This window comes from Meriones unguiculatus, chromosome 9 (assembly GCF_030254825.1).
Source record: "Meriones unguiculatus strain TT.TT164.6M chromosome 9, Bangor_MerUng_6.1, whole genome shotgun sequence".
Lineage (NCBI taxonomy): Eukaryota > Metazoa > Chordata > Mammalia > Rodentia > Muridae > Meriones > Meriones unguiculatus.
Window position 1 is genome coordinate 51,709,819 of NC_083357.1, and position 226,313 is coordinate 51,936,131.

Sequence of the window (226,313 nt, forward strand, 5' to 3'; positions counted from 1 at the left end):
AAAAACCATTGGGGACCAGTGTTAGGACACTTGGGAAGAATAGTAAGGCCATAGTACTCCCACCCTTGCCCTGGTGCTCCTAGAGCTCCTAGATAGCATCTCCCTTTATGCACTGCTGGTCTTGCTCCTGTATTCACTTGAGGGTCCCAGATACGGTGCTGAACCCTAGACACATCATCTTATTCTAGCCTGATAATAAAACCATGGCATGAAAACTATCATCCTCATATTACAGGTGAGGAAAAAAAGACCCAACCAAATATAATAATCTACTCAAGGTTACGCAGTTAGAGTCTGTGCTGGTTTCCATTCCAGCGCCCAATAACTCCAAACCTAAGCTCCTAGCGTGAACCAGTCCTCAGCTGGCTGTGGGTGGGAGGGTAGCCCCCACCGTGACTATGCTCCTGTTCACCTGGACTTGCTTCAGTTGCACCTGCCCAAGACCACAGGGCATTTCTGCCCACTTTGGCATTCTGCCCTGCTGGCTGGGTCCACTGTTCCAGCTTCCTGTTCCCCAGCCTTTTGTCTGGCACATGGCCTCAGGTGGCTTGTGGTGTTCCTTGGCAACCCCAGAACAGGGACCTTTAGCTAGCAGTGCTGTTTCAAAGAGCAGGATTCCTACAGGTCTGCCCTACCCACGACCGGAGGAAGCCGACCTTGGCCAGTGCAGAAGGGGGTGCTCTTAGGCACAGAAAATGATCTCGGCTTCTTGTTCAAATGCTGACACAGCAGAATGGAACTGACCAGGGAGACTGGGACACTGTTCCTCACGAGAGGCATTTGGGGTCTCCCTCTGCCTCTGTACCTCAGGCCAGAGGAAGCCTCTGGAAGGAGGATGGAATATCCCTCCGATTGCACAGTCTTCCCCGGGGTTGGCTTTCTCCGTACTGTAAACCAGGCTGACCCATGAACCGAGTCTGAGCCGCAGGCCCCCACCCCACCCTGCTTGCTCAGCCTCTGTCCTTATCTCAGTAGGAGCTTTGTGGGACTCTTTAGGGTGACTCCCTGCCATGAGAAACATTTTCCAGAGGGTTTCCTCCTGGGGTGACTAGTTTTGGAATCCCTGAGTCATTTCAGCTTCCAGGGAATCCTTGGGGGTGTGGGGGTGGCAATGGGGAGAATGCTGGAGGCGGGAGCACAGACAGGTTGGCCCAACATCTGACATCAAGAGTACCCTCCCAACACGTCCCTACTTGCCTGGCAGCCAAACAGGGCTGGGTTTCCTACCCCTGTGCCCCTGGGAAAGAGATCAGTACCTGCGGGGAAAGGGCAGGGAAAAGTGATGCTCGGAAAAGCTCTTGGGGCTTGGGATCTGAATACAACTTACCAAAAGGGTACTCAAGCCCTCGCTGCCGCCTTGACCTCGGATGCGCCTTCTGCTCCTGCTTCCTCGTTGGTAGGACTGTATGTGTCCCTGGGGTGAGTGACCCTAAACGTGACAAGGTTAGCTGCCCTGGACCTAAGGTCCTGAAACGGTGTGGCATCCAGGGGATTGAGTTTGTTTCTATTCACCTTGTAAGAAGCCAGGACACGGGTTATTAAAATACTGAAATGTCATGCACCTGCTGATAAGTAGACGATGCTCTTGGCAATGGGGCATCCTCATCACACTCTTCTGAGAGACCCAGCAATGGCAAAGACGGAGACCTCTAGAATAGTATTCCCACATCCTGACTTGTAGGTGCTAATTTTTTTTTTCCGGTGCATTGGTGTTTTGCCCTCATGTGTGTCTGTGCGAAGGTGTCAGATCTCCCGGAACTGGAGTTACAGATGTTTGTGAGCTGCCATGTGAGTGCTGGGAATTGAACCTGGGTCCTCTGGAAGAGCACCAGTGCCTGTGGACAATAAGCCATCTTTCCAGCCCCAGCTAATTATTTTTATTATTTTAGTTATATGTATGCAGTGGGGGGAGGAAGGGCCGTGCACATGACTGCAAGTGGACATAGAGGTCAGAGCTGGGGTTACAGACAGTTGTAAGCCACCTGATGTGCATGCTGGGAACTGAACTCAGGTCCTCAAGAAGAGCAGTATGTGCTCTTAACCACTGAGCCATCTCTCCAGTCCGCTAATTATTTTTAATGCATTTGTTAAGTACAGAATAATTAAGCTCAGGAGACGACCTCCAAGGAGGACCCAATTTGCTCTGGGAAACACATGGAGTTAGCAGATGAAGGGTGCAAGGACTCAGGGATGGCACCTTTCCAAAGCTAACTCAATTTTGCCCTATATTCATAGCTATGTTCGTTCATCCACCCACCAAATATTTATTGAGCACCTACTACACCAGACACTGACATTGGGTAGCACTAGGAATGAGGAGGAAGAGAAACAGATGATGCCTCTCCCCTCTGGGGCTTGCAGTTCAGGAGACAGATGATAAGCAATGAGAAAGATGCTTTCGGATGACAATGGAAAGTGCAATGAAGAAAATGAACCCAGCCACGACATAGGCCATAGAGTTGCTGTGGAGGTGGGGCGAGGTTGGCCAGGCAGCTCTAACTGGGAAGGCCTTCTGGGCATGGTGATGGGAAGGGTCTGCAGGGAGGGTGGCCTAACCACAGCCCCGCCCCAGGGGTGGGGAAAGGTTTGGCACATTTCAGAAGCAAATAGTGAGTGGGAAAGCAGGGATGGAGGGGAGAGCGGGATGGAATGAGGTGGAACATCTAGGAAGGTGAGGAAGAAGATGGCTGGGCCCTGCTAGGAGGAGGAAAGAGTAGGAGAGAAGAGTGAGGCCTGGGAAGGCAAAAGAGAGTGCCTTCCCTCTTTGCTACTCTTTGAAGGCAGCAAGGGCAAACCTTGGCTCAAGATCAGGAGGCTGCTCTCACCCCTTCCCGGCCTGAGGCTAGAAGTCTTCCTCGTTTGAATAGCTGAGTGCCTCCAACCTTAGAGGAGAGGACAGAGGGTGTAAGGATGCAGGGGAGGCCCCACTCCCCAGCCAGGAACATCCTGTTTTAGTGACAACTGACAACGCTGTCAAAAGGAAGAAAAGCAATGCGCTGGGCACTTTCCACCAAACCAGCTGCTCCACAAGGGGAATTAAAACTGCAAGAGGATCTATGAGTTGACCGAGGTAACCTAGCTAATAAGCCAGGATGCACTCCCAAGAGAGACGCTGCCCCCTAACTTCCTTCCTCAGGCTCTGCGATTCCCCACCTGTCTCTCAAACTACTCCCTGACCTGGGCCTTTCACGTTCCTTCTGCCGAGTTTCTTCTGGCCTGCACCTACTTCTCTGTGTCCACCGGAGCACTTATGTTTGCGTCCTGCCCACCTTTGCTTTGCGCTAATGACCCTGGATTGAGGTCATACCCACTCACTCTTCAGCAGTGTCAAAAAGGCCAGATCCTCTCCCCCAGGACTGGGGTCTGGAGGAATGTCTCCCCTCGTGACCACATCCAGCCAAACTGGAACTGGAACAGAAGTCTCACTTCGTATGTATCTAGTTCCCTTTTGTTCTAATGGAGTCTGAGTATGGTCTAGTTTTCCAGCCAGGGCGTAAGGTCTTCACTCCAGCACCACAGCCAAGGCCAGAGCCAGCACCGTTCCTCCGGTGAACACTGAGAAACTCACTGAACCACTCTTCTCTCCACTGAGGGTTCTAGGGGACCAAGCGGTAAGGTGGGGGAGGGGCTGGGCTGGGGCAAACGCTCTCCCCACAGGTGGTCCTGGGAAGTGCCTGTTGGAGCAAGAGGGGTCTCAAAGCCTCCAGTTCTCAAAGGCCCTTAAATAAGATTTCAGATGTTCTCTCCCAGAGATGTTTCGACTAAGCTGGTTGCCTATTACGTGCTTTAAGTGTTCATTTGTTAAACATAAACACTAGAAAAACACTACAGCTTGTTTACTTTAGCTCTGTTTCCTAATACCAGCGGCGCCCCCCCCCCCCCCCCGCCCCATGAAAGAAGACAGGTCTTCCCCAACCCTCTGAGAAGCTCTCTCTGTTGTATATCTTCTCAAAGTAAGAGCCAGTGAAGGGAGGTGACTGGAGGAAAGCCGGCAGGGAGGGGTACAGAAGGCAGCGAGCTCGGGTGCAGCCGAAACTCCTGATTCCAGCCCATTCGAAAGGATTCTGTCCTCTTCTGCCCATGGTCTCCCTTCCAACTGCTCCAGTAGCAGCGAGGGCCAACCTGAAGAAGACAAACAGGCCCAGACTGGCAAAGGAGGCTAAAAGGCGGCGCAACCGGGCCAGCCTAGGATCCGGAGCCAGATGCCCGGGCTTCACTCTCCCTCTCGAGGGCCCGGACCTTTGTTCAACACCAGACCCCAGGCCCCTGCCCTTCGGACCTCTCCGGCTCCCTCCCGCCGCCCCCTGCAAAGTCAGCCCGGCGAAACCGCCAGGACCCCAGCGCGGCGGAAGCAGCGCGTTCCCCTCCCTCGGGAAAGACAGATGTGGGGCTAATGAAAGGGAGGCAGGGAGAGGCGTGGGGCCGGCGGGGGAGAGCGGGGGCGTGGCGGGCAGAGCCGAGCTCCCCCGAGCGCGCAGACCCGACCACCCGCCGGCCTGCCGCGCGGTCCCGAGGAAGAAGGTGCCGGGGAGAGGGGCCGGGCTGGGGCGCCGCAGTTCGGCCCGAGGGTCGGGAGCTGAAACTCAACACCTCCTCGGAAAGGACCGTCCCCCTTTCTCCGCCGCTTCCCCTTCCCCCTTCCTCCTCTCCTCTTAATCCCCTGGACTGACCCCTCGCGAGAGGAGTGGGCCCGAGGTGGGAGGGGAGAGAGCCTGTAGAGGGGGCCGGAGCCCGGCCAAGGGAGGGAAGGGGCGCGGCGCGCGAGGGGCGCGCGGGGGCCACGCGCGACCCCAGACCTTTCGTAGCCCTCAGTGTCCCCGCCTCGACCCCAGACGGGCCCACGGGACCGCTCCTCCCCCGCCTGCTCCCTTAGCTCTGTGGCCTTTTTCTTCGTTCTCCTAAGACACCTGGAGCTCCCCTAAGCTTCGGGGCGCGCCAAGGCCCGGTCCAGGGTGTGCGAGCTGGGCCCGGGGACCGCGGGGCGCCTGGGGCACAGGGTGGAGCGCGCCCTTGGGCGCTGGGACTGAGAGGTGCCTGGCGGCCACCTCGAAGGCCCGGCAGTGCCGAGAACGAGTGTGGCGGGGAAAGCCGGCCTCGGCGAGGGCCTGGGCACAGAGCCCAGCTCCACCGCCACGCGCTCTTAGGCCTTTGGTGCTGACTTGAGGGAGTTGGGAGACACGCAGCCCAGCTCTCGCTCCTCCTCCTTCCCCGCGGGTCCCGCCGCAGTGCCCCCGCAGCCACGACCACAGCCCTGGGAGCACCGCTCTGCGCTGATGGGGGAGGGTTGGTCCCTGGAGTTGCTCATCCAGCCCAACCACTCCGGCTGCTTCTCCCAACCCTCGGGGCTAGCCTGAGCTGCCTGGAGAGGTGTCGAAAACAGCCACAGTTCCTGCCTCTTCTCCCGGGACGTGAGCTTTGGGCTCATGTGTGTCCAGGAGGCCCCTCCAGCCTAAAGCGGCAGTTGTGGGGGCCTAGTGGACCCTGGGGACAGTTTAGAGCGCGCCCCTTGGATGAGGTCCCGCAGCGACGCCCAAGCCCGCCTCACTCCTCCTGCCTGGCCAAGCTGCCTCCCATTTGGAAAGTTTTGTGGGTTTTCTTTCTCCTCCTCCAACTTTGGGGGAGGCATCTCCTCAAGCGCCACGGCTTGGGGTGACCTTCTGGCTTGGAGGCCGGGAACCATGGTGTGGGGCAGCCGTCGCTGAAGTCAGCGAAAACTGAGCCTGGCCTGAAGCAGGCGACGCTCGCTGGAGGCCAGAGCCATGGCCATTGCCACGTCGGTGAGTCCAGCAGGGAAAGGAGGCTTTTGCCAAGCAGAGACCTCCAACCTGCTCTACGGCACTGTCGCGTTTGTTTCTATCCACTCTTTGTGATCCCCTCTCCCAGAAGCTGTCCCGCTCTCTTTTGTTTTCTTTCTCCCTTTCCTGTCCCCTGTGCCTTCTGGTTCTGGGTTGGCCCCTCCTCCCCTCTCCCTATTCTCTTTCTTTATAGTGGCTGCTGGAGGGGAAGAGGGGGGAGTGTAACCCCATCCTATCTGCTCTTTTCTGGGTGGGAACAGATGGCCACTGGTGGTTGGCAGGAGCTTGTAATTGGGAAGTAAAAAGAGCTTTTTGGCAAAGACCAGGCAGCCCAAGAAAAATGGAAGGCCGAGGAAGCCTAACTCTAGAGGGTTGGGGGAAAATGGAGAAAATGCGCAGAGGCTCGAGAACAGGCAGGGGAAAAGACTATAGAGGAGCGGGAGATGATGTCGGTCTGCCTCCGACCACTTTTTAGTGACTGGGGACAAAAGGAAGGGACACTTGACATGTTGGGATCGCAGGAGGAGGCCTACCAGAAAGTGCAGCGGCACACTGCCACCCCAGACAAGCCAGCCATTGCCTCACAAGTCAGCTGTGGATAGAGCAGGGGTGATCACACCCATCATCCATCATTCTTTCAGCAGCTCTGGGCCTGGGTTTAGGCAAACGCAAAGCATGGCCCCATTGGATAGAATTCAAACCTAGAACAGGGAGGAGCCATCCAGCCCCACCTCTGCTTTCTGTCTTGCAGTCTGTAGAAGAAATCCATTCCTTCTCATGCTTCTCCAGCCTTCTCTGGGCATTCCCGGGGAAAGCCAGGCTGCCACCTCCTCTCCCAAATTCTGGCTATGGGAAGAAAAATTATAAGACTAAAAGAAAAGCGTAGAGCCTCAGGATACCCTCCTGAGGATGGGTCCAGCTTTCATTCCTTAGACACAACCTTTCAGTCCTGTGGTGGCAGGGCGCCTTTGGGAATGCCAAGATCCTGGAGTTAACTGTCACTTTTGAGGTCCAGACGGTAGATGAGGGAAGGGTGTTCATGCTAATGAAACTCACGGGATCATAACAATAGTTATATTTATAATTTACTTTACATACCTGGCCCTGTGCTAAACTTTGTCATGATCTTTTGATGCATTGCTTCATGCAGCTCTCAACTTTATGGGCACATGTTGTCATCCAAAAATAGGTATTTGGCTATAGATAGGAACTCCCACAAAGGAGGACACTACAGCACAGGGATACTTAAGCCCACCTTAAATTCATCCCAGCAAGAAAGAGACTCACCCCCAAGCCCACCTGCACTTAGGACTTTGACTTTGATCCCTGGCTAGATCCAAAATCCCAATTTCTAGTTTTCAATTAGGAGGAAGGGTGTAAGACACAGCTGGGGACATGGGTCTGTGGTAAAGTGCTTGCTGTGTAAAGTAAGGGTCTGAGTTTGATCCCCAGCGTGCACATAAAAAGCTGTGTGGGGAGGCAGGAACAAGAGGATTCCAGAGGCTGTTGACCAGCTAGTGTAGCTGAATCAGTGAGTTTAAGGTTCAGGTTCTCTCAAAAATAGAATAAGGTGGAGCATGATTAGAGAAGATACCCACCATCAACCCCTGGCCCCCACACGAATGTGCGCACTTGCGCGCGCGCACACACCACACACGAAAGTGGGAGAGGGCAGAGCCAAGCAGCAATCTGTGTTATCTGTTCAGCATACTTTCCTTTTTGTAGACAGTATCTTTGAGGAGGCACAGTATAATCAGAAGTAGTGTGGTAAGGGCCGGGCCTTAGCTCAGTGGTAGGCATTTGCCTGGCATCTTGAGGTAGGAAGATAGTTGTTTGCGAGCACGAGGACTGGACAGCCTGGCTCCTCGCACAGAGCAGGGTCGCAGAGGAACAGCACATCTGTGAGTGAGCCGAGCCTCCTTCTCCCCTGCGGCCCGGTCACATCCTGCCGTAGCTGGAGATTTATTTGTTCATTTGATGGTGGTGGTGATGATGATTTTTTTTGTAGTACTAAAGGCTGAACCAGCACTGCAAACGTCCTAGGCAAGGGTTCTATCACTGAGCTCCATACTCAAGATAAGCATTTTGGTTTGTTTTTTGTTTTTGTTTTTTTTTGGGGGGGGGTTGTTTTGGTTTGGTTTTGTTGTTGTTGTTGTTGTTTTTGTTTTTGGGTTGGTTGGTTGGTTGAGGTTTGGTTTGGTTTGGTTTTGGTTTTGGTTTTTTGAGGCAAAGTATTGTAGCTTAGAGTGGCCTAACCCTGATCCTCCTGCCTCCACTTGGCAAGTGCAGGAGTAACAGATGTGTGCCACAGTAATCACAGTGTCTATAAGGTGGACCCCAGGGCCTTTTGGATGCCAAGGTAACTACTCCACCAATTGAGGTATATCCTCAGTCCCCCAGCCTTTTCCTTTCCCATTTTGAGATGGGATCTCACTAAGTTCCCCAGGCTTGCCCTCAAAATTCTGATCCTCCTGCTCCAGCCTCCCCAAGAGGCTGAGATTATGGGCCTCTACCACCAGACTCAGTTTAACTAAATACTTCATCTTGTTTAGTTTAACTAAGTAGATGCGTGTGTCTGTGTGTGCGTCTGTACACCCGAGTGTAGGTGCTCATGGAGGCCAGAGGTATTGGACCCCCTGGAGCTAGAGTTACAGGAAGTTGTGAGTCATGCGTTACGGCTGCCGAGAACCAAAACTTGGGTCCCCTGGAAGAATAGTACCCAGGTCTGATGGCGAAGCCATGTGTTCAGCCCCTGACTGGAGACTTGTGACTGAATTAGACATGGCTACCTGGCCAGCAGGGTCTAACTGGCTGTCCTCCGGTGTTTCTGGGTGAGCCCCAGCTGCCTGGGAGCCTGCTGGCAGGCAGTCATTTAGCAATCACAGCTAAAGCAGGATGTGCTCTGATCCTCCGAGTGGAGTAAGTTTGACTCTTCCAAAAGACATTATGGAACACGAGCACTAAGAAGAGTTAGACCCCGGGGGCTGTATTATACAAACACCTCACTCACCTTGGAGTCGCTGGCCGTCTCTACGGCTGTACTCATAAACTAAAGTTTAAACGAAAAAGAGAAAGGAAGGGCTAGTGAGGTGGCTTCATAGGTAGAGTGCTTGTTGCCAAGCCTGACGACCCAAGTTCAATCCCCAGAACATGGTGGAAGGAGAGAACCCACTCCTGCAAGTTATCCTCTTGAGTTCCACACGTGTGAAGAGGTCACCCTGGTTGTAGAAGGACAATAGAGGGCGCTCTAGAGAGAGTACAGGCTATGACATCAAACCCTGCTCAGCCCGCAGCATCTGCCATGTGCCTCCGGTCCAAGTCAACTAAACCTGTGTCCACTTTTCCTTCTAAAACGGAGATTATGAGCATTAGATTTGGTGTAAACACCGAAAAGTCTCCAGACATTGTGTTTGTGGCTCAGTACCCGAGTTCAGGCCCTCAATGGGGAAAGCTTAGGTTCCCGCCCAGGAGGGCCTGGAAGTAGTCATACTGCAGCCCAGGCTGGCTTCAAGCCTTCAGAGCAGTTCTCCTGCGTCAGCTCTCCCAGCCACTGGGACGACAAGCATGAGCCACCTCTCCCCACTCTGCTCGGGACACACGTCTCCTCTCCCTGCTTCCTCAGCCTTTTCTGGTAGAGCTGTATGTCAGGCCAGGAGACCGAGCGTGGCTTCTGTTTGTTCTCTCTCTCAAGTGTGCATTAACACTCGGTCTAAAGAAGGCATCTTCCAGGCCCACTCAGAAAGATGGGTCTCTGCAGTTGCTTGATCTAACCTTTTACTTGTTGGGAGGCGGGGTTCAGTGGAGGACAGAGAATCACAAGAGATTCTGTGCGAGAGCCTAGCAAGACCTCGTCATGTGCTTTGAGGAAATTCATTGAACAAATGTTATGTTCTGAGAGGGACCCTGTTGCTCCCGTTCTTACAGGGTTTATAGTGTGGCAGCAGAACTTGATAATGACAAAACCTAAGTCATAGACGGTGTTTTGGAGGAAACAGGGTGGATACCGATGCAGAACGAGGTGGGGAAGAGAATAAAGAAAAGGTTCTCCTCGGAGACATTGTCTTAGAACTGAGGGATGCAGAAGGATCAGATGGCGTCAGGAAATGGAGTAGAGGAAATACCAGTGCAGAGGCACTAAGATGGAAAAGAGCTAGGTCGAAGAATGAGAAGGGAAGGCATTGTGTCCTCCGTGATGCTGATAAGGCAGAACCTAATCAGGAGCGGGGGGGGGGGGGGGGCGGGGGGTGTTGTTGTTTGGGTTTTTGTTTTTGTTTGTTGTTGTTTTAACTTGAGTGGAAGGGGAGGCTGGTCTAGTTTCTGTGTGACCCGACTGTGTGTGTGAGAACTCTCTCCCCTACCTCCCCCTCCAGGCCCAGCTTGCCCGGGCACTGTACGACAACACTGCCGAGTCCCCCCAGGAGCTGTCTTTCCGCCGAGGGGATGTTCTGCGGGTCCTGCAGAGGGAGGGCGCTGGCGGACTAGATGGCTGGTGCCTTTGCTCCCTGCATGGCCAGCAGGGCATTGTGCCCGCTAACAGAGTGAAGCTCCTTCCTGCTGGGCCAGCACCCAAGCCTGGCCTCTCCCCAGCACCTCCTGCTCAACCCGGCTCATCGGGTCCCACCCCAGAGCATGGCAGTGAGGAACAGGAGGTAAGAACTGGAGCCTCTCATCCCGGGCCTGGGATAGGCTTACAGGGAGATCCTCACTGAATACCTTGACCTTTCACTGGCTGATGTCTGTCTGCCACCTGCTTCTAAGCTAGCACAGGGAGTGTGGAGGGAGGAGGCTAGAAAGTCTATAAACTCCTGAAGTTTTACATCTGCTCCAGTGACTTCCACTCTCAACACAGCCGGCTCTTCATTCCCTAGGTGTATGTGGTACCACCGCCAGCTCGACCCTGCCCTGCCTCAGGGCCTCCCGCTAGATCCTGCTCACCCTCTCCTGACTCCATCTACAAGGTCCCCAGAGTCAATGGGACACAGCTGACTGCCTCCAGAGATGCGTCAGAGGTGAGAGCTCTGTGTATGTTGGGTGAGGGCCAGAATTCCCAGGGGTGGTCTACCTCAAGACCGAAGGCTAACACTGTTCCCTCCCTCCAGGTCTATGATGTGCCTCCCAACATCCTCCGGGCTCCCTCCAGCTGTCCCTATGACTCCCCGGCTTCCTTCTCCTGTCCTCTGGCCCCGGTTGTCCCACAACCCCCCGGAGAGGAGGAAGCTCCCTACGACGTGCCTCTGGCCTTGAAGCCACCTGCAGAGATGGAGCCAGATCTGGAGTGGGAAGGGGGCCGGGAACCAGGGCCTCCCCTCTATGCTGCCCCTTCCAACCTGAAACGGGCCTCAGCTCTGCTCAACCTGTACGAGGCCCCTGAGGAACTACTGGCGAACGGCGAACACAGGGACGCGGACGAAGGCATCTATGATGTGCCTCTGCTGGGGCCGGAGTCCCCGTCTCCAGAGCCCCCAGGGGCTTCTGGCCCCACCGACCTGGACACTCTGGCCCAGCTTCTGACCAGAAGCCCTCCACCCCAACACAGGCCCAGGCTGCCCTCCACCGAGAGCCTGTCCCGGCGCCCTCTGCCTGCCCTGCCTGTCTCCGAGGCTCCTACTCCTTCTCCGGCTCCTTCACCTGCCCCAGGCCGGAAGGGCAGTATCCAGGACAGGCCTCTGCCCCCTCCCCCACCCTGCCTGCCTGGTTATGGGGGCCTCAGACCAGAGGGAGATCCAGAGTGCAGGGAGGTAGACGGTGATTCGTCAGACCCTCACAATGAGTACGAAGGCATCCCGATGGCTGAGGAGTATGACTACGTGCACCTGAAGGTAAGACCCTGTCAGCCTCACCAGAAGGGTCTCCCTCTCTCTCTCCCTTTCTCCTAGCCTTCTGCCCTGTAGCCTGGGACTCCAGCACTCTGGCTCACACCACGTGAGAGAGTGCCACGTACCCTAATCCCAGCGAGAAGCTGAACAGCTGTCCCCTGCGGTCCACGGACTGCAAGCTCTGAAGCTGAGAATACTTCCCTGAAGGGGGGAGCCTAGGGAGGGATCCAGGGGCCTGGGGCCTGCATTCTGGGAGGGACCCAGGGGCCATGGGGACTGCATTTTGTTCCCTTTCCCTACCACTGACACGTGGTCCCTCTGCAGGGTGTGGATAAAGTTCAGGGTTCTAGACTCCTGGATAAAGCTCTCCCGGCAGATCCTGAGAGGGGCCTGGCAGAACAGAAGGTAAACCTGGGGGGTGGGGTGCCAGACAAAATGGACTGGAACTTAGGGGAATGGGTTTTCTTAACCAAACCATCAGTGAGACAGGTTGGGGCTGGGTTAAGTACATCTGAAGCAGGGACAGAGCAGAGAGGAGTTGGGAGTCAACAGAAGGTGCAAGGACAGGGAAGAGCTTATTGGGAATTCAGGAAGACAGGAAAGAATGTGCTGGAAAGAAGTCAAGTAGCCAGGAGAGCAGAAGGAATTTCTGGGCGATGGATCAGAGCTGGCCAGGTGACTTTTCTCCAGCAGTGAATTCCTAGGCTCCTAAGAGACTGACTCCTAAGCTGGTCACCACTGACTGACCTGGGGCTCTGTAGCAATTGCTTTATCTTCCTGGACCTTGAAACTGAGACGGTTTCCTCAACCCTGTTTGTACCTGATCTTAGCCAAAGGCCAGGAGGACGTAGCATAGTGTCTGTCATTCATCAGGTATCTCTCCAGTAGGCCCCGTTCATTTCCCAGGTGCTGGATCCTGTGCTGGGGAAGCTGCTCCCGCCATCACACTCACAGGTGTAATGTTCACGCTGCTTACAGTGATGCTTATACAGACTGTAGCACACTGTGCTGAGCCAGTTCAGCATTTCATCTCAGTGTTTACAGTAGCCTTCTGAGGTACAGGCTGGACCTCACTATCTACCACAGTTACCTCATGTATATCACAGTCTGGTGAGATGGCTCCTACCAAGCCTGATGACCTAAGTTGGATCCTTGGGACCTACGTGGTGGAAAGGGAGAACAGACACTCATAAGTTGTCTTTTGACTTCCACATACATGCTATGGCATGTTTGTAACACACACACTCATACAAAATAAATGGTTAAAAATTAAGATACATGTCAAGGTTCTTTTTATTGGTATCTTCAGGCAGGATCTCACTATGTAGTCTTGACTGACTTTAAACTCAAAGCAAGCCTCCTGTCTCAGGCTCCCAAATGCTGTAGTTACTTGTGTGAGTGACCATGCCCAACTCGGTCAGTATGAGCATAGCTCAGTTGGTCACATAGAACATTCGAGTATAGATAACATTTTTACTTTGTTGTTTGATTTTCGAGACAGGGTTTCTCTGTGTAATCTTGGCTATCCTGCAGCTCACTCTGTAGGCTGGCCTCGAACTCAGAGATCTGCCTGCCTCTGCCTCCAGAGTGCTGGAATTAAAGACGTGTGCCTCCAGTGCCTGGCTACATTTTTGCTTTTTTAATGAGGCCATTAAATTTTTTTTTGAAAACATGGCTTGCGTTATGTTTGCGTTGGACAGAAGAGAGCTTGTTGGTTTGTTTGCCCTGCTTGCTGCAGTTTGTTCTCAGGATGCTGGCCACACACACACACACACACACACACACACACACACACAGGTCTAGAATGAAAAGCCCCGTCCCCAGCACAAGGATACTCTGAGATAAGGAATCAGGAAAACTCAGAGACTTCTCTGAGGTTGCCTGAGATTATTTGAATTCAGATCTTTCTGGAATCAGCTGTGTGCACTTTACTGCTGTCTCTGAGAATCTAAATTCTCTGGTGGTGAGAAAAGCCAAAGGGGTTGCACTTGATAAAGAAGAACAGAAGGGGGGGGAGACAAGTGAGAGGGGGAGTGGCATTGATGGCTTTGTCCTCACCCACCCTCCTCTCGATCCGTAGGAAGTCCCATCCCCAGAGGAGCCGCTGGTCCTGTCCACTGGAGACCTACAACTTCTGCACTTCTACGCAGGGCAATGCCAGAGCCACTGCTCGGCGCTGCAGGCTGCTGTGGCAGCCCTCATGGCCAGTACCCAGGCCAACCAGCCGCCGTGTCTCTTTGTGCCCCACGGCAAGCGAGTGGTGGTGGCCGCTCACCGCCTGGTATTTGTCGGGGACACCCTAGGCCGCCTGGCAACCTCTGCACCTCTCCGGGCACAGGTGGGGGCTGCAGGCACCATGCTGGGCCAGACTCTGCGGGCCACTGTGCTTGCCGTCAAGGGGGCTGCCTTAGGTTACCCATCTGACACTGCGGTCCAAGAGATGGCCCGGTGTGTGGCAGAGCTCGCAGGGCAGGCCCTACGCTTTACCACCCTGCTCGCTGGCCTGCTCCCCTGAGGGCCTGTTCGTAAGCCTTACCCTCGATGCCTGCCAGAGCCCTGCTCTCTGCCGAAGGTGGCTGAGGGCTGGGCTGGAGGGAACGAGGATTCTTCCCCCTTTTCATCTGTCTTGGTCATCTTAGCCACTCACTGAGGCATCTCCTCCCCTCTACCTACTACTTTTTGTATGAGCCATTTTGTATAAATTATTTATATTTAATATTTCTTGCTTTGTTCAGGCAGGCATCAGGCTATCTGGGGTAGGAAGGGGCTGGGCTCCCCTTATCATCCTGGGGTGGAAGTCGCTGTATGGCCTTCTGCCTTTGGGAGTTTGGAACACGGAAAACCAGGTGGCTGACACTTAAGGCCACACAGAGCCTCTCTCCTGTTTCTTGGCTAGAGATGACCAGCACCTCACTCTCTGCTGAGATGGGGGCAGGGCAGAAGTTGCCCAGAAAGTAATAGTCTGGGAAACACTGGAGAGCTCCTCCCCCCGGAAATTGGGCCAGCTGGCCACGGGCATGGATGCTCCTCAATAAACCCTGCCGAATGGTTTCCGGACTCTGCTTCTTGAATGCCTGAGGGGGAAGGCCTGGCACCCCTGCCCATTCCTGTAGGACACAACATGAGGAGTAATTTTGCTCCCCTGAACCTTTTCGATAGACTTGTCCTCAGCTCCTGGAATGGCCCAGATAGAGTCCTAAAGGTACATAGTGAATTCACTGTTCCAGCAAAACTGGGGTAGACAGCAAGTCAGCTACCGTGAGTGCATCTTAAAAAGAGCTAGGCAGGTGTCACGATGCATACCTTAAATGCTTGAGCACTTGGGATGGAGAAACGGGTGGACGTGGATCTGTGAGTCTAAGGCCGGACTGGTCCACGTTGGGAGACCCTATCAAATAAGTTGCTGGTGATGGAAATCAGTGGGTGATGTGAAGAGATTAGGTGAAGGGAGCAGCTGGAGAAGGAGATGTTGGTGAGGAAGGCTGGGAACTGATGCCTGGGCTGATATGGGATCAGGGAACCAAGATGAGTCTGTGGCTAGTGTTTGCAGACATTGTTGTCACATGACATCACTAAAGTGGTGCAGATGTGGAGAGTTTGGCCACAACAGCCTCAAAAGGTACCTCCTTCAAGAGGACCCCAACCTCACCTTCCCACCTCAGGCCAGCTATAGCCAACCGAAAGGCCAGTGATCTGGCTTCCCTAGGTGACTTCAAGAGAGTCCATCCCATACTTTTCCCCCCGGGCTTCCATCACTTAGGGAAGCTGGGGCTGCAGATGAATACAGAAGGTTAGTAGCCATCATCCATTTGGTTCCGCTTTCCACAAAACCTGGCTGAGTGACTCAGCCAGGGCGCCTCAAGTTGTGATCATAATACTTGTGTCCCTGTGCATTGGCCTCTTCGACTTTCTCATCCTACGTGAGGGAGAACATTTTCAGACTGGGGGTTAACAAATTCACCCCTACATATACATTGAAGGCCATTCCCCCCCTACCAGATCAGCTTGCCATAAAGAACCTGAACGTGGAAAGGAGTCTTCAGTTCAACTCTAGATGCCTTGTGTACTTGTGTGAATGTAAGTCACCCCAGCTTTAGGACGAGGGTGATCAAAACGGTCTGAAAGGACTTTTGAAGACAAGAAAATGCTTAAAATTAGAGAATTACTAGGCTGGGCTGCCACACACCTTTAATCCTAACATGGGAAGTAGAGACAGGCCTGGCCGACACAGTGAGACCACGTTTCCAAGAACAAACAAAAATTAAGGAATTCTTACTCCAAGGTGAAGAGGAGGTTGGAGACCAGCTAGCGGCAGTGACTCCAGGCTCGAAGGAGCACAGTAATTCTGAAAGGCCCGACGGGAGGTGGGCTGAGGACACTGGCGTTAGAGGAGGGTTTTCTGTGTTTGAAAAATTTCTGAACAAAGGAAGCAACGAAGCGATGATTCTGTGGCTTAGACTTTGTCCATTGTGGCTCATAGGAGAAAAAAAGATTTCTTTACACTTTCCGGACTTTACCTGGGTTCTAGAGTGAAATAACCGTCAAGCGTTACATCTCTTTGAGGAGTACACGTCTGATTTGGGGGTGTGCACACTCGCGCTTGCGCACGCACTGGGTATCTAGTTGAAAATTATGGTTCAAGGGTCTTGATGACACCAGGATTGTGCATTTTTAGCAATCTCCCAAGTGGCATGGATGCCATGAGTTCATCAGCCACACCACAAAGGAAGTCTGGGGCTTAGGCGTGATCTCTCTGAGGCAAACATGCCTGAACTGACAGCCAAATGATGAGGGAACCTTTAAGAAGAAACCCTGGGGCAGAGGAACCAGCTTGTGCCAAAGCCCTGTGCTGCAGGAAAAACTGAAAGAGGGCCAGGCAGGTGGTTGGAATGAAGGGTAGGGGGAACGAAGTGGAATGTGGCTACAGAGAGCTCGTGACCAGACATGCAGGCTCAAGTATGCCTGTGTCTTGAATATTCTTCCTAGTGAGAGAAGCCATTGAAGGCAGCTAAGCAGGAAAGAGACACAATGGGACCTCCGTTTGGGGGCCTGGCAAGGTGGTTCAGCGAGCAAACCTGGAAGTCACTGTCTTCTCCAGAACCCATAGAAAGAAGAAAGACAGGAACTCTCCTCTGACCCCAACATACGCTGCCTGGCATGCACACCTACACACAAACATGATGTGCTTACACACTAATAGGTTTTTTTTTTTTTTTTTTTTTTTTTTTTTTTTAAAGAAAAACGAAACACCTGCATGTTTAAAAAGATCATTCCATCTGCACCATGAGTAGCAGATGGAGAGAAACAAAGTGGGCTCATAACACCAGCTGGGACCTAAGAGTATGACAGTCCCCCTGAGTGAGAGAAGCAGAGTGAGACTTTCGTGAGGGGCTTGACGTGAGATGAAGAGGGCGTTCCCAGGGTACACACCGAACCTCTGGCCACAGGAGGGTGAGGTGCAATTCCCTCAAAGAGGGAACCATTAGAAGCCGCCCAGATTACAGGGAAGGGTGTTGGATGAGGGCCCTAAGAGACATTCCAAGTTAGTGGGCCACCGAGAGGTTGCTTCCCGGACCCGGGACCCTGAGAAGAGCTGGAAATAGGAACCAGCTATTTCCTGGGTTGATGGAGTCTATATAGCACGGGGGTAACCGCGTGAGAGCAGAAGGTGAACACCGAGCGGTGCTGAAGAGGAGGAGCCTGCGTCTGCCGAGGAGAACACCAGCAGGAGAAAAAGCCAGAAGGTGAGATTTGGCAGTCAAGGGATGAAGTTTAGAAGAGGTGGTCAACAGTGCCAGAGGTTGTTGGAAATGGTGATTCAACCAACCTGGGTGTTGGGGGAGGACCTGTCCCCCGTAGAGGACTGAGGCTAGAGAGCCAAGCACGGTGCCAACCAGATCCCTCCATCTGCAGAACCCATACTGCCATTGCGGAATTCCATGTCTGCCTCCCGAAACCACCTCTAACGGTACCCTGTCCATCCTTTTATCCTCATGGCCTCACGCACTGCCCGGGACACAGCAGGCACTTCATAAATTACATCGATAAACTTAAGGGGAGGGGTGGAGAGTGGGTGGGTGATGAGTGATGGGGAAGAATTGGAATGAGGAGGCATCGCGGGCGTTTGTCCTAGCTACCTACCGACTTGACGTTTTTATTTTCTTGAACCGCAATGGCCCGCAGCCCTCAGAAACAAACCACGGAGACCCCAGCCTCTCCTTCCACGGGGGCCCCAGCCCCCCCCCTTCATCTCTGACGAACAGTCTGGACCCAGGTTCTGCTGACGTGGGAAGGGGAGGAGAGTCTGGAGGAAGGGGAGGGGAAAGCGGCGCAGAGACGGTAGAGACGGAGGAGGCGCCCGCGGCTGCAGAGCTGCAGAGCGGGGTCTCCCGGGCCTCCGCGTCCCAGCCCTGCGCACACAGCCGGGCCAGAAAACCGTTTGTTCCCTCGGCGCGGCCGACAGGGCCCCTGCGGTCGGCAAGCTGGCGCCCCGAGTAGCCACCGGGACCCCCGAGCCCAATGGCGGGGGCGGCAGCAAAATCGACAGCACCGTGGAGATCGCCTCCAACGCCAACGGAGTAAGTCCCTGCGCCCGGGGGGCTCCACCGACCTCTCCCCGCCCGCGCGCGCGCGCCCCGCCTCCCCCACCCCCGCAGCCCCCCGCGTGCCCGCGGCCTCCCCCCCCATCATCTCCTCTCTCCCGCCCCTCGCCGCAGCAGGTCGGGAGCCTCGGAGATGCGGTGCCCCCCGAGCAGCTGCAGGGTGAGCGGGAGCGCCGGCGGGAGGGGGAGGGCGACGGGCTGGGCAGCAGCCTGTCGCTGGCCGCGCCCCCGGGCCCCCTCAGCTTCGAAGCTCTGCTCGCCCAGGTGGGGGCGCTGGGTGGAGGCCAGCAGCTGCAGCTCGGCCTGTGCTGCCTGCCCGTGCTCTTCGTGGCCCTGGGCATGGCCTCAGACCCCATCTTCACGCTGGCACCCCCGCTGCACTGCCACTACGGCGCCTTGCCCCCCAACGCTTCGGGCTGGGAGCAGCCCCCCAACGCCAGCGGCGTCAGCGTCGCCAGCGCGGCCCTGGCAGCCAGCGCCGCCAGCCGGGTCGCCACCAGTACCGACCCTTCGTGCAGTGGCTTCGCGCCGCCGGACTTCAACCACTGCCTAAAGGACTGGGACTATAACGGACTACCTGTGCTCACCACCAATGCCATTGGCCAGGTGAGGCGGCCGGGCGGGACCTGGAGTGGGAGCGGGCCAGGGCGGCGAGGACCGGGCCTCATGCGCCTGCACCACTCTCACGTCCCCAGTGGGATCTGGTGTGTGACCTGGGCTGGCAGGTGATCCTGGAGCAGATCCTCTTCATCTTGGGTTTTGCCTCCGGCTACCTGTTCCTCGGTTACCCCTCGGACAGGTGAGGACTGTTTGGGGGGTAGGGCTGATAGAAAAGAGGGGGTGCTGGCAGAACTAGCCCAAGCAGCTGGGTTCGCAAAACGACAAGGATGTTTCTATTGACTGTACTCCTCAGCCTCCTCTGAACTCCTGTTTAACTCCTGTTTCATCCCCCATCAAGAAATACACCCTCTATATCCACCTCCACACAAGGAGGTGACCTCACACTCGTGACCTTTTACCCAGTCGCTGAGCAGAAGATCCACATCCGTGAGACCGCAGCCTCATCTCCAGAGTTGACAGTCGCTTCCTCAACTAACCCCTCATCTCCACATTTCTTGTTTCGTTGCCCTTACTATCCTAGCCGCCTTCCTTTCTCTCCTCGTGGAGAGACAGATCCATCTTCACTGGCTAATAGCCTACCCAGACCCTTGGCCCAACTCAGTGGCCACGTTCCTAAAACTTAATGTTAATCTCGAATACCAGCAGCCCCATTCCCAGTGGCCAGTAATTCAACTTCAGGGACGGATGACCCCATCTCTGACCAGTGGCCATCCCCTACTGTTCACTATCTCCACAAGTAACTCTCTGAAGTAGCTCACGCTTCCACGCCGGCCATGCCATGGTTCTATCTTCATGGCTGGCCAAAGCTTTCAGCTTCTCTTCGACCAAAACTTCCATTTCCATGGATTGGTGGTGACATGTCCGCTGCTTCCGAAAACCAGGACCGCTGACTGCCGACGTGTGGTCTGCAGCCCTGCCTAAGCGATTTCTGGGGTAACAGTTCAAAACGGTGGTCAGGTCCCTTAAAACCGAGAGCTGCCCTCACGGCTTACCAATCACATATACCTGCGGGCCAGTGATCCTGAGCCCACAGATAAGCCGTCCCCCCACCCCCAGGCCTCAGTAGCCTCACTCCTGTGGAATAATGGCCTCATTCCCCATGATGGATAATTTAGTCTCCTGAAGTCAGAAGCCTTAACCACATTAATCAGATCAGCTCATCCTTATGAAAAACAGCCTTAACCAATTGCCTTATTCCAAGATATCAGTGTTCCCCCCCACACACACACAGCCCTTTTCCAAGGACCACTGGCCTTGTCTTCATCTCCCATGGACCGTTACTCATCTCCCAGCATTCAATAGCTCGGTAGCACTATCCTTGCTGGCTTGGGATCAGTGATCACAATAGTTAGCAATACCTACCATCGTCAGTTGCCTCTCCCTGTCCTTTCATACATTAGTCTGTTTGTCCCTGTTGGCACACGCCTACACTAAGACCCTCAGTTGTTCCGGCAGTAAAGACCAAGTCTCCAGAAATGCATAGATCCCATGCATTAATAGATCCATTCCCCCATCAGTAGCTCCTCTCCTGACCAGTGGGCCATCCCACTGCCTACCCTTATGTGCAGTTATACCCAAGCCCCAACTTTGTGAAACGGCTTTCATCTCCAAAGGACAATCTCTGTATCCTCACTGGTGGATAAATACTATTCGCATGTACACATGGCCACTGGCTACCTCCCTGCTCAGGAGCTCCCGCTGCACAGAACAATCAGTGCCGCCCCCAGCACCTCTGATGATTGGAGTCAGAAAAGGCCTCCCACCAACAAGGAGGAAGGTCCTGACCCTCCTAAGCAGGATCCCATTTGTGACTGAGCTCACACCCATGATTAAATGTACTAATCTCTGACAGATAGCCCTGTTCCCAAGAGTTATGGTCCCCTCCCATAAAACCGTAGCTGCATCCCATGGCCCAGGAGTCAGACATCATTGTATGCATAGCCCCATCCCTATTCCCCACCATCTTTTTTTTCCTTCCTTCCTTCCTCCTTTCCTTCCTTCTTTTCTTCCTTCTTTCTTTCTGTTCAGTTTTAGACAGGATCTGTCTGTGTAGTAGTCTTAGCTGCCCTGGAACTCCTGAGGCTGGCCTCAGACTCACAGAAATACACCTGCCTCTGACTCCCACATGCTGAGACTAAAGGCGTGTGCCACCACACCTACTCTGTCATCTTTTCTAGCTTCAGTACAGCTCTTGCGCCCTGAACCTCCACCTCATATCAGCTTTGAAGTAGACAGCTGGGGCCTTCTAGTACCTCCTCCATCAGGGTGTCTGGGTGACCAAAAGCTCTCCCTGCTTTCTAGGTTTGGCCGTCGTGGAATTGTGCTGCTGACCTTGGGGCTTGTGGGCCCCTGTGGAGTGGGAGGAGCTGCTGCAGGCTCCTCCACAGGCATTATGGCTCTTCGATTCCTCCTGGGCTTCCTGCTAGCTGGTGTCGACCTTGGTGTCTACCTGATGCGTAAGTGGCATTCTGCCAGAGACCTCTGCCTTGGGTCTTGTGCCTACTTTTCTGTATCTCCAGGCAATTTGCACTGCCCCTAGTCCCAAATTTCAGCTGTCCAGACTCTCAGCTGTCTTTATGTCCAAGCTTTTTAAAGAGTCCAGGCAGGGGTCCTGCTTCCTCCCATGCTGTCCTCCCACTTGCTGTGATCTTTAAAGTCCTGAGCTGACCTTAGTTGTGTCACAGAATAGTGCCTCGTTTTAAAAAAATGAAATATTGGCCATATATTCCAGTACTTGGGAGGCTGTAGCAGAAAGATTGTGAGTCCAGGTGTGGTCTGGGCTACACTGTGAGACCTTGTCTCCAACCCCACCCTAAATGAAATCCTGACAGGCTTCTGTGACCTTGGGCAAGGGTCACATGAAGGTCAAATAAGAGACCTTCATGTCTCCATGAAAGGACCTGTAAACTGGGAATGCCAAGCACCCAGACAGCTTCGATTCTAAAGCCCAGATGGGTTTAAGGAGGAGAGGGGTGTAGGCTCCTCCTCCTTGCCACCCAGACGATCATCTGTAGGAGGGCATGGCTGCCGTCTCTGCTGAGGGCCTGACGTAGCTTTCTGTCCTTTCCTCCATCCTTCCCTCTCTCCTCTCACCTCCTTACTCCCTGGCCTCTCCTCCCTTCATCCCTGCTGTATCTCCAGGCCTGGAGCTGTGCGATCCAACCCAGAGGCTTCGGGTGGCCCTGGCAGGGGAGTTGGTAGGGATGGGAGGGCATTTCCTGTTCCTGGGCCTGGCCCTTGTCTCTAAGGACTGGCGATTTCTGCAGCGAATGATCACCGCTCCCTGCATCCTCTTCCTGTTTTATGGGTTAGTATCACCTTCACCTGTATCCTGGTTCTTTCCATCTTTACCTCCAGCATAGCCCTTAGTCTAGAAACCACTCCTCTCCGCCACCTGCCCGGTCCCTCAGAGGTGGTAGTTTCCCATCCCTGGGTCCAGAGAAAGAAGGCTTCACAAGACCACCCTGCCCGTTCGTAGCTGGCCCGGGCTGTTTCTGGAGTCCGCGCGGTGGCTGATCGTGAAGAGGCAGATTGAGGAAGCTCAATCTGTGCTGAGGATCCTGGCTGAGCGGAACCGGCCCCACGGGCAGATGCTGGGAGAAGAGGCCCAGGAAGCCCTGCAGGGTGAGCGGCAGGGGTCCCTACATGGGGTGACCTTTGCGCGGTTGTGCCCCCGCCAAGGGTCTCCACCCTGGTGTGGGACATCCTGGGGTCTCAGCCTTTTCTAATGGTTCCTCTCTTTTTCCCAAAGAACTGGAGAATACCTGCCCTCTCCCCACAACATCCACCTTTTCCTTCGCGTCCCTCCTCAACTACCGCAACATCTGGAAAAATCTGCTTATCCTGGGCTTCACCAAGTGAGCCTGGCTGTCTGAGCTGAGGGCCAGGCCAGTAGCTGGGATAGGGGCTGGTTGGGCGGGGACAGCCTCTTGAAGCCCTGCAGAGGTGAAGCTGTGGGAAGCTGTGGACGGAGGTTCAGAAGCTGTTCTTTGCTTCTCCCAACCTGTTGCACAGCTTCATCGCCCACGCCATCCGCCACTGCTACCAGCCTGTGGGAGGAGGAGGGAGCCCGTCAGACTTCTACCTGTGCTCTCTGCTGGCCAGTGGCACAGCGGCCCTGGCCTGTGTCTTCCTGGGGGTCACTGTGGACCGTTTTGGCCGCCGGGGCATCCTGCTTCTCTCAATGACTCTCACGGGCATTGCATCACTGGTCCTGCTGGGCCTGTGGGATTGTGAGCATCTTCTCATCTCCATGTTGTGGGCTCAGTATGGGAACCCCAACAGAGGTGTCTCAGAAAGGCATAGGTTTTCCAGGACTTAGGCCCTTCCCAGATGGCTGTCCAGCTGTGTAAATGTGTCTGTTCCTTCATTCCATTACTGAATGCCCAAACAGCATGAGCCAGAGGGTTTGAGAGCCAAGAGGATGACAGCCGAGACTAGGCCAGGCGTGTGCTCCCCACCTCCATTCATATCATCCCTTTTGGTCCCCCAGATCTGAACGACGCTGCCATCACCACCTTCTCTGTCCTTGGACTCTTCTCCTCCCAAGCTTCTGCCATCCTCAGCACCCTCCTTGCTGCTGAAGTCATCCCAACCACTGTCCGGTGAGAGCAGGGGTGATGCCAGGGGAAGGGGCAGGGCCAGCCAGACCTTTGGCTTTGGTAAAGCCTTTGGCTGAGGCCAAGGGCTGAAGGATGTAAAAGAGAAGTTGCTGGAGAAGAGCCGAGGTGAGGCCCACAGCTGTAGGCTCAGTGCCTTCTCCATGTTCTCAGGGGCCGTGGTCTGGGCCTAATCATGGCGCTCGGGGCGCTCGGGGGGCTGAGTAGTCCCGCTCAGCGCCTCCACATGGGCCACGGAGCCTTCCTGCAGCATGTGGTCCTGGCGGCCTGCGCGCTCCTCTGCATCCTCAGCATCATGCTGCTGCCGGAGACCAAGCGTAAGCTTCTGCCAGAGGCACTCCGGGATGGGGAACTGTGCCGTCGGCCTTCCCTGCTGAGGCAGCCGCCTCCTAACCGCTGTGACCATGTCCCGCTGCTAGCCACTCCCAACCCTGCCCTCTGAGCAGCCTCTGAGCTTGTGGGGAGGCTGGCCATGCAGAAAGGTAACAGAGGGCCCTAGCAAGATGGACGGGAAGGCAAGGCCACCCCACACAAAGGCTCAAAGGCTACTCACGCCAGCCATCCAGGAGAGCTCAGAGGGCCATTCCCAACCCCATCTCCTCCCTGCTGCTTTGTGTTCACTTCATCAGCAAGAATCAGGACAGGGGAAGAGTATCATACTATAACCATCAGGTCTGGGCTCCATCCTCTGCCCAAAGACATCTTCCCAGACCTCACTCTTTCTCGCTCTTTCATTCTGTTTCAATAAAAGACATTTGGAATAAATGCGCATATCGGAGCCTGGGCTTTCCTCCCTTCTGTTGTCCTTTCATCTCTCAGAGAAAGACTTTCCTCAGTGAAACACAGACCAGTACCAACATGATCTTTCTCACTGGGCCCTGGCCCGAAGTGTCAGCCTAGAAGCAAGAACAACTACTCACTGCCTGCTCTGTGCCAGTGCCCTGCTAGGTGCTCCCACACTTTGTCTCACAACACCAGCAGGGGAGGTGTTTGGAGCAATTCAGCTTCTGTCGTTGGCAGCTATAGAAATTAACCTTAGGGGCTGGAAAGAGGGTTCACTAGCTAAGAGTGCTTGCTGATCTTCTAGAGGACCTGAGTTTAGTTCCAGGCACACACACGTCTGTCACAACCGCCTGTGACTCCAGCTCTGGGGACCTAACAGCCCCCAAAAGCCCCCACATGCAGATCTGTGCACTGATGCGCACGTGCACTAGGATAATATCTTTAATTGATATCATCAGTACCCTTCCAAAAGGAGCGTGTCAGACGTGGAGCAGGTTAAAGTGAGGCCTCCCAGGATGGAAGAGCGCAGGCCGGCCTCTGCATGAACCCCGGCAGGAGTCCTCCTGGGAAGCCCCACGCAGGTTCCTCTCTAGCAAGCATGTGATTGGCTGGCTTAAACAGCACGACAGCACGCTGCTCTACCCCGAATACTGAGGGTCATGAAGAAGGGAAGAAAACTGAGCAGTTAGGACGGGACTGGATGTTTAAAAATGAACGATGGCTGTCCACCATAGTATTACCAGTAAGAAGATTGTGCTCAAGGACTTGGTAACTTGCCCAAGGCTGCAGTGCCATTAAGGCCCAGTTAGAGCCCAGAGTTGGGGCTCTGCTGGGCACAGCGGCACATACCCAGCTGTTGGGAGGCAGAAGCAAGAGAATCCCTGAGTTGGAGGTTAGTGTGGTCCACATAGTCCCAGGCCAGCCAGAGCTCCTGAGACCCTGCACACACCCTTCCAAAAACCCGAAAAGCAAAAAACCAAGCCCACCAAAAACAAAAGGAAATGGAAGAAAAGAATAAAAGGAAAGCCAGGTGGTGGTGGTGCACATCTTTAATCTCAGCACTGGAGGCAGAGGCAGGCAGAGGCCAGCCTGGTCTACAAAGGGAGATCCAGGACAGCCAAGGCTACACAGAGAAACCTTGTCTTGAAAAACCAAAAAATAAATAAAGGGAAAAAGATAAAGTTAGGAGCTCATGACTGCACTCTAGACGCCTTTCCCCCTAAATTCTGGACATGTCCCTTGGCTGTGAGGAAAACAGCCTCTTGGCAGTCCGAGGAAGTGGCAGGACACTACAGCTTGGTGGTGGAGTGCTTTCTTAGCATGTGCTAGCCTGAGGTTTGAGTCTCCGAGTATGTAGTACATGCCCATAATCTCAGGGCACAGGAGGTGGAGGCAAGAGGATCAAAAGCTCAAGGGGATCACCAGTTCCATCCCGAGATCAAGGCTGGCCTGGAGTACCTGAGGCACTGTCTCAAAAACAAAAGTCAAGACAACAAAAACTCCACACTAAGCATATTAAGAAGGAATTCTGTGGTTAGGAGTGCCACGAAGCTTCTTTGCTTTGGAGATGGGATCTTTCTACGTACACCAGGCGAGCCTTGAACTTGCTCTGCAGCCGGGCTAAAAGAGTGCTTCTTGAAGGAAGTGAGGCACCTTCACAGGCGAGAAGCCCTCAGGTAGATCCCTTACCCAGAGTGCCATCTCAAGCCACTTGCACAGGGAAAGTGGATTCCTGGAGGTTGGAAAGGGTGAGGTTTATGGAAGTCATGAGGCCAGACTCTTCCAGAAAAAAAAAAAAAAAAAAAAAGGAGGTCGGTCAGCTGGGCACGGTGGTGGATGCCTGTAATCCCAGCACTCTGGGAGGCAGGTGGATCTCAGTGAGTTTGAGGCCAGCTTGGTCTACCAAGCGAGTCCAGGACAGCCAAGGCTACAGAGAGAAACCATGTCTCAGGAAAGAAGAAGAAGGAGGAGGAGGAGGAGGAGGAGGAGGAGGAGGGAGGCCGGCCATTTAGCTCTCTGCAGTTCTGGGGTTCCATTCTCCTTCCCCGTTGCCAATTCGTGTCTAAGGGCATACATCATCAATAGTGCCATGCTACCGGGCTCTAAGTAGAGTTTCTGGAGACCTCATAGGAGCGCCCTCACTCAGTGTCCATGGTCCCTCAATGAGGAGCTGTTTTGTATTCCTGCTCCATCACATCACAGAAACAGTGAGAAGTGAGAGACACTGAGGGGCTTGCCATTCAGTGGCAGAGGCAGGGTTCTAAGCCAGGCCTCTGGCTGTTGTTCCCATTCGGTTACATACCTGTTCTATTATGTCTGTGATAGTAGAAAGTAGGCACATGTTACAGAGCAGTGTGCATGGGGTCAGCTGGCTCTGCTGTTGCTCTTAGCTTTGGGTGAAATGAGATGGAAACCATGGCTTCCACGCCAAAGGTGACAAGATGCTAAACAAGTCACTTTTTTATAAAAGTTTTGTTAATTTTTTTCCTCTTCTTTTATTGTCTTTCAAGACAATTTCTTGTTTCTTCTGTATAACAGAAGCCCTGGCTGTCCTGTAACTCACTCTGTAGACCAGGCTGACCTTGAACTCACAGAGATCCACCTGCCTCTGCCTCCTGAGTGCTGGGATTCACAGTTCTTTACCACCAGTCCTGGCTCAGAGACGTTTGAGTGAAGAGCCTCATTCTGTGGAACCACCAAAGAAAGGTTGAAGATGGAAAACATACCTGCCTCTATGGGAGGCAGGTAAAAGCGAACAAGAGAAAGGAAGGAGTCAGACAGGCAGCTGTGACTGGCTTCAAGTCCAGTAGAGGTAGTGTGTGTAGCCCAAACAACTGACGTCAACGTCACCAACCACAGGACCTTATTAGATTCTCACCCTATGGAAACCGTGATTTTCTTTGAGGCTGTCGCAAGACCATAGCTTGGAGAGGCAACTTATTGAAGGTTATGGGAACTGGCCAGTGAGATAGCCAGATCTTGAGAGCCTGCAGTCCTCTTCCTGCACAACATACATATGTGGTGTGGGTTTTTGAGGCAGGGTCTAACACATAGCCCTGGCCTGGAATTATGTAGCTCAGGCTGGCTTTGAACTCACAGTGATCTTCCTGCCACAGCCTCCCAGGAGCTGGGGCTATAGGTATGAGCTACCATACTAGTTCAAGACAGGAACTGTAAGTGCCGTGAGAGAAAGTATTTCTCTAATACTAAGTTCATTAGGAACCCCAGGAATTTCAAGAAAATAGTTTTCAGGCAAATAAGAGAAATGACCTATTCTTGAAGCACTAGCTACTTTTCCAGGGGATCCAGGTTCAATTCCCAGCACCCATGTGACAGCTCCCAACTTTCGGCATCTCTGGTTCCATGAGATCTGACACCCTCACACAGACATGTGCAGATAAAACGCCAATGCACATGAAATAAAAACGAATAAATAAAAAGCATGAGGGGCTGGAGAGATGGCTCAGAGGTTAAGAGCACTGACTGCTCTTCCGAAGGTCCTGAGTTCAATTCCCAGCAACCACATGGTGGCTCACAACCATCCATAATGAGATCTGGTGCCCTCTTCTGTCATGCAGGTGTACATGTAGGCAGAACTCTGTATACATAATAAATAAATAAAATAAAAAATAAAAAAGAAGTTGTATGAAGCAGGCCAACAAAAATAGTTCAGGGCATGAACATGCTTGTCACTAGAGGTCTGACAACCTAAGTTTCATCACCAGAATCCATGGAGGGGGACAGAAGAGCCAACTCTAACGAGCTGTTCTCTGATCGGAGGTACACCCCTGTCTCTCAACACACGACAATGTGTCATTCTTTAAAACTGTCTTTTAAAAGGTCATATAAAATGACCCAAAGTACCCTTTTCGCCTTCTCAAGCTAACCTCATCTGGTCACCGCGCACCGGACTTTTTATAACCATTAGCTAGCTATCCGTGTCTGGTTTGGAAGGAGCACAACTTCCTTGTCTTGTTCACTTGAATTGTTTGTTTTTCTGAGACAGGTTTTCCCTGTGTACCCTTGGCTGCCCTGGACTCACTTTATAGATCTGCCTGCCTCTGCCTTACTGAGCGCTATGATTACAGCTGTGCCCCCATTGCTTACAGCAACTGAGTGAACACTCTTCAGACAAGAAAGTGCAGACCAAAAAAAGATGCAGAGAAGTATAAAAGCGGGGTGATCTGCAGAAAAGTATCACACAGCAGCAAAGTGCACAGTGACTGACCACTCCGCTCTGAAGGGGGTTGGGGATCAAAGGTCAGGGTGTTGGCCAGCTTAGTATGGAGGTCAGAGATGACATCTCGCTGCATCTCACAAGGTGGAAAGTGCAAGAAAATTCTCAGGGGTATCTTGTTTTTATAGAAGCAGAGCCCTGTGCCTTACCCAGCCTCCAGTGACCCTCACACTGGGAAATAGCTTTCAATATATAAATATGGGGCTACAAACATTCAGACCATAGCAGGTCTATAGAGTCAGACAGGAAAGGCTCCTTGACAAAAACACCTTTTAAACAGGGGTACTCAGGAGGCTGAGGCAGGTGATCTCTATGAGGTTGAAGCCAGCTTGGTCTACACAGCAAGTTCCTGGCTAGCCAGGGCTACACAGATAACCTCATTTTGAGAAGAGTTTCCAAGTGCACTGAACTTGCAGACTACAAAAGCAGGATGAAAATTGCACTTCTGGAGCCAGCAAGATGACTGAGAGGGTACAAGTGCTTGCTGCACGGGTCTGGGGTCCTGAGTTCCATCTTTGCCCCCCGCATGAAGGTGGGGTAGAACTGTCTCTGCAGAGCTGTCCACCTGAGTCATGACAACTGTGTATCCCCTCATCATAATTTTAAAAATTAGAGCTAGGTGGTGGTGGCAACACTTTAAGCCCAGCACTTGGGAGACAGAGGCAGGTGGATCTCCGATTTTAAAGGCAGCCTAGTCTGCAGAGTAAGTCCAGGGCAGCCAGGACTACACAGAGAAACTCGATCTCATCCACCAACCCCACCAAAATAGCTATAATGCTAAAATCAGATATGGTGGTTCACACCTTTAACCCCAGCAGCCAGAACCACAGTATGTTACCATAAAGAACAGAAATTGATTTCTCAGTTTTGGCTCAGTGGCTGGGAGTGCTTGCTCCTACGTGTGCCCACCTGAGCTCAACCACTAGGACCTACAAGGTGCAAGGAGGGAATCCACTCCTTCTACTTGTCCTGACTATAAAAACAAATTTTAATGGAAACTTGCAGATTTTTTGGAAGTTTTTTGATGGCATACAAAACAGAGGTATGTCAAACTGATACCGTTCTTCAGTAAGGCCTCTTTACGGAATGACCCTTTCTCTTTTTGTAAAGAAACTTTCTGTTTTATTTTGTTGTTGAGACAGCGTGTCTTGTGGACGAGGCTTGAGCTCACTATGTATCTGAGGATTATCTCTGCTTCCCAAGTGCTTGGAGTTTAGATGTGAGCCAACTCATGGGGTTTTTGTTTGTTTGTTGTTTTGTGATGCTATGGGTTGAACCTGGGTCTATCCCCCAACTGAAATGTACTTTTTGCAAAAGGAAGATGAAAGTATCTAATTTAGAAAAAAGTCTAAGGGACTTGGAGAATTGAGTGGGTGAAATATTTAAATGAAATCAGAATTCTGAAAGCCTGTGGAGGAAAAGATGAAGTTCAGGGTTAGTCCTAGTGTTAGTATTTATTTAAAAATGATGCCACATACAACAGATCTGATAGGAAAGTTTGTTGAATGGGGGCAGAGAGAAAGGGAAGAATGACCCTTTTTCTATAACAATTTTGATACCCTTAACAGAAACCACATCTGGGAAATGCCCGAAAAATACTTGTTTGAATAAGTGCTTGTCAATAAGCCTAGAGAGGAAAAAAGTGTGGGAACTTCGTGACTTGATGTATCTTTTTGGTTTTGTTTTTGATATAGCTCTGGATTTCCTGGAACTATGTGGACGGGGTGGGGGTGGGGGACTTGAACTCACAGAGGTCACCTGTCTTTGCCTCTGGAGTGCTGGGGTTAGAGTCGTGTACCACTCCGCTCAGCCGACTTGGTGTACTTCCTTAGTGTCTACAGTGAGGGTCTGTGTGTGATGGAAGATAAGCCAAGACAACCCGTACATTTTAAGACAGAACTTCTCTGAACGGATTGCTATTAGAAGAGAGTGCACCCTGCCATGGTAGTGCTTGCATTAGTCCCACCATTTGGAATACAGAGCCAGGTGGATCTCTGTGAGTTTGAGGCCAGCCAGAGACCCTGTCAAAAAAAAGTCCAAATCTAGGGCACACCTTAGTCACAGCATTTGGGAGGCAGAGGCAGGCAAATCTACTTGAGTAGGAGGCCAGCCTGATCTACAGAGTAAATTCTAGGACAGCCAGAGAAATCCTGTCTCGCAAACACAAAAGGCCAGCGGCAGTGTGATCCCAGCACTCAGGGAGGCAGAGGCAGGTGGATCTCTGTGAGTTTAAAGCTAGCCTGGTCTCTAAAAATTGAGTCCAGGAGAGCCAAGGCTACACAGAGAAATACTGTCTTAGAAAACACACACACACAAACAAACAAAACGTCTCCAAATCTTTTTTCCTTAAATACCCTTCCTCCACAACAGAACTCCAATAACATGCTTACTCCTATCCTTCAGTTCACCAGGATTGATGAACAGAAATAATCTACCAAGACCTGAGTTTTTCCAAGAATGATAACTTTCGTTCCATGCTTCTTTCTGCCTATAAAGCACAGAAAAGGAAATAGAAACCAGGAGGTTGGGGAAAGAATACTGTTTTACCTGCCTTGTCCAGGACAACAAGAGCCATCCCCAAGGAGAACTGGCATTTTAGGCACATATTAAATGGCAGGTACAAATTATATACTCAGGGAACTTGCAATTTAGTGGGGAAACAAAAGAGTGCAATTAGAGAGGATCCTCACTGATTATAGCCAAAGAATCAAAAGCATCATCCCTAAGGTACCTGCTTATACTCCGAAAGATGCCCATGAGCGATTTTTTCTTTTTTCTTTGTTTTGTTTTGTGTGTGTATATATATATGTGTGTGTGTGTGTGTGTGTGTGTGTGTGTGTGTGTATAAAACATTTAAGAGTACTCTATCTGTGTGCCAGAAGAAGGCATTAGCTCCCAGTAGAGATGGTTGGGAGCCAGCATGTGGTTACCTGGATTTGAACTCAGGACCTCTGAAAGAGCAGAGAGTGTTCTCAATTTTTTTTTGTTTTTTTTTTAAAATTATTTAAAAATATTTATTTTTTTCTTCACAATTTATTCATTATATATCCTGATTGAAGCCCCCTCCCTCACCTCTGCCTGTCCCACCCTCCCTCCTTCTTCCCCTCATCTCTTTCCGATAGTCCACTGAAAGGGGGAGTTCTCCACTATTGCCATCTGCCCATAGCTTGTTAAGTCTCATAGGACTGATTGGATCCGCTTCCTCCATGAGCTGGCAAGGCTGCCTCATCAGGGGTGAGTGGTCAGAGAGCACTGAATTCATGATAGAGGCAGCTCCTGAACCCAAACAATAAACACTAAAGAGGATCCTAGAGAGGATGCTTAAATCTCATTCAGAATGGCAAACGGGATAGACAACAGAAGCAGTAGAAAAGAGGAAACAGGATGGGAGTCTACTATAGAGGGTCCTCTGAACCCTCTACTGTAGAGGGTTCACCCAACAGGGGATGCTGAGACTCAGGGCCAAATTTTGGGCAGAGCACAGGGAGTCTTAGGGAGGAAGAGAGGGGTGGGATTAGAGGGACATTGAGGGGGCAGAAAATTAACAAAACTAAAAGATCTGAGCCCAGAGGGTCCTGCAGAGACTGATGCACCAACAGAAGACCATGCATGGAGAGGACCTAGACCCTCTCTGCTCAGATGTGGTTGATTGACAGCTCAGTCTCCATGTGGATCTCTGAATGAGGGGATCAGGTGCTACCTATCATGAACTCAGCAGAGAGTGTTCATAACCACTGAGCCATCTCTCTAGCTCTGTGTGTGTGTGTGTGTGTGTGTGTGTGTGTGTGTGTGTGTGTGTGTTTAAGACAGGGTTTCTCTGTGTAATGGAGCCCTGGCTGTCCTGGACTTGCTTTTATAGATGAGGCTGGCTGGAACTCACAAAGATCTGCCTGCTTCTGTCTTCAAGCACTGGGATTAAAGGCATGAACCACCACTGCCTGACTTAAAAAAAATGTATATATATATACATATATATATATGTATATATATACACACATAATGGGACTTTCTTTGAGACCACCAGCAGACAGGATAATGACCCAGAAACTTGTTATATTTATTATAAACTAAGGCACTGCAGCTGGGCAGATGTTCAGCTATTGTAACCTGACAGTACTGGCCTGGCCTACATACTGCCGTGTGGCCCATTAGCTCTCTTCAATCCCTTAGTCTTCTTTCTTCGTCCATGTCTCTCTTGTACCTGACTCTTTGCCACAGTTCCTACCTCTGCCAGATGTCCAGCCTTCCTCTCCTGCCTTTGCTATAGGCCCTTCACCTTTTTATTAAACCAATCAGAAGGTGTTGGAGGAGGAAATGTTTACAGAATATGATGCAGCCAAAGAATAACACTACAAAGTCAGGCCTGTACTCAGGTCTCTGCTGGTACAGACATCAGCATTTGAATACGCAAAGACAATCTTTACACAGCGCACGAAAAGATTAGCCCCAAACTCCTTTTAGTCCAATAAAAGAGTATTCTTCTAACATCGATAAACTATATACTATCTGGTAGGAATTACATTTACAATGTCCAGTCCATTTGTATTTGGCAATCTTGGAAAACATACTCTACTATCTGTCCTATCTTGGTGAGTCCAAAGTTTTGTACCTAAATCACTTTCTATCGTTATTAAAGCTTTATAGTCTCTAACTTTCATAACTTGCACTTAACAACCTAAAAACATCTTTTTAGGCATTAAAACATTTTGTTAGATCCTTCATAACTTAAACTTTTATGTCTCTCAACCTTAAAAGCTTTACATATTTTTTATGAGTTTCTTTTCTGAATTTGGTAACAAGGAAAATTGTAAGACTCTCTAGTCTTCAACCCCATCAGAGAAGGATAAATATTACCTGAGTAAAGAAGACATGAAGAGCAAGAAGCTTCCAGAACTATAGAAATAACAGAGACTGCTGGTTGCCTGGACAGTCACTAAAGATTCCTCTGCAATGCTGGAGCGTCCATCTCTGCTGCCTACTGGCCCAGAATATCTGACAGACTTTTCTGTGAGGTAAGAGTTATGATGAGTTATGGCTTACCTTGTCTTGGTAAAGTTCAGCAGTCGGCTTCCTCTCTGTCCTGCTGGCCCACAGCTTGGACAGCATGCTGTCAGCAGTTGAGGTAAAGATGGTGTTTTACCCAGTGGCTGGCTTTGCCACATTTGAAGCAAACTCCATGTGGAGGTTCTTTAATGCCTATCATCTTCTTTGAAGTAGAATGCGGGTGCTGGCTGGAGCAGTCATGTCTCACTGTCAAAACGCCTTTTATTATTAAAAACATCTTTAAATATCATATTCTGTAGATCTCTGAAGTGTTTGAAGACCATCTGTCTATCTCAGTTACATCAGAACAGGCAAGTGTCACTTGTTTCTAGCTATTTACTACCTGTTTAACTTTATATCTGATAACTTTTTATCTGTTTAGCATTTATAGGAGGCTAAATAAAGCTTATTTTTGTAATTAAACTTGTACCTAACAAGACTACGAAGTTTGGTAGACTGACTACTAATTTGCATTTCTTTTGGCTGAGTTCTAGCCATATATATGTATGTATTGTGTTGTAGCAAAATATAACCTTAAATTTGTAGCAATATAAAAAAACCTATACCAATGTAAAATATATGAGTCTTGTTGTTTTCTAGTCTAAAAGTAGATTTAATAATCTACCCCTTTATCCTATCATTTCTATACCTTTTTTCTTTTCATCCCTTCTCCCCCTTTTCCTCCTAACACTAGACAGAAGAAAAAGGATAGAGGAAAGAAAAAGAAAGAGATCCCTGAATCTAACCTCCTTTCTCCCTTACTTTGTTTCCTCCCTGATCAAGACCATTAACAACTTGCAACCAAACCCCTTTACACAACAACAAACATCCATCACCCACAAAATGACCACAAACCAGCCACACCATGTCTTGGAATGGGCATCATTCTCTTAAAATTGCTGCCTGCTGTCTGGGAGCAATGGCATCTTTTGGAAGAGCTGAGAAAACTAGGATATTGGCCAGACCCTGGGCGAGCTTAACTTTATCATTTGTTGTCCAGTCTCTGTGTGACAAGGAAGTTGCCAGGCCTAACTGAAATCCTGGGAGAGCAGTCTGTGAAGCTGACCCATCTTAATTAGCTATCGTAAAGTTGTTCTGGATACAGATTTTTGAGGAAACAGCTATTGAAGCAATCTGTGAGGTTGGATCATCTGGGCTATTTGTCTAGTCTTCATTGGTGTCTGGTCCTTTTTGTTCTGAAAACATACAAACTTTTAAAGGTGATATACATTTCTGTGTTAACACATGGGAAGTGCGGTGTGTACAAGTCAGCTAAAGATTATTTTCTGCCGTATGTTTGAGCAAGTGAAAGGCATCAAATTTACAAGTCTTTTGGACTATTTAACTCTCCATCTGTGCCATTTGAAAGGATGGCATGTAATAAGTTATGAAGACTCTGTAGCCAGCAAGACTATGCATAGACATTCATGTCTCAGCCAGTCTTGAGTTATTCTCATGTAGAGGAATCAGCATTTACCTTGTTTTGTTATTCTTGGCTTCTTCATGTCTGCAGCCAAGATTTTCAGGATGTCTCCCTTGATGAAATCTAATCTTAATTAACTTTGAAGTATTCCATAGCTTTATTCCTCCTGTGGAAACAAAGGCAAAACCTCTCCTACAATGAAATACATTTCCTGATTTCCATTCTGAAATTAAGACATCCTTATAATATATAGGATGGTTTAATTCAGCCGTTTTCTCCATAGTCCAATGCCTCTCAGCAGCTGTTGTTTTTTAATCATTAACATTTAAATTTGTTTGTTTGTTCGAAACGGAGATTCACCTGCCTTTGCCTCCCTGAGTACTGGGATTATAGGCATGTGCCACTACGCCCAGCTCCAATCTCTTTTCTGTGGCCTCCACTGCAGCATTTAATTTTTCAGTCTTCTCCTCCTCTAAGTCTGCTTTATTCTGATCTTTCTTAAAAAGGACAGATGAAGCTGCAATCATTACCAAAAATTAATTATTTGTTTGCTGATAATTGAAACAAAATTATGTGGGATCCATTTTTTGTTTGCTTTGTTTTGTTGGTTTTTCTCTGTGAAGCCTTAGCTGTCCTGGACTTGCTTTGTAGAACAGGCTGGCCTTGAACTCACAGAGATCTGCCTGTCTCTGGAGGCCTCCCTGAGTTCTGGGATTACAGGTGTGTGCCACTGAGCCCAGATCAGTCTGTGACTGTCTATGTTTAGCATCTAGACATCTCTCAGATCTTTCTCTCCTTCAAAGACTTTACTTTTTATTTTCAAATTAAGTATTTCTTTCTAGGACTGTCTACATTCAGTTGCTTTTCTTTTTTCAGCGTGTAAGCATGTTTCAGAACATCCTGTACCTGGTCAGAGGCTCTTTTGTAGTTGGGATTTCAGCTTCTCTGTCATACAGCAGCTCCATGGAAAGTACTCTTTCTTCAGTTCCAGTGTGTATGCAACTCTCCACCAGTACGGAAATCAGCATTTGAGTAATACAAAGACAATCTTTACACAGTGCACAAAAAAAAAAAAAAAAAAAAAAATCACCTCAACAGTCCCCTTTCCTCTCTCCAACCTCTTTCATGTAGTGTCAAATTTGTGGCTTTTCTTATTGTTAGATACACACGTGCAAATAGTAAGTACAGCCTTCTCAGTCTGCGTAGTGTTGCTCGTATGTATATGAATTTAGGGCTGACCACTTCCTATTGGATAACCAGTTAGGGTAATAATGCCTGGGGAAGACCATTTCTCCCATTCCCAGCATTCCTTAGTTGTCAGTAGTTGTCCCGGCCTCTTCCATGTTAGTGTCTGTTGGTGTTATACTTGTTCAGATCTTGTTTAGATACCCATTTTTGTTGAGGTAACACACATGGGTGAACTTTCCCCATCATTTCTAGGAGACACAATCTCACAGCAGATTTCCTGATTCTCTAGCTCTTACTATCTTTCTGCCATATCTTCTGTGATGGTCCCTGGGCCTTATGTATGGGAGTTGTGTTGTGGAAGTATCCACTGGGGCTGGGAACCCCACGGTCACTTTTTTTTCCTGCATTTTTGATTGGTTGTAATTTTCTGTAATGGTCTCTGACAAAAAGAGAAGCTTATCTGATGAGAGGTGAGAGCCACACGTCTCTATGGGTGGAAAGTGTTGAGGAGAGTCAGGAATTACCTGCTATTAGCAAAGACCTCCCTAGCCACAGAGAGTTGGCAATGTTCCCACCAAGCATTATTTCCCTCCTGTTGAGCAGATCTTAAGTCCAATTACAGAGCCATTGGTCACCACCAAGATATGAGGGCCATCATTGCACCCTTAGGGTTCGTGTGCCTTGCTGGTCCTTGTTGTGGTTCACAGGTGTTACAGCTTCGTAGGACTATTCTTTCCCTTGGATGCTTAAAAATTAGTCCTCAGGGGAAAAGCTCTTAGGTCATACCCAGCTTGGACCTTCCAGCTTCTGTGGTGGCACACATCTTTAATCCCGGCACTTGGAGGCAAAGGTAGAAGGATCTATGAGTGCCAGCCTAGGTTACATAGTGAGCATATCTCAAAACTGTACACACACATTTTCTTCTGGAGCGTTAGTGCATACCTTAAAACACAGCGATGGGAGGCAGAAGTAGGCAGATGGCTGAGTTCTAGCCAGTCTGGTCTCCTTACAGATAAGCTCGTGGCCCTCCAAGGGTATATAGTGAGACCTTGTCTCAAAACAATTTGAAGGGATTTTTCAGAACTATTTAGCGGCCCCTAGTGGTAGGTGAGACCAGGTCAGTATTTATTCGTACAAGTTGAGTGTTTCACAACCTTGTTTTGTTTTTGAAACTGTCTCATTATGTCACTCTGGCTGTCCTGAAACTATGTGGACCAGGGTAGCCTCGAATTTAGAGTTCCACCTGCCTCTGCCTCCCAAGTGCTGGGATTAAAGGCATGCACCACTATGCCTGAGCTTCACTTCCATATTTTTGGTGACCAAACCAAATAGCCAGTAAAAGCCCTTACCATGGAACCTGACAAAGGTTTGATCCTCAGAACTTCACAAAGTAGTCCTCCTCATGACCTCCATGTTTGCTTTGGGACACATGCTTCCTGTCCACTAAGAATTTAAAGCAAGCCTAGTGTGGTGGCACACACTAATCCCAGCACTGGGGAAGGCAGAGGCAGACAGATCAACAGATTGCTGTCCTTGGAAGCCAGCCTGGTCCACAAATCAAGGACAGCCAAGACTACGCAGAGAAACCCTGTATGGGAGGAGTGTGGGGGGAGGGGGGAGGCAGGGACAATAAAAATGAGCCATACTCTCTAGCCCAGGCTAGCCTAGATCTCTGTACAATCCTCTTAATTCAGCATCCTAAAAGTTGGGTTTGGTCCCATGTTCACCACATTCAAGCTATTATTGTAACATATGCTGAACTCTAGACTGCTTCCGGTTAACCAGCCTCTGCACAAGTCCCCAGATATTAGGTATTTCAGCTTTACTTCAAGACAGGAATTTAAACAAGAGGTAGTACAATGAGCAAATACTAAATGACACTGGTGGTTAATAGTCTTGCAAGAAGCATGCGATGTTAGGGCTTCATGGACACAGAACACACCTGAGTTCTAAACACCACATAAGTCAGAGGCAATATCAAGTCATCAGAACTAGTAACAGGACAGAAATGCAGAGGCTAATACACCTTGGGTTGGAGTGATGGCTCAATGGTTAAGCAGTGACTGACTACTCTTCCAGAATACAGGTTTGTTTGCCAGTACTCACAACCCCCAGGCTAGGGATTCAAACATCTTCTGGCCTCCACAGATGCAAATACATACATATAGGCAGAACTCCTTAACAAAACCGTAGAACCTTTCTTTACAGTAGAAAATGCAATACCCAACATTCAAGTCTGACACTACAATATTAAAACTACAGCCCTCTCTGGCCTATGATTCTAGACAAGCTGGTCTTGAACTCAGGTCTACCTCTACCTCTGAGTGCTTGGGTTAAAGGTGTATGACAGTTAAGTTTGGCTCAGGAGATCTTTGCAGTTGACCTTGTTTTGGATTCGAGTCCATCTTGAATCACAAAAGGGTTAACAAGACCCAAAGTGGACATACAGACTATCTGCATGAGACAAGATCTATAGGTCCACCTGCCTCTGCCTCCTGACTGGGGCACACTGATCATTCTCAATGAAGTTGTTCTTTTACTGCCCAGAAGACCCGTCACCCTCAATTGAATACAGTATAGTTAGCTGTAATTTAATTTCTGACCCTCTCTAAACACCAGCACTTCCCCCTGAAGTAGCAATCATCTGTGATTTAAGAGAACTGGAATGTAATGATATTCACACTCAAAGGGCTGAACAATTTTTTCATAAACAACTTTATTCATGACACATTATTTAAAAAAAAATTCCCATCCCCTGGAAATGAGTTAAAAAAAAATAAACAAAAGCCACCGCCCACCTCCCTGTTCCCACTTCCTCCCATTCCCTCCAAATAAAAGGGAAAAAAAAGGTAAAGAAAAAAAATAAAACAAAAACACCTGAAAAACAAAAACACCCCCAAACTCCCCAAAACAAAGTAGTGCATTTCCCCAAGGGTGAGGGGATTTACACTGGAGCCTCTGGGAGCGAGATCTTCCGGCTACAGAAACCTGCAAAGAAAGACACTCAAAACAGAAAAAGAAACACAAAAGGAAACAAAATAGATCACCAGGCAAACTGGAGGGGCAGGGAGCCGGAGGAAAGAAGGGTAGGGTGGGCGTAGACCTGGTAGGACAGGAGCAGGCAGGCAGGGACTGCAAAAGGCAGGGAGAAGACGAGGGAAGGAAACAAGCTGAACAGTTTGGTGTCCTTCCAGAGCCCTGGGTAAAAAAAAGCCCTCCTACCACCCGTGCCCACCTACCCTTGAGCAGGCCCAAAGAGGATGAAGGGGAGCAGGGAAACAGGGAGCAGCTTGCACAGTTGAGATGTGTCCATGGCGAACCCCCAGAGGGAATATGTAGCCCCTGCCCCACTCCCTGGGTCTCCCCTACTCCCCAGCAGGTCCCTCCTCACAGTTAGTTACGGGATTCTCCCCCTCCACAGTATATCTTTTTTTTTTTTTTTTTAATATTTTTTTCCATCAAGGTCATCTTCTGTTTTTCTTTTTTTTTTTTTTAATTCTTTTTTTTTCCTTCTTTCCTCTTTTTTTCCTCTCTCTCCTCCTAATACACACTTTTTTTAGTAAGGGGAATACCATGATGTCGCTCTAGCCCGGCCCCTGGAAGAAAGAAGGAGAGTTAGGTGTTAACAGGGTTACTGGAGAGTTCAGTGCAAGACCCTCCCCGGGGCCCACAACTGCCCCAGTGACTGAAGGGAGCAATGCAAAAGTGAGGCCTCAGTACCAGCAATAGCAGAGCTGGCAAACTGGGGGACCTAGAGTGGGAAAGGGGGCAAGGACACACATCTAAGATACTGAGGGACAAGAAAAAGGATCCATTGTTTATCCAGTGCTCCACAGCTCTTAAACCCTATCTGGTAAAAAAAAAAATAAAGGCAGGGTTTATCTTAATTTACAGTTTAAATGCAAGGACAGAAGGAAAGCAGAGCCGCACTACGGAGCCACTTGGCCATGGCCATCAAACAGCTACCCGTGGAACAGTCCTCCCACTCAACTGGGGGAGGATCAGTCAGGAGCTGGATCCTTCCAAGCATGGGAAAGTAACAATGTCCAAGCAGCACCTTCTCTACCCTGGGGCCTTATTCAGTGTAAACACTTTCATGGCCACCAATTCCCAAAGGAAGAAGGCAGAGGGAAGAAACACCTCAGAACTAATCTACCCTCTTCACGGCTGCTCAAGAAAACACAGAACTGGCCTCCTCAACTGGCCTGCAACTACTTCTTACTCTGCACAAGCAGGAGGACCATGTCCCTGGAAACCAAAGGGAGGACAAGGGAGCAGGGATCCTCAGATCAGGAGAGAATGAGGCCTAAGCGCTCATGGGAGGCGGGAGAGAGGAGCAGCCCATCTATCCTGACCTGTAGATTCGACCCCGGGGCCTGCTGTTAAAACCACTGTAGAATCGAGATCGGGAGCTGTTGTAATTGGTAGTCCGGGCACGGTATCGAGCACGAGGGAAGCCCCGGTCTGTTGTGCTGATGCCTGGTCTGTTGGTTCGTTTGGGAATCACCTGCAAAGGGCAGAGGAGAGAAGGCCTTGGAGTCAAGCCAGGAGAGGGTACAGAATGCCTAGGGAGGCACTGTGCTTACCTTGATCTGTCTTCCTCTAAACAGGGACTCATCTAAGGCCAAGGAAGTCCTCACAGACTCTTTGTCTGAGAACTCTATATATGCAAACCTAGAAAGAATAATTTGGCATTTTATCAGACTTTACAAATAGCTAACAGGTTAAACTTGTAAACAGTTAACTGGAATACATGTTAACATTTTAAAATAATAACAGTATTTATACAAAATTTCCAACTATTTAGGCATAGTGAATACAGTTTGCAATCCCATGACTTAATAGGCTGCAGAAAGAGAACCTAAATTCAAGACCTGTTCAAGAACAGGGTTCCAGACCAGCCTGGGCAACCTGAGAGACCCTGCTGCACAACAGAAAGTTTGAAAAGGTGTGAGTCTGTGATACACCTCAGTAAGAGGGCTTGCCCAGCATCCATCCTGAGTCTTGAGGTTCTCCAGGACCACCAAATTTACAAACAAGCCCATGCATAGCCAGCTGGATGCTGGCCTCCCTTTCTAATTTACAACCCCACTCTGCCTAGCCTTTAATTCATTAATTTATTATCTGGTCTCTGAAGGCATTTATTTAATACACAGCTGCTGATATACAGACAACTTAAGTAAAACCCACACACCTTTACTCCCAGCTCCGGGGAGGCAAAGGCAGGTGGATCTGAGTTTGTGGGCAGCTGGTCTACAAGGCTAGTTCCAGGATAGCCAGAGAAACCCTGTCCCGAAAAAAGACAAAACAAACAAAAGCCTAAAAATGGGAGTCAACAATGCTTGAGTAAATCAAAAGTAGAGCACAGGCAGCATATTCAAGGTCCCGGGTTGGACTCCCAGCTCAGAGAGTGATAGTATGAAGAATGTCATGTACTTTTACACGGTGGCTAGCAAGATCTCCATTATTCCCGTACTCACCCTTTGGGATGGCCACTAAACTTGTCACAGAGAATAGTAACTCGGTTGACTGAACCGCAGCCATGAAAGTGAGCTTCCAGCTCTTCTGCTGTTGCACCATAGTCCACCTAAGGAGACAGTTCAGTTCTGAGAAACTCCTTTTTGAACACGCATTCCTGCCTACACCCTTTAGTCTGGGTCCAAGGCAAATCAAATATGGTTCTCTAAGATAATCCCCTTTCTTTCAACTCTAGAAGCTATTATTTCATCACCTTTACCCTCAACCTTTTCCCTGCCACACACCTCCAAACCCCAAACTGCAAAACAATTTCTGGACATTGCTTTCAAAATTATTAAATAACTCCCTCAATTAAGAGCGTACTCTTAGCAGGATGTGGTGGCATATGCCTGTGATTCCAGCACTCAGGGGGAGGCAGAGGTAGAGAATGGACCTCTTAAATTCTGAGGCTAGCCTGATCTACAAAGTGAGTCCAGGATAGCCAGGGCTACACTTGGAAACTGTCTCAGAAAAAAAAAAAAAAAAAAAAAAAAGGAAGACAAAAAGAAAAGAGAGAATGCATTCCTATAACGCCAGTATTCAGGTGGCCGAGTCTGGAGAATCACTTTGAATGAGTGCAGTCTGAACTACGCCCTATCATAAATAAATAAATGAATGAATGAATAAATAAAAGAAGGCCCCTCTAACCCCAAATCAGATTCCTCCCTAATACACACATTGCCGACATAGATCGATCGGGCATCAGCTTCCATCTTCTCCTCGAGGGACATGATCACTGGGCCAGCTTTAAGAGAGAAAAACATTTCTAAGCAAGCATGTTTTCTGCTGGAACAATAACTATTCACTTCCACCATTAGGCTAAGATTTTTATCTGTTCTGCTATACCCGTTACTTAGATAGAACCCCAGTACATAGTAGGTTTCAACATACATTTGAGAACTACCCCTAAAAACCAAAGTAAAAAAAAAGGTATACGAATATACGTTCCCCAAATCAAGCCTCTATTCGGCTTTGGATGAAATGCCTCAGAGTGAAGAAAACTAAGATCTGACATTTTTAGATTAAAGAGGTCCCTCACTCACAACCATCAGGAATCTTGTAAGTCGTAACTAAAGGGTCCCTAACTGAAAAGTATTAGACTGAAGGTCAAACGCCAGCTGGCAATCTCCACAACAAGGGTACAGACAAAGAGACACACACTTATAAACGAAACAAAGGAAGGCACAAGCCCATCACCCCCGAAAGGAGCTTGTGTCTAACAAAGGTCAGTAGCACACATAATGGACTATGACCACAGCACCTGCCCAGAGAAACTGCTCAGACAAGCAGCTTCAAGGTCCCGAGCGGCTACAGGCACTCTGCGGTCCTCCCTCCCACCGCCCTGCCGACCGGAGACCCGGGCGGTGCGTGCGGACGGCCGAGCTACTCACCATTGCCTGGGGGCGGGCTCATGTTCATCTGCTTCTCCACCTCGTTCTGTAGCTCCTTCAGCTTCTCAGCCTCTTCCTCCATTTCCCTGACTCGAGCTTTGATCGCTTCTAGCTCCTACAACGAGTGAGCGGGGCATGCAGAAGGTTAAGCACCCACGGGCAAGGGCTGCGCCGTACATTTTGTCTCGGCCCGGCCACAGCCACGCTCGGCCATTTCCCTCGCCTCGTGCGAGGGTCGTGACTGAAATTTTAAAATAATAAAAAAAACACGCGCAAAAAAAATAAATAAATAAAAAGAGAGAAGAACCACATTACCTCCTCCGGGGCCGCGCCGGGCACCCAGGCTGCCCCATCAGCCCGCTCACGAACGGCCCCGGCCCGCCACCAGCCACGTTCTTCCACGCCCAACCCCACCCCCCGCCGGCCTCCTCCCGCCCGAGCTGCGGGCCTCCCGTGACCCGGCCCGCTCGCCGGCCTCCTTCCCTCACCGGGTCCTCAATGGCACCGTCCCCGGGGTCGGCCTCGACCAGCCCCGGCTCTTCCTCCTCCTCCTGACTGCCGGGGGCTCCCGAGCCGGGCCCAGGACCCGGAGCTCCCGGAGGGGCGCGGGGCCGGGGCGGCTCCTCTTCGGGCTCGGGCTCCGGCAGCAGCTCCCCAGGCTCCAGCTCCTCAGACTCCAGGCCGTTCCCGTAGTCCCCTGCGCCCCCCGGGTCCCCCTCCCCGGCCTCCCCACCGGCCCCGGGCACAAGATGGCGCCGCCGCCCCGGCCCGGAGCCCCGACCGCCCGCAGCCCCCGCTGCTGCTGCCGCCGCCGCCGCCGCCGCCATCGCCGCTCAGACTGGGGCCCGCCGCTCGGCGATTGGAGAGCTGAGCCGGCCACGCCGAGGACTCATTAGTCAGTCAGCCTGCCCGTCACCCCGAGCTCGAATACTACTGGGGAATTACACTTGGCAATCAGACGAGACCCCACCTCTAAGGCGGGACACTGCGCCAAATTCTCTGATCCCGGTAGGTGAAATGTGCCTGTCAATCAACACACCCCACCTCCTGTGGAGCCCTTAGGTAACAATACGGCCGCACTGTGACGACCTTCCGCTCATCCTCCGCCCGTGGGCGGGCCCACAACATGGAGGATGCTCTGCGATTGGCCCCCGACTAGGAAAGTGCCGAGGACCAATCTTCCAAAGACCTCACCCAAGCGGCCCGTTCTCGGATGCCGATTGGCTTGAGGGATTCGCCGGGCTGACACCCGTTGTGCGACAGGTGAACCTTGCTCCCGAAAGGGTTGTCTAGCCGGGGTGTGCTGGCGCACGCCTTTAAATGCCAGTGCTCACAAAGCAGAGGCAGGCGGATCTTTTGTCAGTTCAAGACCAGGCTATTTCTATAGAGTGAGTTCCAGGCCAGTCAGCACTACGTAGAGACGCAGCTTCTCGAAAAGCGGCAAAAATAAATAAATAAATAAAAGCCCCAGCCAAGGGAGTCTGAGGTCACATGACCGGCCAGGCCCTTAAGTGTAGGAGTAGGGACCCGTCTTGACGTTATTACTGACAACCTAAGAATTAGAAGTGGAGGCTGTGAAAAGGAGGGAGTGGTCTTTTTCCCAACTTACGTTACTGGCGTCGACATCCAAAGTGATACCTCATTAATCCTCACCCAGACCTGCCAGCTTGGGAGGTGTGTTCTGAATCGGTCTTTTTAGACCTTCATTCCCGCTTAGCTTCCGGCCTGTTTTCTTGCCTAAACTGTTACACTAGCCCTCTGTTTCCTGGCCAGCTGACGTGTCAAAGTTCCTTACTGTGGCCTTAGGGATAGTTTGCAAGTGTCATCTCTACACTTCTCGTTCCATGAGTGTACCTGAGGTCCAGATTCTGCCTCTCTATATGCCGTTTCTCCCTTACATGTGCAAACCTCCGTGAAAACATCTCCCACCAGCTTTCCCATCCTAGCTTGGGACAAGTGGGCCTGTCTCTACTGCACATTTAAGGATTCTGCGCTGCTTCCTAGCTAGGTGATGAGTGCCTGCAGACAAGGGGTCAAGTCCTGTTTATATTTGATTCCATAAGTGGTGATACACTAGGCAGAGTACACGTTGTGCGAAGGCTCCTTGCAGCTTCTAGGTGCCATCTTTTATCCTCTGCAGTCTCCTAGCTTGCAAACCCCGCGTGAAGACCCCAGACGAATTTCTCCACGCAGGCTCTCAAGACAGCTCTGCACTAGTACCCACAAGAGCTGGCCCTGGAGAAGGCTGGATTCCCACACTCCGGTAGAATGTCCACACATTTGTAGGAGTAAAGGGCAGTAGTCTAAATCTGCAAGAGGCCTTTTTGTAGACAAACCAAACTACAAGTTTGAGGGGTGGGTTCACACAAACAACCAAAAAAACGTGGCTGGAACAGGGGCTGGGGGCAAGAAGTAACCCCTCTAAGCAAGCCGAAGGCAGAAGCATCACTCATTTTACCCCACTGTGGCCCACATCTCAGTGCAATTCCTTACCTCAGGAGATTGGGAGCTGGGAGAAGAGTCAAACTGCTGCTGCAGATCCATCAGAACTAAAGTTGATCTCCAAAGACAAGCACCAGATGAGTTCCAGGGGAAGGTCTCTTCTGCAGATTCCAACCAATTCAAACTCTGAAGGTTTTGCTGGCGCCCAATTTAAGCAAGCTAACTAAGGGAAATGAGAGTAGCAAATGCCTCTGTGTTGGGATGGTGTGGCTGAGAGCTGAAGTCTCAATGATGAACTCTGGCTGGTCTGAAGCTCAATATATACTCCAGGTTGGCCTTAATCTCATAGAGATCCGCCTGCCTCTCCCTCCCAAGTGCTGGGATTAAAAGTGTGTGCTACCACGCCCATCTATTAAATACCTTATAATTCTACTTTTGGTGAGCCCGTGATTACTTAACTGGCACTGTTCCTTATGGGTGGATTCTGACCTTCATAGGAAAGTATTTCCAAAACTGTATTCCCCTAAATTCTTTGGATTTAAAAAACTGTGTGTGTGTGTCTGTGACAGGGTTTCTCTGAGTAGCCCTGGCTGTTTTGGAACTCCATCTGTAGACCAAGCTGACCTCAAACTCAAAGATTCTTTTCTTTTCTTTTTTTTTTTTTTTTTTTGCGTGTATCTGTGTGTGTTTCTGTGACAGGGTTTCTCTGTATAGCCCTGGCAATCTGGAACTCCTGGTCTGTACACCAGGCTGACCTCAAACTCAAAGATCTGCCTGCCTCTGTCTCCCAAGTGCTATTCTTTTCGTTTTTTCTTTTCGAAACTGGGCCGTACTATGTCGTCTGGCCTCAGCTTGAGATCCTCCTCCCTCAGGCCTCCTGAGGTTATAATTTTCTCAGCATTGTGGTACACCTGTGTAATCTTAGCACTGGAGAAGCGGATGGAGGGGAAGTGCCAAGGCCAGTCTGAACTACATAGAGAGCACCAGAGTGACTAGCTAGAGCTATCCAACAATAACCTGTCCCCAAAACAACAACAAAACACAAGAGTTACAGGTGTGGTGGTGCAAGCCTTTAACCCCAGCATTTGGGAGGCAGGCACCGGCAGAGCTCTGTGACTTCGAAGCCACCCTGGTCTACGGAGCAAATTCCAGGACAGCAAGGCCACAGTGAAACCTTGTCTTAAAAAACAAACAGAAGCACAAGAGTACTTGTATTCTTATAAAGGACCTGAGTTTGGTTTCCAGCAGACATACATATTAAATTTTTAAAAAAATTTTAGAAGAGTTAGGTATGGTCACATTCTCCAGTATTCCTAGCACTAGGGAGGTGGAAGCAGAAGGATCTGGGAGTTCAAGGTTAGCCTAAGAGAGCCATGGCAAGCCTGGGCTACATGAGACCCTGTCTCAAAAAAGAAAAGAGGCTGGGGGAGGTGGTGCATGACCTTAATCCCAGCACTCAGGAGGCAGGGGCAGGTGGATCTCAGGTGGATCTCTCTGAGTTGGAGGCCAGCCTGGTGTACACAGTGAGTTCTAAGACAGCCAGGGCTACACAGAGAAACCCTGTCTTGAAAAAAACAAAAACAAATAAATAAATGAATAAGCAAACAAGCAAACTCTATTAAGTATGATGCTGAAAACTAGAAAACTGTAAATTCCAGAAAGAGACAAAAAAGTAAGCAAACCATAGTATCCAACAAAAGGTTATTTTGTACCAGAAAGGGTTTATACATATTATGTAAGTTTTTTTGTACCTTTTGTCAGAAACAAAATATGTCAAGTCAAAGCAGTAGAATACAAAATTATATATCAAATATGACTGCAACTATATATATATATATTTTTTTTGTCTTTTTATTTTTTGAGACAGGGTTTCTCTGTTTTCCTGGCTATCCTAGAATTAAATCTGTAGACAAGGCTGGCCTTGAACTCAGAGATCTGCCTGCCTCTGCCTCCCAAATACTGGTGTTAAAGGTGTGTTCACTATTGCCTGGCACTCTCTTACATTTTAAATGAGGTTCCTAGAAAAATGTAAGACTATTTGTAGCTTCCATTATATTTCACAAGACAGTATTAACATAAGACTTGGAGCCCAACATTTTAAAAAAAACTTATTACTTTATATATCCATATATGTGTGCCTGTGTGAGTTTATGTGTAACACAAGTAGGAGCCCACAGAAGCCAGAAGAGGGTGTCAGATTCCCTGGAGCTGGAAGTCCAGGTAGTTGTGAGCTGCTCTGTAGGTACTGAGATATGAACCCAGGTCCTCTGCAAGAGCAGTAAGAACTCTTAATGCTGAGCTATCTTTCCGGCCCATAGTCTCTACTTAGGAGATCTGGCATCTTCTAATGTGGTCTGGCCTTGCTTGTATTAACTTCCTAGATCAGACCTTGCATGAAAGTAGGGTGGCCATTTAAATGTAAAAGGGCTTCTGCCAGGCTGCTCATGTTCCGTTTTGACTGGATAACTTTTAAAACATTCTATTTATGTATGGGTGGGTGTGTGCTGGTGCCCACAGACACCAGGTGTCTGACCTCCTGGAGCTGCAGTTGGTCTTAAACTACCTGACACAGATCCTAGGGCCTGAACTCTACACAGAGCAGCAAGTGCTCTTACCCCATCGCCATTTCTCTAGCTCCACTGACTAGCTAATTTTATCATTTTTTTTTTCTTTTTACACTTAACTTATTGGAGGGGGAACATGTGTGTCATGGCCCTTGTGTGGAGGTAAGTGGATCAGGACACCCTTTCCACCACGTGAGATTGAATTCAGGTTGCCAGGCATGGTGGCAAGCACTGTGACCCCGAGTCCTCTCACCAGCCTGCTAAGTGGCTGAATCTTTGATAAAGGGCCTGCTTATGTAGCCCTGGATGGCTTAGAATCCACTATGTAGAGAGACTGGCCTTCAACTTTTGGTGATCCTCCCACCCCTTGAATTTTGAGATTGCAAGCAGACAGATGGATGGACCGAGAGATAGATAGATGGATGGATGGATGGATAGTTTGCTATCGCACTGGGCTTGACTGGGTAACTTCTTAAAAACTTTGTATCTGAGAAACTTGCTTTAAGGTGCATTATCAGATGTCTACGTTCATTAAATCAGAAATTCTGACAGAACAAAATCTACCCACCTGACAAAACCACAAATGGTATCTTGATCTACTCTTGCTGAAGTCTCTGTTTAAATAGGGAGGCTCACACACATATATAAAATGTGATCTTTCACACATCCACATGCTATTTTCTTACCAATGTTAGTTTTACAGGAAAATATACAAATGTTTTCCATGATAATAATTGTATTTTTTTCAATTATACCATTGGTGGTTTTACTTGTCACCTTAGACATCTGATTTAAAATTAGATGGTCACACGTTTCCACCTTTGATCCTATTTAAAGCAGTATTTTTAACAGGGTCTCCCATGTCAGCCAGGCTAGCCGTGAACCTCCAGAGAGCTGCTTGGCCCTGCCTCCCTAGTGAAAGGAGTAGGCCACCACACCCCACACATGGTAATCACTGTCTTCCCACACATTATGAGATTTATTTAGTTTTTGTCTGATTCTCTTACTTTAAGTGTAAAAAGCAACATGTGAGCTGAGGCTTGTCTTTCCATTCTCTTTGCCTGTGTGCCTAGAACTGTGCTAAATAACAGAAAATTGGTGAACATTTTCTCTGGAGTGAGTGATGAACGAAAGCAAACATGTAATTCATTGTTATGTTTGCTGCTCACACTTTCTGTTGCCTGTGTTGAGCAGTGTCTCATATAAGCTGCAATGGCACTGAACTACTTCTCCCAAAGGCTGGGATTATGAACCCGCAGCACCACATCCAGCTTCTGGCTGCATTCTTATTGTTTACATGCCTCCCGGTAACTAGATTTAAGGCTGTTTTTTAAATTTTTAAACAACCCAGTTAGACACAGTGGCACACCTGGAATGGCGACTCTGTGAGTCTGAGGCCAGCCTGGACTACAAGCAAGATCCTGTCTCAAGAAAGAAAGAAAGAAAGAAAGAAAAAGCAAACAAAAAATTTATAAAGAATGTCTATAATCTATCCACTTGTCAGGAACTGTAGTTTTGGGTCTTGTTCTTCCCCTGACAATGAGTCTTAGCTTGCAGCTCAGGCTGGCTTGGAGCAGACTACGGATGTCCCAGCCAGATCTACACTTGAGGTCCTTGCACCTCAAGTGTACTAGATTTACAGCATGAGCAAGAACTACCCCAACCCAACCTCCCTACCCCTGCTGCAGTGTTCAGAAACTGTAACTAAGTGTTGCCCAATTTTATTAAAAGGGCCATCTGGATGAGTTTGCATTTACAGGGAACTATATAAGAAAACAGTCATCTGTCCTCTTGGACAGCCTAAAGCTTAGCAATCAGATCATGATAAAGTATTTGGCCTAAATTGTAATGAGGCTGATAGAGCAAACCTAAGACCTTCAAGATCCCCACTTGGTAATACTAAAAGAACAATGGAGATAAAATACTCCATTTGCCATCAATTATGTCACTAAGTATCTTTCCTGAAAACTGTGCCTTTGAGTAACTATAAAGCTTTTAATCTCACTGTCTTCCAGATTGCTCTGGCTGCCAAGAACCTTGCAGCTGAGTTTACAGCCTAGCTTTTGTATTTGAGAGTATTACTTAAGAATGTCCTCCATGCATTAATTACTTTCTGCTTTCTGATAATTGGTTCAGAGACAAGGTTTCACGAAGCCTTGTTGGCCTTGAACTCACTGTGTACCTGGGTGGCCCACCTTCCTGTCTGCCGGGATTACAGCTGTTGCCACCACACCACGCCAGGATGTTTGAGGAGGGGGTTGGTGAATGTAAGAAGGCTCCCGATGTACCTCATGCCTGCACCTTCTTCAGGCTCCAGCTGGTACAGAGTTCTTAAGTTTCAGTGTTTGGCCAGGTGGGGTAGGTGTGAAATCTTTTTCTCAACCTCAGTACTTTCCCAAATTCCTATAACTCAAATTATTTCCCTTAGCAAGGTCATGGCCATAAGAAATGACTGGTTTAATGAGAGTTCTAAAACCAGGCTGTACAGTATAGAAGTCACAAAACCCTGTTCAGTACTTCTCATTAAATTTCTGGGCTTTATTTATTTATTTTTAATACGACCATTACATATTACACAAAAATAAAAGTCAAATGAACTTGGCATTTATAAATTATTAAATAAAAATACAGGAATATATATTTATATTTATAGAGCTTTTTCTCTTCTTCTAAACTAACCAAATCTGTTCTCCTGCCGTTTATGATTTAAAAAAGTAAAATAGTATATGTACGCCCTAGTGTAAGTGGGGAGTGGGATTAATAATTGCAGGACTGAGTTGCCCCACTTCCGCTCTTTCCTTGGCCTAAGCGAAGTCCCTATCTGTCCCTTTGGGCTCTGGAGAGCAAGAACATCCTCTCCACCTATTTAATATTTGAAAAATTATATCCATTTCCCTCGTTTAAAAAAAATGAAATGGATTTAAAAATTGGGAGCCATACTCAGCCTTCTTGGCCAAGAGCTAATCCCAAGGAACTATATGGCTCTAAAAGACAGTCCCTGGTTCTCCCTGACAGAAGAGTCTCTGGGTTGCCACTGGCCCTTAAAACGAAGGGCAAAACAGGCCATAACTCCCCACTGTGGTCCCATCTAAGCTAAGCTTCTGGGAATCCAGACCACGACCACGCCCTTCACCCTATCCTGACATGTTGCTCCTCCACCCCAGAGAAGGCTTGCGAGCAGAGCACGCTGCTAACCCCCCACAGTTCCCACTGCTCCTGTTCGCTAACGGCCCCCAGGAATGCTAACCTGGGTTGGTATCCCATGGGAAGAGTGGAGCAGAGTCTTCCCTGACCTTGGAGGAGCACAGGCTCCGGTTGGAACGGATGGTCTAGTCAGTGGTTTTCTAACTTGTTTCAGCAGCAAAGCCCTTACCACAAAGAAAATCTTACCCTGAACCCCGATACATAAGACAGCTACAGGAGAGCTGTTCTGTCTGAGGGCAAACTGCCCAGCCCTCCACTCCTCATCTCCCTAAGGACTCCTGAGGCAACCCCGGGACACATCGGGGCTCTGCCAAGCAGTTTGAAAACCACTGGCCTGGTTTGTCCTGAGCAAGTCAGAGCCTCCCACTCCAACTGCTGGCCACAGACAGCTCTGAGTTTCTTAGATCAGCACACTCAAAACAGACCAACTGGCACATGCAGTCTCCCACATCCCTACAGACACCATCGAAAAGTGCAACCCTCTCTCCAAAGCAAAAGTCTGGACTAAACACCTGAGGCCAATTTGGTCCCACATTCTAGCACACACAATATGATGCCACATTCTAGGACCAAGTGAAAAGTCAAGTCGGCTGTGGTCTTGCTAAGTTGATCAGTGCTCGGGATCAAGGGTAGGGTTCTAGAGCACTATGAACAAAGTCAGCACTGGAGAGCAGCAATGTTAGCACCTTGGAAAGTGCAGCAGTGAGGTCTGGCTCAGGGCATGCATCTGGAGTGAAGAATTCCTCCCTCATAAGAAAAAGCTATAGTGTGATCTGTTCTAGAGGACTGGTCTGTGGGTTCTAATGTCAGCATCTGCAGGGACAATAACACCTGTGCAAGGAGCATGGCCTCAAAAGAAACAGAAATGTGTTTAGGTCATGGCAGGTACTCTAGAACCCATATACCTGGCCCCTGATAAAGCAGCACCAAAACCCACCACACAGAATAGGCCAGTCAAGGAAGTACCTGTCACCACCACACCCAAGGGGCTCAGAGCTGGAATGGTCCTCTCCAGGCATTGGCAGTCTCACCGAGACAGTTCAGGACCCAAACTGAATTCTAGATCAGCATTTAGGTCCTATCTTCCAAGGGAAAACTAGAGCCCCAATTTAGAGTTTCAGCTGGATAGAGAGGTCCTAGAAAGAGGCAACACCTGAGGCACCATTGTGCCCCCATTAGAGGGGAAGGTGGCAGGTAGGTCCTACTACCCACGCTTCTACCTACCTGGGCTCCACAGCCTTACCCTCTGTCAGCCCAGGTGCGAAGATGCACACAGAAGGGGGACAAGAAAGAACAAGGCCAGCTGCAGAACTCTTCTCTCCAAAGCCCCTGCCAACAACCTTCAGCAGCGCCAGCGCCCTAGTCTAGACACACTCTTCCTCCCTCAGCCTGCAGGCCTAGGGTCAGGGGTAGGGGCGGAGGGGAGAGGGGCAGTGAACTGGCCCTTGTTCTTGTCACTGCAAGAAGGAATGTTTTCTCTAAGTGTTCCATCACCAGCGCCGACAAACAGCCCAGCATGCACATGAGCATGCACGCGTGTGCCCAAGCAACCCACAGCCACAGCCACCACATCCGGTCACCTGATCGCCAAGCTGCCATGCCAAAGGGAGGTGTAATCCAGGTCCCCTCCACCCCACTCATCTAATGGAGACACAACTCTTCAAAAGAAGCCCGCCTCTCTTGGAGCTACACGCCGTGTTCTGGGTAGTCGTGTGCCCATAACACGGGCATGCTGCTTGTCCCCCCCCCAAGCCCTGGGAGGACTCCGTCTCCTGGGCTCCTGGCCTTGAAACATTCCTTAATGTCTCCAACTCATTCTTGCCGCCACCTGCCTGGCATGCTCCCTCACACTCCACCTTCCCTGCCCTTCTCGGTTCCATGACCATCCAATTTCTTCCGAGGGCAGTCTCTATTCTGTCCCAGCTCTCCTGGCCCCTAGCCACACCTAGCCCCACCTGGCCCTCGACTTTCTCACTTGCTGGCAAAAAAGGCCCCTACGGTTACCAGGGCCCCCAGAGCCACAGCCCCCGTCAGCACTGTCCTCACTGATGCCCAGTTCCCCTCCCGCAGACGCCGTGCCTCCTCCAGGGCCCCGGCCCCGTACAGAGCTGTGAACTCCGCCTGTGGGAGAGAAGGGAAGTGGAGAAAGAAGGAGAGGAGGGGTATCAGGAAAGGAGAGTGGAGAGAAGAGGGAAGGAAGAGTTCCAGTTCCATCCGCTGTGAGCTCTACCCCGCACCCAGCTCCTCCAGCCAAAGCTCCACTGCCTACCGGCCTGGCCCCGAAGACCCCCCCCCTCACCCCCGCCCTGGCTCCTCTGCACTGTCTGCCTCCAGGGAGCCCCATCCTTTCCTTGCAAAAAATTCTGTTCAGAACTGTCATCCTCTGCTAAGGCTTGCCTAGCCCCAACCCATCCCTGACCCTCCCCACCATTCAGGCTACATGACTCAGGGGTCCCGCTTGACGCTCTCAGTCTGATTCCACTTAAACAGGGGAACTCAGCCCTGATGGCTCTTCCCCAGCACAAATGCCCCGGCCTTCCACCACAGACCCCATCTCCCCACGAAGACCAGCTATGCGGAGGGGTGAAGAGAGCAGCAACTGAGAAGCTTCTTACCCAGCCCCCACTGCTGTGGATCCAGTCAGCCAGGCGTGTCTCCAGGTAGGTCACCATCCAGTCTTGCACCTGTCCCACCAGTGGCTCCATTTCTTTGTTGACACTCTCAGCACACAGGGCAGCCCCAAAGACAAAGAACGCCACAAGACGGCCCCAGTTGGGGCCCCCTTGGAAAAGTTCGTCAGAAACCTGGGTGAAGCGTTGCTGGGCTGAGCCTGGGGTCACGTGTAGCTGGGCGGCCAGGTCAGAGAAGGTGCGCCGGAACCGGGTCTCAAATTCGTCTCCGGCGGCCCGCATGGCTTGATGCAGCGGGTCTGCTGCTGGGCCTTCCCCAGGGCCTGCTCCACAGACATAGCCCTTCTGCCTCAGCTTATAGCCTACAAAGTCAGCCACGAGAGCCCGTGTGTCTGGGGCTGAGGCTGGGGTCGCCATCCGGGCGGCTGAAAGGGGCAAGGATGACAGACTGACATAAATATATAGAAAATACTGAAAGAGACCCAGAAGGGACACTTGCTATTGGGCCAAGCTCCTGAGATAGAGGCCACCAGGCAGGGACAAGCAAGAGCAAAGGATTTAAGCCACCGGGTAGGTTCAGAGCATAAGCAGCTGGCCACGTATAACATGTCAAATTAAGTGTGCAACAGGAAATCTTATTTTTAGACTACTTCAGATTCCTTTCATACGGCAACAGCAGCTCTATGACACCTCTGTGCGCGCCTGTACACACACACACACACACACACACACACACACACACACACACACCTTTTTGGCTACAGGAAGAGGCTTAGGACCTCCCCAGGAGCAGGATGTGAAGATGTTGGCAGAAGCACAAGATAGGGAGGAGACAGAGACTGAAGAGCAAGATGGGAAAAGCCAAGGGCTGTAATGGGGCAGAAAGGAAGAGGATACTTACCCAGCCTGGATGGCAGCTCTTAGGACCCAGTGCTGGTGGCAGGGAGCCCCCGGCTGAGGCCTTTCATTCTCCCGGCCAGCGTGGAGCCCTGAAAACGGGAGGGAGAGAGAAGAACTAGGTGAGAAAGGCCAGGGATCAGGGTCTGGCCCGGAAAGGACTGGAACTGCAGCTCCCGGGACTGGGCCCCTCCCTGCTTCCACCGCTCTGCCAGCTGTGTGGCCGATTCCATGTTTAATGCCTGCCCTCCCGGGAAACCCGGGACCACGGGCTTCCTGCCGACACCATCTCTACTCCCGGTTCCCCCAAGAGCAGCCCAAAGGCCCAGCTCCTCCCACTCCCCCACCCTTAGCTGGTCTCCAACCCCGCCCGCCAGCCAGGTTAGGGAATCTCACGGGTCAGGCCGCAGCCGGGATCCGGAATCCGGTTGTTTCCTGGTGGAGGAGCTGGGAGGGAGGGAGAGAGGGAGGAAGGGAAGGAAGGAAGGAGGGAGGAGGGGAGGGCAGGGAGGGAGGGCCCGGCGCCGGGTGATGATGGGACCCAGAGATGCGTCCAGGGAGAGGGGCGGGGCTGGGAGGCAGGGCTGGGAAGGGCCACAACTCCGGGAAGAGAGGGCCATTGAAAGGCTGTTCAGAGGCCGCGGTGACCTGCGCTGGCGGCCTGCTGAGCCCGCTGCGCACCCGGAGAAACACACCCGGCTTTGCAGCTCCGTGCAAATTCGGCGTTCCCGGAAGGTCGCTCCCGCTCAGGCACTTGTTGAACTTTCCGGCCTCCGATTGTGTGCCTGAGAAAAGAAGAGCAGTTCCCATCGAGCTGGGAACAGCGCCTTGCCCTTGTGGGACTAGTAGGGACGCTAAACACAAAAGTACTTGCCCCGGGGGCCTTTCATCCAGTGGGCTCTTCCTGGGCTGGAGTTTCAGCGAGGCGTCAGGGTGGCAGGCCTTGGATTGCAGTGTCCACGGCACTCTTCATCTTTTGTAATCAGATTGACTTTCTTTTAATTTTTTCACCCACCACATGAATTAATCCTCATTTTAAAAACACAAACAATAAAAGGCACAAATTGATGTAAGCTTACTAATAGAAATACACACCCTCCCTAAATTCAAGTTACCAATGTTAAGGTTAATGCCCCCGTTTTACAAATTACATATATCTAAACTTACACGTGAATACATGTATATATTTATACACTTGTGTGTAACATATAAACGTGTACACATATGCATATACACTAAATATGTTTATATTATAAATATATGTACATATATCATGTATACATATATTTTGCATTTGTAAAAACGTGTATATATAAAACGTATGTGTGCGCACATGCTTTTATTTTGAAGGTGTTTTTCCTCTGTGTAGCCCTGGCTGTCCTGGAATTCACTGTATAGACCAGGCTGGCCTCGAACTCACAGATTGCTTCTGCTCCGATTTGCTGGGATTAAAGGCATGAACTGCCACTGCCCAGCACATGATAATATATTTATGTAGAGCAAGTTCCAGGGCAAGAAGCTTTCTGACTGCTCCACAGGAGGGCACTGACCACGACCACGAGGCCAGTGCCTCCGTCACACTGGGCTCCTGAACCTTACCATTTCTTTAGCTCAGTTTGCAACTTTAGCCCAGCCTCTTTCTAGAGGCAACCCAATTATGCTTTTTTTCCTTCAGTTCTTTCTTGTTTGCTTCCCCTTGCTTCTCCCACTAAGCCTTGGTGCTCCCTTTTATCTGTGTGGCCACCAGAGAAGCCACGGAGATGATAGTAGCAACACATTATGGGAATTTATTGGGAGTGCCCTGTTCCTCCACCTCCTCCTCCACCACCTCCTCCTCCTCCTCCGTTTCTCTCTCTCTCCGTGTTCTTTGTAAGTCAGTCTGACTTTAACCTCACACTCTGTCTGTGCCAGCTTTCCAGACTGGTGGCAATGCAGCCGTGAGCCACGGTACTTTCTTTACATGTATAACTGTTCTTCTCACCTTATTTCTTAGGCTGTTTAACCCTTATTACGTGAAAAAGGAAGCTGAGGCTTGGAAAGGGTAAATCATTTGCCCAAATCCACACACTAAGGAGAGAAGCTAGGACTTAGCCTAACTCAGTCTGACCTGTAAGTTTGAACGTTGACAGTGCATTGCCTCGAGATGACCTCCTCTTCCCTTTGGCCATCAAGGTTGTTTTATAGTTGGAATGCACAGCAGTTCTGAGTTCTCTGAACACACAGCCTAACCCACTCTTGCACAGTTCTGTACCTTCACTCATACTCATTCTTCTTTGTTCTTGGACTGATCATTCTAGATGCCACCAGGAAGACAGCCCCATTTGTTTTTAGAGACATCCAGTTCAAGGCTTTCCTTTGCAATATGGTTTACTTGAAATAAATAGACTTTGGAGGTTTGTTCTGCAGTGAGGTCTTGTGTGGCCCAGGCTGATCTTGCACTCACTATGGAGATAAAGTTGACCCTGATATCCCTTCTCCTGCACCTCCTGATTAGTGCAGGGATTACACATGTGTACCCCACACTGAATTGTCGCTGTGGTTTTTTTTTTTCCAGACAGGGTTTCTCCGTGGAGCCTTGGCTGTCTTGGACTCACTTTGTAGTCCAGACTGGCGTCAAACTCACAGAGATCCACCTGCCTCTGCCTCCCCAGAGTGTGAATTTGTTTTTATTACTGGTCTTAAGAGACCCTAATAGCTGGGTGGTAATAACACAAGCCTGTAATGCCAGCACTTTGGGAGGCAGAGGCAGGCGGATCTTGATGAGTTTGAGGCCAGCCTGGTCTACAGAGTGAGTTCCTCGACAGACAGAGCTGTGGTTTATTCACATTTGTGTCTTCACAGCCAAATAAGCCAACAGTACCCACTGACTAAATTAATCAGTTGGCACCTCTGGGTAGTCTCCGAGCAGTTCCTATCAGATGTTTAGAGATTATTGCAGTTGCTATTTAAAAAACAGACTAATCTGGAAGATTTGATGTCAGTGTGAGCCTCCAGAAGAGTGGGGTCCTCAGACTCTGTTATCTAGTCCAGAGGTATACAAGGATCTTGCCAGTCCCACAGGATAGAGCCAAAGACAAGCCAAAAACTCCAGGCCATAAACTACTGGGGAGCCTCCTTGGTTTTACTTCAATGCCATATTATTTCACCAGAGCAAGGAGGATCCCTTCAGCTGCCTGACTGTGATATTAATCAGTGCATAATTATTTTACACCTCAGGACACGAAGTAACTCCGTGCATTTTAGGTGTGAAATAAGAAACACAACTCAATGTTGTTATTTATTTTTTTATGAGTCCTAGCTAATGCTGCTGTGAACGCACACACACACACACACACACACACACACACAGAGGAACCACACAGTAAGACATGTAAGTCTCAGGGTTTATTTCCCGTTGAGTCCCTTGTGTAGTCATTTTGTGTTAAGCCACACTGCTACAAATTTATAGACTTCAAGAGCTCAGGGGTAGAGTGTCTGTCCAGCAAGCACGGGCCCTGGCTTCAAACACCCACACCACAAATAAGTTTTCTATGTTTTTGAGGGGCTGAGGGGGAGACAGGGTCTCTCTAAGCCTTGGCTGTCCTGGAACTCACTATGTAGACCAGGCTGGGCTTGAACTCACAGAGATCTGCCTGCCTCTGCTTCCCTGAGTGCTGGGATTAAAGGAGTGTACCACCATGCCCGACCCCATCTTATTATTTAGTTAATTATTTGCTTATCTATTTTGGGTTTTTTAAAAGATTTCTTTATTTTTATGTATATGAGTACTCTATCTGCATATAGAGAAGAGAACACACATCAGAAGAGAACACTGAATGCCACCTTCGCTGTGAGCCGCCATGTAGGGGCTGGGAAATGAACTCTCTCCAGCTCTTATTTTGGGTTTTCAGGATGAGGCTTCTCAGAGTAGCTCTGACTCTCCTGGAATTCACTCTATAGACCAGGAAGGCTTCGAACTCAGAGGTCTGCCTGCTGCTGCCTCCCAAGTGCTGGGATTAAGGGTCACCATGCCCAGCCCTCCTTTTTTTAATTTTTATTTTTTTAATATTAGTTACCGTTTATTAACTTTATATCCCAGCTGTATCCTGCTCCCTCATTCCCTCTCATTCCCACCATCCCTCCCTTTTCTTCTCCCTACCCCTTTCCAAGTCCACTGAGAAGGGAGGTCCTCCTCCCCTTTCATCTGACCCTCGCTTATCAGGTATCTTCAGGCTTGGCTGCAATGTCCTCCTCTGTGGCCTAGCAGGGCTGCTCTTCCCTCCGGTGGAGGAAGGTCAAAGAGCCAGCCATTGAGTTCATGTCAGAAATAGTACTTGTTCCTCTTACTAGGGTATCCACTTGGATACTGAGCTACCATGGGCTACATCCGAGCAGGGGTTCTAGGTTATATCCACACCTGGTCCTTGGTTGGAGAAACAGTCTCATAAAAGACCCCTGTGCCCAGATATATTTGGTCCTTGTGGAGCTCCTGTCTTCTCCAGGTCATACTTCCTTTTGTTAATTAAAAAGATAATTAATTATGTGCTTGTGTGTGTCCATGTAGGGGCTATGGTCATGTGACCGCAGGTGCCCTTGGAGGCCAGAAAGGGCATCGGATTCCCTGGAGTAGGGCATGCTCTTACCACGGGGCCATTTTGAGCCTCTTACCTTCCGCTTCTGTATCAGGTGTCAGCATCAACATTTAATGAAGAGACTAGTATTATCTGTTACCATGTGTGGTTTAATGTTACATAACAACTAAATGGCTAAGAGGGTGGACTCAACCTGTGATTAATATAAAAAAATTAACCCCCCCACCAAAAAAAGAGGGTGGACTCTAGAGTTTAGCTGCTGAAGTACTAATCCCAGCTCCACAATTAGTAACTACGTGACACTGGCAAGGATGGCCCAGCCGTCAGGCACGCACACCACTCTTCTAGAGGACCTTGGTGAATTCTCAGCACCCACTTCTAGCCCCTCACATCTACCGTAACTCCAGCTCCGGGCTATCAGATGACCCCTTCTGGCCTCTGTGGGCACCTGCACTACTAAATATACAACCCCCAACACATAATTTAAAAATAAAAGAAATCATTGGAAAAAAATCAGTAGATGCTGGGCTGTGGTGGCTCTCGCCTGTAATCCCAGCACTTGGGAGGCAGAGATAGGCGGATCTCTGAGTTCGAGGTCAGCCTGGTCTGCATAGTGAGTTCCAGGACAGCCAAGGTCACACAGAGAAACCCTGTCAAAAACAAAAACAAAAACAAAAACAAAAAAGAGGGGCTGCAGAGATGGCTCCGTGGTTAAAAGCACTGGCTGCTCTTCCAGAAGTCTGGATTCCGGCAACCACCTCGTAGGTGGTGGCTCCCAACCATCTATAATGTGATGTGGTGCCCTCTTCTGGCATACAGGTGTACATGCAGACAGAGCACTCATACGTAGATACGTAGATCTTAAAAAGAAAAAAAAAACATCGGTAGATAAGTTAGAAAACCTTTTACACACATTTTCACAAGTACGTTTTTCAAAAATGAAACGGAAAATAGCCGGTCCTGTGTCCTTCCTGGAAGCTCAGCTCAGTAACTGGGAGGCCGTTCATGTATAAAAACTGCCTGAGCCAGGTACGGTGGCACACGCCTCCTGTAATCCCAGCACTCAGGAGGATCTCTGGGAGTTCGAGGCCAGCCTGGTCTACAAAGCGAGTCCAGGACAGCCAGGGCTACCCAGAGAACCCTGTCTCGAAGAAGCAAAAACAAAAGTAAAAACAAAACAAAAAAACCTGTCGTGAATCAGAAACAGCCTCCATTCTTGAAAAGATGTACAGTTAGGGATTAGAACTTTTTTTTTTTTTAACGAGTGAGAAGACCAAGGTCCAGAGAAGGTAGTCCTTTCTCTAGGTCACACAGCAGGGGACATAAGACTGGAAGCTAGGTGTTCCCACTACTCTTCTTTAGCAGCCAGTGTGACAACACCGCGCATGCTTTTGAGTCTTCGACCTAGAATTCGTGTCCTTTCTTTCATTACACCCATCATCACCCCAGTCTCAAACCTGTAGCCTGGCCTTAAGAAAAACACTGAGCCCCAAACAGAGTTAAACCCTTAGCACTTTGAACTTTTCCGTGCAAGAAAACGAAAGATTACTCCTTCCTCCCTGCTTTAACCTTTCTCATACTGGAGTAACTCATCTGGGACCCCAAGGATGGAGTCAGTCCCGCCCCCTGGTGCAGCCTTGAAGATGGATGCGAGCCACCTGTCAGAGGGCTGTGGGCGGGGGCCGGGTCAGCGAGGCCCGCAGAACCAAAGGGTGAGCGCCGTTGAGCGCACGCTCAGAGCAGACAACTGGAAGCAGGAGGACGGATGGCGGGACCTCGGGGCTGAGCGCCCAAGGGAGGGAAAGGTGCTCAAGGAAACCGAGCAAGCCGGGTACCCGAGGTGACAGCAAGGAGAGTCCACGGCCAGCAGCTGCCAGGCCGCCCTGCACCTTATGCTCCGACGCAGAGCAGGCGGGAGAGCGAGGACGCGCAGGCCCCTGCGCGCCGGCCCCGCTGGGGAGCAGGGGTGACATGTCCCACGAGCGACCTCCGCGCACCGACATCCCCCGCAACCTGAGCTTCATAGCGGCGCTGACCGAGCGCGCCTACTACCGCAGCCAGCGGCCGAGCCTCGAGGAGGAGTCGGAGGAGGAGCCGGGGGAGGGCGGGACCCGGCCGGGCGCCCGCTCGCGGGCACACGTTCCGGGCCGGGGGCGGAGGGCCCGCTCGGCACCCGCAGGTGGCGGCGGGGCGCGGACGGCCCGCAGTCGCAGCCCGGACACTCGCAAGAGGGTGCGCTTCGCCGACGCGCTGGGGCTGGAGCTGGCCGTGGTGCGCCGCTTCCGCCCGGGGGAGCCGCCCCGGGTGCCCCGCCACGTGCAGATGCAACTGCAGAGGGACGCCTTGCGCCACTTCGCACCGTGCCCGCCGCGCGCCCGCGGCCTCCAGGTAGGCGCCCGCCGTGTCCCGCCCTCCCCCACCCCCAGCCTTCTGGCCCCGGGTCCGGCCCTGACCCACCTCCCCGGCCTCTCCCCTTGCAGGAGGCGCGCACCGCCCTGGAGCCTGCGCTGGAGCCCGGCTTCGCCGCCCGGCTGCAAGCGCAGCGCATCTGCCTGGAGCGCGCCGACGCGGGCCCCTCGGGCGTGGCCGGGAGCGCGCGCGTGCTGGACCTGGCCTACGAGAAGCGCGTGAGCGTGCGCTGGAGCGCGGACGGCTGGCGCAGCCTGCGGGAGTCGCCCGCCTCCTACGCCGGCCCGGCCCCGGCCCCGCCGCGGGCCGACCGCTTCGCCTTCCGCCTGCCTGCGCCTCCGGTCGGCGGCGCGCTGCTCTTCGCCCTTCGCTACCGCGTAACCGGCCGCGAGTTCTGGGACAACAACGGCGGCCGCGACTACGCGCTGCTGGGGCCCGAGCACCCTGCCGGCGCCGGGGTCGCGGAGCCCCAGGGCTGGATCCATTTTATTTGAGGCTGGGCTCCTGCCGGCCACAGCAGGGGGGAAAAACCGGAGGCACCTAGGCGTGGGGGGCTGGGGAGGGCGCTGTGGCTCCAGGAACCGGGGGACCACCGTTGGCAGATGAGTGGCGAGGGGTCCCAGCGAGTCGAGCGGAGGTGGCTTGAAACCCGCCTTCGAAACTCGGAGAGATTGGGGTAGCTGTAAGTGTGAGAACTCAAGAAAGGAGAAAGGAGGCCCAGAAGGGCTCTGGAAGGTCAAGACTCCTTGGGCTCGGAAGCGTTGTGGATTGAGGAGTCTTGATGTGTGAAGTCCAGCCCAGTGAAGTCACTCGGATTGCTTCCCTCTTATTGGCCTTATCACCTCAGCTCCCATATCCTGCCGTCCTGTCTTCACCTGAGCCGAAATTGCCTTGCTTCACCCCAGGAATTTGACCATTGCCCCTGACAGTAGGACAGGATTTCCTCGGCCCTCAGCAGTTCGTGGCTTCAAGCTTCCGGAGTGGGGGGTTATGTCAGGTTGTACTTTTTGAGTTCCTTCAGCCACCAGGCAAGCCTCCTTAGGAATAAAGATGGTGGCAAAAGGAACTCCAGGCCTGCCCTTATAGCCAAATAGTGAGGCATCTGGGCTTCCAGAAAGATGAATGCCAGCCTTACTTTTCAAACCTCTGAGCACTTTATGGACTGTTTGGCAAGGGACAGCGAATCACGAAAATCACTACGGATATATTCTTTGTGCCTCTTAAGAGAGGAAAAAACCCACCACTAAGCATCTCAATGATTGAGCAGGTTTCTTTTTGTCTTTGGGCTCTAGTTTCCTCCGTGAGAAATTAGGTGGCTCCTAAGGCTACCCTTTTGTTGTTGTTGTTTGTTTGGACAGGGTCTCTAGTCCAGGCTGGCCTCCAGCATCTCAAGCCTCCTGCCCTAACCTCTGCCGTGTGGGCTTATTGGTGTGACCACTGTACCTCAGGAGCTACTTTTTGGCATTTTTTTAATCTGTTCGTAGCACAGTGCAGGTTAGACATCCTCCAATGTGTAAAGACCACAGAGCAGGCCAGCTATGGTGGCACACACTGGGGCACTGAGTTTGAGGCCAGCCAGGGCCACATGATTACCAAGCTATCCTGGGTTACGTGGGACTGTCTCAGAAAATTAAAAAAAAGAACCAAGGCTCACCCAGCACTTTGAACCTGTGACTGCAGAAGAGGATAGTTCCTCATGTTTTGGGGGCACAAATGATCCAGGACCCAGGAATCGACCAGCAGATAGCCTCAGTGCATTCCATAGCTCCTGGCCATACCTCACTCTGTGACCTTTGGTTTTTGCTCTTTTTCCTCCACAGACTTCCAGCCTGGGTCCCCTCAGAAAATGGAGAAGAGTATTGCTGTTAGGGGAAGTGATGTTTGGGAGCCTCAGAATGAAGCAGTGCTTGAACTCTGTTGGAGAAAACATTATGGGCATAAGAAATAGGAAACAGGAATGTCAGCAGTTTGAGAACTAAATGGCACCAGAAGGTGGCACTTTAATCCCTATCCTGAGCCGATGAAATGGAAAGCCCTGAGCCTTCCATGATACCCGTTAACACTTGCACTTCATATCTTTAGGTGGGAGTCAGGCTGGGCTCTCTGCTAGACATCCCCCAATCCCTACTGTAGCTTTTCTCCGAGGCCAGAGTTGAGCCACCTTCCTCAGCCACCTCCTTGACGCTTCTCCCAAGGAGAAAGAATTCCTGTTACCACTGGACAAGGACTTACCAGGTAACTGGTTTCTGGCATCCCATTGCTTTGCCAGCTTCTCGAAGGACAGTTTCTCCCTCCCCCTCCTGTGTGTCAGGTACCCACACATACATTCAGAATTCAGTTTGGGGCTTGTTCCTTTGCCCCTCCAGTCATTCCTCAGACAAATGCCTGTTTAAGCTGTGAAGAAGACTCACATATCCAGTGGATCTCCGTCAGGTTCAGCATAGTAAAGGGAGGAGTCATCCTTGGAAACTGCCAGACAGTGCACTCTCTAGTGTCCAAAACTAGACACTAGGGCACTGGGTTGACATTCAGTTGTGACCTCATTCCTAACGTGTGCGTGTTACCTGTAGCCCCCATCTAACTTCTGCTGAATGTGTGCTACGTGCATGTTTAAGTGGCACGGTGACTCGAGTGTTATGGTCCCTGTTTGAGAAATAAGTCTAAGCTCAGCAGTTTGTTCAGGATGGCCTCGTTGTGAGCCCAGGAAGTCCCCACAGTCTCGGTGTAACCATGGTGGTATGTATTTTTTATTTGTTTAAGAACAAAATTAAAAACTTTGCTCTATAACTATCATCTGTCATCGGGAGAGACCGCCATTCTTATCATGCTGTGCCTTCCTGTCCTCCAAGGGCCACAGACGTTTTTCCTGCTGTCTCCCGTGCTAGCATCGCAGCTCTGCAGCTCTGCAGGGTCGGCAAATCCCGCCTGCCTGCTAGAGAACTTGGGAACCTCCATAAGTGCCAGCTCTCCAGTGGGGTTCTCTTCTGGCTGAAGCCTACCCTCCATGCCACCGAATGTGCCTCCCACCCTCCCCCTCCGTTACCCTTGCCTTGGTAAATTCGTTGATGTTTCCTTGAGAAAGGTTCAGACTTAGGGCAGCTGCTAGGCAGTTTTTGCTGGACTCCCTCCCCAGGACCTCTGGAAGTACCAAGTGGATGAATGTGAGCTGAGGCTAGGGTCACAGGTCATCCTGTTTGCTGAGCTTTTTCTGTAAGAGGTGCTGTGGCTTGTTCACACCCCCATTCTCAGCATTGTAGACAAACAGGACTCTTCCATTTTGTTTGTGTGTTTGGTTATGCTTTTTTTTGTTTGTTTTTTTTTGTTGTTGTTGTTGGGGTTTTTGGAGGTGAGGAGCTGAGACAAGGTTTCTCTGTGTAGCCCTGGCTGTCCTGGAACTCTGTAGATCCACCTGCCTCTGCTTCCTGAGTGCTAGGATTAAAGGTGTATGCCACTACCGCCCGGCATCTTGTTCTTTATTGAGGTGCTGCAGCATTTAAGAATAAGCTGGCACTTTTCCCCAGTCCCCAAAGTTGCGCCTAGACTGAGCTTCCTCCTTGTACACACAAATAATAGCAGCCTCATTCTTGGAACCCTAGACAACAAACTGTTGGTGACCACAAGCCTTGTAAAATGGGGGGAGGGGAGCTACAACACACTGTCTTGAATGGTATTTGTGTGCCTAGTCCTGAGATTCCCAGAAGGCATTTCTTGCCCAGATGTCACTTCCCTGGCACACAGGTTTAAGATTCTCCTTTCCCTTCCCTTCCCCTGACCTAGAGCAGCAGAATCATAAACCCTGCCACCTACAAATCAAGTGAGACCCCTTTTTTTTAATTAATTTATTTTTTTTAATAAATTACAGTTTATATACTTCGTATCCCTGCCGTAGCCCTCTCCCTCATTCCCTCCCAATCCCACTCTCCCTCCCTCATCTCCTCCCATGCCCCTCCCCAAGTCCTCTGATAGGGGAGGTCCTCCTCCCCTTCCATCTGACCCTAGTCTATCAGGTCTCATCAGGACTGGCTGCATTGTTTTCCTCTGTGGCCTGGTAAGGCTGCTCCCCCCATCAGGGAGAGGTGATCGAAGAGCCAGTCACTGAGTTCATGTCAGAGACAGTCGCTGCTCCCCTTACCCTGAAGAGTATGGCCAGGGAGAACTGCAGCCGTCAACACCCACTCCCAACCCCCTGCTGCCATAGCCCAGTCACACATGGAAAATAGTATTTGCTAACTAGGATTCACTTTAGTCATCAGAAGGCACCGCAGTGGATGGAGGCTTTCTCTGTGGTTTCCGTAGGCTGGAAAGTGCGGTGAGAGGACACTACTGTCCTTGAAGAATGCGAGCAGAAACCTCTCCCTTCCTGCAGACCCCAGCGCGGTCCCTATAGCTGCCTGCCTCATAGCCCTCCAGCTGGCACCTCTTTCATTCTCCCTCTGTGATATTTTGACTTCAGAGACATGGTCCTGCTTAGCCTAGCCTAGTGTCAAACTTGTAAAGCACTTCCTGCCTCACTCCCCCAAGGGCTAGGATGAAGACTTGTCCAATGCCTTCATAATAAGCCCTACTGCCTCAACTTCCAACTCAACTCCCACTTTTTTTTTTAAAGACAGGGTTTCTCTGTGTAGCCTTCGCTGTCCTGGACACATTTTTTAGACCAGGCTGACCTCAGACTCACAGAGATCTGCCAGCTGCCTCCCCAAGTGCTGGGATTACAGGCGTGCACCACCCCGTCTGGCTCAACTCTCACATTCTTGCTTCCAGCTTGTGTTTGTCGGGAGCTCCTGGTGCCTGCCATTCACAAAGCCTTGTCTGTAGAGATCCTGGGTTCAGGTTCCTTTCCAGAGAACGGGAGTCCTGAAATGGGAAGTGATGTCAGTAGCGTCAGAATGCAGCAGTGTGCTTCAAAGCTTGGGCTTGGCTTTGCTCCTCCTGTTACGGCAAGGGCAAAGATGGAAAGGTTTCTTTTAAACTGGGCGTGGTGCCGCACACCTTTAACCCCATCATTGAGGGGGCAGAGGCAGGTGGATTTCTGTGAGTTTGTCCTGTGGACCTCCCCAAACTGTTCTCTCCAGCCCCTCCATGCAGCCTGTGTACTGTGCCAGCCCGAAGCCCGCTAGTATTGCACCTCACTTCAGCTTCCTCGAGTAGCTGCAAAACTGTATTTGAAATAAAAATAAATATCAGGGCGAGCAGGGTGGATGGTGGCACTTGCCTTTATTCCCATAATCCCAGCACTTGGGAGGCAGTTAGACGAATCTCTATGAGTTCGAGGCCAGCCTGGTCGAGTTCCAGGACATCTAGGGCTACACAAAGAAACCATGTCTCCAGTACCACTTCATATTCTGTTTTTGTTTGTTTAGTTACTCCTGTTATATTGCTGTGGCTGGCCAGGTCCTGTGTAACCCAGGCTGATGTTGAACTCATAATTCTACCTCTTCCTGAATGACATGCTTGAACCAATGTACCTAGTTATTACTTAATTTTTATTCCACTTGTGGAAGTTGGAGGATAATTTGGGGAGTCAGCTTTTTTCCTTTCACTATGTGGGTCCTGGGGATAGAACTCAGATCTTTAGGTTTTGCTGCAAGTACCTTAGTCAGGGCTTCTCTTGCTGCGGTGAAACCCATGACCAAAAGGCAAGTTGGGGAGGAAAGGGTTTATCCAGCTTACACTTCCACATCACGGTTTATCATCAGAGGAAGTCAGGACAGGAACTCAACTGACCGGGAAGGAACCTGGTGGCAGCAGCTGATGCAAAGGCATGGAGGGGTGCTGCTTACTGGCTTGCTCCTCTTAGCTTGCTCAGCCCGCTTTCTTAGAGAACCAGGACCCCCCCTGGGGAGGGTAACATCCGCATTGACTGGGGCCTCTTCAATCAATGACCACAGGTTTGCTATAGCCTGATCTTACAGGGGCATTTTCTTTTTCTTTTTCCTCCCTCCTTCCCTCCCTCCCTTCCTCCCTCCCTCCCTCCCTTCCATCCCTCTCTCCCTCCCTTCCTCCCTCCCTCCTTCCCTCCCTTCCTTCCTTTCTTCCTTCCTTCCTTTTTGCTTGTTTTGTTTTCTTTTTTTTGAGACAGGGTTTCTCTGTATAGTCTTGGCTATAGGCCAGGCTGGCCTCCAATTCAGAGATCCACCTGTCTCTCACTGCTGAGTGCTGGGATTAAAGGCATGCACTACCACCTGGCCAGAAGGCATTTTCTTAATTGAGGTTCCTTCCTCTCAGATGACTTTAACTGTGTCAAGCTGACATAAAACTAGCCAACATAGTACCTTTACCCCTGAGATATATATACCACCCACACTGGAGTCCTTTGACCATGTAAAAGCTGGGCAAGAAAGAGGTACAGAAATAGCTTGGGAAAAGCTATTTCCTCTCCTGTCAGGATGCTTCATTGTTTGGGGGTTCTCTAAGTTACATCCCCATCCTTCGGCAGTGGAAGAGTGAAGTTTTCTGTGATAAAGGTAACTCTGAAGTAAAGTAGGAACAATGTAACGAAGGAAAACAAGGACATTCAATCCAGAATGGACAGAAATAAATCATAAAGGGAAGAAGTCCTTGAAAAGGATCATCAACAGAATTGGTTCCCACCCATCTGAATGATAAAATAATGGAATTAGTTAGCCACAGAGGATGAGACACCAACAGACCCATGTTTGTAGTGTAAGTAGAGCCATCGGATCTAGGGTAAACATTAGAATGAAATAGTTGTTTTTCAGTGTATCTAGGGTAAATATAGAATGAGCCGGTATGCTTAGACCTTGAAGGACTCATTGTGGAGAGCGATGCTTGTTATCTGTGATTTGTACAGTTTTCCTGAAGGAGCTTCGCAGCCTTGACGTGACTTTGGCCACAACAGTCCGAGCACACCTGGAATGTCTTGCAGGGCGCACGGAGGTCTTTTTCTTCGCTAAACATATAGATTAGATCAGGTGCTTTGGTATGAGGAACTTGTTCTACTAAAAACAAAAAATCTTCTGTGTAACAGAGTTGCAGGATATTTGATCACACTGTGAACTCGGGGAATTGTGTTCTTTACTGGAAAAAAAAAAGGAAAACTGTTTCTGCTTGAATACTGTAAACAGGATTAAATAAAATCAACCATAGGTCAAGAGGCAGAGCAAGGAACCAGTTGACAAGAAGTGGACATAGCATTTTAAGGAAAAAAAAAAAAAACGGAAAGAGGAAATCAGGAGGAAGGACAGAGAGATGCTCAGGAAGTAGAAGGGAAGGGATATGTAGTTTAAAGGAAATTGTTTGAGACTGTGTGGGAGAGTGGGCATTCCTTCTACATCCGCTAAGGAAGGTCAGCTGGGTGCTCTCTCTGCCTCTCTGAGCTAGCAGGGGTTCACCCCAGCATCTGGCTCCTGAGTCTTTGTTGGTAAAATGGAATGACTGAGATTTTAAAACAGCATAAGTATGCCTTTGTGTGGCTGTTCAAGATTCAGGCCGCAGAGGCTGGATCTCCCTGCTGCCAGCAAGGCCTCGTTTCGTTCTTGAGTGACCCTCTTTCCCTGCGACTCAGAACACCAGCACTCCCTGGAGCCTAGTCACATGCTTTCTCACCGCATCATAATAGTCAAGCTGTGATGTCACTGCGGAGCTCCGATTCTTAGTGTGTATTGAAAGTGATACCACATATGAAGAGTCAGCATGAGGGCCAGACCCCCAGGACGAGGTAAGTGGAGGCTGTGCGGAAGGTGTGTGGGCCCAGCCCCTTTCTAGGCCTGACCATCCCAGTTTGGTGGTGGGCTTGTTGGAACGTCTTTCACAGAGAGCTTTAGGGCAGCTTTCACTGTTTCAAATCCATCCCCAAATCCTGACACTGGCAGTTCTGACCATTCAGCCTCCCAGTTCCCTTGAACTCTGACATTTCTTAGGAGAGGAGACACAGAAAACTGGACCGGAACTGAGCGTGGTCATTTGGCTACAGGGTGGAGTTGGATTTCTATGTCCTTGAAGTATACAACCTTTTTTAAAAAATTTTTTTATTTATTTTTATTTGATGTACATTGGTGTTTTGACTGTGTGCATGACTATGTGAGAGTGTCGGATCCCCTGGAACAGGAGTTACAAACAGTTGTGAGCTGCCAATGTGGGTGCTGGGAATTGAACCCAGGTCCTCTGGAAAAGCAGCCAAGTGTTCCTAACCGCTGAGCCATCTCTCTAGCCCCCAAAGTAAACAACTTTTAAGAAGAAAATTGAAAACACAGGGACAACAGCCACATGGCTATTCATTACAACGTCACTCTAACAGTTCTTGATTATTTTACTTTTAAATGTTTGTGTTTTTTGCATGGTGTGTGTCTGTGCACCACATGCATTCAGGGCCTGTGGGGTCAAGAAGAGGGCATCTGTACTGGAGTGTCAGACAGTTGTGAGCTGTCCTGTGAGTGCTGAGAATCAAAACCTAGTCCTCTGGAAGATCAGCAAGTGCTTTTAACTGCTGGGCAATTGTTTCTATAATAGTGATTAATATACCACACAACAGAGCTGGCATAAAGGAAGTTCATTGTGCAGAAAGGGGGAGGGGGTAGGAGGGTGCCCATGACAGAGAGATAAAGAAAGACTGCGAGAAACCAAGAGAAAGGGAGCCGGGGAGGCGGGCAGGGTCTCCTTATCAGGCACACACCTGGGGGTGGTGGCAGGACGGAAGGACAAACAGGAAGGCATGGTGAGGTGGGAATGAGTATGCTGTGTTAAAAAAAAAAAAAAGTCTGCTTCCTGCTGACTTGAGGGCAACTTGGGGACCCTAAGAGAACGGGGGTGCTGCTGAAGTCCTGGGAGAGCCAGCTGTGTTACTGCCGTCCAGGATCTGTGAGACCATCTGTGGCTAGGAAACTGCAGGCCCAGCCAGTGCAGTCTGCGAGGTGTAGGCTGGAGCCCCTGAGTTCTGGACGCAGCTCCTGAGGAAACACCTGAGCCTGGCAGGATGCTGGAACCTGCAGGCATATTCGGGGCAGAATAAACATTTGAGACTTTTTGAACACATGGTTTTGGAAGTTAGGGGAGGGGAGTCGCAAAACTTGGGAAAGGGGAAGAAATCCCAGCTTCTGAAATAGGCAATAGGTGGGAACCTTAGGCTGCTGATTGGCAGGACTCATCTGGAGTCCACCTGACCTGAGAGGTGGATTCAGGTGGATTTTTTGGTAGCTTAAGTTTACAAAGAAGATAAGTTTAAAACACGTTAGCATCACTGTTGTTGGTAATCTGCAGCGAAACACACAGTGTAGAGAAAAGCCGTAGACACACGTCTTTGTTATAGCATAGCAGAGGCTTAGGAAACAATTTCAGGTTAACAGCACGAACGCTCTTTAAGGTGAGCCCAGGGAATACGGAAGCCTTCCGTGAAGCAGAAGGGGCAAAAGCTCACTTGATCTTGAGTTTCAGTATGACCATGGAAGAGGGACTTCTCTCTATCAGAAGATGGGATGTATGTAAGCCTAGCACCATGAGAAACATATTTAAGTCTATAAAAGACAAACCAAAGGAAATTTAAAATCTTTGGAACTTGGAACTATGACAGTAGATCATATAGTGGAATAGTTTACCAGAGTTAGATTAATGAGACCTCCAGCAATTAATGTCAAAGCTCTGGAGAGTCTTAATACAGCAGCTGAGTAGCAATGGGAAGTAAGTTGAAGCTTTTATTTTTTTTGGGGGGGGATATCTTAAATCACCTTCTTACACCCATCTAGAATTTCCTTGCTTACTTTAAAACACCTTCTTAGACTCTAAAATATGTTCTTAGGTCCTCACAAGATTCTGTGTTCTTAGGTATTATGTAAGTTTTACACCTTTCTTCCTATCTGATTATTTACCCTGAGACACAGGGGAGATGGAGCAGACACTGTCCTTTAGCTAAAGGAACAGTAAGAAGTCACATCTGAGGCCTGTTTTTCTGAGTCTGGAAATAAGGTAAACTGTGTAGACATAGTGGCAGCACCTCAAGGAGTGAGGGTTAAGGCCTGATTTTACACATGGGATCTAGCAGATCCCCTTGTTCCTTCTTTGGGCACAATGGCCTCGGGGCAGCTGCCAAGGCCTGGATCTGGAGTGTAGCTTTCTGCTGTGGCCGAACCTGTCAGTCCACCTTCAAACACTTTAAACACCATTTTCACCAAGTCCTATATGGGGGTTTGGGACCATATGTCTATCTAAAGTATATCTAACTAGGCAAACTTTGCTTGTTTCCAGTTACTTTCCATTTAACTTTGAAAACATGTAGAGGAGGCTAAATAAAGCTTAATCTTATAATTAATCACATTAGTTCTTAGCATGACTACAGATGTATTTCTGGACACAATCATTTATAAGATGACTGACTATTAACTTGCATTTCTTAATGATTAAAGAGTAGAACTTTAGGTTTGGTTTCTGTTAAGTTGGAGCCTTAAACATTATAAACATAGTCCATAAAGAGACTGGGACCCTTTCAGGGTGTACCAGTATAGAGCATAAGAGTTTCCTGTATGACTTAGTTTATAAAATGTCCATAGCACATAAAAATCTAAAGCTATACTATAGATTAGTAACATTAACAAAAACATGTTTTTTGAGGCTGTGATTTTTAACCTTTGAGAGTGAAGATAGAGCATAATAACCAAGTTCTAACATTGTAAACAATTTAATGTCTCTAAAATTAATATATCCAACTTAAAAGTATCTTTGGAATCATATCACATGGTTTAAGATGATCTAAACACAAGCTTTCAACTACTAACCTGGAGTTATGTTATCGTGATTTTGACCTGGACTTTAAAACAACTGTAAAATTACATCTGAATTTATTATATGAAATCCATCAACCAGAAAGCCTGGAGGTAAATCCTGAACACAGGCAGCTGACAGCAGCAGAAACAAACAGCATTCATTTTTGCATCTAAGAACTAGCAAAGACATAAGTAGTTAGACATTTTAAATTAGCTTGTTAATCTGAATAGACCTTTATAACCTTGAAAGTTCACCATATAAAGAATATTTTGAATCAGGGTTGAATCATATATAGTTGTAATCATATATAGTTGTATGTTGTAAAAGTATAACTTTGAATTTTTCTTTTGAATTTTTTTTTGATATTTATGTATTTTATGTACATGAACGCACTGTCTTCATGAACACCAGAAGAGGGCATCAGTTCCCATTTCAGATGGTTGTGAGCCACCATGTGATTGCTGGGAATTGAACTCAGAACTTCTGGAAGAGCAGCCAGTGCTCTTAACCCCGGAGCCATCACTCCAGCCCCTGACTTTGAATTTCTATAAAAATCCATACCATTTTAAAATGAGACTTGTTGCTTTCTTAGTCTAAAAGGAGACAAAATAACAAACAGAGAGTACATTAGGACTAAGAGTCTTTATAATTGGTGCTTTATTCCACATGGTCATCGTAAGATGGTGTAGTCACATGGCAGGTTGTAAGCCATGTGATCAGCATGGCTGCTTACTCCACATACATCCACATACATATGTCCTGAACAAGAGCTGAACTTAGATTTGAATGCCATGCCCAAGAAGCAAACTATAAATTCTCAGATAAAAGTTCACAGTATAATCTTAAAATATTTATTTTTCTTTTGAGAGCAGAGTGTGAAGAAATCAGAGAGAAAAGATTTTTAAAAGTTGGGAGGTAGGGCTGGAGAGATGGCTCAGAGGTTAAGAGCACTGGCTGTTCTACCAAAGGTCCTGAGTTCAATTCCCAGCAACCACACCGTGGCTCACAACCATCTACGATGAGATTTGGTGCCCTCTTCTGGCATGCAGGTGTAAGAACATTGGATACATAGTAAATAAAAAATAACTAAAAAAAAATGTTGGGAGGTAGAGCCTCAGAGATGAGAGGCTTTGGGAGTTCTGACCCACTGTAAACAGAGAGGAGTAAAACAGGGCTTGACGGCGTTATGGCAGGATCACGGGACCCTCAGAGACCACCAGGAGACAACTTGATGCAAGAGAGCTTTATTAGGAGAATGACTGAACTTCGGACCCAAGTCTCACTGACACAGCAGTAGAGAAGTGAGATCCTGAGCCCTGAGTGAGCAGTGTTTTTAAGAGGAAAGACTGTAAGCAGGGGGTTTCCATGACAGCAAGCAGGGGGATTCATGCCTTGACGTTACAGGATTGGGTAAAAGCCATAGGGGCGAGGTGACCTTCTACATAATCACAATTGCCCCTACATCTGGAACAATTAGGGAGAATTTTCCCAACCAGTTCTCATTGATTATTGCCAGGGAGTTTGTCTCTATTTTCTATCAAGTATTTATTCTGTGATATTTCCTGGAGGCTGTTGCTAGGAGAGTTAACCTTGTTTTCTGCCAAGTGCACATTCTGTGATATTTCCTGGTACCTGAGTTGAGCTCCCGGTCAAGATGGCTCCTCATTTCAAAATGGAGTCACCCAGGCGAACTTAAACTCTTCAACGGCTCCCCCAATCTCTTAGGCAGTGCAATGAAGCAACTTAGAAGCCAGGTGTAGGGGTGTGAGGTCATCCAAAAGGCAGATTGGGAGCTTGGAGGCCTGAATGGGGACACCATTCCCATGGGTGAGGAAAGAAATAAGTCAGTCGCAAGCCTGACTCACGGTGTCCCAAAAGACACAGGGGGACTAGAAACAAGTTGGTACAAGTTGGCTAAGCCAGTCTTCAGGTGCTTGTCAAGAGGTTCAGACTCCAGAGCAGGCATGGTTTCACTCAGCACACCCAGTGCTAGGTTTTTCGACGTGCATGCATGTGTGTGGCATGGCATGATGTGGCGTGCCTGTGTGTAAATCTCACCCAGGGAGAGGGTCTGAGTGAAGGTCAGCAAAAAGGGCTAACCAGTGTTGAATGTAGGAATGTAGCAATTAGTGGACCAGAAAGCAAACCTGTCACAGGTAGACATAGAAAGGGGATCCCCAGTGTGCCAAGGGAAAAAGGAAGCCCCTCTGAGTCTCGAAGCACCAGTGTTACAATAATGATTAATAAGCCACACAACAGATCTGATATAAAGGGGGTTTCCTGTGGGGTGGGAGAGAGAAGAGGGTGCCCATGAGGAAGAAAGACAGAGAGACAGAGAGACTAAGAGAAGCCCAGGGAATGTGTGAGAGAAAGAAAAGGAGAGCTAGGGAGGCTAGCCGGGGGCGGGGCTCTTACCAGACACACACCTGGTGGTGGCGGCAGGTGATGACATCAGAGGTTTCTAGGCCCCTGAAAGGCAGTGGAATGGCCTGTATGCTAACAGTCGTTCAGCCCTCTAACTCTGGGGAGTGAATGTATGAAAATGAAAATGTGACTGAGTTGCCATCTTTTAAGTTTCTGAGCTTGGTGATCCTTGTGGCCCAGAGTAACTTGCCAAACTCTCCAGAGTCAGGTGTTCAGTTCCCACAGTTTATAGCCAAAAAAAAAAAAAAAAAAAAAAAAAAAAACCCAAACCACACACAGATAGTTCCCAAGCAGCCCAGACCAATAAAGAGTTACAAGGAGATGAGTCCCCCGATGGTCACTGAGGGCTGCCCACCTCAAATGTCCCATTTCCCCTTTCTTCCTTCCTTACCAGTCAGTAGACCCTGGGATTCAGAAGAATGTCTTGTAAATAAATATCAGCAGCTCTGGCTCAAAGCCTAACAGGTCAAAGGTGTCTAAGTCCCCTTGCCTGCCTGGATGCTTTTGCCAGGTGTTTGAGGACCTGGGTTTTAATATGGAGACCGGATTACTGAAGTGCAGTGAGGAAGGGAGGTTGGAGGCAAACAAAGGGACGGCAACAGCAAACACAGCTGAGCGTCGAAGCAGAGAAGTTTTAAGCTGTTAGTCTGTGAAGAGCTCTAGGTTTTGGGCTGGAGCCCGTGAAGAGTGAAACGAGTTTCTTAAAGAGGGTGTGTGGAATGGGACGTGGTCCTTAGGGATCGGTGAAACTCCCCTTCCTGAATTCAGAGCTTTGGTGATTACCTGCAGGAGACAGGAGATCCACACAAGATTTTGAGGTCTCACCCGCACTTTCTGGAGGAGCTCAACGGGGCTCCCTCCATTCTCTGAGGGTCAGCTGTTGGGACCAGGAAAACACTTTGTTCAGGAATACAGCCACTGATCAATTGCTCCTGCTTCTGTAAGTAACGCCGGTTGCCGTCTGATCGTCCAGCTCCGTAGTGGGGGTGCCCTCCTTTGATCCCGGTACTTGGAGGCAGAGGCAGGTAGATCTCTGAGTTCCAAGCCCACAGAGTAAGTTCCAGGACAGCCAAGGAGACAGAGAGCCCTGTCTTGAAAACACACAAACACACACACACACACACACAGCCAGAGTCACCAAGCTATACTCTTTGGAGCCCTATTTAGAGTGAATAGCCATTTGGGTTTTTGTTTGTTTTACATTTCACAACACGGACACATTGCGTGTCCGTGCAGGTGCTCCCAGGTCCAGAGGAAGGCTTCAGACCCCTGAGAGCTGGAGTTACGGGTGGTTGTGCTGTAGGCGCTGGTAACCTGAGTCGGGTCCTCCGCAAGGGCAGCGTGCGCTCCTAACCTCCGAGCCACCGTTTCAGCCTCCATTTGTTCAAGACCAGTTCATGCGCCAGTGGGTAAGGGAGAGTCAGCGGTGAGGTCTGAGAATCCAAAGACTGATAATGCCTTTTGAGTGACCCAAGTAGTCAAACTGGGCCTTTGACAGCAAAAGTGGCTTCACTCCAGAAGTGCTGTTCCCCAGATGGTCCAGAACTTCGTACTGCGTGGGAAAACGGCTTAGCGAACAGCACATCTTGTCAAACCGTGACAGAGAGACCAGAGTGTTTCATCATTGGGAACACTGTAGCCACATTGACCTCAGAAGTGGCTGAAGTCTCCGGGTTCTTAAGATCCTCATCTTTCTGGGGGCAAAAAACATCTGATCCATTTTGGGTTCATCCTCGGTTGGCTTTGAAAACGTTTCCACACGGCTGCGGCTGCTGGTGGCGGTTGGGCTCCAGTTTAAGCTTGGGGTTTATGTTTTATTTTTAATTTATTTTGTTTTTCCGAGACAGGGTGTCTCTGTGTAGCCTTGGGTGTCCTGGATTCTCTTGGTAGACCAGGCTGGCCTCGAATTCACAGAGATCCACCTGCCTCTGGCTCCCGGAGTGCTGGGATTACAGGAGTAGGGAGATGTTTTAAAAGGGGTTCCCAGGGGGCCAGGCAGCTCAGTACAGACTTTGGAAGGACCTCAGGGTGCAGAGGTCCATTGCAGGGAAGGGCCCACGAAGGCAGGTCCTCTTGCCCCAAGCGCCCACAGGGAGGCGTTCGGGCCAGCGTGGACCATCGCAGAGTTCGGCAGCCAATGGGCGGCCCGGCGTGCTGTGCCAGGGCCCGGCTACCAATCCCGACCCCGGTCCCGCCTCCGCCCCGGCGGCGCGCGGGCAGGGGCGGAGCGCCTGGTGCCACGGGCGGGCGCAGCGCGGGTCCCGGGCTTCGCGTGGCTCGGGTGCGAGGAGCCGGTCGTCCCGCGGCCCCTCTTCCCTCTTGGATCCCCTGTCCTCTTCCCCCTTCCCGCCCCGGCCCACGGTGCGAGGCTGGGAGCCGCCGCCCGGGCCGCGCCGCGCTGCGGTGAGTGACCGACCCCCAGCCCCTGGGCCTGCCTCCCGGCCGGTGCTCCATCCCAGACCCTCAGAGCCCCGTCCTCGCGGCCGGAGGGGAAGCCTCCGTTGGCAGCCGTGGGGTTTTGTCCCCTTTCCCCTCTGCCCCTGCTGTAACCGGGGGAGGCCGAGGAGCCTGTGTAGGGGGATGGGAGCGGCTGGGTTGGGACGCCCTCAGCGGGATGCAGGTTCGCCTGCCTCCTGGGGCTCACCGCCCAAGTGCTGCAACTTTTTGTTCTCTGACCCAGTTCGGAGCCCTGCAGACTGCCTTCCGGTCCGCCCCCATTCCCATGACTCCCTCCCCGCGACCTAAACACGCACATACAACCGGACCTTACTTCTTGGGGAGCAGTGCCATTTGGGAACGAAAGGTTTAAAAGAAACCGGTCCCTGACTCTTGTGCCCGGCCATACTGTGAAAACGAACCAGGAAACGGAAAGCCCTCACAGGTTCCCAGTGTTTCGTCTCTCCCTCCTAAGCTGGAAGAAAACTCAAGCTTGAAACTTGTCTGAAAATCAGTGTGGGCCTAGATCGATGTGTCTTATTAGCCTCTTAGCCATATTTGAAGTCCATTTATAGTGTTAGGATAGGTAGACAGCGGTAATTGCAAAAGCAAGAAATTAAAAATACATGGATATCCCAAACCTTAGGATTGAGAGTAGATTTCACCAGCCTTTGGTGCATTGTTTATCATTTCTAGTTTTCACTGCACCCTGAGGACCACGAATGCCTGTGTCCACTACTAAGATGGGGAAGGGGTTGGCCAGATGATCTAGTCAGTGTGTCACTCTAGGGGAGAGCTACTCACTTGGATCATGTTATTTCCAGATTGGCTTTCTTCAAAGTGAAGGGAGACCGGGCCCTGGGGAACCATCTGAGGACACTTCAGCCTTCCACAGTTGCCGGCCCACCTCTGAGCTGGACAGGGCTTTAAGATACACTCCTGGATTCAGTCTTTCCAAAACATTTCATTTTCTCGTTTTACAGTTTTACTTTGTTGCTCGGGCTGGCCCCAAATGTGTGGTCCTCCTGTCTCTGAAATGACTTAATGTTTTTAGCAAAATCTATACCTTTCGATTTTACCAATAAAAAGAGTCAGGAGCCAGATGCTGGGGTGAAAGCCTACTAGCTCAGAGGCAGAGAAAGCACCCAGCTGACCTTCCTCCTCAGTCAATGTCCATGCCCACCTCATTTTCACCTCCCCCCAAACAACCTCCTTCAAACTGAATGTCCCTCCCTTCTACATCCTGTGCATTTCTCTGTCCTGACTTCCTCTTACTCTGTTGTCTTAATAACTTTATGGACATTTCCTGTCAACTGGTTGCTTGCTACACCTCTTGACCTATTGTTGACTTTATTTAATCCTATTTATAATATTCAAGCAGAAAGCTCTTGGATTAAAAGTTTATGCTAGGGTTGAGCCACACCACAACTAGAAACAGTTTTTTTTTTCCCAGTAAATAACACAATGGGGGAGGGGTGTTGTCACAGTGTGATCAAATGTCCTGCAACAACTTAGTTTATATATATTTAGTATTATAAATATATATACATTATGGTTTTTGTTTGTTTTCAAGACAGGGTTTCTCTGTGTAGCCCTGGCTTTCTGGACTCACTTTGTAGATGTGTGTGTGCACGCACTATGTGCAGTTAAGTCCATGGAACCCAGAAGGCCTCGGAGCCCCTGAAACTGGAGTCATTTATGAGTCACTAATATGGGTTCTGGGAACTGAATCTGTGCTGAGCCGTCTCTCCAGCCCAAAGGTCTGTAACTTTTATCAGATTCTCAAAGAAGTCCGTGATCTAAAAAGTTCAGAAGCACCCAAGTTAAACACGACAAAAGTCCTTACAGCCCTTAACACTGTACTACCCAGACATACCTCAGGCAGCATTTCCGAGCGTGTATCTGAGTAAAGACTGAGCGAGCCGAGCAGGGTCACGTCTAGTCTCCCGCTTTGTCTTTTATTTTAGTACCAGCTTGTGTTCAACCAGAACATTGCGAAGTATACTTTTCCCTGCCAGTGAATGGACATCTAAACTGCACGTTTAGCCTGTCCGTCCTTTCCATCTGGCTGGGGTGCCAGAAGTCAAAGGGGAGGAACAGCGTCATGAGTGTTTTTAAATCGGTGACTAAGCAGGAGAGCACACCTGGCATGTGTCATGGTGCGGGTGTGGTCATCCGTGATAGATGTGCCATGTCTGCCTGGTGGAGAAACGCGGTCCACAGTGGAGGCACAAGGATACTGACTGTTACCAGTACTGGCCTATCCCACTTGCCCTTTTGTTTTTGAGATAGGACCTCTTTAAGACATTGTGCCTGGCCCCCAGCTTGTCATTATTATGAGCCGTTGTGGGTGTAGTGTGCTCAGAATCTAAGAAACAGGTTCTTGCAGAGAACTACCAGCTTTAGAGCAAGGTCTTGATTTAAAACCACGTTCTAGGGCTGGAGAGATGGCTCAGAGGTTAAGAGCACTGGCTGCTCTTTCTAACGGTCCTGAGTTCAATTCCCAGCAACCACATGGTGGTTCATAGCCATCTATAGTGAGATCTGGTGCCCTCTTCTGAACACTTAATAAATCCTTTTTTTATGCAAAACCACATTCTAGCTGGGTATAGTGGTGCTTGCCTTTAATTCCAGTACTTGGGAGGCAGAAGCAAGAGAATCTCTGAGTTCGAGGCCAGTCTAGTGTATAGGTTGAGTTCCAGGACAGACAGGGCTACACAGAGAAAACCTTGTCTTGAAAAACCAAAACCAACAACAAAACCCAGCATTCTATTTCAGACATTCTGCTATAATGTCTTTTGAGAATTAAGACCAGACGCAGACTGTCCACCTAGGCCAGTGTGTTAGCGTGCACTATACTGAGATAATCTGCTCTGTGCTGTGAGAACTGTAAGCTACGTGCTTGTGGACCGCGCATACCTCATAGTCTCCGTCAGCTCTCATCTTGACACTGACTAGACTATTTCTTGGTTACAATTTGAGGGGGCTGGTTCTCTCTCTCCACCATGTGGGACCTGGCAATTAAACTCAGGTTGTAGGCTTAGCTGAAAGTGCCTTTATCCCTTTGAGTTCTGTTTGTGACTATTTTTTCTTTTTCTTTCTTCTTTCTTTCTTTCTTTCTTTCTTTCTTTCTTTCTTTCTTCCCTCCTTCCTTCCTTCCTTCCTTCCTTCCTCCCTCCCTCCCTCCCTCCCTCCCTCCCTCTTTCTTTCCTTCCTTTTTTTCTTTTCTTTTTTTAAAATTTTACTTGTATTGGTGCTTCACATGTCTGTGTACCATATGCATGCAATATTCACAGGGGCCAGAAGGTGGCATTAGATCTCCTGGAACTGGAGTTATAGATGGTTGTGAGCTGCCATGTGGGTGCTAAAACTGAACCTGGGTCCCCTGGAAGGGCAGTCAGGTGCTCGCGTGGAGTCTTCTCTCTAGCACTTTATATATATATATATATTTCCAGTTAGCAAAATCCATTCTGAAATTGTTTCCAAACCCCAAAATATAGAATGTAAAAATCATGGGGTCTGGAGCTGTATAGCTCAGTGGTAGAGCATGTGCCAACCGGAAGACTGGCTTCTACCCAGTCTAGAACTTTCGAGGTAGGTACCTTTTTCTCTGATAAGAAACTAAGCCTTAAGTGAAATAACTTGGCTAAGGACAAACATTGCTCTAGAAAGCAGGGAAGTTGCTGCGAACCTCAAGTCGGCCACACCCCAAACCTCCGTCTCCAAAAGCTGTTGTTTCTGACGTCACAGTACCTGGCACACAGCAGACACTCGGTGACCATGTGTAACTTTTCTGTAAGCACAGCATTCTTTACAGAGGGGGGAAATGGAACAGAGGGTCCATCGGGTTTCAGTGACCCATACAGAGCTGGCTGATCTCAGCTGATGTCACAGAGGGAAAAGGCTCTTTTTCCAGGCTGTCTTAAAAACCCTTGAAACTGAATGTCCCTCCTTTCTACTTCCTGTGCATCTCTCCACCTGTCCTCTTAGTCTCTATGTTTTGTTTTCCTGTGTTTTCTTCCTGTCAACTGATTGCTTGTTCCACCTCTTGACCTACGGTTGACTTTACTTAACCTTGTTTATAATATTCAAGCTGAAAGCTCACAACTGAAACGGGATTTTGGAGGCTGGAGAAATGGCTTAGTGGTTAAAGAGCACTGGCTGCTCTTAAAGGACCCGGGTCCAATTCCCCAAACCCACATGTGTAGTTTACCACTGTGTGTAATCCAGCTCTGGGTCGTTTGACACCCTCATACAGTCTTACATGCAGGCGAAACACCATGCACACAAAATAAGAACAAATAAACCATTACAAAAAAGAATAATTAAAAGAAAAAAAGTGGGCACGGTGGCGCACACCTGTAATCCCTGTAGTCCCAGCTCTCTGGGAGGCAGAGTCAGGGAGAGCTCTGTGAGTTCGAGGCCAGCCTGGTCGACAGAGTCAGTCCAGGACAGCCAACACTACACCGAGAAACCCTGCTTATAAAAATAAAAATAAAATAAATCCTGCAACATACAAGCAACTGTTACTCCAGTTCCAGGAGATCTGATGCCCTCTTCTGATCGTTGAGGGCACCAAGCATGTATCTGATGCATATGTGCATGCAGCTTAAGCAGTAATAAAATCTAATTTTAAAAAATTAGAAAATTAAAATAAAGCCCTCTGGGCTTGACCTCTTGGTGCTGGAACACTTGCAAAGGCTGGAGAAGGTCTCCAAAGAAGTGAAAACAGTAATCCCTGATACACTTCTGAGGACTTGAAATGTTTTTCTTTCTTCTTTTTTTAATATACAGCAAAGCTTTATCATCCTCAGCGGCTAGCGAAAAGCCAGCTCACTGGCGCATCACTTGAAGGTGCTGTCATCTTGAGCTGATGCTAGTTCTCTCTCAATGCATTTCATCCCATCTTTTCTTCTGCTGCTACTCTCCTTTCCTCCCTGGCCTGAGGTTTCAGGTAACTGTAGTGCTTGGCGCCATAGGCCATGCCGAGGATCAGGGTGGAGTATCTGCCGAACTTGATGAGCAGAGAGACCTGAACAGGAGGCACCATCCTGTCTGGGACCCTTGTGCCAGAAGATCTTGAAATATGTTTTTCAATCGGTAGCATTCAAGTGGGAATCTTATCCTATCCTTAACAGACCGGAAGTAATATAAACACCTGTGGGATTTCTCCAAGAATAAAGTGTGATGTGATACAGCACCTAATTCGTAAGGAGGGAGCCGAGTTAAAGTGTTTACAGAATATTCTGGGAACTGAGCTCACCAGGCGTTGAGGGAGGAATAGGTCCTGTTGCCCATAATCCTGAGAACTAGCCGTCCTGTTTAAAGAACCTTAGTTGGCATTGAGGAGCAAGCTGGACTGAAGAGATGAGAGCAGGGACCTTTCTGACCATGGTGGAGCGGGCTGTTAATGGGAAGGGGGTCGTCTCTGGCTCCTTAGGCTGAGCTGTGAGAGGTGACATACTCAGGGAGAGATAACCTTTACTAAGCTGACAGGAAGGAAACTCCCCTCTCCACAAGACCCAACCCAAGAGGAGTAAGGTTCTTTTATCCTGAGGTCCTGGTCTCTAAGTCTTCTTACTGGGATGGGGAAAACCTATCTAGAGTTTAGGGCCTTGGGGCACTGTGAATCCAGTCTCCTGTTCCCAGTACTCACTCCATCACCAAGAAGGGATGGGCATGAGGGCTGGACAGCATGTTGTTGGCCTTTTGTATGTTTTGAGACAGGGTTTTATGTAGTTTACGCTGTCCTTGAACTCCTGGTCCTATGACTATCTCCCAAGTGCTGGGATTGTGGGTGTACACTCCCAGGCCTGACTTGATAGCTTGTTTCCCTGTCTCCACATTCTGGAAGTAACCCGCGATTGTTAGGCGCTAAAGAGTAATCGCTCTGAGATTACTGCACGAGGTCCTACTTTTTGCAGTTAAGTATTCAGAATGAGTACTGTTCCATGAACTTAAAGGTGAGAGCTGAGCGATAGCTTTCAGAAGCCAATTGAAGATGAAAAGGTAAAGGCTATGGGAGGATAATTTTTTTTTCCCTTAGCCTTTAAAGACAGGTTTTTGTCATGTAACTTAGGGTCATTTCCCCCCCCATCTTCTATGAACTTTGTGTTTCATACAAAGAACCAGGAATTACAGCGGGTTCTGATGACAAGATTGTGAAAATTGAGAAGTGATTGAAGCACCTTAGGAGCAATATAACTTGAGTCAAATAGAAAATTGTTTGGTGTCCAGCAGTTTGGTAAAAATTAAGTGGTGATGGAGCTGTTTCTCTCTTTACAGCTGTCCCTGAAGGGCACAAGTCAGAGCACATCATGCCTCCTAGTAAAGGTGCCAGCAGTCTGAACAGCTCGGCAGCAGGGCTCATCTGCCTGCCCCCCGTCTCGGAGGAGCTACAGCTCGTCTGGACTCAAGCAGCCCAAACCAGCGAGCTGGATGGCAACGAGCACCTGCTGCAGACCTTCAGCCACTTCCCCTATCCAAGCCTGGCAGATATCGCTCTCCTCTGCCTTCGGTATGGGCTGCAGATGGAGAAGGTAAAGACCTGGTTCATGGCGCAGCGCCTCCGCTGTGGCATTAGCTGGTCCTCTGAAGAGATCGAGGAGACCCGAGCCCGCGTGGTGTACCACCGAGATCAGCTCCATTTCAAATCTCTCCTCTCTTTTACGCATCACGCGGTGCAGCCCCCGCAGGAGCTGCCTCCAGTGGCCCCTCCAGAGCATGTCGCTCTTGGACTGTGTCCTCCGGCGGTGAGTGAGCGCAGTGAGATGAAAGAACTGAAGGTTGAGCCTGAGGAGTCCTCGCGGGTACCACAGCTGCCACAGTGTCATCAGAAAGTGAAGGAAGCTCTGACGACAGGCGGCAGAGCGTCCCCCCACCAATCAGATTTTTGTCAGGATCTTCAGATCAGTGGCGTCCCTCAGGAGCAGGCAGGCAGGGGTCCCGACCAGTCATGTGGAGGGCCTGCTTCCTGGAATCACTGCACAGCTGTCCATCAGTCAGAGAAAACCCCACTGATCTCACTACTTGACAGTAGTGGTGAGGAGGAATCTGTACCTTGTGGGACACCTCCATCTTCTTCTACCTCTTCTCCCTCTTTCCAGGTTTTGGCTAATGGAACCACTGCCACCCCTAAACCCCTTCAGCCTTTGGGCTATATCCCACTGTCTCCACAAGGAGAGCTACCCTGGCCCCAAAGGCTACGGACTAACTCAGTAGCAAGTAGGGCTGGTCCCACAGAGTACCTTTCCCCAGACACGCAACACCAGCGGAAGACTAAGCGCAAAACCAAAGAACAGCTGGCCATCCTCAAATCCTTTTTTCTACAGTGCCAGTGGGCACGACGGGAAGATTACCACAAACTAGAACAGATCACTGGCTTACCGCGGCCTGAGATCATTCAGTGGTTTGGTGACACAAGGTACGCCTTGAAACATGGACAACTGAAATGGTTTCGGGACAACGCAGTACTTAGTAGCCCTAGTTTTCAAGATCCAGCCATTCCTACCCCAGCAACTAATTCCTTGAAAGAATGGGCCAAGACACCACCTCTGCCAGCCCCACCGCCCCCACCAGATATACGACCTTTGGAGAAGTACTGGGCAGCCCACCAGCAACTGCAGGAAGCTGATATCCCTAAACTGAGTCAGGCATCAAGGCTTAGCACTCAGCAGGTGCTGGACTGGTTTGACTCTCGATTGCCTAAGCCAGCAGAGGTGGTAGTTTGTCTAGATGAAGAGGAGGAGGAGGAGGATGAAGAACTTCCAGAAGATGGTGAGGAAGAAGAGGAGGAGGAAGATGATGATGATGATGATGATGATGATGATGATGTAATCATACAGGACTGAGGGAGGCTAAGGCAAAGGGGATTCTTATTACTGAAGATTAACCAACTTACTGACTTTTCAGAGCTTTTTGAAATTACTCTTGTTACAAAGAACTAAAAAGCAATGTTCTTCAGAGTGAGCAAAGGGGGTAATTTGACGGTAGACTGGATACAGACTAAAGTACAGCATCAGCACAAATCCAGTTCTCCAGTGTCCGTGTAGAGAGGGCTAGGGAATCCGGGCAAACAATGGCTAAAAGAGCCCTTGTTCTTTTTAGTACACTTAAGCCATGTCTCAGCCCCCGTCTGTAGGGAACTTGGATGGAGAGAAGTCATGTGATACCACTGATCCCAGGGCCCCTCCCCCACATCCCACCACTTATCAGAGAATACGGCTGCTTGCGCCTGTCCCTATGTTTGTGATTGCATAGTCATGCATGTTGCAACTACTGTCTGCAGTCCTCGGCTCTGCTACAGATGCTCCTTCATCCCATCTGACATCGTTCTTCTCGCTTTCGCACTCACAGCAGCAGAATGCTCTTGCTTCTGTTACTGGGACCAATCTGCCTTCTGTCATTTTCTAGGAAACTCCCCCTTTGCTCACTATTGTCTCAGGGTAAATCTTTACACAGTTTGTGAAAATTTTTAATAATCAGATTGTAAATATTAGTCTGTATATTTATTGGAAGTGGGAATTACGGGCTTTGTCCTTTAAAGCATAGATGAGCCAGGCACAGTGCTTCTGACTACTATATTTGGCCCGTAGAGGCAGGATGATGAAGGAGTTCAAGGCCAACCTGGACTATGTGAGGCCGTCTTGAAACAAGTGTGACAGAAGGACAGTGCGATGGTGACAGGTTTGGATTTACAAACCTGACACTAATTTCTGTCCAGATTGATTAACAGATTGTTTTTGGTTTTCTGTTTTTACTTTGTTTTGTTTTTTCCTTTTTTGCTACTGGATCAATTTGTATCTAACAAGAGATATTTCCCTCTTTATAGGATCTGTCTTGGGGACAGAAGGACCATGGTCTTCTAATTCAACGATGTTCTAGAATAAATTTCAACATGGGGGATCACTGGGAACAGTTGGTTAATCATCTGAAAATAGAATGCAAACCCCGAGTTGCTAAAATAAAAAGGCCAAAAATAAAATTGTTTCTCTTGTCCACTTTGCCATTCCTATGGTTTAAAGATAAATATATATCTTTATTTTTTCTCATTTTTTAAAGGCTTGCCTTGAACTCACTGTGAAGCCATCACAGTTGCTGAACTTCGGATCCTCCTGGTTCTACCTCCCAAATATTTTATGCAAGAATACTGCAGATCAAGCCCAGGCCTTCGTGCATGGGAGGCAGATGCTCTGCCAACTGCACTGCGTCTCAGGCTGCATCTGTGCTCAGCCCGGGCCTAGGAACTGAATGTAGCCAAGTCCGTTAACGTTTGACGTGAGGGCTAGTGTGTGGCTCAGTGATGGACCTAGCATCTGTGACACCTACTTTCAAGCCCTAGCATCACTTTAAAATTATTTCTGATTTAGTGTATTTTTATTTTTTAATATTTATTTATTTTATGTATATGAGTGCTCTATCTGCATGTACACCTGCGTGTCAGAATAGGGCATCAGATCCAGTATAGATAGTTGTGAAACACCACGCTGTTGCTGGGAATTGAATTCAGGACCCCTGAAAGGGCAGATAGTGTGCATAACTGCAGAGCCATCTCTCCAGCCCTATATTTCTATTATTTAAAGAGTCAGGACACACTATGGGCAGTTCAGCATCTGTTGGCACACACATGGCTCCCAGCAGTCAGATGACAAGGTTTATTGGCGCTTCAGCAGCGATGGCAGTTGTAACTCCACTTGCTTATCCCACCATTCCAGAACCTGTTACAGCAAGAGTTGCAGTAGCCATAAAAGGATATCTTTTTAATGATTTTTTTTCTCTTTATTAGTCTACACACTTTAGTAAGCTTGAAATTTATTCTACTGTTCTACTATTGTTTTAACAGCAAAATCAAAGCTGGGAAATCTTTTCTTCCTATTGTTTGGACAAAGGAAAATCAAAACATAGAGCAGCTGGATGTAAAACAAACAATAGGTAAAAGAGAAATGCAATAAATTAGGGCAAAGAACAGTTGTTTATTAACACTGGCAACAGGATAGCAAAGTCCAAAGCTAAAACATAAAATCCAGAAACAAACCAGTATAAATTATTATCTAGTCTCCCTACCACCAAGCATGAGGCCAAAGATTTTTACAGCTTTAGTTTCAAACTAGGCAGTGAAAGGCAGTCCATTTGGAGGAGAGCTGATCATCTTCGTGAAGCCCTGTGTGAGACCTGAAAGCCATCTTGTGTGTTAATACGAGTCAGTGGGATGACTTAGAGTTATGATAAAGACACCGGCACCAAAGCCTAGTGACCCGAGTTGGAGCCCCAGAGCTGACATGCTGGAAGGACTGACTCCCACACATTGTTCTCTCATGTCCCACATGTACACAATTAATAAAAAATTCATAGAGCTGGAGAGATGGCTCAGCAGTTAAGTGTGCTTTATGCTCTTCATGAAGGCCCAACCTGGGTTCCCCAGCACACGTCAGTCAGTGCACAAACTGCCCACCCGCCTTCTTTTGGCCTCCAAGGGTACATGCATTGTAAGCACCCGTAGGCAAGTGGTACATCCTCACACAGACACAATATATATTTTTTTTTAATTTTAAATGTTTGAGGAAAAAATACATAAGAAAGTTCAAGAGAACAAGCCGCACAATAAAACATGTTCCAAGCTCCTATCCTCTAGTGGTACTGGACTGCAGCACATCTGTGAGCACCACGCACAGGGCAGACCTGGAAGGGGGACTTCTATCTGGAGATGCTCCATCCGTCTCTCCTGGTTAATCCCATCTGCCTCTGTTGGTAGAATGTCTGCAGCAGAGAACAGATTCACATGTTAATCACAAAACAGACCAGTAAGGAGGTTTCCAACCATTGGTGTTTAATTGAACAAAATCAGCTGCTATTATTTCTCCATGGTTTCTCCTCATTGTATGAAGACCAACTTCCAAACTAAAAATTTGCTTTTGAGACAGAATCTCACTACTCAGGTTCACTATGTAGACCACGCAGGCCCTGAATTCACAGGGATCTGCCTGCATCTGTTTCCCAAGTACAGGGATTACGGTGTGCCACTATATCCAGCCCAAACTAAGATTTGACACATCCTATGTGGTGAGAGCTTTGATGTTACTCAAGAAACCCTAGAATATTTCGGCACTGTCTGATGATAATGCCATATCTGAGAAACGTTTGGAAAATTGGAACATTTGACTAGCATATCAAAAGGCATTATCAAGGGAGACAGAGATCTCACACCTCTAGGAATGGGGCACTTTTTAATAACTACTTTTATTTATTAATGCTTTATTTTTTTAAAAAAAATATGTTTATGGGTGTTTTGCTGCATATGTCTGTGCTTAGAAGAGGACATTGGAGTTCCCCTGGAACTGGAGTTGAAGAGGGTTGTGATCCAGCATGTGGTTACTGGAAATCGAACTCAGATCCCCTGAAAGAGCAGCCAGTACTGTTAACTGCTGAGTCATCTCTCCAGTCCCAATAGGTGTCGTTTTAAAGCAGCGGTTCTCAACCCATTGGTCTTGACCCCTTTGGGATAAACGACCCTTTCTCAAGGGTCACATATCAGCTATCTTGTGTACTAGATATTTAGAATTCACAACAATAGCAAGATTACAGTTATGATGTAGCAATGAAAATAATTTTATGGTTGGGGATCACCACAACCACAACATAAGTAACTATTAAACAGTTGAGGCATTAGGAAAGTTGAGAATCACTGGAGAATTACTGGAAGTATTTAAAGGATAGACTAGAATAATGAATCAATCATCCAACAACAAAAGACTCATGCCAATCTTTTGTTTACATATTCTACTGTTTTTTTCTATTATACTAAAGCAAAGTCTAAATACCATTTAACTTCCTATCCATAATTTTTTTTATATTTACATGTATATGAGTATGTTCGTGTGTGTGTGTGTGTAAATACAGAGTCATCAAACCTAAAATATTCCTCAATGTTTAAAGATTTTTAATACTTCAGGGCATAGTGTTGCACACTTCAATCCCAGCGCTCAGAAAACAGAAGCAAGCAGATCTCTCTTGAGTTTGAGGCCAGCCTGCTCTACAGAGTGAGTTCTAGACGAGCCAGAGCTACAAGTGAGAGCCTGTCCCAGAAAAAAATTTATTTTAATGGTGCCCAACAGACTAAGCTTCCTCAACTGTCTCATTGACCCAGGGTTTTTTGTTTTGTTTTTGAGATAGGGTTTCATATAATTCAGGCTCGCCTCAAAACTTGCTGTGTAGTATAGGATGACTTTAAATTCCTTATCCTCCTGTCTTAATCTCTCAAGTGCTGGGATGATAGGTATGGACCACTACACCCAGTTAAAAATGTGTTTAGCAAGGTTCAGCTTGGAGCCATGTACTTATAGGTCTCTTGTATTTCCTGATGGGTTTATCTCTGTGTTTGTGAGGTTCTGTAAGAGGATGCTGTTTCTTCAGTGTTGCTTCTTACAGCTTAAACCCCAGTTTTTTCTTGTGTTGGTTTTGAGACAGTCTTCAGTATCTCACTCTACTTTTGAGCTCCTAATCTTCCTACTTCTACCTCTCAAATACTAGAATCAAAGGTGTGTGACACTATGCTGGGCTCCTAATATCTTAAAACAAAACAAAACAAAAAAACAAAAACAAAACACCAGCAACAACAAAACCCTCTCTTCTGGCTTCTGCCTGCTTCCCTACAGTTAAAAAAAAAAGTCTAGTTTACATTCTCCTTCTCAGAAGCAGCCCAGCCAGTCCCTGTTCGTGCCTTTTAGTCATTGCAACTCTCCCAGTCAAAACAGGGCAGAAATGTGCTCACACAGATAATCTTTTTCAAAGATTAAAAAACAAACAAACAACAACAACAACAAAAAAAAAAAACAAAAAACAAAAAAAAAACAGGCACAGTGAGGATCGCCAATGATCCTAGCATTCAGGGAGGCAGGGGTAGGTGGGTCTCAGTGAGTTCCAGGCCAGCCTGCTCTAGAAATCGAGTCCAGGCCAGCCTGGGCTACTCAGAGAATCCCTGTCTCTTCCTGAGGTGCAATCTCCTGAGTTCAATCCCCAGCGACCACACAGTGGCGCTAAACTGATTGCCACGGGTTCTGATGCCCTCAGTTAGTGCACATATGTCCACGGGGACAGAGCACTCCCGCCTCGACTCCTGTGGAGTCATGGAATGAACCACTGAGAGGGAGATGAAGGACTTACTCTGCTCGAAGCATAGCTGGAGCTGTGCTCCACCACGAGGGGACTCTATTAGACCGAAAAGTGACCAGGGGGCCTACGCACCCCACCTATGTGCAGTGAGCTGGAGAGGGCCCTGTGATTCCTCCATTCAGAGGAGCTAGAAACTGCTTTAAATGGATCTTTGTGAGTTCAAGGTCAGCCTGGTTTACAACGAGAGGCCTAGGTAGCCAGGGCTACATAGAGAAACCAAAAATAAAGTAAAATTTAAAGTCCTCTCTTCCAGTCCCCTCTTTTCTCTTTATGATATGGGCCTTGAACTTGATATGTGGGCAAGGAAGGATACCTTGGAACATCTGGGCCATCTCCTGAGTGCATGTACCTTGTTTATGAAGGACAGGGGACTGAACTGAACTCAGGGCTAGTGTATGCTGGGCATGCACTCTACCAACTCAGCTACATCTGAGAAGCTTTTTTTTTTTTTTTAACTTAAGATTTAAAAATTTTTACTAAACCTTAATATCTTTTTATTCTCTTGGTTTAGGGATTGATTTCATCTAGGGCCTTGTATATGCTAGGCAAGCATGCTTACCACTGACCTATATCCCTATATAGATCTGATTTGGCTATTCTTTTATTGAGACAGGTTTCTAGCCATCCTGGCCTGAAACTTCCTGTGTAACTCGAGATGGCCTCAAAGTTGTGATCCTATTTCATCTTCTCAAATCCTGGGATTATAGTAGCTGCCACCATACCTGGCTAATCTTCACTTTCAGACAGGGTTTTACTAAGGCCTGAAACTCACACTACAGCTCAGGTCAGCTGTGAATTTGTGATCCCTCCAGCCTCATTCTCTGAGTAGCTGGGATTTACAGGCTTTTGACACCAGACCCTACTTAAATCAATTCCTTGATGATAAAATAAAGGGCATCTTGAATTATGGAATCCCAATTGAATTATCCCAATCTTACTATCCAGGAGTTATTCCTGGGTTCATGAAAAACTTTCAGTGAGAATAGCCTCAAAAACCCCTAAAACCTAAGACACAAAAGTAGAATTAAAAGGAAAGACTGAATTTCCCCCATAGTGAATGTCCTCAAACTTCTACCATACCCTTTTGTTCTCTGAGTTAGGATTAGTCCCATAAATAAATACTTTTCCCAGTCTGTCCAAAAGATGCATTCCACTGAAAAGGAATTTTCGTTGCCAGGGCTGAAAGGGAAGGCCTGAAGTCTCGGCTGTTTGGGAGACCGATGCGAGAGGATTCCAGGTGCATGGCTAGCCTGGGAAACTCACCAAGATCTGACTGAACATGAAAAAGGTCCGGAGATCCAGATACCTGGGAGAGTACTTTCCTACAGTGAACAAGGGCCAGTACCCAAGACAAAACAAAAACTCTGCTATGGAATTAATGGAAATAACAGTATGCTTTTGGCCAAGACTAATTACTGCTATATGAATTAAAAACAAAAACACCAAAATCAGTTGGGCTGTGATGGAGTACAACTTTAATGTGAGTACTCAGGAGGCAGAGGCAGATGGATCTCTGAGTTTGAGGTCAGCTTGGTCTAGCTACACAGACAAACACTGCTTTGAAAAAAACAAATGAACAACAAAACACCCCCCAACTTCCAAACCAAAACAAACTAAATCCCAGCAAACCAATCTTACACTAAGATAGAATCATTGAAACTAAAACCATCCTGAAAAACTGGACACCACTTTATCATAGAGACACCTATCTCACTCTCCATTGGTTACTTTCCGCCACCCTGAGCCTCAGCCTTTAGCATAAAGGCCTAACTTTAAGAGTTCTATATAGTGACAAGTGAGACTAGCCAGACCTCACCTGTAGGACTGGAAGTTGAAAACCAGGAAGATTCTCTGGTGTGGATCTGCTTTCCGGCTGACCTGAAGGGTAAGACAGACTTTGACAGTTTCTCAGCTATGTTATTTGTGGGCCATAGCCTCTAGTAAGCTCTTAAAGAACACTGCTTGGAAAGGGAAAGACTACTGAGCCCTCGGCATTATATGCCTGTAATCCCAATACCTGTAAGGTAGAGGCAGAAGAACTGAGTTTGAGATCAACCTGGCCATAGACAGTCCAAGGCCAGCTTGGGCTACAGGAGAAGACCCCCAACTCAAAAGAAAAAAAAAATTACATACCTGTAATCCCAGCACTTGGGAGACTAGCCTCAGTTATAATGGGAATTCCATGCCAACCTAGGCTACATGAAATAAACCCTGTCTCAAAAAGTTAGCGAAGCACTTTTAGAAATTATCTCATCTATTCTTTTTCTGATGCCAATATGACTATCTAGTAATGGTATGTGGACAGAACAGTCTGAGATGAGTTTAATTATAAGTGGAAAGAGGCACTATAACAATTTGAGCATTAAAGATGACAACAGGGATGGTTAACAGAGGTACTTTAAAAACAAGACACTGGGTTTCACATCCTTTGGAACTGAACTCCCAACATGTTTAATGTGGGATCTAAAAACCCACAGCTTAATTCTTTACATTTATTATTTACTTGTGTGTGTGTATATGTGTGTGCACCAGAACACATGTGCACGGGTGCCATGGTACACATGTGATGTCCAAAGACAACTCTCAGTAGTTGGTTTTCTTTCCTTCCATCATACTATTTCTATGCCGGAGGGTCCTAGGCATCAAACTCATGTCATCAGGCTTGACAGAAAGCCTTTACCTGTTGATCCCTCTTACCAAATCCCAACATGAGATGTAGAAAAGAAGCCAGACCTAGTGGTATATGCCTGTAATTAAAACATTTGGAGGTAGATTCAGGGTCATCACAAGTCTGAGGTAAACCTGGACCTCACAGATGGTTGAAGGCTACCTGACCTGCACAACAAGACCTTGGAGCAAGAAAACTCATCACACACTTTTACTAAGGTCCTGGTCCTGGGTTTGATGCCTAACTTGTGGGGGATGGGAGAGAGGAACCAGCCTGATCCCATAGGCCAACCTGTTTATAACAGGATTCAACTGGTGACAGGTTTGTACTATTCAGGCAAAATTCAGACCCTTCCCCTCATTGTAAAGAAAAATTGAGAACAGTAACTTGGAGGTTGGTCTGATGCATGTCACTGGCCCTTAAGATCTGGTTACACCTATCTTTGTTTTGTAAACCTGCCTAAGACATATCTGATTGGTTGATTAAACAGCCTATACCTAGGCAGGGCAGAATGGGGCAGGCATGGCTAAGGTTCCTGGACTTTTCAGTTCAAGAGAGAATCACAGGAGATAGACAGATGGGAAGAGAGGAAGAAGGAGCTCACCATCATGGGTTAGCCTGGAAAAGAAAACATGTGGGGCAGGAAGAAGGTCTCCAATAATGCCGTGAAAAGGCCCAGATGAAGAATAAAAGCAAGTATTTATAAGATTATGGATGGAAGATAGGATGGTTAAGGAAGATGGCTTTGGATGGGGGCTGGGAGATGGATGATGATGAGGTTCAGACAGCTCAGGTAGGAATATCTGCCTGACCAAGATAAATAAGGCAATTATAAATCTAATAGGTGACTGTGTCTTATTATTTGTGATAGCAGGTTAAAATATACTATGTGATAATCTTAGGACTAATAATAATAAACATTATATAGGCCAATGCTAGTTTTTATATACAACAATTAACTTACCTGAATTGCTGGGAGTGAAGACTCTTGTGTGGCCTGAATTTCCACTGAGGAATGATCTAAAAGGAACCCCTTGTCCAGAGGAGGCAGATGAAGGTCTAAGGAATGGAAATAAAAGCATCAGCAAAGCTAGAATTGTACCATCTCAATTATAATCTTAGGGTGGGGGTCTGCAGAGGCAGGAGGATCAAATCAAGTTCAAGTCCAGGCTGGTCCTCGTAGTGAGTTCCAAGATAGCCAGAATTACAGATGGAGACACTGTCTCAAAAAGTAATCAACCAACCAACAATAACAAAGGTAAACTCAATAGAAGAAAGAAAAGAAAAAGGTAAAGTGAATGTAAAAAGTGAGCCCTTGGGCCAGAGAAGAGAGAAAACCCTGCCTACAACTGAGAAGAAAATAACCTGATTGCATATTATAGACAGCACTACTCCATCTTATAAATGGAAGATTATAAATGCCAATAGTACTGGCCATTAGACAAGGAACCCTGGGAATTCTGGCAGAATCATTGTGAACACAGCCCTACAAAGGGAAACAAGACAACTAGGTATGATTGTGCTCAACTGTGATCTCGGAACTTAGGAGGCAGAGGCAGGAGGATCAGGAGTTCAAGGTCAGCCTCAGCTACCTGTAAGTTTAAGGCCAGAACGAACTATATGAAACCCTGCCTCATAAACAAAACAAAAAAGGAAGTGCAATATTACTTACCTATAAGAGAGGCTATGAGTTGAAGCTGGTGAAGGGGTTTCTGGAAAGTAGAAATACAAGCCATTGAGATAATTCACAAGGGATTCAGGAACCAGATTAAAAGAAAAAAATGGGGCCAAAATTTTTTCATATATATATATTTTTTAGGGTTAAGGCTAACAATACGTGAAAAGGCTTGTAAGTCACTTGAGTAGCACCTCATAAAAGTGCTCTTTAAATTCCTTGAGTTTGGAGGACCCATCACTGCCTTGATGTGCTTTAATGTGTCTATGCTTCAGCTTTGGGCCTACAGCTGAAGACCAAGAGTCATGAAACTGTCTAGGAGAGATATCAGTGAAAAGAGAGTGAGTCAGAGCTCCCAACATGATCCCCAGCACCCAAGGCAAGGAGAAAACTTGTAAAAGCAGTCAGAATATCATTTCAGAACTCCTGAAATTATAAAGATCTGGTGGTAATCTGGAGAATGTACATTAAGAAAACAAAACAAACAAACAAACAAACAAAAAAACCAGCAACAATGAATGTGAGAAGCAGCAAATGCTGTAACCTTTCAACTGTACTCATGCCTCCTCCAGCTCCGTGGCAGCTTTGAAAACCAAAAGGCCATCATCATGGTATAACACAAGTCTGAGAGTCACTAGAGGGATGGACTGGGGTTGGAGTTCTTCAGAGAAGCCATCTCTGTAAATGTGCTGTAGAGGTATGCATGTGTATTTGGAGATCAGAAGTTGATGTCAGGTGCATTCTATTGCTCTTTACAGTTTTTAAGTCAAGATCTCACTATGTAGCCCTAGCTGATCTAGAGCTCACAGAGATCTGCCCGCCTCTGCCTCCCCGAGTGCTGGGGCTTCAGGCGTGCACACTGCTCCCAGCTCGTACCTTATATAGGTATGCATGTATATGTATGTATAAGTGTATGGTTTATTTTAAATTATGTATATGAGTACATGTGCCCAAATCATGGTATCTTCCAGAGCTGGCGATAGGTAATTGTGAGCCACTGACGTGGGTGCTGGGAGCAGGAGCACCCTGAGCCTTTAACTTCTGGGCCACCTCCCCAGCCCAGCACCTAGTTGAAGACAGGCTCTCCTACAGTCTGGAGCTCGTTAGCTCTGTTCATCGGGGTGGCCAGTCGGCACTCCAGGAAACCTTCCTGCCCACCTCCCCGGTACTGGGGTCACAGACACACGCCTCTGTATCTGGACTTTACATGGGTGTCGGAGACTCAAATACAAGTGCACGCTTGCCCACCTTGACCAACTAAGCCATCTCCCCAGGACCCCAAAGCTGCACTTTTAGACAACTGTCTGCCCTGAAATACCTCACACAGGAGTGCTGTCCGATATGACTTAGAATTACACATCACCAGGTCTTTTTAAGTCAGAGCTCACCAATACCAGCCCCTTCCCCAGGAGGATTTGTTGAAAACTATTAGAGGCACTTGCTTTGGCTGCTTGAGAAGATGACTGTCAGTCGGGGCAAATAATAGACTGAAAGCACAAACAAAAACTGAAGAAATGAGGTGCCTATGAGAACTCTGAGAAATTCTAACACGTGTCCAGGGTCTAGGCCCAGCCTGTGCAGAAGTACAGGAAGCATCTGAAAAGGACTAAACTCTTACCTTGAACTAACCCTGAGGCTATACAAAAGGAAGACCTATAGGAACAGTTGTCAATTGGATGACTGAGTGCCAAAAGTGTAGAAATTATGTGACATATGAAGAAAATATTATGGCACGTATGAAGAAAAAATAAATAATCCATGCCCTGAAATTTTTAGAGATCTAATCATGCTTTTAAAATACATTTAAAGAAAGAAAGGAAATTACGTCTAAAACACTAAAAATGCATTGGTGAGATGTCATCTCACCAAATGCTTTGCTACACAAATGTGGGGGCCTGAATACCTGAGTCTGATCCACAGAACACATGAGAGAAGGAGAGAACTGACTCCCAGAAGTTACCCTCATGTGGCCACATGTGTGTTCTAGCATTATAGTTCCTGCCTGCCCCACTTTCATACATGCTAAAAGAATGAGAATGGTGCTTTATCGAATTGAGAAAGAAAACCATATGGAAAAGAACCAGTAGGGACAGGGAGTGGGGAGGGTAGATGGCTTAGCAGGTAAAGTGCTTGCTGTAGAGACATGAGGACCTGCATCTGGGAGGCTGCAACCACATCACGGGGGGGGGGGGGGGGGAGGGGGACGACGACGAGGACAAGAGACAACTGGTTCACTGGGATTCTGTAGCCAGCCGTTATAACAGAAATGGCAAGCTCAAGTGAAAGACTTAGGGGATGGGGAGGACCTGCCGCCGGCTGTGCTATGGTTGCTGCACAAGATGACAGCAGCAAACAACTGCACTCTGAAGGGGAGGCTGCGAAGCTTCACTCAGCTTGGAGTCATTCGCAAGTGAAGGGCTGTCCTTTTTCTTTGGGGATGTGGCTGGTAGGCTGCCCATGTTCATGTAGGCAGGGCTAGTTGGATTCAGTGGACTGTATAGATAAAGAACATGAAAGTGGGAGGGAGGACTGGGGGTGACTGGTGGTGGGTGTGATCAAGATATGTAAGTGTGTATGTAAGTATAAAATTACAAATAAGTATTTTTTAAAAATCTGGGTATGGTAGTGAATACTTTGATCACAGTGCTGGGGAGGCAGAGCAGGCGGGGCTTTGGAATTTGAGGTCAGGCTGGTTTACAGAGTAAGTTCCAGGATACACAATGAAGCCCTGTCTCAGAGAGAGAGAGAGAGAGAGAGGAGGGGGAGGAAAGAAATGGAGGAAGTAAGGTGGACGTGTTGGTGAGATGGCACAGTGGGCAAGGCACTTGATGCCAACCTTGATGATCTGAGTGAGATCCTCAGAACCCACACGGTGGAAGGGGAGAACCGGTTCTCAAAAGTTGCCCTTTGACTTCTCCATGTACACTGTGGCACATCTGTACCCACATACATGTGCACACAGTAAATAAATTAGTAAATACAATTAAAACATTTTTCTTGGAGCAGGTGTTAAGATAGCTTTCTGTATAGCTTTGGCTGTCCTGGAACTCTATATAGACTAGGTTGGCCTTGAACTCACAGAAAAATTCCTGCCTCTGCCTCCCTGAGTGCTAGGATTATAGGCAGTGCACCACAGCTCCCGGCTGTACTTTTTAAATTGTACATATGTGAGTGTTCTGTTTTCATATACATCAGAGGAAGAAATCAGATTCCATTACATATGGTTGTGAGCCACCATGTGGTTGCTGGGAATTGAACTCAGGACCTCTGAAAGAACAGCCAGTGCTTTTAACTGCTGAGTCATCTGTCCAGCCCCAATAAAGCATGTTTTAAAATGAGGGGAGCAGTGATTGAGGAAGACACCCAAAGTCAAACTCTGGCCTAAATAGAAAACAAAACCCACGATGTTCTTCATTTTAAAAACATCCCCAGGATTGAGGTCCTTCGTATGGAGCCCTAAACATTTGAGAAGTACACTTGGGTAGAGAAGGAACTAGCAAAGGAGACTACGAAGAAGAAGCCAGGGAAGTCAAAGGGAAATTTGTAATTTAAAATAAGAAAGAAAAGTGGGAAATTATTTCAAGAAAGGGTTAAAATGATCAACACTGGAAAATGGCTGAAGGTCTTGTGGGAGAAGACTGAAAATTTTTCAGTGAATCTTTTGGTTTAAAGTGAAGTAAAGTTGAAAGATGGAGAACTGATAAAAAGTTAAAAGGTATTAAAATTTTTTTTTAAAGAAGCAACGAGGTATGGTGGCAAATGCCCAGAATCCCTCCTTGGTATTTGGGAAGATGAGGCAGAATAATTTTGAGGTCAAGGCCAGCCTGGTCCAAACAGTGAGACCCTGTCTCAGAAAACAAAACTTGCCAGTCATGGTGGTGTATGCTTCAATCCTAACACTCAGAAGGCAGAGGCAGGCGGTTCTCTGTGAGTTTGAGGACAACCTGGTCTACATAGTACATTCCAGGACAACCAGAGCTTTGTAAAGAAATCCTGACTTTAAAACGAACCAAAAACAAAGCTGACAGGGTGTGCAATACCAATTAACAAAAAAAAAAAAAAAAAAAAAGGAGTATTCTCTGAGAGTTCCCTTCTTATCATAACAGCCAAAGGTTACTTGAAGTTGTTTTCTTGAGTCTTAAGTAGCCCAGGATGTAGCCAAAGATGATACTGAACTCCTGATCCTCCAGCCTCAGTTTCTGCAGTGCTGTAACTGTAGGTATGTGCCACTATGTCAAGTTTATGGCATGCTGAGAATCAAGCCAGGGCTTCATGCATCCTATATGAGCACTCTACCAGCTGATCCACATGCCCTTTCCCTGGCAAAGAGTCTTAAAAGTAGCAAAAGAGAAGCCACTCATCACAATTAATACTCAGCAAGATTAACTTTCTCATCAGACATACCAAGGACCAGAGAGAATACACAAACTTTCCAAAGATTATGAACCAGAAACTTATATCCAATAATACTCTCTTTCCAAACTGAAAGGAATTAAGATATTCCTACATAAACAAAAATTTAGACAGTGAGCTTATTACTCTCAAACTTGCCTTAGAAGAAATACTAAATGGAGTCTTTCAGGCTGCAATGAAAGGGCACTAATTAGTAACTCGAATGCAGAAAAGATTATTATAGAAGTAAATACAACAAAAGACAGCTTAAGTGCATTTTTCTTGGTAGCTCCCCCCTTATCAGATTTAATAGACAACTGCATAAGGCAGTAAGTTAAAATTTGTCTTTCTGAGTATATAATTTAACAGAACTATGAAGTTTTACCATAGTATTGATATTAAATGTGGTATTAATTTTAAATAGTGTTTTTATAAATTATATTTGTTGTAATCTCAAAACAGTTTTGAAAATAGTAAAAGAAATTAACAAGAGAGCTACACTAGAAAACAATTTAACACAAAGGAAGGCAGTAATAAAGGAAAAAGGATGACATATATAAAAGAAGTAGCAAAATGGCAGTTCTTTCTTATAAGCAATTACAGTGAATATAAATGTATTAAAGTTTCCAATAAAAAGGCAGAAAATCAGTACCAATGGTGCTCAAGCCTGGTGACCTGAATTCAACCCCCAGAAACTACCTAAGATGGAAGGAGAGAACCAACTCCACAAAGTTGTCTCCTGACATCCACACCTATGTCATGGTTTGGTATGCATACATGTGTACACACTCTAAGTTAAAAGAAAAATTCACAGAAAATCAAATCAGGCTGGGGATAGAGTTCAGTGGAAGAACATTTGCCTAGTATGTATTTGAGCTCCAGCACTGATTAATGAGAAGGAAAAAATGAAGGAAAGAAGGAAAAGAATGTATATGTGTCTCAGTGGGAGTATGTTTGAGGGTCAATTCCCCAGCACCAAATCCATACAAGAAGAAAGCAAACAAGAAAATGTAGTGACTGTACTAGCAACACACAAAGCAAAACTTTAAAAAAAAATTTGTTACCAGAAACAAAGCCCACATTCTCCCCTTAATCAGCAGTGAGAAAACACACACCTTTCAGGTTTTGAACTGATGTTTTGTGGGCTGGTGAGATGGCTGAGCAGACAAAGGACTTGTTGCTCAAGCCTGATGACCTGAGTTTAATCCCTGGAACCCACATAAGGGTGAAAGGAGAGAACTGACTCCACATGTGCGTTAGGGCACACAAATGTAGAAATAAGTTGCCATCATTACAAAAGTGACAGTTTGTTAACTTGCCCTTTAGACTTAATTTCTACTGCCATCTTGTGGCAATTTTGAAAATTCAAATCAGTTATTCTGATTAGAGGTTTTTTCTTTTTTAATAAAGTAATGTGCCGTGTACTGCGCTCTGTGTGTGTGTGTGTGTGTGTGTGTGTGTGTGTGTGTGTGTGTGTGTGTGTTGGTATACACGTAAAGACCAGAAAACAATATTTTAGTTGGTTTTCTCCTTTCATCTTTCTGTGTGATGGGGGAAATCAAACTCTAATTAGAAGGCTATCACCTGTTGAGGTAAGCCTTTGATCAGTTTTCAATGGCTATCCCTCAACTTTTTATTTCTCACTTTCTGTTTCAGAACAAAAATACCATTACTTGAAAAACTGTAATACATGTTTGGATACTTGGAGTCATTTTCCAGGAAAAAAAAAGTAAAAGAGCCCTATATTATTCATAGAACACTAGAAATTTTTAGTCTCTAGACAGAATACACTGACTAAAGACACCCCTATCCTCTCACCAGTATACGAGTCTCTGGGCGTGCTCCTTTCCTGCAGGCCTCTGCTTCCCTGACAGAAAAATAATGACCATTAATTACTATACCCTGGTTCTTGACATTTCCAGTTCCCCACTGTTTCTCAGTAACGATCCATTCACATATACAGTTATTCTTGCAAGTTGGGCGTATGGTTCTTAAGCACGACCTATGCTCTATTACTTCCAAAATGAATGTGACAGATACCGTGCGCTCAGTTCTTGAACACTTACACTACAGCCACCCCTGTTGATTCTGTGTCATTTTCTAATACTGAGTACCCAAAATAGGCTCCATATGGCATGAAAAAAACTGTGCCAAAACAATACACAGTTAAGATTCTTCAATTACAGTCTTGCTTTCATTAAGCAAGACTCAATATATAAAAATAATGTGACTATTACTTACCTGACCCACATTACCAATGCTACCCACTGTACAAGGGATAGACTCCATAGAAGAAGAGCGGCTGTATAAAATGACACAAAACAAGAATACAAACAAAAGAAAACAAACACAAAACACTGGTGTTAAATTTGACATGGCAGTAATTCTCTTCAGTACCACTTTGAGCCACCTCATTCATTCTTCCAACTTTGTCAGCAGTTTTAATGGTCTACTCACCTGACCACTTGGCTGCTATGCTGGGAACTGGGTCGTGGAGCAACTGAAAAAGCATGAAGTGTAGGAAAAATTGCCATCAATGGTACACTCTGCCTTGTCTAGCTAACTTGTTTTGGTGGTTATCTGGCTATACCATGTTTTGTATACTATATGTAAGATTAGCAAAAGCATATTACGGTCCCTCGGAAAGAAACAACTTCCATATGAGAAAAATATATTTATTCATTTCACACAGATATCTGGAAATAATTAGTTTTTCACCTGGTTGTGATGGAGAAGTAATGCCCACTGGTCGAGGTGTGGTTAACCTACAAGAAAACAAAAAGAAAAGGCAGAATTAGAGGCCGCAACAGAGAGTCAGCCATTGATTACAGAAACAGTAGCTTTAAGGATGAAGCAATGGCTCAGTGGTTAAGGGCAGGGATTGCTCTTGCAGAGAACTGAGGTTCGTTTCTGAGCATCCAAGTCTGGCTGCTAACAACTGCCTGTAACTCCAGCTCTAGTGAACCTGATACTCTCTTCTTGCCTTCGAGGGTGTGCACATACACACACATACATACGTGTGCACAAACATGCATGTGCACACACATAATTAAAAATAACCTCTTTTAAAAGGTAGGGGGAAGGGGAAGAAAAAATGGCAAGAGAGAAAGAACAAAACAGTTGCTTCTTCTCTAAGCACAGAAACTTTATCCCCAGTAGTAAAGGCATCATTACTACAGAAAGAAGGGAAATTTCTTTGTGAGGTCCCTTACTCTCCAGTTCTCCAGGGGAACCTTCCTCCACTTCTCTCATTCATAATGTGATGCCAGAGTTTTTTCTTTCTTCCTTCCTTAGCATCTTACTCTCAACCTTACAACTATTAATTCATTCATCCATTCAGCCACAGCCATCCATTCAATAAACATTTATATAAGATGTCTATGTTCTATGCCGTGCCTTTAATCCCAGCCCTCAGGGAGGCAGAGGCAAGTGGATTTCTGTGAGTTCAAGGCCAGCCTGGTCTACAAAGGGAGTCCAAGACAGCCAAGGCTACACCGAGAAACCCTGTCTTGAAAAACCGGAAAAAAAAAAGATGAGGAATTGAAGGAAATGCTCTAGGTACCATGAATTGATCATTACATTGACAAATGAATCACACCATCATACATATATGTACAATTACACAACTGAAAATGTTTGGAAGAACAAATCAGAAAATTTCAAGGTAGAGGGCTAGATTGGTAAAAACTGACCTGCTTCTGTAGTAGCAGCTTGGCGATCCCTGTAGATGAAAAAACGGAAGTGAGGGAAGCTATAGTTGAAGGTTCTAATTAATGGATTTTAGTCTTATTTGTTAGATAATTTACCTGCAAACTCCCCTAGCTATGGCTGCGATCAAAAGAATAAAAAATATGTTTCCTTAGAAAATTATCAGCTTTGAGAGAATAAAAATTTAGTTTTTTAAAATAAAAGCATACTGGGAAGCTAGGCATTCAGCACATACTGTAATCTTTGTATTAAGGAAGTGAAGGCAAGACAGTTAGGAGTCCCAGGCTAGTCTTGACTATACAGAGTTCAAAGTCAGGTCCAGTAAGATGGCTCAGTGGGTAAAAATGCATGCTGTCTAAACCTGAGCTGCATTTGGCCCCTCATTTCCATGGTGGAAAGAGAGAAGTGACTCCCTAAAGTTACACCCATACAAATATAATGAGTTTGCTGGTAAGCACTGTTTATAGAGCCATCTAGAAAGATGGACAAGGCAGGAGGTAAAATAGTGGTAAAGAGAACTTCCTTCAGCTGGGCACAGTGCGTGGATCACAGTGCACATACTCAGGAGACTGGGACAGAAGGACCCTGCATTTGAAGCCAGCCTGGATTACAATGTAAGTTCAAGGCCAGCCTGGACTACACAGTGAGACCCCCGGAGATATAGCTCAGTGACAGAGCATTTATCTAGCATGTATAAGGCCCTGACTTTGATGCTTAGAAAAACCATACCAAAACAAGGAAAAAAATTTGTTTCATTCACCTTTAAGATGGCTAGAAATTTCTTCAGTTCTCTATTCTCCTTTTTCAATTCTGATAGCTCTCTAGGCAAAAGATGGAAACAATCAGGTCCAGATCACTAGTTAATGCTTACTGAGGGGTGTTTGCAGACATAAAGGTACTTCCATCAGGGATTTGGTGATGCAGGAAGAAAATGGCAGTGTTTTGTGATAAAAACAAATGAACAAAATAAGCATTAACTTGGTATGACTTCAAGGGTTTTTTGCATAGAATTCCATTTCTTCGTCACACACACTGTTAAACTGTTGATGTGTGAAAGCTTCCAACAATTGGGCCTTTGGGATGGCTCAGCTGAGAAAGTCCTTGCTACCAAATCTGAAGACATGAATTCAATCCCCTGAACCCACATGGTAGGAGAAAAACAACTCTGCAAGTTGTCCTTTGACCTGGCATTCATGTAGAGTTCAGAGGACAATACACATGCATAAATAAACATTCAAGAAAAATGTTAAGTTTCCAACAAGGATTCTGTCTTTTTTTTAATTAGTTTTTTTTTTTTTTTCTGTGCACTGGTGTTTTGCCTGCATGTATGTTTGTATGAGGGTTTTAGATCTTCTGGAACTGGAGTTACTGGTAGTTGTGAGCTGCCATGTGGATGCTGGTAAATGAACTCAGGTCCTCTAGAAGAACAGCCAGTGTTCTTAACTACTGAGCACTCTCTCCAGCCCCAACAATTCTGTCTTTTAGCTTAAGATTTCCAAAATACACTCCTTCCACAGAAACATTTTAAATATTATATCTCAGTGTTATCAGTTTGAGTCAGCTATATCTGGCTTCCCTGAAGAAATTTTTGATACACAGTAAAGAGGGTCCTTGGAGTAAAGAAAGAAAAAAACTTAAGAGAGACCAACTGAACAACCAAAAATTTTGTAGATGATTTTCTTAAGACAAATATGAACACATAGAAGGCAACTGTCAGTCCTTACATTTAGAAAGGACTATATCTATACTGAAAGAAAGAAAAGATGCTGGCTGGAGATTTGTCTTGGCACTTACATATTCTGGCTGGCCACCGTTTGCTGGGCTTCCTTCACAGCTGCGTCTAACTTTGTAATTTTGTCCTTATAAAAGGCAATAAGAAGATCTGTTTGTTTCTTCTGGAAGCACCACACCTACTAGAAAAAAAAGAGGTCTTTGACATACATACACTTCTATTAACTCCTTCATATTACTTTTGGCTACAAAGGGAAATCCACTGAATCACAGTTTTGAATTGTTCTTCTTCTCCTACACCCTTTAGCATAACTTGTAACCCCCCAAAAACTATAGAGTTCAAAACTAGGGAAAGCCAAAGCTCTCCATTTTAGGACACTGACTTTTTCCTATCTTAGTGGAAGTATTCTGGTATTGTAGAATATTTTAAATATATATTCACTCATCCTGAGCAAACAAACAAAAACACTTTTCAAGGTCCTAATTGGTTTTAACTTACCTGTTTATTTGATTAATTTAGTTTCCATATTTTTAGCTATTACAATGTATTTTCCTTAATACACTTAGACTGTGCTACTTGAAGGATGTTTGTACTGTTTCAGTAAAAGGTGAAGATGTGACCAGGTATGACAGCACACACACATCATCCCAGCATTCAGGAGGTAAAGGCAGAAGGATGAGGAGTTTGAGGCTAGTCTTGACTGGCTACAGTGTGAATTTGAAGCTTGTCTAGGCTGTGAGATTCTGTCTCAAGGAGGGAAGACATAAAAGGAGAATATCTACTTTGGATTTTAAATTTTTTTCTGGTTTATTTCTGGATACAGACACATAACTTTATCTTTTTGTTATTTTACCATTTGCTAAAATACCTATCATAGGATTGTTGAATCAGAGAGAGTTAATATTTACAAAGTGTTCTAGCTGTGTCAGGCTTTATTTTGAATACACAGCAGAATTTCTGTCTCATGTGCGTTCTCACTGCTCAGACTATAAACTCTTTACCAAGGCCCCTTCCCTAGGTGTTAGTACTCTTCTCATGAACTTTTCTCATCTAGTTTGTTGCTGTTTATAAAAGTAAAATTTTAGAAAATGTGAACAGAGTAGGAGCAGAAAAAAGTCACTTAGAATCTTAGGATGGATGGTGGGAGGAGGGGTTTGAAGTAATAGTTACTATAAACAGATGTATTAAAATACAGTATCCCCAACATTCTGGTTCTAGCTGTGGAATCAATATGGGATAAAATGAATTATTATAAGGCATTTAAACTCTTAGCTGAACTTGCCTATTATCTTAGCCCTTGTAGGCTGAAGTAGAAGAACTGTAAGCCAGCCTGAGCTACATCAGTGGGCTGGAAAAGCAAAGTCCTGTGATAAAGAAGGCAGGTAGGCCAGACTGGTGAGATGGCTTCAGTGGCTACTGTCATCCCTGATGATCTGAGTTCAATCCACCCACATGGTAAAAGGACAAAACAGAATCCTGCAAATAGTCATCTGACCTCTACACATGTAATATGGCATGCTCATAATGCACACATGCACATACACATACACACACACACCCTTACTGTTCTACTGCTGTGAAAAGACACCATGACCAAGGAAGCTCTTGGATGCACAGGTGAGAGAGAGCCAGAGAGAGAGAGAGACAGACAGACAGACAGACAGACAGACGGCCTAGCGTGGGCTTTTGAAACCTCCAAGCCCTGTGACACATCTCCTCCAACAAGGACACATGATCCAGCAAGGCCACACCTCTTAATCCTTCCAAGCAGTTCCAACCAGGAACTAAATATGCAAACACATTAGTTTATGGGGGCTGTTCTCATTCAAAGCACAACATGCATTCACATAAAATTTAAAAAAATAAAATGTACAAAACTTTAAATTTTAACAAAAAAAAAGGAGGATTAATCAAGGCCAAATCCTACCCTAGTACACATACAGCTCACTTTGAGACTGCCAAGGGTCAGTCTCACTGAGAACAGACCCCACCACAGAACCTGAGGCGCCCAATCAGACTATGGAGAGCCCTTTGATTATTCCTAAGCAAGCCTTCTTTGCTTTCTTACCAACAAAAAACCCACCCTCCAAAACCTGAAACCTAAATCTCATATACAGCCAGTTTCCTCTCAGATATCTGTAACTGACCACACCTACTAGGTCCTATTCTCTCAAAATTTATTAGTGAGAACTGCTGAGAGAAACTCAGACAAGATAAGCCACTTGGAAGGGGCAGATCAGCTAAATTGCCTAGAAGAGACTCAGACCAACTGAGCCGCCTGGAAGACTCCAACCTGCCAAGAAGATTATTTTCATTTTTAAGATGATTGCGTTAACATAGTTACCCAGAGAAGATAATAAAAGTTGTCATACTACTGAAAACACCATCTGGATAATGCAGGTGTTAAATATTATTAATTTAATTTTAACACTATATGCAACTATCTACTTCTAGATCCGGATGCCATTCCTTCGCCTCTTCATAGCCTAGACCAGACAGTGAGTATCATGGTCTTCATGTTATACACTCGCTCATTTTAGAAATTATAAAATTGTCAGGCTGGTGGTGTATGCTTTTAATTCCAGCATTCAGGAGGCACATACATTTTTGTGAGTTTAAGGTCAACCTGGTTTACACAGCAAGTTCCGGGCCACCCAGTGTTACACAGTAAGATCCTATCTCAAAAAAAAAAAAAAAAAAGATACTGACAGGCTTTTTATAACATTTACTAGAGGCTTCACTTTTCTGGGATTTCCATTACCCAGGGCACAATGTGGTTTAAAAATACTTTCAGATCAATCCTTGTATTGCTTGTGTTTGAGTAACCCTTACTGTACTTAAAATAATGTTGGCAATTTGGACATACCAACAGGAAGCCATGACGTGCTTCCTTTAAGTGAAAAGGTACAAGTTCTCAACTTAACGGAGAGGGGAAAATGTGTGGATGTTGTTAAGATTTGGTAAGAGATATATAAAACAGAACTGGAAAAAAAAAGCACTCTCACCTTAAGTGATAAACATCAAAATATTTACATTTAGTGTGATAAAATGCATGATTTTTGGATAATCTGGTTGGGATAGTGGAAGATAAGGGTAAAATGTGGCCATCAGCTTAAAATTGTTAAAATACGATTAATAATGGAAATTCATTACATTATACATATCATATTTTCCCTAGTTTAATATATTTGAAATTACTTGTAACAAAAATTTAAAGCTAGGCATGATCATGCACACTCATAATTTCAGATATTGAGGAAGTTGAGGCAAGAGAATCACAAGTTTGAAGACTGCCTTGGTAACTTAAAGAGACTTTGCCTCAAAATAAAATTTAAAAGAGCTGGGGTGTAGCTAAGAGACAGACTGCTCACCTACCTCCTGTGAGGCTCTGAGCTCAATTCCCAGTGGTATAAAAATGTTTCAAAGCTTAAAAACAACAACAAAAACCTTTGATTTTTATTTACGTGTGTGTGCGCGCCTATGGAGGCCAGACGAAGAGAATTACAAGTGGTTGTTAGTCTCCCAACACGGGTGCTGGGAACCAAACTCAGGTCTTCTGGAAAAGCAATATATGCCCTCTTAATAACTGAGCCATCTCTGGAGCCGTTCAAAACTACCGATTGACTGGGAGCTGCTGTGCAGTACGGAGAAGTACATATTTCACTGCTGGGGGTTGGTCGGTGCTATGCATTCTAATACTAATTACTGCCCCAAGATCTGGTTGCTGCCCAGAGAAGAACATTCCCATGTACACCCGTCCTTGCTGTGGAAACCTTGCTCTACCTAATTTAAAGTTGATTGGTTGATAAAAAAGGCCTACACGCCTGGGCGGGGCAGAAGTGAGAGGTGGAGCTAAAGTTCGAGGGCTTTGAGAAAGAAGGATCACAGGAAGGAGAGAGACAGCTACAGGAGGAGAAGAAGGAAGCAGAGTTGCCATAGGAGAGGTAAAGACCACATGGGCTGGGAGAAGACCTAGGAGATACAGAGAACTTGGAGGTAAGGCATGGAAAGAAGAGGATGGAAAGCATAAGCAAGTATTTATGGGGATACTGGATGGGGAATAGCCCAGATAGGAATGATTAGAGCAGTGGCACGGGATGTGGGGCTGGGTGGTAACCAAGGTAGCTGTAGGGGGTTTATATCTGCCCAGCCACAGGTAAAATAAGGTGTCTGTGTCTTTTATTGTTTGATAACGGGTTAAATAAAACTGCCATAATAATGATAGGCTTTTAATAATAAACATTATTAGTCATTACTTTCTGTTTTCTGTTGTCTAGTTTTAACATAGAGGTCCTAACATGGTTTGGACCCTAAGCGTGCTTCAAAGTTTATGTTGTAGACTTTGTCATTAGTCTGTGGCATTCCTGGGAGGTGAAGTCTACTGGGAAAAGGTTTACTGAAGGTAAATCCTTAAAGGAATGTGGGGACCCTAACTTCACTTCCCTCCCTTTCTCTATTTCCTGGTTGCCATAAGGTGAGTAGCCTTTCTCTACCATACACACCTACTAGGGTGCTCTGCTTTGCCACAGATCCAAAGCAACAGAATCAGCCAATCATGAACTGAAATCTTTAAAACCATGAGACAAAATAAACCTTTCTTTATAAACTGAAGTTCTCAGGAAAAAAAAAAATACCCATAGTTCTATGGGACAAAACTTCAAATTACCCAGTTAAGAAGAACTTGGTCTTTTAGAGACCCTAGATTCAGTTCCCAGCAACCCCAATTCTAGGGGACCCAAAGTCCTCTTCTGGCTTCTGTCTGCACTGCACATATTTATACATAAAAATAAAAATATCCAATAAATATAATTTTAAGCACACACCATTAACATCAGCACTCTGGAGGCAGAGGCAGGTGAAACCCTGTCAGTTTGAGGCTACACTGGACTACTAGTAAGTTCCAGGACAGCATAGTCTTATAGAAAAATCCTGCCTCAAAAAACAACAAAAGTTGTTTAAAAGATATTTTTAAAAATGTTGCAGACCAGAATCAAAATATCTTGTGTTATTTTTAGTCCCTTTGAAAACCATTCACTGCTCACTTCTATGTCTGACCTAAAAATATCCTTGTGACTACTAAAACATTTTAAGATGTATCCTTGGCAGGATACTATCTATCATCTATCTACCACTGATTTCAAAGGCTAAGAACCGCTATGAGAAAGCATGTGAAACCAACAGCACAGTTTTTCTTGCTTTGCTGTAATCCACCTATCTGTGTTCTCAAACAATGTATTGGTACATGCCTGGTGTTATAACTTTGTCCTAAAACTAATAATAAAACCTTACGTAACCACATCAACAGTGAAATTTGTCCTTCACAGCAATCAGAACCCATGTTCCCAGACAGTGGTCATTCATATTTATCCCTAGAGTAAACTGTGTTTTACTGCCTTTGAGGTGAGAGATGTGTTTTTGTATTGACATTGTTTTCTCAAGAATCAGTGTGAAGACACAGTTCCTAAAATTTGTGGCCCTATCCTCAGTGAATCCAGTTATTCACAGCCCCTTTCAGCCATGCCTGAGTGTTAATGTGGTGATGCTTGGTGAGATGGGAGTTTGCCAGAGAAACCACTACTGATCAAAGGGTTAGAACTTTTAGCCTTAATTCTTCTCTTCTCTTTTCTTCCTATATCTAGGAAAGGATTAAAGGCTAGAGAGTGAGTTCAGTCACCAATGGACAATTATTTAATCAGTCATCCCTAGTGAAATGTTCATGAACTAATTGGAGAACTCAGAAGATGCTAGAAAGACAGATCTGGAAAGAACAATATTCAACTTCATACAGAAAACCAAACCAAACCAAACAGGATAGCTAATAAAACAATCCTATACAATAAAAGAACTTCCAGAGTGATCATCATTCCTGATTTCAAGCTGTACTACAGAGCTATAGTCATAAAAACTGTGTGGTACTGGCATAAAAACAGGCAAGTTGATAAATGGAATCAAATCAGAGACCCAGACACAAATCCACACACCTATGCACACCTGATTTTTGATCAAGAAGCCAGAAATATACAATGGCAAAAAAGAAAACATCTTCAACAAATGGTGTTGATATAACTGGATGTCATCATGTAGAAGAATGCAAACATCCATATCTATCACCCTGTATAAAACTGAAGTCCAAGTGGATCAAAGACATACTCATAAAATCATATACACTGAACCCGATAGTGAGGAACAGCCTTGAATGCATGGGCACAGGAGACAACTTTCTGAACAGAACACTGATAGTACAGGAATTAAGGCTGACAGTTAATAAATGGGACCTCATGAAACTGAAACACTTCTGTAAGGCAAAGGATGCCATAAACAAGACAGAATGGGAAAATATTTTTACTAACTATATCTGACAGAGGGCTAATAACCAAAATATATAAAAAAAAACTTAAGAAACTAGACATCAGCAAACCACATAATCCAATTTAAAAATGGGGTACAAGCTGGGTGTGATAGCACATGCCTTTAATTCCAACACTCAGAAGGCAGAGGCAGGAGTATCTCTGTGAATTCAAGACCAGCCTGGTCTACAAAGCAGGTCTAGGACTGCCAGGAATACAGAGAGAAACCCTGTCTTGAAAAACCAAACCAAACCAAACCAACCAATCAACCAACCAAACAAACAAACAAAAAAAGAGGTATAGATCTAAACAGAGAATTTTCAACAGAGGAATCTCAAATGGCTGAGAAGTAATTGAAGAAATGTTCAGTATCCTTAGTCATCAAGGGAAAGGTTGATGGCTAATCAAAAGGACTCGGAGATTCCACCTTACAACCATCAGAATGGCTAAGATAAAAAAATAATAGTGACAGCTCATGCTGGCGAATATGTGGAGCAAAGGGGAACTCTCTTCCTTTGCTGGTGGGAGTACATACTTGTACAGCTACTTTGAAAATCAATATGGTGGTTTTTCAGGAAACTGGGAATCAACTGGGAATCAAGACTCAGCTATACCACTCCCAGGCATATATCCAAAGGAGATGAGATGATATTATCCATGGTACCTATCAAAAGGAAAGACAGCACTCACAGAAATATAACTATTTAAGAGATGTAAAGATGAAGATGAATCCTAAAATGAAACAGCACAAGTTGGTTAAGATAGCTAGAGAACATTTCTAAGTAAAGAAATAAGATTTTAAATGTGGCTAAGAGATCATGTATAATGGAAACATAAATTATCCATTGGTTTTGATGAGGATACCTTTAGCACAGGAAGTTTTTTTGTTTTTTACTTTTTGAAACAAGGATTTTCTGTGTAGCCTTGGCTGTCCTTGACTTGCTTTGTAGACCAGGCTGGCCTCAAACTCCCAGTGATCTGCCTGCCTCTGCCTCCCTGAGTGCTGAGATTAAACGCATGCACCACAACACCTGTCTTGCAGGGGCAGTTTTTAACGCAACAGTTAGAAACCAGGTCACAAAAAGCTATGAAGAGTCAGGAGGTAGAGTAGACAAGCCAGATAAACACACAACAGTAAGGTCCAATACAATGTTAAGACTCAACTCTATGTCCTCCATGAAGGATGACAGTCAACCTTGATTTTCACTGACTTCATGTCCCAACAGTATTTAACTCAGATTACTATATCTACCTTTGGAAACACTTTTCTTCTTCTTGACTTCTGAGATACCACATATTTTTATTTTTATTTCTGACTGCAGTTTCCTAATTTCTCTTCTTCCACCTAATTGCTAGATATTGAAGGGACTCTTTTCCATGCTCTTATCTATTTCTAAGATGTATGTTCTCTGTGTGTATGTGCGGGGGTTGGGGGAGTAGGACTGACACAGTGCTTTGCACATGGATGAATACATGGCTCTAACATTCAGGAAAGCATACATCCTACCACTGAGCTACCCCCTCACTCTCCCTTCTCAACTTTAATCACTATTTTCTGGCAAGACAGAACTCAGAGTTCAGTCTTTTTCTATGCACTAAGCTTCAGAATAAGTTCAGCCTTTCTGACTTTTCTACCTGGGTTTCTGAGAACCATCTAGAACCTAATGTGTCCATATCTTCCTGGCAGAACCAGGAGAAAATCAGCCAGGAAGAAATGGCTGAGGAGACAATAAAAATAAGGTAAAACTTTTTCTCATTTGCACCCGCAATATTACTTCTTCACTCTTTAAAAAATTATTTGCCAAGTGTGATACTGCTCAGTTTTAGAGGCAAAAAGGCAAGTGGATCTCTGTGAGTTAGAGGCCAGCCTGGCCTACAGATTGAGTTCTAGGACAGCCGTGTTTATATAGACATTGTCGCAAAACAAAACAAAACAAACACACACACCAAACACACTTAAAAGACCCAGAAAACAAGCTTTCGGGTTCTTTACTCCACTCCCTTAGCCTACTTCCTACTTCTATTCCTGGAAGTGCTTTACTATTTGTTTACTACTTTAAAATATTTACTTATTTATTTAATGTATGAGTGTTCTATCTGCATCCCATTATAGATGGTTGTGAGCCACCATGTGGGTTCTGAGCATTGAGCTCAGGCCCTCTGGAAGAGCAGTTAGTGCTCTGAGCCACTGAGCCATCTCCCCAGCCTTTCCCATTTCCTTCTTTCTTTGTTTATCCATTTAATATTACTGTGTAAGTGTTTTGTTGAATACATGTGTACTATGCTTATCCCTGTGGAGGTCAGAAGAGTGGGTGTGATTCCCTGGAACTGGAGTTATGGACGGCTACGAGCCACCACGTGGGTGCTGGGAATTAAACATAGATCTTCTACAGGTACAGTGTTCTTAATCACGGAACCATCTCTCTAGTCCCTTCCCCTTTAAAAATAAGCTGTCTATGTCTAATGTCCAGCTCAAAAGGCATTACTTTCCCCCTACCTTCTCCTAGCAGCTGTTCATATTTTTACCTAACCTAATTTTTTTAAACATAAATTTGTTAATAAATTTGTCCTTGAGTTTTCAGAATACAAAACACAACAGAAGTAACAACCTTCTCTCCCGTGTGTGTGTGTGTGTGTGTGTGTGTGTGTGTGTGTGTGTGTGTGCACGCGCGCGCATCAGGCCTTTCTGCTTGCTGGGAAAGGCTTCTGCCGCTGGTCTATAATCTTCATGCTTTTTCTCCTTTCTGCTGCCATCACTGATTCAGTGAAAGAAGTCTGCTTAGATTTTTTCTTCCTAACTGGTCTCCTCTTATCCTATTTGTGGCCTAGTCAACTCAATAGCCACATTCTCACTTAAAATTACATATCACATAATGTCATTTCCTTGTGTAAAACACTCCAATTGTGTAACTTCATTTAAAAGAAAATGAAATTTCTTGCCAGGATCTACAAGTACCTACTTCCCTAATCTTACCTTAAATAACCTTCCTTTTAACTGTCCTGACATATCAGTAATTTATAAGCATTTCTATTTTTGTTTTGTTTGTTTTTTAGAGACAGGGTCTGTCTATGTAGTCCTGGTATCCTAGAGCTTGCCATGTAGATTGGGCTGATCTCAGGCTCACAGAAGTCCTCTGCTTCCCAGTTCTGAGATTAAAGGGGTGTGCCACCACACCTGGCTCTGCAAAGCATTTTTCTTTTCTTTTTTAAAGATTTATGTATTTATTATTTATACAATATTCTGCCTGCATGTGTCCCTGCACACCAGAAGAGGGCACCTCTTCTGATCTCATTATAGATGGTTGTGAGCCACCAGGTAGTTGCTGGAAATTGAACTCAGGACCTTTGGAAGAACAGCCAGTGCTCTTAACCTCTGAGACATCTCTCTAGCCCCCATACAAAGCATTTCTTAGGAACACAATATGAACATATCTAGCTAGACACTGATGTATCCACCCTTGGAAAGTGAGAAAAACAGATATGTGAAAAATAAATCACATTTTCACAGTTAAGTATAATTGCAGAGTTAAAAGCAATGTAGGATACAAGAAACAAGACAAAATTCTGCGATAAAAATCATGGAAGTCTTTACTAGAGAAGGCACAAAATTGCATGCATTTAAAAGATGCCTAGTTGTAAGTAAAGGTGGAGTCTATGGCCTAGCAATGAAGAAAAATAGCAGGTCCTTACAAGCTCTTCAATTTTCTTGAAAAGTTTAGAGGAGAGTCAAGAATTCAAAATAGGCAGATTTATCAAGAACTAGCCCAGAGAGAAAAATGTCCTTGTTGGATCATTACAAAGAATGGAAATGGACATTTAAAGCAACACTCCATTTACTTGTTTAAGGAAAATGTTTTCAATGTTCATTCCATACCAGAAACTAATCAAAGAGAACAACAGACAAAATTACCCAATCTCTGTCCATAGAAGCTATCTTTCAATGCAGGATTCAGAGGTAAACAAACCCACAAGACAATGGTACAGACAGGAGCTATGTGAAAACAAGACAAGTAGATAATAGAGCTGCTTCTAAGCCACCAGGAAAGATCCTTCTGAGGAAACTTAAGCAGTAGCTTGAATGACACAGTGGGGTAGGTAACACATTAGTTATTCAACTTACACAGATTAGGAAAATACATTTCAGACTGCTGACTTCACCACATTCACACTTCACTAAAGTGATGATTAACTGACCCTTTCTATTTATTCTACCTTGATTATTTAACCATGTATAATTGGTCCCATGATTAGGCAGGTTAAGATTCGGACTATACATAATTTCTTACTGATCATTAACTAACTGTGGATTTAAATTTAACCAAAGGTCTGCTCTTTCTCTTGTTCCTGTGACCTCTTTTACATTTCTCCTTGGGTCTCAGCTAGATTTTATCTACTCATAGCATTGAATGTACTATCTCAAATATAATGGCTCATCCAAGTGACTAAGACAGCTACAGCCAAAGCTTTAATTCTGTTTACTGTTATTTCCAGAGCTAAGCCCTGGGGATGGGGAAACACTGATGATAACTTTCATGCTTAGAAAGGGTGTACTCAAGCTGGTCATGGCTGGACTTGTCTATGATCCCAACACTTCAAAAATGGAGGAAGAACGATCATGAGTCCAAGGTCATCCTTGGCTATCCAGAAGTCAAAGCTATCCTGGGTTACAACAAGGCCTATCTCAAAAACAACAACGACATCAAAATACTGTCATAAGAAGAAGCGTGATAGTGCATGCCTGTAATCCCAGCACTCAGGGAGGCAGAGGCAGGTGGATCTCTGTGAGTTCGAGGCCAGCCTGGTCTATAAAGAGAGTCCAGGACAGCCACAGCTAGACAGAGAAACCCTGTCTTGAAAAAACAAAACAAAAAGAAGAGGAGGACAAGGAGGAAGAAGAACTGACACTATCAGAAAGCTTGCTTGGTGTGTTCTGGGACTCTTGGTTCAACTCCCAGCAACATACCACATAAGAAAGCATAAGAAAAAGAGTATCAAGGCCAAGTGTGGTTTTTCGCACATGTCTATAATCATAGCACTCAGGAGGTAGAGGCAAGAAGATCATGCATTCAAGGCTAGCCTAACCTACAAAGTGAGATTATTTCTCAAAAAAGAATGAAAGAAAAAAAATAAAACAGCAACAAGCATGAAACTAGGTGATAAAGTACTAGCCCAGTATCTGTAAGACCCTGGGTTTATCCCCAGCACATCTAATATAATCTAGAGTGGCAGAACATTTCTGTACTCCCAGCATTCACGTAGAAAAAGGAGGATCAGACATTTAAGATCATCCTCAGATATATAAGAAATACAGGATCAGAAATATAAGATCATAGTGTGTTATGGAATATAAAAGACCCTGCCTTTGGACTAGAGAGATGGCTCAGTAGGAAAAGGCACTAGCCAGCAAACCTGATGACAAGAATTTAATCCATAGCACCCATGTGGTAGAAAAAGAGTAGAGAACTGACTCCTGCAAGTTGTCACACACTCCCTCATTCTTTCTGTGGTATGCAACAGCCCTTCCCCTAATACACACGGTGGGGAGAGGGATGGGAAGGAGGAGGGGGAGAGGCTCTTCTTGAAGGCCACAAAAAAAGAAGAAGAAGAAGAAGAAGAAGAAGAAGAAGAAGAAGAAGAAGAAGAAGAAGAAGAAGAAGACAATAATAGATGGTGTAGTGGTAGAGCACTTGCCAAACATATAAAGGGTCGGAGTTTAACCAACACAGCAACAACAAAAGGAAGTGATAAAATCTTTTTTTAGTTACATATTTATTCTTCTTCTTCCATCATGTGGGTTCTAGAGATTAAACTCAGAACTCAAGCTTTTGGCTTGGCAGGAAGCTCCTCTACCCACTAAACCATCTCTCTAGCCTGAGAAAGTCTGAAGAATCATTTCAAGAGAGGTATCCCATAATGCTAAAAAAAAAAAAAAAAAAAAAAAAAAAGTCATCTCAGCAGAGAACTAGAGAGCGGAAACTTAAAAAGTAAAGTCTTCACAACCTGAGAATTCTCTTAAATAATTATACTGCCTTCTTCTTGCCTTTTGCTATATTCTACTAATTTTTTTTCTGATAATTTTTTTTTTTTTTTTTTCTGAGACAAGGTTTCTCTGTGTAGCCTTGGCTGTCCTGGACTCCCTCTGTAGAGCAGGATGGCCTGGAACGCACAGTGTTCTGCCTGCCTCTGCCTCCCCGAGTGCTGGGATCATAGGCCTGCGCCACCCAGCCTGGTTTATTCTACTACTTCTTATCATGTCAATCATTCGCCAACATAGGAGGCACCAGGAAAAGACAAGCAATTGGTTGTTGACTTCAAATAAAGTTAAATATTATTGCAAAGGTTAATTAAAAATGAAGAGTAAGACACAAGCATGGGTTTATAAGCAAAAGTTTACACGTTAAATTACCAAATCCACTCTTTTGCAGGCCTCTATATGCAATTTTTAAGAAAATGCATCTATCTGCAGAGAAAGATGATGAAGTTTTTTTTTTTTTTGTGACTGTTTAGTCACAAGAATTGGTTATTAAGTGAGAACTATAAAGTAAGATTCAACTAGATTATGTTTTTGACTATATACCATAGATTCTGAGTCAGTAAAAACTGGTAGAGATTTGTATCAGGGAAGAAAACAAAGAGATACTGCATACTAAGACAGCTTAAAGAGAAACTCCTTGCTTGGTGGTGGTGGTGGCGGCATATACTTTTACTCTAAGCAGAGGCAGAAGCAGGTGGATCTCTGAGTTCCAGGCTAGCCTGGTCTACAGAGCAAGTTCCAGGACAGCCTGCACTATATAAAGAAACCCAGGAGAGAGAGAGAGCGAGAGAGAGACTCCTCTCACTCTTCTTAGAGATGGAGGTTCTGGTTCTATGTACCTAGTTATACTCATTATATGACCCAAGTTGGCTTTCAGCTTAGAGCAGTAGGAAGTTTTTTTCATTTTGGTTTTCATACCTGAGAGATGTGATTAAAACACTGCAAAGCTGTCTCTACAGGGCTTCTGAAGAACTTCTTCTCTTGAGGCTTTAGCTATGAAGAGAGTAAGATACATCCACACAAAATAAAAGAAAATAATGACACTGGAATCAAATAACTGCCTTTTTCAACTGCTATCATCAGATTTGCTTCTTTTTGTTTTGAGCAGCTTATTACCTGAGTATGCACTTCCTACTAGATGAGGCAGTTCATGTCAAGGGTGAAAACTTACATTATCAGAAAGCGCCAGATGCTTGCAAGGACTTCCACAAACAGCACATTTTTCTGAGGAAAAAAAAAGGGAAAAATATTTGTTCTTAAGGGCAGGAGGTAAGATTTTCCTAAAGTATGTGGTAACTGCCAAGTAGGCTAGCAAGAGAAGAAACAGGTTCTTAACTAAATTTATGCTGATATATGAGGCTTTGCACTATGTTTATCTCCCCGTCTTTTCTTTCTGTTTTTGAGACCAGGTCTCATAAATGTAGCCCAGACTGGCCTGAGACTTGCAACAACCCTCAGCCTCCTGAGTATCTGAATTAACCCCTAGCATCTACTGCGCCAACAAAAGTACTGGAACACATGCAGGTCTTCTGAGACGAGTACACAAGTGCCAATGATTATAATTTTCACTTTAAGTGACTTTTTAAAAAAGATTCATTTTATCAATGTTTTGCCTTCACATATGCCTGTGTACCATGTGCATGGCTGGTGTCAGATCCTTAGGATCTGGAGTTACAGACAGTTGTTAGCCACCATTTAGGTGCTGGGAATTGAACCTGGGTCGTCTTGAAGAGCAGCTAGTGCTCTTAACCACTGAACTATCTCTCCTTTCTGCTGACAGCAGGCACACTGGCTGGCTCTCCAATATCCCACCGTTGTCACTTTGCTAATATTCCTAAATTTTGCTTTGAAGCTCTCCTACTCTTAATGCAACCTGAAAGAAGAAAACCATACAATTTCTAAGCTTTCCTCATAAAATACAGTATTCATAGTGGTGCTGATGATTACGAAAAATGTCACTGGGCTGGGGAAGTAGCTCAGTGATACAGTATTTGTTTAGCATACATAAGACCCTGGGTTCATCCATTAAAAAAATGCCAGGTCAGGAAAAAACATTACATGGCTTTATGCATCACACACACAAGCACTCCAAAGTGAGCTGCTGTCACCATAGTGAACAGCCTCATTGCATCGGCAGATAACTCAAAAGGGTCATGAGACTCACACAAGGGGAAAAAGTTCTCCAGAGACTATTTAACCTGTTATTTATTCCTTGGGGAATGAAGCTTCTTTCCTAGTCTGCTTTCCATGTTGTTCTCAGCATGAGCTAGCAAATAATTTTAAAAGAAAGACAAACTTCTACAGATTTCTAGAACCAACAGGGTAACAGTTCAGGATTCTTACCCGACAGATAGAAATTTCTATCATTTTGCTATTGCCTACCCCTTCAGCTTCATCTTTTAGCATTTTTACTTTTCTCTATATAATCTCAACTCTGTGTAAGCATCTGCACTGCAGTTTAATGATGTCATATGTCAATATACATGCTATTGTTTTTTTTAAGGATGTGATTTATTTTACATACATGAACATTTACCTGCATGTAAGTATGTGTGCCATGTGTGATGTGTGCCTAGTACCTGTAGAGGCCAGAGAGTGGCATCAGATCCCCTAGAAGTAGAGTTATAAGGCACCATGTGGGTACTGGGAACCAAACACATGTCTTCTGTAAGAGCAGCCAATGCTCTTAACCACTGAGCCATCTGTCCAGCTCTCACTGCTGTAAGTTAGAATGATCTTCGCTAAACTTGGCAAACTCCAGTTTATTGTTCAAAACCCTACTGCTGCAAAATGTCTTCCATGATGTTTACCTTGATCAAAGCATCATGTCCTAAGTAGGGTAAAATCCTTTTCTGGAATTTAGATAATTTACAGGGTTGTTTTGTTTTTCTCTTATTGCTGTTGTTCTGCATGTGGCCCACACTAGCCTCCAACTCCTTTGTTCAATTAGCTAACCCTCTTCACTGAGCCTCCCCAGTAGCTATGGTCTTATATCACCAAGTCAGCCCATCCAGCCCTAGGCATGTTCACACTAATAAAACAAAACAGTTCAGCTCAGAGTATGTGTGTAGCATGCCAGAGGTCCTGGTTTCATTTCCCAACACTCCAAAACAAAACCTTAAATTTCTTTCTTTGAGACAGGGTCTCACTTTGTAGCTCTGGCTGCCCTGGAACTCAGAGACCTGCTTGACTTTGCCTCTCCAGTGCTATGACTAAAGGCATGTGCCACCATGCTCCATCTGGCTTTCACATTTCCTTTCTAAAACTTGAGCATTTGCCTAGCATGTGCATAGCCCTAGGTTCTAGATTCAGCACTGCCAAATAAAGAAATAGGAAACTGCTTATTAAACTCCAAGGTATCAACATTTTTTTCACCCATGAAGGCTTTTTTTTTTTTTAATCCTACCATGTAGCTCCCTGGTAGGCAAATAAATGCTCTACCAGGGAGCTACATCTCAAGCCCCACACAATTAAAAAAAATAAGTTACAATATTTATTTTCAATAAACAGATTTTTAAAATTGTTTTTTTCTGTTGTGTTTGAGGCAGGATTTTACTATATATCCTTGACTGTTCTTGAACTCACAATCTTCCTGACACAATTCATAACACTGAAGAGTAACGCTTTTGCTAAATCACTTAGCTCCATTCTTTTACTAATGGATTCCTTTAATTTCGAAAACAGACAGCTGCCTACAGTATCCATATTATCACTGATGACTACTAAGTGATTTTTATTCTACATCACACAGAGAAATGGCTACTCATTATATCTAAGTTAAAAAACATTTTGGGATAAATCTGAAAAAATAAGTCACTCACCCAGAGTCATACACTTTTTACAGAAAATATGGCCACAGCTGGTGACAAAGAAATGGGACCCATCTTTCCGGAAACACTGATTGCAATGAAACCAATCCATTCTGGAGCAGACAGAAAGAATAGGAACAATGTGGGCCATAGTATAATTATAGCTGTTACAAAAACAATTTGCTTAACTTTTGATAATTTACTGGATGTGGGACCAAATTTGTGAGCATTCCATTTGTCTGTAGGGATATACATATAACATGAGAAAAAGGTCAGCAAACTACATTCACTATATGCCATCAAGCATCCGTGTGTGTGTGCATGCGTGTGTATGTAAAAATTGTAAAAAGCTAGAGGACAGAAATGAGGCTTTTCTTGGAGCAGTATGATTGTACTTGTATTTATGTTTGTCTTTACTCTCACTTTTGGTTTCTAAGTTTTCTAGCTTAACTCATATACCAATTTGTAACTAGAAAATCAATCTTTCAAAAATGAAAAGTATGCCACCATATTTGTGTGGTGCTATGAACCAAGCCTAGAGCCTCATGAACATTAAACAAGTATACTATCACTGAGCCCAGGCCCAGGCCCCATCTTCACTAAGTTTCCTGTAAAAGAACAGAGGAAAAGGGAGCTAACAGAGGGTGGTGGGTCAGAGAGCTCATGCATTAGCATTTAGACACATTTTACAGAAGAGAAACAGTTGAGCGATAAGCCTCAGCTTACCTACACCTTCTACTCCACAAAAGCCCAGTCATAGGTCTGGAAGGTATTTAAAGTCATGACCAGGCTTATCTTTCCTTTTTCTTTTTTCAGAGGACGTACATGATTATAACTAACCAACTTGTCCAAAGTTCTATCTTTACTGGCAATTCTGAGATTAGAATCCAAGTCTCTTGATTCTGTGGGTAATTCATGGTCCTACATTAAACAGCCCTTTTGTTCACGTGGTAATCATACCATAATTTGTATAGTGTTATTCTGTTTTTTTTTTTTCTGGCAATAGCAATTTTTGTATAACTTAGGTATGTATCTGAATGAAAGTGATTTGCGGGATTTTTTTTTTTTAAGTATTTATTTGGCGGGTGGCGCAAACACGTGCCACAGGCAAGAGTGGAGGACACAGGACAACTTTTGACTTGGTTCTCTCTCTCCACCATGTTGATTCTGGGAATCATGAGCTCCACATAAATGGCAACCACTTTTACCCACTGAGCCCATCCTGTGGGGTTTGTTGTTTTACAAAACTCTACAGAGTTTTTCTGTGTAGCCCTGGCCATCCTGAAACTCGTTCTGTAGACCTGGTTGTAGGATTTTTTTTTAAACGAAGAAAATAACACTTGAAAAGTATAACATTCAGCTGTTAAAAAAAAGGCACAACAAAATATGTTGAATATGGTTCTTAATATTTATTAACTTGATCTTTTTAAAATATGTATTTTTTATACATTATTCTGCCTGCACGTACAACTACATGCCAGAAAAGGGCACAGGATCTCATTATAGATGGCTGTGAGCCACCATGTGGTTGCTGGGAACTGAACTCAGGACCTTTGGTAAAACAGCCAGTGTTCTTAACCTCTGAGCCATCTCTCCAGCCCAACTTGATCCTTTAAATTGGAAAAATTAGTTACTTTTTTCCTACCACAACCCTTTTCTCTCAGCAATTCATTTTAGAGTGCCAGTTTGTGTAGAGGTTTACCAAGTGAATGAGCTTACTCTGCAACCTACCTTGAAAATTCTGCCCCTTAGCAGAATGGTGACAGAGAACTTTAGTCCCAGAACTCCGGCAGCAGAGGCAAGTGGACCTCTGTGAGTTCAAGACTAGTCACAGTTACATAGTGAGACCCTGTCTCCAAAAAAATCAAAAACAAAAAACCCTTGCCAATATAGTTATGACTGAAGCTGGGCATGGTGGCGCATGGTAATCCCAGCACTCTGACAGAGGCAGGCAGATCTCTGTGAGTTCGAGGCCAGCCTGGTCTACAAAGTGAGTCCAGGACAGCCAGGGCTACAAGGAGAAACCCTGTCTCACTAAAATAAACAAACAAATAAAATTTATGATAAAAATTTTTAAAAACTACCGAGGGGAGGTGAGATGGCACAGCTGATAATGGTGCCTACTGTTAAGCCTGGCGACTTGAGTGTGACACCCTGGGACCGACAGACAGAAGGACAGACTCCCACAAGCTGTCCTCTGACCTCCACAAGCACGCACCATAGCAGAGTAACCACCTAATTATTCACATGACCACTCCCCCACAAATAAATGCACATTTTTCTTTAATTTACTCCACAGTAGGTTGAGGTGGCGCAGCCCTTTAATCCCAGCACTTGGGAGGCAGAGGCAGGCAGATCTCTGAGTTCGAGGCCAAGCCTGGTCTACACGGCGAGTTTCTGGGCAGCCAGGGCTATGTAATGAGAACCTGTCATTAAAAAAATACTAACAACAACAACAACAATAAACCGTCCCACAGCACCAGGCTCGGAGCTCCCGTCGTGGCTTCGCCGGGGTACTAGGCGGCCTTGACTGGCTGCGGAAGAGGACGCGTGAGGACTGGCGGCCTCCGACCCTTCCTAGCTCGCGTCCATACCAGCTTGGCCGCCGGGACTCCACGCCTCAGATCTCACACCAGCCCGCTCTCTCAAAAGCCGCCAGACACCCCGGAAGAGAAAACAGCCGCCGCCCTGCACCGCGCCGCCACGTGTGAGGCTGCCCGGCGGCGCACGCCAGAAAGAACCAGAACGGCAGGGGCGGGGCCGGGCGTGGTGTGGCCGGGGGAGGCGGGGCAAGGCGGGGCAGGCAGGGCGGAGGCGGGCGAGGCGGGGCCAGGTGGGGCAGGCAGGGTGGAGGTGGGCGAGGCGGGGCCTGGAGGGGCGGGGCTAGGCGGGGCGGGCCGCCGAGTTCCTGCGCAGCCGCAGAAGCATTCAGGCGGGTTCCCTCGAAAGGTGAGGTGAAAACGAGCCATTTAATGTTTCACAAATGAACCCCCCCAACAAAAGAAAGCAGAATCTCAAAGCCATAGGCGCTTTGACATAATCTAAAATGAAATTAAAATAATGGACGCTAAAAAACTTCCTATAAAGCCGGGTGGGTGGTGCACGGCTTTAGTCCCAGCTCTCTCGGGAGGCAGGGGCAGGCAGTTCGCTTTGCCTTCGTTCTAGGCCAGCCTGGTCCACAAAGTTAGTTTAGGACAGCCGAGGCTACACAGAGAAACCCTGTCTGGAAAAGCAAAAACAAACAAACAAAAAAGTTACAGTATAGCTGGGTGGCCTGAGCCACAGAGGCAGGAGGATCTCTGTGAGTTCCAGGACAGACAGATCCACACAAGGAAACCTGTCTACAAAAGAAAAGAAAAAAAAAATACAGCATAAATTAGAAACAGAGAAAACTGAGAAGTTACGTGGTTAGAGGCTGATTGTCTAGAAACTCAGAACAAATAGGTCTCCAGAAAAACGTTTAACTTTTAGTTGACTAAAAATGACCAGTTTCGTGGCTGCCTGCCTGCGAGGGTACCCATCGTCACCCTCAACTACATACCCTGAGACACTCAAGGCCCTATCCCAAAAAGAAAAGAAAAGAGAGTGGGGGACAAAGGGAGTCAGAAAGACAAGAAAAAAAAATGAAAAAAAAGGGGGGGAGAATAAACTTTTCTACTGCACTGGTTGTCAGATTTTTGTTTTGTTTAGTTGTTTGTTTTGGTTTTAGGTCATCCTGGTCTAGACAGGAAGTTCCAGAATATACTGAGGCTACAGCAAAACCCTGTCTCTAAAAGTTAAATAAAAGTAAAGAAAACAAACCAAACAAACAAGAATATGAAGGGTTTAAGTTAGCCTGAGTATAACTCCATTTTAGTAAAGAGCCATCTTGACTGGGAGCTGAATTCAGGTACCAGGAAATATCACAAAATGTGCACCTGGCAGAAAACAAAGTTAACTCTCCTAGCAACAGCCTCCAGGAAATATCACAGAATAAATACTTTATAGAAAATAGAGACAATCCCCCTGGCAATAATCAATGAGAGTTGGTTGAGAATCAGGTGGGAAAATTCTCCCTAATGTTTCAGATATGGTTTAGAAAAATAGTCATTGTGATTATATGCCTTAGCCATTGTGATTGTATGCCTCAGAAAAGGTCACCCCGCCCTGCTAAACTTCACCCAATTCTGTAACACCAAGGCTTGTGCCCCCCTGCTTGCTGCCATGGAAACCCCTTGCTCACAGACTTTCCCTTTAAAAATCCAGTTCACTCAGAGCTCGGGGTCCCACTTTTCTACTGCTGCGTCAGTGAGACTTGGGTCCTGAGTTCAATCACTCTCGTAATAAAGCTCTCTTACTATTGTATCGAGTCGTCTCCTGGTGGTCTCTAAGGGTCCCATGAACCTGGCATTACAAATATCCTAGGGGGAAAAAAAACTTTCGGTGTCCTGTGTTGAGAAACTAGCTCCACTTAAATGTTAAATTATAGAGATCTGTAAGTTTAGAAACATATCAATAAACATAAACATACAAATAAAGCCTGGTGGCGGTGGATCCCAAAGGCAGGGAAGGCACAGAGGCAGATCTCTGAGTTCAAGGCCAGCCAGGGCTACATAGAGAAGCACCATCTTGAAAATAAACCAACAAACACAGACACAGAGAATGGGCTAGGAGCGTAGAACAAATGCTTATGTACAGACCCCGGTTCAGTTTTCAGTTACCCCCTTGCCAATCTCCCCACCCCAGAAATAGAAGGGAACACCAAGGAATAAGGACTAAGAACATTTGGAAATTTTAATTTAGGATTAGGAAGGAATAATGATGGGATGGGAAGTTGAAATTTTTGTTTTGATTTGTTTTTTCGAGACAGGGTTTCTCTGTGTGTAGCCCTAGCGGTCCTGGAATCACTCTGTAGACCCGGCTGGCCTCGAACTCACAGAGATCCACCTGCCTCTGCCTCTGCTGGGATGAAAGGAATGCTCCACCACTGCCTGGCTGGAAGTTGAAATTTTTTTAATAAATTGAGTTTAGACAACTGGACAGTCATTTAGAAACGTTTTAAATTGGGCCTGTTGGGTATGGTAGTTCACACTTGCAAACTCAAGAAGGCTAAGTGGATCACCGTGAGTTGAAGGCTAGTCTGGGACGCATGGTACATTTCAGGCTGGCAGGAACGACAGTGTAAAATCCTGTCTCAAAAAAAAGTATATTTAGCCGGGCCTGTGGCACACGCCTGTAATCCCAGCACTCTAGTAGGTAGAAGGAAGTTTGAGGCCAGCCTGGTCTACCAAGTGAGTCCAGGACATCCAAGGCTATACAAAGAGACCCTGTCTTGAAAAACCAACAACAACAAAAAAGTATGCTTATTATATATTTTTTTCTTTTTGCTCTCTCTGCCTCCCAAGTGGATGAAGGCTGTACCATCATACCCAATTTAAGCGTATTTCTTACGTTGTTTGCCAGGATAAATTTCAAATTGTTCAGAAATGTAAGTGTGAAAATGAAACGTAATTATAAACCAGGTAAAAAGGAAATATTCATATTATATAAAAATCTAAAGGAAGTAAGAGATTGATTAATTTGATCATATCGAAACTTTTTTAGAGCTGTTGATGGAGCTGGTGGTGTGGTATTTGCTTAGCATGCGTGAGGCCCTCAGTTCAATGTCTGATGCCCAGCAATCTCCAAATTGTTCTAAATCTAACTTTCTTTTATTTATGAGTCTGTGTCTGCATGTTTGTGGGTGCCCCTGGAGGCCAGAAAAGGATGTTGGGTCCCCTGGAGCTAGAATTACAGATGGTTGTAAGCTGCACCCACGTGTGAGTTCAGGGAACTAAACTCTGGTTCTCTGCGAGAGCTGCGAGTCCTCCTAATCACTGTGTCATCTCCTCAACCGTCCTTTCAAAAATTAAACATACAAAACAAAACAAAACACCGAGGTGTGGGCAAACACCACCATAGGCGAAATTTTATACTAAGCGACCAGTTGTGAAACCAATTTATACAAAAAATGGCTAACATCTTTAAAATACTAGGAGCTTTTTTAAAATGTCAACAACTTCATAAAACTTGAATCAAATAGATGAATGGGTAGTTCCCAGAAAAAATAAAAAAGACCTTTAAGGACTGTGGGAATACGGTTCAGTGTTAGATCATTTGCCTAGCATGCCTGAGGCCCTGGGTTTGAGTTACAGTGCTGCAAAAACAAAGCAACACACTCTTGGAATAGTTTAAATTATTTTATTTATTGTGACTATTATTAGTGTGTGTGTGTGAAGGGGGAGTTGGTTTTATTCTTCCACCATATGTCTAGGGATCGAATGGAGGCTTAACTGCTGTCTTAGTATTTAGCTAGTTTGTATTTCTACTGCTGAGAAGAGACACCATGACCACAGCAACTCTTCATAAGGAAGACGTTTAATTGGGGCTGGCATGATGGCAGAGAAGGCAGACAAGGAGCTTGAGTTGTAGCTGAGAGCTCTACATACATCTGGATCTGCAGGCAGCAGGAAGTGACAGTGAGCCACTGAGTCTGGCTTGAGCTTCTGAGTCCTCAGATTGTACGTTGTCTATTTTTCCTTGCTCTGCTTACTCCTTTTCATTATAGATCCACATAAGAGTTGCCAATAATAATTATGCAACAGAGTCAATACTAGGCTGTCTTGAGATTTCCTCTGACGATGTAATTAATCTGAAACTCTTCAAATTAGCCTCAGGCAGACTTTTTGGACAAGGGAAAGAAGCAGCCACATTTTTTTGCCAAAATATCACAAGAATAGTCTCTCAGCCACATACAGGGACATTTATGGCAAGTAACTTGGGGTGTGTAGCTGGGAAACAGCAAACCAGCTTAGAGGGTTGATATCTGCCCAGCTGTTGTGCCGTAAAGCTTTTACAATTCTACAAAGTCTCTGTCTTGATTTTTTGTGAACTGGCTGGGGCAGAGAAACTCACAAGAGTCAAATATCCACTTCTACAACACCCATTGCTGGATTAAAGGCGTGTTTGTATTCCAGCCAGATCACACAGACTTAGAATGTGATCTCTTTCCAGAACAGCCATGTTCTAAATTAAAATTCCTCTGCAGAAGCAGGATAGCTGCTAAGAAGCTTGCATGCCAGCTAGCCTGGAGCCCACAGTACAGTGGCAGAAACATGAAAGGTGACAACCAACTGCTGAAATAGTCCTCTGATTTCCATATACATGTCATGGCATGCTTGTACACACGGCACATTCACACACACTCAAAGTAAGTAGATAAATGCATTTTAAATTATCACTGAAAGTAATCTTTTTTTTTTTAACCTTAGAGAATGGGTGAGGAATGTGCTATTAGACCTTGCTTTTAAACGTGGGTTTTATTTTCTTTTTCATTATTTGCTATCTCAAAGAGATTAATTTTTTTTCAAGTGCTGGAGCTTGAATTTGAGGCTCAAGAGTGCTAGGTGATCACGCCTCTATCCCTAATGCTCTTTTTAAATTTCTATTCTGAGACCAGGCCTTTATAAGATTCCCAGGCTGGCCTTGAACTCATTTCATAGTCTAGACTGTCTTTGAATTTGTAGTCATCTTGCTTTGGTCTTCAGAGTAGCTAAGAGGACAGGCCTTCAACACCAGGCCCAACTCTCTCATGTAAAAATCTTTTATTTAGGTTTAATTATTGTATTTTATGTTACTTGATGTGTGCGAGTGTTTTGCCTGCATGTGTGTGCATGCACCTGCACGTGTGTGCCCAGTGCCCACAGAAATCAGCATGTAGCATCACATGCAGCAGCAGATGCCCTGGACCAGGAGCTACAGATGGTTGGGTGCTGCCATGCGGATGCTGGGAATTGAACCCAGGTCCTCTATAAGAGCAGCAAGTGCTCTTAACCACTGAGCCATTTCTCCATCCCTCTACTCTCACTTACAATTTTACCTGTGGGTATGTCTATACACACACTTGCACACATACGCCTGGGGTCTGGAGATCAGCTTCCCTGGAGCTGGAGTTACAGGCAGCTGTGTGCTGCTTGGCATGGGGGCTGGGAACCCAACTTAGAACCTCTGGAGTAGCAAGCATTTTTAACCCCTGAGCCATCTTTCCATCCCTTACATTTGTTACTATCTTAACATGTATATTCCTCTGTGTGGTGTGCTCTGTGTGTGTGTGTGTGTGTGTGTGTGTGTGTGAGTGTGTGTGTGTGATGACCAAGAAGATCTTACCTAATATGATTACCTATGGCAAGTAGTCAGTCTGCAAGGCACTCAGTGTCATCAGACATTGAGGAAACACAAATTAAAGCCACAAACCATTTCATGATTGTAGAACAGCTATCTTTACATGAAGATGATAAATGTCAGGCAGGCTGTAGGGAACCCTGTGTGTCTGTGAGGAACACAGTACGGCTCCTCAGAAGGTTAAATATGCATCCACCCACTCTCCCATGTTTTCCAGCAGTCACAGGGGTAGGAGTTTATCCCAAAGAATTGAAATTCAAACAGATAATACCTACCCAAATTCAAAGCAGCAGTATTTACAATAGCCCAGAGGTAGGAAAAGCCTAAAGGTTAGCTAACAGATAAATAGGCGGAGGCTGTGATCGATTCATACAATAAAATACCATTCCATCAGAACGATCGCTGGCTGATAGTCCTGCCTTCCTGCCCTCAGTGCTGAGGTCACAGGCTTATGCCACCATGCTCAGCAGGACAAGCTTAGGACGCTTGCTACTACAGGCATAAACCTTGAAAACATTTGGTTCATCAAAATAGGCCGAGCACAAGTGAGAAAAAAAAATTATATGATTCAATTTATGTGAAATATCTGGAGTATTCAAATTCATAGACACGGAAGTGGCTTGAGGCTGGCAGGGACTGGGAGGGAGAGAGAAATAAGTTATTGCTTAGTGGGGGCACAGTATTCAATTGAGGTGACAAAAAATGAGGAAAAAAAGCTGGTGGCTTTACAACATCATGAATGTAGCTAATGACACTGAATTGTATATTTGAAAGAGGGGAAGATGATAATTTTTGTGTACATTTTATAAAACAAAAAAAAATCAACTGGCCAACATCAGCTTGCTGGGCTATTCTGTTCCATCCACTGGCTTGCCTGTCTTGATGACAACACCTCAACACGATCCTTAACCTACTGTTGTTCTATAACTCTTGAAACCTGGTGATCTTGGAGCCTTCACATGTGAGGTTTTTGAGGGATACTTCATATCCAAGTGATATTAATGGGAATTGAATACTTTTTCTAAATTCCATTTAAAATATTTTGATTATTGTTTTATGTGTTTGAATGTTTCCCTATATGTATGTGTGTGAAATGTGATACTGTATGCCTGGAGTTACAGATGACTGGGAATCACCCATGTAGGTGCTGGGCATTGAATCCTGCTCCTCTGCCAAGCAGAGACTGCTCCTACTTGCTGAGTCACCTCTCCATTTCCCAGGATTCCGTTTTTATTTATCATGTTTTTCAGTGATTTCGTGTGTGTGTGTGTGTGTGTGTGTGTGTACACATCTTAGTTGTTGCTCTACTTGTTACCTTTCACCTATACAAGATCACTTATACATAATTTAATTTACTGGTACTCCTATAATTTGCTGTGAGATCTAATTAAAAAAACTCAAAAAGGAAGGGAGTATTTTAGTTACTTGGGCATTGCTGAGAGGAGGGAACAACTTGAAGAAGAAAAGGCTTATTTCAGTTTCTGATTTCAGCTTGGTCTCCGACAGTTGGGCAGAACCTTGTGGTCGGTGCTATGAGATGGATGAGAACAATCCCCTAGGCTCATGTAGTTGGATGCTTGGTCCTGGGTTGTGGAACCATTTAGGAAGAATTAGGAGGTGTGGCCTTGTTGGAGGAGATGCGTCAAAGAGCAGGGTTTGAGGCTTCAAAAACCTCTTCTCATTCCTACTGTGCTCTCTGTCTCCTTGCGTAGATCAAGATGTGCGCTCGCTCTCAGCTGTTTCTTCAGCCATGCCTTTACTTCATCGACATTGACTCTAACCCTCTGGAACTACAAGCCCAATTAAACTCTTTATTATATGGTGTTTGTCATGGCAATAGAAAGTAGCCAAGGCACAAGGAGAACATGTGGAGGAGGAGGGCCTTCATTTAGGCGGCAGAGGAAGAGAATACAGAAGAAGGACAGAGCAAAACATAGACCTTTCCCGGGAAAGGTGGTACACACCTTTAACCCCAATACTTGAGATGCAGAGGCAAACAGTCTGATCTACATAGCATGTTCCAGGCCAGCCACAACTCTGTCTCAAAAGAAAAGAAAAGTGTTGTAGAGAGTTATTGATATTTACTATGGGTTTAACTTCTGGTATCGCTGCTGTTAATCCTCAGCAGCTGTAAAACCAAATCACCACACAGAGACTGGGTTTTTAGTTAACCTAGAACACAATGCTGGGCAATATTTACTCCCTCCTAAACCTCCATGCCCTCAGTTTCCTAACATTTAGATTTCCCACATTATACTTGCTTTTTGTGAAATCTTAGGTCTGGTTCATGCTCCAAGTCCTCCAAGCTCTCTCCTCCCGCTCTGCTCTCCTCCTGCTCTCCTCTCCCCTAGCTCCTCCTCCTTCTCGCCCCTTCCTGTTCTCTAGCTCCTCCCCTCTTTCCTGTCCTCTGGCTCCTCCCATTGCACAACATTGTATCTAGTTGCTTTATTTGTGTCCTGTTTACACAAGAGTTGAGACAGGATGCTTATAGTGAGTATCACAATGCAATATCCAGATTGAAACCGGAGAGTTGGGGGTGGGGAAATCAGCATTTGAATTAACAAGGGTAAGGCATATACATTTTAAAAGAACATTATACCAACAGAAAAGAAAAAGAGGAAGAAAGAAAGAAGGAAAGGAAAGTCATGCTGACAGACTTCTTTAACCCCACTTGTTAACTTCACAACCTACTAATAATGCCATCATATGCATCCATCAAAGGGTTAATCCATTGATCATGTCAGAGCCCTCATGATTCAGTCCCATCACTAAAGTTCACAAGCTGGTAACCCCGCCCCAGCACATGACTCTTAACGTTTTCTTTAGGTATATAAATGCCGGTTTATTTACAGCAGCTCTGAGCCATCATGCAGGGTGAGGAGTGGGGGTGGGGGTGTCAAGAAAGGCATGCACAGGGAGAGGAGAGAGAGAAGGAGAGGGAGAGAGAAGGAGAGGGAGAGAGATGCAGAGAAAGAGAGGAGAAAGCGAGAGAAGAGAGAGGAGAACCAAAATGTCTGGATTATAGAGCGAAAGGGGAGGGGAAGCCACATGACTCTAACTTAGCAGCCCCCTCCTAACCACCAAAATCTCACGAACATTTCAAAATCCAAGATCCAAAAATGCAAAAGATCGCTCACAGCCCTGCTGGTTCTAACATTATTTAAAAGCCTGTTAAAAGTCTCGTCTGAGACCCAAGGATAACTTGTAGCTACGAATTGCTATAAAACCAAAAGGGAAATTCCATACTTCCAATACGCTGAGTAGAAAGCCTTAGGCCAAAGCAAGCCCAAACAGCCATTAAATCCTGTAGCTTCATTTGTAGCATCTGGGACGTGCAATATGGCACGTGGACCCCAGGGGTCCTAAGCGATCCTTCTTGCACAAAGTCTGTCCTGAAGTAAGTGCTTGCTGCCTGCATCTTTCCTCAGCAGACATTCTATGTTCCTGGCGTCTCCAACTCCCCGGGTTCCCACTGCATCTTTGGCTTCCCACGTCACCCTCTCACAAGCTGCCTCGGTAGTTTCTGAGTCTTCCACATAATGTCTGGCCTTCCCGTGAAATCTATGTGGAAGCTTCCATGACCCCAGAGCTCTTGAATTCTGTACGCTGGCAACACTACACCGTACTGAGGTCTGCCGCTGGCTGAAGCAGTTCCCAGGACTCCCTTGTATTTTCGTATTGATTGCTTCAGTGATCCATTCCTCACTCAATAGCGTATTGTTTAATCTCCTTGAGTTTGAAAACTTTCTTTAGTTGTGTTCCCTGTTCGTTTCCGGCTTTGTTCCAGTTTGTCAGCATTTTAGTTTACTTTCCACTGCTGTGATAAACAGCGTAACCAAAAGGAACTTGGTAAGAAAGGGGTTTTTGGCTTACATGTCCTGCTCACAGCCCATCACCGAAGGAAGTGTCAAGGCTGAAACCTAGAAGCAAGAACTGAGGTGGAGACCATGGAAGGATGCTTCTTCCTGGCTTGCTTTCTATGGCTTACTCAGCTTGCTTTTCATTAAACCATAGACCACCCACCTATTAATCAAGACAATGCTCTACAGAGTTGCCTATACAATCTGAAGGAGGCATTTTCTTAAATGGGGGTCCCTCTTCCCAGGTGACTCTAACGTGTGTCACACACACACACACACACACACAAACCTAACCTACACAGTCAGAGAGACTACAAGAAGCTATTTCAACTTTCCTGTATATGTTGAAACCTTTTTTGAGTCCTAATATATGATGTTTTAGAGAAAGCTCCACAGAGTGAAATGTGAATACTGAGAAAAATGTGTTTTCCACAGTGTTTGGATGGAATTTTCTGTGAATGCTTGTTAATTTGATCTACGGCATTACTAAACTTTTTCCAGATGACCTGTCTGTTGCTGAGAACGGGGTATTGAAGTCACCCACTACTACTGCCTTAGCTAATCTGTCACTTTACATGTAGTAGTATTTATGACACTGGGCTATGTTTAGTATGCACATGTACATAATTGACGGATCGTTCCCTTAATCCATGTGAAATGTCTTTTTAAAAGTCTCTTCTAAATAGTTTGGTTTGAAGTCTGTTTTGCCAGATAGCAGGATAGTGATGGCTGCTTGTTTTCTAGATCCCCTTGCTTACATCCTTTTCCATCCATTCATCCTAAGGTAGGGTATCTATCTTTGATGGTGAGGTGTGTTTCTTAGAGGCAGCCAATATATGTATTCTGTTTTTAACCCACTCTGCTAGTCCATGTCTTTTTTTTAAAAAAAGATTTATTTCTTTATTTTACATATAAGTGCTCTATTTTGCATGTATATCTGCATGACAGAAGAGGGCACCAGAACTTATTATAGATGGTTGTGAGCCACCATGTGGTTGCTGGGAATTGAACTCAGGACCTCTGGAAGAACAGACAGTGCTCTTAACCTCTGAGCCATCTCTCCAGCCTGCTAGTCCACATCTTTTGAGGGGAAGAAAGCACGTAGATTTATTTTCATTTTATGTGCATTAGTGTTTTGAGTGCACGTATGTATATGTACCACATGTGTGTCTGGTGCTCATGGTACTGAAAAAGGTATCAAATCCTTTGGAACTGGACTTACAGATGGTTGTGGGATGCCATGGAGGTGATGGAAATCAAAATCAAACCCTCTGCAAAAGTCACAAGCACTCTCAACAGATGAATCATCTCTTTAGAACATCTAGTCTGTCTTTTGATTGGGGAACTTGAGACTATTAATAGAACTGTTATTTAAAAGGTGTATATTATGGCCCACCCCAAAAATCTACCTCGTCTATGAACTGGTAGCCCCTGTGAAAGGGCTGGTCCTGCAGATCCAAAGCTGTCATGGAGAGTCAAAGAGCTCCACAATACAGAGTAACAGGATAACCAAGAGGAGTCCTGGTGAGGATCCAGTAGTGATAATGTAGCAGAAACCAGAGGCCTCGAACCAAACCAATGACTCATTGCAATGAACATTTGCAAGTGAAGATGTGTGGACAAAAGGGTGCATTGTGTGACACACTGTGACACACTGTGACACACTTTGACACACTACAGCTTCCATGAAGGGATTTTTTTTTATGCTTTGTCTTGTTTATTTTTTTATTTTTGCTTTTTATTTTTCTATTGGGGATGGAGATTGCACGGGCAGAGGACATATATGAAGGAATAGGGAAATGAGTGGGATTAGGGTGCATGATGTGAAACTCACAAAGAATTAATAAAAAAATTTTAAAAATTTAAAAGTTGTGTATTGATTCCTATTGTTTTGTAGCGTTTTGTGTTTCTCTAATCCTCATTTGTCTAAACGCTGTTCTAACATCTTTCCTTCATTCCCAGTAGCTTGTAGGTGTATTTGTCATTTTCTTTAGTCTGAGAAGTTCTTTCCAGTGTGCTCTGTGGAGCTGGCTCAGTGATCATAGCTTCCCTTAGCACACTTTTATCAAGGAATGTTCTTCTTTCTCCACAAATTATGACACATAGTTTTGCCGGGTTTAGCAGTCTGGGGGGTCTGTGGTCTTTCAGAGCTTGAAATGTATCACTCTGTGTCTTTCTGGAAGTTTAGGTGGAGAAATCAGCTGTTATTCTGATGGACCTATCTTGTTGATTTGGTTTCTCTCTTTCAATACACTTTATTTGTTCTGTGTATTTATATCTTAACTATAATGTGGTATAGGAGTTTCTTTTCTGCTTAGTGTCCATTCCAGAGTTCCAGGGTTTACCGGTCTTTCAGCTCACTGAACGCTGTGCAGATTTGAGTCAACACTACTGTGCTGTGCTCTTGCCGGTTCCCATTTATTAGCTCTCAGCATATAGTCACTCCTGGGACACCTGAGTTTCCAGAGACCGCGGCTTGCAAAGGGGTTCAGGCTGCTGAGCCAGCACAGAGGCAGACGTGTGAGTGGCTGGTGGCAGGCGCCCAGCCCTAGGGGAAAAGAGCTTTCCTGTGTCTCCTGCTGCTGCTGCCGCTGCCCGGGTTTGGTCTCTCTCCCAGCTTTTTAGACCATCTGTTGCTTTTCTGAGAGCTGTGTCTCAGTCCCCCCAGACCATTCCTCGGATACTCTGGCAGACTCTGCCTGAGTGCCACCTGCCAGTGTCTTTCTTGGGGCTTTTACATTGCTTTTTTTTTTTTTTTTTTTTTTTGGTGTTGCATTGTGAAATTCTGAATCACTTTCTCCTACTCTCTTTCCCTATTTGGAAAGAATTGGCTTTGTAGAAAATTGAGTCTTCCAGCTCATGAACAAAATTGTTTTGTTCTGTTTGTTTCATGGATTTAGGTTTAATTTCCCTTAGTAATATTCCATAGTTTTCAATGCATAGTTTCCACAAATCTAGCCAAAATTATTTCCCCAAATTTTGTATTTTATTGTTTTAAATTGTATTTTAAGTTTTAAATTGCTTATTGGCTATTAATACAACTAATTCTTCATATGTTGTTTGTTTGTTTGTTTTTTTAATCCATCAGCCATGTACAAGGCACTTACTAGTTTCAAGACTTCTTTTTGTAGAATCTTTTTATATTCTACACAGGTGATAATGACAACTGCAAGTAAAAATAGTTTTGGTTTTTCCTTTCCAGTCTGGTCAGCTTCGTATTTCTTTTTCTTTGGTAGGCTGATACTCTGTATTGTATTGTACCCTAGACCCCTTGTCTAAGTTTTTTGAGGGGAGGGTTGAAATAGGAACTTTCTACATAGCCCTGGTTGTCCTGGAACTCACTATGTAGGCCAGACTGGCCTCAAACTCAGAGAGATCTGCCTGCCTCTACCTCCTGAGTGCTGGAATCAGAGCCCACTACACCCAGCCCTCTTGTCGAAATTGCATCATAAGCAAAAACATTCGTTATTTTACCACTGAGGATAATCAGCTATATAATCCTCACAAATGCCCTTTCAAGGAGGTTCCCTTCTATTTATAATTTGTTGTTTAAAAAAAAAAAATCAAGATTAAGTGAGGTGTGGTGACTCATGCCCACAGTCCCAGCACTTGGGAGACTGAGGCAAAAGAGCAGTCATAACCTGGAGCCAGCCTGGATTATGTGGTCCGAGCCTGTCTCAGAAAGAAAACAAAGAGACCAACAACCACAGTAAACAAACAAGCAAAAAAAAAAAAATCAGGATTGAACATTTTTTTTTTTAAAGAAAAGATTTTATTTGTGTGTGTGCACAAAGCAGAAGAGGGCATTGGATCCCCTGGAGCTAGAGTTACAGGCAGTTGTGAGCTGCCTAATGTGGTTCTGGGAACCAAACTCGGGCCCTCTGAAAGAGCAGCGTGTACTCATAGCGACTGAGCCATCACCAATCCAGGCTCTCTAAAAGATTTATTTTATGTATGGGTGCTCTATCTGCGTGTACATCTGCATGCCAGAAGAGGGCACCAGATCCTGGTATAGGTGGTTGTGAGCCAGGATGTGCTTTCAGGAAATAGAACTCAGAGCATCTAGAAGAACGAACAAGGCCATCTCTCCAGTGATTCCCCCCCCACACACACACACCCCATACTGCTTTTTTAAGTGTCTTTTTAAGTCTGTTGATATGTTAATTTTTCAATGTGGCACTGAATAAATGACATGTTGTTTTTTGTTTGTTTGTTTTATGTGTTTAACCAACAATATATGCTTAGGGAAAACTTGCTCATGATTATTACCCTTTCTATGTATTATTGGATTTAATTTGTTGAAATTAACTTTATAACTTTTGCATTTATGTTTATGAGAGAAAGTGGATTGGTTTTGCCTTCCTTTTTAATTTTTTTATTAATTTTGTGTTTTGATTTTGTGGGCGGGAGGGGGCGCTTGGGCCATGCCCTTATGGTCACAGGACATCTCCTATCAAAAGGAGGGTCAGTTCTCTGCTTTCACCATCGGGGTCGCGGGGGTCAAACTCAGTTCACCAGACTTGGTAGCAGTCACCCTTACCGTCAAAGCCCTGTCACTGGCTTTTTGTCCCATCTAGCTTTCTTGTAATATCTCTGGTTTTGGTGTCTGGATAAAGTTAGTCTAAAAGAATGATTTGGGAATGTTTTGTTTTTTCTTCAGTTTTGTGGGAGTATATGTTAGAGAACCGGCAAGCCTTCTCTCTAAATGTTCAGAAAAGCTCTCCTGTTTTTCTGTCTAGGTCTGTGGTTTCTTTGTGAAAATCTGGTCAGCTAGATGTAGGGATAGCTGGGTTATCTTTTCATTTTGCATGAATTTTGATCATTTTTGTCTTTAAAAAATACATGTCCATTTTTATCTGTGTCCAATTCATTGGTAGGAAATTCCCCTGTCCTTGTTTTGTTAATTTAATTTAATTTTTTTTTCAAGACAGGGTTTCTCTTCAAAGCCTTGGTTGTCCTGGAACTCACTCTGTAGACCAGCCTGTGTTGTAGAATATTTATTAATTCTAGAGGGCGTTTTACCCTGACTAGCTCCCAAATAACTGAGACAGAGACCTGTTAATTTATTTAAATATCTTAAGCACAATAAGCTTAAGCACAGTAACGGGGCAGGTATGAAGTATTCTAATCTTCTAAGCTAGTCTAGTTACTTTCCTGCCGAATTCCCCAAGTTACTTGTCAGTATTGGTCCTGTCTGGGCTGGATCTGCTCCATCAGCCCATATCCTCTCTCTCCATCCTCCTGCTTCTCCTCTCCTCCCTCCCCTGGGTCCTACTGAGACTCCAAGCACAGGAACCGAAGCCCCGCCTACTCTCTTCCACTCATTTACAGACAGTCCAGCCTTACTTTATTAACCAATCGGATAATTCGGGAGCAAAGTTTACAAAGTTCCGTGGGTGGAACAATGCCCACCTCCAGACTGCAACCAGAGCTTGGGGCCCAGAATTTAGCATTTGTGTATATATAGCCCCAGACCAACCCCCAACAGGACCTGCCTTTTTTTAGTTTCTCCGGAGATACTGTGCCGTCCTCAGACTCCTCTGTCGTCTCTGCATCTCCCCACGGAGATTCTGTGTGTCTCTCAGGCTCCTAGGGGCTGCCCGAGATCCCTCCGGTGGTGGCGGTTGCTGCCATCTTGAATAGTATCCAAAAACAATACCTTTTAACTTCATTTCGAGTGCGTGTATGCTTAATCATATTCTATTAGTTTATTAACTTCTATTTATCTCTCCAGACTTGGCTAGGAGATCACCTTCTTCAGACGCCTCTAAAATGCTATCAATGCCAAAACTCTGCTCTCGCCTCGAAAGGAAGAGTTTATTCTGGAGCTAAATTTGCATAACCATTAAAGGGACCTGAGCACTTCGGGACTCCAGATTAGACACACCCAAACACCAATTTCCAAGCACAAACTAAAAGCAAAGAGATCCTTTATTACGCAAGGCAAAGAGGCAAGGCGGCTGAATCTGAAAGCAGCAAGCAGCTTAACAGGCATTAATCTTAAGAGCGGAAATGGGGGGCTCTGTGTTAGAATGAGCTAGGATGGATTTGGTACATTAATTGGTTTAGTCAAGGTTAAATTAAAATTATTTATCTTATTTCATTTTTGTTACATTCACCTGTTTTGCAGATGGACTCACAGACAGCTCTTTAGACTTGAGCCCTTACTGGCTGAACTTTCTGCTGTGCAGCCAGTATTCCCTTTACACCATGTGGGGTACTGAACTAAGGTCACGCAGCCTGCACAGCGATTGCTCTTGGCAGCTGAGCAACTGCCCTGGTCCCTTGTTTGTTTATTCTGAGACAAGAGCTTGCTCTGAAGCCCAGGTTGGCCTCGAACTTGCAACACTCCCGTGTAAGGGCAGTTTGGGTTTCTTTGTAAACTCAGTTATATTACGTAAATATGTTTTTGTCCTAATCCCAGGTGTGGGATTTTTAGTTGAACTTTAGTTTGTCCACAACTGAAAACTCTCTCACACAGGGGGTAGCCTTTGGCAGCTGGCCAGAGAGGGCCATGTTCTAGGGCTCCGTGGATATAAATACAAGAGCCCAGAAAGCGAGAGTGTGGCCTGCTGTGATGGCACGTGGCCAGTGGCAGTTTGAGAGACCAGAGACATCTCTGTGTGTGGTGGTTTGGAGCAGACAGACAGAAAGACACTTGGGGCTGCAGCGACTTAAGGAGACTGCCAAGTGCCTTTGCTGTTGATGGAGATTGGTGTAGCCCTAAAAGAACCCTACACAGCTGGGAGAAATAAAGGACTCTGCGCCCCTCTCCCCATTAACCTCCCTCTTCCACTTAGGGTTGGGGGAGAAGAGGCTTTAAGGGACCCTGTGGAGAGCCACTTGTTTGTCAGGCTGCTTTACTATTGAGCTCTCAGTGAAAAACATGTTTTCACCCTGGCCTTCACCTGGAGACGGGGATAGACAGGATGTGTTGCCAAGTTCACTTCCTTTTGTTTGTGTAAGGCTCACACAGACAGGTGGTCGAGGTAAACAAGTTTGACTTCTCAATAAACTTCATTATATCAAAGTGCTTTGCTCTAACTATGCAAAGGGACCGTGGAATAAACCGAATGCCTAGTTTCTACCAGAAGCCCTCTCGAACAGATCCCATGTGTAGTGTCTTGTTTTTTAATTTTATTTTCTTTCAATCCTCACTCCCCACCCAAGAACTGTTTGACTCTGCCGGTGGGCTCCGGCAGAACCCCAAATAAAACAGTGCTTAAAAACGAGCACTACTGTCCTGTCTCTAGTCCCCCAAGTCCTAGGATTTAGGCTCGTTTCACCATGCCCAGCTTCGAAGGGGCGTTTGAATGGGCCTGAAATAAGGCAAATTTTTGTACGGCAGCAGTGAGGAGAGGCACACACCAGGCAGAAGAGAAACACCAATATTAGCCTTAATATGGGAAAACACAGGATAGTCAGGGTTGCAGAAGGGACTTGGAGGCAGGCACAACGAGGGGGCGATGGGAAAAATGATGCTAAGGAGAGTGAGCCTGGACATCTTTGTATGGAAGTTTAGACTTCCTTTCTGAGGTGGTGGCTTCCTCGAGCTGGTGGGTCCGCTGGAACAGCAGATCCCGGGGAATGCTGTGGGTGAAATGAAGACGGGCTGTGACAGGAAGTTACCAGCAGAGGGTACTGCAGGAGAAGGTTGTGCCCTAGAGGCTGCCCAGCACTTTCCCGGGCTAAGCCAAGTTTGTTTTTTGTTTTTTGTTTCTTAATTCAACTTGTTTTCAGCTGGTTTGTTGAGAAACGAAAGCTGTGCCTGTTAGTGGAGTGCCATGCGATGATTTAGTCCGTGTAAGGTTATGGGACAAATTAAATAAAGACGATTAGACGTACAACAGATCTCATATGAAGAGGTTTATCAGGTGGATATAAAGAGAGGGAGAGAAGGGGGAGAGATCAAGACGTGATGGGGGAAGAGAGAGGAGGGTGGAAAGAGAAAGAAGAGGGTGTCCCAATAGAAAGGGGAGAAGGCCAAGAGGCCAGGTGAGAAGAGGGACCAAGAGAGGAAGGACCAAGAGAGGGACCACGTGTCAGATTGTCTTTTTAAGGGGCAAGGTAACCACACCTTCCAGGTGTGGCCACCTGGCTGGTGACACATGATGACATCATAAATTGCCAGGCAACCCAGAAACAGGTTTAGTTTCAAAATCCTAACAGTCCATGCCTACACCACGAATGTTTAAATCAGGTTTAAACTGCATCTCTTCAAATATCTCTCATTTCTCTTGGATGGGGGGGGGAAAGGGGTGTCCTTTTTTGGTTTTTGAGACAGAGTCTCATATTGTCCAGCCTGGCCTCAAACTCGTATGTAGCTGAGGTTAGCCTTGAAAACTGGTCTTCCTGCCCCTGACTCTTGGGCTGAGATTCCACCACACCCAGCTTTTATCATTTCTTCATTGGGGGAACTTTAGAGACATTCACTCACCCACCTCCTTCCTAACCGAGACTATGTTCAGGATAGCGCTTACTATATTGTCCGTTTCGGTGTTTTGAGATGAACAGCACATCTTGTCCCCTTACTTTTCAGTCAGGTACCCACAGCCCTTATTCCTGTCAGCTGTGATGGACTGCCCATCAATCTACCTGTAGTTCTGGTGTTTATGGATGTATCCTGCCAGTTCTAGTCTATTTTAGTTTCATCATTTTCTCTCTTTGGCAGGTAGGTGGCTAGCTTTAACCCCCCTTCCCCCGTGACTTGGTGCTCACCCCACCAGCCTTAGGGACTGCTTTGTTCGGTGGGGAGCCACCAAAGGCTGTGGAGCAGGATGAAAGCATGATTGGCCCCACGATTCACAAAACATTAGTCTGGGACCAAATGAGGGTTCCGGGGAACTGAGACTGGTGGTGAGTGGTTTCAGGGCAGGAGACAAGGGAGTAGTTCTTGGACTAGGACGGTTTTGGGACAGGAGAAGACAGCTACAGGATAGTTTTTAAAGATGGAATCAGCAAGACCTAGTCCTTAATTAGACAGAGTGAAAGGGAGCAGACTGGGTGTGTGTGTGTGTGTGCACCCAGCATGAATGATTGTATTAGTTTTCTGTTTCTGTGAAGTGACAATATGAACAAGGCAACTTACAGATGAAAGAGCTTATTCGGGGACATGGTTCCTGAAGGGTCAAACCTCCATCACCATTGGTGGCGGCTGGAGCAGCAAAGGTGCAAGCCCGGACTCACATCTCAAATCTTCAGGAGGAGGCAGGCAGAGAAAAAAACTGCATATGGCTCTGAGACCTGAAAACCCACCGCAGTGACATGTTTCCTCCAGCAGGGCCACACTTCTCAAACCTACCCTACCCGAAAAGCACCAGTGACTTAGGGATTCGAACATGTGAGCCTGCGGGAGACATTCTCGGTTCTAATAGGGTGATTACAAGCACGGTGCTGTAGATGAGGCTGGAAGTGGGGAGCTCAGAGGGGGAAGCTGCTGAGAGGGGCTTTCTTCACGCTTTCACCCTTTGCTGTGCTCTTTCTTCTTTGTTGTGGTTTTGTTTGTCTGTACATGTGAGCATGGTTGAGGAGGTCAGGAGACAACCTCAGCTGCTATTCTATCCACTTGTTTGGGAGGGGCTGTTTTGTTTTTGCTTGCTTCTCTCTCTCTCTTTTAAAGGGGGTCTCTGATTGGCTGGGTTTTGCCAGTTCTGCTAGACTGAACCCCAGGAATCTTCCCGTCTCTGCCTTCCCAACCCTGTGATTCCAAGCATAGGCCGCCATGCTCGGCCTTGTCTCAGGTCTTTAGTCTTGTACAGCAAGCGTGTTACAGACCAGGCTGTCCTCCCTGCCCCTCTTTATGATTGTTTGTTTGCTTGCTTTTGAGACAGGGACTTGTCTTATAGCCCAGGCTGGCCTTGAACTCATGATTTTCTTCCTTCAGCCTCTTGAATGCTGAAATTACAGGTTTGTTCCACCACACCTAATATGAATGTGCTTTGTTGTTGTCTTTCTTTCTTCCTTCCTTCCTTTCTTCCTTCCTTCCTTTCTTTCTTTCTTTCTTTCTTTCTTTCTTTCTTTCTTTCTTTCTTTCATTGGTTTTTCAAGACAGGGTTTGTCTGTGTAGCCTTGGCTGTCCTGGACTCGCTTTGTAACCCAGGCTGGCCTCGATCTCAGAGATCTTCCTGCCTCTGCTTTTCTGCCTGTGGCTTTGCCTGAGTGCTGGGATTACAGGATTGCACTATTGAACCCGGTTAGGAAAGTGGTTTTTGACTCAATGACTGGGGCTATTCTTTTGCTCTTGAGTGGGCCCTTGAAGTTACTCCTAGCCTGTGGCACCATTGGTAGGGGATATCCCTCTAGGAGATGGAGGCTAGTGGATGGAATTTAGATCCCTGGGCAGGGGTAGGGGTTGTCATTGAAGAGAGTATTGGAACTCCAACCCCCACCCCTTCCCAGAATCCACAAAGTAGGAAGCTCTGTTCCACCACCGCATCCCACCATGGAAATACAGCCTGGCTTCTTGACATTGGCTCTTCTGGGTATTTTATAAACAGGAACAGGCACCTTACTGACACAGCTTGAGTATCCGGGCTCTGTGGTGGATCCTGTGTTTTCACTCTAAGCCCGCTTTGTGCATGATAATATCTACTACCACTTATGTGCTAATAACTGTCAAATCTGAGTTTTAGCCTGTGTCTTTCTTTTGGGCTATGGATTTATTCATCCAATTGTCTAGCAAGCATTACCACCTACCAAACTCATTCATTCATTCATTCAGCAACTTTGCTTTTGGATTTAATTCTTTTGTGTGTATGAATGTTTGCTAGCCTATATGTATGTACGCCATGCTCATGGAGGCCAGAAGAGGGCATCGGATCCTCTGCAACTGAAATCAGGGTAGCTGTGAGCCACCATGTAGGTGCTGGAACTGAGCCAAGGTCTTCTACAAGAGCAGCAAGTGCTCTTAACCACTGAGCCACCTTCAGCCCCTCATTCAGCAACATTTGTCCCAGACCCTTTGGGACTATGGGGACTTAAACGAACCCATCATTCTTGCATTCATGCCTTCTTCTTGGTGGGGTCACTGTTAATCATACGATCACTGTAGTTAGTGAGATGGTGATGTATATGTGTATACTATGTTATGTGATCATATCATATATTATACGATCTTCTACTGTATGAGTGCAGGTGACTATCCTAAAGCAAAGATTACAATCAATGGCCAGGAATGGAGGGGGGTATTGTCTGAGGAAGCAACACTGGCATCACATCAGAAGAACGAATAGCAGAGAACTAGGCCAAGATGAGAGAAAAACCTTCGGACAGAGGGAACCTTCAGCCTTGAAGCCCTTGGCAGAAGCATCTGACAACTGCAAAGAGGCCGGTGTGGCCCCTTCACAGAGAGCTGAACTATGATGCAAATGAGCCTAGATGTCAGGAGTGCGTGCGCCTTTCAAAACTGGCGTTCTCAATCCAGAGTCAAGGATAAGAGGAGGGGTCTGGAGAGGGAACAGATGGGACGAACAGGAAGTTTGTTACGAATGAGGAAGTAGGTCAAACGATTGGCGGCTCTTGTCCAAAAAACAACCAAGAACAGAACTCACTGTGGAAGACATGTGCCAAGCATGCACAGGTCTCTAGGTTCAACATCAAGCATGGTGGGAAAAGAAAAGGCGGGGAGGAGAAGGCAAGAAAGAGGAGGGGAGAACAGAAAAGGGGAGAGAAAAAAAGGAAAATGAAAGGGGAGGGGAGAGGATGATAGTTACTTTTCTGTTGCTTTGATAAAATACCTTGACCCAAACCTCTTATACAAGAGTTTATTTGAGCTTGTGGTTCCAGAGGGCTACGGTCCATGGCGGCAAGGCCATCCTTTACATTTGTCTCAAAGGCTAATTTAGCTGCATCTTGTGGGGTTTTAGTGTAGTGCTTTCATTGTCGGTTAACTTCTCGATGTTTCATTACTAACTTAGCGACTATCTAGTTCGTTGTTCAGTTTTCCCAATGTGTCTTATAACCTTTTGAAAAAGATTTTATTTCCACCATAACTGTACCATGACCCAAAAAAACCTGTGGTTAGTTTGTGTTCTCAAGTCTTGAAATGTTTAAGGAGTGTGTCACAGTGATGGAACACAGGCTTAGCAGGCACAGTCCTCAGTTGGCAGAACACAGAGATGTACAATGTACTGTCATGTGGCCCAGTGACTGGAATTATTTATAAATGTTCTATGCATGCTCAGAAACAGTGTATGTCTCTACTTAGTAAAGATTGGGTTTTTTTTTTTTTTGTTTTGTTTTCACGTGCATGTCTGTGTGAGGGTGTCCGATCCCCTGGAACGGAAGTTGCAGATAGCTGTGATCTGCCATGGGGTGCTGAGAATTGAACCCCGATCCTCTGGAAGAGCTTCCAGTGCTCTTAACCACCGAGCCATGTCTCCATCTCCCTGTTTTCTATTTTTCACATTCATCCACTCACTGGGGGAGTCACCATGCCACAAGTGTGGAGGACAGAGGACAACTTTCAAGAGTCGGTTCTCTCCTTCTGCTGTGGCTTTCAGGGATTTTAACTCCGGCCATCAGGCTTGTGTGACAAGTGCTTTCATCCACTCAACCATCTCACCGGGCCCAGCTAGCTATGTATAGTTTTCTAAACTGAAGGTTATTTTCCTAACTGGATGTGGCGGCAAACATGTAATCCCATAAGTCAGGAGCCTGAGACAAAGGGATCATGCAAGTTTGAGGCCAGCCTGTCTCAGGAAAACAAACTTATTTTCTTCCAGAATTTTGTAGGCAGGCATTGCTCTATTCGAACATTTAGTTTTCTGTCGTGAAGGACATTATCATTCTGATTCATGATTCTTTCTGTATACAGCTGTTTCTCCTTATCTGCAAGGAGTGTATCTTCAGACACCCCCTCCCCATGGGCGTCTGAAACTACAGATAATACCAGACTCAAGACATACTGTGATTTTTTTATACATCCATCCACAAGATAAGGTTAATGTGTAAATTAGACTTAGTGAGCAATTAACAGCTGGTAATAAAATGGAACAATTACAGCAGACTGCTACAGAAAGGGTTGTGAGTGTATGGGCACCCTCAGCGTTATGCATGCCACACCCCTGGTCTGTAATCCCAGCACTTAGGCTGAGGCAGGAAAACCATGAGTTTGAAGCCACTGTCTCCAAAAAGTAAAACAAAACAAACAAACACAAACAAAAAACACTAGGCTTGTAGTTTAGTAGCACATAGTTTGCTGAGCGTTCATAAGGTCCTGGATCAAGCCCCAGCACTGGAAACCACACACACACACACACACACACACACACACACACACACACTCGCACGCACGCGCGCTTGCACACACACATACACACACATACACACACACACACTCACACATACACACACACACACTCACACACACACTGGACACACATGCTCCCTGTACATGTGTGAACACACAGACGAGACACCACCACAAAAAGTTCTTACGACACAGGAAAGTGAGGCTTGCTTTCCCAAACTGTTAATCATCCTGGGAGCTTGGTGTGTTGTCCCAGCCCAGACGCTCGGTCAACCCTACTTCTTGAATGGCAAACACCCTGGTTGCTAGCTTGATTACAACGGAAAGGAAAAGTAAGCCTTTGCCTTGAGGAAAATTGTCTGAAAACACGAGTCTTGGCCTGGACAGATGGCTTGCAGGTTAGAAGCACTTACAGAGGACCTGGGTTCTATTCCCAGCACTCACAGGATGTAGGCTCAGTGGCCAGCACTCGTGCAGCAGCTCACAAAACCCGTGTCTCCACTTCCGGGGGAAACGCTGCCCTCATCTGGCCTCCGTGGGCACTGCATGCATGTGGGGCACAGACGTATGGGCAGGCAAAACGCTCATGCACATAAAATTAAAGTCTTTTAAAATATTTATTTCTGAATAAATAAATTGAGTCAGTGAGATGGCTCAGCCAGCAAAGGGTCTTGCCAACAAGCTAGACAGACTGAGTTTGATCCCTGCAACCCACATGGTGGAAAAAGAGAACAGACTCTAGCAAGTTGTCCTCTGACTTCTACACACCCCACGAAAAAGAATCAGTAAATGTAAAAAAAAAAAAAAAAAGGAAATGAATTAATTAAAGAATTAGATTTAAGGTCTACAGTCAGCTAGCTGGTAACTCTCGGAGGCAATAGTTCTAGAAACCTCTCCGAGGTTACTTTCTGAGGGAAAACAGATGAAAATTAAAGAGGAAAAATTGTAAAAAGAAAAGGCAAATGCTGGCCAGTAAGAAAGGTGAAATGGGAAATGAAGAGGTTCTGACGGTTGGCTAGGCCCTATGCAGTCCCCCTCTGCCTCCTGGGCATGACACCACATTCAAAGGGAGTTGCCTCTTCCGATCCGAGGTCCCGAGAACGCCTTTGTGTTGCTGCGATGGGTAATTCATTCATGCTCTTGTGGAGAAGACGAGCCCTTGGCCTGAGACAAAAATTCCAGAAAATTATCCCTCTGTCTGCTGCACTTGGCCGGATTCCAAAACCCAGCCCCTCTCTGGTGGGAAAGAAACACAGACGGGTTCCCTGCTGCAGGCCCCGTCTCCTAGACTCCTCTACTGCACCCAGTCTGTCGCGGGGCCCTATGTCCTTCTAAGGATTTAGGTGACTCCAGTCCTGAGTACTTAAATACAGAGACTTCTACCACAACTGGGTAGAAGTTTTATTGTATTTGCCTAAGATAAAGAGCCTTATCTCTGCAATGATTTTGTTTTGTTTTGTGGTTCTGCAGGTCAATTTCAGGGCTTTGCACATGGTAGGCAGATGCCCTAGGGCTGAATTGCAAACTGTGTCCTTGTCTTTGGGAACAGGGTTCACCCTGTAGCCCACGCTGGCCTGGAGATGCCATTTCTTCTGCCTTACCTCCAGGGTGCTGTTCACCACACCTGGGGAGATGTGTATGCTTTAAAAAAATGATTTTTATTCTATGTGTATGGGTGTTTTGCCTGCGCTGTATCCCCTGGAAATGGAGTTATAGGTGCTGGTGACCTGCCACACAGTGCTAGGAACTGAGTCTGTGGTCTCTGCAAGGGCAGCAAGTACTGTTAACTGCTGAGCTATCTCTCCAGTCTTGTTTTGTTTTGTTTGCTTGCTTGATTTTGGAGACAGGGTTTTGATGTGTATCCTAGGCTTGACTTAACACATTTTATCGCCTAGGCCTCGTGATCCCCCAGCTATAGCTTCTCCAGTGCTGAGACACCCATGCTCCTATGGCATGCCTGGTCATGGGTTTAATTTTATTTGCTTACATAATTATTTATGCCCTTTGAGAAAGTCTTACACTGCAGGCAGATTGTCCTGAACTCACAGCAATTCTTCTGTTTCGGCCTCCTGCGTGTTAGGATTGATTATAGGCACGAGCTGTCATGCCTGCTCTGTGGGCTTCACTTTGAGGAAGGGTTCCCTCTGGCTTTTTGACAGCCCTGTGTAAGAAAGGCGCACAGCAAGGGCTGTGAACTGGCTCAGGGGAGGTAGTCGGGTCCCTCGTTAGTGACCTCAGATGTCACAGCTCCCTTACAGTGAGCCAGAATAAAGTGCTGTAACATCCAGAAACAAACAAAGCCAGAAATAGAGTGGCTTGGCTTCATGCTCTGTTCTTTTGAACTAACACTTTTTTTACCAGTTGTTTCCCAAAGGACTGGTTAAAAAAAAAAGAATAGAAAAAATAGGAAAAAAATAACACACGTGTGTGAGTGTGTCCACCTGTTGCAGCAGCACGTCCCCCTGCCATCGCCTCTCTCGTGCAGTAGGTGTCAGCCACACACAGCCTTTCTCTTCCCAGGATCACAAGTATTCAAAAAACCACCTGCCCAACAAACGTCTTTCCTTTAAAACACACAGGGTCCTGAGGCCAGAGGACCCCGAAGGCCAGCCTGGGCTACAAAACGCAACCGTATCCCAAACTACCAGTGACAAAACACGAGAAGATCCTGATCATAAAAGCATTCACTTCTCTCCAAGCGAAGGGAGTTGAGACGCCGACATAGCCTGAGGCAGCTCGGTGGAAACCAGGGACAACCCACCTGCCCCTGAGGGGACCTGGTGTTTGTTCTAATAAGACGCTTCTTTGAGCCTTAGCCTAGGATTTTAAAATCCTTAAAATACAAGTTACGGGGAGGGGTTGGCTCAGTGGAACAGCCTTGTCTAGCAAGGCTGTGTTTGACCTTCAGCAACAGGATAATAAATATTTAAGAACAACTGGGTTTAGCTGGGCTTGGTTTCGCATTCCTTTAATCCCAGCCAACTTGGTCTATAGAACAAGTTCTAGGCCAGTCAGGGGCTACCTAGTGAGATTCTGTCTAAAACAAATAAAAACACCAAGAAAACAAAAGTTGGTTTTGTCAGCAGACTTGGGGCTGTGCACCTTTAATCCCAGCACTTGGGGGGCAGAAGCAGACAGGTCGCTATGAGTTCAAGACCAGTCTTACCTATGCTAAATAGTGAGTTCCAAGCTAGTCATGGAGAGACCCTGTCTCAAAAAATTAATGGGGAGGGGGAAAGGAGACATTATTCAGAAAAGCCATAAGGCACTGTTTAAATGCAAAGAGTAAAGTAAAAAATACGAAGGTAAATGTGGACCAGAACTATAGATTGAGTAATCAAAATGTAAGAAATTCAATTTTTTTCACAAATTTTTTTTCTCAACATATTACACCAAGACTTTTTTTTTTCTTGTGTTCAGGACTAGTTGTATGACTTTTTGACACCTGCAGCATTTATGCCACAAAAAAAAAAAGTCACCAGCCTAGAGACATATAATATGAATTAAAGGTTGCTCTGAAGGAGGACGTTTCCTTTTCTAGCTTTCATATTTCAATAAACAGCTGCAAGCCACTCATAAATTTCAAGTACTAAAGAAATGGAAATATCAGTTTATCACAAGCCTCCCTCTCTGTTTTGGTGCTACACTGTAGCTCAAAGTCTGTTTGGTTCAAGATTTATAAAACATACCATTTTCTTTATTTTCCAGATTCATAAATCGGGAGGACTGAAACTTACACACTGCTGGTCATTCACACTCATTTCTGGAGAGATCACAAATTCATCACATGCTTGCTTTTAATCCCATACTGAGCCTACACCATTTAAAGTGAAGCTACAAAATATTACGGAAAGAACTCACATGTGAGAAGCAGAGAGGTTTTATCCCTTGATGTTGAAATTTGAACAGAAGTCTTCAAGTTGAATTGCTCAATAATAAATCCATCAAATCTTCCCTTAATGCTTTGTAAGCTTGTCAAGAAAGGCCAAAGGCAGTTCACAGCTTCTTCATTTTCCCCTGATTTGTTCCTTGCTCCCTCCCACAGAGTTTTGTGCTATATATTCCAAAGCTTGACTGTTCTTTTTGTTGAAAATGATTTACATGCTCCCACCCCCATTTTCCTCCACTTTTTTTTTTTTTTTCCTGAGGCCTTCAATCTGCTATATCTTGAACCAACAGAAGGAGATGGGGTTGAGATCTCAACCTTTGAAACCTCTTGATACTTGCTGAGTTGGGCGATCAAGGGGCAGCTGGGAAAGGAACCTGTTGATCCGGACTTTGTCCCTTCGGGAAAAGCTGTTCTAGATAGCTTAACCAACCCCGTTTTTAAAGGATTTAAGTTTCTCATTTTCTTGGAAAGCCCAGGTGTTCTAGGACATTTCCCAAAGAAGGAAGCCAAATTAGTGTAGTCAGTGGTCAGACTGGGGAGTTTTGTTTGTTTTATTGACACGCTAGCTCACTATGTAGCTCTGGCTGGCCTAGAACTCAGATCTTTCTGCATCTGCATCCAAGTGCTGGGATGAAAGGTGTATGCCACCATGTCCTTTGGAATTTTGTTGTTGTTGTTGTTTAAAGGCTTATTTAAAAAGCAAATCATTTTGTATAATATGTTTAAAAAAAATCTCAGCACTCGGTGAGGCAGATCTCTGTGGGTTCAAGGCCAGCCTGGTTACAAAGCGAGTCCGGGACAGCTAACGCTACATAGAGAAACCCAAAAACAAAAACAAACAAACAAAAACTCTTTTCAACGTTGTCTGTAGTACTGTTTTATGTTGTTCTCGCAAAGTGCTTTATAGTTAGAAATACACACTGTTCTTGAAGTGAAGCAACGGTTTTGACTTAAATTCTTCAGGGAAGTGGAGTCAAAATGTCAATATACTTAAAGGTTACTCATCTCCTAACCACCAACAGATCTGCGAGGGGTCAGCGAGGGGCTCACACACCTCCTAACTAAAGTTCAACTGTCTGAAGAGTGGCTAAGACATTAGGAGTCACGGAACCAGGCCAGAGTCCTCCTTACCCTGCTTCGGACGACCGGACGACCGTTGCAACCACTTCATCTTCTTGATTTTATTTACCTTTCACGATGGTCCGTCCCTAAGGGAACCGCTTCCCGCCTCACATCCTTCCACACTGCCTTCACCAAGACCTCCCCCTAGTTTCAGGGAAACAGCTTTATGTTGATATCCCCGAGGCCTGCTCGACCTTGTCCTCAGACGATCCGCACCCGAACATTTTAGTACCCTGGCCAGTTTATTTCCTGAAGGCGTTAAAGCCTGCAAAACTGTGCCCCTGTAGTGTGCTCCCAAACAGCCGTGGCCGGTGGCTTCTCCCCCGCGGCCGACCCTTCCTTCGCTTCCACTGAGGAAAAAAAAGAAAAAGGAGAAAGAGGGATGTTTTAAGCTCTTTCCTCGGTGACCTTCGGGGTGGGGTGCGGGGGGACTAACATTTAAATAGAAGAGGAGGGAGGCGATGCGGCTGAGGATGGCGAGCAGCGGAGGAGGTGGGGGCGGAGCCTCGGCCCGCACATAAACGCCGCGGCCGGGAGGGAAGCACATTCGCGAGCTCAGCAGCCACTCAGCGGCACCGGGCGATGGAGCGGTCTGCGGTGTGAGCTCGGAGCTCGGCCAGAGAGGGGCGAGAAGGGGCGGCCGCAGCAGGTGGACGCCCGGCCCGGGGCCGGCGAGCAAGGAGAAAGTACCTGAGCTCCTCCTCCGCCCCTTCGGCCCGCGAGAACGACTTTTCCCCTCGTCGTAGGAGACAGCCCGGGGGAAGGTGAAGGAGATCAACGTTTTATCAGGAGGGACTGCAGGGAAACCCTGGCCCGAGCGAGCCGCCGCCCGGCGCCCCGAGCACAGCCGTCCCGGGCTTCTGGAGACAACTCCTTCCCGAGAATTCCAGCTGGAGTCGCTGGTACAGTTTTATTTTTGTATTTAAATCTCTCTCTCTATATATATGTTCCTGTCCTCGCCCTTGTGTGTGAGCAGGAGTGACACGTGTCGGTACCGAGTGGGAATATTTTACAGGTCTCCCTCGTCTGCTGTCACTTCTAGAGGGTAGGAGCGCTCTCTCTCCTCTGTCTTTCTCTCTCTCTCTCTCTCTCTCTCTGAAAAGGGCGTTCTAATTGGAAACTCTGTTTTCCCCACCTATCTACACATTGACTCGCGCGGGCGTTTGGAAAGAGACAGTTCTTTTTTTAAGCTTCTGGAGGTCGGAAGCCCAACGGAGAGAGATGGAAAAGGGAGCCCGACAGCGAAACAACCCTGCGAAGAGCCACCCGGGTGAGCTCAGATCCGACACGAGCCTCGAGGCCGAGGCTGCCTCGGGAGGGGGCGGAGTAGCCCTGAAGAAAGAGATCGGATTGGTCAGCGCCTGTGGCATCATCGTAGGTGAGTCCGGGTCCTTTGCGGCCGCCGCCCCCGGGCACCACCCCGTCCCCTCTCCGGGGGTCCTCCGCGGGACTTTAACCCCGCCAAGGCCTCTAAAGCAGCTCCGCTCTGCCAGTGGCTTGTGTGGTCAACCACCTGCACCGGTCAAGTGTGAGAACTGTGGAAGTGATGATGAATGTCGTATACATCGCCTGGGCCAAGCCGGGGTGAGCCGTGGATTACAGACAGAGTCAGGAACCAGCCTGGTCCTGTGTCCCAGGCATTGCCTCGGGATTTGTTCAAAGTGTAACGAATTTTTTTTTTCCGGCTTGTCACTGGGCAGCTCTGATCCAGGAGATCCTAATTCAGGCTGACACATGGGTTTTTAACTGGCTTTCATGCAGCCACCCTCAGCAGGCTGCGAGCCCGCTTTTGAAGCATATTTAGTATTTTCCTGGCTTACGTTATGAAGCACTGTGGTGTGTAATAAAAATAGCAAAGCCCAGTGATAATAATGCTCAGGTTCTTTGTAGGCTGTGGTCCATCCTATGTAGCGCTTGTGGAAATACATGTGACAGGGCTGTTCCTACTCTCTCATAGATGAGGAAAATATGGAAGGGAGAGCTAGCTGGCTTGCCTAATGTTCTGCCCTAAACGGAGTTTGCAGTTTCTCTGGTTGCCTAGTGGGAGCCACCTGGCTGTTACACCCACAGAAGACCCTGTGAGGCTCTTGGAGGGAATTGGGAGTAAGTTGAGCCTTACTGTGCTCAGAAGCTCCTTAGGAGAGGAGCCTGGAGGATCGGGACAGTGCCAGTGCAGGGCACCAGCTTCCAGAGACAACTCCTAGGACTCTCTTCTCTTTGTACAGAAGTGCTGGAGGTGAGTGCTGGGCGATGGCTCAGCTGCCTTTAGTCTGCTGTCTTTGGCAGAGGGCTCCTTCCCCAGGGAAAGGACCACAAGGCTCTCTGCCTCCGGTGTGTCTCTGTTATTTCTCCCTGGAGTTCCTGTGTGAGGGCGTACTGTGACTTGCTGCCCATGAACTAGTTTCTCTGGATGTAACAGTGTTCCTTGAATGGCTCAGGGACATTTGGCAGCTGAGCAACAGTGACACTGGAGATCATCCTTGAAGGCAAATAAAATCAGTACAGTATCCAGACAGTTCTCCTCACCTCTCCACCCTGACTCCCATGACCATGTTCTCGCCAGTCCCTTTTCAAAATGGAATTTTACCTAATTACTCCATGTATATATACACATATATACATACACCTATATATACAGACACACACAGTGTTGTGAGGGAACAAATCCCCAAACAGTAGTTAGGATCTCAGCTCACATTACCTTTTCTTGTTATATTTTTTTCCTTTCTTTTATCTCAACTGCCCTGGGAAAAAAAAATGAATTCAAAGTGCTACGCAATCTGTATAACACATGCCAATTTGAAATCTATAAATAGGCCAGAGCCTACGTCTTTCATCAATTTGACTGATAGGGTTATCGTTCCCTGCTCCCCCTCCCTTGGAGAAGCATCTGATTCATACACAGATGTTCACACACACACACACACACACACACACACACTCTTAAACCTTTTTCCTTCTAGACTCTGCTTTGCTCATCCATCCCCCAATATATGCAGGTTTTTAGGGAAGGTTTTATAAGTTTTTCTTATATGCTAAGGTTTGGGGGGTCATTTTTTAAACTATTTTTTCAAAGTCTGTGAAGGAATGGGCACTCAGATATAAGCACAGCTCCAGGGAAGATGCCACTACTGATCTGTCCACAATCACCCAGACACTTAGAGAGGGAGAGGGAGAGAGAGAGAGAGAGAGAGAGCTTCTCATGGTAACATCACAGTAAGAATGACTGATCTGGCCTGGACACGCTGGGTGATTTTAGGGAAATCAGCATATTTTTCCAGAGTCCTAGAATCATTTACCTTCACTGAGCTGAGAAAGAACTTTCTTAGGGATGAATGGCATGGACAAAATCTTTTCTACCTCCCCTCCTGCATGACCATTAAGTCACCAAAGTGAAGAGAAGGTTCCCTGTCCGTTTTTGGGTGGGCGTCTAAGTGATAACAGTTCAGTTGTTTTCAAGACCAAGTGCAAACATCAGAGTTGGTACTTTCCATTCCACAGAGAGTCCAGTGATCTGGTGCTCTGTGTGTTAACAATGTAGAAGGAAAGTAATTAAAGTGATTTTAGAAGACCTTGGGAGGTATGGGAAGATGGCTCAGTGGTTAAGAGCACTTGTTGCTCTTTCCGAGGACCCGGGTTCAGTGCCCTGCACACACATGGCAGCTCACAACTGTCTGTGACTCCAGTTCCAGGAGATCTGACACCTGTGGGGGTCATAAATTCAGGCAAAACGTAAACACCTAAGAAATGAATAACTCTTAAAAAGGTTTTTTGGTTTTGTCTTTTTAATTTAAGAATGCATACTGCTGTTGCAGAGGACTCAAACTGTCTTCCCCACAGCTCTATCGGGCATCTCCCAATCCCCTGTAACCCCAGTTCCCATCCCAGGGCACCAGGCATGCATGTGCTACACACATGCTCGTGCTTGCAGTCCTCCACATAAAATAAAAGTAAAATAAAAAACGAGAATCGGATTCTATATGAGAAAGTGGCGTTTGCCCAGGAGCTGTCTGCTTCATGTCCTGCTGGCTTAACGGAACGAGTTAAAATACGTTTCATGCAAGCTTATAAAATTTTATCAAAGATGACTAGAAGTAACAAACAGCAACTATTATGGGAATGTAAGGTGAACCAATAGAAGATTAATGCTGTGAAGTTATCTATGCTCGGGTCAGGGTCGTGAGAGCCTTGTGCATCAAACGGGGATCACCAACAGTTAACAGTGTGGACTAGTTGGCTGCAGCTGGGGTAAAGATAGAGGAATGGTGGATGACCCAAGAGGAGAGAGGGTCTTAGCAACAACTAGTTTAAGGGGCCTTTTGGAGGATGTGGGGGAAGATGGCATAGTGAAGACAGTTCTTAGCGATTTTGTAAATAAAGCAATTTTGACACAGTTGTTTCCCTGAGCAAAAATTGAGACTTAGAGATGTAGCTTGGCCATAGGCCATGTGCTTAGCGTGCTCCCAGACGCTGGAGTCAAGCTGAAAGGACAGAAGGGCAGGGGGGAGGGACACAGAAATTTCATGCAATCCCTGTGAAGCCTGTGCTCCCAGTGCTGGGGAAGCTGAGGAAGGATCACTGAGAATTTGGGGTAGGTACAGCTACAAGGTGCAGACCGGAGGGCAGGGTAGGAGAGGAGAGGAGAGGAGAGGAGAGGAGAGGAGAGGAGAGGAGAGGAGAGGAGAGGAGAGGAGAACAAACTGGCCCTACACATCTCTGAGTCTTGAGTGCAGCGGAGTGCCTGATATGGCACAGTCTCTCCAACAATCATTGAGAGTAGTTGCCTTGGATAAAGGGAAGGAGATACTTCCTGGGCCGTCCCAGTGAAGTACTTGCCGAGTGTGCACAAGACCCAGTCCCCAACTGAAAAGCACTTCTGTAAACCAGACACGGTAGCAGATGACGGTAGTTGAAACGCTCCAGAGGCTAAGGCAAAAGGATCTTGAGTTCGAGGGCAGTCTAGCTATACGTCAAGGTTCTATCTCAGAAAGGTGAACAGTAAGCATTTACCGAAAAGACTGTTGGGAGCCTAGCTTGGAAAATTGTTATGCTAGGATTAATTTCATCAACCTGGATAATTTTGTGTGTGTTGTTTTTTTTTAATTTCTCGTTGTTGTTGGTGGTGGTGGTCCTGAGGATGGAATCTAGAGATTCAGTAATGGCAAGAGATGTAACACTGAGCCACACATACTCCCTCCTAACTTTAACAGTGCGTGGGCCCAGCAGCTGGGCTATTGCCTTCAGGTACATACCTGGTCAGAGAGCACTCTTGGGGTCAGGTGCACTAATAGAAACTCTCCCTAGACCCAAAAAGGTATGAAAAACTCATTTACTGATGATCCCAAAGTTCCTGCTGATAGCTGCCATTATTAAATATATGTTCTAAGCCAGGCACTTATTATCTGTTTGTCCCTTGCAGTAATCTCGATGTGCCCAGCACATACTATCTTTTCCTACAGATAAGGAAAGGGAAGGCCAGAGGGATAAGCAATTTGCCAAAGGTCATACAACGAAAATTTTTGGAGCCAAGATTCCGGTCTAGAACTAAGTCTAGCATAATTATCTACTCTTTCTATGTATCTACTTGTTACATTGTGTGCAGTGTGTGTGTGTGTGTGAGTTTATGTGTGTGTGGTGTGTGTATTTATATGCATATCCTACTGGTGTGTGCAGGCTGGGAACAACTTGGGGATGTCAGTTCTCTCGTTCCACTATGAGCCCTGGAGTAACTCAGATCACCAGGCTTGGTGACAAGCACCATAGCCACACAGAGACATCTCGCCAGCCCTACTTCCGTGTGTTAGGTACTAAATGGGCACTTTCCCCGAAAGTCTTAGCAGGAGTTTCTATTCTTCCAGATGAAGCAATGCTTGCTATGCTCCTGTGGAGGAACGCTCTAGTGTAAGGGGGAGCGGAGTGGCCAGAGGGTGGAGGGAGGGAGGCGGAGCTTCTGGCACAGTTACAGGGACACTGAGGGTGCTTAGTCTGAGACAGCTGGCCAGCCCAGGCCATGTTCTCATCAACTCCTTTGTAAACTAAAGCTCTTCCCAGCCATGTGAGAGATGTGTCTACAGAGTTCCTGAATGTCTAGGTAGCTTTATGCCAGCCGTGTACTCAGATATGTGGCTGAAGGTGCTGGGGTTAGTCCTAAAATCAAATGAGCCAGCAACAAAACCTAGAGAAAAACATTTGTAGCCGCGCACAGAGGTTCAGTGGCTCATGACTATAATCCCAGCACTCAGGGAGGCAGAGGCAGGCTGATCTGTGAGTTCAAGGCCAGCCTGGTCTACAAAGAGTCCAGGACAGCCAAGGCTATACAAAGAAACCCTGTGGGGGCTGGAGAGATGGCTCAGAGGTCAAGAGCATTGTTTGCTCTTCCAGAGGACCTGAGTTCAATCTGGTGCCCTCTTCTGGCGTTCAGGTGTACATGCAGGCAGAACATTGTATACATAATAAAATAAATAAATCTTAAAAAAAAAGAAAAAGAAAACAAAGAAACCGTGTCTTGAAACCAAAGAGAGAGAGAGAAAGATATGTGTAAGGCTATGTGCTAAATATAAGGGATATTTGTTGCATGACAATACTGGATTCAGGTCTAGCTACGTCACTGACTCTCAACACAGTTCTAAACAGTTTTTTTTTTTCTATTTTAGCCACAGGTTCTCATTATGTAGCTTAAACTGTCTTTAAATCTGCCATGTGGCCTAGGCTGATCTATCTCAAACAGTCCTTCTGCCACAGTCTCCCAAGTTCATGGTTAAGGCCTGCCACAACTAACTAGTGGTGGCCACACTGCTAACTAGTGTTTGTTTGCTTGCTTATTTTGTGTTTGGTGATGGTAGGAAGGTTAGTTGGTTGGTTGATTTGATTTTTACAAATTTTACATATTTCTTTTATTATATCTATCTATCTGTGTTTTTTTGTTATGAATGTCTGGGTTCATTTTTATTATGTATGTCTGTGTGCTGGTGCCTACAGAGGCAGAAGAGAACGGCAGACCCCTGGAGTTGTAACTACAGGCAGCTGTGGGACACCAAAGTGAGTGCTAGGAACGGAACTCTGGTCCTTTGCAAGATCAATATACACTTTTTAACCACTGAGCCGTTGCTCCAGCCTCTGCTTTGTTTGTCGGGGAGAAAGTTATGCTCAGAATGTCTGGCTGAATTAGACCTCACTAGGTAGCCCAGGGTAGACTCAAGGTTTAGGCATGTGCCAACATGCCAGTAGGTTTTTGAGATAGTGTCTCACTCTAATGCAGGATGGCCTGGGATTCTCCATGTAGCCCAGGCTAGCCTCAAACTGATGGCAGTCGTACTTCTTCAGCCTACCGAGTGCTGAGGTTACAGTTCCAGAGCTCACATCTGGCTTCTGTCTGTCTGTTTTGGCCTGTGGTTCTTCTTTTCTCAGCCTGCTGAAGGCTGGGATTAAAATTATGTGGCACCGTATCCAGCCAGAACAAAACGTTATTTACTGAGCTCTTACCAAATGCCGATTCCTGTGCTATCACGTCTTTGCAGCTATTATCTCATTTAATATCATCTTATTTAATCTTATTCAAACTCTGATGGAAGTATAATATGGTAACTATTTTAAATGGAGTTGTGGAGCAAGCGGGTAATTTGCTGAGGGCCACACAGCTGGTAACTGAACGGTCCGAAGCTAGAGCGTTCTTAGCAGCAATTCAGAGTGGGGGGAGGAAAGTCAGGTGGCAATGGGATCGGTCATGAAGGAGGATGACACTAGGGGTGGAATCTGGAGAGACCATGAGTGTGTGACATTGGAAACCTTTACCAAAAAAAAGGATATCTGAGCCAAGTGTGACAACAGTCCTTGGAAGGCTGAGGCAGGAGGATCCCAAATTCAAGGCCAGCCTGAAAACTGTGTATGGAAAACTGGAGCGGGTGGGCATTGTATAATTTCAGGTCCAAGGATTTCAGGCCTTCGTGGACGACACCACCTGAGAAGATTTTACATTTTAGACTCTAACTTCACAGATTAACATCTGATCCCAGAACCGTTCGCTGCATGTTGACCCGACCCGAGGGAGGGAGTCTGGAAAAACTGTGTTCTTGAATTTGTGTTCCACTTTTAAAAAGCCATGGGAGTATTAGGATTTGGTTCATTCAGGATGAAAATATGTTAAAACTCTCATTGTTCTCAAAGAGAATCTGGGACCGAAGCCAGCTCAAAAACATTTCAAAACAAACACATCTTGGTGAGTAGGAAAAGGTATAGCCAACAATATCATAATAAGCAGCTAGATACCATTCCGTGAATGCTTACTGCTTACCATGTCCGGGGTGCCTGGAGGAACGTCAAGTGATCTTGCACAGTTGGTGCCAGCACAGAAGTAAAAGTTTCAAGTGGGTAAATGAGCAGCTGTTAGCAGAGATAGAGTCCCACGCGGGGCCTGGAGCACTGCAGACAGGCTCCCCTGCGTGGAGCACTAGGTGGCCGGGACCGGCATCCTGTCCCAAGCTTCCTGCCTCCAGGAACTAGAGAGCTGAAGGGCAGTTGTTTGAACTTGCAACTATCTGGCTCAGATATGTTCCCTCAAAGGGCAGAGTTCCGCAGAATGAGTGACTAGCAGGAAATACTTAGTCTAGGAAAGAAAATCAGCGCCCACTAAAAATGTTAGGCGCCGAGGCCAGAATTGATGTCACACACCTGTGATCCCAGCGCTTGGGGCTAGAAGCAGGAGGACTGCTGCTCCCCAAAGCCGGCCTGGTTCACATCTGTAGCAAATTTGAGAGCAGTTAGGACTACTTAGCAAGACCCTGTGTCAAAACAAACAAACAACAACTAAATAGCAGGCACAAGATCCCATTTCATTTAGCATTAGTGACATAGCAGGAAAAAACAAAAACTAAAAATAAACCAAAAAAACCACTGTGAGCAAAGCAGATGGCCACTTCAGGGAGGTGGCACACAGCCCCTCCCTGAGTTTAGCCAGGGGCCCCTCAAGTTGCCAGGCTACCAAGGTTTTCTGCTTTCCTCGGAGAGTTAAGCCAGGAGTAGGAGTCTGCTCCCAACTTGACCAAAAAAAAAAAAAAAAAAAAAGCCTCAGGAATTTCTGTTGTTGTTTTTCATGTTTTCTTGTTGTTACTGGGGGATGATGGGCAAGATCTCACAATGCAGCCAGGAGCAAGCTGTTCCAGGAACAGATTCCGATCTACAGAAAACAAGAACCATTCGTGAGACTGGGGAGGGTGGTGGGGGGGTTTGAGGGGGCTAGAAACTGTTCTCTTCTGACTTCGCCCCCAGTTCTAGGGCTTGAACCTAGGACGGGCTCTGCCCCATCAAGTGCGCTCCCCCACTGATCTGTATCCACTGGCTCCCTTCTCTAATTTTCAATTCCCGATTGAGCCTAAGGAGCAAGAGGAGCTAGACCTTGCCGGCTTCCCAGAACATGTCAACAGAGAACTGTCACCACACCCATCTCCCTAGTCACCCGGGAATGGCATCACGGAGGCCATAGCCTAGGGATTCTAGATGTAGGTGGGGCTGGTCGGTGTTTAACAGTGATTGAGCATAGCACGCCTGTGCTGAGCACCAGTGAATTTCATTTCTAGGAAGCGAAATAATCCCACAAGTCTATTCTGAGCTGTGCTATTTATAGAACGAATGAAGTTTGAGTTGAAAAGCTTTATCGATCGTCTCATCCTTCGTCCTTTGTCACGCTGGCAGATTTTCCCATTGGTTTGCTTTTAATATCCTCAGCATCAGCGGTGTGACGTCACTGCCAGGGAGCCGGTTTCATAGTGTGCCTGAAGATGTACCAGATCTCAGGCAGAGCCGCACAGCTCGTTAAAGTCGGCCTTGCGGTTACCATGTGTGTTTCTCATCTTTGTGTCTGGGAGAGGAGCGGCTTTGGTGGTACATACCTGTTCTCCTGGGAGGCTGGGCGGTAGGATTGCCACAGGTCAACCTGGACCACATAGGAAGACCCTGTTTCAAAATCAGAACATTTTTTAAAAGTTTTAAGAGTATTTGGGCCCACAGCCTGGAAATAGAAAGCTTAAAATAAAAATTTCTATGATTTGGAGAGGTACACTGTAGAGATCAAAGAACATTAGAGGCACAGCAGAAAATGACAGGCTTAGAGATAGTCTTGAGTTGGCAAAATGCTTTCCTATGCACGATCCCTGTGTGTGTGTGTGTGTGAGAGAGAGAGAGAAAGAGACTCCATGTGGACAGGTGCATTCATGAGTGTGATTGTGGCATGCCTATGCCATTATACTTGTGTGGAGGTCAGAGGACAGCCTTGGACATCCACTCCTGCTTGAAACAGCATCTCTTTGTTGTTTGACACTGCATATACCACAACTAGCTGGCCCTCCACACTTGTACCTTCCATCTCAGGTAGAAACACACAGATTACTGCAGACGTGTGCATTACACAGGCTCTGTGGATTGGAACCCAGGTTGCCATGTTTTCGAGGCGAGTGTTTTACCTACTGAGCCACCTCCTCCACCTCCCATGCATGATCTTTGTAACTTCCTTTTTTATACCTAGGTGGCGGAGGCCATGAAACAGGGCCTCCTGTAGTCCAGACTGGCCTCAAATATACTACAGTTCTGATCCTCCTGCCTCTGCGTCCCCAGGGTTGGGTTTGCAGGGAGGGACCACCCATGCCTGGTTTACCAAACTTAAAATTTTGTGTTTTCTGGGCAAGTGCTCTAACCAACGGAGCTACATCCCAGCCTTTCCTTTTTTTTAATTTTTTTAATTTTTGGAATTGTAATTTGAATACGCTACCCGTTTATTCAGCTGTAAAGTGGAAGTTCCTTCAATCTTCTGTTTACTGTGCCTAGGCTACCTAGAACTTACCATGTAGCCAAAGCTGGCCTGGAACTCCTCATCCTCCTACGGCTACCTCCCAAATGTCAGGTTTACATGTGTGTGCCACCAAGCCTGGTGCAGTGGAGGTTCCTTGCAGGGTATGACAACCAACCTGTGCTCTGGTCTGCGTCCAGTGAAACGTTTTCCTCCCTCTTTGGGCTCATCTTCTACCACCCGACTTCAGTTCTCACTCCCAACCACATGTCTCATTCACTAATGCTAATTCAGAAATGTAGGTTTCAGTAGGCCAGTGATGACAAGTACTGACCAGTTCAGGTCAGGCTTGAGGCATTTAGCAGCCAGCCAGTGGCCTTTCTGTTTTCTTGTTTTCTTCAAGGATTTGAATGACTTCCACAGAGGCATGGGTATCTTTTTTTTTTTTTTTTCATGAAGATTTTCTTTTGATTTGCTTTTTCTTCCCCTTTTCTTTTTTTGAAGGAGTCTTTAAAAAAAAAATTATGGTGTATTGCCTACATGTAGTTGCTGAGTCTTGAACCTGAGTCCTTGGCAAAAAATGAGTACTCTTCACTCCTGATGAGTCATCTCTCCAACCCCATACTTTTGGATTTATTTTTCCCTTCTAATTCTCTTTATGCTATGAAAACTAGCCTGGAACTTGAGATCCTCCTCCCTCAGCTTTTCTTGGATAGCCATCCATTCTAATATATCATTCTAAATAGCTTTATAATTATACCAACACAACTTCTGTTCAGCCTTCTGTGGTCAGCACCATTTTCACCTGGATGTCTTCATTCAGACCTTTTTGTCTGAGACAGGATTTTAACTCTGTGTCCTTGGCTGGCCTCAAACTCATAGAGACCAACTTGCCTTTGCCTTCCTAGAGCTGGAATTATAGGTGTGGGCCACCACACCCAGCCTCTTCACCCTCCCTCTCTGTTGTTTTGTTTTTTTGAGGCATGGTTTCTCTGTGTAGCCCTGGCTGTCCTGGAATTCTCTTTGTAAACCAGGATGACCTCAAACTCAGCAGTCCACCTGCCTCTGCCTCCTGAGTGTTGGAATTAAAGGTGTGTGCTACCATACATTCAATTCTTGAGAATCTCACTTTCCTATTCCCTCGGGTTTAGCATGTCGTATGTGCTTAGTGTATTTGCTGACTAATAGCAGTCAGTCAAAAAAAAAAATCAGCAGGAGATTGAGAACTCTGGTAGAGCCCTTGACCAACATGCACAAGGCCCTACATTTGACTCCACACTAGGGAGAAATTATTTGCTACTACTAAGCTGTAGACGCTGACACACACCTATAAACCAGGTGTGTTAGGAAGTGGGGACAGACCAGGCATGGTGGCACACACATTTGATCCCAACTCTTAGGAGGCAGAGGCAGGTGGATCTCTGTGAGTTTGAGGCCAGCCTGGTCTACATGGTGAGTTCTGGGACAACCATAGCTACGTAGTGAGATCACCAAAGCACACAAACAAAGAGAGGTGGGATAGGAGAATGGGAACTTCAGGTCATCCTTGACCACAGATCTAGTTCAAGGCCTGGGTGCCATAAGACTGCTTAAAAAAGAGTTAGAATAATGCTGGCAAGATACCTCTGTGGGGAAAGGCACCTGCCTCCAAGCCTGATGACCTAGGTTCGATCCCCAAGGCTTACATGTTAGAAGGAAAGAGCCAACTCCTGAAAGTCGTCCTCCGAACTCTTCATAGGTGCCATAGCAAATGCACAACACACACACACACACAGAGTGTAAAGTAAACATTTAACTTAAAATACTTAAATCATCAGAGCAATAAATTTTGATGTATTTTTACTGTAATTTTTATTTAAAGACTAGTTATTACCATAGACAATACATCTTTGTGCTTAGCTAAGTTAAACAAAACCTACCCAGCTTTGAATCTAAAAGAGAAGTTTGGGATTAGCCAGACCTTGGTTTTGAAGTTTGAAGGAAGATGAGGGTTTTTCAACCTTGACATTGTTGCCTCTTGGGCCAGATCCTTCTTTGGTATGGGACGTTCTCTGGTCACTCTGGGATCCTTAGCAGCATCCTTGACCTTGACACCCAAAGTACCAGAGGTGCCTGCACTCCAGTTTGAAGACTGAAAGTGTCTCCAGACATTACCAGTTGTCCACTGGAAGTAGGAGCAAAATTGTCCCTGGTTGAAACTCACCAGAGAAGACAGAGTTGCTGGAGGTAGGGTGGCTCCTTAGTAGGAACCAGTGAGGGCTCAGCTCGGTAGCCCCGGGGCCACAATGCTTGTCTTTCAGTGACTAGTGGGTGGCGATTGGCTCCATCTACTTCGTGAAAAGACCATGTATGAACAAGTACTTCCCAATTACCTTTCAAAGCAAGCATGTAGAGAGTGGGCGATCAATAAATACTTCTTGAGATGCAATTACCTGCTGCCCGTCCCCCTGCAGCATCTCAAAATTATACCTAGACAAGCAGACAAATGAATCAGAGGATGCTTCATGGTCTTGGCTGTACAGTGCTGTTTGGTAGCCAAGCCTCCAAAGCCAATCTGCTGTGTTCATCTCTGGCTGGGCTCTGCCTTTACTGCTACAAATGCTAGTAATTAAATTTTTTTATTTTAGCATTTCATGGATTATAGTCTTACATAGGTGTAAGCTGCCTTGCTCCCCACAGCAAAGTAGGTGTGGCAAGGGCCATTACTCCCACTGTGAACTGAAAGGAAATGAGTCTCGGGAAAACTGGAGTTCCATGGCTTATGAGCAGTAAGGACCCTGGCTCCTCTGAGGCTAGTGTCCCCTGTAGTAATTAATCCAGAACAGTAGAGTCACGCGGTTCCACCTGCATCTCTACTCTGACAGGGCACATGTCAGCATCTTGGCCTGCCCCCACCCCCAGAGAAGCTCTCTGTACTGCCCTGATGGGAGAGTGTGTGCAGAAGAAGGTGCCTAGGGAGCTCACGGTTTGGGTGTGAGGGTCAAAGCCTGACCCCCGAGCTCCTGCCCCCTCACCATTCCCCAGGTCTGAAAGCATCGGTATCCTCCTACCCACCCACTGGAAAAGTACAAATCACACTGACTTCAGCTTTTTCTGCACCTCCTCGCAATGACCTCAGCCCTGACACCCAGCAGGAAGCTGTGGCTGGACTTAGCATGGGTAAGGAAAGCCAAGGGTTTTTGGATCGAAGTCTGCTGGGCACTACAGGCCTGTAATTTCTCTCCTTAGGAAATTCTCTGAGGGCTACAGCATTCTAGTGTGAACAAGCCTGAGTGTGAGTAATGCCATAATAGGGGGTCACATGGGTGTTGGCACACGGATGAGGAAGTTAGTGATTATTCACAGCAAATGAGGATTTTCTCAGTTCTGGCAGTTTCCCTATGAAGGCTTACCCACTGATACAACTTGGCCTCTTTTTTAATGAAGCAGTTTGCATGGCTTTTCTTTGACAGAACAAGTTAAGCTATGCCTCATTGTCCAGGCATCCTAAAATTCAGCTTTCACTAAAGATCTAATGATGATTGCTGTGTTAACCAGTGTGGGCGGAAACAGGTTAAGACCTTGACCTCAGGCCCCTTAGAACCACCAGGCAAGGTAGGCATCACATTCTTTTTGTTTGTTGTTTTGTTTTTTTTGGAGACAGGGTGTCCAGGGTTTCTCCCTGTAGCCCTGGCTGTCCTAGAACTCGCTTTCTAGACCAGGCTGGCCTCGAACTCAGAGAGCCACCTGCCCCTGCTTCTTCAGTGCTAAGATTAAAGGCATGGGCCAGCAGGCCCAGCATTCATCATGTTCTTAAATGACCTTCTAGACCAGCAGTTCTCAAGCTGTGGCTCGTTACGCCTTGGGGGGGTGGGGGGAGACCCTTTCACAGGGGTCCCCCAAGACCATCAGAAAGCACAGATATTTACATTACAATGCATAATAGCAAATTTACAGTTGTGAAGTAGCAACAAAAATAATTTTATGGTCAGAGGTCACCACAACACAGGGAACTGTATTAAAGGGTTGCAGCATTAGGAATGGAGTTAACAATAAAACAAGGGAGGAAAAAAGTCCCCAAAGAACTTGGAACAACACACAAGTTAAAGGCGCCAGGGCTGCACTGCGTACAGTGCTGTTGCCGGAGGAGAAGCAATGTGGGGTCTAGAGGACACCCCGGGCCTGCAGTCTGATGACTCGGCCTCCACCAGACCGAATTGTTTACACAGCATGTGACTTTGACAAAGTCTGTGTCTCTCTGAGTCTCAGTTTTCCCCGGGGAGACCAGATATTAGCATTATTTAAGAGAGCAGTTCTGAGAATCGAGGTACTTAGTACACACGCTCATGTCACCACTGCAGATAGGACTGGACCAACAGGAGGAAGTTGAATCTGCCTACCCCCTCTGTCTAAGACCAGTCCAGTTGGCTGCCCGGTGGAGTGTGGAAGGTTGGAGTGTGGATGTGGGAAAGTCTTTTATTTTCACAACAGTCTTGAAGCAGGGCTGGAAGATGCAGCCTCTAATCCAGATACTTCTAAGTCAGCGGTGATGGCAAAATGGGGAAGTAAGAACTCCCTTGTTTCCTCCAAGAAATAATTGGGCCACAGACTCCTCAAAGATCAGCTAACGCTGTACACCTCCTCTCCCAGGGGACCCTGGGATTGATGTGTGCGCTCTGAATGTCCTAGAGGCGGCGGAAGTACTCATGGTCCTGGTTGCTCCTTATGGCTAGAAACCTTAGTGGAACTTGGACTCTTCATTCCTAAGGCGCAGAGCTTTTGACGGGACAATCCGCCTTCCCGGTGAAGCTGCCATTTCCAGCTTTACGAAATGCCTGGCCATTTCCCCTTCCATTTTCACTACCTTAAGACCAAAGTCAACCATTGTTTTTCTCCTGGTATTGACTATTTTTCTAACCCTAAAGCTGCCTTCCTAGGCTATGTGCAGTTTCTTTCTTCTTGGATGGCTGTGAAGTGCCCTTTAGATCACTCTTTGATAATTCCCAGAGAGGCAAGGAATTTACTGTCTTCTTTTCAAAACTCCTTTCCTGGAGCTTCCTGTCTTCCTGGGAACAGCAGCACATTTAGTTTTGGCAGGTGGTTTTGTTTAGTTTGTTTTGTTTTGAGACAGAGTCAACACTGTAGTTCAAACCAAGAACTGGTCTCAGACTCAAGGCAATTCTCCTGCCTGGGCCTCCTGAGCACTGGGATTCTAAATGTGAGCCACCCTGCCCGGCTTGAAGGATCCTTTGACAGGGTGACCATGTCCCGGGGGCTGGAACACCGGGTGACCATCTTTTAGTCTCCTTAAGAGAGTAGATCATAGAGAATGTGTGTGGGAAAAGATGTCTTCTTGTTCTATTGAAGGACTTCACATAAGGAAGAGAAGAAAGAACTGTCCATAAGAGCCGACCCCTTTGTCTGCCTCTTCTTGTCCTGATATTTACATTTGAGTTTAATGTTGAGGAGCTGTGTCTTTTTTTTTATTTTATTTCTGTATGTATCTCTAAAGAAAAATGTCTTTGAAAGAAGAGCATGTAATGTGTGTGTGTGTGTGTGTGTGTGTGTGTGTGTGTGTGTGTATCCTGCCTTAGCATCCTGAGTACTTCATATTCCCCCCCCCCCTTTTTTTTAGTTTGAAAACTAATGACAGATTTTTACATCTGAGAGGAATAGAGGATTACAATGTGAATGTTCTTTTCTTCCTCTTTACTTCATAACTGGATTGCAAATTGGATTTTGGGGCCAGATAGTGTTGTGTGCCTTTGTGTGATCCTAACATTCAGAAAGCAGAGACAGTTAGGTTAATGGAAGTTTAGGGAAAGCCTAGGCTACTAGTCTATACATCAAGTTCCAGGCTAGCAACTAACTCATTGCTCAACCTCATCTCAAAAGGGGGAGGGGGGAAAGTTGCATTTTGGCTTGGAACCGCATGTTTTAGAACTGAATTGAGGCTGGGTTCTGGCTGGATTTGGAAAGCAGAACATAAAACTTATGTTCTTATGTTGAAAATGTATTTTTTAAGATTCCTTTTGTTATTTTATGTGTATTGATGTTTCACTTCCACGTATGTATGTCTGCCACATACGTGCCCTGTTCCCTTAAAGATTAGAAGAGGGCTTTGGAGCCCCAGAACTGGAGTTACGGTGGCAAGCTCCATGTGGGAGCTGGGAATTGAACCACAGTCTTCTCAAGAGCAGTACATGCTCTTGCTCTTAACCACTGAGCCAGCTCTCCAGCTTAACACTTTACCTCACTGGTTCCAGACCACCAAAGAAAGGTGGATTCTGGGACATTGTCAAGCCCTGGGCTGAGGCAAGCTCTCCAGTTCTGCCTTCTCACCTAGATCTGGCTAGTCTCTTCTTCTTCCCTCAGGCCCTGAGTAGTGAGCTGGAAAGAGCATGAGGAGAGAGCTTTCAAAGTGCGCATGGACCTCATCTTCATCTTCAGCATAGAAATGAATGAAGCCAACTTAGGAACCTGTGTGTCAGGGGCTGTCCCTACTCTCTTCCTGCCCTGTCCAATGAGCATGACCCAGGAGCCCCCTTTCTGTGCTTGCTGCCGGCCTCTCTCAGAGGACGCCAAGCCCTATGCATGCAGACATGGATTAGTGGAAAGAGCACCAGATTAAATACCAGGGAACAGCTTTGAAGATCCAATTTTATCCATCAGTAGCTGAGGAATTTAGAGAAAGCCACTTAACCCCACAGTCTCTTCAGCTCTTGGTCAGTAAAGTGGAGAGAAAGCCCATCCTTCTCTGTCCTCCCGGAATTCTGCAAGGTGATTCTGAGGGTCATATGAGAGCAGAGGGAGGGAGGCCTCTGGACTGTACAGCTGAGGCCTTGCACGTATTGTACTCTCTCACAAGCCACGTCTAGACAACTAAGACTGTTTTATAGGTTTGTTTCATGTTTTTCCACAAGGGTGGGGCTGTTGTGTCTGAGTAGAAACCAGCTTCCAGGGCTGTTGCGTCCACTCATAAATGTTTTGTTTTGTCTTAAGTCAGGGTCTCACTTATATAGCCCAGGTTACCCCTGAGTTCCTGACCCTCCTGCCTCAGCTTTCCGAGTGTTGGGATTCCAAGTATGTGTCTATACCCAGCCCATAGCCACACATAGTCATGGTGTGAGGCTACAATCTGTCCAAAAGAATTTGCCCTTTGCCTCATTTTTGAAGCTTTGACGGTCTCTGGGCAGAGCGTGTTTCTATTCCTACCTCCTTAGCCAGTTCTAAGAGCCTGTCACCTTAGCTCGAACCTGTGTACCCACCCAGAGTGCCCTGAGCTTTAGTGTTTGCTCCAGCCGTCGCCACTGCACAGCCTCACAGGGTTCACCTGCTCCCCTCAGACCGTTTGCTTCTGAAAATGGGAGCAATGTTTTCTGACTCCACAGGATTTTTCTAAGGAGTCACGAACCTTGTGAGTTCCTCATCAGTTCTCTGCCTTTGCCCTACTCCAGGAAGAATTGTTACTGGACACACCTGCCTGGAGGCCCTGGGAACATTTTAGAATCAGATCGGAAAAGAAACCCTAGCGAGCATCATAGCTGGACGCACCCACCCTCTGGAAGGCACTCAGGAGTCAGCCCAGAGATGCAGTGTCCCTGCAAACGCCGACTGACCTGACCTGGCTGTGTCTGTCTTTGTGCCTGTGCAGGGAACATCATTGGCTCTGGAATCTTTGTCTCGCCGAAAGGTGTGCTGGAGAACGCCGGCTCTGTGGGCCTTGCTCTCATCGTCTGGATTGTGACTGGTGTCATCACCGCTGTGGGAGCCCTCTGCTATGCTGAGCTAGGTGTCACCATCCCTAAGTCTGGAGGTGATTACTCCTATGTCAAGGACATCTTCGGAGGACTGGCCGGGTGAGCATATCTGCAGGCCTCAGTGGCCTAACACGGACGGCTGACCTTCTGGCATAGCAACATGGCCCTGTCGTCCAAAAATGCATTGTGTCGTACTTATAGCTTTCCTGGGAGACACATGGCCCGTGGGCTGCAGGTTGGTGCCACTGGTAGAGGAAAAGGAGAAATCTGGGACAGAAGAGTCAGGTCAAAAGAGCCCAAGGACAAGAGTTTCTGGTGTCCAGTGTGTCACCACTCATAGAATCAGTAGATGAGCCAGGTTACATCCCCTTATCTCCACACTGAACTTGATGGACAAGATTCTGTAAGCAAAGCAGGTGACATCACCGACCACAGAGTTCTGCGGAAAGCAGTCACCGAAGGAAAGCCCTGCACACGAGTGACTGCCTAAAGACGAGCCATCCATCCCCACGCCTTACATTGCTGAGGGTAATGGCCTCCCTCCAGAGTCAAGCCCTTGACTTTTCTCGGCTTCTCTAACCCTGACTGGGGAAGCTCATCCAGCACCAAAAGGTGTCCAGGGCACTCCTGCAGATTGTTCTGTGACGCCTCCCTGGCGATTGCTTACGTAGCCACCCCTGGTGTGTTCTGGGGTCAGAATCCTGGGGTTGCAGGTTCAGTGTTTCCACCCTGGGATATAGAGGACTAAAGCTGCAGAGAAGATTAAAGAAGAAAAGAGACAGCGCAAACACATGACCAGGCCGTGTGTCGGCACCAGCTGAAATGTATGTTGCTGATCTCTGCTGTCACACCGTGTCACCAGCATTACAAAGGGTCTCATCTGGGGTAGGGCAGGCCCCTTCAGTATTTCTGGAAACAAAGGGGGCATTGCACCTTTATCCCACTGCTCACTTGCTCAAGAGTCCCCCCAACCCCCCTCCCTGCCCCACGCCTGGATTTTTCTGCTGCTGCCCCTGGCTCCCTGCCACGCCAGGCAATGATTTTCCTGTTCTTCCTGCAGGTTCCTGCGGCTATGGATTGCCGTGCTGGTGATCTACCCTACCAACCAAGCTGTCATCGCCCTCACCTTCTCCAACTACGTGCTGCAGCCGCTCTTCCCCACCTGCTTCCCCCCGGAGTCCGGCCTGCGACTCCTGGCCGCCATCTGCTTGTGTAAGTGACATCTGGACCTCGGCCTCTTTCAGTCTTCCCGGTGACCTTCATGTCTTGGTTTGTCGTTCCCTTTCTCTCTCTCCTTTCCATTCCATATGCATGTGTTTTGGAGGAGTGGATTCTCCATACAGTTGCATGGTGAAAGACAAGCACGGTGGCACGTGCCTGCAATCCCAGAGCTCGGGAGACAAAGGTAGGAGGATACTGAGCTAGAGGCCAGCCTAGGCTTCACAGTAAAAGCCTATCACAAGAAGTATAAACAAGAAGTATAAATACCTACTTGGAGACACGGTAGCTTTCGATGCCAGAGTTCTTTATATTAGCACTTTCACCTCTGCTATCTGATTTCTGACTTGAGCCTATGACGAATCCGTGAGATAAGCTAGGCCATTGCTATCATTTTCCTAGGAAAGATCAGGAGACCAGGAGCCGAGGGCAAGTGGCTTTTTCCCAAGAGGCAGAGCCTGTGTGGAGTCCAGGGCTTCCAAGTCCTTGGTCTTCCAGTGAATGCTTCTACAGCTGAGGAAGACCCTGACAACTGTGTGGCAGGCAGTTGTGCTGGCAACTTAGAAATCACCATCTCACACGCATTTTGAACTGTGTTGGGGGAAAGTTTGTTCCTTGCCCATGCCCTGGATGGATAATTTTTGTTTGTTTGTTTGTTTATTTGTTTGTTTTTTAAGACAAGAGTTTCTCTATGTAGCCCTGGCTTTCCGAGAGCCAAATGTGTAAACCAGACCGGCATGGAAGTGCCAGAAGTCTGCCTAACTTTTCTTTCCGCTCTGGCTTGGGTGGGTTGTTTGGTTTTGCTGTTTGCTTTAAATGAAGGAAAAGCCTTGCAGACATGGTTAGGATTTAATTGGCTTCAGGGAAAACTCAAGATGGGAAGATGCCTGTGAGGTGGAATCAGCAGATCCTTAAGAGAACGGTTCTCTGAGGCACTGACTTACAGGCATTCCCAGCAGTCGGCTCTCAGAGCATTGATCCTGTGGACTGGGCTACTCCATGTCTTTACTCCAACACTTACTCTTCAAGCAGCTGTTCAGAGGCTGCGCTTAAAGAGTTGACTCAAGGCCTTGTCTTCCTACAGCTTCTGACAGTGTAGGGACAGGCCTGGCTGTTCATTTCCAGGTCCAGGCATTGTCTTTCTGCCTTGCCAGTGTGATGGGGGAGGGAGGACCCACCACCCACCACTCTAGACGATCTCCAAGGATCTTAGCAAGAGACCTTAGCAAGACTGCCTTATTTGGCAGTGGAGGTCGGCCCTGCCGTGGACCCCACACTTAGTGAGGCAAGGTGAAACCCTTGTTTGGGGGCAGTAGTCACACGTTTAGTCTGGCCTGCTTCTATAGACCCAGAGGTGAAGGAGTGTGTGCCCAGATTCAAGCTTCTAATGCCCTCAACTCCACACCACACATTCTGATTGCTTGGTAGAGTTGCTGCCTTCCTCCTTGTGAGATCGGGATCGTAAGTTGTAATGCTGTGTGTGTCTCAGAGTATGTCTGTTGGGAGCACGGAGCTTTCTGACCTGGGGTCCTCTTGAGGGGGAGTTTGAGTGTATGGGTATATGGGCCACTCGCACGTGCTTCATGGCTGCATCGGGACAGCTGGGTCAGCGTGGGAATGTAGGAAAAGTTGCCCTTTCTGCGATCAGACAAGCTAACAAGGGGAGGAAGAAGGAAGTGCATGAGTGCTGGCTGCTACTGTTTCGGTGTCTTGTGCGCGCAGGCAGCTTCCTCCTGTCTGCTGATGCTGCTAAACTCTCAGACAGAAGGACTCCTCTGATCCTCTACTAGAAATCCAGAACTCTGAGGCCGTGTGGGCCCTCTCTGGGAGAGGAGCCAGGCCACAGTATGCAGTTGGGAGCACGCAGCTTTCTGACCTGGGGTCCTCCTGAGGGGGAGTTTGAGTATACGGGTATACGGGCCACAGACCTGCCACGGGTTTTGACACTTTGCACAAAGACTCTGGAGTAGTGAAGTCTGTGCATGAGCTCACACACACACACACACACACACACACACACACACACACACACGCGAGCGCATCCATGCCTGCATGCGCGCAGATGGTCCCAGCCCTTTGAAGTGGTGGGAAGAGCTCTTGCCTAGCCAGCTCCAGGGAGGCAGGCTGCCTACAGTACATCCCACACCTACCCTCCCCAGACAAGTCAAGAACTGGAGACTCTTGCTGTCTCCCTTTCCTGCTGTGAGAGATCCAATAAAGTCTTCTGACTCCTGAGTGGAGCTGCAAGGAAACTGCCCCCATCTGAACAGAGCCAGTCTTGTCCTCTGAGAGTAATAGTTTTTCCCTGTCCTTGAGGTATGACTCTAGATATTATTCCAGCGGGGGTGGAGGGGAATCTTAAACCCAAATTTATTCCTCCTACTTCCATTAGGGGACCAGAGGCAACGGAGGACAGGTCCCAGGTGCTTGAGTCTGTGTGCGGAGGTTCTGTTTTCTGGTTTGTTGAATGGCGTTTTGTTTTGGGAGATGGGGACGGGTTACTGCATAGCCCAAGTTCACTTTGAATTTGCCACATAGTCCAGGCTGACCCTAGTCTTCGTGCCTCAGCCTCTCTGGTGCTGCCTTCACAAGCTCCGCCTCTCCTTCTAGGACTTTATTTAAATCCACCTCCATTGCCCTCTTCAAACAGCTCCTTAAGGTAGCCTGTGTTGAAAAGGTCTATGGATGCCATGCTACACAATGCTGGCATCTTTGGGGCAGAGGAACTTTTGAGATAAGGTTTTTCTTTTTTCTTTTTGTTTTGTTTTGTTTTTCCGAGACGGGGTTTCTCTGTGTAGCCCTGGCTGTCCTGGACTCACTCTGTAGACCAGGCTGGCTTCCAACTCGGGAGATCTGCCTGCCTCATCCTCCTGGAGACAAGGTTTTTCTGTGTAGCCCTGGCTGTCCTGAAATTCAATACATAGATCCGGCCATCCTGAAACTCACTGTATTCACCAGGCTGGCCTCAAAACCTTGAATTTGTAGCTTTCCTCTTGTCTTAGGCTCCACATGCTGAGGTCACAGGCACAACTCATCACATCCGATCAACCCCACCCCCCCGCCTTGTGACCGAGATCTCCCATGTAGCCCAAGCCACCCTTGAATTAAGTCGTGTAGCCTAGCTTTTGAATGGTTTCCTGCCTTGGGTCCCTGAAGGCTGAGTTCACCTTGGGTCAGGGTGCTACCAATACCCTGCTATCATGACGACCTTTATTCCAGTACCCCTTCTCACCACTGCCACCATCATCCAGTATACCCCATCCTCTTAGCAGGGGACAGGGAAGCCAGCTGTGTCAAATGGTACTTTGGAGATGGAGGCAGAGAGTCACCCATTTTCAACATACTCTTGGGAGAAGTGGCAGAGAGCGTGGGTATGCAGAGGGGGTGGGGGTGGGGCTGGGACGACACTTATACAGGAAACTCCACTTTCCACTGTCTCATTTGCCCGATGACTGACTGGAGCTACTGAGTCATGAGAGGCTTGAAAGAAAGGCCACCTTCTGTGGAGCAGTCACTGGTCTATAATGCAGGGTCCAGGAAGGAGAGTGGGTGTGCCAAGCCCAAGGCCCGTGTTTGCTGGGGAGGGAGGGGGGGGGGTCAGGCCTAGTTCTATGGTGGGACCATTTCTGGAAGCTATCTGAAGAGAAATGAAGTTGGGACAGACCAGATGGGGGTGGAGAGGCAGTAAGAACCTGATGTAACTGGCTTGCCAGCCCAGAGCCTGGAGGGGGTGGGGGAGAGGACAAGGGGAAAAGAAGGAACTGCAGATTTGGACCTGCTTGTGCAACCACAGCGCTGTGAGTTATTCTATTATTTAGGTCAAAGCTGATTATTCACTGCTGACTCAGCAGAATATTCCTGGTCACCAGGCAATAAGAAAAGAAGGCATTTTACGTTTTAATTTGATGAAAAGCCTTTCTCCCTGGTCTCCAGAGCATGCACATTGAGGGAGGTTCAGGAGGGGCAGGGGATAGGAAAGGAGATTTTGAAGTGTTTAAACTCAGTTTTGACATGCCTGGCTCTTACAATTTGTCTCTTTTGATCAGCTCGAAAACAAACAGCTGAAACAAACTCCTAGAGAGGAGAAGAGTGAAAAAGAACACAGAGAGAGTCATAGTGAACTGCCCTCACCTTGCCCTCACCCTGCCCCTGTTCCGTGGCTATGGTAAATGTGGCCCAAATGCTCCTGTGGTTCTAATCCGTCTATGAAGGTACAAGGGAGGGGATGTAGATGTAGGTGTTGGTGCCTCCCCAGCTTGCCCTTCCGTCATGTGGTCCCATGGCTGTCGAAGGGCAAACATCAAAATGATTTAGCTAGAAGACTTTTTGTTTGTTAGTGTGAGACATCTCCAGGCTGGTCCAGGACTCAAGCAATTCTCCCGCCTCAGGCCTCCCAAACACCTGCTGGTGCACACCTTTGTACCCACCCAAAGATCCCAATTGAGCTTGATTTTTCTTCTATAATCAAGAAACCGTTCTTTCAGTGACTCAGAATAAGTCTCTAGGGAGTAGAGAAATGGCAGTTAAGAGTGCTGGCTGCTCTTGGAGAGAGCTAGAGTTCACTTCCCAGCATCTGCATTGTTTTTAGTGGTTCACAACCATCTGTAACTCCTGCTCCAGGGGATCTAACACCCCTTTCCGGCCTCCTGGAACCTTCATGAACATGTATATACTAACATACAACACACACATACACACATACACACACACACACACATTTTTTTAATTATAAAAAAAAGAATAAGACTTCTAATGTCCTAGCAAATGAGGTTGATTTCATAGATAGAGAACAGCTTAAAGAACATAGAAACAAAGGCCCAAAAATCAGATTGGTAATTTCAAAGCCTTGTAAAACAGTGGCTCTCAGCCTTCCTAATGCTGAGACCCTTTAATACAGTTCCTCATGTTGTGGAGACCCCCAACCATGAAATTATCATCATCATCATTTCGTTTTTTGAGACAGGGTTTTTTTTTTTTCTATCCTGGACTCTCTTTGTAGACCAGGCTGGTGTTGAACTCACAAAGATCCACCTGCCTTGACCTCCCACGTCCTGGGATCAAAGGCATGCGTCACCACCACCTGGCCATAAAATTATTTTTGTTGCTACTTCATAACTATAATTTTGCTACTGTTATGAATCTTAATATAAATATTTGTGTTTTCCAATGGTCTTAGGCAACCCTGGTGAAAGGGTCATTTGACCCCTAGAGGGGTCATGACCCACAGGTTGAGGACCACTCTTGTAAAGTAAGGCAAGGGAGACACAATAAAAAGAGAGTAATTGATTAGCTTAACATCAACTCGATTCATGTTATTTCTTTGTATAAGGATTAGAGCAGAGGGAATTTGTCATACTGATTGCATGTGACATCTTTGGAAATTATGGCCATCATCTCTCTAATCCTCAGCCTCAGAAGGTTGGGTAAAGTTTACTGATGGCTTGGTAGCACAGGTGACTTTGTTTTGAGGTTCAGCCTGGTGTGTTGGGGCCCCAGTGGAGGGGCTTAGTGTAAGCATGACCTCTTGTAACTTTCATTGAACAACTGTTATAAACAGAGTGGCTTCGATGACACAGTGGGTGCTGGGTCTAAGGGGCACCCTTTCATGGTCTCTCACCTGGGTCTCCGCCAGAGGTTGGAGGTGACTTGGGGATGAACCCAAGGTCTTAAACGTGTTTTAGGAAAGTTTTCTACTGCTGAGGCACTCCTTAGAATCCCTCCCCTAAGAATCATGTTTCCCAACATTTCTTCTTCTCTTTGAGACTATTGGGCATTTAAGATAGTCCCTGGCCCTACTGGTCACTGTCCAGGGTTTTAATGACAGTGTTGTCACTCACGTAGACTTCTTGTAGATCACGCCCTAAAGAAATGCCTTCTTCCTTGCCCTATGGAGAAAGGAGCACAGAGCACCCAGCCTGCATAGCAGAAGGGAAATGGCGCTTATCCTCGGCTCCATCTCTGCAGAGATTCCTGAGAGCTTGCTGTTCCAAGGCTGCAGATTTCTCCCCATTCCCCAAGCCATTTGGAAGGGAAAGAACTTGAGGCATTTCTCCTAACCCTGGGTCACACTCAGTCCCTCTGCAAAGGCTCCAGCTGCCTGAAGCAGCACGCTGCCCTGTTTTGCAAGTCTCCATGACACAAGGGGATTCAGCATCTAAATCCCTTGATCTCAGTTCATCTTCTCTTGAGCCTTCATATTCTCTAGACTCAAACTTCTCATCCATAAACATTAAACATTGCTCAGACACCTGGGTGGCACTTCCTTCTCGCCTTTCCCTTCTCCCAGAAGAGTTCTTTTGCTAGTAGGCAGTAGCAGATCTTGAAGGATGTCTTATACCAGTGAAGGAAGAACGATTTATATATTTATAATATATTATATTTAAATGTGTTCAGTCTGGGAAGGAGGTGATGGCCTGAACTAAAACTGGTCTCACAAAGATGCTGTGCTGTGAGATGTAGAGAATTTTAGGGGTGGAAGCAGCTGGCAGATTACTTTTTACTGCTGAGGAGTAAGAATCTAGCAGGCCTGGTAAGTCAAAATGAGAGTGTGTGTAAGGTAGCCATGCCCCATGCTAGGCGATGAGATGAGCACTTGGAATGCAGCCCCTCTGCCTTCGCCTCCCAGGTCCCTTCAGAGTCCTGAGGGCTGCCAAGCAGGTTCCTGTTTAGATGCCTTTCTCAGGTGGCTATCCCAGGATTTTGCTAAAAATGCCCGCTGTAAAGCCGTGAAATAAGGGGTAGGGATGTGGCTCAGTGATAGAATACTTGCCTAGTGGACATAAAGCCTCTTGGTGTGATCCCCAGCACCAGGTCATAGAGAAGAAAGAAGGGCACCTCTTGGGAAGTACTATTAAGATGAGATCACAATACTGTCAACAGTTTTTAAGTACCCACAACACACCAGATACTGTTCTGAACAAACAGGACATAGAAACAAACCAAAAACAACAACAAACCCAAAACCAAAAGCTTCATTCTGCATCGTGATACACAGGTGTAATCCCAGAAATCAGGGGAAAGGTGCCACAAGTTGAAGGCCAGCCTGGACTACATAGTGAGCTCTAGGCTAACGGCAGCTACAAAGTGGGACTCTAAAACAGACCGCTTGAGGATAACCAGGCAATGCTCCACATAGATGGGAAAAGTGAATGGGCTGGGGCAGGAAAATGTTTTCAAACATGGCCCTTTTGATGGGACTATAGGTTGTCTAATATAACCACAGTATAGAATAAGCAGTAAGAAATGTAACAAAGGACCAGGCCTGGTGGTACACACTTTTAATCCCAGCACTCATTAGGCAGTGGTGGGGGATCTCTGTGAGTTCAAGGCTAGCCTGGTCTACATAGCGATTTCTGTGATATCCATGGTTGTATCCAAGTATGGAGAGACTGTGTCTTAAAAACAAAACAAAAAATATGACAGAAGTGGGAATCCCATCATGAAGGGATGAGCTCTACCCCAAGTTAGAAGGAAGGCACTGAAGGGTTTTGGAACGGAGGAGAAACATCAGAGTTGTGTTTAGAGGAATCTGCTGCAAATGGGTAGCCCTAGGGAGAAAGGCCAGGGGCAAGGAAACTGGTTCCATTGTGGCTGCAGGAATCTGGGTTAGAAGCGTCTGTGAGATGACTCAGGGGTGGGAGTAGAGAGAAGTTAGCGTATTTGGTGTTTAGGAAATAAAATTGCCAGGATTGCTAAACATGGTGCATGCCATTAACACCAGCAATCAGGAAGGCAGAGGTGGACTGATCTCTATGAGTTCAAGGCCCACTGGGTTTACATTGCTAGTTCCAAGCCAGGCAGGACTCTATAGTGAGTCCCTGTCTAAAAAAATACAAAAAGAATTGCCAGGATTGGGTGGAAGAGTGAAAGAGGGCGCGTTTTTATTTTAATGGAGGATATATGTAAATAAATCAGGGATGACACTAGATATTATTTTAATGTCTTCTCCCTGCTGTGGGTGGCTGGCTGCCCTCCCTGCCACCCCTCCACTCCCAAGAACCATTTCCAGGACTTGAAGAAGACATTCTTTGTGCCTTTGGACTTTATGACTATAGGGCCAGAATAAATGCCCACATCTTAGTGCCATTTCACTTCCCTTTCCCATCAGGCCTCAGGGTGTTGCTTTTTCCTGTTGCCCTGGAATTGAGGTCACCTCAATCACACTCATCATGTGTGTCTAGCAAAGGCTCAGTCTTAATCTCCAATTAAAAAAAAAAAAAAAAACAGCTAATGGCATGGAGCTTTATACTGTATATACCATAGCAAGCAATTACATACATCGCAGAGAGCTTGGTGGCCATATTCCCTGGAGGCCCGTTGGTGCTAGACACTTGGAGCCACTGGTTTGTGTGCTGCCAGTCTGTAGGTCTGGGTTGGGCTCTGCACTGGCCTCCTGAGACGTATAGTTTCACTGTGCGTGGATGTCTGATCCAGGTCGCCTCCTCTTATGGCCTCCATTAGCATCTCTTGTAGCCTCCAGCTTTCTTTTCATTGTTAGATTGGAGTTTTGCTAAAGCTCCTATCCTGAAAACTGCCGAGTGAAGGGCTTGTTTCAGGAATGTTTCTATCCTGTTTGGGGAAATAACGAAGAAGCTTGAGGGTTCCTGAAACAAGTCTCCCAGGAGTTCAGCTTCCACCAAGAATCTACCCCTTCCTTGCTTATACCAGCAGAGAAGCTTGGCTTCTCCCCTGCCCTTCTCTTGGCACTCTCAAAGATCACTTTTGTTTTTCCCAGGGGAACCCATGGATGTAGTTCCTGAGATCAGCTGCTAATAGGCTGGTGAACTTTGCAAGATTAACATTATATGCCAAATTTATATCACATGCCAGAGAGCATGAGCTCTGGGGACTTACAGGATTAGGAGAGTGGGGCCCTACTGGTACTGAACGAGAGAAGGGGCAAGATCAGTTCGTTTAACAAGTCTGAATGCTGGCTGCCCTCACAGTTGGCTTATAGCTGATCCATGTGGGGAACTTATAGCATGGTCCAGGTATATAGATCCTGGTGAGCACCAAGTCCATGAGCCTCCCTATCTGAGAACCTATCAGACTTCCCAGAATCCACACCTGCTCCCCCAAGACTGAATATAATAATGAGTCAGTCAGACTCCTAAGCAGGACAGACCCAACAGTAGCAGCCAACACCAACCTTGTTCTGTGTCTAGAGCATCAGCTCTGAGAACTGGGGAATGAGACAACAAGAAACTTCAGACACAGTTGGAACAGTAAGGAGTAGGTTTAAAATGAGGCTCCATGGGTTGGCGTGGCATGGTGTTCCTACTTTCTGAGTGTCTTCATTTATTTTTTTTTCCCTCTTCTCTACTACCCAGCTTAGGTCAGGGCCATGTTTAGCCAGCACTGAAGAAAGAAGTACTCAGCTATTGGAAAACGCTGAGCTAGGTTCAGACTTCTTGGCTAACCTAAGTACTGAATGGTGATTCAGCAGGAACCGCGGGTCCAGCATCTGGCCCTGGAGAGAAAAGGATATGAAGGAAGGGGAAGGGAGGAGGAGGTGGCACAGCAGGAGTCAAAGTGTCCCGGAGAATCTGTGCCAGGCATGACCTCCAGAAACACTGGCTGACGGCTCACAGCCCTCCTCTGAGGGCTTGTCCTTGAAGCAGAGAGGAAATGCTCAGAGAACCTCTTCCTATAAGAGGGAGTTCTGAGGCTTCTAAATTATCAGCGCATCAAGATGAAAGGGGTTGGGAAAGGAACATATACTCCGCTACGGTGGGCAAGATCTATTTCTAAAACCAAACCGCTACTGTACACTTCATAGCCGTTTGCAGGATCAAAGCGTCGTTCCTGAAGAAAGGCCGCTTTGATTGTTGGTTGCCGTTGCTCTGTTTTGATGTTTTGTTTTCGGCAGTGGGGTTATTTACATCTATGACTTCCTGCAGTCCTGTCGTATCACATGGTGGACAATGCCAACATTTGTTGTGGGGAGGCAGGGTGCCTAAAGACTCTCTGGTGTGACTCCTCACCCGTGTGAAAACCGTCTCTGGGTGATGGCACACACACGAATTCTCAACACTGGGGAGGCAGATGCAGGGCCAGACAGGCTCGGCCACACAGTGGGTGTGAGGCCTGCTTCAACTCCATAATGTCCTGCTGAGAGAGAGAGAGAGAGAGAGAGAGAGAGAGAGAAGGAGGAGGAGGAGGAGGAGGAGGAGGAAGAAGAAGAAGAAGAAGAAGAAGAAGAAGAAGAAGAAGAAGAAGAAGAAGAAGAAGAAGAAGAAGAAGAAAGCTTCACTAGGAAGAAGAGAAGATTATTAGATTATTCTGGGGTAGTTCTTCTTGGGAGCAAACTCCATCTTCCACCTCTACCCTGTACCCACCCACCCACCTACACCTCTTTGAGGAAGAACAGGGGCTCTGTCCTGCAGCTTTCTGGAAGAACTTATCTCAGCCTCAGGTTGTGTGCCTTAGAACTCACAGCACTATTTTTTTTTGCCTATCAGTGCCATTTGGCAGCCAGCACCGGTTACCTCCAAGATCTGGAAAGGGATGAAGTTAACATGCCCAGTGTTTCCACGATTAGAAACACGTGCCCAGCTCCTCCTGAGTGGTAGAGGTGGCCAGGGAACTCTATCCAGCCTATCAGAGAGCCCAGGGTGGCCACACCCTCTCCGGCTGCTGGGCCAGTGTCCCAGCAGCCCTCACAGGCACCCTGCGGGGCTGTGCACACAGGCATCACCTTGTCCTTCCGCCTTGGCCTGAGAGCCACAGAGGCAGGGGATGCTAGCCAAAGCACAGGCCCCAGCCGAAGGTGAGACAGTGACACCGACCTTTCCGGCACCACGCTCACCCTGGCCAGGTGGAATTTATAGCTGCTTCAGAGAGCTGGATGCTTCATCCCAGAAAGGTGCTTATTTTGAAATTCTGGAGTGGAACAGGGTGTTCTGGTTTCAACAAAGTGGCGTCACTGCTTCCCTCTTTCTGCAGCTGTCTGCCTGTTGCCTTGCAATCTTTCTTTTTTCTGCCCGGCCTCCGGTCTCTCTCCCTTCTGCTCCTCTCTTGCCCTCGCCTGCTACACTGTTGCTCATGTTCTTTCTCCTTCACTGTCTGTCTTTACTGACTCTGGTATATCCACACCTGCCGCCACCACCCTTTCTTCCCTCTTCCTTCCTTCCTTTAAGACAAGGTCCCTTTATGTAACCATAGCTATCTTGGAACTCAGTGGGTAAAACAGGCTGGCCTCAGATTTGCTTCTATCCTCCTGCCTCTGGCTCCTACGTGCTGGGATTACAAGTGTGTGACACATACTCGATCTCTCTCTCTCTCTCTCTCTCTCTCTCTCTCTCTCTCTCTCTCTCACACACTTCTACACACTGTTTTCACTTCCCTATAAAGATCAGGAGGAGAAGCCTGCTTCTGGCAATGTTAAACATACAATAAGCTTTTTCCAAGATGCCTCCAGCCCAGTCCTGACTGAAAAACTCAAATGGAGCCAGGAATGATGGCTCATAACCGCAACGACAGAACTCTTGAGCCTGAAGTAAGTTCAAAGCCAACCCAAACTACATAGTAAGACCTGTGGGTCACGACCCCTTTGGAGGGGGTTGAACAACCCAACCACAGGGGTTGCCTAAGACCATTGAAAAGTATGGATATTTACATTATGATTCATAACAGTAGCAAAATCACAGTTAGGAAGTAGCAAGGAAAATAATTTTGTGGCTGGGGGTCACCACAACATGAGGAACTGTATTAGAGGGTGGCCGCCTTAGGAAGGTTGAGAACCACTGACTCAGATGGAGAAGAGGTATTGTCTCCTTTGCTTTGGGTTTCTCTAAAAGAAGAAGGAAACCACTGTTGTCCACAGCAGGACAGTTACCCAGGGAGGAAGAGCAGTGATGATATCCTAGTCGAGGGGTCCCAGCTAGGTTGGACAACCAGAAGAGCCCATCTTACGGTGTGGACGTGTGCACCTACATTAGCACATGGTGACCTCACCTTCACTAGACCGTTTCTAGAGAGCCGTTCCTCTTGCTGCTGGGCCCTGGGGTCCAGGGCTGTGTGGCCCAGCTGCTCGTTTTAGTGTTTCTGGTTTGGTTCTGGGGATTGCCCCCTTGGGCACCTCTAAATGCACACCCCCACCACTGAGTCCAACCCAGCTCCACCCAGTCTCTTCTTAAACACTTTGCCGTTTGAGGACAGGTCCTGCTTTCTGCACAGTGTCTGCCCCTGCATTCCATCTTTACTGCTGCCATGTCACATCGCCACAGTCTTCGTGGCTTACAGCTCCACAGCTTGTCCTCTTAGAGCCCTAGAGGTCAGAAGTCCTAAACTCAAGGGTCAGCAAGGCTGTGTGTCTCTAGAGACCAGAAGGAGAGTTGTGTATTTGCTTTTTCTGGTTTCTAGAGTCCTCCTGCATTCCTTGGCTCATAGACCTTCTGTCTTCAGAGTGAGCAACAGCATTTTCAGCACTCTCCCCTTTTTCCTTCTCTCCCTCTCTCCCTATTTCCACCTCCCGTCCCATTTCCATCCTCAGCTCTTTTGTTGTGGCTCTTGTCTTCCTCTTGTTAGGACCCTTCTGATTACATTCAGATAATCCAGAATAAGATCTATCTCTCCAGATCCTTAACTGAATCACATTTACAAAGTTTCTTTTCAATATTTACAAATCCTAAGAATTAAAATGTTGGCATATTTTGGATGGCCATCACCCTTACTTCCTAAGAAGAGCCTGATGCAAAGGAAGTGAAGGAGAGAATTCTATGGGGCCTAAGGATCAAAGTTTGTCTATCTCCCCTCCACAGTGGGCAGGACAGTGGCAGGTGGAGTCCCCTGAATCTTTTGGGGAATCCTACAGCTTTCCCAGAGTGTGAAGGGCTGAGGCCATCTTCCCTGCTTGGCCAATGGAGGCTCTGGGCTCTAGACTCTGGACTGAGCACTAGGTTGCTGGCTCTCCTGCCTGCCTCTGCTGTCATCTAGACATTGAGTTCTTCTGTAGAGGAATTTTAATTTAGAACATGGCTGTTCTGGCAAGAGATCACATCCAAAGACCTTCTAGGTCTGTGTGATCCAGCTAGAATACAAACACACCTCTAATCCAGGAGACTGAGCAAGCAGGTCTGAGCTCAAGGCCAGCCTGGTATAGAGCAAGTTTCAGATAAAGAAAATCTTAGATCCAGTCATGGTGGTACATGCCTTTAATCCCAAACAATGAAGGTAAAATTAGTCTGTAGAAGGAAGCACCACGTTTCAAAGTGATACCTAATTGAGTGGGAGAAACAGGGAAAGACTTGACAGAACAGGATACACCCTACTCTCAAGAGAAGAGAGAGGAAAGGGAAACTACTTAAAGTGCAAAACAGGAGAGGAGGCCATTTTACTGGGACAGTAATAGAAAGGTAGTTTGCAGAGAAAGAACTCAGGTGAAGACTGAGTGAACCAGAGAATGGGAAGGAGCCAGGAGATTAGAGCAGATTGATTGAGTTAGTTTGAGGCCAAGCAGAGCAATTCAGAAGCCAAGGGAAAAGCCAGATTGAGTAAGTCATCTGGGAGAGGAGTTTGAGCCAGAACAGCTGAATTGAGCCAGCCAGCCCAGAGTTAAGTAAGATCAAGAAAGGGTGAGCTTATTCAGCAGTAAGTCTCAGAGGATGAAAACATTCTAGGCCTAGGTTAGATCGTATGGAGGCTAGAAGCTCCCAGGGTTAGTTCTAGATTAGCAGACAGGCAGTAACCTGAGACAACAATTGAACCAGGTGAATAAAGGTTATTTTTACATTCTTCAGACTGGAAAGATTAAGCAACAGCCCCTAACCTCTTTCTCACCTCTTTCTCTCTGCTGGGGGAGGGGCATAAGGGGAAGGGGCATATCCCAGGTTGCAGATGAAGGAGGCCAGAGGCCAATTTACAGCGATTGTCTCTCCCCATCCCATCTCCCTCTCCCATGTGGGTCCCACGGATGGAACCCAGATCACCAGGCTCCATAGCAAGCACCTTTATCCCCTGAGCCATCCTGCTGGCCATGGGTGCTTTCTGGTTTGGGTTTGTTTCTTACCAGCACTGGGAACTGAACCTAGGACCTCATGAATGCTAGTCAAGAGCTCTTCCAATGAGCTCTTGGGTGCTCATCTTTCTCTCCCTCTCTTCCATTCAAACAGAACCTTGCTAGGTTGCCCAAGCTGGCCTTGAACTCAAGACTTACCACCTCTGCAGGTCTTGGTGTCTTTTTCATCTTTTTCTATTTTTTTAACTGAGGAAACAAAAACAAACAAACAAAAAAAGAGGGCAGGTGGGAAATGCTCAAGAGAATTGGATAAGTCTAGAGTTCCACAGAGCTCTACATACCAGCAACCACTAGAAATAGGTTACCATGGACAAGAACTAAAGTTTTCCATTACTTTTCCTAGCTAGACCAAAGCTATAAAGTTCTCGTTGCTGGGGCCCCTTCCACAGGGTGCCCTGGGCTGGCCAGGGCCCACTATGGATACTCTCTGACTCCCATGCTAGCTGTGCTCACAACCAATTGTTTTGTGCTCACCCTTTTGTTTTAGGTTTGTTTAGGTTGAAGAGGAAGTTAAGATAAGGTCTCTGTAGCTCAGACTAGCCTGAACTCGTTAAGCAGCCAAGGCTAGCCTCAAACTCTTGTCAGCTCCCTGGCCTGTCTCCTGAGTGCTGGGATTATTGGCGTTTACCCCTACGCCTAGCTTTCATGTCTCCTGGCTTACTCTCATACCAGAGTGCCTGTCCCTGAGAGGCCCTGTGTAGCTAGGGTGATAGGTAGATAGAAATCTTTGTTTCAAGCTATAGTGCCAGTGTTCCCATAAACGTGGCTTTCCTGAAGTCACTAGATTTCAGGCATGCAGAAGTCAGGGTCTAGCTGCAGAGAGAGAGAGAGAGAGAGAGAGAGAGAGAGAGAGATCATAGTCATTTGCAGCAGAAAGGGGTGCTGGGTGGCAGATGGGCAGCACCAGGCCTCCTGCTCAGGAAAGGCCTTGGCAAACACCCAGCAAGTATTGCCTTCACTCTCTGACCTTTCCTCTTGGGTTAGAGGCTCAGGTTTCAGCTGTGCTGGGAGGGAAGCTGTTCTGCTGTACCAGGAGACTCAAAGTACCCTCTCTTCTCTCAGTCATGTGCTGTGATGGTCCAACTGCAGAGTGAAGGGTAAGGCTTGGGCCTGTAGCATTATTCTGCAGAGATTGGGGAGCATGGGCAATCTGCTCAACCCCACCACTTCCTCAGCATTTGTCTTACTTGTGCAAGATCTCTTTGACAATGAAAGGTTAAATATTAGTCAAGGTCTGAGATCTTGTGGAGTTTGGAGGCAACAAAAGACACTAACAGCAAGATGACATGACAGAACACCTGTCCTTTGGTCACCTCAGTCACCCTGAGTCTTGTAAAGAGGGTTTTATGTTTTCTATCCCAGCACATAGAGAAGGAGATGGATTCTCCCTACTCTGCCTTTGTTTTCCTCAGGTACTTTTTGTCTTCTCTCCACCAACCCTCACCTCCTCTTTGTGGAGATGGTTTTGTTCTAAGGGGTAGGGGTAAGGTCAAGACACAAGCCCTTGCTTTGTAATCCTTACCCATCCCTGAGCCATGCAGGTTTTGTTTTCTAGTCTTCTTTTTATAATTCAGTCTCCTTTGCTCCTTTGCGAACTGCTGTTTCTGCCTAGGTTTCTGGGTATGGGACACCTGGCCTTGTACCCAGCAAGTCTCAGGGCCCCAGGGAGAAGATGAGGTCATGGTCAAGTTGTTTAGAGTGGCTTGGATTGGATTACCACCAGGCACGTGATCTTGAAGTCCTTACTGAATTGAGTAAGATAACCAAATGTGTGTTTATCAAGATCTCTGTCCATCTGGAACATTCTAGTGTTTACAAAATGTTCTCCCTGTTCAGGCACTTAAAATCCTTCCTCCAGCAACCTGTTTTGATTCTTCTGCTATGATAGCAGGTTGGCTAATAGCTCTTCTTGCATGAGGAATCAGGAATCTACTCTCAAAAGTCAAACTTCCCAATACTCTTTCAACTCTGTGAAAACAACCACAATTAATGGAGGTTTCCACGATCAATGAAATTCTAAGGGAACAGGAGAGAATGGCATGCAATGTGGAATGAAGAGCGAGACAGAAGAACTAATGGATTATGGCTCTTCCCTTTATTAAATATTTGTTGTGCATCTGCTATTTGTAGGCACCAATGATATGCTTGAGAGTTAAAGACATGAAAAAGATTTTTAAAAAAAAAAGGAAAAGAGAAACAAAATTTATATTTATGTATTTTCAGTATATATGCATACATATGTACATATGAATTTTAATGTGCAGCCCTGGCTAATTGAATACTTGATATGTACTCGAGGGTGGTCTTGAACTCAGAGCAGTCCCCCTGCCTCAGATAATATTAATACGAACAGGTAACACAATGAGATATAAGTAAAATGGTCTGGAATTGTTCCATCCAGGAAGGACAAACTTTGTACCGTGTCTATAAAATGTGACTATACAGCTTACCTTGCAGGCACGTTGCCGGGAATCAATAAAAGTACAAAGCTTTATGGGACAGGTAGGTCTGGAAAGGAATCTGACAGCTCAGAACAATGCAGGAGAGAAGATCACCGATAGCCAGTACTACAGGACTTCCTGTCCTGCTGACATGTCCCCTGCATCCAGCAAGGTTGGGAAGCACTTGGAAGAGAGCAGTCCATTTAAGGAGAAGGCGTTGCTGTAACTTAGCCATTCAAGGGAAGCCAGAGTCCACGGGAGGCATGAAAGCCAGAGGCAGTCTCATGCTTTTACAGTGTTGTGTGAAACTTCTGAGCGCTAGAGAATATCCTGATGACTCTTTCAGGAAAAGGAAAGCCAGGAGAAGTGCTTCGCTTTGTTCTCAAGTACTTTGTAACAACCAGGAAGTTAAAATTCATGGCTTTGCTAGGCACTCTACACACCGTTAATCCCATCACTCTGGAGGAAGAGGCAGGCAGGTATCTGTCAATTCTAGTGAGTTCTACTCTAAAAACAGAAACAAAAAAAATGAAGTAAAACAACATGCTTTTGCAAGCCATAGCTCCTGAGAGTTGCCTAGACAGTGCAACAATAAAACAGAGTGCTCACCTTCCTAGCATTGGGCCTTTGCACACTTGGCCAGCACGGAAGGTTCCACATTGTTGGAAGTGCTGTGACCCTCAGGTGAGGAAGCAGAGCTGTAGGCACACCATCTGTGCCCCATGCCACCAATGAACATAGACAAGTTGCTGGCCATCAGGCACCTGAAGGCACCTGAAAACTTGCTGTCATTTATTATTGGAAAACATACAACTGCTTTCTTTCTTTCTTTCTTTCTTTCTTTCTTTCTTTCTTTCTTTCTTTCTTTCTTTCTTCCTTCCTTCCTTCCTTCCTTCCTTCCTTCCTTCCTTCCTTCCCATTTTGGTTTTTTGAGATAGGGCTACTCTATGTAGCCCTGCCTGCCCTGGACTTTGTAGACCAGGCTGGCCTTGAACTCACAGCCAGCCACCTGCCTCTGCCTCCTGGGTGCTGAGATTAAAGGTGCATACCCTCACACCGAGCTACAACAGCTTCTAAAATTAAATGTTCATTTACCATATGACCAGAGCCCTAGCTTATTTACCCACAAGAAATAAAAACTCAAAGACCTAGAGGGATGCTGAGGTTGCTCAAGAGATGGTTCAGCAGTTCAGTGCTTGCTCCACAAACCTGATGACTAAGGTCAATCCTCAGAATTTGTGTAATGGCAGAAGGACAGACTGGTCCTGAGAGTTGTCCTCTGACCTCCACACATGGCACCATGACATGTGATCCCCTCCCACACATACAATAGTAATAAAATAAAGGGTGGGGGTTTGTTTTGTTTTTGAGACAAAGTCTCACTACATAGCCTTGGCTGGCTTGGAACAGCCTTATGCAGACTAGGCTAGCCTTGAACTCAGAGGTTCTTCCTTTGCCTCTGCTTCCCAGATGTTGGGATTAAAGACATCCATCACCTGACTAAAATAAAGGTTTTTCTTTTTAATTAATAAATAAATAAGATGTAAGCACTAAAAATTGGCTCAGCAGTTAAGGGCCCTTTCTTCTCTTCCAGAGCGCCCAAGTTAACTTACCACCTAGAACACCACGAGACCCAAATGCCTCATCTGGTCTCCCAGGACACACACACACTGGTAGCATGTGCACACATAGACACACACACACATACAAACACACACAAATTTAAACAATAATAGCAAGGATTTAGAGGCAAATGTCTTGCTGTTTGATGAACTTGCAGTGTCTCTGCCCTTTCACAGCTGCTAGAACTAAGACTGGGCCACCTGAGCTCCAAAGGCTAGCTGGCTTTCCTGGGGACCTCCCCCTTCCCGGTGTGATGGACATGAAGGAGGGGGTTCAGGGAAACCACTCCCCACTCTCTCCAAATGATGGGTACCCCTTTTGATCAGAGCAGGTCCCCAGATAAGTATGATCCCCTAAATCTTCATGAGAAGCCAGGGCCAGAATGACATAATTTTCCCTTATCTAGGAGATGAGGGAGAAACTACAGTGAAAAACTCGGATCTTCCAGAAACTTTAAAACCTGTTTACCCCATAGCACACTGTCTTCTTAGGGGCACTCTTTTTCAGGGGTGTCACTGGCAATGAGAAAAGCCACATTTCAGAAATGGTGTCAATAGCCAGTCACGGTGACAGACACCTGTGATCCCGGCACTCGGGAAGGCAGAGTCAGGCAGATCCCTGTGAGTTCAAGGACAGCCTGGTCTACAAAGCGAGTCCAGGACAGCCAAGGCTACACACAGAGAAACCCTGTCTCAAAAACAAAAACAAAAAAAAAGCTGTCAATAATGATTTTTAACCCCTTTAACTGTAATTGCTAGTGGTGTTTTGAAGAAAAAGGACAACCTTCACACATTTGGGGCTTTTTATCTACCTCTTACAACTCTCAGACATCTATCTTCATGTTGAACATTTTCATCACAGAGTGGAGGAACTGCCTCTTTCAGCAGTTTGTCTACTGTTTTCTAATTTTTAGGCAGAAGGATAATTTTAGTTTACCTTTCTGTTTGGTTAAAAGTGTATTCTTCTACATTTAAAAAGAAAAGGATATATACCACCATGTCCAGTTGTTTGAAAGTTTGTTGGTCTTGGAGGGATTGGTTCACTGGTAGGGTTTAGTTTTTTGAGACAGGGTGTCATACCATAGTCTAGACTAGGCTGGAACTCCTGTGACCCCGGCTGACCTTGACCTTTCAGCAAATCTTCTGCTTCGTCTCCTGTTGGGATTACAGGCCTGGCCTCCATACGGGGATTTACCGTAAGTAGCTTTAGATATATATTAACCCCAAACTGGTAGTACTGAATAGGAAAAGGACGTTTGTGTCTATATAATGGAATAAATAGTAACTATCAATGAAAACAACCTGTTAATATATAACAAAACGAGTAGGTCTTAGCATTATGTTCGGTGTGAGAAGTCAGATCCAAAAAGGCCCATGATCTCTATAATTCCATTGATGTGACATTTTGAAAAAGACACAACTATAGAGGAACAGAAATCAAATTAGTGGTTACCAGTAACAGGGGTAGAGGATTCATGAGTATGAAGGAGCAGAACAAAGAGGCACATTTTTAGAATGTTGGAAATATCAAGTATGGTAATAATTAACAATTCATTTGCCAGCCGGGCACAGTGGCCCATGCCTGTAATCCCAGCACTTGGGGAGGCAGACACAGGCGGATCTATGTGACTGCTTCCCTAGTGCTGGGACTACAGGCCTGCGCCACCACCACCCGGCTTGAATTGTATACTTTAATAAACCCAAGTTATAGGCTGAAGAGATGGCTTGGAGGTTAAGAGCACTGGCTGTTCTTCCAAAGGTCCTGAGTTCAATTCCTAGTAATCACAGGGTAGCTCACAACTATCTATAGTGAGATCTGGTGCCTCGTTTAGTGTGCTGGTTCACATGCAGGCAGAACACTGTATAAAAAGCATTTTTTTAAGATCTATTTATTTATTTCATGTATGAGTGCTTTTATCTGAATGTACACCTGCAGGCCAGAAGAGGGCATCAGATCATACTATAGATTGTTGGGAGCCACCATGTGGTTGCTGGGAATTGAACTCAGGACCTCCGGAAGAGCAGCTGGCGCTCTTGACTGCTGAGCCATCTCTCTATCCCTATAAAAAAACATTTCTTTAATATACTTTTGCTCTCTATTGAGGTGCCCCCTCCCCCATGTCTGTCTCTGTCTCTCTCTGCTTCTGTTTCCCTGCCCTCATGGCCCACGTAGGCCCTAACTCTCTTCTGTTTCCCTTTCCCCAAATAAATCTTTCATATAAGATAAACAAACAAACCCAAGTCACAAGAGTTCCTAGCCTTCTGTTGTCCCAGAACCAGGTTTAGGAAGGCAATAGCCAAGATTATACTAGTGACTCAGGGCTCCCCAGGAACAGATAATAACTGGAATCCTAAGTCCATTCTGTACCCTGGTCATGAATAAGGCTCCTGAGTCAGTGCCCACACTGCCCTGCCTACTCCTGGCTGCTAGCCCTAGGCCAGGAATGAATGCTCTGACCAAGCTCTAATTTGGGGCATGTAATCCCCATTGTAACCTATTAACGGAGCCAACATCTCTGGTCAGTGGGGCTGTGGGTGTGAGGCTGGGAGGCAGGACAGGGGTGCTCCTGGGCAGCGGTTGTCCTACAGCTTCTGGGGTTGTCATTTCAGTGCTGCTCACGTGGGTCAACTGCTCCAGCGTCCGGTGGGCCACCCGGGTTCAAGACATCTTCACGGCTGGGAAGCTCCTGGCCCTGGCCCTCATCATCATCATGGGTGTCGTGCAGATATGCAAAGGTAAGCACCGTGGGGACCCTGGGACCCCACACAGCTCCCCACCCTCCCGTGGACCCACCCTGAGATCTCCCAGATGTGACTCTGATTGTTGTTCACTCGCTTGGCAAAGGGGCTGAGGGGCTGTTTGCCTCGGGGTTAGGGTGCTGGACCTCCACTCCCATGTACCCATCTCTCCACGCTTGCCCCAGCACTGACACAGCCAAGCGAGGGCCCTGGAGCCCTGTACGCCATTGCTATTTTGCCACAGCCCCGGGGACGACGTTCCTTTTTTCTGTTACTCTTCATTAATATCATAAAATGAAGAACCGAAGAAGAGAATTTCATATATTTCAATACTGCTCATAATCTCTGGGGGAAAGAGCTCTACATTCTTGAGGCCTCTGCCAACATTCCCCATTGGATTTCATCTGTATTTGGTTTCCATGGGACCCGAAGCACTGTTGGCTCCTCACAGCTTCACTGCCTCTTGGAGAAAATGAGATGATAAACACCTCCTGGCTGCCCACAGGCTCTGAAGGCAGAGCAGAGAACCCGCCAGCAGCAGTTCCTGCTAGATACCGCACTGCCCTTGATCGTTCTAATCAGCAGGATTAAAGCCCTTCAGTGGGGAGGGGAAGGGAGGTGATAGAGTGTTTTCAGGAATTCAGGCTTAGGAAACACTGTCCTATCTTTTAAGAGATAATGAATCCTTCCTAACCTGGTCTCAACTCTTTCTCATGCTCACACAAACCTCCTCATTTCCTGTCCTAACGCTGGGTTGCCGTGTCTAAATAGCATAGCTTATTACTCCGTCTTATCCCAGCCTGATTTAGTCAGCAGCCGTGGGCCTGTGTGCCCTGGGTGTGTATATTCACACCCAGGTTGGCACACGCTGGACAGGCACTCTTCCACAAAGCCATGGTAGCCCAGAAACTTTAAACACAAAAGTAGGTTTATTTTAACTTTATGTACTTTGTAAGTGTCTCCCCTCCCCCGCCCCCCCGCATGTATGTGCGCCATGTGCATGCATGGTGCCTGTAAAGCCAGAAGAAGGCTGGTTGTGAACCAGCATGTGGGTGCTGGGAATGGAACCCTGGGCCTCTGTGAGCCATCTGTCCAGCCCAACCTCTCGGAAGTGATGGGCTATTGGCGATTCAGGCAAAAAAATGGACTTGAACTGACAGAACAGTGGAGCCTGTGAAAGTGGTGGTTGTTCTGGATGCTTTCTTCACGAAACTCGGATTATATATATCGAGGGAGCTAGTCGACAAGACTGCCGTTGACCCTAGCTTCCCCAGTTACAAGAACCTTCCAAGTAACGTTGCCTTTTTTAAAAAGGCACTCTCAGTTGTGCCTTGAGCCCGAAGCCCTGTTTAGACTCATGGTTCTGGGAGTTCCTGTGATCTGCATTTCTGCAATCCTCTTCTGTCCTCTCGCACCGTGGGTTCACCGAGGAGCAGACCGAGGAGCTGGCCTAGCCCTGCAAGGGAGGGCGAGACAATGCATGGGGTGGGCCACTGGGCCTGGGCTCATCCCTCTGAGCCTCCTCCTGCCTGTTGTGCCCACAGGAGAATTCTATTGGCTGGAGCCAGAGAACGCATTCGAGAATTTCCAAGAGCCAGACATCGGCCTCGTTGCTCTGGCTTTCCTCCAGGGCTCCTTTGCCTATGGTGGCTGGAACTTTCTTAACTATGTGACTGAGGAACTTGTGGACCCCTACAAGTAAGTCGAATGAGTGCGGCCCTTCCGTTTGCCCGTAGCCCACTCAGTATCCATTGCTGGAAGGAAGAACCATAGAGCTCCTTCTTGGCCCTATCCTGGACATGTCCTGATCAACCATGAAGCCACAGTTCATTTCCCAGGAATTTGAACCATTTGCTGTCCGCCTTGCTAAAAGATGAGAAAGGGTCCTATGACTGTCCCAGGGCAAGTTAAAAATCAGAAAGCTGTGCAGGACAATGCAACTGCCGACTGCCATAGAGAAGGAGCCGTCCTGAGAGCCGTCCTCGGCTTTTTATCTGTTTGGGGCCAGGCCCAGTCTTAAGACAACAGAAAGGGTGCATGGTCCGCATCTGAGTCAGGAAGTGATAAGCAGGTGTGAAGCAGATGTCTGGCCTAAGCTGTGCCCCTGTTTCCTCTCTATTATCCTGCCCCAGCCGAGTCAGAAACTCGCCCCTCAGCAGAGCACATGCCTGGTCCCGGCTTCCCTCTCACCTCCTCTCCCTCTACAGGAACCTTCCTAGAGCCATCTTCATCTCCATCCCACTGGTCACATTTGTGTATGTCTTTGCCAATGTCGCGTATGTCACTGCAATGTCCCCCCAGGAGCTGCTGGCCTCAAATGCAGTCGCTGTGGTAAGATCTCACTCAAGGTCCCCGACCCAGAACTCTGCCGTAGCTCTGTCTGCCTAGCCCACTCGCTTTTCCCTGAGCCAGTGCCTCACGGATGTCATCCTACATCCTCAGGGTGGGATCCAAACGTGTCCTCAGCAGGGTGTCTCAAGTGCCCAGGAGCAAACTGACGGCTGGGGTGTTCCCAGAAGGGCCACCTCGGCTACCTGAGAAGTTCCACAGAGTCCTTATGGCCTTTAGTAGTAAGACATCTAATGTTTGATGGGACAAGTTCACTAACTCCCGGTCTAGAGCACTCTGAGCGTGCATAATATGTAAGAAGATAAGCTGCTCTTCACAGAGACATATGCTTCTACAAGACACACCCATCCTGTTCTTTCTTCCCCTGGGAATCAAGCACACTCATGCAAACTGATTGCTCTCATCCAGAAAGACTGGGTATTAAAGGGCCAAGGATGTAATCCAGTAGCGGAGTGCAAGGCCCTGTTTCATCCCCAGTATCACACACACATTCACAAACTCACACACATGCATACACATACACACTCACATGTGTAGGTGCACACACACAGATACCACTCACACACACACACAACCACACATACATACACACAGACATGTGCACACACACAGACACACATACACACACAGACACTCTCACACACTCCAGTAAGTAAATCAGAAAGCGGAGTGATTTGGGCAAGAGATCGCAGAGTGCCTGCTATCTGAAGGAGGATGAGGAGCCATGCTGTACCTTCACCCAGCTTCAGAACAAACACTGTCCCTGCCGTCACCTGCGGCCACCTCCTCCTCCAGCCAGCAGCCGCCCACGCACAGCAGGGCGCCTAGTCTAGACAGCTCTTCCCTGGGCTCTTGCTGTACGCCTGCCTCCGAGACTCTAGGAAAGGCTGGTCTCCTACTCTGCACATACGCATGGATGTGCGCGGGAAGCCTCAGCTACACACTCACAACCACTTTTTTCTCAGCTAAAGAAATAACCAGTCAGTCTTGCCAGGCTGTGGTGGGACACGCTGGAGGCAGAGGCAGGCAGATCTCTGAGTCTGAGGCCAGCCTGGCCTAGATAGTGAGTTTAGTGAGTTCTAGGACAGCCAGGACTACACAGAGAAACCCTATCTCAGAAAAAAAAAAAAAAAAAGAGGTGGGGGGGAGAAAAAAGAGAGAGAGAGAGAAAGAAAGAAAGAGAAAGAAAGAAAGAAAGAAAGAAAGAAAGAAAGAAAGAAAGAAAGAGAGAGAGAAAGAGAATGGAAGGAAGGAAAGAAAGAAAAAGAAATAGCCTTATTTTCCTACCAACATTATCTGCTTCTGTGTATTCAGCAACTCTACAAGGTTTCATTCCTAGTGTAAAAAGCTCAAAAACAGCAAACCCAGTGCTGAGAGAGAATAGCTCAGATAGACAAATGGATGGGTAGGTAGGTAGGTAGGTAGAGAGATAGAGAGATAGAGAGATAGATAGATAGATAGATAGATAGATAGATAGATAGATAGATAGATAGATAGATAGATAGATAGATAGATAGATAGATAGATAGATAGGTAGGTAGAGAGATAGATAGATAGATAGATAGATAGATAGATAGACAGACAGACAGACAGACAGACAGACAGACAGACAGACAGATGGTAGGTAGGTAGAGATAGATAGATAGATAGATAGATAGATAGATAGATAGATAGATAGATAGATAGATAGATAGATAGATAGATAGATAGATAGACAGATAGACAGACAGACAGACAGACAGATAGGACAGACTGACCCTGCTGAAGGTGGGAGTAGGGTTTGAATGTGACTCATGAGTCTGTGGCTCTCCGTTTCTGGAGACAGCTGTAGTGTGCACAGGTGCTTACAGTGCCTGGCCTCCAATCACGATCCCTCCATTTCCCCCAGCGTACAGTCTCTGGTAAGCTATAGATCACTGAGTGCCTTGGTTTCCTCATTCATGAAGAAGGATAAGTGTGAGTTCATTACTGTTATCACCTCCATCCACTAGCCCCCTCAGCTAGTTGACCCATGGTGTGTATTCTGATGTGCAGCTGTCCCTGTGGCATGGTAGCCTGGGCCTGGGCTCCCAGGGTCAGCCAGAGAGAATTGGCAGGGAGGACGGGAGATGGCCCCTCCAGAAGTGAGGAGCAGGCTGGAATAGGGGCTTTTCCTCCTTCTCTCCACTCATCTCCTGTTTTCCCCCCCAGACTTTCGGCGAGAAGCTCCTAGGAGTCATGGCCTGGATCATGCCCATTTCTGTTGCCCTGTCCACATTTGGAGGAGTCAATGGCTCTCTCTTCACCTCCTCCCGGTGAGTGCTTGTCCTGGCCACTTTTCTGTGTGCACCACGCTGTGTGTATTTGTTGGACTCATCTGTCAGTGGAGGTCTGTGCAACCTCCTTTGCAGGAGTATGCATGCTAGTGTGGGTGCTGAGGTGTTCTGAGGCAGAAGCCCACCTCACTTTGGAAGAGACAGAGCTATGGTTGGCAGCAGGATAGAATCTCAGCTACATTTCTAGAGTCTCCCTTTCTGGATTTGGATTGGCCAGAAAGAAACCCTGCTTTGATAGGAACCAGGAAGGATCCCTGTGCCTGAAGCCCCTGGGTCTGGCCTCTCATGGATGTCTGGAGTGGGACTTGACATGGCATGAGCTCCCTCAGAGTGTCCTATGGAGGCAAGCCTACTCCCTACTCAAGAGGCAGGTGCTGTGGGAGGCCGCAGGGCTGGAGTAGGGAAGAGCAGAAAGGAAACGTTTGTCAGTGCAACGGCCAGGAGCCACAACCCCAACCCAGAATTTTTGGGGAAGCCAGAAACATAAGTGGGCCCTGAAGCCTTGCCCCTATCCATCTAGGGATCAGGCCCCTCCTTTATGCCCCTTCCTACCATCTCCAGAATGGACCTCTGGATGTCCGGACGTGAAAGGGTTAGCATGTGTGTGGCCCATGGGGTTTCTAGATGCATGGCTCTCTGCAGAGATGAGTCTGGGCCCCAATGTTTCTCAAGCCACCTGACACATCCCAGAGAAATTCCTACAAGATGGTAGAGACTGCCATGTTTTCGGGCCCAGAGCAATAGAGAAGGAGTATGGGTGCCACCTGCGCCGAAGGAGGGCGCACGCTCACCTACAGCAACCTCATGTGCATGTTACACAGGAGCCGTGGCCACCTGGAGGCCCTAGCAGACGGCGGAAGAGCAGTGACCCGTGAGGCTCCCTGGGATCTGTTGGAGGACAGTGGCTGGCCACAGTCACTTTAGTTTGGGGTTTGTCCCTCAGGCAGGCCACACAGTGGTCTGCACGCATGTAGCATAGTCACGTGTGCATGCAGGAGATGCCAGGAGCGTGGCTTCTCCTCCCAGGCCACCTCTGCTCACCTACTACTTTCTCCCCTCCCTCCTCTCTTTCATTCTTTTATGTCCCAAAGTTTGAATCAGATGGTCCTTGCTGAGCAAGTGTGTGTGTGTGTGTGTGTGTGTCTGTCTGTCTGTCTGTCTGTATGTGTATGTGTGTGTGTGTGTGTGTGTGTCCCCTACCCCTAGCTGAGACTGTTTCTTGTGACCCTGACGTGGGGCATCTGGACCTGGACAGTTATACCTGGTCCTGGCTGTCTGTAGAGGAGGATGTGAACGAGAGCCTGGTCACATGCATGATGAAGCCCGCAGAGCCACCTAGGCTCCATCTTGTGCATGCGGAAAGGACCGGAGCATGGAAGAACGGAGGGGCTGCATGTGTCTGCATGAAATCAGGGAGGCTGGCCTGAGCAGTTCCCATGGTGACAGCTGCCTGTGGGAGCTGGAGTCGCAGGCAGCCCTCGCCCTCCTTCTCCCCTGTACCCCAGGCATGGAGTGGCAGCTCTCTGACTCCATAGTCTGTACCCGGTGCTGCACACACCTCCCGGCTCAGCCCGCAGAAGCCTAAAGCATGAAGGCCAAGACTTCCAGGCCAGCCCGGGCCTCAGATCGCAAGAGCCGGTGTGCTTTAACACTGTCACCGCGCTCTGCCTCATCAGGGGCCGCTTGCCCCGGAGGAGAGGAAAAGGAGGGTGGCTCGCGGGTAAAGGCACTGGCTGTCAAGCCTGGTGATCCGAGTTGGGCCCAGGGGACCTGGCTCACATGGGGGAAGGGCAGAACTGACCCCACAAGTTGTCGTCTTCACGAGTGTGTCATAAATAACACACACACTAATTGATTGAATTCTTGTAAGGAAAACAGACTGCTGACACTAACATGTAAAGGGCTGCTGGCAGCTACAGGATTGTGCTTTCGTTGGCAGTGGGTTGTTTTGGTTTTCGGTTTTGTTTGAGAGAGGCATAAAGAGAAAAGAGGGAAGGGGCTGTTTAGAGTGTTAGTCTCTGTGCGCCTGTGAGTCTCTCTCTGTCTTCCCCACCATCTCCTTCCCCTCCTGAGAGTGTATCATCCCCCCAGTGTTTAGACTTTGTAAAGTCATTTTTTAACGTATGTGACTTTTGCCTGCCTGTATGTCTGTATACCACGAGTATGCCTGGTGCCCCCTGAGTCAGGAGAGGGTGTCAGGTCCCTGTGAAACTGGAATCGTAAATGGTCGTTATCCACCTTGTGGATGCTGGGAATTGAACCCAGGTCCTCTGCAAGAGCAATAAATGCTCTTAACCAATGAGCCAGCCCTCCAGCGCTCTCCCCATCTGTGAGACAGGGTCTCCTATAAGGCTGGCCTCAAAGGGAAGTGCCCTGCCTCGGGCTCGGTGCACTGGCGTCACAAGCGTGTGCCCCCATGCCTAGCTCAGGGTCACAGTTCTGTATTCTGCATTTCTGTTGGATGTTATATCGTCAGTGTTCTCAAATAATCATTTTCTTCAGAAACATGATTTCTGAGGGCTGGAGAGATGGCCCAGATTCAACTCCCAGCACCCACACGGCGGCTCAACCATGTGTAACGATCCGACTCCTCCTTCTGGCCTCAGCTGACACAGCTGGCATACGGTGCTCACGCAGACATACGTTCAGGCAAACACCCCTACACACGAAATAAAAAGGAATACATTTTTTTATTCCCTAATTTTCTGTCTCACAGATACATCCTAATTTCTTTACCCAATCTCATCATTTTAAGCATTCAGAACGTTTGCAGCTTGGCTCTCTATGCGAGTACCTTTCAGCACTTCTCTGTTAGATTTGGGGGGGCAGGGGTCGTTTTGTTTTGTTTTTTTGTTTTGTTTTGTTTTGTTTTGTTTTGGAAGGCTTCCTGGGAATAGAATGCATAGTTTTATTAGATGCACTGAGTCTACAGTAAAATGCACAACTTTTAAGTGATAAGTCGTGACAGCTATGGAAGCAACCCCCCAGAACCTCTTAGTGTCTCTCAGGGGCTCCCACCTGTCTTTTTCTAGCCATGACCCCTCTCTATTCTAAGGAAGTAGCCCCACCCTGAATATGATGAGAATGTTTTAAAGCATTGCACAGGTGGCTCAGAGCTGTGTGCCAGCGAATCAGTAACTCCTAAGGACAAGAAGATTCTTAATTAAAGGAGAAATGCAGCCAGGCAGTGGGACGGACCATAATTCCAGTATTCAGGTAGTGGAGGCAGGAGGATCAGGAATTCAAGGCCTGTCTTGGCTACAACGAGGTTTAGGGTCATGTAGGCCGCCTGGGACTGTGTCTCCAAGAACCAAAAATAAAAATTAAGGGCAGAGGAGCTGCTCATGTAGCCTCGTAGACGAGGAGTGATTCGGAGGGACAGTGCAGCACCCCGGGCCGGCCAGATCGCACTGTCGTCTCTCCATGTCTGGCATCTGTCCTCCTCTCCACTGGCTGCCTCTGGTCTGACTGTGCCTGCCCTTGAGAACACAGAGCTGGGAAGTGCACACACAAAGGCAGGCTCCTGGCTGGTGCTGGGTGCTGCTGTGTGGACCAAAGCCGGGCATGGATGAGAGAGCTTTGGCCTGGTGGTCCACAGGCTGTCCCAGGCTGACCATCATTTCTCCCTGCCAGGCTCTTCTTTGCTGGAGCCAGAGAAGGCCACCTTCCCAGTGTGTTGGCTATGATCCACGTGAAACGCTGCACCCCAATCCCGGCATTGCTCTTCACGGTAAGGGCCGCTGCTGCTGCTCCTGGCCGTGCATGGATCCTTAGTCTTGGTTGGGAGCCAGACTCTCTGTGCATACCTAGCCATCACTTTTCCGGTCTAGTTCTGCATTTCAGCAGGCCCTAGCTAAGCTAGCACACGTTGCCTTTGGCTTTGTGAATGTCAAGGGATCTAATCAGGGAAGATCCTGAGTCTAAAACCGCCCACAACTCTCAGGCTGGCTCATTTTTATCCTCCCGTCCTATTGGGTCAGACTGAAAAGACGTGGGATGCCGAAGCCTCACAAAAATGCGTGTCTACCTGCTGCCAGGGTACAGCTCTGACCCTCTGCTGTAGCCAGTCACTGCACGTGCTCACCCTCTCCCCGCTTCCTGCCCTAGGATACCCTGTCAGCCTCTTGGACAAAGCCATCAGAGTAAATCTAGTTCAGGGTACACCTGATAAGAAACTCATAAAGAGGAAAACTCATAAATCTGAAGCTGGGAAAAGGGCAACTTTGAATAAGGAAGAATGAGGCAAACAAACAAACAAACAAACAAACCCAGAAACTTTTAGATCAGTGGTTCTCAACCTGTGGGCTCTGACCCCCACAGGGGTCTCATATTAGGTATTCTAAATATCCTATTTACGTTACAGTTCATAACAGCAGCAAAATCACAGTTACAAGGTAACAGCAAAATAATCTTACGGTTGGGGGGTCACCACAGCACGAAGAACTGTATTAAAGCAATGGGAAGGTTGAGAACCACTGCTGTAAAGAGTTAAAAGAGGGCTGGAGAGAGGTCTCAGCTGTTAAAGGCTCACCACCATAAACATGAAGAGTTAAAAGAAGGAGCAAAGACTTGCCCTCGTGAAGTTTATTTGAATTCACTTTGTTTTCCTTCTCAATCATGAACAAGACGTGGTGGCACACACCTTTACTCCCAGCGCTCAGGAAGCAGAGGCAGGCAGATTTCCGAGTTTAAAGCCAGTTACACAGCAAGTCCCAGACCCGCCAGGACTGAGTAGGCCCTGTCCCAAAACAACAGCAACGAAAATTACTTTGATCCCCGAGAGAGGTGGTCAGAAGAAGTGAAGGTAATGGAGCTCCCTGGGAGAATTCGTGAGTGTTCAGACGCAGCGTGAAGGCCATGGAGATTGGGTAGTCACTGAGCAGAAAGCAATGGAAGAGGGCAGACGGTGTTTCCCCGGAGCCACACAGCTTTTCCTCAGCTGTGACCGGGGGCAAATACAGTGAAAATCTGACCTGTTCGCCTACAAAATCTGGTCACCATCACAGCTCACGGGAGAAGTAAGCATTCCAATGGCCTTCGCAGATTATCAGAGTGGAAGGGCACAGTTGACTCCGAGAGAGTCACAGAGACGACTTGGGCGCTGGAAAGTGACTTCCATCGAGAAAACCTCATAGAGAGTTAGAGGCCTAAATGAGTTTGTATTTGTAGAAAGCTAAGAAAACAACCTTACTGTGTTTGTATTTAATCATATTTTGTTGATGGTTTTTCTTTGGGTTTTTTGTTTGTTTGTTTGTTTGTTTTTTCAAGACAAGGTTTCTCTGTATATCCCTGGCTGTCCTGGTCTCAATTTGTAGACCAGGCTGGCCTCAAACTCACAGAAATCTGCCTGCCTCTGCCTCCCCGACTGCTGGGATCGCAGGCATGTGTCACTGGGCCAGACTTGTTTAATATTATTTAAGGGAAAAATAAGAGATCTCACAGCCATGAGACAATGACGATAAGACCAAAGCTTTTACTTAATCAGTTCACAATCTCCCTAAGAGGCCAAAAGAACCAAAAGAAATATATTAGCTTGAGCCATGACAGCTTCCCAAAGCCAGCTAATACCAGCAAGGCCGGGCCACTCTGAATAATTAATTACTCCCCACACCACAGCAGTGCTTACATACCCTGATTTTACTCCTATACTAAGAAAGCAGTTCTTAGCCAGACATGATGGTGCACGCCTTTAATCCCAGCACTCCAGCAGCAGAAGCAGGTGAATCTCCCGTTAGCCTGGTTTACATAGCAAGTTCCAGGACAGCCAGATCCTACATAGAGAGACCTTGTCTCAAAAAGCCAGAAGGAAGTTCCTGCAATAAAGGTATAGGCCATCCTGGGCTACAGAAAGTGGCTGTGAGTCCCCCTCTTGAGATGTCCACTAGAAAACAGCATGCCCGGCTGGCCCGGTGGGGGAGAGCAGCCCCCGACCTGTGACCATCCCCTCCAGTGCCTTCTCTGCCTCCCCGTCTCCAGTGCCTCTCCACTCTGCTGATGCTGGTCACCAGTGACATGTACACCCTCATCAACTACGTGGGCTTCATCAACTACCTCTTCTACGGGGTCACAGTCGCCGGGCAGATAGTCCTCCGCTGGAAGAAGCCTGACATGCCCCGCCCTATCAAGGTGAGAGGATCTGCCCTGGAGCCCCTTCTCTTGCACCACCTCGTCCAGCTGCAGTGCAGATTGACTCAAGTGACTCTTGCCGTGGGTGGGTGGGTTGGTCATTTCCTTTCTTTACTCTTTAAATCTTTTCTTTGTTTATTACTTATCTATTTTCTTATTTTTTTCGAGACAGGGTTTCCCTGTGTAGCCTTGGCTGTCCTGGACTCGCTTTGTAGACCAGGCTAGCTTCACAGAGATCTGCCTGCCTCTGCCTCCCTGAGCGCTGGGATACAGTATGCCACTGCGCCCAGACCCTTTCTTCACTCTTAATCTTACACTCTGGGTAGTGTTCAAGGTTCTCTTATCTGCCCTGTTCCTCCGACATCTGGCTTCACTAAACTATGCCTGTATCCCAAAATGAGTCTCTTTCTATCTGCTTGTAGAAATTCTAACCACTGGCCAAAAGAATCTCAAAGTATTTCCTCTTTCATGAAGCTTTCCAATCTGTGTCTGCACTCCTTTCTTTTCAAACTCCCAGCACTAACAGTAGGAGCCTCAGTGAACTCAACAAACAAACAGAAAAAGCCTGGCATTGTCTGTTCTTAGACTTCTCAGAACAAGTTATACTGGAGTGCTGGGTTCTCTTGCAGCAGGGCAGAGCCTAAAGCTACTTGAGAATCCTGATCTAGAGACACAGACAAGACACTTTCAGATCACCCCTGCTGAGAAAGATGACTCTCCAAGATCTGTCAGTTCCCCACTGGGCATTTTCCCGGCCACTTTTCTCCTAGTCCTAAAAAACTTCCTGGAGGGGAGGAAAGAGAGCTGGAGCACACAGGGAAGTAGGCAGCAAAACAGCTGCTCCTGATCAGGAAGACCATCTAAGGTATCCGGGCACACGTGGCCAGCAGGAGATGGAGCCTGTGGAACTGGTGTTTCCTTCTGAACAAAACATAGCCCAGCCCTAACCTGCCTTGTGTCCTGTTGGCTTTCCTGGTCTCCTGAGACTAAGCAGTTTTTTTTCTTCTCCAACTGCTTGGGAGAAATAAATTGAGGCTGATGCTATCTAAAAGTAAATAAAGTGAGTGCTGAGCAGTGCTGAGCAGTGCCGTGGTGCATCCAGATGTGGCCTGGCCTGGAAGTGGGTGTGAAGACAGGAGTCAAAACACCTCCAGGTCATTTTCCTTCCTGCCTCTCCTCCCAAGGACCTCTGCAAGTATTCATTAACATCCTAACCAGATTCTCGATGATCCCCCTGTCTTCTCTGCTGCCACAGGCACTGACATGAGTCATGAGGTCTTATATGACCGCACCTGGGAGGGACATGAACAATAAAGATCTTTGCTTCCCTGTCCCACTGCCCAATTTCACCGACATCTGTTGATGTAACACCGCTAAGGGCCTGGGGCACAGAGCTGAATGCGGCTCAGCCATTGCCATCGGGGATGAGGGTAAAGAGGACAGACGTGCCCTCATCTCATTGGACACTAAGAGCCACCTAACTCACAGTACTTACGTTCCACAGATCAACCTGATGTTCCCCATCATCTACTTGCTGTTCTGGGCCTTCCTACTGATCTTCAGCCTGTGGTCGGAGCCAGTAGTGTGCGGCATTGGCCTGGCCATCATGCTGACGGGAGTACCGGTCTACTTCCTGGGTGTCTACTGGCAACACAAGCCCAAGTGTTTCAATGACTTCATTGGTAAGCGGTGGCTAGAGAGAGGACCTCTTGGGAAGGCACAGAGCAGTTTGACTGGGGAGCTTTACCAGAACCAGGAAGCCAGGGTTCTCCTTCACCTGAGTCCACAGAGCTCCGGGGAGAGACAACCAGCTGGCATCCCCACACAGACCTTAGGCAACCTACTGGCCAGCTCTCAGGAGCCACTCCAGGTTGTCTTGAGACCCAGTATAGAAGCTGGAGATGAGGACAGACAGACAGTGGGCACGGAGAGAGTGAAAGGCTAGAGCCACGGTGAACAAGAGGCAGCCATCAGATAAGGCAGGACAAGGACGAGCTGTGCTCCAAAGGCTATTGGCGGGTAATAGCTGGGATGGAGGAGCTGGCCAGGGCAGGGCCTGACTGGTGGGGCCGGCAGCACACTAAACACTGACCCAGCTTCCGTGTTGTTCCTTCCACAGAGCTGCTAACCCTAGGGAGTCAGAAGATGTGCGTGGTGGTGTATCCCCAAGAGAGGGACTCAGAGACAGACGAGACAATGAACGAAATGGAGGAACAACAGAAGCCCATCTTCCGGCCTACTCCTGCCGAGTCCCAGGACACAGAGGAGCAGTCCCGGCCCTGAAGACTGCCACCCCTTTAACTGACCACACCCTCCTTCATCCTCTCTGCCCTGCTTCCCTGCCTAGGACCTCCCAACACACCCAACCCTATACTTCTGTCAGGCAGGGACAAGACCTGGGTGTCCACAGTGAAAAGTTCTAAACAAAGATGCTGACCTTTGTACCCAAAGAACCTGCTTCCCATACCAAGGCCCAAGGTCAAGGTCAGTGCACCAGGGCCTGTACACACCCTATGGGTTAGAGGAGAGTGGAGGTACCATGGGTACCCCATGGGGCCCTTCCTCCTGGGCTCACACCCTTTAGGTGCCGCTAAGAAACCTGGGTTCACTGCTGTTTTTTTCTCCCTATTTCCGAGCCCAGGTGAAGCTTCAGCTGGGAAAGAGGTAGCAGCCACAGTGAGTTAGTTGGGAAAGACAGAGCAGACAAATGTGTCAGCTGGAGAAACTCAAATGTCTCTTCCTTCACCAGGGACCCAGAGGCAGAGGGTTCACTGCCCTCTGCCTCCTCCACCCTGTCCCATCTCCACTCCACTGCCCGGCCTCTACCCCATCTCCTACCCCATCCCACCCCATCCCACCCCACCCCGTCACCCCCACCCAGGAAGTCCATGCCTCCTCCCCACTGAGCTAAGGACCAAGAAGGAGGACTGTCCATCTTCCGAAACCCTCCACTCCCCCACTCCCCCCCTCACACCCCCAGCTCTAAGCCAGGCTTGTGGAATATACAGGGAAGGCTCAGCCTGCAGAAGCCAAGCCCTGCCCTGCCCCTGCCCCCTTGTGGTGCCAAAGCTTCTTGAAGCCAGAAAGACTTCTGTTCAGTCTAGTAGACATCTCTCTCTTAAGGGCAAAGAGATGCAGCCACCCCCCCCCCCCGTGAAAGAGCAGCGGCCCTCTCAGCAGCTCTTCTCAGCTCCCCCCCACCCCGTGAAAGAGCAGCGGCCCTCTCAGTTACCCCCTCCGCCCCCCGTGAAAGAGCAGCGGCCCTCTCAGCAGCTCTTCCCATCCACAGCACTGCCGGCCACCCTCCTCCTTTTTCCCCCCTGGACCTTGGCTCAAGGACCAGGTAGGAAGGATCCCCAAGTCCTTCTGGCCTGAAATTAAGAGTCAAACGAGCCTTAAGTCATCTCCCATCCTAGAACTGGGCCTAAAATTGCTCCCTGTTTCTAACCTTCAGGACAGACCTAGCGTTAAATGCCTTCCCTGGAAGGAAGGGTGCTCCCCCTTCCCAGAGGTACTCCTCCCTCACTGTGGGGAGACTGTGCTGTGGAGATGGAGAATGTTCTTTGAAGGCCAGTTCCCCTCCCCTCCCCCAGCTCAAGTGACCCCACCACCATCTTGCCATCCCATTTGGGACAAGATGGAAGGGCAGGGACAGAATGCCGCTCCTTTTGGAGACCTCAGCAAGCCGCCTCCCTCCGGGAGAGCTGCTGGCCTGTGCTCCACAGGAAGGCGACAGTGTCCCGGCAGCCTCCCGCACCTGCTGTGCTAAGTCCAAGATCCTCTGATCACAAAGCAAGACGCCAACTCCCCCGTTCACCTACTCAAACTGGAATAACCAGGGGCCTTTTCCTGGCCGAATCAGGTCTCCCAGCTTCCCACCGAACCCCTGACTGGTGAGAGGCTGGGTTTGGCCACTCAGAATACAGTCCAGGCAGGCTGTGGGGTCTCCGGGCACCAGGGACCATCCCTCCATCCCTTGACTCTCATTCCTCCAGCCCATGCCCACCCCTTCCTTGAATTTTTTTTTTTAAGTGGATGCCTTACTTTTTGGATAACTATTTTTGAAGCTGGTATTTCTATTTCTTTTGGATTTTTTTTTTTTAATGTACGGTGGTTTGGGGGCAGCGCTAAACCTTAATAATCTGTCACTGAGTTCATTTAGGTTTTAAATTTCATTGGTTTGTTCTGTGGAGTGTTTTCTTTTCATGTAATAAATTTTTAAATGAATTTAAACTTCACTGAATCAAATGTCTTCTGAATCGGCCAGTCGGCATTTTTGTTTAGTCCAGGTTCTTTCCAGGACTGCATTCCTGAGAGCCTTGACTGCCACCTTCCAGCAGGCCCAGGATACGGATATAAGATCCAGAGCCTGTGCCTTCCAACAATTCTCCCTTGTCCCTCCTAGGGGTTGCTGAGCTCCCATTCTGTGTGCCAGCCTGAGACCCTGCAGACAGCGAGACGTAGGCCAGGGAACAGCACCATGCTGAGTCCAGGAAGGCAAAGATCAGGGTGACACCCCAAAGCCTGGCAGGAAAGGCTTTATACACAGTGGGGAGAGCCCCAAAGGATCCAAGGAGCCTGGCAGAAGCACCTGAGAGGGTAATTGCTGGGAGGAACATAAAGACAAATACTGGGCCAGGACTAGAAAAAAGATGGAGTTAAAGTCACTCTGTATATGTGTGTGCCTGCGTGTGTGCACACACCACAGCACACGTATGGAAGTCAGAAAACTTGCAGGAATTGATTCTTTTTTTTTCCACCATGTGGGTCTCAGGGATCTAACTTAGATTAAGGTTGGCAGCAAGTGCCCCTTTTTATATATATATATAATTAGTTTTAAAACACACACACATTGGCTGGTCATGGTGGTGCATGTGTTTAATCACAGCACTCGGGAGGCAAAGGGTGGCAGATCTCTTTGAATTCTAGGCCATCCTGGTCTACACAGCAAGTTCCAGGACAGCTAGGGCCCTCATGGTATTTTGGAAAGTTGATGGGACTAGACCTAGAGCTTGCTTCTGCTCCTCCTTTCTGGGCAGCCTCCGGGGGGCCACTCTAGGGACGCCATCATTCCAACTCTGCAGACAACGCTGGCACCTGTGGGGAGGAGGTGGGCAGACAGCAGCACACCACCCTTCACCCAGGACACTGAGGCCCAGGCCTCTCCACCGCACATCCTGGCCTGGCATCAACGCTCCCGCTTGTGGCTGTCCTTGCTGCACACAGACTGGAAGCTTGTCCTCCTCAGAGGCTCTATGCCAGGATGGCAGACGCTGAGCTGAGGGCAGGCAGCCACAGAGCAGCTGTGTTCCCGAAGACAAGTCACTTCACCTGTTCAACATTTTTGGATTAACGTTTGGGTGGGACTGAACCTCCTCTCCATTTCTCCCTCTTGTCACCCTTCGTTATCCCAAAAGCATAGGCAGACAGTCCTCTGAACCTCACATCACTTTTTTGCAACCGCATTTCCTCTCCTCCAAGTCTCTCCACCAAGTCTCCTCCGTGTTGGCCCCATTCTGGTGTGGCCAGACCTCCCCCAAACCCTCTTACATGATGGAAACACTTGTCCCTGGGACTCTCTCTCCCCATGTAAAGTGGCGTCTCATGATCTTTCAGCCTGGTCAAAACAGCAGGTGTGGGTCTCCTGAACTGCACGCATGGCTTTCTAGCCTGAGCCTTTTTCCTGTCTTAGTCCCGGCGGTGACTTTAATACTAGGAATTTCAGATGTCTTGAGTTTAGGCAGTATTTCTTCTTTAGGCACTTTGAGAACCTTTTAGAAGTCATTCAGTCATGGCTGCTTATGTGTTTATTTTTTTGCTTATGCATTTAGTCTGTGTGTGTGTGTGCATCCATGTATGGAAGTCAGAGGTCTTTTCTCATCTTTCACCACATTGGTCCTGGGGTTCAAACTCCAGTGGCTCAGACAGCCTTGAGGGCAAGTGCTTTTACCCTTTTAGGCCCGCTCACCAGCGCACATTCACGTATTAATACACCCACAACAGGTCTGATTATGGTGTCCAAGAACCTCACCATATTTTGCAGAAATAACACATTTATTACTGAATTTTGCAGCTCATCACAAATTCCAAATTACCTTTGTCTCCTGAAGACGATTCAAATATACAGTGTCACGTGCCCTTAGCATGCAATTAGTCCCAGCACTCAGGAGGCAGAGGAAGGCAGATCTCTGAATTCAAGGCCAGCCTGGTCTACATAGTGAGTTCCAGGCCAGCCAGGTGCTACATAGTGAAACCCTGTCTCAAAAATAAATTAATTAATTAAACTAAATAGTATTCAGATAGGTCAGTCTACCCATATTTTTATTGTTTTGTTCTGTTTGGGTTCTTCATAGTTTGTTGTTGTTTGAGGTTTTTAGATGTATTTATTTTATATTGGGGGGGTATTGTTTTTTGTTTGTTGGTTGGTTGGTTGGTTGGTTGGTCTGCATGTATGTCTGTGCCCCATGTACATTGCTGGTGGCCTCAGAATTCAGAAGAGAGCATTGGGTCTCCTGGAACCGGGATTACAGATGGTTGTAAGCCACCATGGCTGGGCCAGAATCAAACCCAGGTCCTCCACAAAAGCAGCAGAAACTCTTAACCATCTCTCCAGCCCCTTTTTGTTTTTGAAACGGGGTCTCACTGTGTAGCCAAAACCGACCTCTAACTATATAGACCAGACTGGCCTCAATACACAGGGATCAGCCTGCCTCTGCCTCCCACATTCTGGGAATAAAGGTGTGCCCTACATACAGCCTATCTTCCTTCCTTCCTTCCTTCCTTCCTTCCTTCCTTCCTTCCTTCCTTCCTTCTTTCCTTTTTTTTTTTTTTTTGAGAAAGGATTCCACTCTGTAACTTAGGCTGACATCAAACTCATAGCAATCCTCCTGCCTCAACCTTTCATATACTGGGATTACAGGTGTGAGACAACATGCTCATCCTTAATTCTAACTCAGGAAATGTGGTCACTGTGTTTGGGAGTTTTATGCCAACTTGACACAAGCTAAAGTTACCTGAGAGGAATGAACTTCAATTAAGAAAACACTCTCAGCTCTGGGGAAATGGCTCAGAGGTTAAGAGAACAGACTGCTCTTCCAGAGGTCCTGAGTTCAATTCCCAGCAACCACATGGCGGCTCACAACCATCTATAATGAGATCTGGTGCCCTCCTTTGGCCTGCAGGCACACATGCAGGCAGAACACTGTATATGTAATTAATAAAACCTTTTCATAAGGTGGGGGCATAGGCAAGCCTATAGGACATTTTCTTAATTAGTGGTTGATGGGGGAGGGCCCAGAACATTGGGAGTGGGGTCATCCCTGGGCTGATGGCCCTAGGTTCTGTAAGAAAGCAGACTGAGCAAGCCATGGGGAGCAAGCCAGTAAGCAGCATCCCTCCATGGCCTCTGTATCAGCTCCTGCCTAGGTCTCAAGCCCTGCTTAAGCTCCTGTCCTGACTTCCTTCAATGATGAACAGTGATATGGAAGCGTAAGCCAAGTAAAGCCTTTCCTCCCCAACTTGCTTTTGGTCATGGAGTTTCATCACAGCAGTAGAAACCCTGCCAGGACAGTCGCCATTGTTGAAAAGATTAAAGAGAAATACCGCAGCCTAGTCTCAAAAGTTTAATGTCCAGGCTGGACGGATGGCTCAGCAGTTAAGAGCACCAGTTGCTCTTCCAGAAGACAAGAGTTCAGTTCCCAGCTCACGTACAGTTACTCACAACCATTTATAGCTTCAGTTCTGGGAGATCCGGTGCCGCCTTCTGGCCTCTGAGAGTAGCACACACACAGATGTAAACAACACACCACACACATAAAACAAAAATCAATCTTTCGGGGGAGGGGAGGTGCACGCCTTTAATTCCAAAACTTGGGAGGCAGAGGCAGGTAGATCTCTGAGTTCAAACCCAGCCTGGTCTACACAATGAGTTCCAAGATAGCCAGGGCCACACAGAGAAGCCCTATCTTGAAAACAAACAAACAAACAAAAATAAATCTTAAACAAACAAACAAACAAAAAGTTCAAGGTCATTCTGGGTTCCTAAGGAATTGGACCCCAGGATGGAATTCATAAGGCTCTGTCTCAAAAAAAAAAAAAAAAGTGGGAAGCTGTTGCAGCTTGTTGGAAGCTGTTGCAGAAGCAGAGGTGCTTGCCACTGAGCCTGACCGCCTGGGACCCAAATGTTAGGAGAGAAGCAACTCCTAAATGTTTTCTCTGACCTCCACAACCCTCTGTGGCACACACATAGACAAGTAAAGAAGTGACTTTTGAAAACTAAAGAAAGATAGACCGGGGCTGGAACGGTGGCTTGGCAATTTTGAGCTCACGATGCCCTTGCAGAGGGCCAGGGTTCAGTTCCCATGGCCTACATCCCCTGGCTCGACATTGTCTACAATTCCAGCTCCTGGGGACCATGAGAATACTTGTTCTCATGTGCACACTCCACACGCACCCATACGCTTACGAAATAAAAAAAACAAAATAAAACTTTTAGAAAGTGGCACCCCTGAGGGCTTGGTGGTGGTTAAAAGCACTGGCTGTTGCTCTTCCATAGGCCCTGAGTTCAAATCCCAGCACCCACATGGTGGTTCACAACCATTTATCGGTCCAACAGGATCCAATGCCCTCTTCTGGTGTGCAGATCTTCATTCAGACAGAACACCCATATACAAAACAGAAATAAATAAATCTTTTTATTTAAGTTGCATCCTAGGGAAAAGAAGCCAAGGACGACAATGTAACATACTCTTGTAGTTTAGGGACCATCTCTCTGTCCATTCACCTCTGTGTGGGGCTCCCGGGATGGATAATGGCCTCCCACAGGCAGGAGCCAAAGAACGTATTTCCATGTCCTATGATCTATCTGATACTTTTGTCCTCAAAATGCCTGTTTGAAAAAAAAAAAAAAAAAAAGATTGTCAAGCCAAGAGTGGTGACTCGTGCTTATAATCCTACTTGGAAGAGAGAGGCAGGAGGATCAGTGAATTCAAAGTCATTTTCAGCTAGTGAGTTTGAGGCCAGCCTAGACGCCATGAAATCCTGTTTTCCTTAAAAAAAAAAAAAAAAAAAAAAAAAAAGGAGGCAATGATAAAGGTGCTTCCTACTAAGCCTCGCAGTTGGGAGTTTCCTCCCTGAGACTCTCAGCCACAGGACACAAGGAGAGAACTGACTCCCTCAAGTTATCCTCTGGAATAAATAATTGTGGGACAAGGGAGATGCCTCCGTGGCTACGAGCACGTGTTCTTTCGAAGGACTCAGGTTCAGTTCCCAGCACCTACAAGGAGGCTCACCCATCCCTAACTCCAGTTCCAAGGATCAGATCTCTTCCTCTGACAGTCACACACATGGTACACACACATAACATTCAGCCAAAACACCAATACACATAAGATCAAGTTTAAAAACCTGAAAGGGAAAAAAAAAAAAAGTCCCACTCACAGAGAAATTGTGCCTGCTATCAGAAACCTAACCAACTACACCAGATCTTGGAGAAGATCCATGGTTATCACTACCATAATCAGCATAACCCCTAACAACATTCCAGATCTGTCTCTTCCTGCACCTCACGCCTCACCAAGGAAACTTCCCTTCACCAGACAGAGACCTTTACCGAAAACCACAGCTAATCAAAATGAGTTGTGAAGCTCGGTCCCAGCTGACCCAACTACCACATCACTCCTGCGCCTAAGGCGCAGGGATCACCGTGGAAGAGTGGGGCAGAGAAGACTGTAAGGGTCAGAGAAACGGGATTTGCTGTGAGACTGTGTCTCCTGGAAATGTCGGAGAGGCTGTACCCTCGAAGTCTCACCAACATGGTTGCCTAAACATGACCCGAACAAGGATGATACCAACAGACGTGATGAGGGGCGGGGTGGGGGGAGGGGCCCATGAAGCCTCAACCCTGGACAAAGAACTACAGACAGCTAAGGAATGCTGGGAGCTGGGGACATAGTCTTCCCGGGGAAGAGCACACCAACTGGTTATCGAATGTCAGAGGGACAGCTCTGAAAACACACACAAGCGACACTATACAGACCAGGTATCCATGTGGTTAGGACTATGTCGATCAATAATGAAGAAAAAAAGAGGTCAGGAATTTGAATGAGAGCAAGGGAGGGGCTATGGAAGGGGTTAGAGGGAGGAAGGGGTAGGAGAGAAATGTCATTATGATCTCAAAAAAAAAATATTCTTTGATAGAGATGTAAGCTGGGCAGTGGTGGCACACACCTTTAGTCCCAGGACTTGGGAGGCAGAAGTAGGGCAGATCTCTGTGAGTTCGAGGCCAGCTGGGTCTGCAGACAGGACGGACAGGGCTACAGAGAGAAACCCTGACTTGGAAGAGCAAAAACAAGCAAACAAACAACAAAGAGAGAGACTGTGAGAGACGTCTCTTTATCCACCAGCGTGGTCCCCTCTCGGCTCATTATCCTCACGCAGTTTTACGGGAGGGTACCACCTCCTACACAACATTCCTCCACCCACCTCCAGACAGCCGCTGCGTAGGTAGACAGATAGCGAGTGCTGTATTTCACAAGGAAGTACTGTCCGCCTGAGTGACTGCAGCCATGTTGCCTGCCTCTGATAGCAACCTGACAAAGGCAGTTACAGCAACCTGTTTGTTTAGAAGTCCGGGGAGGTTTTCTGTCCAGGGAGCCCAGACTAGCCTGAAACTTGCTATGTAAACCAAGCTGGCCTCCGATCCACGGAGGCCCGCCTGCTTCTGCCCCTCCAGCACTAGAATTAGAGGCATGCGCCACCGCACCCGCATAGGTTTTCTGTTATTTAAAACTCAGATTTTTAAAATGCTTGTCAACCCACCCTCCGAGGCAGCAGGAGTGCGCATGTGTGCTCTAAGGACAGGAGAAAAAGAAGGGGAGACGAGGTCAGGGAAGGGAAGGAGGAGGCTCAGCCTTCACTGAGTCAGGTGCTATACACACACTATCATTTTCAAAGTTTCAACAACCTTAGCCATCGCTCCTGCCATTTTACAGGACAATTACGGAGTTTGACCAGGCCCAGAGAACTGGTGAGTGACAAGGACCAGATTAGAGTCCAGTTCCGGCGTAGACTTCACAGCCATGCTAGCCTCTGCCCTAGGGGAAGCCTCGGAGGCAGTCCTGGAGAGACGCCTGTCACAAGTCACTGAGATAATATACAGCCATTGTTTTAGTTAACGCAAACAGGTAGCAACTGCAGTAGCAACAGGAAAATGATCCCGCTGAGCAGGGAAGGCTTCTTTCCCCTCCTGGGTAAGACCCTCCCAGTCTTCAGGTGGCACTGCCTTCCCATCTCGCTCCTTCCTCTCCCAACCCCTTCTCTTGCTTTCCGATCTAGACCCCCTAATACTTAGGTCTCGGTTACTAGGAAACGCTGTCAACCTGCAGACCTCATTTCCTGCTGGTTTTATCTGCGCGCCTTCCTCAGGGAATTCAGCACTGCCTGCAGCTCTCACCCCTACCCACGGCAGCCAGCTAGGTGGAAGGAGATTCCCTGAGTCATTCGGCGACAACTACTCCATCCCTCCATCCCCAGGGCCATTTCAAGAGCAAGCCTGCAGCCCTTTCAGAGATCAACAAGACATCCTCTGGTGCTCTTCTACAGCTCATCCTCTCCTCCCTAACTTCTGTGCCGATAAAATTAGGATTAACAATACTGCTGTGCTCCCCACCCCCCTTCTTAGCTCACAGCAAAATGGTCAGTGTAAAAAAGTACACGGTTTCATCGATTGAAAAAAAAAAAAAAGCATTACTTTCTCAGCTGACACAGGACTCATACATTATTGTTATTCCACAGTCAAGGTGGGGACAGAATTTCTCTTTGAGACAGGTCCCGGCACCAGTCCCCTAGCCTTCCCACCCTATCGACCTGACGGAGAAGCTCCACCGTGACTGGGCTTCCTTTTCCTGCTTCCCAGAGCAGAGCTGTCAGCGCTGGTGGCAGTGTTAAGAAAGGCTGCCCCCTGCTGTCCACCCGATTCCAAACCATCGTGGGCCCCAAAGTATAGGATTTGGGAACCAATGTCGTCACCTAGTGGCCAATAAGGGCAGGTGGCCAAACTGAAATCTCCCAGCTTTGGTACCACTTCGACAGGGATCCGAAGACCAAAGAGCAGAAATCGCCCCCCTATTTCCAGTGCTCTGTGTCTAAGATGTGGGCGGCTCTCCCCCTGCTTGGCCAGGGCCTTTGGAGAAAGTATATTTGGCCATATTTCACGCTGTGCTCAGAGCGCGTGGGGCAGGTTGTGGTGTTAGAGGGGATGGGATGGAGGATTCTATCAAGGATACCTTGTCTGACTTGTGGGCAAATGACATTCACGGTTTTATTTTAGTGTTCCATGACTTACACATCCTAGCCAAGCTTACCCCGACTGTGGCCCCTCACAGTTACCTGGTCCTTGGAATACCCAACTTAGAATATGTTCTGGTCCTTAGGGCTGGAGAGATGTCTCAGCAGTTAAGAGCCCTTACTGCTCTTCCAGAGGACCCGAATTTGGCTCCAAGCACCCTTAGTGGGGGCCTCAGGACTGCCAGCTCCAGAAGATCTGATATCTCTGGCTCACGTGGGCACACACACAGACACATACACACAGACACAGACACACACACACACACACACACACACACACACTAGAATAATAAAATTAAGTTCATTTTTTAAAATTCTGTTCCTCTCCCCAGAACATCTGTTAGTAATAAAAGAGCCAGGAAGGTATGATGGCACACCTATCAACTCAGCTCTAGGGAGGCTGAAGCGAGTTCAAGGCCAGCCTAGGATAACAGAGATACTCAACCTTAAAAGAAAAGAAAAGAAAAGTAATACATCTCTCTGTGTAATACATTTCTCTGTGTTCTTTTCTTGCCACTAAACCAGGAGCCCTGCCTGAAGCTTGACGAGTAAAAACAGGGCCACGGAAGACTGGAGGGAGTGGGGAGTGCTCAAAGGAAAAAGAAAAGTGAAGTTTTGGGGGTTAGCAGAAGATGGAGAAGTGCAGTCAGGCGGCTGCGGGCTTCTCGGGTGGACCCTGACACAGCCCCAGGAAGAGGTGAGGACAAGAGAGGAGACTTCTCAAGCCTACAAGAGGAAGTGGACAGAGATGCACACTAGAGGTCAGAAAACAGTCATGCACGAGGGAGGACAGCAGATTAAGCTGCAGTGAGCTCCAGAGCCTGTTTGCAGCTCAGGGCACAGGAAGTAGGAGGCAGAGCCTCCGGCCAGCGTGGGGTGGGGTCAGCCTGAACCTCTTTCAGGGTGGAGCAAGTGGGGCCTCCAAGTGGATCCTGTCTGTTGGTTCTGGGGCAGCAGCCTGCCTGGGCCTGAGGTACAGGGCCTATGTCTTGACCAGAAACCTTAGCTATGTCCAGGTAGCACAGGACTGTGCCCAGGCTGCCAGAGGTGGCCAGGACCAGAAACACGGACACCAGCCCTGTGCAAAGACCTAGCCAAAGAACCTTATTAGCAGCACTCTGGGGGCAAAGGCAGGCAGAACTCTGTGAGTTCAAGCCCAGCCTGATCTACATAGTAAGACCCTAAGACCCTGTCTCAAAACTAGGGTGACTTGGTCCTAGAACTTCCCAAGCCCTTCAAAAAATGATGGCCTACACCCAGGAGAAAGTTGTGGAAGGTGGAGCTATACAGAAGGAACTGACTTACCCCAGGCTAGGTGGAGTTCAGGACTTGGGGGGTAACAGAGAGGAAGATTTGTCAAGGGAGGAGTTTAGACCAGGTTGGCACTGGAGACATGCTTTCTCTGTTGGCGCTGGCTTGGCACCTCACTCTGCAGAGATCTCTTTTGGAGCTGGAGGAAGACAGACATTCAGAGAAACTTCTCTGGGCAAGGGGTTAGAATCCCTTGAGCTCACAAGACAAGAGGGACCATTTTTACCAAACAGCAGTTTTGGGACGGTGGCTGGGGCCTCAGCAAAGAGCGCCCTAACTGCTAAGCACTCCTCCCTCTGGGGTGTGCCCTGCCCCTCCCTGAGTCACACCAAGGAGAGAGGGGAAAAGGGAAGAAAGGAGAGGCACTGACTACAGAAGGAAAAGGAAGCAGAGGAGGACGAGAGAAGCCACGTAGGAGAGAGCGGGTGACAGAGAAGACCAGAGAGGGCTGACCTAGGACAAATCTAGGACAGGGGGAGATCAAGGGAGGGCAGGCTCAGCATCCTAAGGAGCGCCCCAGCACAGGACCCAGGGGCGGGGAGCCAAGGGGGCGGGCCGGCCATGTCCCACGGGACCTACTATGAGTGTGAGCCTCGGGGTGGCCAGCAGCCACTCGAGTTCTCAGGGGGTCGATCTGGACCCGGCGAGCTGGGGGACATGTGCGAGCATGAGGCTTCCATCGACCTCTCCGCCTACATCGAGTCTGGAGAAGAACAGCTCCTTTCTGACCTCTTTGCCATGAAGCCAGCCCCCGACGCCCGAAGCCTCAAGGGCCCAGGAAACCCTTCGCTCCCCCACTACCTGCCGGCTGATCCTCGGCCATTTGCCTACCCCTCACACACCTTTGGCCCAGATAGGAAGGCTTTGGGGCCTGGCATCTACAGCAGCCCAGGAAGCTACGACCCCAGGGCTGTGACAGTGAAGGAGGAGCCTCGCGGGCCAGAGGGCAACCGAGGCCCCGGCCGTGGCAGCTACAACCCCCTGCAGTACCAAGTAGCACACTGTGGACAGACAGCCATGCACCTCCCGCCGAGCCTGGCGCCGCCTGGCCAGCCCCTGCGCGTCCTCAAGGTAAGGCCAGGGCGGCTCTCCCTGTTTCCTCCCCGGGTTGGAGAAGGCAGTTGCATGAGCTTCCCCAACAAGTCTGGGTTTGGTGCTCTTCCGAGAACACGGCCCACCCTAAGGCCCTCTTCCCTCACTCTGTGAATTCGCTTTCTCTGAACTCCGCCGTGCCCTGAAGGCGTCTGGAGAGGCTGCTCTGTCCTGATCTCTCGGGGACCAGCTTCCCTGCTTGTCCACTGTCCCCCTTCTCTTGCTCCTCTGCTGCCTGTTTCTGTAGAACTGTAGAACAGGAGACCTGTGACGGACAAACCAAAGGGAAGTGTCCTCCAAGGGTGTGAGAGCGTGAAAGAAAGCTTTGGTCTCAGATCAAGGATCGTGTGCGTCTGCCTTCCCGTCTTTCCCAGAGACAGGGTGATGGCCCAGGGGTGGGAGCTGCCTGGGAGCTCTGTGTTCCTCTGAGGTCCCCGCTGGGCCCTTGCTGCCAGGATTCCGGTAGAGCCTCGCCTCTCCGTCCCTCTCTCTGGCTTACCCTGCAGGCCCCGGTGGCGGCGGCTGCCCCTCCGTGCAGCCCGCTTCTCAAGGCGCCCTCGCCAGCGGGCCCCTCTCACAAGGGCAAGAAGGCGGTGAACAAAGACAGCCTGGAGTACAGGCTGAGGCGCGAGCGCAACAACATCGCGGTGCGCAAAAGCCGGGACAAGGCCAAGCGGCGCATCATGGAGACGCAGCAGAAGGTGCTGGAGTACATGGCTGAAAACGAGCGCCTGCGCAGCCGCGTGGAGCAGCTCACCCAGGAGCTGGACACTCTGCGCAACCTCTTCCGACAGATCCCCGAGGCCGCCAGCCTCATCAAGAGTGTGGGCGGCTGCAGCTGAGCCGGCCTGGCAGACTGTGGGCCCCAGACCCTGAGGACCCTCCCCCCCAACACCCTCCTAGGTCCCCAGAGTCCCGAACCGGCCAAGCCTGAAACCGAAATCATAAGACACTGGCAGCCAGTAGCTGGGACTGTCGGGACCAGAATGATTCTGTGGCTGAATAAACCGCACTGTGACTTGATGCTGGAGCTGTTCGCTGGGTGTTTGGGGCCTGGGCCTGGTGGGAGTGTTGTGTGTGTACTCACGGAAGACCTCGATGGCAGGGAGTTCCTGTGGCTAGGTCCACATAGTCTCTAAAAGACGCGGAGAGGTAGCGACACGCCGCCCACGGCTCAGGTTTTCTGCCACTTCACCTCCTGGTCCTTCCACCCACGCAGTTGGTCCTTTGTAAATTGAACGAACGCTTGGTACCCAACCACTATGCATGCCAGGGCCCGGAGCAGCCTCTGAAACGCTGACCTGAGAGAATTCTGGGGCTCAGGGTGATCCCAGTGAGACACAGCTCCAGGGCCAGGCCCGATGACCCTTGGCCTACCCTCTGACTCTCAGACCTGGGAACTCTTTTCCCAGGTGACCAAGGGAAAGATTCTGATGGCTCTGCCGGATCTGTGGTCCCTTAGCTCTTGATCCAGCACCCCGGTCTTTTCTCTCTTGTTCCACAGCCTCACTCCTATCTTCATCCTTCATCCCCTAGGGCATTGGCTCCCTAAGACTGGAGAAGGTGACCCCCTGAGGAGGAATCAGTTAGGACCCGATGTGTACGCCTATGTGAGGGTGACAGCCCCGTCTGTGCCTGTGAAACCCCATGCTCCAGGCGTTTTCTGTCCCTTAGCACTGCAGCCCAGGAAGCGAAACAGTGCACAGTAACAGAGCGGCCACTTGCATCCCTGCCACTTACTGCCTCCCCATCTGTGCAGGAGGGATCTGGGTGCCTGTCCCATGGTGTTATTTTCATAGAGAAATAGAGTTTGACAGCTGGTGTGCGCATGGATATTTGTTCTGGATCCATTTTGGAAAAAAAAAATTTTTTTTTTCTCATTTTGCAGGTGAGGAGCTAGGGGCCTCAGAGAGAAGAAGAGACCATCCAGAGCCACACAGCTATTTAGGGGCAGAATCAAAAGTAGCTCCATGAAATCACAGATCTCGAGAGGTTCTAGGAGAGACCTCAAGAGCTCCTCTGGGTGAGCTTTGCCCTCAGACAAGTAAGATAGTGTGAGCCACAGCTTGTAGATAAGCAGGCATGGCCGAAGAGGATAAGCGCGGTCCGTCCTCTGCGGCCTCGGCTCTCCGTGTCTCTATTCTCACGTCCTCCCTCAGGGAAGAGCAGCAGCGATGAGGCACACGATTATCAAGGGATAATCATGGAGGCAGTGAGTTGAGCTGGCAGAGGGCTTGCCCAGAATTCCCAAGACCCTAGGTCCCATCCCTGGCACCACAAAAGAGTATTAGTGAATTGCCCGAGATGTTAGAGACGGGACAGTGTGTGTGTGTGTGTGTGTGTGTGTGTGTGGTCTACGGATCCACAGGTCTGTTTCTCCTGCCACCTCAGACCTCAGTGGCAGAAGTTTTCACATGGCCCCGGCATCTTGTGTGCACCAGGCTAACCTCGGCCAGAACTCTCCCCACTTTTACCTCTGTGTCTCAGCACCCTCTCTCCCCTCTCCCCCCAGTGTCCTCAGGTCTTCAGCCCAGCTCCGATCAGGGCAGACTTGAACCTTTGGGTGGAGGGACTGACTGACACTGCTTGAGGAGGAGGTGAAGGCGTCCATGTCTACGGCACCTGGGAAAACCCTCTCACCTTCAACCTGGGGGCTCGGAGATGCACAAGAGGGGCTGACACAGAACGCAGCTGGTGGCTCGGGCTTAAGGTCTCCCCACCCACCCCGGACTCCTTTTGAAGGCATCAGATGCTGGGGTCTGCTTTGCCCCAGCTTCTTTCCCAGGGCTCTGAGCTGAGTCTCCCTCCAGCCCCCCCCCCCCCAGTGACCTGCCACTCCTCAGAGTGACTGAGAGGAGTCTTTCTAATTGGCGCCGTAGCTGAAGAAGAGCCACCTCCCCAGTGAGACCCCAATGAGACATGACTGACGAGGAACAGGCAAAACACACCCCACTCTTTACTGTCCCATTCTGTCCTGGGATTCCGGCCACCTGCAGGAGGCTGTCAGTCCCACAGCAGCTGGCTTTAGCCAAAGCAATTTACTCGACAAGCACTGTCAGGCATCCTTCCCGAGAAGGAGACCCTTTCTCAGCCACAGGAGTAGGAGGGAAAAGGAAATAAGCAAGAGCCTGCCCTCGGCCCTTGCCACCATTCGCTGCCCCTTCTTAGGCTGTTCTGCTCTCTGGGGCTGCCTTCCTTCATCCCCTCGAGGTGAGGACACTGGTGTGAGAGGGAGGCAGAACGCCCCTGCTGGCCCCTCTCAGCATTCCTTAGGACCCGAGGGTGACATTGACCCCCCTGCTATTGGAGCCCCAGCACCTGCCAGTCTTACCAGCATGGCTTGCTAAGACTCTCCTCGCACACCTCTATGAAGTACTTTTCATTCTCATTATCCCACTTGACCGTGCCTGTGGGGAAATCAGTTAACAAACAGATACTGTTTCAGCTAGGAGAATTAAAGGCCTCCTGGAGGAAGTGACATTTAAGTTTAAGTTGAAACCTAAAGAAACCTTTGAGGAGGTGAGCGTGCCATGGAGTCCAGTGTGGGCACAGGCAAGAGCCATCAAATGGCAGGAGCCAAGTACCACTGGATGGCCCGCAAGGACAAACTTGGGTAGTCCACGAAATATATCCTCTACAGAGAGGAGCTGGCAAACAGCTCTGGTGCTGGTCCCTCTGCCCTGACGCTGGAGCTGGGAGGCAAGCTGGTTGATCTCTGCCCTGAGAATGACCTCTCAGGGCTGTCCACAGGGAAAGGACGCAGCAGGAGGAGAGGAGGGAGGGGAAGTTGGCCAAGCCCTGCCAGGGTTTGGAAGGGCTCCAAGACTAGGGGTTGAGAACCTGTGGAAACCAGCAAACAGAGCCTTCCCCACCGGCAGCTGCATCCATTCCTCTTGTTCACAAGTCCCTTTTCCTCCTGGAGCAGAACTGAGGTAAAGGACAAGCGCCCTGAACTGAGAATTGCTCTCGGGCTACAGGGAGGCCTGTGAGGAGGAAGGTTGTGGAGAGATACTGAGATACCAGGAGAGAGGAAGCTGCCCTAGGTGAGTCTGCCAAGGTCAGCCAGCCGGTGCTTGTGAAAGCTGCCCCCCTCGGTTCACACCTCCCAACCCCCAAGATTGCCTCACCCCCAGGGCCCCCAGGGCCCCCATCCCAGTGTTGCAAGATCCCGGTTGGGGCTGTGGTGGAAAGAGGCCTCTCACCTCCCTCTCCCCCTTGCCCTACTCCAAGCCTGTGAGGAGACTCTGGATAGAAGGATGAGACAGCAGGGCAGAGGAGCTGCATGCTCCCCTTGGACCTTCTCCAGTCCCCAAGAAGGACAACTCCTCCTCCCTAGGGAAAGTGGTCTGACCTGGACAGTACAACCTAGGCTAACCTCAGAAAACCAATGGCAGGTGAGAGAGTCTCTCCGTGGGGAAAGAAGGGGGAGGACGTCTTCACAGGAAAACGGGCAACCTGACTTCATCAAAATGGCCATCAGTTGTGACTCGAGGGAGCAAGGAAGGCTCCTGTGTCCTTAAGGGAAGGCCCTGCTTGCAGGAAAAGAGCTTCCCCTCCACCCCCGCAGAGCTGTGGCCTCCTACAGCAAGCTAAATAGAGCATGCTCCACCCCAGAGCCCTGAAAGCTACGCCTCATCCAAAAGGCTCAAACTCAATACCCTGTCATCCTCCCCACCCCCCCAACACCTAGTGGCATCCAGCCCTGGCCGGGCCATCCAGCCCTGCTGCAATCGGGACGGTTTGCAAAACTCCCACTAGCTCCCCCTTTGTTACCGTCTGAGGTTAGGACTGTACTTGGGAGATAAGCTCGGGCCCCACCCACCTGTCCCACAGACTGCTGGCCTTCTGCAACTGGGAAGGTTTGCAAAACCCCTGCTAGCTCCAGCTGTCAACATCGGAGGCTAGCTGGGGCTGCGCTCCGAGATAAGGCTAGCTCCGCCCACCTGCCCTGTCTTCAGACTCCAGAGTAGCATGGCCCCAAGACAGAATGCTCCCAGAAGCCCTGGAAGTCTTCTCAGGCTGGCGCAGAGAGCCTCCTAGCTGTGCCTTGGTGTCCCATTCACAGCCTCACCTTCCGCTTTTGTTTGTTGAGGTGTGGTCTTATCCTGAAGCCCAGGCTAGCCTAGAATGCAGAGCAAGACTCCTGCCTCAGCCTCCCGAGTGCTGAGATTTCAGGCATAATCCATCACATTCAACTTCCTTTACTATCTTTTGTCCTCAACTCCCTTCTCCCCATACTCATTGTTTTTTTTTTTTTTTTTAAGAAAGGCTTTCAAATCCTAACTGTTGGCCAGGCACTTCACTTACTGTAAGAACTTGAGGCTTAAGGAGGGTGGTCTTTGCTCTCACGGAATTTACAGGGTGGAAGATGAGCATGGTGCCACAAATACATAAATCTAGATTTCGGGCACTGCTGTGTAGCTAAAGCACAGGTGATTTGTGATGACTTTTGTTTGCTGTGAGTCAGGCTCTCACTACGGTAGTCCAGGCTGGACTTGAACTCTTTTTTGTTTTGTTTTGTTTTGTTTTTGAAGTAGGATTTCTCTGTGTAGCCTTGGCTGTCCTGGACTCACTTTGTAGACCAGGCTGCCCTCCAACTCACATAGATCTGCCTGCCTCTGCCTCTCGGAGTGCTGGGATTAAAGCTGTGGACTTGAACTGTTTAGGCCTCTCAGGTACTGGGATTACAGGAGTGTACCACCACACCTGGCACCAGTGGTTTCAATCAAGGCATCTGCTTTAAAGGTGAGGGTCAGGAAAGGCTTGTTGAAGAGAGCAACATGGAGGAAGGACTCAAGAGGGAAGTCTAGGGAAAAGCAGACTTTCCCACATAAAGATGATCGCTCCTAAGCATTTACGGTTCACTGGCACGGTCTGTGGCTGGAGTGGGGCGGACTAGATTGGGGGGGGGCGTGGAGGAATGCCTGGAAGAGGTCCAGCAGAGCTGAGGCTGGAGTTCCCGAGCTCCCTCAGGTGGAATCCAGAGCACAAGGGAGCTACCCTTCCAAAAGAAGGAGAGTCCCCTCCCCTCTCTCTGTGAGAAAGGAAAAAGTTTGAAACAGAAATGAAGATAGGGAGCTAACAAGAAAGCTCAGTAGGTAGAGGTGCCTCCTGTCAAGCCTGGCACTAGTTTAATCCCCAGAACCCAGTGGTAAAGGGAGAGAACCAACTCCTGCTTGCACCATGCTGTGAATGCACACACACACACACACACACACACACACACACACACACACACAATGTTTTTTAGAAATTGTTTTTAGATTTATTTAATTTATTATATTTTCCATGTGTGAGTGTTTTGCTTGTGTGGACAGAGCAGCACACAGTGATGTCATCACAGCCATAACGCCACCCTCTGTGGTGACTGAGTTCCTCAGGCCATCATGCATTGCTGGTGCCCAAGGAATATCAGTTTCCCTGAAACTGAGGTTCTGGATGGTTGTGAGCTACCTTGTGGGTGCTGGAAATCCAACTTAGGTCCTCTGCAAGAGCCGCAAGTGCTCTGAACCGCTGGGCCACCTCTGCAGCCTCCAGGTAAGTACCTTTTAACACATAGCACATAGCAAAGAATTTAAACCACATAGGTTTGAGCTGGGCATGGTGGCATATGCCTTTAAGCAGGAGACAGAAGCAGGAGGATCTCTATGAGTTTGAGGCCAGCCTGATCTACATAGCAAGTTCAAGGCCAAGGATGATGCATAGTGAGACCTTGTCACCAAAAAATTTTAAAGCTTTTTTTAAAAAGGTTTGATTGAGCATGGTGAAACAGACTTGAAATCCTAGCACTCAGTAGGCTAAGAAATAACAGCGGCAAGTCTGAGGCCACACTGGCTACGTAGCAAGAGCCCATCTGAAAACAATAAAAATAAAAGGCTTGTAGCAGACTGAGGGTGTTCCTGTCTTGCAGCTTTTCCTTCCAGTTGTGAAAGAAGAGGCTCCTAACGTGGCAGAGTTGCAGGAGAGGCCACAGACTGTGTAAAATCCCAGTTGCTAAGGGTGCGAGAGAGAGCTGGCTGCTGAGATTTTTTACATGGGAGCATACCATTGAAGTTGATGACAAGCATTTTAGAGTGGCAATAGCCTGTCTTCTGGAATGATTTCCTCTGGTGGTCCTCAGCTGCTCAAACACAAATGCAGGCAAATGCTGGATTCATCTAACTATTAACTAGGGAGGTAGGGTGGAAAGGATGGAGGGAGCTGGTAGAGTTGAAGAGATTCAGGAAAGAATTTCAGTGGAGAGTCCCTTTTCTGTCCCTAAGACAGAGAAGGGGAGACTAAAGAGGAGAAGGGTCACAGTTCCCCAGCCAGCTTGTCCAACAGCTGCAGTGAGCCAACCTAGCAACGAACCCTAAGGAAAAGAGATCATATCAGAGAAGGGTGTTTGATTCGTTATTTCATAGATGCTTCAGTTTCTGGTGATGATAAGGCTCTGGGCACAGCCCTGGGACTATCTCACTTGAGTGGAACAGAGGAAGAGTGTTAGAGGTGGAAGGGCGAAGGATCTGAGCTTGCTGGACAGAGCAGCACACAGTGATGTCATCACAGCCATAACGCCACCCTCTGTGGTGACTGAATTCCTCAGGCCATCACATTTTCTCTCATTGCCCTCCAACTTCTTTTCTTCCCCGAGGAATCCTCCTCTTTCCCACTACCTCACTCTGTCTTTATCCACATTCCTTCCTGGCCACACCTTTTTTCCTCCCCTCATCTCTCCAGTTTCTCTTTTCATCCCGATGTAACTTCTGCTTCTCTGGGTAAACCTGGGAAGCCATGCTGTATGGTTGGTGTGACCAGGAGGGTTGAAATCCCACACAGCTATTTTATTGCCTAATTTTGCTGTGCCTCAATTGTAAAATTGGGATACGATCAATAACACCTAAGCCTCCTAAGGTTTCTGGAAGAATTAGAGGAGTATCAAACGTTTGGAGCAGTGTCGGGACCCAGAACACTCTTGATAAGACAGTGGCTCTTCTTAGTGGAACCCCTCACCTCCTTCTCTTGCCTTTCACTTCCTCACCTCAACCATCCCTCCGTAGGTCCTTCATACATCTTCCAAGACATGAACATGGCTCAGTCCTGTCTGAAGTCTGGTAGAAAAAGAGTCACACAAGTGTCAAGATGGAGCTGGGAGTGAGGGAGAGAGGCTCAGTGGTCAAGAGCACATGCCCCTCTTTCAGAGGCTCTGGGCTCAGTTCTCAGCACTCACATGATGGCTCGCAACCACCTGTAACCCCAGTTCCAGGAGATCTGATGCCAGGCTCACACCTGCATACATACACGGGGTACACATATGCACACGTGGCATACACATGCACATGCAGGCAAAACAAATGAATATGTCAAATGAATATATATCTATAATATCTAACGATATTATATATAACATATATATGAATATATATCTATAATATCTAAGATATATCTATAATATCTAACCGGCTACTTATTTATTCTTAATTTTTATTTTCATAGCCGGGTGGTAGTGGTGCACAGCTTTAATCCCAGCACTTAGGAGGCAGAGGCAAGTGGCTCTCTGAGTTTGAGGCCAGCCTGGCCTACATAGTGAGTTCCAAAACAGCCAAGGGTACACAGAGAAGCCCTTCCTCAAAAAAAACCAAGAAAAAAACAAACAAACAAACAATATAGAATTACGTATAGTAATATATTTTGATGGATTTCAGTAGAAAGGAGGGTCCTGAGTTCAAGTGAAACCTTATCTCAAAAAAAAAAAAAGGGTAATATAATAAGTTCCACATGAAGAGATGGCTCAGCGGTTAAGAGCACCTGTGGTTCTCGCAGAGAACCTGTGTTTAGTTCCCAGCACCCACATGATGACTGGCAACCATCAACAGATCCAGGCCCAGCGGATCTGCCCCCTCTTCTGACCTCCCTAGGCACTGGGCATGCCTGTGGAGTACATGTAAAACACGTCTTTTAAAAAGCTGTGTTTAAAGATGTGAAAGAATTGCTATTGGGAAGCAAGATACACAAATGAATGTTCTCTTCTGTATAATTAAGGACAGACAGATAAGTTGGATCCAGG

At 47.3% G+C, this 226,313-nt stretch overlaps 8 protein-coding genes, 1 long non-coding RNA gene and 1 pseudogene across 20 annotated transcripts; 6 read left to right on the top strand and 4 right to left on the bottom strand.

The window, feature by feature from the left end:
• Positions 1-4,102: 4,102 nt before the first annotated feature.
• On the top strand, positions 4,103-14,661 carry Efs (embryonal Fyn-associated substrate). Its single transcript, XM_060391194.1, has 6 exons — positions 4,103-5,777; positions 10,166-10,444; positions 10,664-10,804; positions 10,895-11,614; positions 11,936-12,016; positions 13,692-14,661. The coding sequence occupies exons 1-6, from the start codon at positions 5,760-5,762 to the stop codon at positions 14,124-14,126; spliced, it is 1,674 nt and encodes a 557-aa protein (XP_060247177.1). The 5' UTR covers positions 4,103-5,759; the 3' UTR covers positions 14,127-14,661.
• A 2,466-nt stretch (positions 14,662-17,127) lies between these two features.
• Positions 17,128-24,231, top strand: Slc22a17 (solute carrier family 22 member 17). 2 transcript variants are annotated; one of them, XM_021639629.2, is made up of 11 exons: positions 17,128-17,355; positions 17,795-18,189; positions 18,328-18,819; positions 18,909-19,012; positions 21,136-21,290; positions 21,976-22,141; positions 22,313-22,458; positions 22,586-22,691; positions 22,849-23,066; positions 23,327-23,438; positions 23,607-24,231. In XM_021639629.2, exons 3-11 carry the CDS (start codon positions 18,553-18,555, stop codon positions 23,893-23,895), a joined length of 1,563 nt encoding a protein of 520 aa, XP_021495304.2. In that variant the 5' UTR covers positions 17,128-17,355; positions 17,795-18,189; positions 18,328-18,552; the 3' UTR covers positions 23,896-24,231. The 2 variants fall into 2 exon arrangements, with proteins under 2 accessions (XP_021495304.2, XP_021495305.2); XM_021639630.2 differs by lacking the exon at positions 17,128-17,355 and having other exon boundaries at positions 17,914-18,189; positions 18,331-18,819.
• A 15,365-nt stretch (positions 24,232-39,596) lies between these two features.
• On the bottom strand, positions 39,597-55,320 carry LOC110550029 (polyadenylate-binding protein 2). 2 transcript variants are annotated; one of them, XM_021639603.2, is made up of 7 exons: positions 43,524-43,877; positions 43,036-43,150; positions 42,322-42,389; positions 41,608-41,714; positions 40,714-40,801; positions 40,483-40,634; positions 39,597-39,723 (listed from the first exon to the last, which is right to left on the bottom strand). In XM_021639603.2, the coding sequence occupies exons 1-7, from the start codon at positions 43,860-43,862 to the stop codon at positions 39,684-39,686; spliced, it is 909 nt and encodes a 302-aa protein (XP_021495278.1). In that variant the 5' UTR covers positions 43,863-43,877; the 3' UTR covers positions 39,597-39,683. The 2 variants fall into 2 exon arrangements, with proteins under 2 accessions (XP_021495278.1, XP_060247178.1); XM_060391195.1 differs by lacking the exons at positions 39,597-39,723; positions 40,483-40,634; positions 40,714-40,801; ... (2 more) ...; positions 43,036-43,150; positions 43,524-43,877 and adding exons at positions 50,559-53,366; positions 53,861-54,300; positions 54,777-54,864; positions 55,169-55,320.
• A 2,821-nt stretch (positions 55,321-58,141) lies between these two features.
• LOC132656448 (uncharacterized) lies at positions 58,142-61,896 on the bottom strand. Its single transcript, XR_009594212.1, has 2 exons — positions 61,801-61,896; positions 58,142-60,203 (listed from the first exon to the last, which is right to left on the bottom strand). It is a non-coding gene; the product is annotated as an uncharacterized LOC132656448 (long non-coding RNA).
• Positions 61,094-69,111, top strand: Ppp1r3e (protein phosphatase 1 regulatory subunit 3E). 2 transcript variants are annotated; one of them, XR_009594211.1, is made up of 3 exons: positions 61,094-61,731; positions 61,824-62,749; positions 63,573-69,111. XR_009594211.1 is itself a non-coding variant. In XM_021639594.2 (2 exons), exons 1-2 carry the CDS (start codon positions 61,315-61,317, stop codon positions 62,244-62,246), a joined length of 840 nt encoding a protein of 279 aa, XP_021495269.1. In that variant the 5' UTR covers positions 61,094-61,314; the 3' UTR covers positions 62,247-69,111. The 2 variants fall into 2 exon arrangements, 1 of the variants encoding a protein (XP_021495269.1); XM_021639594.2 differs by having other exon boundaries at positions 61,824-69,111.
• Positions 69,112-69,234: 123 nt separating this feature from the next.
• Homez (homeobox and leucine zipper encoding) lies at positions 69,235-87,107 on the top strand. Of its 3 annotated transcripts, XM_060391199.1 has the most exons (3): positions 69,235-69,430; positions 83,611-85,101; positions 86,156-87,107. In XM_060391199.1, exons 1-3 carry the CDS (start codon positions 69,406-69,408, stop codon positions 86,206-86,208), a joined length of 1,569 nt encoding a protein of 522 aa, XP_060247182.1. In that variant the 5' UTR covers positions 69,235-69,405; the 3' UTR covers positions 86,209-87,107. The 3 variants fall into 3 exon arrangements, with proteins under 3 accessions (XP_060247182.1, XP_060247181.1, XP_021495274.2); XM_060391198.1 differs by having other exon boundaries at positions 69,236-69,430; positions 83,611-87,107; XM_021639599.2 differs by lacking the exon at positions 69,235-69,430 and adding an exon at positions 77,113-77,292 and having other exon boundaries at positions 83,611-87,107.
• LOC110550027 (ATP synthase subunit e, mitochondrial-like) lies at positions 82,104-82,375 on the bottom strand (annotated as a pseudogene).
• A 68-nt stretch (positions 87,108-87,175) lies between the features above and the next one.
• Positions 87,176-150,780, bottom strand: Rnf212b (ring finger protein 212B). Of its 4 annotated transcripts, XM_021639631.2 has the most exons (15): positions 150,027-150,776; positions 120,870-120,970; positions 118,220-118,272; positions 117,967-118,041; positions 104,730-104,845; positions 103,696-103,756; positions 102,920-102,948; positions 101,946-101,992; positions 101,685-101,727; positions 101,469-101,529; positions 101,046-101,094; positions 94,833-94,872; positions 94,125-94,219; positions 92,309-92,370; positions 87,191-88,080 (listed from the first exon to the last, which is right to left on the bottom strand). In XM_021639631.2, the coding sequence occupies exons 2-15, from the start codon at positions 120,967-120,969 to the stop codon at positions 88,018-88,020; spliced, it is 894 nt and encodes a 297-aa protein (XP_021495306.1). In that variant the 5' UTR covers position 120,970; positions 150,027-150,776; the 3' UTR covers positions 87,191-88,017. The 4 variants fall into 4 exon arrangements, with proteins under 4 accessions (XP_060247184.1, XP_060247183.1, XP_021495306.1 ...); XM_060391200.1 differs by lacking the exon at positions 92,309-92,370 and having other exon boundaries at positions 87,185-88,080; positions 150,027-150,777; XM_060391202.1 differs by lacking the exons at positions 87,191-88,080; positions 92,309-92,370 and adding an exon at positions 92,382-93,239 and having other exon boundaries at positions 150,027-150,777.
• A 959-nt stretch (positions 150,781-151,739) lies between these two features.
• Positions 151,740-206,752, top strand: Slc7a8 (solute carrier family 7 member 8). 4 transcript variants are annotated; one of them, XM_060391196.1, is made up of 12 exons: positions 151,740-152,078; positions 152,280-152,554; positions 169,587-169,791; positions 170,753-170,904; positions 191,601-191,726; positions 193,274-193,427; positions 193,937-194,060; positions 196,269-196,372; positions 200,027-200,123; positions 202,370-202,519; positions 204,024-204,201; positions 204,639-206,752. In XM_060391196.1, the coding sequence occupies exons 2-12, from the start codon at positions 152,398-152,400 to the stop codon at positions 204,800-204,802; spliced, it is 1,611 nt and encodes a 536-aa protein (XP_060247179.1). In that variant the 5' UTR covers positions 151,740-152,078; positions 152,280-152,397; the 3' UTR covers positions 204,803-206,752. The 4 variants fall into 4 exon arrangements, with proteins under 4 accessions (XP_060247179.1, XP_021495277.1, XP_060247180.1 ...); XM_021639602.2 differs by having other exon boundaries at positions 152,348-152,554; XM_060391197.1 differs by having other exon boundaries at positions 152,354-152,554.
• A 9,794-nt stretch (positions 206,753-216,546) lies between these two features.
• Positions 216,547-218,290, top strand: Cebpe (CCAAT enhancer binding protein epsilon). Its single transcript, XM_021639646.2, has 2 exons — positions 216,547-217,246; positions 217,774-218,290. The coding sequence occupies exons 1-2, from the start codon at positions 216,737-216,739 to the stop codon at positions 218,107-218,109; spliced, it is 846 nt and encodes a 281-aa protein (XP_021495321.1). The 5' UTR covers positions 216,547-216,736; the 3' UTR covers positions 218,110-218,290.
• Positions 218,291-226,313: the final 8,023 nt, after the last annotated feature.

Coding starts and splice junctions, on each gene's coding strand:
- Cebpe (XM_021639646.2), top strand. CDS start 216,737: ATGTCCCACGGGACCTACTATGAGTGTGAGCCTCGGGGTGGCCAGCAG. Junction 217,247..217,773: donor AGCCCCTGCGCGTCCTCAAG/GTAAGGCCAGGG, acceptor CTTACCCTGCAG/GCCCCGGTGGCGGCGGCTGC.
- Ppp1r3e (XM_021639594.2), top strand. CDS start 61,315: ATGTCCCACGAGCGACCTCCGCGCACCGACATCCCCCGCAACCTGAGC. Junction 61,732..61,823: donor CGCGCGCCCGCGGCCTCCAG/GTAGGCGCCCGC, acceptor CTCCCCTTGCAG/GAGGCGCGCACCGCCCTGGA.
- Efs (XM_060391194.1), top strand. Junction 10,445..10,663: donor ATGGCAGTGAGGAACAGGAG/GTAAGAACTGGA, acceptor TTCATTCCCTAG/GTGTATGTGGTACCACCGCC. Junction 12,017..13,691: donor GGGGCCTGGCAGAACAGAAG/GTAAACCTGGGG, acceptor CTCGATCCGTAG/GAAGTCCCATCCCCAGAGGA.
- Rnf212b (XM_060391200.1), bottom strand. CDS start 120,969: ATGGATTGGTTTCATTGCAATCAGTGTTTCCGGAAAGATGGGTCCCAT. Junction 104,846..117,966: donor GTTTTAATCACATCTCTCAG/GTATGAAAACCA, acceptor TTTTTCTAGTAG/GTGTGGTGCTTCCAGAAGAA. Junction 101,728..101,945: donor TACTTCTCCATCACAACCAG/GTGAAAAACTAA, acceptor ATGCTTTTTCAG/TTGCTCCACGACCCAGTTCC.
- Homez (XM_060391198.1), top strand. CDS start 69,406: ATGAGGGCCAGACCCCCAGGACGAG. Junction 69,431..83,610: donor GGCCAGACCCCCAGGACGAG/GTAAGTGGAGGC, acceptor CTCTCTTTACAG/CTGTCCCTGAAGGGCACAAG.
- Slc22a17 (XM_021639629.2), top strand. CDS start 18,553: ATGGCCTCAGACCCCATCTTCACGCTGGCACCCCCGCTGCACTGCCAC. Junction 18,820..18,908: donor CCACCAATGCCATTGGCCAG/GTGAGGCGGCCG, acceptor TCACGTCCCCAG/TGGGATCTGGTGTGTGACCT. Junction 23,439..23,606: donor GTCATCCCAACCACTGTCCG/GTGAGAGCAGGG, acceptor CCATGTTCTCAG/GGGCCGTGGTCTGGGCCTAA.
- LOC110550029 (XM_021639603.2), bottom strand. CDS start 43,862: ATGGCGGCGGCGGCGGCGGCGGCAGCAGCAGCGGGGGCTGCGGGCGGT. Junction 41,715..42,321: donor GATCGATCTATGTCGGCAAT/GTGTGTATTAGG, acceptor CTGTCTCCTTAG/GTGGACTATGGTGCAACAGC. Junction 40,635..40,713: donor TTAGAGGAAGACAGATCAAG/GTAAGCACAGTG, acceptor TGCCCTTTGCAG/GTGATTCCCAAACGAACCAA.
- Slc7a8 (XM_060391196.1), top strand. CDS start 152,398: ATGGAAAAGGGAGCCCGACAGCGAAACAACCCTGCGAAGAGCCACCCG. Junction 191,727..193,273: donor TGTCGTGCAGATATGCAAAG/GTAAGCACCGTG, acceptor TTGTGCCCACAG/GAGAATTCTATTGGCTGGAG. Junction 202,520..204,023: donor ACATGCCCCGCCCTATCAAG/GTGAGAGGATCT, acceptor TACGTTCCACAG/ATCAACCTGATGTTCCCCAT.